The sequence below is a fragment of the Ischnura elegans genome, chromosome 8 (assembly GCF_921293095.1).
Source record: "Ischnura elegans chromosome 8, ioIscEleg1.1, whole genome shotgun sequence".
Lineage (NCBI taxonomy): Eukaryota > Metazoa > Arthropoda > Insecta > Odonata > Coenagrionidae > Ischnura > Ischnura elegans.
Window position 1 is genome coordinate 8,424,145 of NC_060253.1, and position 262,463 is coordinate 8,686,607.

At 37.4% G+C, this 262,463-nt stretch overlaps 5 protein-coding genes across 6 annotated transcripts; 3 read left to right on the forward strand and 2 right to left on the reverse strand.

Annotated features, from left to right (window-relative positions):
* The first annotated feature begins 26,008 nt into the window (after positions 1 to 26,008).
* On the forward strand, positions 26,009 to 52,152 carry LOC124164084 (15-hydroxyprostaglandin dehydrogenase [NAD(+)]-like). 2 transcript variants are annotated; one of them, XM_046541259.1, is made up of 8 exons: positions 26,009 to 26,197; positions 26,436 to 26,564; positions 26,633 to 27,078; positions 27,804 to 27,927; positions 28,030 to 28,136; positions 29,751 to 29,924; positions 33,072 to 33,241; positions 50,820 to 52,152. In XM_046541259.1, exons 3-8 carry the CDS (start codon positions 26,656 to 26,658, stop codon positions 50,884 to 50,886), a joined length of 1,065 nt encoding a protein of 354 aa, XP_046397215.1. In that variant the 5' UTR covers positions 26,009 to 26,197; positions 26,436 to 26,564; positions 26,633 to 26,655; the 3' UTR covers positions 50,887 to 52,152. The 2 variants fall into 2 exon arrangements, with proteins under 2 accessions (XP_046397215.1, XP_046397214.1); XM_046541258.1 differs by lacking the exon at positions 50,820 to 52,152 and adding an exon at positions 35,604 to 36,146 and having other exon boundaries at positions 26,010 to 26,197.
* Positions 52,153 to 108,331: 56,179 nt separating this feature from the next.
* On the reverse strand, positions 108,332 to 119,358 carry LOC124164060 (neprilysin-2-like). The gene is made up of 5 exons (XM_046541229.1): positions 119,353 to 119,358; positions 117,964 to 118,012; positions 117,657 to 117,855; positions 115,569 to 115,739; positions 108,332 to 108,978 (listed from the first exon to the last, which is right to left on the reverse strand). The coding sequence occupies exons 3-5, from the start codon at positions 117,849 to 117,851 to the stop codon at positions 108,802 to 108,804; spliced, it is 543 nt and encodes a 180-aa protein (XP_046397185.1). The 5' UTR covers positions 117,852 to 117,855; positions 117,964 to 118,012; positions 119,353 to 119,358; the 3' UTR covers positions 108,332 to 108,801.
* A 343-nt stretch (positions 119,359 to 119,701) lies between these two features.
* On the reverse strand, positions 119,702 to 230,716 carry LOC124164057. The gene is made up of 17 exons (XM_046541226.1): positions 230,666 to 230,716; positions 224,470 to 224,594; positions 223,503 to 223,568; positions 223,112 to 223,273; positions 222,340 to 222,423; positions 183,814 to 183,892; positions 177,618 to 177,742; positions 176,860 to 176,925; positions 176,469 to 176,630; positions 173,830 to 173,913; positions 139,675 to 139,964; positions 135,733 to 136,131; positions 133,672 to 133,827; positions 133,109 to 133,253; positions 126,018 to 126,135; positions 125,360 to 125,684; positions 119,702 to 119,789 (listed from the first exon to the last, which is right to left on the reverse strand). The coding sequence occupies exons 3-16, from the start codon at positions 223,558 to 223,560 to the stop codon at positions 125,624 to 125,626; spliced, it is 1,989 nt and encodes a 662-aa protein (XP_046397182.1). The 5' UTR covers positions 223,561 to 223,568; positions 224,470 to 224,594; positions 230,666 to 230,716; the 3' UTR covers positions 119,702 to 119,789; positions 125,360 to 125,623.
* LOC124164063 lies at positions 166,683 to 168,943 on the forward strand. The gene is made up of 2 exons (XM_046541230.1): positions 166,683 to 166,960; positions 168,389 to 168,943. Exons 1-2 carry the CDS (start codon positions 166,794 to 166,796, stop codon positions 168,750 to 168,752), a joined length of 531 nt encoding a protein of 176 aa, XP_046397186.1. The 5' UTR covers positions 166,683 to 166,793; the 3' UTR covers positions 168,753 to 168,943.
* Positions 213,774 to 217,526, forward strand: LOC124164058. Its single transcript, XM_046541227.1, has 2 exons — positions 213,774 to 215,485; positions 216,904 to 217,526. Exons 1-2 carry the CDS (start codon positions 214,382 to 214,384, stop codon positions 217,036 to 217,038), a joined length of 1,239 nt encoding a protein of 412 aa, XP_046397183.1. The 5' UTR covers positions 213,774 to 214,381; the 3' UTR covers positions 217,039 to 217,526.
* Positions 230,717 to 262,463: the final 31,747 nt, after the last annotated feature.

Genomic DNA, 262,463 nt, shown 5'->3' on the forward strand with positions numbered 1-262,463 from the left:
GCTCTGGTATCCGCGACGCTGCGTGGGCGTTGGAATATTTTCTTCGCGGACGCGGACTCAAATTAGGCATTTTGTGGCTAAACGGTGGCAGATACGTCAAAATGCACGAAATTTTTGCCCTAAAGGGCAGTAACTCGGCAAAATCTATAGGAAATGACCATAAAATATTATATTTTTCGAATTTTGACCTTCCCCCCCTAAATTGCATTTGAGCGAGGGTCAGGGGTTCACGTACAGGTCTGAAAATTTTCAGGCCTTATTTTTGATCGGTCCCACAACTTTTTTTCATTGGGCCAGATGGATTTGAAAAAAATCGATTTTTGCGATCCGCCCTAGTATACAGTGTATACTATGATACGTATTAAATCTATATATATAATCCTTTTGGTGCTAATAGGGTAATGGCAACATAACTGCAACCTTTGGTGAAACATATCTGCAACACTTATACAATTCCAGCAACGCACTTGCAACATTTATGAAACTCCCGCGCATCGTACTTGCAACATTTATGCAACTCTTTAAAATAATACTCTATACATATAAAAAGAAAGTCGAAACTCGTGTTAGTTAGAACACTTATAACTCGAGAACGGCTGCACCGAAACCAAACAAAACTATCCAAAGGAAAGCGTTTGGTGATTAAAAAAACTGATAATGAATGTGATTCACGTGACTTTACTCAAAGGAAAACTCAAATATGAGGAAGTTCTCATTCCAAAGATTCCATTATCCCAACTTATAAGCCCTTTTGAGCTTAAACGTATTCAATTTTTTTTCCAATTCGTGTTGCATTCGTGATAACGATTTACAAATCGCATGGTCAGTCTTTCAGTTTCTGTGATGTTTGTGCTCATGTGCCAATGAAAACCTATGATTTTCTCATGGTCAATAATATGTGGTATGTTTACGAGTCGGTAAACCATCCGCTGTATTTCTTCCTTCGCTTCAAGGGCGCAGCTAGGAATTAAGGATAGGGGGGGTTTCAGGTGTAGCTAATAGGTACTGACGGGTCTGTAGGGTATAGAAAACCTGCCAAGGTAAGCGAGAGGTGTGGGGGCTCTCCCCCAGACATTTTTTTAAGATAAATGGTTCAAAATGGTGGGCTCTGCGGCTGTGTAAATAGTTAAATATGTTTTGTTTGCTACTCATTCGTCCCTCTAATATTAGTAACAAAATTAAAAAAAAAATTCTCTGAGCTCTTTGGGGGGTTTTTATCCCCCCAAAACCCCCCCCCCCCACGCTGCGTCACTGCTTTGCTTCGCTATATTTATGTAGCTTCATCCGCTTTTTCTTGCGCCTGTTCAAACAAAAACTGTTGTTTTTCAAAAGGTGCTTGACGCAAGACATTAAACCCGAATGTGTAGGGCACACCGTGGTGCGTTTACGCATGCAGCACGCTTAAGCAGTGCATTCTTTCCAAACAGAGATACTATAACTGGCGCGCCTAAAGTCATTTGATACGAATGTTGCTTTATAGGGGCTTTTCTTAGACGATTTTGAGCATACATCAAGCGTCGGTCTAGCGTTGCGTTAACCTGCCCCGTGAACGGGCCAAGTTTACGCTACGGACTTGGACCTAAAATTTTCTTTTTACGGTTAATAGCATAATTAGCCAACAAATGAATGCGTATAATTTTTATTTCATTATCTGCTTTATAAAACCATAATGCCCAAAGTTTCTTAAATTAAAACGTAAGAAAATTCATTGAAAAAAGTCCGCGTAAACGTGCTACGATCCACCCTATGTAGATTCAATAGAGAAAATGTCTTTCTGAAGCATTTTTGATACTCTTTTATGTAGTTTAATTGAATTTATATACTTATTTTATAATAATAATTCAAATATGATTAAAAACAGCGCAGGCGCTCTTGATTTAAAAATGGTGTCACTATACTATAAGTTAATTGATTGTTAGGAGGTACGAAGTCGCCCGGTCAGCTAGTATACTTCTAAAGAGAAAAATATTTATTTATGACAAAACTGATTTTTCATTCTTCTTCCCATTTCTTTGGTCCTTGAATTGTCAAGCCTCAACTTAAACGTAATTTGTCTATTAATGATAAATTCGTCTGGGAATGAAGCCTGATGAATTCTATTTCAGACAAAAATTTCATAATCCCAATAGTATATTTAGCTAATATTTTAAAGATTCGAAAAAAATCGATGTTGAAAGTGAAAAGCTTAATGTTAATTTTCATATTAAACTGATACTAATGCAATTTTGTTTGTAAAAGAAGGCTGACGAATTATACTCGAGGAATATATTTCGTGGTCTCGTAAGTATTTTTAGGATATATTTTTCAGTTATTAAAATTATCGATGTGGAAATTGAAAGTCTAAATATTTTTTGATGCTTTACTATATTCTAATAAAATTTCGTCCAGAAATGAGAGTAGCCGAGTCATATTCACGTTATAAAATTTGTGATATTATAGGTGTTTTAAGCATATTTTTTTAGGTTTTAAAATTCTTGATGTGGAATGAATATGATAAATATTTGCCGATACATAAACATGATACCATAAAAAATCGTCTTTAAATGAGGCCTGACGAATTATATTTACGATATAAATTTCGTGTTCTCAAAAGTGTTTTAAGCATATATTTTTGAGGTAACATGATAACTATAAATAAATTTGCATGCAAATGAAGTTTGACGAATTATATTTACTTATTTAATTTTATATTTTTATATAAGTTTCATATTCTCATTATTATTTTAATGACACATTTTTGAGTTTCTTAGAAACTCGATGTGAAAATAAAATGCTAAATATTTCTTTTAGATATAAATAAACCAGATAATAATGAAATTATGTTTGTAAATAAAGGCTGACGAATTCTACCAAAGATATATTTCTTGCTTTTATAAGAATTTAAGGAACATATTTATGAGGTTTTGAAATTACCGATGTAGAAATGCAAAATTCTTGATTCATTTTTAACTTAATTTCTAATAAAATTTAGCCTGTAAATGAAGACTGGCGAATAATATTAGCATTATAAAATTCGTATTCTCAAAAGTACTTTAAGCATATATTTTTCAGCTATTAAAATTCTGGGTGTAAAATTTAAAATGATAAATATTTGTTGACATATTAACATGCTACTAAGAAAAAAAATTTCTGGAAAGAAAGCCTTACGAATTATATTTACGATATATATTTCATCTTCTCAAAAGGATTTTAGACTTTTAGTTTTGAGGTTTGAAAATTGGCGATTTGATAAAAGTTTATTTTTTATTTATTTATTTATTGTTAATAGTTATTTGTTGATGTATTACAATGATAAAAATAAAACCTTGTGTCTAAAAGAAGACGGATGATTTTACTGGCGATAAAAATTGCATGTTCTCAAAAGCATTTTTTGCAGGTATCTAAATATTTATTTGTATATTACCCTTATACTAATGAAATTTGTTGTGTAAATGAATGCTGACGGAATATAATTACCATATAATTATCGTGTTCCCATTTAAAGAATATATTTTTTAGTTTTTAAAATTATTGTTGTGGAAATTGAAATACTAAATATGTTTTGATGCATTGACCTTATTCTAATAACATTTAGTCATTAATATATATTGTAACGATAGGGTCGTTACATCCCTCCCTGACGCGCTTGTTTTTCGCTGGTCGCGATCCGCGCGGCGTTCAGGTCAAGCGGGTACTTGGCGCTATTTTGGTGGTCATCTACGAACCACAGTGCATTTCGAGTATCATATGTTTTTTTGGTGGGATATAAAAGGGGCAGAAATGTGTGAACGTGGGCAGATGAAGGGCAGACGATTTCCTAGACGAACCTGCATAAGAGTTGTGTGACTCGGAGAGAGATAAAGACGGAAGAACTTGAGAGTGGAAGGGGGAGCCGCTACTAGTAGAGCCGGCCACAGCCGCTACGAGGTGGACTGCTGAATCATCCACTGTGGAAGGAAGGCACTCCTGATGCCGAATGGAGACAACGCAGTTCGCGTGCAACGTCAACGAGTACTATGGACTGTGACCGGAGCAAGGATCCAGTAAGGAGCCGCATCACAGTAAAATTAAGTACTCACGAATCTCCCCGGAGATCGTCCTGATCAGAGATCCCTTCCCCCCATCATTGACTGTTTCCTTTCGAAAGCTTCTCTCACACACGAACGAGTTTCCGTTACGTGTTTAACTCTTTTATTTTATTTGACGAGAAAGTCATATTTGCCTACATTCTGTATCACAATGAGGAACTTGCATGGGTCGTAGATTGCTCTAAAAACTATTTTGAATAAGTCAAATGGATACATTAGCTCGCAAAAATACCTTCAGTTTCTCCATTCAACATCAAAAGAAATAAAAAAATTGCATTTAAAATCGAGAAAAATTTCTCTGCGACCACTGCGCGAAGACACCTGAGCGTTGCCGAGGCCAGGCGTGACGTCATAGGTGCCTAAACAACCGTAGGGAGTTGGGAAATACGCTGAGCGCATGGTGTAAAATTTGTTTTGAGGGAGTATTTAGCCGCTCATCGTCACTTTATTTTGTTCTGTTGTTCTTGGGCAAGTTTTCCTATTGCTATTGTGCCTAGAATATTACTTGGGATATTAATAATGCGACATCGGGATGATGAAGTACAAGCGTTTCACTTCGTATGTTTTAGTTATCAGAAAAATGGATGATAGCGTTGCCACTCGTTCGAATAGTACACCTGAAATTCATCTACATCTACATAATACCCCGCAAGCCGCCTAAAAGGCGTGTGGCATGGGGTGTTAGGACACCAGCCTTTTTTTAGGACACCAAAAATTGATGCCACGACCCTCATGGAATTTGTTAAGACAAATTATTGCTATACGTCGGCGGCAAATCGAGATGTAAAAGAAACTTGTAATACTGGAGGATAACGATCGTAAGCTGTGCTGTTGACATTAGAGTAAGCCGTGCTGTTGAATTTGGCAACGCCGAATTAGTGGAGAAGGCAGTCCTATCCGTCCTACGGTACGAATTCACAGCAAAACAGTCTGCACACAATCCACATGTGAGATCGCGAATCGGTTCCGCTGCCAACACACACACAAGCTACAACCTATTTCAATAATATAGGTAAATCCATGAACAATATACTAGCATATACCATAAAAATATAGTGGGAAATAGGCAAATACTCTTATCAAAAACTGGAAGTCACTGTCACATTCTTATATTCATCACCTACAACTTACAATAACAGAACTCGTTATGATGAAAACAACTATTTATTCACTGATTTAAACCCTTAAATTAGCCCACACAAGTGACACAGGTGACTTTTCTCACTACTATTCGTTGAAATAATGGAATAACAAACTTCACACACAGTTTTTATTTCAATAGCGTGATCGTGAAATGTCATATCTACGGTGAACAACGGAGATTAGCACGCCACTGACAATTTTTACACTACTGTTAGACATTTATCGATAGCGTAATAGCACTTTTTACAATTCAATCACGATGGAACACTACTCTTGGCCGATATTTTTCAACCTCGTCAAACTTTGTGCATTACAACCACTGTCACTGCGATTATTAGCAGTAGCTTAACGGGAGATGTCACGTTGAAAATAACACTATTTTGGCACAAAAATGTTCCTAGATGTCTCCAATCAGCGAGCAAAAGTTGCATTGACTGGAATTCACCCCATAATACAAGCACAGACAGGTCTAAACGACGAATTCTCCGGTTCCTACGAATAAACGGATAAAGTTATTGTATATAAAAGCTAAGCGGACATTAGTAAACATCAAAATCGTTATAATTACATACTTAAATGAATGATATGCCGTCGATAACATCAAATTACAATTAACGTATCCCCCTTCCAATGGCCGTGGCTCAGACTCCTACAACGATGTTATTTAGGCATTATAAAATGTTTGGTTTAACTGCTCCAGTTTTATATTTTATGCCGTTACTCAGATATTAATATTATAAATAATGCAAAATATGAGGGCTTCCATGCCTCTATCGTCGGATATTTATCTTTAAATATAAAATAATCAACACGTCTAACAAACGAAGCTCTCACAACTGCTGGCAACTATTACAAACAATCACAACAGTAGCTTCGCGTGATGTTTAGGCACCTTTGACGTCATCGAGGCTTCGTCGGCAGTGGCTTGGGGGGTGAGGGAGTTTTTCCCGCGCTTTAAAATTCGTTATATTTATCATTAAATATCTCGCGAAGGAAAACTCGGATATACCTGCGGATTTCTTTGTTGTATTCAGAAAATAATTTTCTGTCCGCCTGTGAAATAAAAAAAATTCATGCAAGTTCCCCATTCTCCCGTTCTGTCGTCTTAAGACTTTTCACAGTATCCTGAACGAGGAGCTTGTAATTTTCTTATTGATGCTTGCCACCGTATATTTTTGTAGCTGCCAAATTGTGAAGTTTTGTAGTATTCATGTTTAATTCCATCTTATCATTCACCAACTAACCAATCATTGCATCTTTCATTAGGTTTAGATATTTTGGGGGAAAGTTATGGGTTATTTTGTTTGGAATAATTTGGTTCAATGAGATTAAATGTTCACTTAAATGAACATAAAATGTGGTCATTCTCATAACTGAACTGTGCCTATTCGACTTATTCGACGCTTGGATTCAAATCCGGCCGTCGCACAGTGGTCTGAAATCGGAAAAAGCTGGACAAAAGTCCAAAATTGCGTTTTTTTGAGGTAGAGACTTGAAACTTGGCGTATATACTCACAAATAGTTGGTGATCACGGTATAATAAGTTATTTCGCCTATATCTAATCCGTTACTGAGATACAGGGGATCAAACATGACCAAATTTCCAAAAACACGCCCGATCTCGTTTTTCTCCGAAAAACTTCGGAGTTAAACTGCTGGTAGAGTTTTTGAAGGATTTTAATGCAGTAAAAAACGTTAAGCCGTGTCCCAACACGTTAGCCATTAGGCATCATGTATTTAGCCAGCCAGATTCTGGGCAGCCAACCACAAGGGAGCATGAATTGGGACATCCTTACGGAGGTGCTGCCATCTACTGGGCACTAGGCCAATGCAAAACAAGAGATAATCGGAATGATTTGAACAAATGATGAACAAAACCCACCCTAAATTGTTAAAATGTGATTTTGAGTATTAGATGTCGGAGAAGAGTATTTAATCATAATTTTAGTATCTTAGACAACCTTTTTGTAATAGTAAAGTAGGGGTATACTTTCAAATTCGTATTTTTAGTTCCGTATGGTTTTGTTAAAGAGGTTTTAGCTAAGTTTGTGGCGAAATGTTAACGTATATCCCTTTTAATTGGTTTGTAATATTTAAATCGTCTCTCAACCAAGTACTTTTTTGAATTCCTTATATTTTAGCAATTTAATTTTTAGTTTTGTATTATTAGAACAGGTCTATTTAGTCTATTCAAACGGTTACCGTCTGATCTGGGATTAATTTAAAGTATGGTTTACGTACATAAATCAGGTTTCGGTATCATCTTTTAATCACCATACATTTTAATTTTTGTTACTTATTCCGATTCCAATTTCGGGACTTTGTCCAATAACATATAATAATAATTGTTTATTCTACGGGTGTTAACCTAATGTACAAAAAGTGTTAAATAAGAATTTAGACATAGTGTTACATAATTAAGAATATATTAGAAGCATATAAACATCAATAAGCATTATTTAACACGTTAGAAAAGTAAACGGTAGCAAAAGATAACATGTGATCGGTATAAAAAGTTATAAAATAACATATACATACACAAGAAGCATATAAACATTAATTAGCATTAAAATTAACGCCGCCTTCTCTTTAACTAATTTCTCCGTAATTCTTACACTTCCATTAACGCAATTTCATTATTACAAACAAAATAAAAATTAATAATTATTCGAACAAGTCTCAAAATATCAACACTACTTGCAAACAAGTACTATCCCTTGTTGACAGCCATGATGCCCTTTCTCCTGAAGACGCTTTGCACGCTTTGAATCATGGGAAAAGTGGGGCGAAGGATGCACTCCTCGATGCCTAAATCTGGCGGCCGCGTTAGCTGCCTAAATTCCCTCCCTTATGCTGGCTAACGAGTTGGGACATCCTTCCAAGATGGCGTCATGGCTAAATCCTGGAATTGGCATAGCCAAATGGCCAATTGGGACACGGCTTTATATTCCAAAAATATGGTACTTTATCTACATTTTCCATTATTTTTTAACTTTTTGGTTAGTATTGGTGCAGTATAATGTCGCAAAATGGCGGACCCTTTTTTCTGGCCAAATTTGACATAAAGTAGACAATATCTTTAGTTTAAGAAAAAACATATCTCCAATTTTCCTCAGAGTATTTAATAGACATCATTTAAGTGAATGGAGCAAAAATCTTTGAAAAAAGTTTGCCCCTTCATTAATGAACGCGATTTTTCGATCGCGCTGCACGTCCCGGCTCCGCGACACGGGGGCCTAGAGACTCGGGGACACCGTTGGATATTTCACTTTGTTTGGAACTTAATTATTTAAAATCGTAATTTTAACCACACTATACAGTCTCTATTGACCCAAAATACTTAACTGAAGACATTACTAGAATATTGGATCGATATACTTGGTTACTGAACGCCGTAACTCTGGTAAACATGCTTTGGTTTCGAAACCTAACTGAATCATTACACTTTTTCTTTCACTACGGAAGCACATTAGGAACACCCTTTGGGTAGGATTTAAGTTTTCTCGCGAAGCTTGCCATGCACAGTTACCAGGAAAGGCTGCAGCCCGGATTCTTTCACTAATTCTTTCCCTTTTCACCCACGCCGAGGAGGAGCGTGCGAAAAGGGACATTTTATGATACCGCGCGGCCGTTTCCTGGTAACTGTGCATGGCAAGCTTCGCGAGAAAACTTAAATCCTACCCAAAGGGTGTTCCTAATGTGCTTCCGTAGTGAAAGAAAAAGTGTAATGATTCAGTTAGGTTTCGAAACCAAAGCATGTTTACCAGAGTTACGGCGTTCAGTAACCAAGTATATCGATCCAATATTCTAGTAATGTCTTCAGTTAAGTATTTTGGGTCAATAGAGACTGTATAGTGTGGTTAAAATTACGATTTTAAATAATTAAGTTCCAAACAAAGTGAAATATCCAACGGTGTCCCCGAGTCTCTAGGCCCCCGTGTCGCGGAGCCGGGACGTGCAGCGCGATCGAAAAATCGCGTTCATTAATGAAGGGGCAAACTTTTTTCAAAGATTTTTGCTCCATTCACTTAAATGATGTCTATTAAATACTCTGAGGAAAATTGGAGATATGTTTTTTCTTAAACTAAAGATATTGTCTACTTTATGTCAAATTTGGCCAGAAAAAAGGGTCCGCCATTTTGCGACATTATACTGCACCAATACTAACCAAAAAGTTAAAAAATAATGGAAAATGTAGATAAAGTACCATATTTTTGGAATATAACGTTTTTTACTGCATTAAAATCCTTCAAAAACTCTACCAGCAGTTTAACTCCGAAGTTTTTCGGAGAAAAACGAGATCGGGCGTGTTTTTGGAAATTTGGTCATGTTTGATCCCCTGTATCTCAGTAACGGATTAGATATAGGAGAAATAACTTATTATACCGTGATCACCAACTATTTGTGAGTATATACGCCAAGTTTCAAGTCTCTACCTCAAAAAACGCAATTTTGGACTTTTGTCCAGCTTTTTCCGATTTCAGACCACTGTGCGTCGCGTCGTTAACGGATCGGGATCGTATCCAATGCCCTTAGATGAGTTCCGTTCTCGCTCTAACGACTGATGAGCTGGCTTCGGGGGTTCAATTTGGCGAGGAGGAGAATTTTATTAGGATATTGTAAAACATCAAAAAATATTTAACATTTCAATTTCCACATCGATAATTTTAATAACAAAAAAATATATCCTAAAAATCCTTAAAGAGACCAAAAAAATATATTTCTTGAGTATCATTCGTCAGCCATCTTTTACAAACAAAATTGCATTAGTGTCAGTTTAATATGAAAACCTTGTTATAAACGCGAATTCGCTGCGAAGAGTGAAAAAAATAAAAATATTACGTGGAAATGAGAAACCTTGTTATAAACCTGATGTAACTGCAAAGATAGGAAAAAGTTGAAAATTTTATTTGGAATTGAAAATCCTTGTTATAAACCCGATTTAACTGTGAAGAGTAAAAAAAAATTAAAAATGTGATTTGAATTGGAAAATCCCTGTAATAAACGCGATTTCACTGCGAAGTGTGCAAAACTTAGAAATGTGACATGATATTGAATATCCTTGATATAAACGCGATTTAACTGCATAGAGATAAAAATTAAAAATGTGACTTTATAAGGAAAATCCTTGTAATAATGGCATTTTCACCACGAAGAGGGAAAATTAAAAATTGAACTTGATATGGAATTTCCCTGGTATAAATACGATTTCACCGCGAAAAGTGAAAAAATTAAATATGTGACTTGATATAGAAAAACCCTGTCATAAACGCGATTTCACTGCGAAGAGTTAAAATATTAAAATTGTGATTTCAAGAGGTAAATCCCTGTTGTAAACGCGATTTCACTGTAAAGAGATAAAAAATTAAAAATGTGACAATACGAATTTCCCAGATTTCACTGCGAAGAGATAAAAAACTAAAATTGTATTTGGAATTGAAAACCTTTGTTATAAACGCAATTGCACTGCGGAGAGATAAAAAATTAAGAATGTGATTGGAAAATGAAAATCCTTGTATTAAACGCGATTTTACAGCCAGGAGTTAAAAAATAAAAAATGTGTTTTGGAAATGAAAATATATATTACAAACGCGATTTCACCGCGAAGAGATAAAAAATTAAAAATGTGATTTGGTAATTAATATTGTTGATATAAACTCGATTTCACTTTGAAGAAAAAAAATTTTTTAAATGTGATTTGGGATTGAATATCGGTGATATTAACGCTTTTTCACTGCGAAGGGTGAAAAAAATTAAAAATGTGATTTGGAATTGAAAATCGTTGTTATAAACGCGATTTCACGATGAAGAGATAAAAAAATTAAATAATGATTAGTAATTCAATATCGTTGTTATAAACGCAAATCACTGTAAAGAGATAAAAAATTAAAAATGTGATTTAGAATGAAAAACGTTCTAGTAAACGCGATATCACTAGGAAGATTAAAACAATTAAAAATGTGATTTGGAATTGAAAATCGTTGTTCTAAACGCGAATTCACTGTGAAGAGAAAATAAATTAAAATTGTGATTCGGAATTGATAATCGTTGTTTTAAACGCAACTTCACTACGAAGAGATAAAAACTTAAAATTATGATTCGGATTTGGAAATCGTAGTTATGAACGCGAAACGCGATTCCGATGGGAAGAGATATAAATTAAAAATGTGATTTATAATTGACTATCTTTGATATAATCGTGATATCACTGTGAAGAGATCAGATACAAAAAATGTGATTTGGAATTGAAAATCGAGGTTATAAACGCGATTTCACTGCGAAGAGAAAAAAATGAGAATGTGATTTGGAAATGAAATCTTTGATATTATCGTGATTTCACTGCGAAGAGAAAAAAATAAAATTTGTGATTGGGAATAGGGGTGTTAACCTCAAACGAAATTACCCATTTAAGTAGATGCTAACGATGAGTTTTGGCTAATAATTCACATTGGTGAAAAAAATTCTGCAATAGGTGCATTACATTTTCTTTTGTGCTCCGATGAAACTTTGTGCGCTTTTGAAACGGCCCGTTACGGCGGGAAGTCAGGCTCGAATGGCTGTGACGTCACACACAGCTACTTCGCTGACTGCACGCTTTCGGTGAACGCCGTTATCCGAGCCGTGCTTGAATTTGTGGATGCCGTGGTGAGAAATGCCTTCGGATTGTGGTTTTGTGAGGGCTAATTCTAATACTGTGCCTAATATGAGTGCTCTGATGCTCATTTTTCATCAATAAATAGAGGTCAAGGCAAGAAAAAAATTAAAATACTCAGAAAATAAGTCTAATAATGACATTTTTAGCGCTCCAAAAATTCAAGGTGTCAAGCGGGCAAGGTAAGAATTAATGCATATTAACTATGATAACGATGTAGAATATGTTAATTGTACTTATGAGTATATTTTGTATCAAATACTTAATTTTGTTACGATTTACTCGGCCTTGGCTGGCTTCCATTTTTATTCGATTTATACCCTGGTAAACGCTGAAATGGTTCTCGAGGGATACATTTCATATTATATTAACAATCCCTGTCTCACAATGCTCGTTTTTTTAGTTTTAAAGGCTATTGATGATTTCTAGCCTTTAAAAACTATGTCGACTAATGGGAACTAATATCGTAAAATAATCAATTTTGCTCGTCTCAGATTCGTCTGCATCGTAACATAGAATTCCGAATTGTTGTCAGTATTTATTCTTGTGAAGATTACTGAAAGGCCTCTTGTATACGCACCGATTTTGTATAGCCAGTAATATACCGGCCGATATTTTACCGGTGAAGCGCTGCTTGCACACACGCCGGATTTTTACAGTGAAAAGATAAGTTGCTTAGTTGTTGAGCCGGCTGGAGATCCGTAGTGGCAATGGTCATTAGCTATATATATATTATAACCGACTTTTTACCGGTGCCGGTGCGCGGTCAGTAAGTGTGCAAGCTTCCATGCCCTTCCATTGTTCACTATTGGAATGTGGACGGCCGTCCAAAATCGGCGTGTGCTATGGGTCTAGGGGTTGAAAACTATTTCAGCGCTGCTAGAGAAGAATACAGCGATTCAGCAGTTTGTTATATCCACTTAAAAGGGAATAATATATACCTACACTATGAAAAGAAGAGTTTGTCCTGAGCACATAATAAGAAAAAAACTACAGGAAAAAAATTGTTGTCACTTATTCTTCCGCCATACCCAGAAGGAAACAAAATTTACAAATTCATTTTGTTCAAAAGGTACTGGCATTACATTTTTTATACTCATTCCACGTCAAAGCTTGTTTAATTGGATCAAAGGGCTTTTGAATTTGAATTTCTAAACATTCAGTTATATTCTGCACATTGCTGTAATTGGCTTGAAAAGACAAAGGTAGATCAAATTTGTTATGCTTCGGAAAAATTATTAAATTTTTAAAGTAATTTGAAATAAGAGATTAAGTTGTGTGGGTAGTAGAAGAAACTGTTGTCTTACTGATTTGATATTGGTCTCCTAATCTCTCCAAGCTGTAATTTGATTTCAATTTTGATGATGGTGATAAAAATGTCTCTGGTGGCAAACTTAAATATTCCAAAGAAAAAATCAATGACGTACATTGGATCTTTAGGTATTCCTAAGTACCTCTTGCGGTGACTTCATTATTAAGTCAATTGTATTATTGTTTCCACCAACTCCAAAACTGCCAGCTGAGTATGTGCTCGAGAATCAAAAAAACATTATGTTTGGCGACTGTATGGCAATCTCTGGTGTACTAAATCTAAGACTAAGTTGGCATCAATTAACTTCGGTGATCATTGAATAGTAGTATAAACATTATTCTTAATCTTTCGTAATTTATTTTCCTTCTAATAACTTCAATAAAAATTGTTTTTGATCGAAATCCGTTTGACTTATCTAGGAAGACCGTAAGTAAAACAGTATATCACGTTAACTGACGTTATAAATCTTATATATAACAATGGAATTTAGTATACATTTAACACTAGCATTAAAATGATATTCACAGCAATAATACGATGTTTTTCCGCTGATTTGTGGTCATTTCGCCTTGCTGCAGTGAACCATTTCCTTCGCAGACGAGAATTAAGGGGCACAGCATTAAATTTTTTCCCGTATTCCTCATTGTGGTCGATTTACAAAGCGGTAGAAAGCAATATATATGCGCCTTCTTCCTGATTCCCTCCATTTTCACCCTCGTTATTTCTTCGCTGACGCAGGATCACAGGTTTGTTGAAGGGGTAAAAAAAAGCGCTGGGTTCCGCGAGAAGTTCGCTGTGTGTGACGTCAGCATGCCTTCGGCAACCATCTGGCGCTTTCGGAGCGTTTGAGCCGACCCTCGTATTCCACACTTTTCGCCTTGCCGTTTAAGGGCTAAATTTTTGAATAGAAAAGCGCTGAAACTGCCGCCGGTATCCCCTCGGTGTGAACTTTCATTTAAGACAGTAAAAAAAATTGTTGAACAACCCTATTGAAAATCTTTGTTATAAACATGATTTCAATGAGACAAAAACTTAAACTTGTGATTGGAAAATGAAAACCGTTGTTATAAACGCAATTGCAATGCGGAGAGATAAATAATTAAAATTGTGATTATGGAAATGAAAATCGTTGTTATGAAAGCAATTTCACTATAAAAAGAGATCAATGATTAAGAATGTGAATTGATTTTGACTATCGTTGTTATAATCGCGAATTCACAGTGAAGAGATAAAAATTAAGAATATGATTTGGAAATGAAAATCGTTGTTATAAACGCGAATTCACGATGAAGAGATGAAAAATTAAGAATATGATTTTGAACTGAAAATCGTTGTTATAAACGCGATTTCATTGCGAAAAGATAAAAAATTAAGAATATGATTTGGAAATAAAAATCGTTGTTATAAACGCGAATTCACAGTGAAGAGATAAAAAATTAAGAATGTGAATTGGAATTGATTATCGTTGTTATAAACGCGATTTCATTGCAAAGAGATAAAAAAGTAAGAATATGATTTGGATATGAAAAAGGTCGTTATAAACGCGATTTCATTCCGAAGAGATAAAAAATTAAGAATATGATTTGGATATAAAAATCGTTGTTATAAACGCGAATTCATTGCGAAGAGATAAAAAATTAAGAATATGATTTGGAAATAAAAAACGTTGTTATTAACGCGAATTCACAGTGAAGAGAAATATAATTAAGAATGTGAATTGGAATTTTTTATCGTAGATATATACGCGAATTAAATGCGAAGAGATAAAAAATTGAGAACGTGATTTGGAAATGAAAATCGTTGTTATAAACGCGAATTCAATGCGAAGAGATATATAATTAAGAATATGATTTGTAAATGAAAATCATTGTTATGAACGCATATTCACAGTGAAGAGATATATAATAAAGAATGTGAATCGGAATTGTTTATCGTTGTTATAAACGCGAAGTCTATGCGAAGAGATAAAAAATTGACAATTTGAATTGAGATGAAAATCAATGTTTTAAACGTGAATTCACAGTTTAGTGATATAAAATTTAGAATGACAATTGGAATTGATTATCGTTTTTATAAACGCGATTTCATTGCGAAGAGAAAAAAATTAAGAATATGATTTGGAAATGAAAATCCTTGTTATAAACTCGATTTCACAGTGAAGAGATAAAAAATTAAGAATGAGAATTGGAATTGAAAATCGTTTTTATAAACGCGATTTCATTGCGAAGAGATAAAAAATTAAGAATATGATTTGGAAAGAAAAATCGTTGTTAGAAACGCGAATTCACAGTGAAGAGATAAAAAATTAAGAATGTGATTATGAATTGATTATCGTTGTTATAAACGCGATTTCATTGCGAAGAGATAAAAAAGTAAGAATGTGATTTGGATATGAAAATCGTTGTTATAAACGCGAATTCATTGCGAAGAGATTAAAATTAAGAATATGATTTGGAAATAAAAAAAGGTTGTTATTAACGCTAATTCACAGTGAAGAGATATATAATTAAGAATGTGAATTGGAATTGTTTATCGTTTTTATAAACGAGAAGTCTATGCGAAGAGATAAAAAATTGACAATTATTGATTATCGTTGTTATCAACGCGATTTCATTGCGAAGAGATAAAAAATTAAGAATATGATTTGGAAATGAAAATCGTTGTTATAAACGTGAATTCACAGTAAAGAGATATATATTAAAGAATGTGAATTGGAAATGAAAATCCTTGTCAAAACTCGATTTCACAGTGAATAGATTAAAAATTAAGAATGTGAATTGGAATTGAAAATCGTTTTTATAAACGAGATCTCATTGCGAAGAGATAAAAAATTAAGAATATGATTTGGAAATGAAAATCGTTGTTATAAACGCGAATTCACAGTGAAGAGATATAAAATTAAGAATGTGAATTGGAACTGATCAGCGTTGTTATAAACGCGATTTCATTGCGAAGAGATAAAAAAGTAAGAATATGATTTGGATATGAAAATCGTTGTTATTGACGCAATTTCATTCCGAGGAGATAAAAAATTAAGAATATGATTTGGATATGAAAGTCGTTGTTATAAACGCAAATTCAATGTGAAGAGATTAAAAATTAAGAATATGATTTGGAAATAAAAAACGTTGTTATTAACGCGAATTCACAGTGAAGAGAAATATAATTAAGAATGTGAATTGGAATTTTTTATCGTTGATATATACGCAATTTCAATGCGAAGAGATAAAAAATTGAGAATGTGATTTGGAAATGAAAATCGTTGTTATAAACGCGAATTCAATGCGAAGAGATAAAAAATTAAGAATATGATTTGTAAATGAAAACCGTTGTTATAAACGCGAATTCACAGTGAAGAGATAAAAAATTAAGAATGTGAATTGGAATTGATTATCTTTGTTATAAACGCGATTTCAATGCGAAGAGGTAAAAAATTAAGAATATGATTTGGAAATGAAAATCGTTGTTATAAACGCGAATTCACAGTGAAGAGATGAAAAATTAAGAATATGATTTTGAACTGAAAATCGTTGTTATAAACGCGAATTCACGAATAAGAGATGAAAAATTAAGAATATGATTTTGAACTGAAAATCGTTGTTATAAACGCGATTTCATTGCGAAAAGATAAAAAATTAAGAATATGATTTGGAAATAAAAATCGTTGTTTTAATCGCGAATTCACAGTGAAGAGATAAAAAATTAAGAATGTGAATTGGAATTGATTATCGTTGTTATAAACGCGATTTCATTGCGAAGAGATAAAAAAGTAAGAATATGATTTGGATATGAAAAAGGTAGTTATAAACGCGATTTCATTCCGAAGAGATAAAAATTAAGAATATGATCTGGAAATAAAAAACGTTGTTATTAACGCGAATTCACAGTGAAGAGAAATATAATTAAGAATGTGAATTGGAAATTTTTATCGTTGATATATACGCGAATTCAATGCGAAGAGATAAAAAATTGAGAATGTGATTTGGAAATGAAAATCGTTGTTATAAACGCGAATTCAATGCGAAGAGATAAAAAATTAAGAAAATGATTTGTAAATGAAAATCGTTGTTATGAACGCAAATTCACAGTGAAGAGATATAAAATTAAGAATGTTAATATGAATAAATTATCGTGGTTATAAACGCGATTTCATTGCAAAGAGATAAAAATTTAAGAATATGATTTGGAATTGAAAATCGTTGTTTTATACGCGAATTCACAGTGTAGAGAAATAAAATTTAGAATGAGAATTAGAATTGGTTATCGTTGTTATCAACGCGATTTAATTGCGAAGAGAAAAAAAATTAAGAATATTATTTGGAAATAAAAATCGATGTTATAAACGCGAATTCACAGTGAACAGATATAAAATTAAGAATGTGAATTTGAATTGATTTTCGTTGTTTTAAACACGTTTTCATTGCGAAGAGATAAAAAATTGAGAATGTGATTTGGAATTGATTATCGTTGTTATAAACGCGATTTCATTGCGAAGAGATAAAAAAGTAAGAATATGATTTGGATATGAAAATCGTTGTTATAGACGCAATTTCATTCCGAGGAGATAAAAAATTAAGAATATGATTTGGATATGAAAATCGTTGTTATAAACGCAAATTCAATGTGAAGAGATAAAAAATTGAGAATGTGAATTTGAAATGAAAATCGTTGTTTTATACACGAATTCACAGTGTAGAGAAATAAAATTTAGAATGAGAATTAGAATTGGTTATCGTTGTTATCAACGCGATTTAATTGCGAAGAGAAAAAAAATTAAGAATATTATTTGGAAATAAAAATCGTTGTTATAAACGCGAATTCACAGTGAAGAGATATAAAATTAAGAATGTGAATTTGAATTGATTGTCGTTGTTTTAAACACGTTTTCATTGCGAAGAGATAAAAAATTGAGAATGTGATTTGGAATTGATTATCGTTGTTATAAACGCGATTTCATTGCGAAGAGATAAAAAAGTAAGAATATGATTTGGATATGAAAATCGTTGTTATGGACGCAATTTCATTCCGGGGAGATAAAAAATTAAGAATATCATTTGGATATGAAAATCGTTGTTATAAACGCAAATTCAATGTGAAGAGATAAAATATTAAAAATATGATTTGGAAATAAAAATCGTTGTTATAAGCGCGAATTCACAGTGAAGAGATAAAAAATTAAGAATGTTAATATGAATAAATTATCGTGGTTATAAACGCGATTTCATTGCAAAGAGATAAAAATTTAAGAATATGATTTGGAATTGAAAATCGTTGTTTTAATCGCGAATTCACAGTGAAGAGATAAAAAATTAAGGATGTGACTTGGAATTGATTATCGTTGTTATAAACGCTATTTCATTGCAAAGAGATAAAAAATTAAGAATTTGTTTCATGTTTATCGAAGAGATAAAAAATTAAGAATATGATTTGGATATGAAATTCGTTGTTATAAACGCGATTTCATTGCGAAGAGATAAAAAATTAAGAATATGATTTTGAAATTAAAAACGTTGTTATTAACGCGAATTAACAGTGAAGAGATATATAATTAAAAATGTGAATTGGAATTGTTTATCGTTGATATAAACGGGAATTCAATGCGAAGAGATAAAAAATTAAGAATATGATTTGTGAATGAAAATCGTTGTTATGAACGCAAATTCACAGTGAAGAGATATATAAATAAGAATACGAATTTGAATTGTTTATTGTTGATATAAACGCGAAGTCTATATGAAGAGATAAAAAATGACAATGTGAATTGGAAATGAAAATCAATGTTTTAAACGCGAATTCACAGTGTAGAGTTATAAAATTAAGAATGAGAATTGTAATTGATTACCGTTTTTATTGACGCAATTTCATTGTGAAAAGAAAAAAATTAAGAATATGAATTGGAAATGAAAATCCTTGTTATAAACTCGATTTCACAGTGAATAGATAAAAAATTAAGAATGTGAATTGGAATTGAAAATCGTTTTTATAAACGAGATCTCATTGCGAAGAGATAAAAAATTAAGAATATGATTTGGAAATGAAAATCGTTGTTATAAACGCGAATTCACAGTGAAGAGATATAAAATTAAGAATGTGAATTGGAACTGATCAGCGTTGTTATAAACGCGATTTCATTGCGAAGAGATAAAAAAGTAAGAATATGATTTGGATATGAAAATCGTTGTTATTGACGCAATTTCATTCCGAGGAGATAAAAAATTAAGAATTTGATTTGGATATGAAAGTCGTTGTTATAAACGCAAATTCAATGTGAAGAGATTAAAAATTAAGAATATGATTTGGAAATAAAAAACGTTGTTATTAACGCGAATTCACAGTGAAGAGATAAAAAATTAAGAATGTGAATTGGAATTGATTATCTTTGTTATAAACGCGATTTCAATGCCAAGAGGTAAAAAATTAAGAATATGATTTGGAAATGAAAATCGTTGTTATAAACGCGAATTCACAGTGAAGAGACGAAAAATAAAGAATATGATTTTGAACTGAAAATCGTTGTTATAAACGCGAATTCACGAATAAGAGATGAAAAATTAAGAATGTGATTTGGAAATAAAAATCGTTGTTATAAACGCGAATTCACAGTGAAGAGATAAAAAATTAAGAATGTGAATTGGAATTGATTAGCGGTGTTATAAACGCGATTTCATTGCAAAGAGATAAAAAAATTAAGAATATGATTTGGAACTGAAAATCATTGTTTTAATCGCGAATTCACAGTGAAGAGATAAAAAATTTAGAATGTGTAATGGAATTGATTATCGTTGTTATAAACGCGATTTCATTGCGAAGAGATAAAAAAGTAAGAATATGATTTGGATATGAAAAAGGTTGTTATAAACGCGATTTCATTCCGAAGAGATAAAAAATTAAGAATTTGTTTTGGATATGAAAATCGTTGTTATAAACGCGAATTCATTGCGAAGAGATAAAAAATTAAGAATATGATTTGGAAATAAAAAACGTTGTTATTAACGCGAATTCACAGTGAAGAGAAATATAATTAAGAATGTGAATTGGAAATTTTTATCTTTGATATATACGCGAATTCAATGGGAAGAGATAAAAAATTTAGAATGTGATTTTGAAATGAAAATCGTTGTTATAAACGCGAATTCAATGCGAAGAGATAAAAAATTAAGAAAATGATTTGTAAATGAAAATCGTTGTTATGAACGCGAGTTCACGATGAGGAGATATATAATAAAGAATGTGAATCGGAATTGTTTATCGTTGTTATAAACGCGAAATCTATGCGAAGAGATAAAAAATTGACAAATTGAATTGGAAATGAAATCAATGTTTTAAACGTGAATTCACAGTTTAGTGTTAAAAAATTTAAATTGACAATTGGAATTGATTATCGTTTTTATAAACGCGTTTTCATTGCGAAGAGAAAAAAATTAAGAATATGATTTGGAAATGAAAATCCTTGTTATAAACTCGAATTCACAGTGAAGAGATAAAAAATTAAGAATGTGAATTGGAATTGAAAATAGTTTTTATAAACGCGATTTCATTGCGAAGAGATAAAAAATTAAGAATATGATTTGGAAAGAAAATCGTTGTTAGAAACGCGAATTCACAGTGAAGAGATAAAAAATTAAGAATGTGAAATGGAATTGAAAATCGTTGTAATAAACGCGATTTAATTGCGAAGAGATAAAAAATTAAGAATATTATTTGGAAATAAAAATCGTTGTTATAAATCCGATTTCACAGTGACGAGATATAAAATTAAGAATGTAATTTGGAATTGATTATCGTTATTATAAACGCGATTTCATTGCGAAGAGATAAAAAAGTAAGAATATGATTTGGATATGAAAATCGTTGTTATAAACGCAAATTCAATGTGAAGAGATAAAACATTGAGAATGTGAATTTGAAATGAAAATCGTTGTTTTATACGCGAATTCACAGTGTAGAGAAATAAAATTTAGAATGAGAATTAGAATTGGATATCGTTGTTATCAACGCGATTTAATTGCGAAGAGAAAAAGAAATTAAGAATATTATTTGGAAATAAAAATTGTATTTATAAACGCGAATTCAGAGTGAAGAGATATAAAATTAAGAATGTGAATTTGAATTGGTTTTCGTTGTTTTAAATACGTTTTCATTGCGAAGAGATAAAAAATTGAGATTGTGATTTGGAATTGATTATCGTTGTTATAAACGCGATTGCATTGCGAAGAGATAAAAAAGTAAGAATATGATTTGGATATGAAAATCGTTGTTATGGACGCAATTTCATTCCGGGGAGATAAAAAATTAAGAATATGATTTGGATATGAAAATCGTTGTTATAAACGCAAATTCAATGTGAAGAGATAAAATATTAAAAATATGATTTGGAAATAAAAATCGTTGTTATAAGCGCGAATTCACAGTGAAGAGATAAAAAATTAAGAATGTTAATATGAATAGATTATCGTGGTTATAAACGCGATTTCATTGCATAGAGATAAAAATTTAAGAATATCATTTAAAGATGAAAATCGTTGTTTTAATCGCGAATTCACAAGGAAGAGATGAAAAATTAAGAATGTGACTTGGAATTGATGATCGTTGTTATAAACGCTATTTTATTGCAAAGAGATAAAAAATTAAGAATTTGATTTGGATATGAAAATCGTTGTTATAAACGCGATTTCATTCCGAAGAGATAAAAAATTAAGAATATGATTTGGATATGAAAATTTTTGTTGTAAACGCGATTTCACAGTGAAGAGATTAAAAATTAAGAATGTGAATTGGAATTGATTATCGTTGTTATAAACGCGATTTCATTGCGAAGAGATAAAAAGCTAAGAATATGATTTGGATATGAAAATCGTTGTTATAAACACGATTTCATTCCGAAGAGATAAAAAATTAAGAATATGATTTGGATATGAAAATCGTTGTTATAAACGCGATTTCATTGCGAAGAGATAAAAAATTAAGAATATGATTTGGAAATTAAAAACGTTGTTATTAACGCGAATTCACAGTGAAGAGATATATAATTAAAAATGTGAATAGGAATTGTTTATCGTTGATATAAACGCGAATTCAATGCGAAGAGATAAAAAATTAAGAATATGATTTGTAAATGAAAATCGTTATTACGAACGCAAATTCACAGTGAAGAGATATATAAATAAGAATGTGAATTGGAATTGTTTATTGTTGATATAAACGCGAAGTCTATATGAAGAGATAAAAAATGACAATGTGAATTGGAAATGAAAATCAATGTTTTAAACGCGAATTCACAGTGTAGAGGTATAAAATTAAGAATGAGAATTATAATTGATTACCGTTTTTATTGACGCAATTTCATTGTGAAAAGAAAAAAATTAAGAATATGAATTGGAAATGAAAATCCTTGTTATAAACTCGATTTCACAGTGAATAGATAAAAAATTAAGAATGTGAATTGGAATTGAAAATCGTTTTTATAAACGAGATCTCATTGCGAAGAGATAAAAAATTAAGAATATGATTTGGAAAGAAAATCGTTGTTATAAACGCGATTTCTTTGCGAAGAGATAAAAAATTAAGACTATGATTTGGAACTGAAAATTGTTGTTATAAACGCGAATTCACAGTGAAGAGATTAAAAATTAAGAATGTGAATTGGAATTGATTATCGTTGTTATAAACGCGAAGTCTATGCGAAGAGATAAAAAATTGACAATAATTGATTATCGTTGTTATCAACGCGATTTCATTGCGAAGAGGTAAAAAATTAAGAATATGATTTGGAAATGAAAATCGTTGTTATAAACGCGAATTCACAGTGAAGAGATAAAAAATTAAGAATATGATTTTGAACTGAAAATCGTTGTTATAAACGCGAGTTCACGATGAGGAGATGAAAAATTAAGAATATGATTTTGAACTGAAAATCGTTGTTATAAACGCGATTTCCTTGCGAAAAGATCAAAAATTAAGAATATGATTTGGAAATGAAAATCCTTGTTATAAACTCGAATTAAAAGTGAAGAGATAAAAATTTAAGAATGTGAATTGTAATTGATTTTCGTTTTTATAAACGCGATATCATTGCGAAGAGATAAAAAAGTAAGAATATGATTTAAAATTAAAATCGCTTTTATAAACGCGATTTCAATGCAAAGAGATAAAAAACTAAGAATATGATTTGGAACTGAAAATCGTTGTTATAAACGCGAATTCACAGTGAAAAGATAAAAAATTAAGAATGTGAATTGGAATTGTTTATCGTTGTTATAAACGCGATTTCAATGCAAAGAGATAAAAAACTTAGATTTGATTTGGAACTGAAAATCGTTGTTATAAACGCGAATTCATTGCGTAGAGATAAAAATTTAAGGAATTGATTTGGAAATAAAAAACGTTGTTATAAACGCAAATTCACATTGAAGATATATATAATTAAGAATGTGAATTGGAATTTTTTATCGTTGATATATACGCAAATTCAATGCGAAGAGATAAAAAATTGAGAATGTGATTTGGAATTGTTTATCGTTGTTATAAACACGAGTCTATGCGAAGAGATAAAAAATTGACAAAGTGAATTGGAAATGAAAATCAATGTTTTAAACGCGAATTCACAGTTTAGAGATATAAAATTTAGAATGATAATTGGAATTGATTATCGTTTTTATAAACGCGTTTTCATTGCGAAGAGAAAAAATTAAGAATATGATTTAGAAATGAAAATCCTTGTTATAAACTCGAATTCACAGTGAAGAGATAAAAAATTAAGAATTAGAATTGGAATTGAAAATCGTTTTTATAAACGCGATTTCATTGCGAAGAGATAAAAAATTAAGAATATGATTTGGAAAGAAAATCGTTGTTAGAAACGCGAATTCACAGTGAAGAGATAAAAAATTAAGAATGTGAATTGGAATTGATTATCGTTGTTATAAACGCGATTTCATTGCGAAGAGATGGAAAAATAAGAATATGATTTGGATATGTAAATCGTTTTTATAAACGCGATTTCATTCCGAAGAGATAAAAAATAAAGAATATGATTCGGATATGAAATTCGTTGTTATAAACGCGAATTCATTGCGAAGAGATAAAAAATTAAGAATAATTTGGAAATAAAAAACGTTGTTATTAACGCGAATTCACAGTGAAGAGATGTATAATTAAGAATGTGAATTGGAATTGTTTATCGTTGATATAAACGCGAATTCAATGCAAAGAGATAAAAAATTGAGAATGTGATTTGGAAATGGAAATCGTTGTTATAAACGCGAATTCAATGCGAAGAGATAAAAATTAAGAATATGATTTGTAAATGAAAATCGTTGTTATGAACGCAAATTCACAGTGAAGAGATATATAATTAAGAATGTGAATTGGAACATTTATCGTTGTTAAAAACACGAAGTCTATGCCTAGAGATAAAAATTAACAATGTGAATTGGAAATGAAAATCAATGTTTTAAACGCGAATTCACACTGTAGAGAATTAAATTAAAAATGACAATTGGAATTAATTTTCGTTTTTATGAACGCTATTTCATTGCGAAGAGAAAAAAATTAAGATTATGATTTGGAAATGAAAATCCTTGTTATAAACTCGAATTCATAGTGAAGAGATAAAAAATTATGAATGTGAATTGGAATTGATTTTCGTTTTTATAAACGCGATTTCATTGCGAAGAGATAAAAAAGTAAGAATATGATTTAAAATTAAAATCGCTTTTATAAACGCGATTTCAATGCGAAGAGATAAAAAACTAAGAATATGATTTGGAACTGAAAATCGTTGTTATAAACGCGAATTCACAGTGAAGAGAAATAAATTAAGAATGTGAATTGGAATTGTTTATCGTTGTTATAAACGCGATTTCATTGCGAAGAGATGGAAAAATAAGAATATGATTTGGATATGTAAATCGTTTTTATAAACGCGATTTCATTCCGAAGAGATAAAAAATAAAGAATATGATTCGGATATGAAATTCGTTGTTATAAACGCGAATTCATTGCGAAGAGATAAAAAATTAAGAATATGATTTGGAAATAAAAAACGTTGTTATTAACGCGAATTCACAGTGAAGAGATGTATAATTAAGAATGTGAATTGGAATTGTTTATCGTTGATATAAACGCGAATTCAATGCAAAGAGATAAAAAATTGAGAATGTGATTTGGAAATGGAAATCGTTGTTATAAACGCGAATTCAATGCGAAGAGATAAAAATTAAGAATATGATTTGTAAATGAAAATCGTTGTTATAAACGCGTTTCATTGCAAAGAGATAAAAAATTAAGAATATGATTTGGAACTAAAAATCGTTGTTTTATTCGCGAATTCACAGTGAATAGATAAAAAATTAAGAATGTGAATTGGAATTGATTATCGTTGTCATAAACGCGATTTCATTAGGAAGAGATAAAAAACTAAGAATATATTTGGAACTAAAAAACGTTGTTATAAACGCGAATTCACAGTGAAGAGATAAAAAATTAAGAATGTGAATTGGAATTGATCATCGTTTTATAAACGCGATTTCTTTGCGAAGAGTTAAAAAATTAAGAATATGATTTGGAACTGAATATTGTTGTTATAAACGCGAATTCATAGTGAAGATAAATATATAATTACCTATATACTTGATATTAAAAACAATATTACAGGTTATTACGGAGGCTTCCGCGATGAGTTAATTGGTGATATTTTTTCGGGTTCATTCTGCGTCGACTCATAATAAAATATGTCCGCAAAAAATGAGTCAACGCGGTTTGAGCCCGAAAAACAATCACCAATATTACAGGTTGTTAGGTCACTTTAGGTTGTTTACTACCAGTTTACGACTGTCAACCGAAGCCGTGCGAGCTACTCCATGGAAACGGCTTTATTTGAACTCCATCAGTTATCATTGTATTGAATCAAAGTTTTGCCCAGAAAGCTGTGGGTGAAAGAGTTTCCTGTCATTAATTAGCAGATTCTACTTTGCTGAGGCAGTAGTCAATGAGTTTTACGTAAAATCAGCTCCAAGAAATAAGGTAAGTGATTAAACTTGCCAACAATAGGGAGTTCTAAACATAGTTTCCCCCGAAGAAGCGTTAATTTGCACCATTTATAAAAATCAAGCACAGTCATTGTATTTGGTTAAATTAAAAATTAATATTACCAATTTTCTTGTATATATTTTGCAATTCAACCACTGACATTTTATTTGACTTATAGAACTTCCTAAAAAGCTATCGTGATGCACACTAATCATAACCATTTATTAAATAGATGCTTCCTATGACTCAACATTGTTTGTTACGATAGTGGCTCAAAAAATAACGAATTGAAGTCACTTAAAGAAGGCAAAGATAGAAAAATTTTACGGATTGCGATCCACTTTTTGATGAAGCCATAAAAGTAAGTATCGTGTTATTACGATCAATAAAATGGGAGTGATAAAATTGATACCAAATCTTATCTTGCAGACAACGCATCTTTATTAGGAAAAATGACAACTAATATTATCAAGAAAATACCTAGGACTCTACTGTCCTTACAGCAAAACAGCAATTTAATAAATTCACATCACAGGAACTTCACCAAGTTGTACAGGAAGACCGATCATCAGGGTTGTACATCTCTTTTCACCACTAAACCGTATGCAAGAGAAAATGGGCTAAAAAAAAATGTTGCGAGATATTCATCACTACCAATGAAGGAGGTCGCTCAAAGACGGAGTGATATCGGTGGGATGTCATTGGGAATGAAAGCTCTCATTCCTCCTCCTCTCCCCACTGATCATACGAGTAAAAACTTATGCTCATGTCAACCGCCTTTATTGGACCCGAGAGGAAAGGTGGCTGTCATCACAGGAGGGAGTCGTGGAATTGGTCTTTCAATAGTGGAGGAGCTTCTTTGCCAAGGAGCAAAGGTACGATAAGTTACTTAAGGTAGGAGCAATGGTACGAAGTTACTATACATTTTCAAGGATTTCTTTTTATATTGAAATAAAAAGTATGTGCTATTTTCAACTATTTTTTCAATTACTTTTTATTTTCATACGTCGAACTTACACTGCATCACGCTTGAATCGATTTAATTTATTGAAACATCTTCGGTTAGTATATTGATATAGCGTCCAGAATTCAATAACAAAAATGTCTAAAGTGATTCAATCCGTGACAGAATAATCATTCGAATTTCGAACTGAAAGAAGGATATGTGCCTTAGAAGAATAAAGGGTAAGTAAATCAAAAAGACCGCAAAATAGGTAAGGGTAAAGACCACATTCCTTCATATTCATAATTTGGCAATTTTAGCGCAGGAAAATATCTTAATTCGTTACTGCAATACAAAATTTTTGGAAATGAAAGAAATTAATTAATGAACGCGGAAAATTTTAATGTCTCAGTAAAGCACTCGACCCCCACTTTTTTCTGGCCTTCTCTAATATTTTTTTCACTTATTCCAGTGACTATGAACACGAGCAAACTTAATTAAATATTCTGTTAAAATACTCTGAGATTAAAGTTAGCTCTCAACGAAAGTATAGGTACAATAAATTTGGTGAAAGATCAAAGGTTTGATAATTAAATCAGCCATGTCATGCAAAACAGTTGTTAGAATTCTCTCATGTGTGTATTTTCATCACTGCAGGTGTTCATAATTGACGAGAACAGAGAGTTTGGAGAATGCACTGCCACCCGTCTCGCATCTATTTACGGATGGGATAATATCCAATTTGCACAAGGAGATGTCAGCAACTTCGAATCATTTGAAGGTATCGTGAGGGTACTCTTTCATAAGCGTGGATTTTTGCGATGTGAGCCTTGGCTAAAGTAAACTTCCCTGTCCCAAATTTAAATAAATTTGTTTTGTACAGCCTGTGTTCACCTGGCCGCGTGCAAGTATAACAGATTGGACATCATGGTGAATAATTCTGGTATACTATCCGCATTTCCGCGTGATAAATTAATTGAAATTAATTACGTAAGTACACTTAACTATTTTAAAAATTTATTAAAGAGCTCATCACTGAATATTCTAAGAAACAAAATTTTGAATCATAAACGTAATTTAGAATATAAATCTATTGTCACTAGATGCGACGTACTGCAACATAACAAAAACACAGAGAATAACTCGTGCAAAATAAACTAATTGGGTTTAGGCTTTCATCCCCAGCAGGCGGTAGACAGCTTAAGACCCATTAACCACAACTTAACTGGGCATAACTCGACTTATTCTGAATTACACCAATTTTTGATGTAGAGGAACACGGGGTAGAACGGGACGGGGCAGAATGAAGTTCGGGGTTTTTTACGTCAAGGAGTTGCTGTCAATCACCAGAGAGTATTGGATATAGAGTAACCTGCTATTTCTCATCTTCTGCAGCGATGTTGGTTTAGTTAATTGAGTGTTAACACGTGAACTGAGAGTTGTGTGACTTTTAGCTGTTGTTTTCTAACTTTGGAAGAATTTGTATCGATGGAAAGCAGTGGCGCCGACTCTATGGGGCCTGAGGGGGCCCGAGCCCCCCCAAAAATTCGTCATGGGTGTGAGGGAAAAATGTGTCAGGCTTGTCGATTATCCCCGGAGTGTCCAGATATCGAGATTCGAGTTATCAGGGTTCTAATGTTGATCATATGGCTCTTCTAAAATGCTTATAAAACTGAAAACTCACTACTTATAAAATTTCCCGGGGAAAGATCCCCAGTTTGGGCCCCCCAATATTTTTTGGAAGTCGGCATCCCTGATGGAAAGTCATATTCAAGCATTTAAATTACAGTAATTCTCGATATTTGTTTGAAGTACGTCTAATAATCGTTAGTTTCGTATAATTGAACATCTGAATAAACGTTATTTTCGGGCGTCAGTTCCTAGTTAAGCGTCAACGTGTTCTTGGAGCGGAACGGTTGGGGCGGAACGGGGGGGAGGGGGTAAGAAATAATGGAAAAAAAGAATGATGGGAAGGAGAGACAACTCTGTGTTTCTACTGCGGCGATTTCAACTCAAAATCAGTTAAAGGCTGGGTCGCTTGTAAGAAATGGGCTCACAGCTATTGTGCAGGAGTGAACAGCGACCCAGATGATTCTGTACTTGTGATTGATGTTATGATTGGGCTTCAAAAAAACTTAATAAAAGTGTACTGCACATAAAAATTAATCAAAATTAAAAGACAAGAATATATAAGTTGAGCATTTTCTTTTGTTCCACATATTTAATACCTGGGGAAGTACGGGCAATAGACATAATTGTTTGCTTTCGGGAAAAAAGATGTAATTAAAGATGTAAAGATTTATTACGTAATTTAGAATATTACGTAAATAAATCTTAATAACATATTTTAGGTAGGAGATCTACTAAAAATGTGAGGCAATTTTAATAAGCCGATGTGTGCTTGTTATGTAACGTTTTGAATTTGATATCCCACTCTGGCTACTCCCCCAACTAAAGCACAAACTACTCATCACAGAAAGTATAATAAGTTTCAAATTTTCATTCATTCAGTAACGCCAGACAAAATAAAGATGATTTCTCTGTGAACAATGCTTAAAGTTAGAACTTAAGTTTTGGGGGCCCCAACCATTTCCTCCCGGGCAGAAAGCGGTGGTCTTCGGGACGCGACTGGGGTTCAAGTACATGGGAGCTGACCAGGGCAAGAACGGCGGAGTGGTGCTCAACACGGCCAGCATTTGCGGATTAATTGGACTTCCGGGCTCTCCTTATTACGGCGCCACCAAGCATGCAGTCGTCGGCGCAGTTATGTCCTACGGGGTACGTAATACATAATACACTCTTTGCATTTTCAATTACCCTCAATTTCCCCTCATCGTCAGTCCGAATATTTTCAATCACCCTCACTTTATATCGATGGCCAAGCAGAGTTTATAAGGATTTCATGGAAAATTGCGGCAATAAATACAGTGAAATAAAGGCAAGCAGTGAAGGACCTCCAAATCGTGGCATTGCCATCGGGGGTCCGCCCAGCCACGACGGCAACCCTCCTCACCGCTCCAACGCAGCTACGCTCCGTGCGTTCCGCCGACATTTTCACCTTTTTCTCCGTTTCTGGAGTTTTTACCTGCCCATCAACTAATTTCCACGACTTCCGTGACGGGCATGAACCCTCGTGAGCATTCATCCCGGCTTGATTATTCATAGTGGTCAAGTAATTATAATACATCTATACTTCACGCTTTAAAATATTAAGTGTCTATTTTGCACAACCTCAGGATTCATGCTTTTTGAAGAATATGAACACTAAGATACTCACGACAAAGTCATGCAATTTTAAACTTTTCCTAAACGATTTTATTAGAGCCCTGAAGCTGAAGTTAACATGATGGAGATGATAAAAGATTTGAGGTTTTCCCGGCGAATAATGTACAATAAAATAACGTAAATACTTCTCGGATTGACAGGCGGGCGAAAGGTTTCATCTGTAACGTCTCGGCAGCTCACTCCGTAACCGTCGTCAGAGATTCGCTCACTCTTTACCCCTGAAAACGGAATCAGAGTGAACTACCCAAACGTTGAAGATTGGAACGTTGAACGACTGGCAACAAGAGAGAAGAGTTTCTGCATATAATGATGATGATGTGTTAATCATTGAAAACCGGTTAATATCAAAATCATTTTAAATAACGGAAAATACCCTGACTCGTTATAATATGTATCTTTTAATCATTTAATTCCATTAAAATAAACTTCAACACATGTACATAAAATTAATTCAAACATTACCCTTGTTAAAGTTACCCATGGTTCCAGAATAACTTTTTCATTTTTAAGTTTTGGAGAAATGGTTGATTAATGAGGGAGATTTTTTCCGTCATAACTTATCTTCACCGTCCATTTAAAGAATTAACTTATTGCATTACGATTTCGGGTCAGAATTAATAATCGTTCATTTTGCAATCGTACTTGTATCATCACCTCTGCACTCCATAGAAAGCATAACGAAAACAGTCTTGTCAGGTACAAATAAATGGAATTAAGTAATTGGTGGCAGTATGATTATTTCACGTAATAAGAATCTGAACACTTTCCTCAACTGATTCTCTATTTAATAAGACCTCGATAGGAAGTTCATTTTTTCCTCCAATTGAGGTTGTGACACCTAATTTCCTAATCACGACGCCCCAATGTAAACCGAGTGGAAAGTTGCCATTGCGTTTTTCACTTGCACAATGAGGGAAAAAAAAATTCCGACAAATCAAACACGTTTATTGGAGCATTAAAAACATACTCTGCGAAAAGTGTTGCCAAGTTTGCCCTTAATAGCAACGTTTGGTACTCTATTTTTAATTAGGGATGGTCGGATCGGATACCTCGGATCCAAATATCCGCGGATATTGCCCTTCATCGGATACATCGGATCCAAAGTCGCGGAAGACATCGGATCTGGATCCGAAATTTTGAATAATAGCTCCAGTGAATGCAGCTCCCCATAAGGGTGGAAAGAGTTCCGATTCTCTCTTCGAATGCGCCGTCGCATGCGATTCTTGTCCTACTCATGAACCGTTTTGTTTGAAAGCTCTCGGAGAGGTTACGTAGGAGAATTTCAGCCGTGGAAAATAAAAATTGCAAAATACGACTGGCACACAGTGTGACTCTTCCCAAGCGATTGAACAATCATCGGGGGAATCTCAGCGTCAGGAATTTGAAACGCATATGGATCCGAAAATATCCGATCCGAAAGATCCGGCTCCGAAAATCAAGGATCCGATCCGAATCCGGATCCGAAAAAATCCTGGATCCGTCCATCCCTATTTTTAATTAATCTATATTTAATGAATAAGATTGTCAAAAACGCCAAAAATCAGAGAAAAAGTTCGAACTATCCTGAATATTTTCAATTCCGGAACTTTATTTCCACAAAAGAGGTAATTCATCAGTTTACATTCTATGACAAAGGAAAAAAATTAAATACTACGTGATCTTAATGAGCATGAACGAGTGTTGGAAAACTGGGGAAAATCAATGGTTTAATTTATCCACATTTTCTAGGCTAAAGTGTAAAATGAACGGAAAGACTGCGCAAATTCATTCATACACAGAATGTCTAACTACATTATGGCTATGGTTAAGTAATAAAATCGGAAATTGTGATAGTGTGCAGCGACGTTGTTTGCCATGAGTAGCGAGCCCTCTTCAACAGCTGAGGGTGCGTTCGTTGACTACGCGAGGCGATTTTGGCGATTTTTTGAACCCCCATCCCCCTTAGTGAGATTTGCCCCGACCCCCCCCCCCTCTAATCTCACGTGAAATTGTTCAAAATTCGTATTTTAAGTCTAAATGCGCTGATCCATGCTTCATTGCATCGGGTTTATTAAAAACAATTTGTTTTATTATTTCTATCTAAGATTAGTTGCGACTAGTACTCAAGATTACTACGATCGCAATTTTACACTGTTTCTTGCGGAAAAAATTACGTGTTACTTTCCAGGATCCCCCTCCTCCCCCACATGAGATTGGGTGAGAATCGCCTTGACCCCCTCCCCCCATAAATGCCTCACGTCATCAATTGGTGCCCCCTATTCCTCTTTGCATGTTATGGAAAATGTGTGTGCCCATATTGAGTAACTTTTTGGAATAAATGGTATAACGCATGTTACATGAAATTAGGGAATCACGCTATTATTTATCATATTGTTATGATTGTATTGTCGCTAACGTTGGCATACATATGAAAATCGGTTGTCTTGCTGGCTTTAATATCTTGCCACAGTGAATTTCAATCTCGTAAACTCTACGGCCCGCCGAGTATATTTGATACCAATATAGCGTCAAAAAATGTGCACACCGTACAGCGTGAAATCGAATCCGCGCTCCCTTTATTACGCTTCAAATATATGTGGTTTAATTTGATCGAATTTGAATATCATACCTGCTTTTAATGCTGATGATCATATTCCACAGGACAACCTAACATTTGACAAGACGTGTGTCCGCGTGTGCGCCATGTGCCCTGGTGTCACGTTGTCCTCCATGACCACCAACGTCGACGACATCCCGTGCGAGCACTTCCGCGACGGAATAGGAGAGAGAAACGTGCTCAAAGACTGGATCAACACCCACCCAAACCAACCGTAAGATGACGGCTTTTATTTTTTAACCACTCTGGAGTACCAAATGCGGAAATACCCATAAAAAACTAATTAGTGACCGTCCAATGTTTTCCCATCATTTCTTATTTTCATCATGTCCAGATTTTATATTGGCGTATCAAATGGCAATTGATTTTGCTGGCAAAGGGGCAGACAAAATGTTTTCTTCAAATGAATGCACAATGGAAGTAAAAGTATGCTATTTGAAAGAGGAAAAGATGATTACCTTGTTTGAAAATTCACACTTCAAGATCAAAGAATTTAACTCATATCCGTTGCATTTTGACATGTAGTACTTAGCCGTAAAATTTGATATTATAACTGAAAAAATATGGATTCTTGATAACATTTTTATTCATGATGTCGTACTCTCGGAATTATAGCTAGTTTAACGTGTTTTTTTTTTACTTAGCCAACTTTGTTTCCACACGCACAATATGTCTTCACATACGTATTTATACCCATAATTGTTTAAAAAAAATTCACATGTAAGCATTCACACGCCATGTATGATTTGAAACTGACTTGTCTTCGGAAAAGTAATGCAGATTCAGCACACGATAGAAATAGCTTTGAGATTGGTCGTCTGTATCGGATCAGTACCGTAGAGCGATAGCACCATTGACACTTGAGACTAACACACGCCATCGTTTTCTTTGAACAACATTAAACGCCTGGGAGAAGATATCGGTTCGAACAATCGAAACGTCACACAGTGAACGAAAGGCCCGATGCGTGGTCAATAGAAAAAAAAGTCGCCCAATTACAATCAAAACGGGCAAATGCGTGTTTTGACGTCAAAAAACAATAACCAATCATTTAAATCGAAAACATTGTATTTCATTTTTTTATAAAATATTAAAATGCATGCCATATCTATATCGATAAAGCCGTGTTCACGAAGGTATATACAAGTTTTTCTTTTCGCTATGGCCACATTTTAGTAATCCGCACCTTGATTATGTAACTGTGAGAAGGGTGAGGGGGATGTCGTTGCTAGGTGCGACGCGATTCCCACGACGGAAGGTGATAGCAGCGATTATGAAACCGTGATCGCACTCTTTATCACGTTGCGAGCGTCATCGGCCTATCACGTTCGAAACCGATGGTGACAAGCATATGCTGACATAAAAACGAGCACTAATTGCATATATTAGCAAAATATTATTGTGTATTTAATTTAAAAATGCCCTATAATCGATTAAAAACCAATAAATTCGTAATTATTTCTACTGGAGTGCTCTCTTGACATTATAAGTTGTCCACGTTGTTCAATTGTTATATGCGCACGGTAGTGAATTCGATTGAGCTGCTTTATTTCCACACAGCAAATTGGAAAGTACTGCTAGTTGAAGTACATCCGTGATTCAAACGCCAATTACTTTGTATCGAAGTTTAATTATCAACATTTGCCAAGTACGTTCTCCAAAATATCAACATCGTTAAACACAACTATGTACTTATTTGGGCGTTACATGTTGGAACAATGAAGTGTCCATGGTGAAACAAAACTCAGTACTATTCCACAAACTTTTATTTTTACAGTCAGGTTAGTCTTGATAATGACGGTATAAACGTCGAAACTAGTAGACTGTTAAAATAAAAGTTTGTGGAATAGTACTGACAAGTTGTATATTGTGAGTTTTGTTTCACTATGAACATCGTTAAACTCCTTTTCGATTTTTTAATCACCATAAATCAATTATTAAGTACTTACATTCAAATCGCTAGCGCGATTACACTTCCATTATCATTTCAACATTAATTAGTTTCAATCCAAGATCACGACTTTTCGCCCATTCTCTACGATATAGTAAATATAATGACTGCAGCATCTCCCGGCGAGCATTAGCATAATGGATTACGTTATCAGACATCGAAAAGTAGTACTACACTTTCCCCATAACTTTACCATAATACGAGTACTTTAACATAATATTATCTATTAGCGAAGCGAAATACTTCGCTTTGAACTGCATCCATTTTATGTTTTCGTTGTTTGTTATCGTTATTTCAAAGACTCCGCAGACGACGTATTCTTGGACAGAGATGTGTCGAAGGATTTCATTGGCTCTACTCATTTCTCAATGATACCAACCTCGCGCGCTCGTACCTGTATGATACGCGCGATGACGGTGGCTTACATGATCCCTCGATACAGCGGAACGTGATAGGAGAACGTGATGGTCATCTATCGCCGTCGTCGCTGTCACATTTACATAATCGAGGTGCTGGTCCCACTCTGCGTTGAACAAAATGAAGCACCAATGCGAGGAGATGCAGCATGAACTTCTCACTACATTTATTTTATAACAATTAATACAACTATCTTTTACTTTCACAGCTGTAACAGAGTAGGACCAGCAGCTGCTCATATCATACGTAATGGTCCCAATGGCTCTATTTGGGTCGTCGAAGACAGCGAACTATACCAGGTTTTGATACCTGATTACCACGACATCGAATGCCCAAACACCAGGGTTAAGGACCTCGAATGTTAGTGGATTTCATTAGTGGACATCATTCACCATCTTAAGACTTCTTTCAGGAAAGAACACACTTTCATTATTTTTAAAACAATTGATTTGGTTTCTGAGTTAATTTATGGTGCCTAATCTCCGGACACCCACTCGAAAACCATATGTGAATTAGACCTCAGTTCATTCAAATTTCATCCAAATAAGGTTTGTCTGCAAGTGTACGCGTGTTGCTTGAAAATGTCTGAAAATTGTTAAGGCTAAATTTAATGGTAGTATTCGAATGAAAAATGAGGGAAAAAAATCAATGGTGAATAAAATCAATCAGCCATTTCCAAAAATTATGTACATTGTCATGTGAAATTTAGTGTATGTAAAATTGATTGATGTACTAAATTTTGTGATAAATACGAGCACGTTTTCATTTCTATTCCATCGTTTATATTCGCGAAAAAAAAATTAATGCGACGTTAGGAGAATATAAGAAATTGGCCAAATGATGTTTTGAAGTAAAATGACATCTTATTTAGTTAGTGGGGAGCCCACCTTGACCTACCCTGGAGTCCACATTCATGCAAGGCAATACAACTGCCAATAGAGAATTGGTTCAACCTCTACTCAACTTCTAAGTTCTTTACCTGGAAAAAAACTAAACTTTTATTTACTACACTATTCATTGACTATCAGGTGGTTCGAAGATCTCCGGGTCAGCTAGTATCTATACAAATAGCATTTCATGCTTTCTACAGAAATTAACTGATGAAGAATTAATGTATAAAAGATTGATTTTAGTTTCACAGCAAAAGTTTATGCTCACAGATATGTTTGCTAGCTCTCCCAGGACAGAGCCCAGGTAACGCGTGGAAGACACCCGTAAGGTTGTGAGGCAATAAAAATGTATCTACAGCAACATACTGTACTGAAACATGTTTCAATGAGAGCATGTGCTAAGGATACTAGATATTTACCTGAACGCGGGTGCGTAATATTAAACTGTTATGGGTATACCAGTGAAGAGTGAAATTGCAGTTACATTTCCCAGGTTTCCATCCGAGCCAAGGAAGTTTGTAAATTCAACTGCATTACTATCACCGTGTGAACCTCAAATCATAAAGAGTCTCCTTCCACTCAACCAAAACGATCAGGTGGAGGACCTTTAAGGGTTACGGATTTCCGTAGAAACACTTACCTTTTCCTTTCCAGCATTTAAATAAGAGAATATACGAGGGTAGCCTTTTAAGTGTCGGAACTGAATAAAACTATGTGAGGTAAAATAACGCAATTTTTAAATAGCTTTTCAAACTACTCTCCACGATAGTCACTGCACTTTTGCATTGGATGTAACCAGTCGTTATAACATTTATTCCATTCCGAAGTGGGGGTAGTGATTTGTCTACGAACGATACGACCATTTTCTTGGGAACGCTGCGAGAGCGAACAACTTTTGTCGGAAGTTGATGGCTTAAGGCGTTACTTTATGGAATTTATTCATATTGAATGAAAATTAAACTATGTTTTTCCGCATAAAATATTTATTAGATCACTACCATGGTTTCAACGCACTGCGTCATTCTCAGGCCTGAGGACGACCTCGTCAACAAAGTGTACCCGAATATGATGGCCAGATACAAAGTGTACCAGAATTGATAACCAGAAAAATCACAAATGGTTGAATGAGCGAGCAATTTTGGCGGCTAAGAAGGAAGATGTGGATGACTTACTTCGTAATTCAGAATCAAACCGAAGGTACTCGGCATTCACTCAGATCTATTGACTGTGTAGCAACCGAATTCGAAGTCACCAACAATTCCATCTGAATTTTAAAACTCTTGGATGTGCCTCGCTTACCACCGCATAATTTACAGCTGAAGGTAGGGTAGGTGGTCATTATGCTTCGAAATCTAAACCAACCAAAACTATGCAATGGAATGCATTTGGTGATTAAATTAAACTGATAAACAATGTAATTCACGTGACTATACTAAAAGGAAAATTCAAAGGTGAGGAAGTTCTCATTCCGAGGATTTCCAATACCCCAACCGATATGCCCTTTCATTTCTAACGAATTCAATTTCCAATCCGTGTTGCAATAGCGATGACGATTAACAAATCACAAGGTGAGTGTTTGTGGTCTGAATCTGGAAAACACACGTTTTTCTCATGGTAAATTATTATGCGACTTTGCAATGACGAGTTGGTAAACTATCCGCTTTATTTGTTAATGAGCCTGATATCAAAACAAAAACTGAAGATGCTTCACACAAGGGAATAAACCCGCACCCGTGTCGTCGGGTAGACGGGGGCGTGTTTCATTACGCAGAGCACTTTTCCGACGCGAAATATAACTAGGGTACCACAAGTCATGTTTAATAATTTTTAACATATTAAATGTTTAACAATTAAAATATGTTAAAATTATTGAAATCAGTACAGTCGCTCTTGATTTATAAATGGTTTAAATAAAGTGCTCATTGATCATGAGGCGGAAGGAAGTTCGCCGGGTCAGCTAGCGCTAATATAAATGATTATAATTTTGAGAGAATATACCGATAGGAAGGAAGTAATGACTTCAACGAATAACGAAGCTGGGAACCCTAAAAAAAAGTAAGATAATAAAATACTCCAGAAAATTGAGACATAAGTTAAATTGAACAATATACCACAGCTAATAATGATTTGATAACTATAATTTTGCTTTTACTCCCCATTCAATTTCAAGGGGTGCCCTCCACTTGCTATGTGTGTACTATGTACATGCCCCTAAACATTTCATCAAATAATTTCTGCCACTGCGATGATCAACTTGCAAAATTGCAACCAGCTATTGTTTTTTAAAATATTCATTATCTTAAAAATGAATGAAACGGATGTAAAGGATGGGAAACTTACCCATAAATAAGGTTTGCAATTCTTCAGGTATCGGAAAATGCGTTGGCAATGACGTCTAATGCATTGGACAAGGATAATAAATAAAATGCAGTAAGTTACATCGTTTCCTAGAAAACCATTGCAATGAAAGACGCTTCCATAAAAAAATATTATGCTGCTTGAAAGGAATGACCTTTCTAAAATTTCTCTGAATGTAATCAATCGCAATTGGAGAATTAAATGCCAAATATATCGGAGAAGAATTTTGAAACTTCAAGACAAAATTAGCATATTCTATTCCGGCAAACTGAAAAAGTATTCGATTTCAGCGAAGATGCTCTCAATTAAGAAAGAGAGAGAGTTATAGATATGTTATAAGGAGGAGTTTTGCAAATTTCAATGAATAAGTGTGCATAATTTTCATCGACAAATGGAGACAGTTTTCCATTTCGGTAATTCACGACGTTTCGTGGACACATCTGGTTCTTAGGAGCAAAGCAAGAGCGCAGTGACCCGTGTCCGCGTTGACACGTGAATGAGGACCTTGTTTCTCGTGCAAAATTCTGATGCTTTCTTTCCCCTGTCGTTCCGCATTTCTAGTCCAAAATCCCCTATTTAGTGCCCATCCCTCCCCTCCCCGACTGCGGCGTTCCAGTCCCCCATTACTACCAGATTTTTCTTACCTGGTGTGTCTCTAATTATTTCCTCAAACCTACATACACCTCATCTACTTCTTCCTCCCTATATTTACTAGTGGGCAGGTAAACTTGGACCACCACAAGGTTGGTGGGTCACCCCTCAATTTCTACCACCAGAATCCTATCGCTTAGCTGGTCTACACCTACCGCACACTAACCCATATTCCCGTTTAATACTAAAGCTATCCCTCGCTGACTTTCCTCCCCACCACTATAATTAACCCTATACTCATCACCCCAATAAACCCCACCATCCTTCCACCTTACTTCGCATAATCCTAAGATCCTCCCATTATCCATTTCACTTTTGAAATTTTCTAACTTCCCCACCCTCCTCATTGTCCTCACATTCCACATCCTTACATTTATTTATTACTGACATCTCCTTCTCCATCTTCTTGTTATTCTTTCCTTCTTTCTTCATTGCTGCTGCCGTTGATGATAAGTCTCTGCAAGGATTTCGCATGTTGACGACCCCGAGGACCTTGCCGACCACGTTGCCGTGACCGACACCCGCCCTTTGCGGACGGGTCCCGGTCGATGAGATTCTGAGGTCATTTGGTTGTATTCTATGTTTTCAGGGAAGAGATAGTTGGTAGGGTTTCCCACTTCCATTGCAACAGTGTTTTTTCCGTGACACAATCACAATGACTACCTTTCGTCTGGCTCCTACCCTTCGACCTTTCTGGCATGGGTTGCTGGCTCTACCGGGACTAATTTTGCAATTGCAAAAAAGAATTAATCCCGCCAGCGCAGCTCTAGGGGTCATAGGAACGCGCAAGCCTTTCCATCGCGACAAGGTTGAGCCCAAAGGAAAGGGTATCTCAGTAAAGAATAATAAAAATGATATTTTCATGTTCGCAATCTATTATCTTGAAAAATGTTATCCACTACGTATTTACTGGATATAACTAACAAATACTGTATTTTATTTAGCAAAAAATGCATTTTTTGAAAAAATTATTTTTCTTTGTATTTCATATTCGGGATTAGCGACGATTAGCGTTCACTCTAGTTATCCTTTCGCCCGTGCCTTCGCTGCGCCCCGGCCACTCGAAGCGAAGCGAACATTTTTCCTCGCGATTATTCTCGTTCCTTTCGCCCCGACTATCGCTTCAGTTTGGGTAACTTCGTTCTCTTGGCGAAATACTGTGACGTAAGCAATGACGAATTACCCATAAGTCGATGGGCACGAGATAATTTCAGTGATCAACACTCTGCCTCCGCAGCACGAAACAATAGGGAAATTGCATACTTTTTATAAACAGTATGCTGATATACTACAGTAAACACTTAGTACCGCAATATACTTTTTTTCCGCTTAAAATTCAGTTTATACACTAGAAAATGACTTCCATAAGTCTCCCGAGTTTCGCGGGCTAAAAAATACCGCCCCCACTAATCTTTGGCCGTGACGTCATAGTTCAGTAGGAGTCCAAGATCCAAGCCCAGTAAGCCAGTAACTGCAGGTTTGGACGAGCCACGTTGCGTTTAAAGGAGAACATGGGTGAAGTAAGAAAAAATTTCAAGTGGTGCATTGTTCCTCTGTGCAATAACACCCCAGAAAAATTTTCGTCTGCATTCCCACGGAGGAAATTAGAAGAAAAGCCTCGATGTATGCCGTAAGTCGGGATGAGCGTTACGGAAAAATAAGAGTATAATAAACGGAATGATAAACCCGTGTGCTATGTGAGCGAAGATAACTTTATTATAAATGATATTTCCATATTTCATTGACTGAATAACTTGAAACTGAGATTTTTCGTTAATTCGGCCGCCGTAGAATAAAAACTCAACTTCACAACAAAAATCGAGATAGGTTTTTCTCGATGGTTACGATGGACTCAAATTATTTATGGCACTTGTTCAATTTCAGTTACGGAAGGACATAGAAAATTCCATGATGTTTAAAATCAAGGGAGGAAATATGAAAATATAGAGCAACGTTGATCCTCATGCATTCGAGTGCCAGCCAAGAAGACAGCGTTTTCTTCTACTGTCGGCGTCAAAATGATGTGCCGCTGTACTTTGCAAATTTATATCCTGGCTTCACTGCATGCTATAATAATGAACTATACGTCATTTTAAAGGAAATTTTATCCTAAACTCTGATTTATGGCCAGTGCAATAAATGACTCCGCGCACCGAAAAATTAGCCGTTTAGTCAACTTCGTGAACTTTGCAACTCAACCTAGGGAAAACTACTACGTCTACAGCATTCATCTTCCACATTAATTTACACTCATCAGTGCGGATTAATAAAATGACTTTTGGGTATTTTTTGAACATATATTTTGTTATAAATTAATGAAAATATTTAAACATTATCTTGTCCCATAGTTTACCCCGAAAGATAAAGGAAGTTGTAGATGGAAAAAGAATGAAATCCAGAGGTGGTCACAAAAAATGAATCGCAGCATTCTCTGATTTTATTCTACGCCGTTGCCTGCTTTTCAGAAAAAGTTGAGTCACAAGAGGAACGTTCCGCGGCCCTTGATTTGGAAACTGTGGAGATAGAGGAAGACGTGTGGATCAGCAATTTCCATTTAGTTGGTTGTCAGGATAAACCAAGGATCCATTTAAAGGTTGTCAGGCCATCGTATAAAGATAGGACTAATGTGCACCACAGGGGAAATGGGGTGTTTGAGGGAAAGTCAAACCCAAAGTTGCCCAAAGAATGTGCAGTTCTATGTTGCTCTTTCCCCATTTAAAACCAAATAGAAATAGGATTGGGATGATATTTTCACCACGAGTTCCAGTGATAGTGAGAGTGCAGGTGATCATGGTCATCGTCGAAGGTCATCCCTCTAGGATTTCCGTTACGGAATTTTTAAGTGACAACCGATCGCAATGACGATGAGCTCGCCTTTAGAGTAGGTTTCAGATATCGTGAGAAAAGCTCCCAAAATGTATTAAAGACTCTGTTTGGAAAACATTCACATTTTAATGCTAATTTAGGAATGATTTCATTACAAAAGTAACTTATTAACACCTGAAGACGTTTATTATATTGATCGAAGTGCGATTGACCGATTCTTCCTGCAGAATAGGAAGTGGCTTCGGGGTTTTTGAGTCACAAGATGGTAGATTGTGTTGGAAGTTCGTCTATATTATCGCTACTAAATTGAAGCATTAATATTCTGGCTTCCTCAGAGCTTCCTGTCGCCCTCCAGGCAAGGTATTTTTAAGTTGCAAGTATCATCGACGGCTTCGAGGTGGAAATAGGTTCACCATAAGACTTACCGGACTGCCAAAAGAATACACATTTCGCATGAGTATACGCTTTCGCCAATATTATACGCAAGTCTCACTTTGTTATGAACTATAAAACATTTCAGATGCACATCAGCTACCTTTCCATTTCTCGACATCGACTTTCCGCGCCGACGAAGTCTACAGTTTCACTAAAATACCCTGCGTTATCATGATGGAATCAGTAACAGGAAGCTTGCTAGGATCAGCCTAAGAATAACCATATTCCTTCATCTTTACGCAATCTATCGCTTTCAATGGAGAAGAAATAGATCAAATAATAGCCCTGAAGTCACAATGAACAATTCCGATACGTCTGCACTTCAATAAATGAATCATAACCACGCCGTCGCATGTATTCAATTCAAGTACTATGGCCGTGCCTCCTCGTACTGAACTATGACGTCACTTTTCTACCAGCCAATCATCGGGCGTTTTCGCTTCTCACTTGCATTTGAAAATTCTCGTGAACTTTGATGCATTAACCCTCATATGGATTTACAAAATTAGTTACGTCGTTGGATTCTCGGCGCCGCAGCGGCGCCGCGTCATTTTTTGCTATTACCTTTCAAAGTTAGCCTGAATTTACAAGTTTTTTGATTGATAATGGTAAATACATCTATTATCTTTATTTCTTACCGTGTTTTGCTAGATTTAAACCCTTATTGTTGAAGTAATAACAAAAAAAATTGAACGCTGCATTCTTTTCCATTTCTTGCCGTAATGCTCTTTATTTCAGTTCCCTTTGTATGTTATTTTTGAGTGAAAGTTTTAATTTCGTGAGTAATTGTTGTTTGAAATATTTTTCTGATATTCAGAGTTCGGCAAACTCCGCTTTTTAATGTTTATATTGTTTATAATTTTATGTATCTAAATGCTAAAAATGATGACCAAATAAAATTCGTTTATGCCCATATGACATAATTTTGCTTCAATGCATCCACCCATATGTTACATCTTTGCAGTGTATATAGAAGGATAAGTTATTAAACGTTAATAATAGAACAGATGTAGGTTAAGTGTGAAGAGACGAGTGTAACTTTCGTGATTTTTACAAGATTCTGGTGATCAAGACAAATCTTACGAATATTCTGGGAGCTTATGTCCTGAAATTAAAAAAATCAAGTCTTATGGCTTTTGAAATATAAATAATATGGGATGATAAGCGGCGTGTCAAAGAACTCAACGCTTCTTTGGAGATGGAGCTAGAAGAGTCTGTACTCTTTTCCTACCACGGAGCCCCATTCCCCCACTGGGGACGTATAGCCCAAGCGAAAGGTTTCCTTAGATATGGACGGGTAAATGTTTTGCGTGGGAGTGCATAAGATTAGGTTTTACTCCTGGATTGGTGGGAAGTCCAAAAAAAATAAATTCTTAGAAGTATGTGTTATTGGTGGTAGGGGAGAAGGTGCAGCTGCCTTATTTCTTTCGTCCAGCCCTGCGTGAGAAACTGTTGAAAGAATGCTCTGGGGTGACAAAAATACCCTCACTTTGGAAGGACTTCCCTTACATTTTCTTTCCGTTTCCTTTCTTAGCGTTTCACTGACCCAAACATTGAGACTCTCCATACTTTCCCACTAAGCTCCCTTATTCGTCATTCACCACCTTCTTACCCCCTCCCACAAAACTTGATTGAACTTCTCACCACCCTAATGACCCACCGAGTTGGACCTTCTTGGAATGAAGGGAGGGCCACCGCGGGGCGTTTTGACAAGGCTTTTGTTCGCTGTCCTTCATGCAGCGTTAGAAGGATGAAGAAAAAGCAGGCTTTTGTATCTAATTGCCTCCTTGCACTCCCAACCTTTTTTGCGATAAGGATTTTCTACTCCTACCTGTCCTAACGCACTGGGTATTCCCCGATCCTTGGCAGTCTACACACTACCGCCCCTTCACCTCAAAACAACCTCCTGGCATTCCTTCTCCTTTCTCCTTCTCACTCATCCCTTTACGTTAGTAACACCCCAATGCATAAAACATCTGTACATTTCAGTACACATAGAAACGAGATATATGTTTACAAATTTTCACCTCATGGTAAATTGTCTTTTCATCTATTCATAATGAAACGATTTTTACCATTTAAAGTCTAAACTCATCGTCAGGAAAGAGAAATTATTTTCTATCACGAAATTAGTTGGGTAGTTATCTTGATTTCACCTCAATGGTAAACTGTCACGTCATCAGTAGCTATATAAACGCCAGCAATTTTGTATAGACTATCGTAGCCGCAAAGGGATTTTTTTCGAATGAAAAGTACAAGACATATAACAATAACTGTGCGATGTGTTCTTCAAGGGTAGTCTGTGAAACTTCTGAATCTCTTGGTAAGTTACAGTTACTCATTCAGCGAGAAATATTCACACAACGGTGAGAAAGCATTATTCTACGAATTCGGATAATGCATTGTGTTAAATTTTTCTTAGAATTGCTGCTTGGAGTAATTCTAAACAGAGTCACTCTAATATTTACCCAAAGCTGACTATCACCACGGCAGTAACGTGGACGCGGAGCGGAGAAGGTGCCCAAGCAAAACTAAGTCGGAAGCCATGGAAAAACAACTTTGAATAGCCATGAGTTTCTATGAATAATTATCGCAAAAAGATGAAGTTTTGTCAATGAACATTATAACGAAGCAAACGTAATGATTCTTAGCTAAAAGAGAAAGCACAATTGGTATTGTAATATTTTCCTTTTGTTAAACAATTTCACTTGGTTTATAAGTTAAAAATTAAATAATAGGATTAAAATAGATTAAAGCATTTCATATGAAACATTATTGCTTTGAAATTAGTGTTGAAAGTGCAGACCCTGACGTAACGATGAGGAAATTCTCGGTCCAAGCAAAACTAAGTCGGCGGCCCATGAGAAAACAACTTTGACTAGCCATAGGTTTTTATGAATAATTTTGTAAAAAGATGAAGTTTTGTCAATGAACATCATATTGAGGCAAATATTTTGATTTTTAGCTGTAATAGAAAGCAAAATAGGTATGGTAAAATTTTCCATTTGTTTAACAATTTCATTTTGTTTATAATGTTTAAAAATATAAATAATATGATAATAAATATATTATAGCATTTCATACGAAACATAAATGATTTGACATTAACATTGGGAGTGCAGTCAATGACGTAGCGACGAGGAAATACTGAGCGCCGCAGCGGCGCCGAAAATCCAACGACGTAACTTTTTCCATTAGAGGCCAATAAAATGTAAACTATCGACACTATGCTAACAAAATTTTATACGTAGACGAAAAAGGCAGAAAAAATAGACTACTGAAAATTTCAGAATGATCCATTGGAAAGGAAAATTTTTACACCACTTTTAAAACCACGAGCGCCGCTAAGGCGCAGAGAATCCATATGAGGGTTAAATATCGCAAACCACGTCATAAAATAATAAAAAAAACTTTCACCGAGGTATGCAAACATATATTTTTATATAATTTTGGGACTATTGATTATATCTGAAATATATGCAAGTTCCCTATTGAACAGCGTGGGCCGCGTTGGTTAATTCAAATCATATTTCTAAATTGTATTATGCCATGTTTTCTTTATTGTATGAAACTATTACTAAATTTAGTATTGTTGTACAATATTGCTAATTCAATTGTGGTTTTTCGTAGTTGAACATTAAACCATTCTCTTTTTTTCATCTTTTTTCATAGATGCAAACGATGAGTCCAAAATTCACTACGGTGATACTTGTGGGTCAGTTTTTTCAATTTTAACCTAGCCCAGATAACAAGAATGATATCTGTTTCTTATGGTTTTCTTACGGAAAAAATGATAAGCAGCTCATTGTACGCTAGGGAAGTTATGCAAGGCAAAGATAGATTTTTGGAAGAATAGGTAAGGAATGCAGTAAAATATTCTCATATTAACATAATTTGCTTATTTTGGATGAACACCAAAGGCGGCATAACAGCGTACTACTCATCCAATGCTGCCTAGAGCTATGCCGGACATGACTTTAAAGCCTAATACTGAAATTCAGTTACTATAAGTTAGCTATCTTAACTAACTACAGTGTTAATTACAATCGGTTGACTAACCACTGCTTTCTAACCATAGGTTAACTAACCATAGATTAACTAACTACATGGTAACTAACTTCAGGTTATGTAACTACTGGTTTACTTTCCAAATGGTTTAATAACCATAGGTTAACTAACTATTGGTTGGCTTATTATGTTTTACCTAGCTACAGGTTAACTAACCCAATGTTAACTAAGTGCAGTATTCATAACCACAGGTTAAATTACCCAAGGTTAACTAACTCTCGGTTAACTATCCTTGCGTCGCAGTGGTCGCGAAGCTAATTGACCGTTTAACTACAATTTCACTAAAGGCTTTCCTACTATCGTATGACGGAGCCATTGCAACAAAAATTATTTGTATCGGATGCCTCGAGTTCAGCTCTGTATTACTCTTTGTCAAGCGAGGTTTCGCGAACATTGCAGATCGCATCATCAGGCGAAGGCGTTAGTTAACCTGTAGTTAGTTAACCTTGGTTTAGTGAACCGATGGCTAGTTTACCTTTAGTTAGTTAACTTGTGGTTAGTTGATCGAATGTGACGTAACCGAGGGTCTAGTTTAGATCAATGTATTGTTGGTTAACCGATACCTATTCAACCTATGGTTGGGTAGCCGATGATTAGTTAACCGATTCAAGCCATTGACTGTCATTCGCCCGCCGTCCGCCGCACAGTGGGGCCAAATGCTTAAATGGTGGTTATAATTAGTAAATATGATATAATCTGTTTTAAATCTGAAACATAACAGTTTTCCAGGGGCCTGATTCTGGTTCTTTCCGTCTATCGCCAACGCGATTTGTCGAAAAGATTGGCGAACGGTGTATGCATTCGTATTCTCATTTTCATTCGCTAGCTATTTCGCCAGGAATGATTCACTTCGTACCTCTGCCGACGAAAAAGTTATTCTCGTTCCGTCTGGCGAGCATGTATCTCTGAATTACAGCACCACAAAATTTGACTATTAAATGCACCTACGAGCCTTTTGAGATGAGACCTTCTCAGGAATACCGGCACATGTCAGCGATCCTTCTAGCCATATTAGCGTATCGCTCAATGAAGAATCTCGCATCTCTTTTGACGAGTCATGCAGTGGGAAAGCAGGAAAAGACTTCCGTTCAATGCCGCATTTATATTTGGCCAGGCTTCGTGCATCGTCCACAATAAGTTATTACTCTCTGTCTCTATCTCGACCGGTCATGCGTTGACTTTTTCGCAATGAATTACTCGCTTAAACTTACGTAATTTTATTGAAAATTTGATGGCAGGTTGGGGAGAAGAAATTTGTCAATCATTGCTCATACCTAAAATGAAAAAACACGAATAGGACACTGTGATAAAAATTTCAAATTTGAGATGCCGTCAAATGGTAACAAGGGTTAACACTTTATTCTCTGAAACTTTTAACATGATAATGAGAGTTTTCAACTTGGAATTCGTAGCGAAAACAGACCGGTCGAGTAGGAGTGATGAGCCATCTTAATTTGAAAAAACGTAGAGCGCAACTAAGGAGAGTATCTTGGAGAGTAAATTCAGGAGAGCATTAACTACTTGAAAACAGCATTTGGCACTGCAGCTCGCTTGGGAATGGTCATTAGCTGAGGAAATCAGACAGTTCTGGAAAAAAACCACTAGCAAGGAAGGTGGTAATGCCTGTCGGAAGTTGTATGAACTATCGAAGGTTCGCTTGAATCGATTGCATAATCGATGTACAGTCTCAGCTGTGATTGGTCGAATATTTCACTTACAGATCTGGATGATATTAGCTCAAGTTACGCAAAGTTAGGTTGCTGGGAATGGGGCCTCATGCTTTCAAGTCACCATCGATACCTACCAACTGCCAGCATATTATACAGTTAGAATCATAAAATTCAAGTATTATGATTAATTTGGCCATCAATAGATCTTGATGCTATTATTGAAGCATTAAGCTATAAATTAACATTTCACGGAATCCCACCTTCCGGGAATACATACTTCGACTGAATAGAGTGAATGAATAAACTGAATACGCTGCAAGTCTAATTTTTATTACGCAAACATTCATCTGTTCAAACAACCTCGGGCCTCTGGCTACCCGGATAATTTTTCGGATAACTTCGAATTTAGTTCTCTCCAAAATTTTACTCAACCAGCGGCACACCCAGAAAGGAATATTCTTTTTATCGTATTATTAACCACCTCCTTCCCCCCACACCTAATTGTGTTTTTGCTCGGCCTTTGGCCCTAGCAAGCTGTAATTACACGACACCACGCCCACTTTTCTCAGTCAGTTTCACACACACGTTTCTACCTGATCAGTACCTAGACTGCGTCTTATTCGAGTGTCTTGGACTTCACCACTGCCAACCCAAATGAATTCCTTTTCCGCGTCGAAGCCAGACCAGCAGCGTAGGGAGTTCCCTCTGAGGAGTCCTTTTAAGTCCCACGGCGCATGGCTGTCGCCCTTTGGGCCTTGAGAAATCAGCGGTAGTCCGTGGAACGCCCGTGGGTGTTGCATTGTGGGCCGTTTTCCATCGCGGCCATAAACAATCCCCATTTCCATTCCTCAGAGACCCATACACGACACGGAATCTGCGGTGAGATAACTTCCTCTTCCTACTTACGTCAATTACATTATAGCCATGGCCCCGCTGTACTGAAGGACTGATGGAAGAATCTCAATCGATCAATGAAGAAAGGGGACGTCCATTAATACATTTATGATCTTTGCTCCCGCATTAGCAGTAAAATACGTTTATTTGCTGACGACGCTGCTATCTATCGCGAAATTAGTGATCACTTTGACTATGAAATTTTATTATCGGACTTAAACAACGTTCATTTGTGGAACCAAGAATGGGGACTTGAACTTAATCTAAGCAAATCCATGACGGTACATTTCTTGCGGCATTCGTCCAACTATAATCATGTTTATGCAGTGGATGGTATTAACATAAAGGTAACAGACGAAGTGAAGTACCTGGGAGTTACAATAACCTCGAACCTATCGTGGGGAACACATACAAGGAATATTTGCGGCATATCCCTAAAGAAATTAGGATTCGTCAAGCGTATTGTGGGAAAATTTCCGGATGAGAAAGTAAAAGAAAGGTGCTATTTCACACTCGTCCGACCGCACCTTTAATATGCCGCGATCTTATGGGATTCGGGGCAGAAAGGCTTATTCCGCGAACTGAATAGAATACAAAGGAAGACTGCGCGGGTTGTCAAAAACTGCTAAGGGATACAGACAGTGTAACCCAGATGTTAAGCGAATTAGGCTGGGAGCCGTAGGAGACTCGGTATTATTCAATTAGTATTATTCAAAAAGCTTATTTTTGAAGTTTTTTATATTTGTATGGTAAAATTTTATTAGCTGTGGAAAGCTCACTCTTTACAGCATTTTTTTGACGAAATTTCTATTTTTATTAGGTAACTATTACTTAGTTTTAAAGTCAGTATAGCGTAGAAATCCATTTCGGGACACGAAATTTCCTAAAATCTTCCGGTTGCAGGGCCCCATCAATGAGCCCCAGCGCAAGGGCCCCCATTCACCCCGAACCGCCCCTGCCCCAATCCGATGGCATGTAACCGGCAAGTATGCCTCAAAGAGAAATTATTTTGGCGATCAGTTGCAGCTGCAAGGCACATCAGCGCATTTCGTGGCTGAGGCATGGTCGCAAAACTAGGTTTATGTTAGAAATAGTACTGTGTGAACTATTTGCACCATCAAAACAGGTGAACGTTTAGCCGTTCCGCGTCAAAAACACTGTTACAGAACGATACTCACATTAGCTCCTCCCTACTCATTAGCGCCTCCTCCGCTAACGCCATTATCTTCCTGGAAGTGCTGAGTCAGTTGGAGAAGGCTATTTTTTCATCCTTTGATGGCGCCATTGATAAATATAAAAGTAAAAAAAAACTTCGCGCCCCCATAAGTAGACATTATTTGACGCCAAGACCTCTGTACAAAGGAGTTCGAAAGGGGATTACAAATGAGTCACAAATGTCTTCACATTTCCAATTTTTGGTACAAATGAGTGGAAATGAGTTCCACGGCAGTTGCATGGCAGATTTTGGTGTTTCAAAAGGGTTTCAAACCAGCTGTAAAGCAAAAATTTTTCCCTGAGAAATAGCTAGACATCCATGTGAGGTAGCTTAATGCCTTACTGCCCTTACCGTGTTGGTGAAACTGGGCCTAAAGTGAAAATTTCTCATGACTTGTGCATTTTTACTCAATATAGGGAGACTCCGGGGGTCCGTTGCAGGTACGGGGAAAGGATGGCCGATACTTCCTCGCGGGCATTATGAGCTGGGGGATTGGCTGCGCCGAGGCCAACTTACCCGGAGTGTGCACAAGAATCTCCAAATTCGTCGACTGGATCTTGGAAAACGTCACATAGGAGCCATCCGAAGGAAAACCCTCAAGAATCAGCGATTTCGCCAGAAACCGGAACAGGCCACAAGGCCAAGTGATTGCGGAAATATGCTTCGTGTACGATATAGTGGTGCGCTACGGAAGAGGAAAAGCTGATACTACCGATAACTTCCCTGATGAAGGGACTCAAATATTCCCCCTAAGACACTCACAATCAGTGGTTTAAAGACAAAGTTTATCCTACTCCCTACACGCATGCGAAACTGTCACCACGCCCATCCTATTTCAAATTATATGCCACTTCCTCTTTAGTACTCTATTATAGTCATGACTTCCGCTCAGGGATGTAAAAGACTGAATTTAAAATGTTCACATTTAAAGTGACTGCAGTTATTTATATTTTTAAAAAATAGCAAGATTTTCTAGTGATTTTTGCGCATGATACACCGGAGTTTAATAAATTCGCGTAGTATCTGTAGCAGACGGATTTTTGAGTTGCCGTGCGAACTGTCCCGCAGAGGATAATAAGGTGATAAATTTGCGTGTGATTACAATTTCCCTTACTCTATTGCCCTGTGTGCATTACGGTACGGAGGATTTTCCTTTCGATTTGGCTACAGACTCCGTTGTGATCGGCTTCATTTAGTTGACCGATGTGATGTGTTGAAACGACATTGTTTGTAGGTATTTATAAGTAGTCTGTTTTATTTTATTTTTGCATGTGATGGACTGCCCCGATTAAGCAGAATGAAAGGAATGCATGCATGAACCAAAGTTCCTCTTTATTTTATAGAGTCAGAAAAACTTATTTAAATACCAAGTCGTGAGTCTCTAGGCCACCTACCTACGTTCGAGAATGATAACGTTTCTCTACTAGAGGTTTGAGTTCAAAATCTTGAGTGGCTAGGATGTATAAATGCTGACTGTTTCATAATCAAAGCCCAAGTGACCGAGATTGTCCGAGGAAGGAGCATCCAGTGTTGAATTTTTTTTTGGTGATTGTGTTACCTCATTGAAATTTTGTAATGCTTATACCCTTAACCTCTGTGAACCCATGAAAACAATTCCATTTAAGTTGGGAGAGAAAAAATATCTTGGAGAAGATACTATTGCCGAATTTCCTCGGTTTATTGTGAACTTTTTGCCGTAACTGAATTTGCAGCAGGTATTGCTACATCACTGTTGGACCTGCTATAAATCAGTCGTTTTGAAAAAGTTCTCTCTGCCTCAACAGATGAAAGATGCCACTCTCAACATTTACCTTTTGACATGATAACTGGGACTTCTTGCTGTGCTCTAGGTATTCTTCTTTGACTTTAAATCTATATCGACAATAAAAATTGTAAACAAAAAATGCATATATTGCTTTATGTAAACCACTTAATAGTGTCATCATAGGAAATGTCTACAGACATCATAGGAAATCGAATCTTTGCTTGAGTGCTATGTGGATACCTTTGGAGGTATTAAGGAACCTCTTGGTACCTTCTGTGAACCTGGAAAATATTCCAGCAAGATATGAAATGATCCAATTACCTGAAGGTAGTCTAGCTAGTTTTCAGTTACCTACCAATGGTTCCCAGTATAGAGAAAAACCTCTCTTATAGGCCATCTCTTCTATGGGGTTTTCTTCTATTTCTCTTTGACCATTTGGGATCGGGTTGGTGGGATAGCTAGAGCATTGGCTTACTACCTAAGGCTTAAATCCTCGCTGTGGATGAGAATTTTCAGAGACTGCCTTATCCCTGTTTGAATGTTGGATGGAGAACATTTCAAGTGCAACTCTCTGTCTGTCGGATGGGGCATTAAGCCATGATCCCCTTCGCATCTTTCATTAATTAAGAGCAGGCTAATGGCAACATAGGATTTCTCTCCACTTTTCCTTCCATACGTCCTTCCCTCATGGCGCAAACGACTTTAGTTGTCGGTCGCCTTCTCCAAATACCATACTATCCTGGAACATTTAATCTGGGTTTGCTAGTGGCAGCTTGGATGGCCTTAATAACACTGCAAGACACACTCATTCCAAACCTATCCTAGAGGCTGTTTTACACGGGGCACGGAATTGCACAGGTTAGAGCTGCATTAATTTCTAAAATAGCGTGAAATTGCACGAATGCATGAACGAAATTAGAGCAGGGGCTATTTTGCCGTCTTGCATCCACGCATTCTCGCATGTGTTCTAGCAATTAACCGCTTTACACGGTGTAATTTTGATTGCGCCTTCGCACGTACGTCAGATTGCGCAATTCCGTACACCGTGTAAAACGGCCTTAACCCTGGAGATTTCATCCCACTCATCATGGCAGAGCCTCTATCCTTTAATCCTTCCCAAACTCCCTCCCCTTCATAGGACTCAGGTTAAAGAAGTCCGTTGACTTGAAGAACCAGCTTCTGGAGTAACCGAGGGAAGTTGGAGCCCTTAAATTAAATTGCCAATGGCTCCCATAAAGATTAAAATCAATGCAAGTTTTTTCAAAGGGATGAGTTTTATTTCTCTTGAGACAGAAAACACCAATTCCAGGTAGTGCTAGCACTTCTCCCACGCTAGTGCTAGTGATAGTAATTATTCATTGCCATCCCTTTAGAATTTATCCTAAACCTTTCAGATTTGTTATTATCATGATAATGACAAATATGAAAGGTGCACCAAGTCATGACCCCAGCAAGAAATCAGCGGTGGAATCAACAGTGATATTTACAATGGAAATAAAGTGTTGATTCACATTATTTTGATTATCAGATTAACATGGAATACACCACGGGTAGCCACCAACTTTCCTCTTGGCTTCCACCAACCGATCAACCGTAGGATTATTGGTTGAGGTGGAAGTCACTCTAGAAGGATGGAGAAACCAGATAAACCACATTTTGATAATAATAATAATAATTTATTTTGTCTAGAGACCTTACAGCAAAAGATATAAGACACGTCATGAAAGGAAAAAAAATGCATATATATATATATAATAGATTATAAATAATTGTATGTTCACAGGATATTAATGCTTAATTGGAGGAATCAAATAGGTATTCTTTAACAGAATAATAATTCTTCTCGTGAAGAAAAGATTTTGACTTCCTTTTGAATGACTCCATTGACTGAATTGATTTCAAATGCGCAGGAAGTTTATTATAAATTCTGAGGCCCAGCTCGCGTGGGCCCAGCTTTGATCTGTTAGTCCTAATGAAATGATAATGAAGGTTATTACAATTCCTAGTTTCATATTTGTGAACATCACAATTGAGCATAAACAAATCAAGATTATAACGTACAAAAATTAAAATTGATAATAAATATACACACGGGAGTGGAAGAATGTTAAGTGCTTTAAAAATAGGCTTGGAGGGAGCATCAAAAGGTTTTTTTGCAATGATTCTAATTGCACGATTTATTATTATTATTATTATTATTACTGGAGTGATGGGTACAGGGTTATATATAGTGGTGGGAAGGAAAGTCAACGAAGGGTAGCTTTAGTATTAAACTGGAAGATGGGTAAGAGTGTGGTAGGCATAGACCAGGTAAGCGATAGGATTCTGGTGGTAAGAATTGAGGCGCGGCCCACCAATCTTGTGGTGGTCCAAGTTTACATGCCCACTAGCAATCATAGGGAGGAAGAAGTAGATGAGGTGTATGAACAGCTCGAGGTAATAATTAGAGGAACTTCGGATAAGAAAAATTTGGTAGTGATGTGGGACTGGAACGCATCAGTCAGGGAAGGGAGGGATGGAAACAAAGTAAGAGAATTTGGGTCAGGAATTGGGAACAACAGAGGAGAGAAAGCAGCAGAATTTTGCAGGAGAAACAAGTCGCAAAGGGCAAAGGTACACATGGAAAAGTCCATGTGTACCACTCCAACTCGTGATGCAATAGCAATAATGTGGTCCCTGGTGGAGAGGAATCTAGAATATGACCAGGTTGGGAGATATCAGATAGACTATGTACATCATGGTAAGAACGTTAAGGAATAGTGTGAAAAACTCGCACAGCTTCTCAGCAGCGGATGTGGATTCAGACCACAACCTGGTGCTCATGAAATGCAATGTAAGATTCAAAAGACTTATGAAAGTGAGGAAGGCGAGGGAACGGAATGTAGAAGTGCTGAGGGGGAGTATGAGGAGAGAATATCAGGAACTAGTGGACGTTAGTATACAGCAGTTTGGAAGTGCACAGACTGTAGAGTATGGGTGGGATAATATTAAGACTGGAATAGTAAATGTGGCTGAGAGGTCAATAGGGTGGTTTCCTATTATTTTTTTATTGCCTAAATCGAAAGATTATTACTCCTGGAGTACGTATTTCAGGCTTTTATATTTTTAAATGACGATATCTATTTTTCGCGATTAAATGAAAAGTGAGAAATTTCAAGCGCGGGAAAACGCGACAGCTAAGTATGAATGCTGGGAAAAGCCCGTGTGACATCATTCTGTTTCCCGGCCCCGCCATGTGAAGTGACTTTAGGGCAAGGATATAAGTGCCGCTGCGATGCAGGCTGCCAGCAGGTAGCAGAGTACCTGGCTAGCAGGTAGCGCTTGGCTTAAATAAGGATTATTAATACCCTATCAAACGAAGAAAACTTTCCGACCTTAGCCAGTTTTAATAGGTGATTATTAAGACATGATTCCCTGAGCTCTGTGCCTCATGCATGCATTGGTAATCTCAGACGATGTAAGACTCCTATCTACTCGTACAAAAACTAGGTCCCTGTGACGTCACGTGGAGTGGCATCACATGGGCGCCAATGTGGCCTTTTTCAAATGCGGTTAAAATTGACCATTGCCATTCGTCTAAACTGGGATTCCTAAAACCAAATAATTTGTATATTACGAATACACTAATGGTGGGTAACGAATTGCGATCAAAGCCTTTGGTTTTCTTTGATGAAGGAAACTACCCTATTGGCTACGTTGGCAGTTGAAGGATAAAGGAGCTATGAATAATGCAGGAAATGATAAAAGAAATGGAGGGGAGGAGAAAGTGTAAGAATGTGGACACAGAGCAGGGCAAAAGAATGTATAGGCAAATAAATAATCGATCACGGTGTGAAACTAAGAGGGTAAGGGTGACTTTGTGGAAAAGACAGTGTGAGGAAATGAAAAAGTTTCAGAAGGAAGGAGAGGTAGGTGGATTGTACGCCAAAGTTAAGTCGCTGTTGGTCGGCAAAAGAGGGCAAGCCATGTCTAAAATTAAGACTAAAGATGGGAGGATGCTAACCAAGCAAGAATGGGTACAGAGTAGATGGAAGGAATACATGGAGGACCTGTATAGCAGAAGGAACAGAATGAGTTTAGAGGAGGAAAGTGCAGTGGGGGAGGATAATCTTGGGCTGGGGATGTTAGAAGTGGAAATTGAGAGAGCCCTTTGTGATGTGAACTCTAGGAAATCAGTGGGTATGGACAATATCCCATGTGAGCTTCTGAAGAATTTTGGAAGGGATGGTAAGAAAAGGATTTTCGACCTAGTACCTACATACGTGGGATCTATGAGGAGGGATGTAGGCCAAAAGATTTCGTGAAGACTGTTCTTATTCCACCAACAAAAAACAAGAAAGCTGTGGAATGTGGATATTATCAGACTATTAGCCTAATATCGCACACAGCACAAGTGGTGCTGAGGATATTGAAGAGACGGTTGGAGGTGTGGGCAAACGATTATTTGGCCAATGATCAGTTTGGTTTCAGAAAAGAAAAGTCAACTGGTGATGCAATAGCAATAATGTGGGCCCTGGTGGAGAGGAACCTAGAATATGACTAGGACGTACATTCCTGGTTTGTGGGTTTTGTAAAAGCATTTGATAGGGTGAACTGGGTAAGGTTAATTTATTCTCATGAAATTAGGTGTACATTGGAGGGATGGGCAACTCATTCATAATCTGCTCATGGCCCAGTGGAGGATAAAGATGGTGGATGCATGCCCCCCTTGCAGGGCCACCTGCATTACCTAACAACTTATTTTTCATCCCGATAAAGTAAAGGTAGTTCAAGACATATTTTGCCCCCCCCCCCTCCTCGAGTTTTTTCTGTACCCACTACTGATATGGCCCAGACTGCACAAGTGAGGGTAGTGGAGGGAGAATCTGGGTTGGCGAGCATTGGCCGAGGTGTGAGGCAAGGCTGTCCTCTATCGCCGCTGCTTTTTAACATGTACGATGTACGTGAGATGATAAGGGAAGCATGGGATGAATTTGAAGCTGGAGTAAAAGTGGGGGGAATGATGATCAAATCTGTGAGATTTGCAAATGATCAGGTGATGATTAGCCAGTCAACGAGAGGGTTTCCGGCTCTGGTGGATGCATTTAACAAGTGTTGCAAGGAGTATGGGATGAGGATTAATCACAAGAAGAGCAAGGTATTGCAGTTTTGTAAAGCATTGTGAGCGAGGAATGTGAGACTCAAGATAGAGGTGGGTGGGGAAAAACTTGAGGAGGTAGAGCAATTCAACTATTTAGGCAGAACGTTAGGGGAAAACAGATAGAGTAGTTATGATATCAGGAAGAGAATTGCATTAGCAAAGAAGGCGTTCATGAACAGGAAGGAGGATCGTTATGTAAGAATTTAAGGAAAAGGTTAGTGTAGAGTCTGATCTGGAGTGTAGTGTTTTACGGTGCGGAAACGTGGGCACTAAGGAAAGAGGACTAGAGAAGACTGGAGGTATTCAAGATGTAGAGAAGAATGGAGAGGGTGAAGTGGATGGAGAGGAGGAGGGAAGATGAAGTGGTGGACGTGGTGGGTGAGGAGAGGCAGCTTTTTGATGAGATACGGAGGAGACAGAAGTATGGATGGAGGGAGTACTTAGCGGGGAGGGGATGTTGAAAACAGTGTTAGAGGGAAGAATGTTAGGTGAACGAGGGAGGGGAAGGAAAAGAATAGGATTTTGAGATAGAATGAAAGGTAGTAGATCTTATTGTGCATTGAAAAGAGAAGTGCTTGATGGAAGGGTAGGCTCCCGGAATTCTTCTGAAGCACTCCATGGAAACCTACCATAATCATTAGAGTATTTTCATAGGAAGGCAAATTGTTGTTAGGTAGTTATATGTTATAGGTTATTTAGTAGTTATTTATTCCTACTCTTTTATTCATTGCTATTGATTATTATAGTTATGAAATTAAATGACCAATTGTCATTATTCCATGCATCAGGCTAGGCAATCAACCTAATGGTTATTTTTCTTTTTTTCTTCTTATCTTGACGTCATTTAATTCATGGTAAAATAGTTCTCGGAGTATAGGTTAATGTTTAATATGTAGTTATTGTAACGAACTCTAAAGTCAAATTGGTCCTCATTCAGATACTCCTCTGCTCTTCATTTTATTCTTCTGTGGAAATCCTCTTCTGCATCCTCGGTAATTGTTTTGTCACGCTGATGGTCCTAAAATTGTCACAGATCTCCACTCTTTTTTTCTGGGAATCAGGATTATAATGTTTGGTATTTATTCAGCTCTCCTATTTTTTCTCCTCAGCTTCTTTAACCTTTTCGCTACAAATGACGAAAATATGAGGCAGGACGTTTCTTGATCCTGGAGACGAGAGCCGAAAATTTTCGTTGGAGATTTTTCTATGCAGGTGAATGAATGCTGAAAATATACGTTTCCTTGCTCTCCCCCTTTTATGTCGGTCGCTGTTTCGCAAAGTCTCAGTTTCCGGGACCCAACAAAGTGGGACGTGGGCCGTTCCCTGGAAATCCGGTATTAGGTACCTGGACCCTTCATCTTATATTACCACTATTTGTGGTAAGGGACTGCAGTCATTCAAATGTTCATTCCGTCAGTTTTCAAAATAAATATTTGTTCCTTTCTCAAAAAATATAAACTAAGAAGTGAATTCTTTGTATTTTGGGCGGTGTTTACAATTTTTAAACAAATTTTATGATAAATATTAACTTATGTCTCGATTATAATATAAACATCAACATAGAAATTGTTGCTGTATTAAATGCGTTAATATTGGCTTTAGAGCTTCGTTCGAAGTTTGACAATTCTCAGAATATAACGAGGAATTCAATTCAAAGTCTGCAATTTACAGTTATCCATAAAGCTAATTCATATAAACAAAGCATGATAGACTGCAAACCAATGCCGCTGGTAGGGTTATAAACCTGAAAAGGACGGAGGGAGCCCAACTACCCTCGGAGTCTTCAATGATGTGGAGTCCCTGCTAGGAAGGGTGAAAAAAGGTTGGTACTGAGAGTGTGTGATTATCCGCGAGACCCTTCTTCACCCTAACGTACGTTCACAGCAGTGAAAGGGTTAATGACTGCCCTGCAAAAACGCTCCGTACAGAGGGGATGGAAGTCGAGTCTCTTGGTGCTAAGTCCAGCAGTAATGCTCCACCGTCTCGAAATGCCAGTTACTGCTTTGCCTCCTTCAATTTCTCAACCTGCAACATGTGTTTTACCGCCACCTTCAGTTTTTCCAACTTTGGTGGCATTTCATCATTACTAAGATACCCAGGTAAAAATATTTGCTCTGTAACTTACCTGGATCTGGTCTGTAACTGGTCTGAAAGGCTAAATTTTGTTCTGTAGCTGGTCTGTAACAGAACTGGACTGGTCTGGATTGCAGAGAGGCAAAGGAAAATGGCCTGTAACTAGTCTGGAATTCTGGTCTGTAACTGTGCTGTAATATTTGATGGTGTGTATAATCTGGATCAATTGCCTGTAACTGTATTGTAATTTTTGATGGTCTGCATCTAGTCTGGATCTATTCTGTAACTATGCTGAAATATTCTGAGTTTCAACTGGTCTGGAACTATTCTGAAAAAATTCCAAGTGAGTCAAATGGTCTGGATTCTGATGTGACATGAGATATGATATTTTATTTGGTCATTTGCAATTGCTCTTAAATTTATTTGTTACCGTGAAATTATTATAATGTATATTAGGCATTGATACTTAATGGAATTAGGAATATGGTCACTGGTGATATCTTTCCGGGGGTAGTTTTTGCAGTCCTTCACCTGGTTCCTGATCCTATGTATTCCTAAAATGTTGTCAATTTGGCATCTCCGTAAGTATCCGTGTATTTTCACATGTATCTTCCTCATCAGGAATTTTTAATAATGTGTTATCAACCACTAACCTGTGAAGAATTGAAATAGCCTATCTACTCCGTTTTGGTTTCCTAATCCAAATTTGCCGCAAGGATTGCCCTTAAGACCCAAAATGGCTATCCCACAAGGAAAGCATAGGGATCACTGAAAAGGGTCGTTTATTTGCTCATTTAAAGCAGATACTGGCAGCTGACATATAAGATTTTAAATTTAACCATTAGAAGGATAAAAGAATGAATTTTCTTATTTTTTATTCATTTATTTTCTAAAATAATATTTCCCTTAACAATAACTATTTTAAACATAATTTTTTTCTATTTCAATAATTGCTAATTAAACAGGTAACAACAGCACCAGATTTGTGAAAAGGGACTGTGGACAGGGTTCATTTTTTGTTGACTACATACCAATAAACAAACTACAGGGGTATATTCTCTTTACTTGGAGAAACTGATATTTTGATAGATGGTGCTTGTTAATATAATATTATTATTTTTTTATTATAAGTATTCTACCGATTAAGGTAGGTTTTCATGGAGTATTCAAGAAGTGAGCTGGGAGCCTCCCTTTCCTTCCAGCACTACCTTCTTTAATTCACTGTAAGGCCTACTCTCTTTCAATCTATCTAAAAATCCTATTCTTTTCCTTCCCCTCCCTCGTTTCCCTAACATTCTACCCTCTAACACCATTTTCAACATCCCCTCGCCGCTAAGCACTAACTCCATCCATACCTTCTGTCTCCTCCGTATCTCATCTAAAAGCTGCCTCTCCTCGCCAACCATATCCAGCACTTCGTCATTCCTTTTCCTCTCCGTCCATTTCACCCTCTCCATTCTTCTCCATACCCACATCTCGAATGCCTCCAATATTCTCTTTTCTTCTTTCCTCAGAGTCCACGTTTCCACACCGTAGAGAGCTACACTCCAGATCAAACTCTTCGCTAACCTTTTCTTTAAACTCTTACACAACGATCCTCTCAGAAGCTCCTTCCTGTTCATGAATGCCTCCTTCGCTAATGCAATTCTCTTGCTTATGTCCTTACTACTGTATCCGTTTTCCTCTAACGTACTGCCTAAATAGTTGAATTGCTCAACCTGCTCAAGTTTTTCCCCACCCACCTTTATCTTGAATCTCACATTCCTCGCTCGTGATACTTTACAAAACCGCATTACCTTAGTTTTCTTCTGATTAATCCTCATCCCATACTCCTCGCGACGCTCGTATAACTCATCCACTAGAGCCTGGAGCCCCCTAGCTGACTGGCTAATCAACGCCTGATCATCCACGAATCTCACTGATTTGAACATCATTCCTCCCACTTTTATTCCAGCCTCTAACTCATCCTATGCTTCCCTTACCATCTCTTCAGCGTACACGTTAAAGAGCAGCGGCGATAAAGGACAGCCTTGCCTCACACCTCGGCCAATGCTTCCCCACCCAGATTCTCCGTCCGCTACCCTCACTTGCGCAGTCTGGGCCATAAAGAGATTACGAATCAGTCGTCTATCCCTCCAATCTACACCTATTCTTTTGAGAATGTCCATTAACTTAACCCAGTTCACCCTATCAAACGCTTTCTCAAAATCCACGAAAGGTGCTCATATTCTAGGTTCCTCTCCACGGGGGACCTCATTATTGCTATTGCATCACAAGCTGACTTCCCTTTTCTGAAACCAAACTGATCTTCGCCCAAATACACTCTTGCCCTCGCCTCCATTCGCCTGTTCAATATCCTCAGCACCACTTTTGCCGCATGCGATATTAGGCTGATAGTCCTATAATCTCTGCATTAAAAACGTGAAATTATACGTGATATTACAGTGAGGAGAAAAAAAAATTTTAAATGTGAATTTGAAATGAAAATCCATTCTTTTAATTCGATTTAACTGCAAAGAAGGAAATATTAAAAATATGATTTGGAATTTTAAGTCTTTTCTATATAAGTGATTTCACGTCGAAGAAAGAAAAAATTAAAAATATTATTTGGAAATTAAAAACCTTGTCATATACGTGATTTACAAGTGAGGAGTGAAAAAAATTAAAAATGTGAATTTAAAATAAAAATCCTTTCTATTAATGCGATTTCACTGCAAAGAGTGGAAAAATTAAAAATATTATTTTAAAATTAAAAACCTTGTCATATACGTGATTTTACAGGTAGGAGTGAAAAAAATTATATATGTGAATTTGAAATGAAAACCTTTCTATTAATGCGATTTCTCTGCGAAGAGTGGAAAAATTAAAAATATGATTTGGAATTTAAAATTCTTTCTTTAAACGTGATTTCACTTCTAAGAGTGAAAAAATAAAAAATATTATTTGGAAATTAAAAACCTTGTCATATACGTGATATTACAATGAGGAGAAAAAAAATTAAAAATGTGAATTTGAAATGAAAATCCATTCTTTTAATTCGATTTCACTGCAAAGAGTGGAAATATTAAAAATATGATTTGGAATTTTAAGTCTTTATTTACTATATACGTGATTTCACGTCGAAGAAAGAAAAAATTAAAAATATTATTTGGAAATTAAAAACCTTGTCATAATTGTCATTAATTTCAATTTTTTTTTAATTTTTTTGAGTATTTCAATTTTTTTGTGGGAAATTTTTTTTTTTAATTTTTTTGACAATATTTTTTTAAATATTTTTCAATTTTTCTTAATTTTTATTACCATTTTTAAAATTTTGATATATTTTAAATTTTTTTGACATTTTTTTGTTTTTTTTTACATTTTTTGACATTTCTTTTATTTTTTGGCAACATTTCTTTTTTTTTACATTTCTTTTAGTTTTTAAACATTTTTTATATTTTTTTGACATTTTTTTATTTTTTTTTTTAATTTACGTAATTTAACAGCGAGGAGTGAAAAAAATTGAAAATGTGAATTTGAAATTAAAATCCATTCTATTAATGCGATTTCACTGTGAAGAATGGAAAAATTAAAAAATTTATTTGAAAATTAGAAACCTTGCCATATACGTGATTTAATAGTAAGGAGTGAAAAAAATTAAAATTGTTAATTTTAAATGAAAATATTTTCTATTACTGCGATTTCACTGCGAAGAGTGAAAAAATTAAAAATATGATTTGGAATAAAAGAGTCATTCTTTAAACGTGTTTTCACATCGAAGAGTAAAAAAATTAAAAATATTATTTGGAAATTAAAAACCTAGTCATATACGTGATTTTACAGTGAGGAAAGAAAAAAATTAAAAATGTGAATTTGAAATGAAAACCTTTCTATTAATGCGATTTCTCTGCGAAGAGTGGAAAAATTAAAAATATGATTTGGAATTTAAAAATCTTTCTTTAAACGTGATTACACTTCGAGGAGTGAAAAAATATTATTTGAAAATTAAAAACCTTGTCATATACGTGATTTTATAGTGAGGAGTGAAAAAAATTAAAAATGTGAATTTGAAATGAAAATCCATTCTATCAATGCGACTTTACTGCGAAGAGTGGAAAAATTAAAAATATTATTTGGACTTTAAGATTCTATCTTTAAACATGATTTCACTTCGAAGAAAGAAAAAATTAAAAATATTATTTGGAAATTAAAAACCTTGTCATATTCGTGATTTTACAGTGAGGAGTAAAAAAATTAAAAATGTGAATTTGAAATGAAAATCCATTCTATCAATGCGACTTTACTGCGAAGAGTGGAAAAATTAAAAATATTATTTGGAATTAAAAATTCTTTCTTTAAACGTGATTTCATTCGAAGAGTGGAAAAATTTAAAATATGATTTGGAATTTAAAATTCATTCTTTGAACGTGATTTCACTTCGAAGAGTTAAAAAATTAAAAATATTATTTGGAAATTAAAAACCTTGTCAAATACGTGATTTAACAGCGAGGAGTGAAAAAAATTAAAACTGTGAATTTGGAATGAAAATCCATTCTATTAATGCGATTTCACTGCGAAGAGTGGAAAAATTAAAAATATTATGTGAAAATTAAAGTCTTTTCTATATACGTTATTTCACGTCGAAGAAAGAAAAATTAAAAATATTATTTGGAAATTTAAAACCTTGTCCTATACGTGATTTATCAGTGAGGAGTGAAAAAAATTAAAAATGTTTATTTGAAATGAAAATCCTTTCAATTAATGTGATTTCGCTGCGAAGAATGGAAAAATTAAAAATATTATTTGAAAATTAAAAACCTTGTCATATACGTGATTTTACAGTGAGGAGTAAAAAAAATTAAAATTGAAATGAAAATCCATTCTTTTCATTCGATTTCACAGCAAAGAGTGGAAATATTAAAAATATGATTTGGAATTTTAATCCTTTTCTATATACGTGATTTCACATCAAAGAAAGAAAAAATTAAAAATTATTATTTGGAAATTAAAAACCTTGTCATATACGTGATTTATCAGTGAGGAGAGAAAAAAATTTAAAATGTGAATTTGAAATGAAAATCCTTTCAATTAATGCGATTTCACTGCAAAGAGTGGAAAAATTAAAAATATGATTTGGAATTTAAAATTCTTTCTTTAAACGTGATTTCATTCGAATAGTGTAAAAATTAAAAATATGATTTGGAATTTAAAATCCTTTTATAAACGTGATTTCAATTCGAAGAGTGAAAAATTAAAAATATATTTGGAAATTAAAAACCATGTCACAAACGTGATTTTACAGTGAGGAGTGAAAAAAATTAAAAATGTGAATTTGAAATGAAAATCCATTCTTTTAATTCGATTTCACTGCAAAGAGTGGAAATATTTAAGATATGATTTGGAATTTTAAGTCTTTTCTATATACGTGATTTCAGGTCGAAGAAAGAAAAAATTGAAAATATTATTTGGAAATTAAAAACCTTGTCATATACGTGATTTATCAGTGAGGAGTGAAAAAATTAAAAATGTGAATTTGAAATGAAAATACTTTCCATTAATGTGATTTCACTGCGAAGAATGGCAAAATTAAAAACATTATTTGAAAATTAAAAACCTTGTCATATACGTGATTTTACAGTAAGGGAAAAAATAATTAAAATTGAAATGAAAATCCATTCTTTTCATTCGATTTCACAGCAAAGAGTGGAAATATTAAAAATATGATTTGGAATTTTAATCCTTTTCTATATACGTGATTTCACATCAAAGAAAGAAAAAATTAAAAATTATTATTTGGAAATTAAAAACCTTGTCATATACGTGATTAATCAGTGGGGAGTTTATGATCAGTGAATTTGAAATGAAAATTAATTTTATTAATAAGATTTCAATGCAAAGAGTAAACAATAAAAAATATGATTAGGAATTTAAAATTCTGTCTTTAAACGTGTATTCATTCGAAAAGTGGAAGAATTAAAAATATGATTTGGAATTTAAAATTCTTTCTTTAAACGTGATTTCATTCGAAGAGTGTAAAAATTAAAAATATGATTTGGAATTTAAAATCCTTTTATAAACGTGATTTCACTTAGAAGAGTTAAAAATTAAAAATTTAATTTGGAAATTAAAAACCTTTTCATGTACGTGATTTTACAGTGAGGAGTGAAAAAAATTAAAAATGTGAATTTGAAATGAAAATCCATTCTTTTAATTCGATTTCACCTCAAAGAGTGGAAATATTAAAAATATGATTTGGAATTTTAATTCCGTTATATATACGTAATTTCACGTCGAAGAAAGAAAAAATTAAAAATATTACTTGGAAATGAAAAACCTTGCCATATACGTGATTTATCAGTGAGGAGTGAAAAAAATTTAAAATTTGAATTTGAAATAAAAATACTTTGCATTAATGTGATTTCACTGCGAAGAATGGAAAAATGAAAAATATTATTTGAAAATTAAAAACCTTGTCATATAAATGATTTTACAGTAAGGAGTAAAAAAAATTAAAAATGTGAATTTGAAATGTAAATGTCCAATCTTTCAATTCGATTTCACTGTAAAGAGTGGAAAAATTAAAAATATGATTTGGAATTTAAAATTCTTTCTTTAAACGTGATTTCATTCGAAGAGTGGAAAAATTAAAAATATGATTTGGCATTTAAAATCCTTTTATAAACGTGATTTCACTTCGAAGAGTGAAAAAATTAAAAATTATATTTGGAAATTAAAAACCTTGTCATAAACGTGATTTTACAGTGAGGAGTGAAAAAAATTAAAAATGTGAATTTGAAATGAAAATGTCCAATGTTTCAATTCGATTTCACTGTAAAGAAGTGAAAAATTAAAAATATGATTTGGAATTTAAAATTCTTTCTTTAAACGTGATTTCATTCGAAGAGTGGAAAAATTAAAAATATGATTTGGCATTTAAAATCCTTTTATAAACGTGATTTCAGGTCGAAGAAAGAAAAAATTAAAAATATTATTTGGAAATTAAAAACCTTGTCATATACGTGATTTATCAGTGAGGAGTGAAAAAAATTAAAAATGTGAATTTGAAATGAAAATACTTTCCATTAATGTGATTTCACTGCGAAGAATGGAAAAATTAAAAACATTATTTGAAAATTAAAAACCTTATCACATACGTGATTTTACAGTTAGGAGTAAAAAATATTAAAATTGAAATGAAAATCCATTCTTTTAATTCGATTTCACAGCAAAGAGTGGAAATATTAAAAAAATGATTTGGAATTTTAAGCCTTTTCTATATAGGTGATTTCACATCGAAGAAAGAAAAAATTAAAAATTATTATTTGGAAATTAAAAACCTTGTCATATACGTGATTTATCAGTGGGGAGTTTATGATCAGTGAATTTGAAATGAAAAATATTTTTATTAATGCGATTTCAATGCAAAGAGTAAACAATAAAAAATATGATTAGGAATTTAAAATTTTGTCTTTAAACGTGAATTCATTCGAAAAGTGGAAGAATAAAAAATATAATTTGGAATTTAAAATCCTTTTATAAACGTGATTTCACTTCGAAGCGTTATAAATTAAACATTTTATTTGGAAATTAGAAACCTTGTCATGTACGTGATATTACAGTGAGGGGTGAAAAAAATTATAAATGTGAATTTGAAATGAAAACCTTTCTTTTAATGCGATTTCTTTGCGTAGAGTGGAAAAAATTAAAATATGATTTGGAATTTAAAATTCTTTCTTTAAACGTGATTTCACTTCGAAGAGTGAAAAAAAAAAATTATTTGAAGATTAAAAACCTTGTCATATACGTGATTTATTAGCGAGGAGTAAAAAAAATTAAAACTGTGAATTTGGAATGAAAATCCATTATATTTATGCGATTTCCTTGCGAAGAGTGGAAAAATTAAAAATATTATGTGAAAATTAAAGTCCTTTCTATAAACGTGATTTCACTTCGAAGAGTGAAAAAATTAAATATATTATTTGGAAATTAAAAACCTTTTAATATACGTGATATTACAGTGAGGAGTGAGAAAATAAAAAATGTGAATTTGAAATGAAAATCCATTCTTTTAATTCGATTTCACTGCGAAGAGTGGAAATATTATAAATATGATTTGGAATTTTAAGTCTTTTCTATATACGTGGTTTCACGTCGAAGAAAGAAAAAATTAAAAAAATTATTTGGAAATTAAAAACCTTGTCATATACGTGATTTAACAGGGAGTGAAGAAAATTAAAAATGTGAATTTGAAGTGAAATTCTATTCTATTAATGCGATTTCACTGCAAAGAGTGAAAAAAGTAAAAATATGATTTGGAATAAAAGAGTCTTTCTTTAAACGTGTTTTCACATCGAAGAGTAAAAAAATTAAAAATATTTTTAGGAAATTAAAAACCAAGTCATATGAGATTTATTTCAAGTCATTTAAGATTTTTTAAGATTTTACAGTGAGGAGTGAAAAAAATTAAAAATGTTAATTAGAAATGAATATATTTTCTATTAATGCGATTTCACTACGAAGAGTGGAAAAATTAAAAATATTATTTGGAATTTAAAATTCTTTTATAAACGTGATTTCACTTCGAAGAGTGAAAAAAATAAAAATATTATTTGGAAATTAAAATCCTTTTGTAAACGTGATTTTACAGTGAGGAAAGAAAAAAATTAAAAATGTGAATTTGAAATGAAAACCTTTCTATTAATGCGATTTCTCTGCGAAGAGTTGAAAAATTAAAAATATGATTTGGAATTTAAAAATCTTTCTTTAAACTTGATTTCACTTCGAGGAGTGAAAAAATTAAAATATTATTGAAAATTAAAAACCTTGTCATATTCGTGATTTTACAGTGAGGAGTAAAAAAATTAAAAATGTGAATTTGAAATGAAAATCCATTCTATCAATGCGACTTTACTGCGAAGAGTGGAAAAATTAAAAATATTATTTGGAATTAAAAATTCTTTCTTTAAACGTGATTTCATTCGAAGAGTGGAAAAATTTAAAATATGATTTGGAATTTAAAATTCATTCTTTGAACGTGATTTCACTTCGAAGAGTTAAAAAATTAAAAATATTATTTGGAAATTAAAAACCTTGTCAAATACGTGATTTAACAGCGAGGAGTGAAAAAAATTAAAACTGTGAATTTGGAATGAAAATCCATTCTATTAATGCGATTTCACTGCGAAGAGTGGAAAAATTAAAAATATTATGTGAAAATTAAAGTCTTTTCTATATACGTTATTTCACGTCGAAGAAAGAAAAATTAAAAATATTATTTGGAAATTTAAAACCTTGTCCTATACGTGATTTATCAGTGAGGAGTGAAAAAAATTAAAAATGTTTATTTGAAATGAAAATCCTTTCAATTAATGTGATTTCGCTGCGAAGAATGGAAAAATTAAAAATATTATTTGAAAATTAAAAACCTTGTCATATACGTGATTTTACAGTGAGGAGTAAAAAAAATTAAAAATGTGAATTTGAAATGAAAATCCATTCTTTTAATTCGATTTCACTGCAAAGAGTGGAAATATTAAAAATATGATTTGGAATTTTAAGTCTTTTCTATATACGTGATTTCACGTCGAAGAAAGAAAAAATTAAAAATATTACTTGGAAATTAAAAACCTTGTCATATACGTGATTTATCAGTGAGGAGAGAAAAAAATTTAAAATGTGAATTTGAAATGAAAATCCTTTCAATTAATGCGATTTCACTGCAAAGAGTGGAAAAATTAAAAATATGATTTGGAATTTAAAATTCTTTCTTTAAACGTGATTTCATTCGAATAGTGTAAAAATTAAAAATATGATTTGGATTTTAAAATCCTTTTATAAACGTGATTTCACTTCGAAGAGTGAAAAATTAAAAATATATTTGGAAATTAAAAACCATGTCACAAACGTGATTTTACAGTGAGGAGTGAAAAAAATTAAAAATGTGAATTTGAAATGAAAATCCATTCTTTTAATTCGATTTCACTGCAAAGAGTGGAAATATTTAAGATATGATTTGGAATTTTAAGTCTTTTCTATATACGTGATTTCAGGTCGAAGAAAGAAAAAATTGAAAATATTATTTGGAAATTAAAAACCTTGTCATATACGTGATTTATCAGTGAGGAGTGAAAAAATTAAAAATGTGAATTTGAAATGAAAATACTTTCCATTAATGTGATTTCACTGCGAAGAATGGCAAAATTAAAAACATTATTTGAAAATTAAAAACCTTGTCATATACGTGATTTTACAGTAAGGGAAAAAATAATTAAAATTGAAATGAAAATCCATTCTTTTCATTCGATTTCACAGCAAAGAGTGGAAATATTAAAAATATGATTTGGAATTTTAATCCTTTTCTATATACGTGATTTCACATCAAAGAAAGAAAAAATTAAAAATTATTATTTGGAAATTAAAAACCTTGTCATATACGTGATTAATCAGTGGGGAGTTTATGATCAGTGAATTTGAAATGAAAATTAATTTTATTAATAAGATTTCAATGCAAAGAGTAAACAATAAAAAATATGATTAGGAATTTAAAATTCTGTCTTTAAACGTGAATTCATTCGAAAAGTGGAAGAATTAAAAATATGATTTGGAATTTAAAATTCTTTCTTTAAACGTGATTTCATTCGAAGAGTGTAAAAATTAAAAATATGATTTGGAATTTAAAATCCTTTTATAAACGTGATTTCACTTAGAAGAGTTAAAAATTAAAAATTTAATTTGGAAATTAAAAACCTTTTCATGTACGTGATTTTACAGTGAGGAGTGAAAAAAATTAAAAATGTGAATTTGAAATGAAAATCCATTCTTTTAATTCGATTTCACCTCAAAGAGTTGAAATATTAAAAATATGATTTGGAATTTTAATTCCGTTATATATACGTAATTTCACGTCGAAGAAAGAAAAAATTAAAAATATTACTTGGAAATGAAAAACCTTGCCATATACGTGATTTATCAGTGAGGAGTGAAAAAAATTTAAAATTTGAATTTGAAATAAAAATACTTTGCATTAATGTGATTTCACTGCGAAGAATGGAAAAATGAAAAATATTATTTGAAAATTAAAAACCTTGTCATATAAATGATTTTACAGTAAGGAGTAAAAAAAATTAAAAATGTGAATTTGAAATGTAAATGTCCAATCTTTCAATTCGATTTCACTGTAAAGAGTGGAAAAATTAAAAATATGATTTGGAATTTAAAATTCTTTCTTTAAACGTGATTTCATTCGAAGAGTGGAAAAATTAAAAATATGATTTGGCATTTAAAATCCTTTTATAAACGTGATTTCACTTCGAAGAGTGAAAAAATTAAAAATTATATTTGGAAATTAAAAACCTTGTCATAAACGTGATTTTACAGTGAGGAGTGAAAAAAATTAAAAATGTGAATTTGAAATGAAAATGTCCAATGTTTCAATTCGATTTCACTGTAAAGAAGTGAAAAATTAAAAATATGATTTGGAATTTAAAATTCTTTCTTTAAACGTGATTTCATTCGAAGAGTGGAAAAATTAAAAATATGATTTGGCATTTAAAATCCTTTTATAAACGTGATTTCAGGTCGAAGAAAGAAAAAATTAAAAATATTATTTGGAAATTAAAAACCTTGTCATATACGTGATTTATCAGTGAGGAGTGAAAAAAATTAAAAATGTGAATTTGAAATGAAAATACTTTCCATTAATGTGATTTCACTGCGAAGAATGGAAAAATTAAAAACATTATTTGAAAATTAAAAACCTTATCACATACGTGATTTTACAGTTAGGAGTAAAAAATATTAAAATTGAAATGAAAATCCATTCTTTTAATTCGATTTCACAGCAAAGAGTGGAAATATTAAAAAAATGATTTGGAATTTTAAGCCTTTTCTATATAGGTGATTTCACATCGAAGAAAGAAAAAATTAAAAATTATTATTTGGAAATTAAAAACCTTGTCATATACGTGATTTATCAGTGGGGAGTTTATGATCAGTGAATTTGAAATGAAAAATATTTTTATTAATGCGATTTCAATGCAAAGAGTAAACAATAAAAAATATGATTAGGAATTTAAAATTTTGTCTTTAAACGTGAATTCATTCGAAAAGTGGAAGAATAAAAAATATAATTTGGAATTTAAAATCCTTTTATAAACGTGATTTCACTTCGAAGCGTTATAAATTAAACATTTTATTTGGAAATTAGAAACCTTGTCATGTACGTGATATTACAGTGAGGGGTGAAAAAAATTATAAATGTGAATTTGAAATGAAAACCTTTCTTTTAATGCGATTTCTTTGCGTAGAGTGGAAAAAATTAAAATATGATTTGGAATTTAAAATTCTTTCTTTAAACGTGATTTCACTTCGAAGAGTGAAAAAAAAAAATTATTTGAAGATTAAAAACCTTGTCATATACGTGATTTATTAGCGAGGAGTAAAAAAAATTAAAACTGTGAATTTGGAATGAAAATCCATTATATTTATGCGATTTCCTTGCGAAGAGTGGAAAAATTAAAAATATTATGTGAAAATTAAAGTCCTTTCTATAAACGTGATTTCACTTCGAAGAGTGAAAAAATTAAATATATTATTTGGAAATTAAAAACCTTTTAATATACGTGATATTACAGTGAGGAGTGAGAAAATAAAAAATGTGAATTTGAAATGAAAATCCATTCTTTTAATTCGATTTCACTGCGAAGAGTGGAAATATTATAAATATGATTTGGAATTTTAAGTCTTTTCTATATACGTGGTTTCACGTCGAAGAAAGAAAAAATTAAAAAAATTATTTGGAAATTAAAAACCTTGTCATATACGTGATTTAACAGGGAGGAGTGAAGAAAATTAAAAATGTGAATTTGAAGTGAAATTCTATTCTATTAATGCGATTTCACTGCAAAGAGTGAAAAAAGTAAAAATATGATTTGGAATAAAAGAGTCTTTCTTTAAACGTGTTTTCACATCGAAGAGTAAAAAAATTAAAAATATTTTTAGGAAATTAAAAACCAAGTCATATGAGATTTATTTCAAGTCATTTAAGATTTTTTAAGATTTTACAGTGAGGAGTGAAAAAAATTAAAAATGTTAATTAGAAATGAATATATTTTCTATTAATGCGATTTCTCTGCGAAGAGTTGAAAAATTAAAAATATGATTTGGAATTTAAAAATCTTTCTTTAAACTTGATTTCACTTCGAGGAGTGAAAAAATTAAAATATTATTGAAAATTAAAAACCTTGTCATATACGTGATTTTATAGTGAGGAGTGAAAAAAATTAAAAATGTGAATTTCAAATGAAAATCCATGCTATTAATGCGATTTCTCTGCTAAGTGTGGAAAAATTAAAAATATTATTTGGAATTTAAGATTCTTTCTTTAAACGTGATTTCACTTCGAAGAAAGAAAAAATTAAAAATATTATTTGGAAATAAAAAACCTTGTCATTTACGTGATTTATCAGTGAGGAGTGAAAAAAATTAAAAATGTGAATTTGAAATGAAAATCCTTTCCATAAATGTGATTTCGCTGCGAAGAAAGAAAAAATTAAAAATAATATTTGGAAATTAAAAACCTTGTCATATTTGTGATTTTAAGTGAGAAGTGATAAAAATTAAAAATGTGAATTTGAAATGAAAGGCCATTCTTTTAATTCGATTTCACTGCAAAGAGAGGAAATATTAAAAATATGATTTGGAATTTTAAGTATTTTCTATATACGTGATTTCACGTCGAAGAAAGAAAAAATTAAAAATATTACATGACAATTAAAAACCTTGTCATATACGTGATTTTTCAGTGAGCAGTAAAAAAAATTAAAAATGTGAATTTATAATTAAAATCCATTCTATTAATGCATTTTACTACAAAGAGTTGAAAAATATAATATATGATTTTGAATTTAAAATTCTTTCTTTAAACGTGATTTCATTCGAAGATTGGAAAAATTGAAAATATAATTTTAAATTTAAAATACTTTTATAAATGTGATTTGACATCGATGAGTGAATAAATTAAAAATATTATTTGGAAATTAAAAACCTTGTCATATACGTGATTTTAAAGGTAGGAGTGAAAAAAATTATAAATACGAATTTAAAATGAAAACCTCTCTATTAATGCGATTTCTCAAAGAAGAGTGAATAAATCAAAAAATATGAATTGGAATTAAAAATTCTTTCTTTAAACGTGATTTCACTTCTAAGAGTTAAAAAATTAAAAATATTATTTGGAAATTAAAAACCTTGTCATGTACGTGATTTTACAGTGAGGAGTGAAAAAGTTAAAAATGTGAATTTGAAATGAAAGGCAATTCTTATAATTCGATTTCACTGCGAAGAGTGGAAAAATGAAAAATATGATTTGGAATTTAAAATTCTTTCTTTAAACGTGATTTCATTCGAAGAGTGGAAAAATTGAAAATATGATTTGGAATTTAAAATCCTTTTATAAACGTGATTTTACTTAGAAGAATGAAAAAATTAAAAATATTATTTGAAAATTAAAAACCCCTTCATATACGTGATTTAACAGCTAGGAGTGAAAAAAATTAAAAATGTGAATTTGAAATGAAAACCTTTCTATTAAAGCGAGTTGTCTGCGAAGAGTGGAAAAATTAAAAATATGCTTTGGAATTTAAAATATTTTCTTTAAGCGTGATTTCACTTCGAAGAGTGAAAAAATTAAAAATCTCATTAGAAAATTAAAAACTTTGTGATATACGTGATTTGACAGTGTGGAGTGAAAAAAAAATTAAAATGTGAATTTGAAATGAAAATCCATTCAATAAATGCGATTTAACTGCAAAGAGTGGAAAAATTATAAATATTATGTGAAAATTAAAGTCCTTTCTATAAACGTGATTTCACTTTCAAGAGTGATAAAATTAAAAATATTATTTGGAAATTAAAAACCTTGTCATATATACGTGATTTATCAGTGAGGAGTGCAAAAATTAAAAATGAGAATTTGAAATGAAAATCCTCTCCATTAATGTGATTTCACTGCGAAGAATTGAAAAATTAATAATATTATTTGAAAATTAAAAACCTTGTCATATACGTGATTTTACAGTGAGGAGTAAAAAAATTAAAAAATTGAATTTTAAATGAAAATCCATTTTATTATTGCAATTTCACTGCAAAGAGTGGAAAAATTCATAATATGATTTTGAATTTAAAATTCTTTCTTTAAACGTGATTTCATTCGAAGAGTGGAGAAGTTTAAAATATGATTTGGAATTTAAAATCCTTTTATAAACGTGATTTCACTTCGAAGAGTGAAAAATTTGAAATATAATTTGAAAATTAAAACCCTTATCATATAAGTCATTTTACAGTGAGGAGTGAAAAAATTTAAAATGTGAACTTGGAATGAAATCCTTTCTATTAATGCGATTTCTCTGCGAAGAGTGGAAAAATTAAAAATATTATTTGAAAATGAAAGTCCTTTTTATAAACGTGATTTCACTTCGAAGAGTAAAAAATTAAAAATATTATTTGGGAATTAAAAACCTTGTCATATACGTGATTTTACAGTGAGGAGTGAAAAAAATTAAAAATGTGAATTTGAAATGAAAATCCATTCTTTTAACTCGATTTCACTGCAAAGAGTGGAAAAATTAAAAATATTATTTTAAAATGAAAGTCCTTTTTATAAACGTGATTTCACTTCGAAGAGTAAAAAATTAAAAATATTATTTTAAAATTAAAATCCTTGTCATATACGTGAATTTATAGGTAGGACTGAAGAAAATGATAGATACGAATTTAAATGAAAACCTTTCTATTAATGCAATTTCTCTGCGAAGAGTAAAAAATTAAAAATATGATTTGGAAATTAAAATTCTTTCTTTAAACGTGATTTTATCTCGAAGAGTGAAAAAATTAAAAATATTTTTTTTAAATTAAAAACCTTGTCATATACGTGATTTTACAGTGAGGAGAAAAAAAATTAAAAATGTGAATTTGAAATAAAAATCCATTCTTTTAATTCAATTTCACTGCAAAGAGTGGAAATATTAAAAATATGATTTAGATTTGAAGTCTTAACTATATGCGTGACTTCACTTCGAAGAGTGAAAAATTTAAAAATATTATTTGGAAATTAAAAACCTTTTCATATACGTGATTTTACAGTGAGGAGAAAAAAAAATTAAAAATGTGAATAAGAAATGAATGTCCATTCTTTTAATTCGATTTCACTTCAAAGAGTGGAAATATTAAAAATCTGATTTGGAATTTTAAGTCTTTTCTATATACGTGGTTTCACGTCGAAGAAAGAAATAATTAAATATATTATTTGGAAATTAAAAACCTTGTCATATACGTGATTTATCAGTGAGGAGTGAAAAAAATTAAAAATGTGAATTTGAAATGAAAATCCTTTCTATTAATGCGATTATACTGCAAAGAGTAAAAAATTAAAAATATGATTTGGAATTTAAAATTATTTCTTTAAACGTGTTTTCATTAGAAGAGTGGAAAAATTAAAAATATAATTTGGAATTTTAAGTCTTTTCTTTATACGTGATTTCACGTTGAAGGATGAAAAAATTAAAAATATTATTTGGAAATTAAAAACCTTGTCATATACGTGATTTTACAGTGAGAAGTGAAAAAAATTAAAAATGTGAATTTGAAATGAAAATCTATTCTATTAATGCGATTTCATTGCGAAGAGAGGAAAAATTAAAAATATTATTTGATATTTAAAATTCTTTCTTTAAACGTGATTTCACTTCGAAGAGTGAAAATTTAAAAATATTATTTGGAAATTAAAAACCTTGCATATTACAGTGAGGAATGAAAAAAATTAAAAATGTGAATTTGAAATGAAAATCCATTCTTTTAATTCGATTTCACTGCAAAGAGGGGAAAAATTAAAAATATTATTTTTAAATTAAAAACCTTGTCATATTCGTGATTTTACAGTGAGAAGTGAAAAAAATTAAAAATGTGAATTTGAAATGAAATTCTATTCTATTAATGTCATTTCTCTGCGAATAGTGGAAAAATTAAAAATATGATTTGGAATATAAATTCTTTCTTTAAACGTGATTTCATTCGAAGAGTGGAAAAATTGAAAATATGATTTGGAATTTAAAATCCTTGAATATTACAGTGAGGAATGAAAAAAATTAAAAATGTGAATTTGAAATGAAAATCCTATCTAATTATGTGATTTCACTGCGAAGAATGGAAAAATTCAAAATATATTTTTTTTAAATTAAAAACCTTGTCATATACGTGATTTTACAGTGAGGAGAAAAAAAATTAAAAATGTGAATTTGAAATGAAAATCCATTCTTTTTATGCGATGTCACTGCAAAGAGTGGAAAAATATAAAAAATGATTTGTAATTTAAAATCCTTTCTTTAAACGTGATTTCATTCGAAGAGTGGAAAAATTGAAAATATGATTTAAAATTTAAAATCCTTTTATAAACGTGATTTTACTTCGAAGAGTGAAAAAATTAAAAATATTATTTGAAAATTAAAAACCTAGTCATATACGTGATTTTACAGCGAGGAGTGAAAAAAATAAAAAATGTGAATTTGAAATGAAAACCTTTCTATTGATGCGATTTCTCTGCGAAGAGTGGAAAATTTAAAAATATTATTTGAAAATTTAAGTCCTTTCTATAAACGTGATTTCTTTTCGAAAAGTAAAAAATTAAAAATATTATTTGGGAATTAAAAACCTTGTCATATACGTGATATTACAGTGACGATTGAAAAAAATTAAAAATGTGAATTTGAAATGAAAATCCATTCTTTTAATTCGATTTCACTGCAAAGAGTGGAAAAATTAAAAATATCATTTTAAAATTTAAAACCTTGTCATATACGTGATTTTACAGGTTGGAGTGAAAAAAATGATAAATACGAATTTAAAATGAAAACCTTTCTATTAATGTGATTTCTCTGCGAAGAGTGGAAAAATTAATAAATATGATTTGGAATTTAAAATTCTTTCTTTAAACGTGATTTCACTTCGAGGAGTGAAAAAATTAAAAATATTATTTTTAAATTAAAAACCTTGTCATATACGTGATTTTACAGTGAGGAGTGAAAAAAATTAAAAATGTGAATTTTAAATGAAAATCCTTTCTATTAATGCGATTTCACTGCAAAGAGTAAAAAATTAAAAATATGATTTGGAATTTAAAATTATTTCTTTAAACGTGATTTCATTCGAAGAATGGAAAAATTAAAAATATGATTTTGGAATTTTAAGTCTTTTCTATACACGTGATTTCACGTCGAAGGAAGAAAAAATTAAAAATATTATTTGGAAATTAAAAACCTTGTCATATACGTGATTTTACAGTGAGGAGTGAAAAAAATTAAAAATGTGAATTTGAAATGAAAATCCATTCTATTAATGCGATTTCACTGCGAAGAGAGGAAAAATTAAAAATATTTTTTGGAATTTAAAATTCTTTCTTTGATCGTGATTTCACTCCGAAGAGTAAAAAAATTAAAAATATTATTTGGAAATTAAAAACCTTGCATATTACAGTGAGGAATGAAAAAAATTAAAAATGTGAATTTGAAATGAAAATCCATTCTTTTAATTCGATTTCACTGCAAAGAGGGGAAAAATTAAAAATATTATTTTTAAATTAAAAACCTTGTCATATACGTGATTTTACAGTGAGGAGTAAAAAAAAATTAAAAATGTGAATTTGAAATGAAAATCCATTCTTTTAATGCGATTTTACTGCGAAGAGTGGAAAAATTCAAAATATGACTTGCAATTTAAAATTCTTTCTTTAAACGTGTTATCATTCGAAGAGTGGAAAAATTGAAAATATGATTTTGAATTTAAAATCCTTTTATAAACGAGATTTCACATTCAAGAGTGAAAAAATTAAAAATATTATTTGAAAATTAAAAACCTTGTCATATACGTGATATTACAGTGAGGATAGAAAAAAATTAAAAAAGTGAATTTGAAATGAAAATCCATTCTTTTAATGCGATTTTACTGCGAAGAGTGGAAAAATTAAAAAAAGTATTTGAAAATTAAAGTCCTTTGTATGAACGAGGTTTATTTTAGAAGAGTGACAAAATTAGAAATATTTTTTGAAAATTAAAAACCTTTTCATATTCGTGATATTACAGTGATTTATCAGTGAGGAGTGAAAAAAATTAAAAATGTGAATTTGAAATGAAAATCCATTCTTTTAATACGATTTCACTGCGAAGAGTGGAAATATTAAAAATATGATTTTGAATTTTAAGTCTTATTTATATACGTAATTTCACGTCGAAGAAAGAAAAAATTAAAAATATTATTTGGAATGTAAAAACCTTGTCATATACGTTATTTTACAGTGAGAAGTGATAAAAATTAAAAATGTGAATTTGAAATGAAAGGCCAATCTTTTAAATCGATTTCACTGCAAAGAGTGAAAATATTAAAAATATGATTTGGAATTTTAAGTCTTTTCTATATACGTGAATTCACGTCGAAGAAAGAAAAATTTAAAAATATTACTTGAAAATCAAAAACCTTGTCATGTACGTGATTTTTCAGTGAGGAGTAAAAAAAATTAAAAATGTGAATTTTAATTATTAATGCGATTTTACTGCAAAGAGTGGAAAAATATAAAATATGATTTGGAATTTAAAATTCTTTCTTTAAACGTGATTTCATTCGAAGAGTGGAAAAATTAAAAATATGATTTGGAATTTTAAGTCTTTTCTTTATACGTGATTTCACGTCGAAGGAAGAAAAAATTAAAAATATTATTTGGAAATTAAAAACCTTGTCATATACGTGATTTTACAGTGAGGAGTGAAAAAAATTAAAAATGTGAATTTGATATGAAAATCCATTCTATTAATGCGATTTCACTGCGAAAAGAGGAAAAATTAAAAACTTTATTTGGAATTTAAAATTCTTTCTTTAAACGTGATTTCACTTCGAAGAGTGAAAAAATTAAAAATATTATTTGGGAATTAAAAACCTTGTCATATACGTGATTTTACAGTGAGGAGTGAAAAAAATTAAAAATGTGAATTTGAAATGAAAGGCCATTCTTTTAATGCGATTTCACTGCGAAGAGTGGAAAAATTAAAAATATGATTTGGAATTTAAAATTCTTTCTTTAAACGTGATTTCATTCGAAGAGTGGAAAAATTAAATATATGATTTGGAATTTTAAGTCTTTTCTTTATACGTGATTTCACGTCGAAGGAAGAAAAAATTAAAAATATTATTTCGAAATTAAAAACCTTGTCATATACGTGATTTTACAGTGAGGAGTGAAAAAAATTAAAAATGTGAATTTGAAATGAAATGCCATTCTTTTAATGCGATTTCACTGCGAAGAGTGGAAAAATTAAAAAATCCTTTCTATCAATGCGGTTTCACTGCGAAGAGAGGAAAAATTGAAAATATTATTTGGAATTTAAAATTCTTTCTTTAAACGTGATTTCACTTCGAAAAGTGAAAAAATTAAAAATATTATTTGGAAATTAAAAACCTTGTCATATACCTGATTCCTTCTTTAAACGTGATTTTTATTCGAAGAGTGGAAAAATTAAAAATATGATTTGGAATTTTAAGTCTTTTCTTTATACGTGATTTCTCGTCGAAGGAAGAAAAAATTAAAAATATTATTTGGAAATTAAAAACCTTGTCATATACGTGATTTTACAGTGAGGAGTGAAAAAAATTAAAAATGTGAATTTGAAATGAAAATCCATTCTATTACTGCGATTTCACTGCGAAGAGAGGAAAAATTAAAAATATGATTTGGAATTTAAAATTCTTTCTTTAAACGTGATTTCACTTCAAAGAGTGAAAAAATTAAATATATTATTTGGAAATTAAAAACCTTGTCATATACGTGATTTTACAGTGAGGAGAAAAAAAAATTAAAAATGTGAATTAGAAATGAAAATCCATTCTTTTAATTCGATTTCACTGCAAAGAGTGGAAATATTAAAAATGTGATTTGGAATTTTAAGTCTTTTCTATATACGTGATATCACGTCGAAGACAGAAAAAATTAAAAATATTATTTGGAAATAAAAAACCTTGTCACATACGATATTAATCAGTGAGGAGTGAAAGAAATTAAAAATGTGAATTTGAAATGAAAATCCTTTCTATCAATGCGGTTTCACTGCGAAGAGAGGAAAAATTGAAAATATTATTTGGAATTTAAAATTCTTTCTTTAAACGTGATTTCACTTCGAAAAGTGAAAAAATTAAAAATATTATTTGGAAATTAAAAACCTTGTCATATACCTGATTTTACAGTGAGACGACGACGACGATCCTCAATTTTTGCGGGCTTTTATACCCTTGATTCGTCCAACCTCCGGTGCACCTCTCCGGCTGTGGTGAATTTACGCAAGTGCGTATAAAAGGGAATTTTGACTCAACAAGTGTATAGGGACCAGTGTAACCTTTCCAGTGTAAGTGAAGGAGAATTAGAAAGACAGGCTTCTAGTGAGCGCGTGCAAAAGCACTCTAAAAATTAAAAAGACTACAAACTAACGGCATCGGAAGCCGGGAACGGCCCTTAATGGCCCCAAAATGACATTACAATTTTTACAATAATTATTTTTGAGCTTTTATCATTTTTATCATTTTTTTTGTCGCATACAATGCGTGTTTGCTCATTTTATATTTCTTTTGGTTCATTTTATCAGTTTTTTATATTTTTTTTGTCTGATTTTTTTTGCATTTTTATATTTTTTTTTTGTTTAAGTTTTTTCATTTTCTTTTCAAACCACAATATAATTATTACAATGACAATGATTAAATTTTTGAAAGAAAAGACATAGGATAGAATTCGTTATCAGCGAAATAATATTTCTTTTGGAAGTCTGTAGCTTTTGAAGCGTTTTGAATGTACAGGGTAATCCCATAGTGATTTTGTAAGCGTGTTACGTGGAAGGGAGTTCTGTAGTCGCACAGCTTGTGACTTGATGAACTCGTGTATTTTGGGTACTTTGTGAGCGCGTCTTATTTCAGTCATAGGCATGAGTCTACGTTGGTTTGTGATGTAGCGCAGAGTACGATTCTGGAATGTTTCTAAGTGTTTGATATTCGTGAGGGAAGTGTTGCCGAACACTTCGCACCCGTAAAGCAGCCGAGGACGAATATAAGATTTGTACAGCGTCACCTTGTCCTGTCTAGAGATCCTAGATCTATTGTTAAGCATGCAGCTAAGAGAGATTTTAGCTGCAATGGCAGATTTCAAGGCTTGCTTTACGTGCGCGGACCAGAGCAATTTGTTATCGAAATGTAACCCTAAGAATTTGTGTGATGAAACCATTGGTACTTTACAGGAATTGAAGGTAAGGGATTGGGAGATAGGTTTTTTTCGCCGTTGAAAGACGACAAGGCTGCTTTTGGCAGCGTTGATTGTCATCTTCGACGAAACAGTCCACTTTTCAAGAAGAGAAAGATGGGTTTGGATTTTACGCAAAGCGTAAATGCCGCTCCAGGATTGAGCCGCTATTGCGGTATCATCGGCAAACATGAAAGTTTGAGTTTGTGGAGAAGAAGGAAGGTCATTGACATATAGGTTGAAAATGGTAGGTGACAAAATGGCGCCCTGGGGAACGCCACAGTTCGTTTCTCTCGCTTGCGACAATTCACCGCCTTCGGCTATCTGGAATTTCCTCTTGTATAGGAAGCTCTGAATGAGTTTCGAAAGAGAGGGCGGAATGTTTGCCCTGCAAAGCTTGAGGATTAGGCCCTTGTGCCACACTTGGTCGAATGCCTTGGCGACGTCGAGGAAAACCGCTGCCGTATACCTACGGCGTTGAAAACCTTGGGCAACAAATTCAGCTAGTCTTAGGACTTGGTGCAAAGTTGAGATTCCTTGGCGGAATCCCATTTGCTCCGGGCGGAGTACGTCATTTGTCCGTAAGTAAATGTCGAGACGTTTTTTGATGACTTTTTCGAACATTTTTGAGATGTTCGAAAGCAAGGAAATAGGACGGCGGTTGAGGGGAATGGTAGGATCTTTGCCAGGTTTAGGAATTAGGACTATTCGCGCTGCTTTCCATGCAGATGGAAAATAACTGGCGGCCATGCAGTTATTAAACAGCGCTAGGAGGTGGAGAATGACAGGTCTAGGTGCATTCATCAATTGTCTGTTCGACACCTCGTCGAGTCCAGACGCTTTTCTAGGATTGAGATACTTGACGAGTAATCTCAATTCCGTCTCAGTCACAGGAATAAATGGAGGAGTTGGAGTATTCGCAAGTGCGGTATACTCTATTTCTGCTTCTTGGTCGTCGTCAGTCACCGACCAATCAGCTTTCATCGTCATTGTGGCCTGAAAGGCGTCAGCTAAAATCTCTGCTTTGTCTTTAGCGTCATGGATGAACATGTCGTTTTGTCGTAAAGGAACCTGAGAAGGCCCTTTCTTTGATAGGTAACGCGCCAACTTCCAAATGGAGTTGTCGCTAACGGAAAGAGAATTAATTTTGTTCATCCATAATTCCCTACGATGTCGTCCAATTTCTTGCTTCACACGAGCGGCAAGAAAATTGTAAAGTCTTCTGTCAGTGACGTCATGTCTCCGAATCCAACGTCTACGCACTCGGTTTCGTTCCTTCATGAGTTCTAGGATATGATCGGGAAGGATATTTGGATCGGCCGGTGGCCGGAAATATGGAAGGGAAGAAAGGGCATGGGCGTCAAGGAGTTTAGATGTTATTAACTCGACATGCGCGTCAATTGCATCAGGAGTGGCTGAGTTTGGGATAGGAATTTGGGAAAAGGAATCGTTGGAATGATTGACAAAAAATTGCCAATTCGTTTTCGCTGAAGGCGAAGGACTGAACTCTTCCGGCGAACACCAAATATGCATTTGGATTGGAAAGTGGTCGCTTGAAAGATCGTCAATTACTTTGGGAGTGGAAAGTCGGTGGATATTTTTAGTCACACAGAGATCGAGAATATCCATGTTGCCGAAGGTATCAACATGCGTCGCCGAGAGCGGCACTTCGACATTACACTCGCCATCAGAGACAAAACTGTTAAGAATCATCCCACGCGAGTTAGTGCGTTGACAGCCCCAATCAACATGCTTTGCATTCCAGTCGCCGGCAGCGATGATTCTATGGTCGGCGGATAATAAGAAACGAACTTCGTCACTCAGGAGAGGTTTGGCCGCGGATTGGTACACAGAATACATATATAAATCGCCCGTTGGAGTAGGAATACAAATACCAATGGTTTCTAGTGTGCTAAAGGCATTCGTAGGCAGTGCTTTATGTTTGATGGAAGATTTTACTGCGATCAGCACTCCACCTCCACGGATGGAGCGATCACGCCGATAGAGTTTGAAATTAGGAATGTGGATATGCTGTGAGGGAATTAGATGCGTCTCCTGAAGGGCGATCACATCAAAAGTGCCAGAGTTAATGAAATTTAAGAATTCCTGTTGTCGGCGTCGGATACCGTTGCAATTCCAACAGAAAAAGTTAATACCGCTGAGACGATTAATTGTCATTCTCGAGCAGGGCGCACATCTGCCTGAGAAGAAACAATTTCTTCTCATTGGTCGTCTTTAGAAGACTCAATTGATCACTGATGGTCAAGAAGAAGGTGAAAAGGTTGTCGGAGGAGTTGTTTTCGGGTTGTTGGGTCGGGCAAGATTGAGTGCCGGCGGATGTCGGCTGAGGTACAGTGGGAGTAGGTCTTGGGCGAGGCTGGGCTAGAAGGGGAAAGCCACTTAGGTCCTTTTCGGGACCTCGTGACCAAGGATTGAAGGCAGGGGCAGGAGCAGGTTGAAAAGTTTTCCCTTGGGCTGATCCTTGGGATTTATTTTCGCGAGCCAATTTCTGTTTTTGCGCAAACTTAAAAGCCGCGCAACCATGGTAATTGGCAGTATGCTCTCCTCCGCAATTAACACACTTCGGTGGTGTGGAGCGGTCAACTCGCAGACATTCAGCCGTTTCATGCGACCCGGCGCACTTAACGCAACGTGGCCGAATGTTGCAGTAATTTTTTGAATGCCCGAAACCCTGGCACTTATGGCACTGTAAAACACCTTTAGGCTTTTGGTAGTGAGATACTTTAACACGCATGCCAAGCAAGTAAAAAGGTTGATCAAGATTGATTTTATTCGATTCTTTGGTAAATATGACATGGTACACGGGCGTGAGGCGCTTCGCGACCGAATTAACTCCTCGTTCTCTGTCTCTCTGAGTGGGCCTCGTAGTTGTCAATTGGACAACCGATTTAGGGAGAAAACCTTTTTTCTCTAAAGCTTCCTTCACTGCGTCAGCCGGGGTGTTCCGCTGAATGTCACGGAAACAGTAATCCGTCAGCTTGTCCTCGGTAGCTTGGTAGGAATGGAACTCCATCTTCCTTCCCGTCAGCACCTTCCTGGCCTCGTTGTAATCTCTCGGGGATGAAGTTGAGATTACCACCGTAGTAGGGCCTCTCAGTGAACATTTTGGCGGAACCACCAGAGTTTCCTCCAGTGCAGCATACAATGGGACCCACTCAGAGACTCCATATACCGTAATGTTAGGCATCTTAGGGGACTTAGGTTGTTCAATTGTCCCAATTGGGGACTCAACAACATTATCAGTTAACGTTTGAAACGAGTTTGCCGTGGGGACGGGCGCAACCGGAGCTACTCGGTTCCGCATGCTAGCGGCCTTTTTCCCTGAGACGACAGTGTAGCCGTCGTCTCCTTGGTCATGCGCGGTTTGCGTAGTGTCGTGCGGCAATGAACGTGCAATAGGGGGGGCAGTACTCACCGCCGAAGAGGTGTATTTGGCCTTTCTCGGGTCCTTGGCGGCCTGTCTGGCGTATTTTGCGGCTGCTGCGGCGGCTGGAGAAGGCGGCATCTGGGGCGTGGTGACCGGCGTTGCCGCGGTTCAGTTCAACAATGTTTATTGCACGAGAATAACAATACATAAAATATGACAGCAACAATAACAATATATACAAAAATTCTCGTGCAGCCGTTTAGACTTTCGTCTCTTCAGCACTACTGGGGTTGAACACTGGTACGGGAGTGGTATAGGCCCGGCATTTGCCCTAAGGACGGCGGGAAACCCGTAAAACCGCCGTCAGGCCACCACGGTACAATAAACTATGAAGTATCAACGTGCCAAGGATAAAATACGTTAATATGATAACAGAAATATATATATATATATATAATTAACAAATATAGTCTTTGCTCTGAATTCACTGGGGGTCCAAATAAATAGTAATAAATAGATAAATAAATAAATAAATAAATAAAGGGTAGATTGTCTCTACTCCATCACTGGTATCACTTGGGGAGCACTGGGGGGGGCGGGGGCACTAGGACACTGTCTTCCTCACTGGGTTGGGGGTTCAGTGTTCTGATGTTGTTCTTTGGCCTCCGTTTCTTGGGTCGCAGAGGGAGTCCTGGGGTGATTGTCAACGTCTCGGGGGCGGGAATCACTGGTGATATGGACGATGACGGAGGCAGTTGAACGTCAGGCAGGAATAGGTGAAGGTGGTCGCTGATGAATCTGGGAGCGGAGTATAGCTTCTGCTTGATGGATCTGGTGACGACTCCGTTCCCAGGAAGCATAATATCGCCGAAAAGTCGTGGATTGTGCTCTGCGATCCTCCCAGCGGCGTTACTCCTTAGCCGGCATAATCTGTGGAGGAGAGGCTCGATATTAGTGACTTCGTAGACGTGCTTCCTGCTGGTGCGAGGGTGCAACAAGAAGGTTTGACGTAGGACACGCCTTTCAAACGAGGCGTATCTCTGAAGGGAATTGTTGTACGGGAGCACAGCAAGTGCGGCGTACTCCATAACTGGTCTAATGAAAGATTTGTATAGGAGCAGGCCGCACCTCTCTGATACTCCGCGCCCCCTTGCTCTGACTGCGCGGATGAGGTTACTCCTTCTGTTGCATCTCGCCATGATGTCTGCGACATGTTTCCTGAAAGTGAGGTTCTGATCAATTAGGACTCCTAGGTAGGTGGCTGTGGTGGACTGGGAGACCCTTTGGTTCCATAGGGTCACCTGGTGTTGTTGGTAGAATTTCTTCCCTAAGGGCTTGATGATGATTAGCTGCGTCTTCTTCGGATTTGGCCTCACTCTCCAGTCCTTGAACCATTTTTCCAGGCGTGACAGCATGGTCTGCATGTTGTTTACCGCCGTCCGCGGTGTCAGGGCTGTGCTCCATAGGGCAGTGTCGTCGGCATACTGTATTACTTCCACGGTTTTTCTCTGTTTCCTGTCCGTGGGTATGTCGTGGCAGTACAGCGAGAAGAGTAGGGGGGATAGCACGGTTCCCTGAGGTACGCCGGCTTGTAGGGGGAAAGCGGAGGAGAGCTGGGGCCCGACTCTGACCTTCGCGCTTCTGTTTCTGATGAAACAGTTTATCAGCCTCAGGAGGTCCTGCTCCATCCCGGGCAGCTTCTCAAGCTTGTACATAAGCCCGTCGTGCCATACGCTGTCGAAAGCCCTTTCTATGTCCAGGAACAGTGCTGCTGTGTATCTGTTCCTGTTGATCCCTTCTGCTGCTGTGCTGGTGAGGAGAGTGAGGGGGTCCGTGGTGCACCGGTGTGGTCTGAATCCGTACTGGAGTTGTGGTAGTGCTCCGTTTTCCTCCGGTAGTTTGGTCAGGCGCCGCACGATGATCCTCTCAAACCATTTCCCAATGGTGCTGGTCAGGCTTATCGGCCGGTAATTCTCCGCTTTGGAGCTGTCTTTGCCTGGCTTGGGTATCATGATCATAGTCATTTTCTTCCAAGCCTTGGGGTAGTATCCCAGTGCCAGCGCTGTGTTGAAGATGTTCTTTAGAGGTTGTAGGCACGCTGGTGAGTGCGAGAGGTGTATGGTTTTTATACCATCTTCGCCGGGTGCCTTGTTTTTCCTCGGTTTAGCAGATGCCATGTCCTCCTCGGTGATACTTCTGAGGATGCCCGTCCTTTCCCTCTCCTCAGGTAATTCTTCCCGTGGCAGGAATCGCCCCTTCTTCCATCTGGCGTGGAAGGAACAGGTTTCCATGTTCTTTTTGTTGAACAGGGGGTCTTTCATCGGCGAGTAAACTTCTTGCAGTACTCTCCGGAATTCCTCTGCCTTCTCAGATGGCTCTGCTATGGGGTTGTCGTCGGGACCCTTCAGTGAGGTGTGCGTCTGGGTACACTGTCCTGTCAGCATCTTGAATTTCCTCCAGAACGCGCCGCCGTCCCGGTAGTCGAGGTTTTTGCAGGCCCTTTCCCAGGCTTTTTCTTTCGTCTCGATCGCACTCCTGCGGATGATAGCGTTTTGCCTGTTCCACTCTTGTTTTACTACCGGGTCTCTGTTCCGGATCCATTCTCGGTAGAGCGCCCTCTTTCCTTTGATGAGCTTCACTATGTGTGGGGCAAGCGGTGGGCAGGCGGTGTCAATTTTCTTCACTGGGATTGCCTTGGCTGCTTCGGCGAATGCTTTCTCCACAGTTTCTATGGCAGCGTCTACTTCCGGTACGTTGTGTAGTTCTCCAATGCCTTCTGTTTTGGCTTGCACAGTCCTGTTGAAAGCTTCCCAGTCCACTTTCTTCCAGTCCGGCCTCTCGATGATGCAGGTCCCTCGTTGTCTCACCCACCTGAAAGAAAAGGAGAACGGGAGGTGATCAGATGTAATGCAATCGTCTACGTTGACCTGTCCGCACTGAGGCATAAGGTCACTCGTGACGATTGCGTGGTCGGGGTTGGAGGCTCCTCTTCCTATGGACGTGGGGGAAGGGATGTCCAGCCGCACCAAGGGGCTGCGGAGGAGGAAGGAAAGGAGATGGCGGCCCTTCGCTGTGGTGGCGTGGTCCCTGAAGGCGTGATGGCGAGCGTTGAAGTCCCCGAGGAGTATTGTGGGCTTCTTGCTGTCCACGATGAAGTCCAGGAGCTTCATCGGTAGCGGCGCTCGTGGTCTGCAGTAGACTACGCAGATCTGCACGTCTTTCTGTCCGAGCCGCACACTCGCCATCACAGCGTCGTTCCCCTCTGGCAGGCAGTTCTCCGGGATGTCCAGATGTTTGGCCGCAAGGTCGGAGCGGATCAATATGGCGACTCCACCGGATCGTGGTTTTGTCCTCGGCACGGAGAACTCCTGGAAGCCAGAGATTTTAATTTTAATGGAGGGTTTAAGGAAGGTCTCCACCAGCCCCATGATGGCGACCTTCCTGCTCCTAATGTGTTCCCGGAGCAGTGACCGTTTTTGGGTCACAGCTCCGTTAATATTCAGGAACGACACTTTTGGGGACTCAGCCATGATTGGTTTAAACTCTGCTCGCTGCTCCCGCGTAGGTTCTCCATCCGAAGATGGTCCTCGCTGCTACCCTCATGACGTCTGCGACCTCCTCTGCAACGCTGTGGTGAACGGTGTCCCGGATGACCTGCGCCATGAAGCGGATCACCTGGTTCCTCGTCGCTGGCTGGTCCCCTGGTTGTGCCTGCAAGAGATCAGAGAAGAAATCGACCTCAGGGGTTTGGACTTGGCGCTGTTCCGCCGGGCGCTCATGGCGTGCCGGAGAGACAGCGCGCTCGTGTGTGTCCCGAGGCGGAGGGTGCCGCCCCTGGACACGAGTGGCACCATGCGGCGGGGGCCGCTCCTGGGTGCGGGTGACCTTCCTGGTTCGTGGTGGGCGGGCCGGCTCGCACCGATACAAGCGGCCGTCTAGTGAGAAACCTTTCCCCAAGGTCCTCCCACACTCCGCCATCCTGGCTCTTGGGACGAGGACTCTCACGACGGTCGTCTTCCTGTTCCTCCGTGTGTAGATCCTCCATGCCTCCTTTACCGGGATGTTCAGCTCCAGGAGGCGCTCCACCAGGTGGTCCACCCTCGTGGCGTAGTCCACTCCTAAAATGACAAAGTCAACCAGATCACCGGGGGGTAAGGGAGGGGGCGCGACCGGGCGCCGTTCAAGGGGGAGATCGTATCGGAGCGGTTCCCCTAAGACATGGTCCAATCTGCTGTATTCCTGCCTCAGGATCTCCACTCCTCTACGGTCAACGTTCACAGTTGCGGTGCGCCGTTCCGTGTTGACGAATATCCGTGCTCCTGCAAGGTCCGGATAGGCCTGGCGCCAAGCTTGGTAAAAGCTGCGCTGGTTGCAGGACCGTGGAAGACGGGCGATGTGAACTGGGAAGGTGCGGGTGGAGGGGGCTGCAGGGGATTGGGTCTGGAATGGTCTCACGGTGGGGGGTGCCGTAGTAGGTGGGATGGAGCGAGTTTGGGCACCGGATGGCTGCCTCCTCCTAACGAGGCTGAATGTATTGCTCAGGATCTCGGGTGGGGGTGGCACTTGGAGTGCCATCAGGGATGGTATTGTAGCCACCGGGGTGGCTACGATGGTGGGGGTAGAGGATGCCGCCGGGGTGATTGGCTGGAAGGCAGAGGGTGAGATGAGCGATCTCATGGAGATGTTGGGGAAGGATGTCAAAGAGAATGACGCGGCTGGGGAGGTAGCGGCCCCGACCGCTGACGGCGGGACGGGGACCGGGCTAACAGTCCTCGGACTAGGCCGGGCAGACGGCCCAACAGAGTCCGGGGATGCAGGGGACTCGGCCTCAGGCCCCGCTGACGGCGGAGAAGAGATACGGCCTCCCGTTCCATCCGGCTTCGCATCGGGGGATCCTGGGATCCGTGGTAGGGCCGTTGCCTTGGGAGATCCGCGAGACCTTAGGTTATAGAGGCAAGGTAATGGGCATGAGAATGGGCGTATGAGCCGTTGCGAGACAACTCGTTCCATCGCGCCGCCGCCGCCTTACCAGGCCCCGTGACGCGGAGCCTGGCATCCGTGATGCGGAGCAACCCAAAAATATAGTTGGCCGTGACGCAGCACAACCGAAGGCCTTCTCGTTATGCGAGCTGGTCAACTACGGTCGTGTGAAGCACCAAGAGCACGAGCACCGCTGCCGTTAATCGGCTGAAGGAGGCCTCTTTTTAATTGTTTGCCAAGTCTTAGTAGGCGCTGATGCCCAAGCGAGGCCCCTTTAGGCGCAGATGCGTTAGAGAAGTTTGGCGCTGATGCCCAAGTTCAAGAAGCGCTGATGCCTTGCAAAGCTATGTGTATGGCCTCTGAAGCAAGAGCGGGGTGGCTCTTATGCCAAGTCCCGCTCAGATCTGAGGGCGCTGATGCCTCTCAAATCAGGCCCCTATAGGCGCTGATGACTTGAAAGCTAAGAACTTAGGCGCTGATGCCTAGAAAGCTAAGCGGCGCTGATGCCGCTGAAGATTTAGGCTCTAATGCCTCGGATCTGGCCTTTGAAAGAAAAGCGGGGTGGCTCTTATGCCAAGTCCCGCTAAGATCTGAGAGGCGCTGATGCCTCTCAAATCAGGCCCCTATTCTCTGGCGCTGATGCCTTTAAAAAGTTTAGGCGCTGATGCCTTGTGAAAATTAAGTCTCTGGCCTTTGAAAGAAAAGCGGGGTGGCTCTTATGCCAAGTCCCACTTAGATCTGAGAGGCGCTGATGCCTCTCAAATCAGGCCCCTATTCTCAGGCGCTGATGCCTTGAAAAAGTTAGGCGCTGATGCCTTGTGAGAACTAAGTCTCTGGCCTTTGAAAGAAAAGCGGGGTGGCTCTTATGCCAAGTCCCGCTAAGATCTGAGAGGCGCTGATGCCTCTCAAATCAGGCCCCTATTCTCAGGCGCTGATGCCTTGAAAAAGTTAGGCGCTGATGCCTTGTGAAACTAAGTCTCTGGCCTTTGAGAGAGAAGCGGGGTGGCTCTTATGCCAAGTCCCGCTTAGATCTGAGAGGCGCTGATGCCTCTCAAATCAGGCCCCTATTCTCAGGCGCTGATGCCTTGAAAAGTTAGGCGCTGATGCCTTGTGAAGACTAAGTCTCTGGCCTTTGAAAGAAAAGCGGGGTGGCTCTTATGCCAAGTCCCGCTTAGATCTGAGAGGCGCTGATGCCTTGAAAAACTTAGGCGCTGATGCCTTTGCGAAATGAAAATTCGGAGCGAAAGTGTAAGTACGGAAAAGGCCCTCTTCGGGTCCTTTTGGAAAGGCTGCCAAGAACTTTGTGGCTTAAGGCCCTGGTGTCAGGACCTCCCCTGACGGGGGAGGGCCGCCTAGCGCTGTGTTGTCCTCCCCAACCCCTGTGTACCTATTGGACTACTTGCCCGCAGACAAGCAGAGAAGCCCCGACGATGAGCTGCCCCACGGCTGGAGAACCCACCGCACGTTACGTGGGCGCCGTATGTGTTTGTGATGGGGAGTTTCCTTCGGCTGCCAACGAGTGCGTTAGCGTGCAATGCCTCGGGAGTCAGGGACTCTCACTCTATGGCCGACGAGTGCGTCGGGGTAGATCGGATGAGAGGTTTTGCGTGTACCAGCCGGCGATTGGAGGACCGAACCCTCTCCACTAGCAGACTTCACTTGGGCAGATACTAGTTCCCCCGGGCGGGGGAATGCCCCTGCAGTCACAAGGGTGCAAACTTTGGGTTACCCGTAGGGCCCGCAGAAAGTTCCTTGCACTGGCCTAAAAGAGACAGGAGAGAAAATGGCCCCGAAGAGGACCAAGTAGCCGGGGAGAAGGCTGGTGGTGACTCCCTCCTCCTGGTGGTGGACTTCCTTCCTTCCTTGGCGCTGTTGTCCTCCTTCCTTGGTTGGTCCTGGCTCTTGTCCCCTGTGGAAGAAGGTTAGTCGGTCGGACCGACCGTAAAGGCCCTTAAAAGGACCTTAAGCAGTGGAGAATAGGCTGCCTCCCTCCTCCTGTTGGTGGACTTCCTTCCTTCCTAGTCTGGTCCTTAGGCTGGTGGTCTTCCTTCCCTGTCCGGTCCTTGGCTCGTAGCCTTCGGTCGCGACTAGCGCTTCCTCAGGCTGTTTCCCTTGGTGGCGGTGTTGTCCTCCTTCCTCGGTCGGTCCTCGCTCTTGTCCCCTGTGGAAGAAGGTTAGTCGGTCGGACCGACTGTGGCCCTTAAAAGAGCCTTAAGCAATGGAGATTGGTGGTAGGTGGGTTAGCCCGAGATGGACTCTCCCTCCTTGGCACGCCTTGGCGGCTGTCCTCGGTTGCGGCAAGCGCTTCCTCGGACGGAACCTCCTAGGCGGGTGTTGTCCTATCTCCTTGACGCGGGTGGTCGACGGTACGCTCGCCTCCTTGCCGCTGTCCCTCGATGAGCTGCTCCTCGGTGATCCTCTCGGCGAAGTCTCCCTCGATGATCCCGTTGCCGCGGTGGATGTCCCTGCAACATGGAGGCCAGGGGTGGCTTCAGGGGCGGCTGCAGGCGCCGCCTGGATGTCCGACTGGACTGTTGGGTTGGCCAGTTGGCATGGAAGTGGCCCAATCAGCGTCGTGGTGGAGGCAGCTGCAGATGATGCTGCAGTAATTGCCAGTTGGCACTGTTGTCTCGCCTTGTCCATGATCCACATCACCTCAGGAGTCACCGGCGGTGGGCTAGGCATGGTCTCGGCGCCAAAGGCGCAGAGGCCGGAAGGTGGACCGCAGTCCGTATATAATTAGAAAAATTTCCGTCGGAAATTTTACGTGAACGGTCTCCGAAATGGTACGATACCCTCAGTACCCACGGGCCGCTATCCGTAAGTTGCGTGAACAGTCTCCAAAATGGTACGATATCCTCAGTACCCACGGACCGCCATCCGTAAAGCGAAAAGCGGTCTCCGAAATGGTCCGATACTTTAACTATGGTCTCGGAAGAAAATTTTCGAAAATTTTTGCAGGTTTACGGAAACGGATTAAGCGTTTAGATCCTTAAACCGGCCTGATTTTACAGTGAGGAGTGAAAAAAATTAAAAATGTGAATTTGAAATGAAAGACCATTCTTTTTATGCGATTTCACTGCAAAGAGTGGAAAAATTAAAAATATGATTTGTAATTTAAAATCCTTTCATTAAACGTGATTTCATTCGAAGAGTGGAAAAATTAAAAATATGATTTGGAATTTAAAATCCTTTTATAAACGTGATTTTACTTCGAAGAGTGAAAAAATTAAAAATATTATTTGAAAATTAAAAACCTTGTCATATACGTGATTTTACAGTGAGGAGTGAAAAAAAAATTAAAATGTGAATTTGAAATGAAAATCCATTCAATAAATGCGATTTAGCTGCAAAGAGTGGAAAAATTATAAATATTATGTGAAAATTAAAGTCCTTTCTATAAACGTGATTTCACTTTCAAGAGTGATAAAATTAAAAATATTGTTTGGAAATTAAAAACCTTGTCATATACGTGATTTATCAGTGAGGAGTGAAAAAAATTAATAATATGAATTTGAAATGAAAATCCTTTCCATTAATGTGATTTCACTGCGAAGAATTGAAAAATTAAAAATATTATTTGAAAATTAAAAATCTTGTCATATACGTGATTTTACAGTGAGGAGTGAAAAAAATTAAAAATGTGAATTTGAAATGAAAATCCATTCAATAAATGCGATTTAGCTGCAAAGAGTGGAAAAATTATAAATATTATGTGAAAATTAAAGTCCTTTCTTTAAACGTGATTTCACTTCGAAGAGTGAAAAACTTAAAAATATTATTTGGAAATTAAAAACCTTGTCATTTACGTGATTTTACAGTGAGGAGTGAAAAAAATTAAAAATGTGAATTTGAAATAAAAGACCATTCTTTTTATGCGATTTCACTGCAAAGAGTGGAAAAATTCAAAATATGATTTGGAATTTAAAATTCTTTCTTTAAACGTGATTTCATTCGAAGAGTGGAAAAATTGAAAATATGATTTGGAATTTAAAATCCTTTTATAAACGTGATTTCACTTCGAAGAGTGAAAAAATTAAAATATAATTTGAAAATTAAAATCTTAGTCATATACGTGATTTTACAGTGAGGGGTGAAAAAAATTTAAAATGTGAACTTGGAATGAAAACCTTTCTATAAATGCGATTTCTCTGCGAAGAGTGGAAAAATTAAAAATATGATTTGGAATTTAAAATTCTTTCTTTAAAGGTGATTTCATCTCGAAGAGTGAAAAAATTAAAAATATTATTTTTAAATTAAAAACCTTGTCATATACGTGATTTTACAGTGAGGAGAAAAAAAATTAAAAATGTGAATTTGAAATAAAAATCCATTCTTTTAATTCAATTTCACTGCAAACAGTGGAAATATTAAAAATATGATTTGGAATTTTAAGTCTTTTCTATATGCGTGACTTCACTTCGAAGAGTGAAAAAATTAAAAATATTATTTGGAAATTAAAAACCTTGTCATATACGTGATTTTACAGTGAGGAGAAAAAAATTTTAAAAATGTGAATTAGAAATGAAAGTCCATTCTTTTAATTCGATGTCACTTCAAAGAGTGGAAATATTAAAAATGTGTTTTGGAATTTTAAGTCTTTTCTATATACGTGGTTTCACGTCGAAGAAAGAAAAAATTAAAAATATAATTTGGAAATTAAAAACCTTGTCATATACGTGATTTATCAGTGAGGAGTGAAAAAAATTAAAAATGTGAATTTGAAATGAAAATCCTTTCTATTAATGCGATTTCACTGCAAAGAGTAAAAAATTAAAAATATGATTTGGAATTTAAAATTATTTCTTTAAACGTCATTTCATTCGAAGAGTGTAAAAATTAATAATATGATTTGGAATATTAAGTCTTTTCTACATACGTAATTTCACGTCAAAGGAAGAAAAAATTAAAAATAATATTTGGAAATTAAAAACCTTGTCATATACGTGATTTTACAGTGAGGAGTGAAAAAAATTAAAAATGTGAATTTGAAGTGAAATTCTATTCTATTAATGCGATTTCACTGCAAAGAGTGGAAAAATTAAAAATATGATTTGGAATTTAAAATTCTTTCTTTAAACGTGATTTCACTTCGAAGAGTGAAAAAATTAAAAATATTATTTGGAAATTAAAAACCTTGTCATATACGTGATTTTACAGTGAGGAGTGAAAAAAATTAAAAATGTGAATTTGAAATGAAAGGCCATTCTTTTAATGCGATTTCACTGCGAAGAGTGGAAAAATTAAAAATATGATTTGGAATTTTAAATTCTTTCTTTAAACGTGATTTCACTTCGAAGAGTGAAAAAATTAAAAATATTATTTGGAAATTAAAAACCTTGTCATATACGTGATTTTACAGTGAGGAGTGAAAAATTAAAAATGTGAATTTGATATGAAAATCCATTCTTTTAATGCGATTTCACTGCGAAGAGAGGAAAAATTAAAAATATTATTTGGAATTTTAAATTCTTTCTTTAAACGTGATTTCACTTCGAAGAGTGAAAAAAATAAAAATATTATTTGGAAATTAAAAACCTTGTCATATACGTGATTTTACAGTGAGGAGTGAAAAAAATTAAAAATATGAATTTGAAATGAAAGGCCATTCTTTTGATGCGATTTCACTGCGAAGAGTGGAAAAATTAAAAATATGATTTGGACTTTAAAATTCTTTCTTTAAACGTGATTTCATTCGAAGAGTGAAAAATTAAATATATGATTTGGAATTTTAAGTCTTTTCTTTATACGTGATTTCACGTCGAAGGAAGAAAAAATTAAAAATATTATTTGGAAATTAAAAACCTTGTCATATACGTGATTTTACAGTGAGGAGTGAAAAAAATTAAAAATGTGAATTTGAAATGAAAGGCCATTCTTTTAATGCGATTTCACTGCGAAAAGTGGATAAATTAAAAATATGATTAAGAATTTAAAATTCTTTCTTTAAACGTGATTTCATTCAGAGGGTGGAAAAAATAAAAAAAATAGATTTGGAATTTTAAGTCTTTTCTATATGCGTGACTTCACTTCGAAGAGTGAAAAAATTAAAAATATTATTTGGAAATTAAAAACCTTGTCATATACGCGATTTTACAGTGAGGAGAAAAAAAATTAAAAATGTGAATTAGAAATGAATGTCCATTCTTTTAATTCGATTTCACTTCAAAGAGTGGAAATATTAAAAATGTGTTTTGGAATTTTAAGTCTTTTCTATATACGGGGTTTCACGTCGAAGAAAGAAAAAATTAAAAATATTATTTGGGAATTAAAAACCTTGTCATATACGTCATTTTACAGTGAGGAGTTGAAAAAATTAAAAATGTGAATTTGAAATGAAAGGCCATTCTTTTAATGCGATTTCACTGCGAAGAGTTGCAAAAATTAAAAATATGATTAAGAATTTAAAATTCGTTCTTTAAACGTGATTTCATTCGAAGAGTGGAAAAATTAAAAATATGATTTGGAATTTTAAGTCTTTTCTTTCTACGTGATTTCACGTCGAAGGAAGAAAAAATTAAAAATATTATTTGGAAATTAAAAACCTTGTCATATACGTGATTTATCAGTGAGGAGTGAAAAAAATTAAAAATGTGAATTTTAAATGAAATTCCATTCTATTAATGCGATTTCACTGCGAAGAAAGGAAAAATTAAAAATATGATTTGGAATTTAAAATTTCTTTCTTTGAACGTGATTTCACTTCAAAGAGTGAAAAAAATAAATATATTATTTGGAAATTAAAAACCTTGTCATAGACGTGATTTTACAGTGAGGAGAAAAAAAATTAAAAATGTGAATTAGAAATGAAAATCCATTCTTTTAATTCGATTTCACTGCAAAGAGTGGAAATATTAAAAATGTGATTTGGAATTTTAAGTCTTTTCTATATACGTGATATCACGTCGAAGACAGAAAAAATTAAAAATATTATTTGGAAATTAAAATCCTGGTCATAAACGATATTTATCAGTGAGGAGTGAAAAAAATTAAAAATGTGAATTTGAAATGAAAATCCTTTCTATTAATGCGATTTCACTGCGAAGAGAGTAAAAATTAAAAATATTATTTGGAATTCAAAATTCTTTCTTTAAATGTGATTCCACTTCGAAGAGTGAAAAAATTAAAAATATTATTTGGAAATTAAAAACCTTGTCATATACGTGATTTTACAGTGAGGAGTGAAAATAATTAAAAATATGAATTCGAAATGAAAGGCCATTCTTTTAATGCGATTTCACTGCAAAGAGTGGAAAAATTAAAAATATGATTTGGAATTTAAAATTCTTTCTTTAAACGTTATTTCATTCGAAGAGTGGAAAAATTAAAAATATGATTTGGAATTTAAAGTCTTTTCTTTATACGTGATTTCACGTCGAAGGAAGAAAAAATTAAAAATATTATTTGAAAATTAAAAACCTTGTCATATACGTGATTTTACAGTGAGGAGTGAAAAAAATTAAAAATGTGAATTTGAAATGAATATCTATTCTATTAATGCGATTTTATTGCGAAGAGTGGAAAAATTAAAAATATTATTTGAAAATTAAAGTCCTTTTTAAAACGTGGTTCAACTTCGAAGAGTGAAAAAATTAAAAATTTTTTTTTTAAATGATAAACCTTGTCATATACGTGATATTACAGTGAGGAGTGAAAAAAAATTAAAAATGTGAATTTGAAATTAAAATCCATTCTTTTAATTCGATTTCACTGCAAAGAGTCGAAATATTAAAAATATGATTTGGAATTTTAAGTCTTTTCTATGAACGTGATTTCACGTCGAAGAGTGAAAAAATTAAAAATATTATTTGGAAAATAAAAACCATGTCATATATGTGATTTATCAGTGAGGAGTGAAAAAAATTAAAAATGTGAATTTGAAATGAAAACCTTTCTTTTTTTGCGATTTCTCTGCGAAGAGCGGAAAAATTAAAAATATGATTTGGAATTTAAAATTCCTTCTTTAAACGTGATTTCACTTCCAAGAGTGAGAAAATTAAATTATTATTTGAATATTAAAAACCTTGTCATATACGTGATTTTACAGTGAGGAGTGAAAAAAATTAAAAATGTGAATTAGAAATGAAAACCTTTCTATTGATGCGATTTCTCTGTGAATAGTTGAAAATTTTAAAATATGATTTGGAATTTAAAATTCTTTCTTTAAACGTGATTTCACTTCGAAGAGTGAAAAAATTAAAAATATTATTTGAAAATTAAAAACCTTGTCATATACGTGTTATTACAGTGAGGAGTGAAAAAAATCAAAACTGTGAATTTGAAAAGAAAATCCTTTCTATGAATGTGATTTCCCTGATTAGAGTGGAAAAATGAAATACATGATTTGGAATTTAATATACTTTCTATGGACACGATTTCACTTCGAAGAGTGAAAAATTAAAAATTTTATTTGTATGAATATCCTTTTCATAAATATGATTTAACTTTGAAGAGTGAGAAAGTTGAATATGTCATTTGGAAACGAAAATTCTTTTTATTAATGCGTTATCACTTGGAATGGGGAAAAAATTAATTATGTCATTTGGATATATAAATCCTTGTAATAAACACGATTTCACTGCGAAGGAATCCTCAATATAGAAAGTATAATGCTAAATGTTTCTTCTTATATATACGCATGAAAGTTTAAAAAAATTAATCTTTAATTATTTATTTAAATTAATCTTAAAAAGTGTTTAATAAATAAACGCTGACGTCTCGCTGTGATGCGGTGATAACACTGGTTTACAAAAAAACAAAACTTTTCTGGCGCAAGAGGTTTATTAACCAATCTTAATAGGATTTTTTGCGCTGATTTCAAATATGCAAATAGTTTTTCTCTATCTCCCTCAGTTTTCGTGTGATTCACCGAAACGTCCCGAAAATCTGGTTTCATGCACCAATATACACTTAAAACGGCATAACTTCCACCCTAGTTATCGTGGAGCAATGAAACAAAAACCAGCGCACTTGTCGTACTATACGCGTGAAATAAGACTACATTCGTTCCATTATACATCGTCAGGCTAGGTACCCTGGGACCACAATGTCAAAAAATGCAATTTTGGTAAACACGATTTTTGGCCCAAGAGGTTCATTTGCTGATCCTAATAGGGTTCTCCAGGCTGATTTCAAATATGTAATTAGTTTTTCTCCATCACCCTCAGTTTTAGAAAAGCTTGCATATTTACAGAAATATGCAAGCATGTAAGGAAGTATCATCTTACCATAAAATGTTGTGGAGATGGATTTCCTTCTGTATTTCGCATCTTTCACATCTCTCTTCAGTGTCCAACAGTAATCAGCAACCATTCTTGCATTCCACTGTCCCTGATACCTCTTCTCCATAACACTTATATCTTGGTGGAACCGCTCACCATGCTCGTCACTGACGGCACCAAGGTTGTCACGAAAAAAGTCCAGATGCGAGTCCAAAAAAATGAATTTTCAGAGACATATTGCACCCCATGTCTTATGTATGATTGCAACATTTCTTCCACAATGTATCGGAAGTTCTCTGCTTTCTTATTCCCCAGAAAATTCCATACACACTTTTCAGAGCCCCCCAAGCTGTTCTTTCCACTGGGTGTAACCCATCCTCGAACATTTAGTCACCCATCAAAATTCTTATCTGGGGTCCCACGAAAATTCCCTCTTTGATTTTGGCGTCACTTACCCGAGGAAATAGTGTCTTCAAATGGCGAAATGCATCTGAATTTCTGTCCATAGCCCTCACAAAGTTCTTGACCAGCCCTAACTTTATGTGCAGAGGAGGAAGAATAATTGCATCTGAGGAGACTAATGGAGGATGCGCAATATTTTTCTGTGCAGGAATTGGTGATTGCCGCTGTGGCCATTCCTTTCTGAGGTAATGTTGTGTCTTGTCTCTGCTATCCCATTCACATAGGAAGCAGCAAAATTTGGTGTAGCCTCCCTGGAGACCAGATAACAAGGCAACAACCTTTAAATCGCAACACACCATCCATTTGTATCTATCATATTGAATTGTGTCCAAAAGTAATTTCATGTTTTCATAAGTTTCTTTCACGTGAGTAGCATAAGCTACAGGCACAGAGGGAAATTTGTTCCCGTTGTGCAACAGCACAGCCTTCAAACTTGTTTTTGACGAGTCGATGAGTAGTCTCCATTCACTCGTTGTATGTTCATGGCCAAGTTCATCCATCACATACTCAATGTTGTTGCAGTAAACCAGACTCTAGAATGGATTTAAACATCCCCTCCTCGCGCAGTACTAGAATTCTGATCATTTTATCTTTGCGGGTGAGCTGGCGTGGCTGAAGCAAGTGGAGATGAGGGAGGAAAAGTTTCTCGACACGTGACTTCCATTTACCAATCAGCAGACAGTAGGCGTGGCCAAGCGCTTCGGAAATCCAGTCACTCTCAGACCCATAGAGGTCCCTCTATGCTCTCCCTCTAACCTCTATGCTTCAGAATAGAAATTTTGGAACTCTCTTTGACGATTGCGATAGAAACACACCTTTGTGTCATGATGCAGTAAGTTTCAGTCTTGAACCTAACAGTTCGGACTGTTGTTTCGACAAGGACAAATCACGAATAAGATCGTTTAAATCACCCTGAGTTAGGAGATGAGGTTCACTGGAAGATGTACTTGCCGTATATGTAGGATCATGCAGCTCTACCTCTTCAACATGGGTGTCTTCCTCAAGTTCAAAGTACACTGGTGGTTGTGGTGGATGAGCTGGCACGGGTAAGTCCTCGCTGTGAGCAACTGGCCTCATTGCAGACGGCAAATCTGGGGACTTCACTGTATGCTTGGATTTTGCAGTAATTCCACTTATCTTTGTTACACAGAAGTAACAGTCTGATGAGTGGTTTCGTGGTTCACGCCAAACCATGGGTACAGCAAAGTTCATGTAACGCTGGGATCCCTTTGCCCACTCTGCGAGACGTTTCGCGCATGTCGAGCAACATATATGTGGTGCCCAGTCCTTGTCTTGCTCCTCCACTTTACAACCGAAGTATAATTCATAGCAATGTTTAACCAAAGTGGTCAAAGAACGACGTTGCGACTTGAATGTCAACTCCCCACAAATATAACAGAAGTTGTCGGGGTGGTTAACGCACTTCCTGGGCATCTTGTCTCACACGTAAAACACAGACACAGCACCGAACACTGAAGAAGGAGAAAACAACTTCACTTCGTACCGGTTATTCAAGTCCTCTGTCACCTTACGCTTGCTACTGAAATGTCGGTGATTCTGACGACCGAGTGCGGTGGACAACGACCCACAAGCCCTTCTACAGTGGGAATGTCTGCGATAAGAAAGCACGCGCTACCGATCAAAGGCCACACGATAAAACCACACAGGACAGCAACTGCTGTGACTTGTCAGAACAGGTCCTCAGCTGCAGGACACACTGACACCTGGCACTTGCTACTGACATGACGGTGATTCAGACGAGCGAGTATGGTCAACAATGACTGACAACCCTACTACAGTGGGAATGTGTGCTATTATAAAGCACGCGCTCGGATCCACTACTCACGACACAACCCTGCCTAATACAATGCGAGCGACAAAATTGACAATACTAAAAAAATCAATATATATTCTATATCACTGGGCGTCCAGAAAGTTCGCTTTTTCAGGAACAAAATTGCATTTTTTGACAATGTGGTCACCGGGTACCAACCCTGGCGATGTATAATGGAACGAAATGTAGTCTTAATTCACGCGTACAGTATGACAAGTGCGCTGGTTTTTGTTTCATTGCTCTACGATAACTAGGGTGGAAGTTATGTCCTTTTAAGTGTATATTGGTGCATGAAACCAGATTTTTCGGGATTTTCGGTACGTTTCGGTGAATCACACGAAAACTGAGGGTGATGGAGAAAAACTATTTACATATTTGAAATCAGCGCGAAAAACCCTATTAGTATCAGTTAATGAACCTCTTGCGCCAAAAATCGTGTTTACCAGTGTAATGGGTTGATGGCGATGTCTGGCACCTAATCGCCAAATTTTCCCCTCATCGTTTCCGCTCGGGTTGAGTACGGCAACGAGACGCGAACTGCGTCGACTCCTTTCTTCTCAAACTTCACGTTTGAATGTACGAACACACCGCTGATGAGGACTAAGAGATCCTCCAAAGGCAATTCCGAAAGATCCAATGATTGTATTAACCAATCGGAAGGTGTAGATAGAGCAGACATCGTATCCGGTGTGTCCGCCATCGGCGCTATCTTTTTACTGACAATGAGGAGACAACACAATGGTCTATATTCCTTATGGCAATGAACTTGAACTCAATTGCATTACACCCATGTCTCGTATAGCGCAATTTCGATTAGCGCAATTTCGATATAGCGCAAATTCGTTCCTCGAGGAAACATTGCAACGCAGTGTAGCCTAATCAAAAATTTTAAACGCTCTCGTGATAAAACGTGAACTTGCGCTAAGTACACACGTAATTTCTATCAATTTACGCATATTAATATTATTTCTTGCCTCAAATCTTCTTTTTTGTTTATATATTAATCGAAATTCATTGCTGTGCAATTGCCAAAAGTATTACTCGTCATTGGGTCCAGATAGCCAGCCTACCGAAGATTTATCTCGTCTCCTTTAACAGAATGATAATAAATAATTTAGATCGTTAATTAAGCGTGGGGCTGGTGGAAATGAGTTTTTTTTTCAGCAATACGGTTTGAGACGTATTTTTGCCGTCGTAGGTTACCGGGCGATTGACTTCCAGGTAGAGGGTCTGCGCTAAAGCCTTCAAGGTCATCGGTATTCACGGGGGAGAAATGGAGCGGTGGCCGAGTTGCGCATGAATAGCATCAACACATAAAAGGGTCCGCTATAGAGTCTCAAACACAATGGCTTCGTTCCCTCCCCGCAGTCATAGGCCTTCTGCGTCTCAGGAATACAGTTCAGCAGAAGAAGGTGATTTATATAGAGCCATACAGAGTAAAAACCAAGAGAATATGGCAAAAAAATAGGAATGCCTGTAGAAAAATCAAGAATTTATCAAGAAAAACCATAAACCTAGAAGAGGACTTGAGAGAGGTCAATTGCTTTGAAAATGGAGAGCGTCAAAGCGATATTGCGTGGAAGTTTAAACTCACGATGCCTTATTCTGAATAAAGACGAAGCTAAAGGATCAGTGACCTCAGCCGCACCAACTTCAACCAAGCGGTCTACACATACGGAAAGTTCATGGTGAATCAGTACAAAAAGACGAGAGTGGTAATCGCTCCGAGACATTTAGTAAAAGCGGTTGGTTCCAGAATTTAAACGGCAAGCAGGTATTTTCAGTGCGGCGATATCAGGTGAATCTGCAAGTGCTGATAGCGCAGCCACCACAACATTTTCTGATGAACTCCAAGCTGTTATTGAAAGTGGCTCCTTTCCCCCTCAACTAGATTTAGTGTTGACGAGACGATATTTTTTGGAAAAGAATACATTCTCGTTCATTCATTTTCAGGGAAGGAAAACCTGGGTCAGGTTTCAAGGCATTTAAAGACTGTTTCACGTAGCTGCTAATGACTCGGAGGACTTCAAATTAAAATGATTTATCATTCATAAACTCCGCTAGCTATGAAATGGCATTTAAAGTAGCATTTTCCTGTCATTTCGATGAGCGGCAAAAGGGCCTGGGTGACATAACAGTTGTTTTTAGACTAGTTTGAAAAATCGTCAACTGCCGGCAACGCATTACGATGGGAAGCAGATTCAGCCCTTCATACGCAAATTTATTTCTTGGTCTCCTTGAAGAATCCTTCCTATCATCCTACCCACTTCAACCGTCACTTTGGCTTCGCTATATAGATGATATCTTCCTTCTCTGGCCCCATGGAGAAGACTAACTGAGCTCTTTCATTTCAGCACTCAATGAATTCTCCGAACTATCTTTTACCTCTAACCATTCCCCCTCCCGAATAACATTTCTCGATGTTACCATTTCCCTAGAAAATAAAAGTTTCATCACTTCAGTCCACATTAAACCTACTAACAAACAACAATATCTTCACTTCAACAGCTGTCACCCCTCACACACTAAACAATCCCTTCCTTACTCTCTCTCAGTAAGAGGCCACAGAATTTGCAATAATCCCGAATCCTTGGACATTTTTCTTAATAATCTTCACCACTCCCTTCTTCGTAGAGGATATCCTGAGAACCATCTGCGTAAGAAAATCCTACACAATACTTACAAACCCAAAATTCATACCAAGAAACAAACCACACATCTCTCCCTTTCCACCACATACTTCCCGGGCGTGCAGGCTTTGAACAGAATCATCAAAAGCCTTTTTCCGATTCTTTCTAACAATGTCACTACTGGAAAAATCTTCTCTAGCTGTCCATCCTTATCCTTCCGTCGGCCGCCAAATCTATCCTCCATTCTCAAAACGACTAAACCACTCTCAAGGTTCACCACCCGTACTAGCTCTTTACCTATCCCTTGCCAACGACCCCGGTGCAAAACGTGTGCTATCCTCATTACCCAGCCACTTCCTAACAAATTTCTCACTTTTCCGCTTCCTTCCACTCCATCCCCCACCTGTACTACCAGTAACGTAATTTATATCCTTTTATGTAATTCCTGCCCCGCCTTCTACATTGGTTTAACCACCACCTCACTCAACCTACGGATTAACAACCATCGAGCTTCTTGCAAATCCACTTCCCAATCTGCTTCGCTTCCTGTCCCTACCCACGCCTTTTCCCATAATTTAGAATTTGATGACTGCTTTCACATAGGAATACTTGCCTCTCTCCCACCCTCCGCCTCACCGCTAGAATTAAAAACGCTTGAATTGTCTTCCATTTGGCTACACCAAGCATTCAACCCGCCTGGCCTTAACAGGGCCCACTGATCTCCATAGCCTTCTCCTATCCCCCATTCCCCATCCTCTCCCTTCCCCTATCTTATCCTAATCTCCTCAGCCTTTAGGCATCCTCTGTCCTCGTCCTCAGTCTCTTCTTGCCTCCCTCCCGACGAAGACCCTAAGAGGTCGAAAATTTGAAAGAAACTAACGTGTGAGTCCTCTTTTATTTGTGTCTGTGTTTTTGTGGCCTATCATGGCATTTATTTATATATATATATATATATATATGGTATGAATTTATGGTATGAATTTCGTTATCATAAAAATTTTTTCAGCATATAATTTTGAGGTTTAAAATGCACGATGTTGAATGTTAAGTACTTCATATTTGTTGTACATACATATGGTACTAGTAAAACCTTGTTTGTAACTCGATGTGAAAATTAAAAAGGTAAATATTTATTTGAATATTAATCTCATACTAACTCAAATTCGTTTAAAAATAAGGATGATGATATTGTTCTTAAAATATGAATTTCGAGTTCTTATAAGGAGTTTTAGGATATATTTTCTGGTTTTAAAAATTAATTATGCGAAAAATGGAAACGATAAATATTTTCTGATGTTTTAACCTTAATCTTATTACATTTAGTGTGTAAATGAAGGAAGCCGAATTACATTTATGGTAAACTAGTTGTGTTTTCCAAAGTATTGTAGGCATTTATAATTTAGGTTTTGAAATATATTCGATATATTATGTTAAGTATTGCTTAATATTCTCGCATTAAATTATAAAAAAATTAGTCTGTAAAATAATGCTGACTAATTATATTTGCGATATAAATTTTGTATTCATAAATAAGCATATATTTAAAGGTATATTTAAAGAATATATTTTAGAGGTTTCAAAATTCACGATGTTGAATGTTGCGTGATAAATATTTCTATGTACATAAACATGGTAGTAACATGGCAGTCCTTGGCTGAAAAATTGTAAACATTGTAAATTATGTTTACAATAAGAATTTCGCGTTCTCAAAAGCATTTTTGTGCAATGTTTCTGAGATTCTAAAAAAGCCGAAATGGATGTTAATAGCTATATAATTGTTCATGTAATAATAGCCTTATAAAAATTCAATTTTTTGTGAGTGAAGGCTTGTGAATTCTAGTTTCGATATAAATTTTGTGTTCTCATAAGTATTTAAAATACTTGGAGTACTTGGAAAAGCAAAAGCTAAATTTTTTTTTTGATGTTATAACCTTATTCTAATACAATTTTATTAGTAAATGATTGCCTTCGAAATGTATTAATGATATTAATTTCCAGTTCGTATCAAGATTTTAAGCAAATTTATTTGCCCAATTTTTTGATAATATTTAAACTGATACGAATGAAATTTTATCAGTAATTGTTGTTGACATTTTCTATTAAAAATAATAAATTTGTTTTTTCAATATAAGCATGTATTTATTAAGGTTTTAATGTACTTTTTATTCAAATGGATTATTTTAAATTGATGATTGATGATGATCCTGTTACTAATGAAATTTTATCTGTGAATTACGTGCCGGGAATCGTTTTAACTGAATAAATATCGTGTTCAGTATCATATTTTTAGCTATTATTTTATAATTTTTTTATCTTCCTGATGTGCACATTGAAATCTGAATATTTGTATATATAAGTTAACATTGATGAAAATTTGTCTTTTAATAAAGTGCGACGAATCCTAATTGCATTCTGAAGTTCTTGTTCTCGTAAGGATTTTAAGCAAATATTTTACAGGTTTTAAAATACTGTATGTGCTATAAAAGATATTAAAACACTCATTATTATTTGTTGATATATTTATTTGTTAAGAATGAAGTTTTGCTTTTAATAAAAGTTGACGAATCTCATTTTTGTTATAAATTTATATTCCTAACAGAGATTTTAAGTGCATGAATCTGAAGTTTTAAAATTGTCGATATGCATATTGAATTGCTCAATATTTGTTGATATAATAAGCCGATACTAATGAATTTTTGTCTGTGACTATTGTGCGACAAAATCTTTTGACTTTTTTATTATCTTGTTCTGTTAAAGATTTTCAGTATTTATCTTTGAGTTTAAAAATCCTTATTGTACATTTTAAATGTTCAGTAATTATTTAGGGGCATTTAGGGGAGACTAATGATTTTTTTTTTATTTGTGACAAATCATGTTCTTTTTATGGTAGGAATCATGGTGGCACAACTGCGTGAATTTTTTCGTGTTTTTATAAATGTTAATGTGTAAAATGTCGCCTTTAAATTCTGCTATAATTCTTAGAGGAGAATAATGAAGCGAAGATTCTTTATGAAGTGTACCTTTTTCTTTTTAGGGTTGGACTTCAACCTTATATTTTAAGGTAATTACCGCAGTTTTCATGTTCTTGACGTGCTGTTCAAAATCTTAAAAATTATTCTGATAATGGTGTGTATATAATTGGAATTTTTCTTTGAATGACGTGTATCAGGTTCTCCTCAGATTTGACATTTTTTGCGCTCAATATATTATTGTGTGCATATTTTCAAGTATTAAAATTACTTGGTATGTATGTAGCATGTAATGTTAGGCATTATATAATATTGTTTGTGTAGAAAAGCAAAACTTTGTCTGTAAATGAAGTGTGAAGAATTCTACTTAAGGATGTAATTTTGTGTTCTTACTAGGATTGAATGTGCCTGTTTTTGCATTTTTATATTTCTTGATGTGCAAAATGTATCGTAAAAGAGGAGACTAAATTATTTCAGCTTAGTAATGAAATATAACGAGTTCAATTCCTTGTAGAAATAAGAATTTAAGGTGCAGTGAATTTTTTTTTTAATCTTGAGGTGCAAGAAAAAATTTATTATCTTAATTTTATAACTAATGGATTGAAGACAAATGGAATTCAATCTGTGATGAAGTCCAACGCAGTTCTTTTTACGTTAAATATTTTATTTGCTTACTTCATTTTTAATGGGCATTTTTTTGTTTTTAATATTGTACGATGTGCAAGGTTAATTCTGAAATATCTGTCAACATTTTTCATTGAGACCAATGAAATACTTTCTAGTATGAATGAAATAACGAATTTTTTTCTTGCTAGCAATTTCATTTGCTCACTGCAATATTTAGTGTATTTTTTGTTTTGGATATTTTAGCAGACATTTCACGTCCTTTGCAACAGAGTTCTCCTTCCATTCTGGAAATGCATAAGGATCTCCAAACATTTCATGTTGTAAGAAAAATAAAAGAAAATGTCTATTTCACTGTTTTTGTTTCACCAACTTCAATGCATACTTTGATCTTATACCTTCCTAATTTTTATGCTGATATTTGGCTTCTGTTCACTCAGCACGGAAAAGTTTTTCTTTACTATTATCTAGTAGCGGTATTATTACAGTTTACGACAAGAGGTATGTATGATAGCTAACAGATACTAGAATTGGAATAAGATCAATAAAATTCGAACAATTTTCTTTATATACAACATTCAATTATATACAATGGGCACATTAACATAATTTGAGATGCACACGCGTTACGTTACTCACGATTTTTGGTTCTTTACCAAACATTTCCTGCACAATTCTCCCTCTAATGACAAATTGAGTCAACAAAATAATGCAATGATCTACATATCAGTTTTTCCTTTTTCATGCTTCAGCAATAGTTTAAGTACACAAAGAGATCACAGCTTTGTAACAGCCACATATTTAGCGGCCAGAAATTCAACAACACATGTCTCCCCAAAGATTTCCCATGGTTAAAAAGATCTTTGGTTTGGATCTCTCTTCTGGCTCCTCATTATCACAATTTAAGAAATAAATTACATCAACAACGAGGATCAAGGGGCAGAGGACTGAGGAATACTGATTTAGAGTTCTGTTTCAGTCTTGACCGTGGCAACACGGGAATCAAATGCACTCGTCACCATATTCGACACTTCACTTCAGGGTTCATTGGACTCCCTTTGGTGCAGTTGAAAGCCCTGGCAAATTCTTCTGAATTAGAAACAGCTCCCCAAACGCGAGCTCTGCTGGGACTATGCTCGTCTCTTTCAATATTCCACCTAACTGTTGCGTCTGTGCCATGCTCACACCACAGCTGTAAATATCACCAGTAGAATATCAAATTATCATCTTCCAGAGGCTTCACATTCCCTCTTTTGCTGAGGGGTTCAAGTGTGATCATTAGAGGTCCGTGAAAGTGGTTTTATTTTTTGCTAAAATTTGTTTTAAAATCACATGATTTTGCTGTTATAGAAAATCTTGGTGGTGTTATTATAATGCCACAATTTTCCCACGTTTATAAGCATTTTATTATTTTGTGATACACGTTTCATGAATACTTATTCTTTTATTATTCATTTTACATAACATTCGTCACATCTTACAAATTCTAATCTTTTATCGCAAACTTTGCTCAGTAATACTCTGTCTTTCACATTAAATCCTTCTGAGCTGAATTCACTTGCCCAGGTATGAACAGTGTCACTAGCATTTGGCATTTTAAAATTACTTTCCTTTGTTCGATATTTAAAGCTGGAACCATAATAAAAAAACAGTCCAACCGCAAAACACAACCATTCACGATGGTGTTTTCAAACTGAGTGCTGGGTAGCTACGGTATAACCATAGAACTGTATAACTTACAAAGTGGCCAAAATGTTTCATGTCGTGGGCTCCCTTTCCATACTCCTCACCCAGGAGTTGAGGGAAGGTAGGACAGCGCACAACAAATCGCTTAGTTTTGATTACAGCTGTTGCCAATCGGTCAGGAAAGGTAGCGAAAGAAGCACACATAACAAAACATAATCGGATTCAAAGAAACTTGAAAAATTATTTCCCATTTATGGATCCTGTAACATCTAGAATGAGACATTTCTCACTTGAAGAATTAGATATCAGATTTGGCCAATGTCGAAATGATTTTTTTTGCACTGTGGCTCAGTGCAGAACCGAATATCCGAAGGTCCGTCCGCTGATCCCTCTCCTCCTATCCTTTGTGCTCCCCTTCCCCCAACTGCTAGTGCTTCGTGCTTTCAAATAATCATACGTGTCTGTAGATATCTTTAAATGAATCGAATCGCGCAGTTGATGGCACGGCGCCGTTGACGGCTGCCGTGGTCACCACGGTGCCCATTTCAATCTGGCCCGGCGGTGCACCGTTTACGGCATGAAATACAGCAGTGCTACATTGAGGCCGCTTTCTGACGAAACAGCTTTGCGCTGCCCACCATTCACGTCACGACGCCGCGCACGGTGTTGAGAGGTGCCAGCCAGCGGCCATGTTTAAGTCAACAGAATTGTTACATTAGACCCACAATCAAGGTTTTCCTGCAACAAGTTATCCAACAACGCTGTCTAATGTGTCGTGGTGAGTCACCAGAATTACTGCTCAGCATTGATGCATGCCGGGAGCGTGAGCTTGTATTTCCGCTCTTCCACGGCCGCATTAAATTTCTTTCAGCACAATTTTAATTCATAATATATAATTCTTCAGGTGAGAAAGCGCCTCATTCTAAATATTTCAGGATTGATACATGGGAATCAAAGAGAGAGGCTGCGATAAATTTAACGGCAAATTTCGGCGGAGAATCACTACAGTGCGCGATATTACGCTGATGCGTTATGGGCGAGACTTTACAAGCCAATTGACCTTGGAATCGTAATGAGATAGAGCAAATGAACGTCGGCAGCGTTAAACAATGAATGCTTAGGCTTTAATAGATTGTGACTCATTAGATATGATTTTTTCACTAATTCACCTAAAATCGCAAAAATGCAAAATTTCGTTTTTATTAACGATTTTGCATTATTTCGCGGTATCGCATCTCGCGAATTTCACGGACCTCTAGTGATCATCATTTAAGAATCATGTTAATCACATCAAATATATGCATTATTCATATGATGCAACAATGCAACATTTAACAACAACAACAACAATATGAATGCACCATTTGAGTGAAATCATCAAGCAAAGGAAAAAATTTCCCTTTTGTTAATATGATGGAAATATTCATCAACTGGTGATGTGCAAGATGAAAACTTATATCCATCCTACATGCCACTTCTTTATTGAAATGTTTGTACATAATTCTATTCTAGAGTATTCTATTTAGATATAAAATGAATATGAGGAAATTTATGAATGTAAAATTGATGCAAAAAACGCCCTCAGCAACTGGAATGCTTAAAAAGTACAGCTAATGTTAAAGTTACGGTAAATAAAGAGCAAAATGATTTGTAGGGATGTGCAAGTAGTACTTTTTGATCTCGAGACAATACGCTCAGTGCAATACAACAATGCTTTCTCGTCCACATCTCATTTTTCCAAACCCTTTTAAATTTCCTATTCTGAATGCTTAACTTGATGTAAAAAGGAAAAGATAATGAGGAACATTGAATGAAACATTGATGGTAATTGTGACAGAATTAGGATGTGAATGAAAATTATATCAATATCGCAATCAAAATTGCATCATGCAAAGCGGTAGGATTGTAGTACACGTTCGAGAATCGAGAGTGCAAAATCGCCCCTGCTCTGATTCCGAACTCCCACTCTCGCAATTTCAACATGGTGGCTCAGTGCTATCCTGCGCAATGATGCATAAAGAGTGTGATATAAAATGGCCTTAAGAAAGTATGACCAATGCAACGTTCCACTCCAATTACTCCTAACACGCCACCAGGTCGCAAGACGGATGGACGCCATGGCTGAAAAATAGGTATACGGCACCAACGTCGACTGCTACCCTAGTGGCACCAAAATCTGTATATTTTTAAGATTTCGAAATACATCGGGATACAGATTTGCAAATCTTTATATTATACATATTTTATACATGTCTGATGATCCATGGTCCTTGATGAATACCAGAATCTTTAAAATATACAAGTAATATCCTTACGGCGTAACCAGGGATCATCAGACATGTATAAGATATATATAATCTACAGATTTACGACGAGTTATACGTATTTAATCTACATAAAATCCATATTATGGTAGCAGATATAATACATATAATATTTAGGACATTTGCATGTATTTTATACAGATATTTTATGTATACAGTGTATACTATGATACGTATTAAATCTAGATATAATCGTTTTGGTGCTACTAGGGTAACTGCTATCAATTAAGCAGGCTAAAACTCCCAGGACATGGCAATGAAATGATTCACTGACTTTAAAAACGATATTCCCACATGATTTTCATGATAATGCCTCATTTTGGCAGATTTCTGAACTTATTGGCGTCAACAGCTCCGTAGCCGAAACTACTTGACACGACATTCGTAATACATACTACTGGAATCACTCGAGTCAACTACCAAATACTCAAGTCAAGTCGAATTTTGTGATTACTTGCACATCCCTAATGATAAGTATTTTTTTACCTAAAAACTCAATTCATAGTTTATTTCCATAATGTATAGTAGATTCCGTTAAATGAGTCCAGCAGTTACTTGGGGCAGCTGCTTCATTGGGGCAGATCTTGAAGAACATAACCCGATAGAGGTATATCCCAAAGTATTCTCCGCTTAATTGGGACAGCATGCTGCTTTATTGGTCCATGAGTCGACGACATAGAGTCAATACTCACGACGAAATTAAAATTTTTTGCTTTCAGAGTACATACTATTTTTTTCCTCCTTTAACCCCTCAAGCGTGACTTAAAATGCCCGTGGACGTTCTCTCAGCGTGTGCGACACAGCATTTGTGTCGTCCGATTGCCATGCCTCAAGCGTGTGCGACACACCCTATGCGTCTGAATGTTTCATTAGGTATTCCTATCTCTTAAGCTTCCATATATGTACTTTTAGTGAGTATATATGTGAGACACATCTGCCTGCTATCGTTCTGTGCTCCTGTGTGGTCTGTGTTTGCGTTCTCGTATTTTTTAGAATATTTTTTTCTAGCTGATGTCAGGAAAGAAACGCTTCCTCTAGGGTCAGCGTCTGGTGAATGCTAATGAAAGATATCCTTCCACTCAAGCTCTGGTTATGTGCTTTCTTAGCGATTGTGTGTGACGTGTCGGGATGCTGAATGCTTTCGTCTCTGGTTCATTATCATCTGCTTCTCTGCCTCATCGTTTCCTTTCTCTTTCATCGAGGCAATGATAGTGAAGGCATGGTCCGTCCAGGCATTGTCACTCAACGCCTCACGGAGCCTCGAAGACCGGCCAGCATCCCCGCATCTTGGTATCTTATTTACGACGTTTGAGGCTAAGGGTTGGGGTGTTTTCATCCCTACGCTTGCTTTGGTGAATTTTTTATTTTTTTAGGCCTTGAATCCACTCCATATCTGTGCCCCTCTTTAGTTGACCATGTCTTCTAGCTCGCGTGAGTTGTGCGATGAGCAAGTGCTTGACGCTTTGGAAGAAGAGAGCACAGGATGCTCAGATACTACTTCGGAAATTTCAATTGGATACTCTCTGGATTCCAGTTCTGAAGAGAGCGATGGACCTTCTCATTTTTCTGTGAATCTTCAAGAAAATAATTGGCAAGAGATCGACAGTGCTGACCCTCCTCAACCTTTTGCATGTGAATTAGTGGGAAAACAAATATTGCCTGTTTCGTGTATAGATGATCCCTTGGCATATTTTGAGTTATTTTTTGATGATGAAATAATTTCAATTATAGTGACTGAGACAAACCGCTACGCAGCACAGTTTCTTGCTCGTGAGAAAGAGAAAATTACGAAGCAAAAAAAATCACGCTTCCAAAAGTGGGTCCTCACAACTCTGGGGGAAATAAGGGTGTATTTAGGTTTACTGATGTTGATGGGAATAATTCAGAAACCAAGCCTCAGAATGTATTTTAGCAGAAAGCATTTATTAGAGACTCCATTTTTTCCCAATGTAATGAGTGAGCAAAGATTTTCATTGCTCACCAAATTTCTCCATTTTGTAGATAATACCGATGAGGAATTTGTAAAAAAGGATCCAAAACTGTATAAAAATTTACCAATTACTGAATATTTGAAAAATAAGTTCCAAAAAGTGTATATACCCGGTAAGGAAATCAGTGTAGATGAGTATTTGTTGTTGTGGAAAGGTAGACTGTCGTGGAAACAGTATATTCCCATGAAAGCTTCCCGGTTTGGGATAAAATTGTTTGAACTTTGTGACTCCGCAGGGTATTTATGGAATTTTATTATTTACTGTGGCTCAGGGACAAAATTGGGCTGAGAAATCACAAAGGACACAGATCTTTTTTCAACTACAGTTGTTCTAAGTTTGTGTGAGAAACTGTTAGACTCTGGTAGATGTGTTTATATGGACAATTTTTACAGTAGTCCTGATCTTTTCCATAGGTTAGTTCAGAGGACAACAGATGCTGTTGGAACCGTGAAAATCACGCGTAAAGGTATGCCAGTAAACCTCAAAAAGAAACTAAAGAAAGGAGAAGTTGTTAGTGCAAAGTGTGGGGAATTGGTTGCTTTGAAGTGGAAGGATAAACGCGATGTTGCATTGCTGACTACAAAACATTCAGACCAAATGCAACCCGTAAGTCGAAAGGGCGGGCTAGAATGTGTAAACAAACCTATGTGTGTAACAGAATATAATAAATATATGGGCGGTGTAGATTTAAAAGATCAACTTTTAGAATCATTCCTGCTGGAAAGAAAAAGGACAAAAGTGTGGTACAAGAAATTATTCAATCACTTAGTTAATACGGCTGTGTTAAACGCGTACATTTTATACCGTAAGGCTGGTAATAACAAAGATCACCTAGCATTCAGGATGAGCTTAGTGAACAAAATAATTGCTAAGTATCACGGACAGAATTTAGAACAGCGCAAAGGACGGCCCACTGATATCGAAACGGAATGTACGCGATTGACCGGGCAGCATTTTGTTCAACAAAACCCGAAAACTGAGACATTTGAGGTTCGAAGATGAAAGTGTGTTGTGTGCACAAAAAACGGAAAGAGAAAAGAGACAAGATATAGATGCAAAAACTGCCCAGGAACCCTCACTCTGCTTAGAACCCTGTTTTGAGCAGTATCACACACAGGTCAACTATTAGCCATCGGATAAGAGGAGCAGGAAAAAGTTAATGCGTCTGAGAATTGTAAGTACGTATTCATAATTATAAAATTTAAACAATTGTTTATATAATATATTTTTTTGGATTTTTTTTTGCATAGTGATAAGATTCAAAAAAATATTTTACTTCATGTCTGCACAAAATCTGAAGTGCCTCTAAATTAAAGCACCCTGGGTGGTTTAAATGCCTACCATTAAAGCACCGTTTAGGGACGGAATAGCGAGGACGCATATGCTGTGTCGCACACGCTTGAGGGGTTAATTTACTCTTATTTTTCACAAATGTTCCTATTCCTATTTTGAAAGCTCTTGTTGTTATACCATCCACAAGAGGATAGGACTTAGTAAAAGATATTCATTCAGCGTCAAAAATGATAAATTATTTAAACTAGCTAATTTATTATTCAAATTAAAAGTTTAATAAACTTATGTTGCATTTTAAACATTCTTTAGTCTTCTTTCTATCATTTCAACGTTTGTTTATGCCCATATACAGGATAGTTCGCCTAATTGGGGCAGCCGCTTTATTGGGGCAAAGTGCAAAAGTCCCGATATGTCCCAATTAACCGGAATATACTGTATTGTGTAACCAAATCATTCTTACACAGTTACAAAATGTCCCATGTACTTACACTGCCGAATGCGATGAACAGTAAATGATCTTCTGAAAATTGCTCCAACCCTGGTAACCGTACGTCTACCAAATCCGATGTCCTCTGCTTGTGCTTCTTAAACGCTGCTACAGCCTCACGTATCCCTCCATTATCAGCAATATTCTCTCCAAGGGTTTGCTTGCCATCAACCTGACAATACAAGTCAACTCATTAAACAATAATATTAAAATCCGTCTACACAATACAATTGAGTTCTAATTATTGAAACAACAAAATTAAAACAAAAAAAACTATATGACAGCAATCACAGTAAGCTAGGTATACATAGAATTTGAAAAAGGTGCACAATGCACACTATATATATTCTTATCATGCCATAACTAATAAAGCCATTGTAGATGCTACAAAAATGATGAATGCAGAACATGGAAAAATTCAGCAATAAATTAACCATTGGGAGCATGAGATTAGACCAATGGTAGCGTCCATAGCGTCCATACCAGTGACAGAGCGTGACATTCACGTCTACTTAGTCAAAGAACGCATGGCTGACTGCATGCTATGATAGGGTTTCCTTTTTTTTCATGAAATTTAACGTTCATTGATAATGCAAGAAGTATCTTCCATTCCCTCGACTTGGCAAGTATGGGAACTGTAAAATGAAAGAACACCTGCATGAGAGGCCTTGCACCCTGTATGTAGTCTGGGTACCTTTAACACTTTGAGAGTCCGGCCGCTAATTTTAAAGCTCTACTGAAAAATCCAGCCATTTTACTAAATTCTCAATTTTTTTTTAAACATTAGCATCAAAAATATATTCATATCGATGTGTATTTCAATAAATATGGACTTTGCTCTTCTTTATTAATGAGTTGAATAACATTTATTGCTAAATTTTAGATATGTATTTTCACAATGAAAACCTGTTTTTTTAAATAAAAAAAGTTGCAACAAATGATATACCGCCATAAAATGCATAGTATTTTTTTTATTGCGCTCAATTAAACTATTGAAAACCATGGAAATCATAAAAAAAAGCATTGTTCCGAGCATAGCATTCAAAATCCTGGATGAAAAAAAGGGTCACTACACCCTCAACGAACGGTTCTTTCCTCCAAAGAATTTTCACACAAAGTAGGCTGAGATAAGGGTGCCGGTAGCTACAGAGGACTTTTCGTCCTCAAGACATTGAAAGAACTCTTTTTCCATCAAGCAGTTGATTTTTGAAATAACAAAACCACTAAGCAGTAAACGGGAAAAGTACCACGGGCAAAATATTACGCCTTCACGCAGACGAAGTCAATGACAGACGTAACATTACATACGTCCATGGCAATCTTCAGAAAGATTAACAGGACGTAATATTACGTCCATGGCATGCAAAGTGTTAACCCTTAGACTGTGGGAATGTTTTTAAATGGGTTGTACACTGACTGCACGAAAAACGTCTTCCAACGTTTGACCAATGCTCGACCACCTACTTCAGTTTCCCAATTTCTTTATTGCTACCCAGGCAGAACCCAAGTACACTCTTCCCTAATTCTTCTGAGTTTTGTCACCTCAAATGGTGAATGATGAAGAGAATAATCTAGGATATACTGTAAGAAAAATTACATTGTGGATATACATAATTATAGAATGGAGAAGTAAAGTTCGGAAAAGACATCAAGATGGGTTGACTGCAGAACTCAACTCGGTGCCAATACGTATTGCGTGCCAATATCTTGTTAGCTCCTCAAAAGAATGAATGCCAGCATCCAGTACATTTAAATTTTGGCAAAAGCAACTCAGAGCTGTTGAGACAATTTTAGTTAAGTCTTTAATTTAATTTTTCATTAATTTTTTAATAAACCAGGTGTAACTGTTGAACAGACAAAGTTATTTGATAATTTCACTATTCCAGTATTCCTCCTAGTAACAGCATAAAGTACGTATTCATTTTAGTAAAACCACTATTGAGCATTTAAATTAATATGTATGCTTGCATGCTTTGTTACATTTGATATCTCAAGATAAATGTGAAAGATGTTACTTCCATGAATGATACGTCAGATATGATATTCAATGCATCTATTGAAAAATATCAAATCATCAATCAAATCTCACCTTAGTATTTATTCCTGGTAGCGAATATGAGGAGTACTGACTAGCAAAACAAGCAGTTCGATTTTTATACTCTGCAATGGTGATGTTGGTCCACCACTGCCTCCAGTTACCACTCTCATCAAAATGCCTTCCGGAATTGTCGAATCCGTGGGTAAGTTCATGGCCAAGCACAGATCCGATGGCACCGTAATCCATGACACTGAAAAATAATGGTTTTTCAATGCATCAAATCATAAGTACACGTAAAACTCTGCACGTGTCAGAACGATGGGTAAAATTATGCCAAATAAAAACGTGAATGACTTACTCCAGACCAAGACCAAAAAATGGAAACTGAAGGATGCCGGCAGGTATCGCTTGAAAAGACAGAAGAGATCCAAATAAGCATAAATAAGCACTGAAATTTCAACCAAAGAAACAAACGGGCTATTATAACACCATTTATTTCAATCTCTGATGTTATGAACAAGAAAGACTAAAGTGAAGGAATTTTTAGAACAAAATGTCCACCCTTTAAGGTCTGCAGAGTCACTTTGAGTATTGAAGTCAATGGGATTACACAGATAGGGCCATCTCATTGCATCTTTCCTCGCTTCACTTGCTTTCTTGATTGAAATTTTAAAAATTTCTGTGGTCAAGCGATGAAGGTGATGAACCACAGGTGAATTTAGAGGGACCCTAAAATAACAGATAACATCTTTTTATGGTAATCATTGTGTCCAGGGGCGCAGCCAGGAATTAAGGCTGGGGGAGGTTTAGGTGCAACTAATACCGGGGTGTGTGGAGGTATGGAATATCCACCAGGATAAGCGGTAGGTACGAGATTAATAAATTGAGGAATTATAAAATAAAGGATTCGAAATGGTGAGTTTTATGTCTTTCTGAGGGATATTTTATTAATCCTTACACTATTCAATTAGTAATATCAATCCTATTAAGTAAAATTAATTAAATTTAAATATTTCTCTGAGCTATTGGGGGGGGGGGGGGGTTTAAACCCAAAAACCCCCCTTCACCCCCCTCGCTGCACCACTGACTGTGTCCATTTCGTTTTGTGCACTATGGAGCTTCAATCATTTGATTCATTTTAATAAATTTTATATCAAAATAAAGTGAATACTTTGAACAGTAATTAATGTATTTTGTTTAGTATCATAAATGAGAAGACCGTGTGCCTCCCATACCCTTCCCTCCCGAGAAAAAAATCCTGGATTTGCCCCTACACAGAACCATTCATCTGCTAAAAGTGTTATATTAAAATATTTGCCCTCACAATGAAGGGCAGAGAATGGTTATGAGTGCAATAGAATACATAATCAGGAATATCAATTTCGCTTAATGCCAAAATTATATATTATTTCCCCATGAAATTTGGATTTTCTCGACCATCAACATCATGTCATTGGCGACTTTTATGAACTCATTTAAACGTAGAATGGATGAGTGCACATCTTCTTGCAGACTCACCACAGCAATATTCATGATTTAAAATATATTGTGGTGGATTTGCATATCAAAGTCCTATGCATTGGGTGTCCCCCCTGTGAATATGATAGTGCTCCAATTGAAGGTTGAAAAAAAATTAAAATCATGTTTCCATGTTGGTAAGGGAAGTAGTAGCGGCAAAAGTTTAGCACAGATGCCAACTGTGTTAGAATAACAAGGAATAGAAAAAAAATTCATTTCTTTCACTTACTGACTGCATTTCTGCAGCACTGCAATAAGGCTGGAAAGTGTGGAAAGCATTTACATCAGTCGGATCGGTGGCCCAGCTGAAAAATTAAAATGCCAATTGTGATTTCACAGAATAGATCCCTCGGCACACATGATGATAAAATAATTAAAAGCAACATTTGGAATGTGTACTACCTGGCACTACACATTCACTTCTAGTCCAATGCCAAAAGACATGCATAGAATATATGTAGAATGTTATGGTGAAAAAATACGGGATGTTCATCTCTCATTAAGATTACTATAGAAGTAGGGGTCTTTCACAAAGATTCTGTAGGCAGGAGTAAATACTTACGCCTCAAAATTATTTTCAGTCCTTAGACCTCTGAGAGACCATAATTCGCCAACTTGGAGAACATTCGCCAAATTTTGAAGATAGCTTGTGATATTTATGGACACCTGCGAGTGAGAGAATTAATATTGAGGTAAACAAACTGTGACTGTAACATTAGTTGCATAGAATATACAATGCAGTGATAATAAAATACAACTAGCACCATGGGATCTGTTCACTAACACCCAAAATCTCAACCCATTAAAAGAATTTGGTTGATGGAACGGAATGATAATGTATTTGTATTACTATTTTCATTAATTTTATTGCTAATTCATTCATTTGCTTGTACTGGCCCTTTTCATCACTTGCTTGTGTATAGGGTGGAATAAAAGAAGGAAACATGACAAGTCTGCCCCTATTTTTTACGAGTTGGAGATGTCATTGTCGAGCAGGGAGAACCTTTCATTCAGGTTCATTTAAAAGGTACACAACAACCAACTACACATGCACAAGACCAAGGAGTGACTGAGAAGCACCTAGGCACGAATTTGTGACGTCATGAAAGAATGTTAAACAAAAGGTTTCAAAAGCAGGCGATGTATCGTTCTGATTAATTCGAGAACTGCTCAGAAAATAGATAAGTTCGAGTTTCTATATTTTTCACTCCATAATAATCCAGAAAAAAATAAAATTGGTGAATGAGCCTAGAATGTAGAATACACCTGGTTTACATGGATATGCTTTCTCTTAAAGATAATACATCTACAAGGGTTGTTTGTGAAATAAGGTTTCCAATAATTTTCAGTTGGACCCTAAAAGTCAAAGGCTCATGTTTGTATGATACTGTGAGGACACCAAGGGATTCTGGTTGATTGATCCGTTGAATCCTAGGAATGTGGTGAGATCAAGTGATGTGGATTTCCTTGGGGATGAGTTCCTGTGCACCACAATGAAAATTCCTGAGGCTGATCTACTTGAGGAGTCACACTCCCATGAGACCCTACCGAGTAGCATGATTGGTCCATCAGCTGAGCGGCCCATTAAAGTGAATGCTGACTGGCAGCTATTGGAGTCACACCCAAGAGAGTTACCTGTGCCGACCAGTGAGGATTAGCATGTGGAGCTAGAATGTGAGCAGCCTATGCAGCCAACCTGTTCAGTTCAACCTGAGGAGCCGAGGATAGAGTCGTATTTGGTGGAAGAGGAGGAGGAACTGCTGGACCCTGAGGCATCCTTGTCCCCTGATCCTGCTGATGATGAACCAAGGTATCCTAGGAGGGAATCTCATCCTAAAGAATATCCTGATTACATCCTGTATCAGGCTATTGTGGAGGAAGGTAAGGAATTGACGGTTGATGAGGCACTAAATGGAGCAGATTCTGTTCAGTGGAAGGCAGCTATGGACTCTGAATACGAGTCTCCTCAGCGAAATGGTGCTTGGGTGCTTGTGGATTTGCCAAAAGGCAAGAAGGCAGTCGCATGTAAATGGGTGTTCAAGGTAAAAAGGGATGCCGATGGGCTTGTTGACCAGTATAAAGCACGTCTTGTTGCTAAGGGCTTCCCAGAGAGAGAGAGGTGGCATTGACTACGAGGAAACTTTTTCCCATGTAGTGAGATATTCCACATTAAGATTCTTAATTGCCCTTCCAGTGGAAATGAACTTGGACATTAATCACTCGGATGTGTCCAAAGCCTTCCTTAACGGTGATCATGTGGAGAAAGTGTACATGGACCAGCCTGAGGGCTTTGTTGTTAAAGGGAAGGAAAACAAAGTGTGCTTGCTGAAACGAGCTATTCATGGTTTAAAACAATCATCAAGAGCATGGTACGGTAAGGATAAATCTTGTCTTGTCTGAAATGGGGTTTGAAAGATTGGAAAGTGAACCTTGTGTGTATTGTAAAAAGGGCAAATCTATTCTTGTATGTTGATGACATTTTTATTTTCAGCAATAACTAAAAAGAGAGAGAAAATTGAAACTCATGTCCAAATTTGAGATGAAAGATCTAGGCGAGGCAAAGAGAGTGTTGGGCATGAGAGTACAGAGGCAAGATGGTAAAATTATGCTGGACCAGAAGAGATACAATGAAGATGTCTTGAAAATTCAATACGTCTGAGTGTAAATCTGTCTGTACACCAATGGAAGTTAGTCATGAGTTGTTCAAAGGTTCTGAGCAACAGTGGGATGAAGTGAGCAAATTACCATATCAACAATTGATTGGGTGTTTGATGTATTTAGCTGTGTGTACTAGTCCAGATATTTTGCATGCTGTTGGAATCGTAAGTAAATATGTACAATACTTGTTTTGGGTTGGAGCAGTGGAAAAGCGCCAAGCGTGTGCTACGATATTTAAAGGGTACATTGAATCATGCCTTAGTGTTCAAGAAAACAGGCAAAAGTGTTGTTGGTTTTGTGGATGCGGACTGGGCTGGTGATAAGGGTGATCGAAAATCCTGCACAGGGTTCGCCTTTAAATTGGCAGGTGCTGCTGTTTCATGGGAGAGCCAAAAACAAAGGACTGTTGCCCTGTCAAGCACAGAGGCAGAATACATGGCCCTCTCCGAAGCAGCAAAAGAGTGTATGTTCCTTCACAGCCTGTATTTTGGGGGAAGAGGAAACAGTTGTGCTGTTCAATGACAACCAGTCGGGCAAAAAATTGTGTATGAATCAGATGTTTCATAGTAGAACGAAACACATTGACATTTGTCATCACTTTGTGAGGGAAGCTGTCAAATCAAATGTTGTTTGACTGATTTACTTAAATACCCAGGATATGACAGCGGACATCTTAACAAAGCCATTGACCAAACCGAAACATGAAATATTAGTTCAGAAACAGGGGCTTATGGAAATATAGCGTAAGGGGTGGTGTTAAATTCTATGGATAGTTAATCTATATTTCTGTTGTTTTCTGCTGGATAAATTCATGAGTATTTTGTTTTTTTTGTCTTATGCATGTGGCGCACTCTGCTATGTATTCGTGCACACTAACTGTACTCTGTATGTCTTCTGTGATGCGATGGTTCAATTTAAGACACGTGTGCAAGTATCTGCAAATATCTTATTTCTGCGATGAAAACCTTGCCCGAATCATCCATATTTCAACATTTTTGGCAATCAAGGTGTGTGGGGCAAGGGAGTACCCACGATCAATACTAGTAGGGGGGGCAAGCAATAGTCATTCAAGTTGTAACATTTTAGCACATAAAAGGTTAATGAAACCAACAAAATAATGAAATTATCACAGACATTTATTAATTTTCTTTAATTATTTGATTTAAAAAGTAATGATTTTGATTTTAGTTCCATATCTTTTACTAAAGAAAATACTTTTCTTTTTCTTCAAAAGAAAACTTGTTCAAAACTTTCTTTTTTTCGATTGCATATCTTTTTGCTTCCTCCTGCCCCCTACTGGATATGCCTTTGGTCTGGGAATGAACAATACATTTTAGGAAAGCTTAAAATTGTGCCATAAAGCTATTTTTGAGCTCATTTTTTGTTGGGATTATTATTATTTGGCATTGTTGCATAGCGTGTATCATCTTCTATATAACTGAGCCATTGACCTCCTCTCCACTGTGACTGTAGCTTTTTGGGAACGTAATATTACAGACAACCCACCTAATGCAAAGACAGATACATATAGTGGTGCCATTGGATGCAATATCTCTCAAGAAATCCATAAAGAGAGAGCTAACATGGAATGGAAGTATATTCTAAGTGTAGCATGTCATTACTAGTGCTGCCCAGTTACTTATGTATCAATTTAAATTTTCACAAAAATGAAAGATACATTATTTGGAGCAGAACTAAGTTAGTGAAATCAATGTCAAAATGCACAACATTTGGAAAGTTAAGCACATAATTCACTAACTCTTGGTTAACTATGTGGTATTCCATTATTTCCTGGATATATAGACAGTTACTTATACCACTTATTTTATAAGAGCGCGACCCGGGTTTCAATGAGTAATCATCATCATCAGGCGCTAATTATAATAGTAGTAGTAGTAGTGTTTGGATTTAGGGTGCGTCGACGGCAAGGTCATTTTGCACCACTACTGTGCGATTTAATTACTAAAGTTATGTATTAAGTAATCTACTGCATCTGATGTCTTCGTTGAAAGTGTGCATAATTAGACTTTATTAAAAATGTTTATTTCTCTGAGAAACCGAAATGTACAGATTAAGTTGGTAGGGTGGTCTCCTAAAAGGGTTTTTAGGTCTCCCCCTAGATTATTTCGTCTTCGCGCTTCGCGGTACTTAACACAATCTAGCATGATGTGTCTAATACTTAATGGACATTTACAATCCCCACATTGGGGAGGTTCCTTCTCTTCAGTAAAGAGATACGCATGGGTCAGGGGGCTGTGCCCTATCCTCAATCGTGTAAGTACTACTTCCTCTCTCCGATTACTACGAGCTGAGGAGGGCCACGCTGCTACCATGTCCTTGATGCCACGGAGCTTGTTATTATTTAGAATCCTCCATGACTCCCTCCATTTTCCAAATACCACGTTTCTTAGAGATGCTCGTAAGTCCTCGTGGGGAACCAGCGTTGAGACAAGAACTTCGTTATTCAGAGCTTCCTTGGCCATAGTGTCTGCTATCTCATTCCCGGCTATCCCCTCATGTCCCGGTACCCACAGAAAATGGATATTCAAACCCTTGCTAATTATAATTTGTTTATCTTGTTGTTAATCTTGTTGTTGTGTCATTGGTTATGTATGAATATGTAATTTGGTTAAGGTGGTACAAGTGGTACGCCGAATAAAGATGGCGGTTTGAGAAGTTTCCATAGATCGTTCGTGTTATTGCCACATGCTTGTTCTATTCCCAATTGTCTTGAACCTATGTGTTTAGTTATGGTCTGGGCACCACCAAATATAAGTTTAAACAGTTGTTACCTAGTTACTTGATGAATTTTAAAACGGACACCAAAATAGGTGAAAAGGATGGGTAGAGGTATTCATTTATAAGGGTACTATCTTGATTTTCAATAACTTTTAAAAATTTCTAACTGTTCCCTAGAATCCAGTTCTCGGCGGTCATTGCAAAAATTTAAAATATTCATTTTAAAATCGCTTCTGTGGCAGTTACATATTAAGTGCTTAGCAAAATTACTCTTTTCATCTTTATTATGTTTGTAAGCACTTAAATGTTCTTTTTTCCTAATTTCAAAACTTCTTCCTGTCTGTCCCACGTATACACCATTGCAATCGCTGCATTTCAAAGAATATACTCCACATCTATCCAATCGGTCTATATGGTCCTTGCATTTAACGATCAGTCTCCTTAAGGTGGAATAAGGTTTAAAAGCCAAGCGGAATTTGTCTTTAGGGTAAATGATGAGCCATTTTCAGAGAAAGTGCATTGAGGTACGTCACTGTGCACCACTGCTTCTTTTTATCCTCGTCCGCCAAAAAACATTTGGTCGATAGCCAATCTTCTCTGTTTTTTTAAAATCAGTTTATCTATTAAATTTTGAGAATAACCGTTGGCAGAAGCAATTTGTTTAATGGCGATGATTTCTTTCTTAAAGTCTTCTTTTGAAAGTGGTATGCTTAACAGGCGATGAATCATGGAATGAAAAGCCATAAGTTTGTGTGAGTAATGGTGTCTTGAACTTGCTGGGATGACATGATCGGTATAACAGGGTTTCCGAGAAATGGAGAAGGAAGTTAAGCACAAACCCCTTCATAATAGATTTCCAATTCGTTGGGCTCCATCAGCCAGGAGGGATAACTGATGTAATTGCGCATTGTATCAGCCTTGTTCAGTGTTGCCTCCTTGGTTTCCTCATCCATCCAATCCAATTGCAAAACCAAATCTGCAAAAGCACTCTTGATATCGGCCAACATGCCTTTGACTCTAAACGTCTTCTCCTCGATTACATTGGTGAATTCTTCATCATCATCGTATAGAGATGTATCGTTCATGGCCAGTTCCTCAGAGGCCTAAAGCCATGATACCGCCATACCCATCATATCATTGGTTACCCGTGAACAGTCCATGACCCTGAAAGAGTTTGATAAGGAATACGACGTGGTAATTCTAATTCACAGATAGAGCGTCACAAAAATTTATCATCACTTAAACTATCAAAATTGCCTTGCATAAAATGTAAATCATTATTGCTGACATATTTATGAAAACTCTTTCAAAACTTATATTTAACTTTTGCACTAGTATGTAAGTTCATTATGAATAAAATTTTCGGCCAAGTTTAGGATGGCATATTGTGTGCATAAAAGTTGATTGAAAATTTTTGTGAACATTAATATTTAATTATAAAAAGAGGGAATATTTTGGATTAGTAGGATGTGTGAAATTAAAAAAAAATGACTGTACCTTGATCGAGGGATTTCACCTCCAGTAATTTTTTCCACATATGAATTGTATAAATGCCTCATTAAGCTGTTTCCATGAGGTGCTGCGATGTGCATAACTTCCCACCACAAAAGGCCCTCTGTAAATCAATGCATTATTTTGAAGATGAAAGGAAATGAATATGCCATTCCACAGATAATTTTGATTTACATTTTTATTATTAATGGAGGAAAGAGTTCAGAAGTGAGCCGAGCTCAGCTTGGAGTCAAGTGGGATTTGAGTGCCCAGCATATGTATTAATTATGTAAAGGGGTGAAATGACCCTTTAAAAGGAGGAGTGAGGAAGGGAATCAGGCACTCACGTCCACACCAAAGAAATGAACGTTCAAAAGGAAAAAGGTTTGCTAACCCTTAACCAGTGACGTGCAATTCTCGTTACACTACCAGTGACGTGCGGTCTGGGAGACCGCAATAAATCAAAAAATTCGTAAAACGTTGCAAAGTCATTTTTAATGCTTAGTTAAATGCTTCTTTGACTGCTTAAATATTGTAAAACTTATGTTTAATATTATGCATTCCCAATTCTAACCAACTTCTTCAGTAAAAATTGTTATTAGAAACAGGATCAAGAAACTGATATCAAAAACACTTGAGTTGTTATTTTTATTATGGTACTTTTTTAAATTAAGTTCTTAATTGTCCACCTTAAGCAACTAAAAATGCTTCCTTACAAATTATTAATTATTGTTATTATTGACAAATCACTAGCAATTTTTTTTAACGACTTTTTAAATTATTTCCACCAGCATTACGTTTATTGGTTTTTCCAAATTAGCGACGTGAGGTCACACAGACCGCTACTCAAATTCAGTCGCAAATTTTCAGATGTAAATAATAAGAACGTTGAATTTTAAGAGCACTATGTCCTTATATGGGTAGTAGTGTTTGGATTTAGGGTGCGTCGACGGCAAGGTCATTTTGCACCACTACTGTGCTATTTAATTACAAAAGTTATGTATTAAGTAATCTACTGCATCTGATGTCTTCGTTGAAAGTGTGCATAATTAGACTTTATTAAAAATGTTTATTTCTCTGAGAAACCGAAATGTACAGATTAAGTTGGTAGGGTGGTCTCCTAAAAGGGTTTTTAGGTCTCCCCCTAGATTATTTCGTCTTCGCGCTTCGCGGTACTTAACACAATCTAGCATGATGTGTCTAATACTTAATGGACATTTACAATCCCCACATTGGGGAGGTTCCTTCTCTTCAGTAAAGAGATACGCATGGGTCAGGGGGCTGTGCCCTATCCTCAATCGTGTAAGTACTACTTCCTCTCTCCGATTACTACGAGCTGAGGAGGGCCACGCTGCTACCATGTCCTTGATGCCACGGAGCTTGTTATTATTTAGAATCCTCCATGACTCCCTCCATTTTCCAAATACCACGTTTCTTAGAGATGCTCGTAAGTCCTCGTGGGGAACCAGCGTTGAGACAAGAACTTCGTTATTCAGAGCTTCCTTGGCCATAGCGTCTGCTATCTCATTGTGTCAGCTTGCTATGCTTTGTCAGTGCATATGACAAAGGAGCCGCCGTGGTCACCTAGGGCTTCTAGAGCTGTCCTTATGGCATAAAGCTCCGCCGTGTATACACTGCACATCGGGTGAAGCTTTGCTCTGATGTTCCCGTGGATAGGGGAGAACACTGCACATGCACAAGCAGAGTTATCTTTCGAACCGTCAGTGTAAACGGGGGTAAGGTTGGGGTGATTCCATCGTAACATGGCAAACAAACGCTGGTACTCCGAGGGAGTTGTGGAAGACTTCGGTCGAGATCGTGAAAGAATATTCACCACCGGAGTGGGAGTGATCCAAGGGGGGTGTTCCGAGAATGAAACAGGATACACTTCAGGTAGCGTGAATTCGCATCCGCGAATAAAATCGTTAAAACGAACGCTTACTGGTCTGGTTGCTTTAGTCCTTCGGTTAAAAACATTAATAAAACGGGGTTTAAAAAGTAAACTATAACATGGGTGACTCGTCATTGCTAAAATTTTGGAAACGTAGCTACAAAGAAGCCAGGTCCTTCGGTAGCATAGAGGAGGCTCGCCTGCGTCGGTATATATACTGGGAATCGGGCTGGTCCTAAACGCCCCAGTGCATAGTCGCAGACCCGCGTTGTGCACTGAATTAAGTGCTTTCAAATACGTCTCGCGAGCGGACGCATACACGAATGAGCCGTAGTCTAATTTCGACCGCACCAGTGTGCGGTAAAGTAAAATTAAGGTGGTGCGGTCTGCTCCCCAAGATGCGTGGCTTAAAAACTTTAAAATGTTCAAAGACTTCAAACAGTTTACCTTGACAGAATTAATGTGCTCCTTCCAGTTGAGTTTGTGGTCGAGGGTCATCCCCAGAAAACGGACTGATTCCACAAATGGGAGGTTTCTACCACCTAGGTGTAACGTGGGATTTACATGGACGCCCCGAGTGCGAGAAAAGTGAACGCACTTTGTTTTCTCCAAGGAGAAAAGGAAGCCGTTATTTTGGGTCCATTTGTGAAGTTTATTGATGGTGAGTTGCGCCATACGCGATGCATTCACGACCCTAGATGATCTGCAGAAAATCGCGAGATCATCCACAAACAGTGACCCTAACACTGGCTCCTTGATGCAGTGAGCTATGTCGTTGATCGCAATAGCGAACAACGTCACGCTCAGAACGGAGCCTTGGGGAACTCCGTTGTCAAGAGGGTAAAAATTTGACAACAACTGTCCCGTCCTTACTTTAAAAACACGGTTGGTTAAAAAATTTTGTATAAAAATGGGCAAACAGCCTCTAAAACCCCACTCGCGTAATACGCGTAGAATCTTACGTCGCCAGACCCGGTCGTAAGCCTTCTCTAAGTCGAAAAATACACCGACTACGTGTTGGCGGAGAAGGAAGGCTTCTTGGATGAAATTTTCAATTCTAACCAAGTGGTCCATTGTGGAACGGTTCCGTCTGAATCCGCATTGTATCCTAGAGAGGAGTTTTCGACGCTCCAGCCACCAAATGAGACGTCGATTTACCATTCGCTCCATTAACTTGCACAGGCAGCTGGTGAGAGAAATCGGCCGGTAAGAATTCGGATCAGCTCGGTCTTTTCCATGTTTTGGGATGGGAACAATGACGGACTCCCGCCAGGACGGAGGAAAATCCCCATTGGCCCAGAGCTGATTAAAAGTTTCAAGGATTTCCAGCAACGCCGATTCCGATAGATTTCGGAGGAAGGCATTGTGGATCTCGTCGGGTCCTGGGGACGTGTCGTGGGAGTCTTGGATGGCAGATTTCAGCTCCCAAATGGTAAATGGCATATTGTAGTCTGCCGTTGTTTTAGGCTCCATAAAGGATATAGGGACGTTCTCGAGCCTTTTCTTGAGGATCGCAAAAGAAGGTTCATAGCATTCGTCGCTGCTCACTTTGGCGAGTAATTGGGCGAATACGTTCCCTATCGCAGCTGGAGAAGTGATAACCTTTCCTTCGACTTCTAGGAAGGATATACCTAGATGCTGGCTGCTACCCGATATGCTCCTCACCTTACGCCATACCTGTGCAAGTGGAGTCCTGTGGTTGAAACCGGAGACAAAATTCATCCAAGAAATCCTCTTTGCGTCCTTTATTACCTGACGCGCTTTCGCTCTTAGTCGCCGAAAAGCGGAGAGATTATTTGCTGTAGGATACTTGTTGAAAATTCGGAGAGCTTTCTTACGTTTTTTAATGGCTTCTGCGCAGGTTTCATTCCACCATGGCACAGCATTTCTTGGAAGGATGCTTCGAGATCGTGGTATGCTAATTTCGGCGGCTTGAATGATGCTGGATGTCAAAAGATTTACGTTTTTTACACAGTCGTTGTTTTTATCCCACACGTAGTTAAAATTTGAGTTAAAAAGATGCCAATCAGCTTTCCGGACAATCCAACAGCCTGGTCTAATAAAATCGGGGTTTAAATTTTGCTCCCTTTTGATTAAAAGGGGAAAGTGATCGCTCCCACTAAGATCCTTATGCACAGAGAGTTTGAGTTTATTGACCAAACTAGTCGATACAATACCCAAGTCAATGGAGGAAGAATCGCCGCTATAAGAGTTAAAACGGGTTTTCTCGCCGTTATTGAGCAAAATTAGGTTAAAATCACTAATAAAACTTGATAAAATACGTCCCCTACGGTTGCACTGTTCCGGGGTGCTTCCCCATAGACGATCGTGAGCATTGAAATCTCCGAGTAAAATAAAAGGCTGAGGTAGCTGATGAACAAGGGATTCTAGATTAAAACGGGTGACGGGTGCACCCTCCGGCAGGTAAACGTTGCACACCGTTATCGCCTCGGGAGCGTGCACCGTCACCGCTACCGCTTGGAACGGTGTGTTAAGATTTATTCGGGAGGTGTAAAGAGCCTCCCGGACAAAAACCGAAACTCCACCATGGGCTCGTTGGCCGCTGGTATCGTCCAATCTAAAAACGTTAAAATGTTTTAAAAATCCCTTGTCCGTGTCCTTAAAACGTGTTTCCTGCAGACATATACAGGACGGGTTAAAATCTCTGATTAAAATGTCTAGCTCCTCCTTATGCCGATAAAAACCGTTACAGTTCCACTGTATGATAAAAGCCATTAAAATTGATAAAAGGTAAATAAATAAATAGATTAATTAATTTAAAACTGACAGAGGGAGAGTCAACGCTTAATGCGTCTTCTCTCCTTAGCCTTCGCCCGGATGATTTCTGATTCGGAAATATATTCGTCTTCTTCCATAGACTCTGGTTGGCTACGCGTAGGCGAACCAGATGGACCCGGGGACTGAGATTTTCCACGCCTGCTTTGCGTGGCCACGGTGGGTGTTGTGGTTGGGTTCTTCTTTGAAGAGCCCTGACTAGCATCGTTTTTTCCCGGCGGTGTGCCCTTCTTCGTTGCCGGCTTGGTAGCCTTATCCGGCTTGGCTTGCTTTGCATTCTTAATAGTATGTTCTTCCTTATTTTTCTCTTGCGTGTCTGTATTGTTAGTTTTCTCACTGTCTACAACGGCAGCATACGAACGGGAGAACGTAGGCGCGATGAGTGTTCTGTTTTTCTTTCGTGCTTCTTGATATGGCAGCTTTTCCACGGTCTTTAACTCCATTATTTTTTTCTCTTCTCTCATCTTGGGGCAATCTCGAGAATAAACCGGATGTGATCCCTCGCAATTCACACAGGTTGGTGCAGAGGTGCACGCGTCACTTTCGTGTTTATCTTTGCCACAGCGCGGGCAGGTGGCCTTGCCCTCACATCTGGTAGCGATGTGGCCGAAACGCTGGCATTGAAAACACCGCATGGGGCTAGGAATGAATGGCCTTACGGAAACAGATTCGTATCCTACATAGACCTTGTCAGGAAGTTTGTCACGACAGAAAGTGAGGATGACGGACGTGCTGTTGGTCAGCTCACCGTTCCTCTTTGTCTTTAGACGGCGGCAGTCTATTACACCCTGAGACGCCATCTCACTCTTTATCTCATCTTCAGAGACGTAGAGTAGGTCGTAATGCGAAATGACTCCCCGACATGTATTGAGTGTTTGGTGCACCTGGACCTTAACGGGTATTTCGTTAAATTTTGTCATTTTCAATAACTTTTCGCTTTGTGTTTCGTTGCTGGTTTTAATTAACAGTGATCCATCCCTTAATTTTTTGGCCGATTCTAAGTCACCGGGTATCGCTGCCGACAGAACTCGTCGTATTAGAAAGGGAGATACCTTTGTCAGGGTCTCACCATCATTAGCACATCTCATAACAAGGAATTTCCGACATGCGGTAGACTTACTTTCTCCCCCGCCCACTTCCGGACGGGATCTTTTCGTTGGAGGAAGAAAGTTGTTATCCATGGACTCAAAACAGAAATTCATCCCCTGGGCTCCCCACCCACCATGGAGCCACACATTCGGGACGCCACACCGAGATCCGGTGTGGTCGCCAGGGCTACCCGAGGGATATAGGAACCTTTGATAGGGGATCTCTTTTGGGTTAGAACCTCCAGCGCAGGGGCCCTCCGAACCCACGCACCTTCGGCCGCCCTACAGAGACCCCCATATCTCCAGCACTAACCCGTCCTGGCGTACGCTCGGAAGGAGCCGCCAAGCTCCCCAGCCGCCAGGAGCCGATTGACCGAGCTGGGCTCTTCTCGGCCGCCCGTTTTTCGGGGAATCCAGGGCCGAAGTGGGGTATTGAACTCCGGCCCATACCGGGTTTCCGACGCCCAGCTGGGTGCCGGAGAACTCACCCACCAGGATCCCCTTCTCCCCCTTGTACGGGTCTCCACGCACGGCAAACACGTGGGTGAATCTGGACGCCAGATGTTTCGGCTACTCAGCACAGCAGAGTCACATGCTGTCTGGACGCTATCCTAGCGTACGAAGGGTTTTTTGACGAGGTTATCTCCCCGGTGGGCTCGGGTACGTGGGGGCGCGACTCCCCAAAGGAAGAGATCACCCTCTTCCCCCCGTGCGGGGACTATGTCCTTATATTACAACATTTAGACGCTCCCGAGGAGTATGGATATTTTTAAATAGTAATTTTGAAAATATTCATAATTTTAGAAACTGTCTCTCCGACTGCACGTCACCTGTTAAGGGTTATCACCACGGCTTAGAAGACATGGAAAATTGCTTCTAGGTTTAGGAAAAATCTCTCTCTGACACTATGCAATCAAGGAATTCTAAGAGCTCGTGGAAATTAATAAAAAAAAAAAAAAAAAAAAAAAAAAAGCAGTCCAGTTGGTATTTCTCTTCTTTAATTTAAACAATTTGATAATTTGGCAATCGAAAGCAAAACTTAAGTTTAAAACAAACTGAATTCAGTCATAAAAATTTTCCTTTTCTCTTAAATATTGCCATAAAATATTTGTTTTCTAGCTCTTTGCCCATTAATTATTCCATCTGTCAGTTCTAGCAAATTTTATGGGTAAGTATATGTACAGCATTTGAGCAACTATTTATTTGGAGACTTGAATTTTTCAGCTTGTTACATGTTGTAGATTTTAACTAGCCTAGAACATCTAACCAGAGCCAATTACCTATGTATCAAAAACTACAAAAACAAATTTGATGAAACTCACCTAAAACCATGGGAGAGGTGTTGGCTAACAGTTTGGCAACATTCTTCAGATAATTTATGTTTTGAACAACAATTAGGTCAGTGTCAAAGTCCAGAGTGACATTGCTGTTTTCAAACATCAAGTTAAAGTATATCCGCCATTCTATCTGGAAACATCATCAAAAAAATTGAGAACAAAATATTAAATGATACAGAAGTACATGCCAATGAATGCAATTACAATAAAAATGATAGGGTATACATATGCTCAATTGATAAATCAGACAAGATTTGCATTGATATGTTTTTGTTATTTAATTCTTAAGAAAATTAATAGGCATGCAAAATTTTCACTGGAGAAAAATTTTTTCTGCAGCAATTATTGCACATTCCAATGCCAAGCTCAAAATAATCATTTTCCAATTAAAAATAGAAAAAGTTCAAAAACATGGTTGACTGAAAATGATGCAGATCCCTTAACAATTTTGGCCCATCATTATCCATGGTTTGTATTCATCTTTATAAAAGAATCGATGGCCAACACTGGCATGATGAATCAAACGGAAACCAATTTTCACAACTTACGCGTAAATTAGGATTAGGATTCGCACTGTACGCAGCCTCGTCAGTCAGCCTCTGCAAATCATTCACGTGGATTTCATCAAATGGTGGTCGCCTATCTTCCCCAGAAGAGAATTCTGACATAATGTTTATGTCTTCTTGAAGCGAGTCCATGAAAAGCTGAATTATTCAATAAAAAAAGAAATTGATCAGTTCATTTTACTGCCCTTCATCACATCCAAGGAACCCACATAGCAACGAACCTCTCCGAGACGTCTCACTATGGTCTCGAATTTCTCGAATATTGCGTATGTCTCAGAGATGTAATTGCGAGATATTCAGGAATAAAAAATAAGTATTTAATCGCCATCAATGCCTTCCATACATATTTTTTGTTGCAAATCCTCAGTTTTGATTATTAAAATCACGACATTTAATATGGGTTTCTGATTTTCAAAAGGTTATCCATCAAAAATTTGTCGCTAAAAATGATCGTAATAAGTAGGCCATAACTGTATAATTTGCATTTAATTATTCTTTGCCTACATTTTTAAGCATACCATAGTATAAACTCTGATAAGACATCTCAGAGACTTATCTGAGACGACTCGTAAGACATCTCATAGGCCATGATTTTGGACATAGTGACATCTCAGAGAAGTCTCAGAGATGTCCCTGAAGCTCTCAGAATGTCTCTGAGACCTAACATGTGATATTCGAGATGTATCCGAGACGTATTTGTGCTATGTGGGAAGTAGACAAATTGGGACAAATTCTCATAAAAAATTTCACACATTTTTGAAAAGGTATGTTATGGCTAAAGACAGAAGAGGAGATATAATGGAGAAGGTGTGATGGATGAGCACATTGAAACTGCTATGAATGCAAAGGTGCAGAGCGGAAACAAAATCATGCACAACATTTTGTTATTCTACTGAATTCCACGCACAAAGGTGGGTAATTGGAAGAATTACAAAGGAATGATAAAATATCATAACTGGAAAATAGGAAGTTGATGTTCTTGAAGAAATCCTGGTGAAGGCAAGTAAAATTATGTGGATGAACAATATTCTGGAATGTATAACCACCCAAAACTGGAAAAAATGGGATGTACTCTTGCAAAAATGGTCAGGAAAGGAAGAATCGAAGAAAAATCATTTGAGTAACAAATTCTGAAAGGTAATGCTAACCTAAAATGGAAAAATAGAATTTCTAGGAACTATGAGTAGGGAATCACTTAGTAAGAACTTGGTTTTTCTATGAAGTGAAAGTACCAAAAATGTGAACAGAACACACTTAGGGAAATATAAATGTAAAATAATATCTCCCAGCTGGTCATTTGTGGATGCAATTGCAAAGTCATGTAAAATCAAGGAAACTCCTCCAAATATGTAATCCTCTGAATGTAACGCCAATTTCCTCCTCTACTTTTTTGATTTTAATAAAATTACATCTGCTCTCCTTAAAAAATCAATTTGAAGTTAGTGTTTCACAGAATTAACTCCAAATTTTCATTGATCATCCTTCATTCTTTCATTCCCTTCATCATTCGATTTTCATCCTTCCATTTCAGATCCCATATGCTCTGTGCGTATTCACGAAATGAATGAAATATAATATAGTAAGAATTAACTCATTTATTGCTCTAGGAGTTTTAACTCCTTTGGAACATAGAAATTGTTAAAGTGGTGAGCAGTACAATTAACATAGTAAAACTGGAAAAGAATAATTTCTTTTTCTAACAGAAAAACGAACATTGAACATATGTACCAAGAAATAAATAACACAACCGTAAAAAAGGAAATTTAGCTTAACAAAAGAAACAAGAACTAGATTACTACCTCTAACACAACAATAGGTATTAATCACATCAATGAGCAGATAAATGATTAATAAATTACATGATCAGTGTTCATGGGTAACAAGAATAAAAGTGGGTGACAATCCTTTTCTTAAATATTTCCTGCGATACACTGTCTTTTACCTGTTATGGCAAATCATTCCAAGGCAAATATATACTATGAATATAACTAAAGCTACAAAACAGTGTTACGAACATGAAAGTAGTTACATAAATGCACTCACCTTGTACACAGCTCCCTGCAGAGCATCAATTTGTTGCACGTGATCCTTCAAAGCTCCAGACTTTCCACCACTGGAGCCCGAGCGGTACATGGAAATGTAATCAATGACCACAGCGGGATCAAGCGTTACATTTTTCAAGGCATCCCAGAGCTCCAACAGCTTCACCATGCTCTCCATGTACAAGGCGCGATAGTTGGTGGACGCATCCTCCTTCCCCTTCTCCTCATCCTCGCTGCTTTTCCTCCACTTCCACGACGAGTGATGATCCCGGAGCCTCGTGTTGTAGCGCCCTCTAGACCACAACGGCTGCTCCTGCCACTCCATCCGCCATCTTCTCCTTCTTCCTCCATTGGTCACCTCGTTTTCCGGCAACGGAGACCTCATGCTGGGCGAAGCAACCTATGCTTTCCCATCAAACAAGTGGGGAAAAACAAAAATTATTGTCATTTAATGAATTTGTGATGCCTCAAACCATAGGCAGATCTAGGGGGGGGTTTAAGGGTCTGGGGAGGGGGGCATGGGGCCACGTGCCCCCCCCCAGACCCTTAAAAATATGCAAGATTTTTAATATGGTCCCACTATCATTGCGTCCTTTTTCTATTACAAGATATCCTTGTGCCTCCCCCAGAACAAAATCCTGGATATGGCCTTGCTTGGCCCCCCTAGAAAGAAATACTGGATCTGACCCTGCCTCAAACCATTGATTACATCTCTCTCAACTTGTCAAAGACTATGCCAGGGTACACTGGGGGCTATTTTGATGAAATTAGTAAATACACCCGCTGAAAATATCCAAATCTGATGCAAGCACAGCTGACGTCACTTCTAGCAGAGTGCTCAGGAGCACCCGTAGCAAGGTTACGAATCCGAGCTTGGACTTTATGGGCGCAATGAAAATGGACCTGAAAACTCATACGCATACGCATATGAAGATAAAGCTTGCATACTTGCGGCCTGTTCACCATTCAAGAACATATAATCATCATTAAGTTTGGGTGGAACACGTTCACTGAAGACTGATAAAGATTGCGACTTAAAGGATTCTAAAAAGTACCGTATAGGCGCGTGTAAGAGGCGCACCTTTTTTCCCAGAAATTGCGGCCGAAAATGGGGATGCGTCTCTTACACAAACTTCTTATCTTAGGGATCCTCTTATCCTCTTCCCCGGTCGCGAGTCCAAGGGGAACTGAGTGGCATTGGTTTTCAGCGTGAGTCAGTCATCTAAAAACCAAAGTCAAAAACAAGCGGCAGGCAGGGGAGTTTCTCCCTTAGTGATGTATTTTTAAAATGCTCCTGTTTGTGTTTCTTACTGGTAAGCATCGCGCCGTCACATCGATACCTCACGTTGGTGAACATGGAAAAGATTGCGCGGTGTTATCTAGTGAGTGCAAATGATTACTGTGTACGCACAGACGGCGAATATATCAGTGGGTAAAAATAATCATTCATTAATATCAATCATCATATTTTTAAAAGTGGAGTTTTAATTCAGGATTTCATTTCAGACAAGATGAAATTACGTGTAAATATAAAATTATAATCAATAAGTAAGAAATATTGGAACCGTTTCCATAATTTTGAAAAATCTACGAACAAATGCTTTATGTGTATGAAATGTAATTATTAATGTGATTTGCAATTTTCACGACAGGTATCGATGAAAGACTTATCCATAGACCTTCAATGATATTAAAATCTCTATCCTGCGGCGATGAGATAAAGTATGAAGCCTTCAGTCAGTATTGGATGGAAATAGCTGAGCTGCACATCGATTATGGTTGGTATTATATGCTGCTCATGACACACAAAGTGCTAATACATGGAACAGAATCCAAAGAATCCCTTCTTACAATTGAAGTTTTAACGGAGGAAGTATTGGAGGCCAGGAACATAGACATGAGGAAATTCCGAGAGCAGCGTAAAAGAAAATCCTCAAGAATGTTAAATTATGATGATATCTTTCGAAGACTCCTTTAAATATCTGAATCATACATTTTAATCACATCAGGAGTTACAAAAAACGATGTCAGCCAATCAGGTGAGGTGAAAATTTGCTAATTTTAAGTGATTCGCAGAGCGACAATGAGTCCGATGGGGTGACATCGGACGACGATTCTTTTAAAATTCGTTTTTGTGATATATGAAAGCGATTTGATTGCAATTCGAACACTATTTTCCTTAATGTTCTTAATATCAGTCATTTTATTTCATCTAATGTGACTTATCAAATACATGGAAGCCAAAAATGAGTGAGTGTGAGTATTTATTTCGATTTTGGTATCTCACCGACTATGATGATGGTCGCGGGTTCGAATCTCACCAATTCTAAAATTTGTCACAAATTCTATAATGGGTTTTAACTACAATTTATACATCTTTTACCTTAAAATTACACTGTTTTTAGCTCTGCATGAACACCAAGTTATCGCCAATCGCAATGATATCTATATCGAGATTTTCTAAAAATAGTTTAAATAATAACAGCTCAAAAAATGTTAAAATGAAGAGATATCGTAAACATGACGCCAAAATCAGATTCAGACGATCAAAATCAGTGAGGGACTTCCACTTTTGTTTCTATTTTAGATAAAATTAAGGCGTTATTAATTTTGGCCAGCTTTTTTCGATTTGGGACCACTCAGCGGCGTGATAAGGTGAGCAGTGGGCTACCCGTGAAAAGTGCCATGTGCTCCCTTTGACCCGCGAGGCGTGCGATGAGTCTCAGACGAGAAATGTTTGTGGAAGGAGTCCTTTTTCAATTGAGGTTAAAATTAAGCATTAGCATTCGTCTAAACTGGGATATCTAAAACCAAACAATTTGTATATTATGAATACACTAATTGTGGGTAACGAATCCCAATCAATGCCTTTCGTTTTCTTTGATGAAGGAAACCACGCTTTGTACTTCCCTTTTCGATTCACAATAAATAACGAAATTCCCTTTTTGCTTTCCTCGGATATCAATATTCGTATTTACCGAAATATCAATGATAAAATAGTTCTTGGAATTTAGGTCATAAATACAATGCAAAACAGTTGTTAGCCAACGTTTAAGCTAATTTACAACCTTCACCAGAAGTTAGTTTTGCAAAACCAATTACATATTCTGTTCTTTTCCTTTTTCTTCCTCAACTATGTCACCTACACTTACACCATTGAAAATGACATCGTGTAAAGTCGAAATCTGGGTCGGTTAAGTAATCTTCTGAGGAACATGAAACAGTTTATCTTTTACTATGTTTCCTGTCATTAAGTTCCACCAAATATCGCCATCTAGCCTTAAGTTCCTCTTCCTCGCTCAGCTAACGCTACGCTACGCTAGATTCGGTAACTGCTAACAGTTATTCACTCGGTGCTCAGCCGTTTCTGGTAATCGACGTTTTGGCGTTTTTATGTTGTGTGTGGCGGTATTGTTTCATGTGGCTATATTTTTTGTTTTATTGTTTTGGGCGTGTAATTGCTGTTTTGGATCTCGAGTATTTGTAGTGTGGGTTGTCTGTGTAGATCCATGGCGGTGTCAGTTGAGTGTTTTGGGTTTGGTTGAGTGAATGTTGGAATGATTTTGCCATGTCATTAAGGAATTGTGCCATTGTTTTTATTTTTTTGGCATCCCCCCTCTTTGTTTTTAATATGTCATCGCTTCTAAGCACTCGAGCCAAGCAAAATCGAAAGAATATGAGATCATGTTATAATATTTCTTGGAGTGTAGGTAATATCAATACATATGTATCAATTAATATATATCATATAATATATCAATTAATATGTACAAAGTTAAGCCCTGATGATGGTTTAAAAAAAAAAGAAACGTTGGCTAAAACCTTTTTTTCATAACATACGTTGACCTACACTCCAAGAAATATTCTAACATGAATTAAACGAGGTCAAGATAAGTAAAAAAAGAATATGAGATCCAAAGATGTGTTGTTTCTATCAACTTACCGAGAGCACATTGGCCGTCCTGTTGAGCGGGTGCGGGAGGACCCCGAAGCCAATGAGAGGATCCTTGCCCAGCACCCTTTTGCACCCAACCAGGGGTACCAACCACCGCAACTCGGCACTCAGGCTCGACTTCTTGGGCTTCTGGTAGATCAAAAGGCCCTCCGGCGACATAATGGGGAACGAGTAAGAGGCATTGAAGACGGTCGAAGCATCCATGGGGAGTTTTCTGGGTAGTCCTGCGTGGTCCAGAATCTGTAGCACCGGTTCAATGCCAGCATTGTCTATCGCAGCTGAAACACAAAAAGAATTCGAAGAAATATTAGGAGGAAAAAGAGCGGAGACAAGGAAAAATGCAGTGGAGTTTGTTAAGGCCGTTTTACACAGGGCACGGAATTGCGCAGGTTAGAGCTGCATTAATTTCTAAAATGGCGCGGAATTGCGCGAATGCATGAACGAAATTAGAATAGGGGCTATTTTGCCGTCTCGCATCCACGCATTCTCGCATGTGTTCTAGCAATTCACCGCTTTACACGACGCAATATTGATTGCGTCTTCGCACGTACGTCAGATTGCGCAATTCCGTCTACCGTGTAAACCGGCCTTAAAGGCGCAGTCAAAATTGCGTCGTGTAAAGCGGTGAATTGCTAGAACACATGCGAGAATGCGTGGATGCGAGACGGCAAAATAGCCCCTGTTCTAATTTCGTTCATGCGCTCGCGCAATTCAACGCCATTTAAGGAATTAATGCAGCTCTAGCCTGCGCAATTCCGTGCCCCGTGTAAAACGGCCTTTTAGAGATGTGTGCCTAAAAGTCTCGACAGTCGGGTAAATCGCAAGCGAAAAGCGGAGGGAGACCACTTTAAGAGACAACGTGCGATAAATCAAAGGAGACTTCAATTGTTTATTGAAATAAAATATATAGTTGCAATTTTCCATAATCATGGGTGTGAACCTCTGTGAACCAGAACCGTTTTCGCGGTATATTTTGGTAGTTCATTGATTATCATGATTGCGTGCATACAGTGGCGCCTGCACTCTACGGGGCCTGAGGGGGCCCGAGCCACCTCAAAAATTCGTTATGGGTGTGAAGAAAAAATTTGTCAAGCTTGTCGATTTTCCCCGGAGTGTCCAGATATCGAGATTCGAGTTATAAGGATTTTAATGTTGATCATACGACTCTTCTAAAATGCTTAAAAAAAACTTAAAACACACTACTTATAAAATTTCCCGGAGCAACATCCACAGTTTGGGCCCCCCCAATATTTTTTGTAAGTCAGCATCCCTGCGTGCATAAAGAGATACAATGTGTTCTGAACAGTAGCTTAGTCAGAACTTTGAAATGCGCGGGGGAGGGCGGCTTACTAAAGATTTCGGGGCCCCTCCGGGATGTATGGAAAACACACGCCACACGCCAGGGCAAAGGGGGGTCTCCTCCCCTGACAAAATTTTGGGATTTTTGATACTGAAAGTGGGATTTTTAGGTATTAGGATTTTTAGGACGGGTTTTTAGGCCGTCTTTTTCGTTTATGGTGCATCTTTTGAAGGCTCATGTAACCCGAAAAACTCCCTAAACCAATATACATTTATCTATATTTAACTACTTCCACATCCTCTGCAGCAGGGGCGCAGCTAGGAATTAAGGCTAATTAAGGCTAGGTTTTAGGCGCGACTAATACTTGCGGGTGTGGGGGTGTTGCATACCCAACAGGGTAAGCAGGAGATGCGGGGGCCCTCCTCCAGAAAAATTAGAAGAATAATGGTTCAAAATGGCGAGTTTTACGGCTTCCTAGGGGATATTTGATAAATCCTAACTCTATTCTATAAGTAATACTGATCCAAATAAGTAAAATGGATTAAACTTAAAAATTTCTCTGAGCGCTGGGGGGGGGGTTTATCCCCCAAAACCCCCCCCCTCGCTGCGCCACTGATCTGCAGCATCAACATTGCAAAATAACTATACCTATAAGATGGAGCATTGAGTGGAGGATAATTTTCAGAATTTATGTAGGTTGTGATGGTTTTCATACTCCTTTTCATATTACATCATTAAACCGACTACGACTCACAATTAAATATTTCTCCCCTAAATTTCAATATATTGCTATGCTTCACACATTTCTGCCAAAATGGCATGGTTGGATGTGAAGTAGCCCTGCAAAATACTCTTTGAATTACAAGATATGAATTTCAAGGTAAGCACTCGGCAGCTTTCTTTTGAGAGAGCGTCGGGTGAGTTTTAAAAATTAGTACGATTATTGCGATGAAGGTGATTACCTCGCAGCAGAGTAGAAAAGGTATCCTAATATCTCCAAATACATAACGAGATACTGCATTTTTCCTCAAGTTTTACTTTGGTACCACGCGTTTGAACCGCTAGGTCATCATCAGGTACAATGGAGGAAAAAATAAAAGCAAAGCTGCTTGGCGTCAAAAAGCGGCCAGTTCAGTATCTGCCTAAAGACGTCCGTCTTCCAAAATTTTGCCCTCGTAATGCTCTCTCACAACCGGGAGTTTTAAGATCTATATGTCCCTTAAATCGGGGAAATAATTATATCTGTCGCATTATGACATCGCGCAATAGATCATACTTCCCCACATTCTCCGAAGTATGATTCACCCACGGCTCACCTAGAACTCGGGACATTTGTGAACACGCAGTGACGCATTGGCGCAACTCAAGGATTGGGGGGGGGGGGGGGGGGGCGCAAAAGATATTGTGAGCTACCGATACTTTTATCGTAATGAAAAATAAACAAATTACCTGCAAAATTTAAAATAGTTGTATTTAAACTGAGTTTACGTGTACTCAAGATAATGTTATATTATAATATAAAAAAGTTACAAATTGGTTCTGCAATGCGGGCAATAGGGTGGTTTCCTATTATTTTTTATTGCCTAAATCGAAAGATTATTTCTCCTGGAGTACGTATTTCACGCTTTTATATTTTTAAATGACGATATCTATTTTTCGCGATTAAATGAAAAGTGAAAATTGTCAAGCGCGCGAAAACGCGACGGCTAAGTATGAATGCCGGGTAAAACTCCATGTGACGTCGTTCTGGTTCCCGCTGCCGCAAGTGAGGTGACCTTGGGGCGAGGCTTTGAGCGCTGATACGACGCAGGATGCTCGCAGGTAGCAGAGTACCATGCTAGCTGGTAGCGCTTGGCTTAAATAAGGATTATGAATACCTTATCAAACGAAGAAAACTTTCCGACCTTAGGCAGTTTTAATAGGTGATTATTAAGACATGTTCCCCTGAGCTCTGTGCCTCATGCATGCATTGGTAATCTCAGATTATGTACAACTCCTATCTACTCGTATAGAAACTAGGTCCCTGTGACGTCACGTGGAGTGGCATCGCATGGGCGCCAATCTGGCCTTTTTCAAATGAGGATAAAAATTGACTCTTGCCATTCGTCTAAACCGGTATTTCTAAAACCAAATAATTTGTATCATATGAATACGCTAATGGTGGTTAACGAATCGCAATCAATGCCTTTCGTTTTCTTTGATGAAGGAAACTACCCTATTGGGGGGCCCGCACCCCTGCGCCCCCATACGTATCCGCCACTGTGAACACGCCCTACATATTGGGAATTGAAACTGCCTGAGGGTTCAATCGTCCCGGTGATGTAGTGGGTAAAGCATCGTGCAAAGAGCCAGAGACTACACGGATCAAGTCTCCGAGACGGATGATTTCATGGTGCACACACATTGTGGACATTTTTCTCATCTTAAAACTTCGCAACACATAGCACGAGGTCCAGAGGACGTAGCATAGCTATGGAATTTTAACGCGCTTATTCATTTGTTGAAATTCAACTCCTATCAGGCATAGCCACTGGCAGGGGCGCAGCTAGGAATTGAGGCTATGGGGGGGTTTTAGGCACAACTAATACTGGGGAGGTAGGGGGTATGGAATACCCACCAGGGGAAGCTAGAGGTGCGGGGTACCTCCCTCGGAAAAATTTAAGATAATTGGTTCAAAATGTTAAGGTTTACGGCCTTCTGAGGAATATTTTTATAATCCTTACTTTATCGTATAAGTACTACTAGTCGAATTAAGTAAAATGGATTAAACTTTAAAAATTCTCGGAGCTCTGGGGGGGGGGGGGCGGTTTAACCCCAAAATCCCCCCCCTCGCTGCGCCACTGTTTACTGGGGCATTTGACTCTGTAGTCACATCTGACTACCTTTTCAGCGTCGTAACCAGATGTTCCTTCTGTCCTTAACCGACATCCACCCTCCTCTAGAACACACGCTGGGCCTCACGCTATCAATGACTATGGCGAACATAGGCAAAGGCCTATTTCATGGTGTACGGTTAACACCCGTGTGCGATAAAAATATTAGCGAAGACGAAGCCGTCGACGAATACAACTACAGGCCCACAACTGTATAATTAAATGCCTCTATCGCTGAACGGCGGTGGTTTTTATCTAGTTCATCTTTTTTTTACAAACGATTTGTTGCAAAGGTCTTATTAAAGTCGCAAAACCACGATTTTTTAAGGGGGGGAAACGTTTGGTGGTGAAACACGAATGAGCAATTAGTCCACGGATATGGTCATTAATATTTAACGCCAATATTTAAAAGTGGAGACAAGGAACAGCCATCTAATTACAGGCCGATATCTTTAACGTCCATCTCTTGCAAAGTCCTTGAACACATCGTAGTCAGCTCGGTAATGAAACACCTAGACGCGCAAAACTTATTAATGGGAACTCAACAAGGATTCAGGAAAAGCAGATCGTGCGAAACTCAGTTAGCGCTTTTCGCCCACGATATTTTAGTCTCCGGGGAAGACAGCATTCCAGTAGACGCGATTATTCTTGATTTCAAAAAGGCATTTGATAAAGTACCCCACGGAAAGTTGATAATGAAACTGAAATCTTATGGCCTAGACGAAGATGTCATTTCCTGGATAAGAGAATTTTGGAGCGACCGCGTCCAAAGAGTAGTATTAGACGGTGCAGTCTCCAATGAGGTTAGAGTCACTTCTGGCGTTCCTCAGGGTAGTGTCATAGGCCCACTCCTATTCCTTCTTTATATAAATGCGCAGCATACGCAACGACATTGGCGAAGTAGTACACAGTAAGTTACGATTATTTGCAGACGACGCTGTAGTTTACAGAGAAATCCGTTCCAGCAAAGATATAGATGAACTAACGAATGACCTTGCTGCTATCCAAGCTTGGTGCGATGCTTGGCAGTTAGAATTAAATTTGGAAAAATGCGTCGCAATGAATTTCTGGAAGAAGAATAACTCCCTACAGCGTAACTACACCCATGTCTCGTATAGCGCAAGGGTTTGCGTTCCTTGGGGTCTTTGCGCTATACGAATTTGCGTTATACGAGAGCGTTTTAACATAGGGAAGATAGGGATGCGTTCCTGGTAGCATAGGTCTTGGGTATTGAATTTCCTCTAAAACATATATATTCCCATAAATAGCCTTAGTAAACATTATTTGTATAAATGTTTATAGTTTAAAACATCTTTAAACATAGTATGCACGCATTTGAAGACTTTTATTCACGTTAAAAATAATTCTTACGTGCTTTTTAAATTCCCTCCTGTCGTGCGGGTGGGCTAACATCTGCTATCTCAGGGGATCGTAATGCGTTGCCGGCAGTTGACGATTTTTCAAACTTGTCTAAAAACAACTATTATGTCACCCAGGCCCTTTTGTCGCTCATAGAAATGACAGGAAAATGCTACTTTGAATGCCATTTCATAGCTAGCGGAGTTAAAGAATGATAAATCATTTTAATTTGAAGTCCTCCGAGTCATTATAGCAGCTACGTGAAACAGTCTTTAAATGCCTTGAAACCTGACCCAGGTTTCCTTCCCTGAAAATGAATGAACGAGATTGCATTCTTTTCCAAAACAATATCGTCTCGTCAACACTAAAAACTGGTTGAGGGGGAAAGGAGCCACTTTCAATCACAGCTTGGAGTTCATCAGAAAATGTTGCGGTGACTGCGCTATCAACACTTGCAGATTCACCTGATATCGCCGCACTGAAAATACCTGCTTGCCGTTTAAATTCTGGAACCAACCGGAGCTTTCACTAAATGTCTCGGAGCGATTACCACTCTCGTCTTTTTGTACTGATTCACTATGAACTTTCCGTATGTGTAGACCGCTTGGCTGAAGTTGGTGCGGCTGAGGTCACTGATGTTTTAACTTCGTCTTTATTCAGAATAAGGCTTCGTGCGTTTAAACTTCCGAGCAATATCGCTTTGACGTTCTCCATTTTCAAAGCAATTGACCTCTTTCAATTCCTCTTCTAGGTTTATAGTTTTTCTTGATAAATTCTTGATTTTCTACACGCATTCCTATTTTTTGTCATATTCCCTTGGTTTTTACTCTGCATGGCTCTATCTATATCACCTTCCACTGCTGAACTGTATTCCTGAGACGTAGAAGGCATACGACTGCGGGGAGGGAACGAAGCCATTGTGTTTGAGACTCTATAGCGGAACCTTTTATGTGTTGATGCTATTCATGCGCCACTCGGCCACCGCTCCATTTCTCCCCCGTGAATACCGATGACCTTGAAGGCTTTAGCGTAGACTCTCTACCTGGAAGTCAATCGCCCGATTACCTATGACGGCAAAAATACGTCTCAAACCGTATTGCTGAAAAAAACTCATTTCTACTAGCCCCACGCTTATAATTAACGATCTAAATTATTCATTATTATTCTGTTAAGGAGACGAGATAAATTACTTCGGTAGGCCGGCTATCTTAACCCAATGACGAGTAATACTTTTGGCCATTGCACAGCAATGGATTTCGAATAATATATAAACAAAAAAGAAGATTTGAGGCAAGCAATAATATGAATATGCGTAAAATGATAGACATTTCGTGTGTACTTAGCGCAAGTTCACGTTTTATCACGAGAGCGTTTAAGATTTTTGATTAGGCTACACTGCGTTGCAATGTTTCCCCGAGGAACGAATTTGCTCTATATCGAAATTGCGCTAATCGAAATTGCGCTATACGAGACATGGGTGTATATCATTCGGGGCACCCAGTTAAAGGCAGTTGAATCCGTGAAATATCTAGGGGTTAGACTCAATAATGATCTATCGTGGAATAAACATATTCGAGAAATAACCGGTCAAGCCAATCGAAAAATGGGTTTTGTTAAAAGAATATTAGGAAAGTGCGACGCCAAAGTGAGAGAAATTAGCTACTTTTCCCTCGTTAGACCACATTTGGAATACGCTGCCAGTGTTTGGGACCCTCATGAAAAAGGCTTAATAACAGAGTTAGAACGCGTGCAAAGAAGAGCTGCCAGGTATGTGAAAGGTCGTTACGATAGTCTTGTTAGTGGAACTGACCTCTTAGATAAACTCGGATGGGAATCTCTGTCGGACCGTAGATTGAAAAATAGACTAAACCTTTAAGATAAATTCAAGAGCAGTGTCTTTTCTGATGAAGTTAACCATATCTTACGGACGCCAACATACTACAGTAGATCAGATCATATAAATAAAATAAGAGAGATAAATCGTAGAACAGACAGATTCCGAATGTCATTTTTTCCACGATCGATAAGAGATTATAACGGCAGCAATAGAACTCGTAAATAAATGAGGAACTTGCATGGGTCGTAGATTGCTCTAAAAACTATTTTGAATAAGTCAAATGGATACATTAGCTCGCAAAAATACCTTCAGTTTCTCCATTAAACATCAAAAGAAATAAAAAAATTGCATTTAAAATCGAGAAAAATTTCTCTGAGCCGATCACTGCGCGAAGACACCCGAGCGTTGCCGAGGCCAGGCGTGACGTCGTAGGTGCCTAAACAACCGTAGGGAGTAGGGAAATACGCTGAGCGCATGGTGTAAAATTTGTTTTGAGGGAGTATATAGCTGCTCATCGTCACTTTATTTTGTTCTGTTATTCTTGGGAAAGTTTTCCTATTGCCATTGTGCCTAGATTATTACTTGGGATATTAATAATGCGGCATCGGGATGATGAAGTACAAGCGTTTCACTTCGTGTGTTTTGGTTATCAGAAAAATGGATGATAACGTTGCCACTCGTTCGAATAGTACACCTGAAATTCATCTACGTCTACATAATACCCCGCCAGCCGCCTAAAAGGCGTGTGGTATGGGGTGTTAGGACACCAGCCTTTTTTAGGACACCAAAAATTGATGCCACGACCCTCATGGAATTTGTTAAGACAAATTATTGCTATACGTCGGCGGCAAATCGAGTTCTAAAAGAAACTTGTAATACTGGAGGATAACGACCGTAAGCTGTGCTGTTGACATTAGAGTAAGCTGTGCTGTTGAATTTGGCAACGCCGGATTAACGGAGAAGGTAGTCCTATCCGTCCTACGGTACGAATTCACAGCAAAACAGTCTGCACACAATCCACATGTGAGATCGCGAATCGGTTCCGCTGCCAACACACACACAAGTTACAACCTATTTCAATAATATAGGTAAATCCATAAACAATATACTAGCATATACCATAAAAATATAGTGGGAAATAGGCAAATACTCTTATCAAAAACTGGATGTCACTATCACATTCTTGTATTCGTCACGTACAACTTACAATAACAGAACTCGTTATGATGAATACAGCTATTTATTCACTGATTTAAACCCTTAAATTAGCCCACACAAGTGACACAGGTGACATTTCTCACTACTATTCGTTGAAATAATGGAATAACAAACTTCACACACAGTTTTTATTTCAATAGCGTGATCGTGAAATGTCATATCTACGGTGAACAACGGAGATTAGCACGCCATTGACAATTTTTACACTACTGTTAGACATTTATCGATAGCGTAATAGCACTTTTTACAATTCAATCACGATGGAACACTGATAACTCATGGCCGATATTTTTCAACCTTGTCAAACTTTGTGCATTACAACCACTGGCACTGTGATTATTAGCAGTAGCTTAACGGGAGATGTCACGTTGAAAATAACACTATTTTGGCACCAAATGTTCATAGATGTCTCCAATCAGCGAGCAAAAGTTGCATTGACTGGAATTCACCCCATAATACAAGCACAGACAGTCCTAAACGACGAATTCTCCGGTACCTACGAATAAACGGATGAAGTTATTGTATATAAAAGCTAAGCGGACATTAGTAAACGTCAAAATCGTTCTAATTACATACTTAAATGAATGATATGCCGTCGATAACATCAACTTACAATTAACGTATCCCCCTTCCAATGGCCGTGGCTCAGACTCCTACAACGATGTTATTTAGGTATTATCAAATTTTTGGTTTAACTGCTCCAGTTTAATATTTTATGCCCTTACTCAGATATTAATATTATAAATAATGCAAAATACGAGGGCTTGCAAGCCTCTATCGTCGGATATTTATCTTTAAATATAAAATAATCAACACGTCTTACAAACGAAGCTCCCACAACTGCTGGCAACTATTACAAACAATCACAACAATAGCTTCGCGTGATGTTTAGGCACCTTTGACGTCATCGAGGCTTCGTCGGCAGTGGCTTGGATGGTGAGGGAGTTTTTCCCGCGCTTTAAAATTCGTTATATTTATCATTAAATATCTCGCGAAGGAAAACTCAGATTTACATGCGGTTTTCTTTGTTGTATTCAGAAAATAATTTTCTGTCCGCTTATGAAATAAAAAAAATCATGCAAGTTCCCCATTGCATGACTTGTAGTGTAGCCTACTAACCTATGTAAAACTTAATGCATGTTTCTTAATTCAATTATTATTTCTAACAGCATGTAGTAGTATAGTTTGTTATTATACGGGACGTTTTTTGGACGGTGTGGTGTGCATGTGGGAGTCCAAATGCATGCTGCATGCTGGTGATTGATCACCCCCTGCCAAACACCCTAGAGGTGGCTCGTAGGGTAATATGTAGATGTAGATTAATGAATGCCATTGAAATTAAACTTTGAAGATTCCGATTCAATATATCGTGATTGGATACTATGCGCAATTAAAATGCTTTGAATTCAAAAATTTCTTTATTGACACCAAAGCTCAATAAATATTGAGGTTCGTAACGGTTATCTCTCTACTTCTTTCACGACGGTAATTAAACACATTTATTTACCCTCTTCCAAGTTTTCCCACAAACGGGCAATGTCTCTAATATTCTAAATGGCTTTACAATATGACGATTCATAACTAAGAATTGAAGCGTTAAGTATAAATTTTTGCCCTTATAAAATTGGAAGCTCTTTGCTAGAGGCATTGAACTTATTAATTCTCCAGATTGAAAAAGGCCTCCCCTTGTGGTTAATTAAGTGAATTTCACTGGCCCTTGGACGGAATGGCGTTATGGAAAAAAACACAACAAAGGCGAGATATTAATTGAGGAATTATAGAGGATATTCTTCAAGTATTGCACCCCTACACAGCACACTACAATCCTTGTTTTAAATGATATTCTTGATGAATGAATATTTAAAAATTCAGTATCGAGAAGAAATAGTACCTTATGCCGAAAAGTAGAATAAATTAATGCAATACACGGAAGTTTTTTGTTCTGATTTCATTGGTCGCTCAGGATATGGTATATCGGTGCCAAATATGCAATGCCTATGTCACTGAAGGCCTTTAGTCTCCCGTTTCTGGGTTATATTTTTCACCGTAAACCACGAAAAGGACCTTAGCGTGTGCTATTCAGAGTCTTTGAAATTGTGAGGGCAACCGCGATATATAGGAGGGAGGTGGTCGGCGGAGGATGAAGGCTGCGATGATGGTTACAGACACTGCAGTAAGCGTTTGACGAAAATCATTGAAAATAGGAATTGAGAGAAATCTTTTCTTGAAAGAACTGCGAGAGCATGCGATCAGCAAATGCATTGCAAACACAAAATAGATGAGTTTTTTGCGCACCAACTTACATTAGTGGAATAGAAATGACTGCAGAACGCGAGGCTGCGAGCTAGCAGTATGATGCGTCGAAGAAGAGGTACGCCGAGTACAGTCTTGTGCAGTAACGTGATCCTATGCACTTCGTTCCCTTGTGTTTCGTTCCCTTCCCTTCGTTCCCTTATTCCGTTTCAAACCGGTATTCTTTTTCTCTTTGTAGTCCATATCCGAGCAATCAAGTATTTCAAATTTTTTCGTCCAAATTGGTTCGGATTAACGAAAATTCCCATGATTTCAAAACGGTGCCATATCACAATTTATAAAAAAACAGTGAAAGTGATAAAAAACCGTCACTCCTGTGCTGTAGTTTAGATGGGTCGTGAGGCAGATACACTAACGTCAGGCGTTTAGAAACGCTTGCGATATCGGAATACCCAAAGTTATCTTTAATATTTACAAAAAAACTACGTTTACAAAATATTCAAAAAGACGTGGAAATCTTAAAAGTTCGTGTTTATATCAGTTTCCGTAACCTTCTTTAAAACCATATTGCATGTCGAACCTAACTTCTTGTCATTGATGCAATCTTTTCCTAGCTGTAACTCAGAACGTATGAAAAATGGTTTTAATTGCACAAGAAGTAATGTTCGAATTAGCACGCTTTCAATACTTACTTATAACTACCTCTTCTTGATGGTATGGGATTTACAATAGTGCTTACGACCAGGTTGCCTATGAATTCATGTACCTATTCATCGAGTCACGGTAATTAATTTAATAATTTAGAATACGGGATGAGGTTTTCCACGGACACTTGTTCCTTAAGGTGTAAGCATCAACTCCGTATCCTTTAACACGAAGACCCAGAATAATGCGTCGGAAAGAAATGAAATTTTTTATGAGCTCCATGAATTTTGTTATAAATCTCCTTTCAAAATTATTTGGTTGCCACCCCTGAAAATATAGTCTTCAATGCAGATTTCTTCCTAATATTAATGATAACAATAATTGAGTTTAATTCAGAAATACGACTAATGATTAGAGACCGTTAGTTTAATTTGTCACTCGAAAGGAAGAATCGTAAGCTATGGGTCAAATATATAGTCTTCAAAAAATAAAACACAGTCATGCCACCTCACCAGTGACTTTAAACTATGACCTGCATTTTAACCTTTTCAGTGGTATTCGTTTAAAAATACAAGCTTACACAATAACTAAGAGGGGCTTCCCACCTCTGATAATGAGAAAGGTAAAGAAAAATTAAATTTCCATTGCCTTAATTAGTTTATTGAATCATGCGTGAGGACGTTGACGCGGCATTTTAACAATAGTTTTTATTGTCCATTAAAACTTGCATTATATGAAGCTTACGCTTCTTTGCATTTGAAACTCGTCACAATGTAGCAAAAGAAATATCCCCACACAAAATATCAATATTTCCAAATATGTCATTAGGATTACACACATTAAAATATTTCGATCGCGATGAATTGGTTGAGTTTACTTAAGAAATGAAAATCCATTGGCTTTTCCCACATAAGTTACCGACATAATTCTATGATACTCAATCTTTTCATCATTTCCCTCTCTTTACTGGGGATTACTGGTGAGTTCATGTCGGCAACAAGCAACAAATGAATTAAGAACTAGTGCGACCAGGGGAGAAATACGGGATGTATACGGTAGTACTGGAAATACTGTGGTATCGTTCATAAAAAATGTTATATAAACTGCATTCAACCACAGCTACATAACGCAAATAAATCAATGTAGACGGAATGTAATTTATAACTGCAAAATGTCCGTTATCCCATAAACAAGTGCTTGCATCGAAATATACGTTTTAAAATGCGATAGCTATTTAAACTATTAATGTTACCTTTGACATGTGGCCATTTTCCCACTTTTTAAGGGAATGAAGGCATATTCTGAAATTCCGTCGGGCAGTATATTCCTCTTACACAACCCCCACGGTACCAAGACACACGTCATCACACCATTCCCACAATATAATTCCATACGTACACCAATGAACGCACTTTCAACACTGTGATCATGCACTGATCAAGAGGTTTCAATATTGAGATTATTGCCAACCTCTTGTAGAGCAATTCTTCTTCAACACTTCAACACAACAATTCAACACTTCTTCACAGTGCACAGGGAAAATTCCGGTTTGTTGCATTTGCAAATAACTGGAATCACATGTTACAGATTATTGGAAGTAAGGAACAGAATTCACAAATTACGGAAGTCAACACACCGCACGCATGGACATCTAGCTACTGAGTTCTCTTCAGTTCCTCAGCGCTGATTCAAACTTTTACCCATCATCGCATCGGCTTCGAATTGCATCACGCCGAAGGGGAAAGACACGGCTTCTTCCGGTTAGGTCATGGCGTCGGTTAACAATTTTTCCTTCTTTAATGTAATGAAATCTCTTAGTCTTCTTTCCACGATCTTTTATTTCGACAGACCTAGGTTTCAGACCATAATGCCATTTTCAGGTATATGATTCTTGGATGACAGCCTACAGATATACAAAGGGCGAGGGTAGGGTTCCGGGAAAGGGATTTGCTGGATTTGAGAGACGAGGAAAGTGGGAGGGTTTCCTTCGCTACGGAGTGTTTCCTAAATATAATGGAAATGAGGGAAGTGACTCATGATGACGACCAAAGAATCCCGAAAGAACGATCCACGAAATTCCTTGGCGTCCACATGGACTAACGGTTAACCTAGAACGACCACATTAAATGTTCCATCAATAAGGCGAAAGGAATACACGCAGCTCTGCGACCTCTTCTAAAATCTACCTCGCCGCTGAGCCTCAAAACAAAACTGCTCCTATACAACAGCTGCATCAAGCCTCTCCTGTCTTACGCATCCCCGGCCTGGCTCCACGCTGCAGCGATGCACCTAAAACGAATTCAATCTGCCGAAAATGTCATCATAAGAAGAATTGTTGGGGCACCTTGGTTTTTTTCCAACAGAAAAAAATCAGGAAAGACCTGAAGATAACTCCCCTTCTCACCATTCTCAAATCATACCTTCCCCGGTTTGAGAAATCATTCGCAGCGACGCAGAACGAACTTTTGAAAACCCTTTGTGACTATACCCCTTCTGAAAACGCCAAGTCCCCAAAACATCCCTTATCCCCCTCTCATATTCCCTCCCCCACTTAAGCAAGCCGTAGATATGCCATGATCTTAAAGAGAAATTAATCGCCTGGCTCTACAAATTGCCATGAAACTCACAGTAGACAGCCATAACAGCTGGGAACTTGAGACTAAATAAAAGCCGTGAAAAATCAGCGTAGCGTACTCATGATGTCGTACACTGGCGACGGATGGGAGGTAGAGTAATGTGCAGTAGAGGTGAGTGATATAGGAACATACGATACATCCACAATTTCAAATGAACGGGGAAATTTACAATTTCGAACGGTTCCAAAAAATCAAGTTTCCTTTCATCAAAAACATGGAGCTAACGGAATGTTAGGCTTGCCAATAAATTTTCATCACTAAATTTAATGTGCATTATGCATACATTTTTAAAATATTTCATTATCATCATTGAAATGATGATATTTCGAAGAAACATTGGCGTTTTCTGCTGTTAATTAAGTCACAACTTTCAGCTTTTAATGACTTTAGACATAGGTTCAGAAATTAAATAGAGCTCAATTATGCGTGGGAATTTCGCGTCAAAAATGCAGTTGTAGGACAGTTATGTTTTTTGGCATTCTAATTTGTAAAATCCGCTTATCTGGTAAAGATGTTTGCCGTTTTAAGATGAAAAGACTTAGTTAAGAACTAAGATGTAGCAAATAAAAAATGAGTAGCTCATCACTTTTTCCTATCAATGAAGTGATTTTATTCTTGCTATTACATGGAAGACGATTCAATGCGACATAATCCTAATTTTCTGGTTTAATTTGCAATATTCTCTTGAAATGAAGAGGTGCGATAGAGTTTTTTGATCATCCAGTGAATCATAGTGTTTGGTAGAATTATGCAATGGCCTTAGCAAACAAATATTTCCAGTAAGCAGCCGAATATTTGCAAAAAAATTTCATCATACACACAAGTAAAGCAGTCTACATAAACAAAAAGAGCAAATGCATTTATTTGTGGGCATTAAATACATTGCGGAAAGCAATTCGCTCAAAAATAAAACATTCCACTCAAATCAGAGGAGATAGATTCAAGAATCAATAGATTGATTATGCCTAAAAACACGAGAAAAAATATATCAGTCCGTGAGATGAGCCCACGTTTAGCCAGGAAAATATTAATTATAATTTAATTATCAAGGAAAAATAATAGAAAAAGAATTCTCCTATATTTACTCGAACACAGAGACGATTTCCATAAGTTCCTTCAACCCTTTCAAATTTCTGCACTATTTGCAGTTTTCTAAATTGCTTAACATAGATGAAAATCATAATTGATACTCTTCTGATTCTCATTTTGTCAGTTTACAGGATTAAAAACATTTAAAGATGAGATATGATACACCTATTTGTTTAATAACTGACTAATTCATTAAAAAAATGACTAATTTTAATACATGTTCACATTCAAATATGCGTTCATAAGAATCATCTTTATGATTAAAAATCAAGTTTTAAAGAAATTATAAAGTTCACAAACTTCTATTTACTCATCTCATTTCAGTATGAGAGAAATCGGTCAGAGAGAAAATTGATCAATACATTCGGATATCCACATGAATGAAATAAATGAAGTCTGAATAAGACCTCAATTTTTCCGTAACCTTAGTCAATTCGACTTCGCATTTCTTTTCAACTGCATTATTATTTTAAGTTTTTCCATAGAATTCCTCAGGAAACTATTATTTGGCATAGAATATTGAGCAAGGCATTTCCATATGAATTGAAAACAGACAAACTATTTCTCCGAGGGTTCAAGGCTGCTCAAAAATATAATTTCATTGTGCTTGAGGGCAGTGGCGCAGCGAGGGGGGGTTTTGAGTGTTAACCCCCCCCCCCCCCTAGAGCTCAGAGAAATATTCAAATTTAATCCATTTTACTTAATAGGATTGATATATTACTAATAGAATAGCGTAAGGATTAATAAAATATACCTCAGAAAGCCGTAAAACTCACCATTTTGAACCGTTTATTTTAAAATTCCGCAAATCATTAATCTCGCACCTACCGCTTATCCTGGTGGGTATTCCATACCCACACACACCCCGGTATTAGTTGCACTTAAACCCCCCCCACCGCAGCCTAAATTCCTGGCAGTGCCCCTGCTTGAGGGTCTCTTAGAGGTTTTCCGTTGAACGGGGGAAAAGCGTATTTATTTAATTCAAGTCATTACAAGTCGAAAGTAGGGACTAAATAAACAGCGGAAAACGCCAGTAGTGAAATATTTTAAGACTTCGCAATAGCATTAGTTGCATGATAATAATGAAATATTTGAAAAATTTAGGCATGCGCAATGCACCATTTGTCGGAAAATGTAAGGGCAATCCTAACATTCCGTTAGGCTAATGTGTACGACGACAATAAATACATACGTAGAAGCCCAAAGTTTCCCGATTGAAAACTACTAAGTTTGCCTTTAGCCTTCACTTAGGACTCGCAACTTCCGAGGAATTTATTTCCCTTAGAATAAGGTTGGAAGAGTAGGCCGTGACACATCGCACATACAGCTAATGTTCGGGGCTTTGAAGCGGGGTTGGAAGACTCGGAAAAGGTAGTCAAAATTCAATCCACAGTCAACTGCAGAAATTGTTATGCATTAAAGAAGTAGAATTTTGACAAATGGATAAGCGCGTAAGAAGTCAATAGCTATGCTACATCCTCTGGACCTCGTGTTTGGTGTTGCGAACTTCTTAAGATCAGAAAAATGTCCAGTTGTGTGTGCAGCATAAAATCAATCGTCACGGAGACTTGATCCGCGTAATCTCTGGCAGGGGCGCAGCTAGGAATTAAGGCTTGGGGGGGGAGGTTTAGGTGCAGCTAATACCGGGGTGTGTGTGGGTACGGAATACTCACCAGGATAAGCGGTAGGTACGAGGTTAATAAATTGAGGAATTTTAGTATAAATGGTTCAAAATGGTGAGTTTTACGGCTTTCTGAAGGATATTTAATAATCCTTACACTATTATATTAATAATATCAATCCAATAAAATAAAATTGATTACACTTAAAAATATCTCTGAGCTCTGGGGGGGGGGGTTATCCCCAAAACCCCCCCTCCTCGCTGCGCCGCTCATCCCTGGCTCGTTGCATGATCCTTTACAGACGACACCACCGGAACGATTGAGCCCATTGGCATTTTCAATTCCCAATACGCTGAGCGTGTTCGCAGATGTCCCGACGAGTGTAAACTCCATTCTAAGAGAGTCGTGGGCGAATCATGCTTCGTAGAATATGGGGAAAAATTCGTGGCTGGATCTATAGTGCGTTGTCATAATGTGACGAATATAGTTATTTCCCCGGTATAAGGGGCATATAATGTTTATAATTCCAGTTTGTATGAGGGCATTACGAACGCTCAATTTTTGAAGACGGACGTCTTCGGGTAGGTCATGATACCTTTCATTACTGAGTAAGGCGTTTAAAAAAAAGGCGACGAGTCACTGATAAACAGGCGAAGAAGAACGGCGAGCCACGATTCCGAGGACATCAGGATTCGCCATTTGATCGAGGATAATCCTCTATGTCGGTGGAGGTGTTGCCGTATCCATGGTGGCGCATTTTCGATGCAGCCACTCATAAGTTAGAAGGCGGGTGATGGAGTATAGCATACAACTCCACAAACCTCCCCACAAGCGGAGGGGCGAAAACATTCGAGGCTGTTATTCAGCCGGAACAATCTACTTAGCGAATAGGCTTTTTTGGGACTTCACCATTACGGTTACCCTCATTTGCAAATCCCTAATCTTAAAAATTTACTAGTCATTCATAGAAATCATACGTATAAAACTACACAATTCATAACTTTTATGTAACTCATTATCGTTAAAAAATTATCCTCATAAAGCTATTGCAGCAAATTTAAAATTATTTTGCACTACAAAAATAAATGTAAAACGGCCGTACAGGGTAAAAAACTTAAAAACAAATTCCCACACCGGGTGCTTGATATAATAACAATCACCAGCATAGTCTCACATCTACTCCATTCGCCACCGCAACTGCTGACAAAGGTAGTTTTATTATGCGTAAAACTTAAACCAACAGTGAAAACCGGACAAGCAGGTAGTTAATTCTCACGAATTTATCATTAAGTCAGACACTAATCGAAACAGAATAATCAATTTGTAAAGTATCATGCAACGAGCCAGAGATTTTTCTGATCAAGTCTCCGTGACGATTGATTTCATAGTGTACACACGCTGTCGACATTGCTCTGATCTTAAAACTTCGCAGCATAGTGATGAGCACTGCGCGAGTCAGTCAGTTCAAATGTTCGGCTCAGCATATAGGGTGGTTTCCTATTATTTTTTATTGCCTAAATCGAAAGATTATTACTCCTGGAGTACGTATTTCACGCTTTTAGATTTTTACATGAAGATATCTATTTTTCGTATCCATTTTTCGCGATTTAATGAAAAGTGAAAAATATCAAGCGCGCGAAAACGCGACGGCTAAGTAGGAATGTAGGGAAAACTCCGTGTGACGTCGTTCTGGTTCCCGCAGCCGCAAGTGAGGTGACCTTGGACGAGGCTCTGAGCGCTGATACGACGCAGGATGTTAGCAGGTAGCTGAATACCCTGCTAGCAGGTTGCGCATGGCTTAAATAAGTATTATTAATACCCTATCAAACGAAGGAAACTTTCCGACCTTAGGCAGTTTTAATAGGTAATTATCAAGACATGTTTCCCTGAGCTCTGTGCCTCATGCATGCATTGGTAAACTCAGAAAATGTAAAATTCCCATCTACTCGTATAGAAACTAAGTCCCTGTGACGTCACGTGGAGTGGAATCGCATTGGCGCCAATCAGGCCTTTTTCAAATGAGGTTAAAATTGACCATTGCCATTCGTCTAAACCGGTATTTCTAAAACCAAATAATTTGTCTATTATGAATACACTAATGGTGGGTAACGAATCGCAATCAATGCCTTTCGTTTTCTTTGATAAAGGAAACTACCCTATTGAGCTGTGAGGCGAGAGAGTCTTAATGGTGTGTCGCGACTCCCTTCGCGAACACTGTGCCCTGGAATTGTGTCAGACTCCCGTCACACAATGGACTGAAATCGAAAAAAGCTGGCCAAAAATCAAAACATCGACTTTTTCATTTCGAACCGGGAATGCTATATAATCATTTTAGAATCTTCAGGGCATGCGAAACTGAAGTTGATTTTTTGTTTAATTTTTATAACTCGCCAAAAATCAATAAAAAATCGAAAAGGAAAATCAATCAATAGAAAGAAAAACGGTTGAAGATACTCATGTAAAAGCTATCGTCAAGTGCAAATATATTAAAATAATATGTACGTGACAAAAATGAAAACTTCGATGGCTTAAATCTAACAACACATATCTCATAAATGGCAACTTTTCAGGATAGCCAAAAGAAAACCTTTTTTTATTTGGACATAATTTTAATTTGAATTGAAAACCAAAAATAGATGAAACTGAAAAAGAGACATTAATTCGCAAACAATGAGTTGTTTTTTGCTTGAATTTTATTTTGTATTAACATTATTAGCAGTATTAACTCAAACCGGACAAATTTTGAGATACGAGTTGTTAGAACTTATCCATCGCTTTATTCTAACACAAACAACTAAGATTAATCGAGGAAACTAATTATGGATTGTTAACATGATCATGTATTTTCGGAGAGATTATTTTGTTACAACAGAATTGTTTAAATTGCCGTCATCTATAAGCACAGGAGACGGAATCCATTTTCTGTCTTCCATGAAATATATAACGTATCGGCAGAAATAGAACCTAAGTTATATCACCTGATAATATTTGTGACTATGCAATACGTGATTGATTTCAAATGAATTTTTTAAATTGTGATGAAGGAAATGTTATATTTAAAATGTTCCCTCAGAAAATTTCCTCCTCACCACCTTCCCCTCTGCCCCTTTCCTCCACTTCCCTCATCCCCCTCCCCTTAACTCAGAATACGCTTTCATGACAGTGAGTCGCACTGTGCGAGCGGCTCTCTGGAGTGTGCTGTGAGCGGTGAGCCAGCTCCACCAAAAGAGTCGTCGATGCCAACACTATCGTAACACCTAGCACGAGGTCCAGTGGATGTTACATGGCTATTGAACTCTTAGGCGCTTATTTATTTGCTGAAATTCAACTCCTATATTGCGTAGCCATTTGGGCAGATTACTGTGCAGTCAAATTTGACTACTTTTTCCGTGTCCTAATCAGAGTTCCTTCTGTCCTTCACCAACCACCTCTTTGTCTATACCGCAGTGGCCCTCACGCTTACAATGACTATGGCGAACATATGCAAAGGTCTACGGTTAATACCTGTATGCGATAAAAATATTTGAGAAGACGCTGCCGCAGACGAATACAACTGCCGGCCCACAACTGTATAAAGAAATGCCTTTATCGCTGAAGGCCGGAGTTTTTCATCTAAGTCATCTTTTTTACAAACGATTTGTTGCAAAGGTTTTATTAAAGTGGCAACACCACGGTTTTTAAGGGTGAGAAACATTTAGTGGCGAAAAAAGAATGAGAAATTAGTCCACGGTTATGGACATTAATGAATGGCGGTGAAAATAAACTTTGAGGATTCCTATTTCAGTACACAATGATTGGATACCATGATAATTCAACATGTTTTCAATTCAAAATTATTCTTACTGAAAGCAAAAGTCTTTAATTATTGAGGTTATTTACGGTTATCTTTATACTTATTTTACATCGGATATTTAATAGAGTTATTTTCCCTCCTCCAAGATTTTCCACAAAACGGAAATGATGCCACTGACATGATAAATGGCTTTATAATATGACAAATTTTTCTGATCCAGGTGTCCTTATCTATTTCAGAATCTATTCGATTTCATGCGGGATAGACTACAATTAGTTATCCCTTACAACGGAGACGTAACTAATTTTAAGTACTGAAGTGTTACGTTCAAATTTTTGTCCTTATAAAAATGGTCAAATTGGAAGCTCTTTGCTTAAAGCATTGAACTTATTAATTCTTCAGATTGAAAAAAAGGCCTCCTATTGCGGCTTATTAAGTGAATTTCACTGGCCCTTGGCCGGATTAAGGAAAGGAAAAAAAACACACAACAAAGGTGAGATATTGATCGAGGAACAATAGATGATATTCTTCAAGTATTGCACTCTGACACAGAACACTACAATCCTTGTTTTAAATGACTTTCGTGATGAATGAATATTCAAAAATTTAGATCGATAAGAAATAGTGCCTTATGCCGAAAAGTAGAATAAATAATACAATAAACGGAAGTTTTTTGTTATGATTTCACTGGTCGCCCAGAATATAGGATATCGGTGGCAAATATGCAATGCATATGAAACTGAAAGCCTTTAGTCTCCCATTTCTGGGTTATATTTTTCACCGTAAACCACGGAAAAGACTTAAGCGTGTGCTATTCAGAGTCTTTGAAGTTGTGAGGGCACCGGCGATACATAGCAGGTTGGTGGTCGGCGGAGGGCGAAGGCTGCGATGATGGTCACAAACAGCTAGAATGATACTGCGTTTGACGAAAATCATGTAAATAAGAATTAAGATAAACATTTCCTTGAGATAACTGCGAGAGAATGCGAACAGCTAATTCATTACAAACGCAGAATGGATGAGTTTTTTGGCGCATTATCATCAATTCGTAAAGTATAATTGACTGCCGAAGGCGCGCCTGTGAGCTAGCAGTATGAGGCGTCAAAAAACGCACGGCGAGTACAGTCTTGCCGTTTCAAACCGGTCTCATCAACATTATTTCGGCTTTTCCAAACAATCAAGTATTCCGAATAGGGTTCCGTACAAATTGCTTCGGATTAACGGAATTCCAATGTACTTCATAACGGTGCCATATCACAATTTATTAAAAAGCAGTGAAAGCGATAAAAAAAACTGTCACTCCTGTACCGTCAGGCCTGTATAAAATACCTTTTGGTGACACTAACATAATTAATGATTTTTATTGCCAGACTAGGACTCAAAAGACCTTTTTATTCTATGTGACATTTTTATCCCTAGTATGATTAGCAATAAGTACGATTAATAGCTACCAAAAACACTGAACTTTTAATCCGAAATACGCACTATAAAATAAATATACTCGGAATACTGAAAATAACAAGACATTACATTACTCAGATCTTTGGAAACAGACACCGTAACAAAGGTTGAAACATCGGAGGTACGCAGGTGTGCACCAAAGAAACGGGCAATTCAAATCGCGATGAGAAAACTTGGGTCACAATCTGAATGTGAAATAGCATGAATACAACTTTCATGGGCAGACTTAACTCTATTTGTGGTTGGATTTACGCGACACTACCAAGACCTCTTATGCAGCATTGACAATCGTAAATAAACCCTGTGAAAACAGTGGAAATTGCCGCTGTCCTTTAAAATTATATGAATTCTCATACGTTCGGAAAAATATCTCTCTTAATTTATCGTTTCTTTCGGACCCGCAAATCGAGGGGGATCGTGACATTGCGTTCTCGTACTGGAGGATATCTTTTCTTAAGTTCTCAAGCAATCAAGTTACGTTCGAAAAAATATTAAATCGGATGTATTAAAGTTTGCAATAGCCGGATCGCGAAAAGAACTCTAGATGTACTCGATGTTATTCCTAAAGTCAATGTGATGGTGTTCTCATTAAAAACTGCTCATGTCCAGGTAAAAATTAGCTTTCAAATTCGATGATTATAAGAACTTGTGTATTTACCTTTGACGTGGGGCCATTTTTTCTCACTCGTCGGGAATGAAGCTATATTCTTAGATTCGTGGACCGCTGATTCGGGCGTTCCTCTTCAAAGACTCTCACGGCACCAATATAAACACTAATATCACACTATTCTCCAGTTATGCTTCCACACTTATACACCATCGAACGCAATTTCAACGCCATGAACTGATACAGCGATTTCAAAAGAGAAATTATTACCAACTGCTTCTCGAGCGATGCACTTTTTCGCGGTGCGCAACGAACAATTGGCGCACATTACTATCTACTACTAATCACAATCCCCGTGTTAATGAAAATTGGAAGTAGGTAACGAAACTTCACTCGCCGGGAAAGGCACACCACTCCCAAGTATAAAAATTCAACACTCTCCTCACCTGGTCACCCAGCAACTGAGCTAACTTCGGTTCTTTGGGGATGATTTAAACATTTTACCCACCCCGACCTCTGAATCGCGTCACGCCGTTTTTTAAGGTTCATGTGATTCTTGGATGACAGCTAATTTATGCCTTTCAATGGTCTAGTGGTCAGGTGGGGGTTAGAGTTTTAGGGAGGGAGGTTTCTGGATTTGTGAGATGAGGTAATGGTTTAGTGTTTTTGTACATACAGTGGGAACAAGGGAAGTGATTCATGATGACGTAAAAGGTAATGGGTGATGTCCACGATGGAATGGGAATAGGGCATTTTTTTCATCCCCTAAAAGTAGATGGATTTAATAAAATTTCACGCGGTCTGAAGGTTCGCTCCAACTATCCATTTTTCGGTCCCGATCGTGGTTTTACTCCATCCGCTGTAATTATGTTGGACCATTCAATTTTCCCTCTTCCCAAGTTGAGTAACTCATGAAGATATCACGTTCCCCTGTTCCGCATTATAATTCAATTACGTTCTTACTCAATACTTCACTTACGCACACCTCTCCCAAGAATCAATATTCAACACTCATTTGCCACCCAAAGCAGACTAGGAGGGAGGTGGACGCGACCAAGCCACCGAAGCTGGAGTCGAACTCCAGGAGCATGAGCCCAATCAGAATTAAGATTAGCGGATGGAATGCACTGGGCTAACTCACGTCCACGATCACGTTGGCCGTCGGAGTGTTTTCTTTCGGGCTCTGTTGCGAGGATTTTCCTATTTTAAGGTTCAAATTTGGACTCACCGTTTATTCTCTTACTAACACATCGCTCCGTGCCCGAGTAGTTCTATACTGTGCGCGGTAGTTGCGGTGAAGTTTTGGGTGAATTCGAGTCCTAAATCATAATACCTTTCTCACTTTTTAAAGATCTCCTGAACATCAACATTATCTATGCTGATGACTCAAGAAAAAGTTAGTACCTACTGAATTTCTTTAACGATTGAAAAGCTGTAAAAACAAAAAAATTCCAAAACGCGTGCTCAAGCGAAAGCATTTAATGCAATGTAACAGGCACTTTCAATATATTCGCCCACCTAGGGCATAAGCGTGGAAAAGAATCGACCGAAAGTAGGTAAACAAAACACGACATCAGGTTCACACGCACTCATTTCACTTATCTAATACAATTAACTATTAATCCACTTGGTACATGAGCGCGAATGTGTGAATGATGAAGAGTTGTAAGTATTATCGCAGCTGTGATGTAGCTACTCCTACTCTTTTGCTTCGCGAAGGCTCGGGTACTACACTCGATCGATTATGTAACATACAATCTAACTTACCTACAACTCTTCATCATTTACATATTCGCGCTTTTCTCCCATTTATTTTTTTCGTTCTGCATTCCTTAGAACTTCCACCTTTTAGAAAACTGCCTTTACGGTGGCCTTTTGAAATAGAAACGCACTTTGCTCCAAATGATTGTGGCTCCTACATTCCAGGGCTAGCCATGAATTTATTTGCGCGCATACCCCTACTGTTCGTACCAAAATTAAAAATGAACCTTAGAAAAAACAAGAAAAGTAATGCTGTAAAAAGTAACACCAAAATCAAGTGAATATATTAAAGTGTATGGTTTTTATAAGCGTTCAAACTGGAGTCTCTACACTTTTGGTACGGAGAGAAAGAAGTTCGCCCCAGCATTATTTCCATCGTTTCATAACCGCTAACATTTCCCACCATATGGAAGTATTTTCGCTCTCATCAATCAAGACACTTTTAAAAGAATCACGGGGCTTTTGAATCGAAAGGGCAATGGTATCCGAAGCATTGTGTCACAAAGTTTGAGAAAAGAATATTTCATAAAATGACAGTTGAGAGATACCGAAAAGGAAAACAATATCATTTCAGGTAAGTATTTCCCACTAACACTAACACCTGTTCGTCTTTGAATAAATTGAATCAGTGGCGTAGCCAGGAGTTTTATCCGGGGGGTGGGGTTGGAAATCCAAAAACAGAGGGGTCCGGAGGATAATTATTCAAGAACAGGGTACCTAGTGACGGGCTTTGACTAATTTTAACACTTTTCATTATGGAAAAAATTAATTTGTCATAGAAATATTATTTAAATTCATGATTTATCATTAATATATATTTTACTATTTAATTTGTCTAGTTTTATTTATTAAACAAAAGGGCAATCCTTTTTAATAAGGGTATAATAATATATCACTTGCCACTTTCCCCTGCTCCATGGTTAATTTATTTTTTTATGTCTCAATATTTCGGGGGAGGGGAGGTCCGGCCCACCTGAATCCACCTCTCTACGCCACTGAATTTAATACTTACTAACCCATCATCCGGCAAGGAGTGGAGCTTAATTTAAAAAACTCTGTAACCGCTTCAAAACATTGAACAACAACATTGACCATTACGAAACATGCTTCAAAATCAGTATCCGGCGTAAAAGAATGGAGGATGCGAATGGTTTTTACCACTCAGGGAACATGATAATCTTTAAAAAGCATACTTTTTCCATCCGTCCTATCCTACATTGAACTGAATTCAACCCAAAACAATGGAATTTAGCATAGGGCGAAAGGGCGTACTACCGATACAACAGCGGGCCATAAGACAGGGGGCATATCTGGCGCCGCAACAATACTTTCGTTCACCCTGGCAACCAGTAAAACGTAGCCGTACGGTGACATTATATCAATTGGATTTTCCAAGCGATAGAGAGCGGATGCGATAGCATATTGTGGTGTCATAAACGAAGTTTAAACGCACTGGTAACAGTATAAAACAGTTACAGTGAATAATACATCAATCACTTGAGTAGCAGAGGAAGAAAATAGACATCTCGCAGGGGTTTGCAGTGAGCTACAGCCGGCGGAGTTTCGACTTCGACCAGCAGAGTTAAAAAATAACTCCTGCAAATAACAGATTGCATTTATTTCCTGAAATAGAATCTCAGAATCGATTCCACTCCGTGGATTTGGAGTTGAACCAAAGAGGAGATCTCGCCATCTATATTTTCCGCTACGTACAACATGGAACGGTTATTAAAGAGAGATGAAACGAGTTTCTCTGGAAGTGTGCTGGGCAACAGCCTGGAGGAGAGGCTGGATTATGAATATATTGCCCACCTGGAGCACAGAAACGAGGGATTTGGTCGCGAAACTGCAAAATACAAAGCAAAAGGTGATTTGATAAAGGCAAAAGGCAGACGTGAGGAAACAAATCACACTGATACTCGTATTGAGGTGGTAAGTTCTCAGCTTTTCTCACCAAAAAATCATGGCACTTCATATCGTTCTTTCGTGCCAGCTAAACGGAAGGCAGACAGCTGGGATGAAGAAAACGGCTACAAAAATGGGAACCTCAACGCCAAACGCTTCCATAGAGAAGGAGATGATGTATTTCCTGTCAACGTCGTAAATGAACGCTTTTATTTCGGCAATTATCTAGTTCTTCCATCAGAGAGAAAAGGAATCAAAAGGAAAAATGAAATTGATGGTGATTGTCTTCCTTTTCATGGGAACGATATCGTTATTGATGCACACCACTTCTTACCAAACCAAGTTCATGATTTTGATAATTCCGAAATGCTGCCTATGAAGAAAAAATTGTGCATTAACACACAAATGGGATGCAATGACACTTTCGGCCGTGGTGAAGGTGATTTATCAAAACCAATGTATATCCCAGTAGAACGTGCTGATGCCCACAATAATTCATTTACGTTGGCTGAAGACGAGACAAAGGAAATAGATAGTGCAATGGACTGCGATAGCCCTCACCTTGACACCGAAGGTGACGCTGTGAATGGACCGCGCAATGGAATGGACCGCGAGAACCCATACCATTATATCGATGGTGATGTTAAAAACGAAAAACACTTTCCCTCAAAACAACCTAGTGCATTCCGGCATCCTTATGAGCCAGCTGAGCAGATGGAATTTTGTACCAATGGAATGGACGCGATAAATGCTCGCTTCCAAGATGAATATGACTTTGGGTATTTATGCCAACGTGAGCCCACAGAAGAATGGGAAGAACGGGAAGGTGCGATGCCTGGTGACAGGTTTGCAGCTGATCCAGCAGCACCGACCTATCTGCGATCCGCTATTTACCAAAGACATTCATCCGAAAATGTAAGTACATAATTCAAATTGAATTAGAATACTTTTGCCGAGGGTAGAGGATTTCCTTTCTCTGGGGAACATACGAAGTATGAACAATGGCGATCATCGATTTCTGTGCGTGAGACCAGCTTTGAAAAGACGAAAACCTAGATTCCGCGGTAGATCTGATAGGGTGTTTATGACGATAGTGTTTTTTCATGTTGTTTCGTTCGATTGGAATTAGCATTTAATAGAGTAACCACGAAGGAGGAGTAATGTTGATATTTCAATCAATATCGTAGATGAAGTAAGATGCAGGTATGAGAATAATTCATAGCAAAGTGCACAAAAATTGAAAAAAGTGATGAACTGCTAAAATCCTTGATGGTGAAATAATTCAAACAAGTTCACACGCTCTCTTTAACGACTTAATCGCACAACAAATATTAGTCTTAACTTTATCTCTAATTCGAATGAGTCCAAGGCCATTGCAAATCATATTTGAATCCTAAGAAATGGTAATATGGTTTATCTTTACTGATTCTTACGGTATATTTTTTCAAGACGATAAAAGTTACAAAAATTACAAAAATTTGAAATTTTCACAAAGAGCTCGTTTACCATTATTTTTACATTTATTTTGATAACTTTTTAAATATGGAGGGATCTAAATTTTTCCGTTTTTAATTGCGTCACCCACTTCTCGAGTTCTTCGCGACGAAAATTTGATGGTTATCACCTTCTCGCACAAATGTTGATGATGTTAACACCACAATCAAAGCTCGACATCGCTTCTAAACTACTCCTTGACCCTGTGCATTTCTCTCTAGTGGTTTGCATTCTAGCATGCAATCAGTGGCAGTTCCAGAGAGGTGGTATACAATATGAACTTAAATAACTGAAATTTTTTTAAGTTAGGAGTACATACAGGAGAGAATAGCCAGTAAAACGCAAATCACTAAAAAAGCACAAATTTATTATAAAAAAGTTAATTCCTTGATAAATTTTAAATTGGGCAACGTTAATGTGTTAAAACAAGCTTCCAAATCCTCATAATTTTCGTTACATCTTCGACCACCCCTTCTCCTTGTGCTGGGAAGTAACCCCCAGGATCGTACCTAACCCCCTATGCTGTATCCGTCACTACTAGCGATAACTTCCCTTAATATATGTCTCTCCTGAAAACGAATTAATTAACAAGAAAATACAATGAAGTCACCAACTCGTGGAAACTGGGTGACAAATTTCGTGCTTTCTTACATTGAACTTAAAGGAGAAAAAAATACGCGGGAAGAATGATTTTTTCGTTGAAGCTTAGGTATCCAAAATTTATATAAAAAATTCTTTCAATGAGTGGCGACTTTCGATGTGAACGACACCATTCAAAATTTGTTTCTCATTGTACATTACAGATCAGCTAAACATTATCTTTAACAGTATGTTTTCTTTTTTTCACAGACGAAAAGCATGGATTACGGTAATGCATGTGAAGATGGAGAAAAAAGACATCATTCCCACAGCATTGTCGTTCATCCATGGTGGAATGAGACCAGTACCAATGCAGAACAGGATAACTGGGAGGAATGCTGGTGAAACTCAGTTGCGAGGAAGACAGCGGAGAGGTCCATCAGATATGTCTTCCCATCTCCAAGAGTACGAATTGAAAATGCCTGAGAAGAAGAGGAACTCCTTGATAAGGGCATGCATCGAAGGGCTGATTCACTGTTCTAATATCACAATAGGTATTCAAGTTCCAAATTATATTACTTTGGTCCTTGCAAAATTGAAATTGTTAGTTGTCACGCATCTGTTCATACAATGACATGAAAAATTGTGTTAGAGCAGTAGATCATTCACGATGAACTGTACTAGGTTAAATAATATTAATCGAACGCTTTCGTTTTGGAGATTTTTCTATTCGGGCGTCAATGTTATTTTTCCCTGCATGGCCAAATTGTTCTACATGTCACGATGAATGTCACCAAAGGCATCGTCACAATATCACTCTGGCATGCCAAAACTAAATTTTGTTTCTTTTGATCTACCTCGGGATGCATTAAAATTTGATGACGTGGTTGGCTATATAATTGCATTGCATTTTAATTTTTTACCCTTATCCTCCCATTGATCTCCACAGATTATACATTCCAACGAATTTCATGATTTGCATAGCATCCAGTACGCGTTAATTTTTTATCAACGACCCAGAGAACAATATCCACGTACTAGTTCAGGGATGGCGAACATGACGGCTCAAATTAAGACTCTCCCACGTAATCATTTTCAGAGATGGCAGGAGTGATCACAGGCCCTATTTCCGTCATTTTTTTCCATTGAAATTGCCATAACTGAACACTTTCGTGGAATCAACCACAGTATATTTTTTTCAATCGAATACATCGCAAATGTAGGTAAAACACGCAAAAATAGCGCGAGAATTTCGTATTTGCAGCCGTGGAGCGCTGGCCAGAACGTCCCAATCCATATCCATGCAGTTACATGAAGAGTGGTAGTGGTGGGGGCTGCTGATGCTATGACGCATCTAAGCTCGTGCCTTGTGGAAGTCTTTGGACGCCGCCCGAGCATGCGCAGAACGACGAATCGCCGCGCCGCCCGGCGGCCGTATGATCAAGCAGTGTTGCAGTGTTGCAGAATAACTTGTTTGGGTAGCCAGTTGACTTATTTTGCGTAAATTGTTTTATCGAATGAGTGATTGGCATGTAAAGAGGCCCTGTTGTAGCTGCGTTAATCGAGTTAGTGATTGTGTTTTAGCGTTAGTGAATAGAGTAATAGAAAGAAAAAACAGCGTTTCGGAATCAGCATTTTTCGTGATATCATAATTTCAAAGGCGGTCAAGATCCAAGTAAATTTAATGTTGAGACATTTAAATTTGCAGTTCCAATCATCACTGGTATAGAGCCTAAAAATAGCTTAATCGACAAGAGCGAATCACAAATAGTCCCGAATCGCAAAAATACTGGTTCCGAAGAAATAATCGCGGCTGTGGTTAATTGCCGTAATTTAAGAAATGAGATTCCCGATTTTCAGCATTAAATTCATGGTACGAAGTGTTACGTAATTATTGGAACTGAAAGTTGGCTAACGGGTGATGATTCAGACAATGAGATCTTCCCATAATCGTTCACCGTTTATCGGAAAGATAGAATTAATTGAGCTGGAAGCGGAGTATTTATAGCTGTAAAGAAATCAATCGTAAGCCAAGCGGTAACCGAGACTGAGACCAGCGTTGAATCTGTGTGGTTTACAATTAAATGCCCAAAATCCAAAACAATGTTAGTTTGCTCGTATTACACGCATCCCAACTCAGATATAACATCAATTGTGGGATTTGAAACCCAAAAAAACTGCATAGCATCCAAGTATCCTGAAAGAAACTTCATTGTAGGTAGAAATTTCAACGTACCTTCTATAGATTGGCATACTATAGCTTCATTCCTGGTGGGAGTGATAAAGTGATTTGCGAAGCGTTATCAAAAGTTTTATACTAAATTCATTCAAATAGCATCCGTGCATAAACAGAGGAGAAAGTATTCTTGATTTATTAGCGACAAATATACCTCATCAGGTAACGAACGTGAACACCGTCGAAGGAATAAGTGACCACAGAGTTGTAACTGCAAAGTTTTCTCTAAATACCACTGAAAATTAAAAAAAAAGAAGGTAAAGTTTTCATTTTTAAAAGGGCTGATTTTGATAGGTTCAAGAGTCATCTGAAATGTGCTTTCCCCGCGTTTCAGGAATCAATAATAAAGTTTAATATAGAGGGTGTTTGGAAAGCTTTTCTTTCGTTCGCAACTTCGGGAATAAATAGCTACATCCCTAGTAAAACATAAAAGAAGCTAGCCAATGGAGATGGTATGACGCGGAAGTGAGAAAATCATTGAGGCGACAGAGAGCGTGCCATGCTAAAATGAATAAAGTCAGCACGGATTCATCCGCTATTGAACGCGAGTCAATAATTAAAAAATATAAGTTGTCTAAAGCCGCCACGAAGGAAGCGTTCAGGAATGCATTCAGGAAACACTTGTAGACCAGCAACGGGATAATCCAAAGGCATTTTGGTCTTATGTTCGGGAAGTTCAAGGTAGAAGATCTACCGTATGTTCGCTGAGAAACGATAATAGAGATGTGTTGACAAACAGTTCCGATAAAACCATTTTATTAAATTCCTACTTAAAGAGCGTGTTCACCGAGCCTTCTGAGAACTCATCCGAAACAGTTGACAATGGTTGACAATATCTTCACACGAAATATGCCGCCTATTGACATTAGTGCGCACGGAATAGAAAATATATTGAAATCGCTCAGTCCAAATAAATCATCTGTTCCAGACTAAATCCCGTCTCGCGTATATGGAGAACTAGCCCTAAGGCCCAGGTGGAAATAAAGTGGTGTATGAACTCTTTCACGCGAAATAAAGCGACCACTATTAATAATTAAGAAATTATGGTCGAATGGATATCATCCATTTCTTCTACATTTCAATAACTTTTGATTAATCAAACCTAAATATTTCTATTTGGAAATCTCATGGCCTCGCCTTCTGATTTTACCGCTAGCAACGTAAGAAGAACACTTACTGGCTCATCAACCTGACTGTAAACCCGTGGGGAATTGTGAAAACGGAATTGCCACCAATGGGCGCCACAACAGTAGGGGTGAATGAGGCGCATGTCCGCGGCTTGTGGATTGAATTTCGGTCACATTTGTGTGAGAAATTAGTTGGGATCAATCCCTAAACGTATGCAGGAAGTTGTAGAGACAGCGAGTACGCTGATACACATTAATTAATTGAAAAAATTCTATAGTTTTAAGTATTAAGCACCTATACCACCGCGAAAAAAATCATCTCACAGCAAAATCACGTGAGAGCCCGAATAAAAAGTTTGAAGACATGGGTGCCAGTGGCGAAGCGAGGAGGGTGGGTGTTTGAAAGATATAACCCTCCTCCCAGATCTTTGATAAATTTTTAAGTTCATTACCTTTTACTTGATTAAATTGATATTACTTATAGAATAGTGTGAGGAGTAATAAATTGGCCCTCAGAAAGCCTTAAAACTCACTATTTGAACATTATATCTTTAAGTAATTCTGGGGGAGGGCCACCACACATTCCGCTTACCCTGGCGGGTATTTTATGCCCCCAGTATCAATTTTAAAAAAACCCATGTCTCAATTGCTGGCTGCGCCCGTGATGGGAGTCATCCATTTTGATTTGAAATATGTGTTTACATTGGTAGAATCAATAAACTCGGTTGTTTCAGACTTAACTTTTTGAAAATCCATTTTAAGCAATTAAAACGGCATGGAACTTTTTCACACAGTTTATTTAAGACAACCGGTTTCGTTGCAGAGGCGACATCTTCGGGTACAGAAATCGTTATTTTTATAGCAATAGCAACCTAATAACAACAAAAATACCGATTTATGTGCCTGAAGATGTCGCCTCTGCGACGAAACCGGTCGTCTTAAATAAATTGTGAGAAAAAGTACCATAACTTTTAAATTTTTTATTGATAGAATCATTATTCTAATGATTGCAGTCGTTAAAAATTCAGTTTTAACTTGTTCTATATTCATCTGCTTAGATATGTCGATGTTGGAAATGTCTATTTTAAAAAATGAAATAAGTATGGTTACATCGTACTCGAACCGTCTTAGAATTTCATCGCAACTGCCGACCGTGGTGAAGGTGAAGGAGCCCGAAAGAAAACACTCCGACGCACAGTGGGCTAAAATCGAAAGAAGATAGCATAAAAATATAAAACTTTTTAAGAGTTAGGGAGTTGAAACTACGCATAAATATTCTCAAATACATTTTGCAGAACATGCCAGATCTCTCGTCAACTAGAAAATTTATCGAAAAACGTCCACCCGCGATTTTTCTTTTCTGATCAACTGTTTCTCGGTGTGTTAGGGGTGGTGGAATTATACTGCTCATGGTAAGCGAATACAGGTGAGAGAGCAGTGAGAATAGAATGCAATTATGACGTGGAACAGGGGAACGTGATATGTTAGTATCAGGGGCGGTCTGGCCAGAGGTCGGCGATCGCCTAGGGCCCTCCCAAACGCTCGTCTCTATCGTGAAGCTTATATGAAGGGTGTAATAACAAAAGGCTCGTATTACTTTAACCGAAGCATTCATTGCAATTATAAAATTCTAAGTTTGCATTAGTATGTATGTTATTATATACGTTTCCATCATTGTTGTTTTTTCATTTTCTGAAGTTCATTTGTTATTTGTTGCGTTTATGTTTTGATTTTTTAGTGTTTTGCTTTGAATTGGCGACTTTGTTACAGAGAGAAAAAAAGGGATTGCTGTGAAAGAAATTAGGATTCAAGCACTTCACTTTTTTGGTTTGGTTCTTGCGTAGCTGCAACACGCTTTATATTTTTGTTTGGAAGCCAATCTTTCCAGTTTTAATTTTATATAACCGCTATGATGCACTATCGAAAGGCGCCAAGGGGACCACGGAGTAACGACCCATCCGACGGACGATGTGCTGCACTTGGGGTGAACTCCTCAAAGCAATCAACCACTGGGATCGAGCAGTCTCTGAAACAGTGCTGCCACCACTAGGATTTGAACCGCCAGGGTCAGATGCCAACACACTAGCCACCACACCGAAAAAATCGTCTCAATTTGTTGTAGCAGTCGTTAAATGTAAAATTAAACATTTCTGGCAACTTCATCTCACTCGCTGAATCCTCAAACCCAAGCATCATTTGAATTATTAAAATGTTTATCCGTCGCAACATTTACGGCCCTTTGTATATCGTGATTTGGATTAATGTTACTTCCACAACATGCGTCATAGCTGACAGAAAAAACATTTACACAAAACGTTACTTAGCATTTTATTATGTGAGGCACTCACTTGTATTTAAACATGACTGGAACAGCATCTGAACTTGGGTCACAGGGATTGGCTGGTCTGCTAGAGGATCTTGTTCCAGGACTTCTGCAAAGAAATAATTGTTATTAGTAACGAAAGTGGAGGAGAGAAATGATTCATTTGGCTCGATCAAATATTAGGATAGGTACACTCCGAAAAGCCGACGGCATTTGGTGAACTGATTGTAGCGATGAATAGAATCAGATACTAACCTCTACCATATTCACTTCGATTGCATTAGCTATTCGAAAGATTCAAGTTTGCAACTGCGCAATTAAATAGGAATAATTTTTATGTATGTTATTTAAAAAAATATTTTGACTTCACACAAGCCTTCCATCGAGGCTTTAAAACAAGAGTTTTTCCAAAAAGGGAGTATATTTTTTATTATTTTTACTGCAAAGTTAGCATTTGATTCGTCCTAAGCTCTACTTTCATGCGATTATCACGATATGACTTATGCACGCCAACATTCATCGGCTCAAAGAGTCATACGGTGACGAGCCAAAGCTTTATTTTTATCATGATTCTTACGGTACGGGAATTTAATATTTGTTTACAGACAAAACGACAAGTATGTTCCAATTGCATTGATCAACATGCTTAACCAAGGTAGGAATGGTATTTGGAGCTGGCCACCGACAGCAAAAGCCATTTTTGCCTTGTGTCACACAATACGGGTTGCTGACCGGACATTAGACAGCCACTGGATCTGGGTACTGGCATGACAGTAGCTCGACGCCGTTCACACAGGTGCGAGCTGCTGGCGTGAAAGTAGACAGTTACTGCACGTCGTTTCAGTGGCGTTTCAAACCCAGTTCATTGCGAATGTGTTCAAGCGAGGCTTTACGCTAATCTCTATCCTTATCATTAGGATTCAAGCTATTCCATATGTTGGTTTGGTCCTTGCATAACTCCACAAACTTTATATTTCAAATGGTAGCCCGTCTGTCCTCCATTTTTCGTTTTCAAACACTACTTGAAACCAGAGGCGCAGCCAGGAATGCTGGTACTGGGTGCACCCAGCTGGAGCTGGGGGGGGTTTAGGTGCAACGAATACCGGGGTGTGTGGGGGTATGGAATACCGACCAGGATAAGCGGTAGGTGCGAAATTAATAAATTGCGGAATTTTGAGATAAATTGTTCAAAATAGTGAGTTTTACGCTATTACGCTTTCTGAGGGATATTTTATTAATCCTTACACTATTTTATTAGTGATATCAATCCAATTAAGTGAAATAGATCAAACTTACGGTAAACACGGTATAACCCCCAACACACCCCTCGCAGCACCACTGCTTGAAACTATGAAACACAAATAATGCACCCGACGTGGTCCCAGACTTACGAGCTATTGTCTTTTCGCAGTACCGTGCGGGTTGACGTCCGAGTCACATTCGAGTTGCTGCTTGTGGCAAAATATGGGGGAAGGTGAGAGGCGAGTAAATACAAAACTTTCTGTAGAAACTCGGTTGTGAGTTACTGATCGACTCGCACATAACGTATGATGCGGTCACACTGTAGGAGTAGCCGCGCTGCCGTAACTGACCAGGCCAGCTCGGATACTAGCTCGCACTGTGTAAACCAGGCCTCAGGGAAGGGTGGAGAAAATCCCGGCGTTGATATTAGTCTGTTTTTATCAAAAGGCACTTTAGGGGACCACGGCTTAACGGCCCATCTGACGGACTGAGTGCTGTACTTGAAGAGCCCTCCAAAAAGAACTTAAGTTAGGGGCGGGCATTCTCAGAAAAATCTCCACCGCCGTGGAACCAAACCCTAGGACAAAACGAATTAAGGCACCAGAGTGAACACAATTTAATCAGTAATTAACTCAATTAAAAAATTGGGGCACTTTAATGCTTTCTGTACACGCATTTATTTTGCCCAAGGTAATCATTAGATATTGTCCTTCTGCAAAAAAGGATTGAAATCTCTCATAGCTTGACAATTGTGTAATCTCCTCAGTCAAAATTGTCTCATTGCATTACTTGATAAATTATTTAATTTAATGGCAGTCGAATTTAGCTTCTATTTTGATTTTTAGTTGTCTTCCAGAGACTAAATTCTAGTAATAAGGCCGCATAGAGTACTTAAACATTTGTCGGGGAGGGCGGTGTCCCTGGTGGGTAGCTGCATTTCAAAATGGGAAGTTAATTTAGTAAGTACAGCGTAATATCGGTGTAGGGGTCCTTTTCTGGGCTAAAATATTTCCTTCCTCGAAAACAGTTGCTTGGACTTAAAAACTGAGTAAATTTCGTTGTTTGAGAATCCAAATTTTAGATTTACCCATAGAAATTAATTTTTGTCCGTAGATTTTAGAAATTTAAATTATTGCACTTGGTGTCCTATATGGACCTCAAAATTCTGAACAGTAGACCTGATTTTATTTTTGGTACAGTAGGGAGAACATTCTCAAATCACATTTTCAGGGGTTTAAAAGTAGAGCCCGAGAAAAAATTAAGAGTAAGCCACATCCAAGGACCGTATCTTCGAAACATTTAAGAATATAAATATTTCATAACAATATTGGCATTGTCAATGCATGAGCAGAAAAGCCAGTGAAATTCTGTAATACGGCTTGCGCTTTCAATGAATGTAATTTGGAATTGGATTGCACGTACTTCTTATCCTTTGTGCGAGGTGCAACTTTCTTTCAAAGAACCAATCGGTGGACGCCGTGAAATCTGGGATCGGATGATTGGCCGCCCAGTTGCCGCACGTGAACTGATAGAAGTCCTCGCAGGGGTCTGCATCCAAGTCCAGGGACTTCATGAGATTGGCCGCTGAAAAACAAATGAAGATGAATAAGAAACAGTCAAGTTCAAAAATGAATCAATTCCACAGAAATACTGCGAATATAATAAAAATATAATTTATTTCTTTGCGTTCGATTATGGCGGATATTTGAAAATGAATATTGACGCGTATTTTACACTATTATTTAAAAATAAAGTCTGAATTAAATCCCTTTCATTCAAACATGTGTTATAGCCAGTTCACCCTTTATCTCACCTGTTTCAACACATTGGTTTGAGGTGCAGACTTGTGGCTCCAGGACTGTATCACTCATTTTGTTGGCTGCAAGCAGAGGTGATGCAGAAAAATTATTTATTCAGATAGCTTGAATATACAATATACTAAAACGTAGAGTGAAAACTAAGAAAGAAAGGAGAAATATTACTATCTTAAAAAGTACAAGGAGAAGATGGGACAATTTGGTTTCCACATTATGAGGCATGATGGCCTGATGAAGACTATCGTTGAAGGACAGGTGGAAGTGAAAAAGGGCAAAGAACGGCTCAGAATGAGTTACATAGGATAAAGGGTTATAAAGGATGTGAAAGAGAAGAAATACGTCGCTATGAAAAGGTTGGCGGATAGGAGAGAGAAATGGAGAGCTGCGTCAAATCAATGTTAGCATTGTTGACTAATGATGTTGACTTAAATGTAATTAAGGCCAATTAGTAAATGTTTAAAGCAACTGCAAACATCAAATATTCTTTTGGCCAATATCAAAAGCTCTGGGTTAGAGAGCGATGGAAATTCAAATTATCATACATGAATAAGTATTTTTTTAAAAACTTCGTTTGACCAAGGTGAAATAAATATGAAACTCACTATTTGCTCACATTTCATGCGTTTAAATTATTTTACATGCAACTCAAGTAATTTGACCCTTGAAGAGTGAGTTCGCGAGAAAAAAAATATCGCACTGTTACAGAAGGATTTTTGAGTGAGAATGAAGCAGAAATTATTTTTATGTTACTCACAGTTATAGGAAAGAATTCCCACAGCAATCAGCAGTGCAGCAGCTAATATAGCCAATAATATAATCACGGCAACCAAGCGTCTTTGCAAATTGGACTTGTGACTTGGAGTGGTGGCTCTTTTTAAACTGAAAAGGGACATTGAAAAAAATATATTACGACATTGAGGAATGAGTGGCAACTAGATTGTCACGCTTTACGTTTACTAACCGCTAAACCTCGTTTCAGATAGGTCAGAACTGAGACCGAAACGAAAATAAAAGTTAGCTAATTTGGAATGTTTCGTTTACCAACGTGAATATTATAGATCGATCTTCATCTATCGATTCTTCCCTAATTCCCGTCTGGCTATAATTCGCTAGGCAGGAATGCACCTTGTCGTCAATTGAGGTTAATCTAGCTTCTGAATATGGAGTTAGAGATGAAAGCATCAATTTCATCATCAAATGGAGGCACTGTCGATGGCAAATTGAAACCGATATGTTTAGAAACATAGAATGAATTGAAGAAAAATGGAACAACGAAGGATGTAATTTGCCATCGTTAGGGAATTTACTTGATAAAATTCTATCTTAATAGAAGACTCATTCAGGAGACCCAATTCGTGGGAAATTATAAATCAATAGAAATGTATATAAATTTTGTTATTTGTGGAATAAACAATGTGGCTTTCGTGAAAGAAAGTGTTCATCAGATGACAAAGAAGATTCACGATGCGCAACTGACTCTTGGGCTGGGTGAGCTCGAGGTGTTTGCCATTCATCGCCGGAGCGGCCCAACCTATTCGAAAGTGAGCTTGACGGATGTAATAGGGTGGTTTCCTACAATTTTTTTATTGCCTGAATCGAAAGATTATTACTCCTGGAACATTTTTCACGCTTTTAGATTTTTAAATGACGATATCTATTTTTCGCGATTAAATGAAAAGTGAAAATTTTCAAGCGCGAGAAAACGCGACGGCTAAGTATGAGTGCTGGGAAAACTCCGTGTGACGTCGTTCTGGTTCCCGCTGCCTCAAGTGAGGTGACCATGGGGAGAGGCTTTGTGCGCTGATACGACGCAGGATGCTTGCAGGCAGCAGAGTACCCTACTAGCTGGTAGCGCTCGGCTTAAATAAGGATTATTAATACCTTATCAAACGAAGAAAACTTTCAGACCTTAGGCAGTTTTAATAGGTGATTATTAAGACATGTTTCCCTGAGCTCTGTGTCTCATGCATGCATTAATAATCTCAGACGATGTTAAATTCCTATCTACTCGTACAGAAACTAGGTCCCTGTGACGTCACGTGGAGTGGCATCGCATGGGCGCCAATCTGGCTTTTTTCAAATGAGGTTAAAATTGACCATTGCCATTCGTCTTAACTGGGATTTCTAAAACAAAATAATTTGTATATTATGAATACACGAATGGTAGGTTACGAATCGCAATCAATGCCTTTCGTTTTCCTTGATGAAGGAAACTACCCTATTTTTCGGTACACTTTTGGGAAATCGGTTCAAAATCCCAGCCTATTATAAAATCAACGAAGCCTAGGGCGTAGCCTTCTAGTCTGTAGCGGCTCCAATCCTGGATCGTGTTAAGACTTTTAAATACCCTACATAATTTTTCATGAATAGCGCAAATTTCCTTTGCATTTTATTCACGAATAAAGTCTTTCTGTGCCGGATCCAAAAATAAGCTTTCGGCCCATTGAAGGTGCGGCAGTACGAGTGCTAAATAGCACCACTGTTTTTCCTCCGAAAACCTTCCCACACCACGTTTCGCGAACTTCAGCATCTTCAGACTATGCCACATTTATATATCTATCTATCTATCCCTTCAGCAGTTAGAATTTATGGCAATAACTCTTAGATATTCCGAAGGGAAACAAGCACAGCACCCACTTTTGAAAATGAAGGAAATGTAATGCCTGTAGCTGATAGATAAAAATTATAGATTACCTGATACATTTCCCAATGCAAGCGATGAAGGTGTTCCGGCAATATCTTGCAGAGTGTGACACAAGACTACTCATGACTGAAGAACGATTTCGATCACAGCGAGAGATCGAGAGTTAGCCAGGGAAGTTACAATGTCGATGGAATTCGCACGCTTTCAGTTCTCAGGCGCATCAAGTAGACAAGTCGAAAACATTGTACACACATGGGTTGTCGCCACACGTCCCCGTTGTGCTAAGCCACGTCGCGACGCAGTGCAACGCTCTAATTAAAACTATCTAAACATCGCATATATGGAAGTGCAGGTAAGATCGTTCCTCCATATTATTGTACAGGCTGTTCCTTTGATCGTGTGTCGTTTTTACCTCCATTTTTTGCCTCTTTTCCTCGAGCAGTATTCATGATAATTGGCATACTCATCGGAAAGGGTATGTTTTGTTGAAAGTAAGCAAAATTTTACAATTTTGAACTTTTGACCTCACAACGTGGGTCCAAACCAAAATCTAAAATTAGCCTTACGGAGTTTCGATTGAAAAAAAATAATACATCAAGATATAAAACAGCACATTTCAATGAAAATTATGTCAATTCTTAGGTTTTCTGACTTGATAAATAAAAACAAAACACTTATTCACTAAAATTCTGCCGTTGACCCAGTTAGGTCACAGTCAAGGTCATATGGGTGACAGAAAGAATACCACTCCAACAAATACGTCAATTCATAGGCGGATCTAGAGGAGAGGGGGCACGTCCCCCCCAGACCCTTAAGAAATATGCAGGATTTTTAATACGGTCCCACTATCGTTGCGTTCGTTTTGTATTGCGAGGTATCCTTGTGCGCCCCCAGAACAAAATCCTCGATATGACCTTGCTGGTGCTCCCCCCCCCCCCCAGAAAGAAATCCTAGATCCACCCCTGCGTCAATTCACAGGTTTTATCGGGTGCCCAAGTCAGTGGTATAGCCCAAATACTCGCCTTATCCACTAGTTGACCTCCAAGGCCATTACGGAGGCCAAAGGTCGTAGAGGTATCATGACAACCATATCTGTCATGCTAACCACCGTGTCGAACCATAGGTTTTAACGGGTGTAGATCATAGATCCGTAGTATTCATTACAGTACCTCCGAAGTTCATATTGGAGGATCAAAGGTCATAGACGTATTTTTTGAAATATCAAGGAAACTAGAGGAATGGTGCAGTCCGCACAGGGGCGGTCTGGCCAGGTGGGGCTAGTCGGCGATCGGCTAGGGCCCCGAGCTTACGGTGCCCTCACAACGCCAGCGTATATCGTGAAGCGGCCGGAATGCCCTGATCGCGTCCGTTCTCTCCCTCGCCTGTCCCACGCTTAGCCATTTTTTCCCTCCTCCACCCTTCCCCTAAGACTCCATTTCCTTAGCGAAACGCGATATCCCCACAGCTGTGTTTCGAGGTAGTTGAGCCCCCAATTAGGTTACCGAGAAAAAATATCAGATTACAATGAATGGGTACCATTACAAGAGCTAAGTGAAAATGGCACTTTTGTTTTTATTTTATCCCACTTCCAATAACAGTTTATCGCATTTCGTAGCATCTTTTTTTTATTTTCATAATGAGGTAGATGACGATGAAATGCAGTGAAATACAGTTATAAGACAAAATACAGAACATTTCAAATAATTATGTTGTTGAACAATAATATATTAAGGAATAAGACATGTAGTGGCGGAGGTGTAGCTAGCCCGCGCCCACTTGTAGTTCGCGGCCACGTAGAGTCCCAGCCAACTAGCAGCTGGCCAGTCGCTCACATGCTTTAAGCAGTGAGTGTCGGCGGAGCATTTAAACTGCGCTCGGCACAAAATGTACGAATTTTGCCGTCGAAAAGGCAAATTTGCGTAAAAATATCATAAAAGTCCAGTCATCGCATCTATAACGCATTTGCGATTTTCACGTATGACGCATCTCATTTGTCTGCGTCTTTGGGTGAGGGCTATCTATCATGCACCGTCAAACTCACGATCAGTTCCACAGATAGGAAGTAAGGATGGAGGCGGTGTTGGATGGGGCAGATACGCTCACGGCGAAACTATTCTGTATTCTTCCCCACATAAATCCAAAAATCTTACACAGTTCAATAATTTCTGGTTTGGTTAGTAAGAGTATTTTATGTCATTCATAGTGTTAATATGAAACGTGTGTACATGAGCGATGCGCAGAAAAGAAATAAGGAGAATAATAATCGCTTAGATGTTAATAATATCTCAAAAAACTTGAATGCTTGGCTGAACAAGGACAGTGGTTCCAGTAAAAATACGCAACCAAAATCAATACACTATGAGAGTTTAAATACAGATTCAGGTACGTTTGAATATTCGTCTTTTCATTTTTAGATTGTTAAAAAAACCCAATATGAAATCAAAGTGCGATTGTCCACGAAAAAAAGTTACATGAAATATTTTAAAGGGAATACGCGCTGGGTAAAGTTTTCGAATAATGTTAAAAAAAAGGCTAAAAAAATTGCCAGTCAGGACTTCTTCTTGTTGTAAAATAATAAAAAATGAAAATATAACAAAAATCCAAAAAGTGAAGACAGCGTGTCTAAACCCCAAAGTGCGTCCAATAGGGTAGTTTTCATAATCAAAGAAAACGAAAGGGATTGAATGCGATTTGTTATCCACCATTAGTGTATTCATAATATACAAATTATTTGGTTTTAGAAATCCCAGTTTTGAAGAATGGTCAATTTTAACGTTATTTGAAAAAGGCCAGATTGGCGCCCATGCGATGCCACTCCACGTGACGTAACCTACTTTCTATACGAGTAGATAGGAGTTTTACAATGTCTGAGGTTACCAATGCATGCATGAGGCACAGAACTCAGGGAAATAATCACCTATAAAAACTGCGGAGGTTCGGAAATTTTCCATCGTTTTATAGGGTATTAATAATCCTTATTTAAGCCAAGCGCTACCTGCTAGCAGGGTACTCTGCTACCTGCTAGCATCCTGCGTCGTATCAGCACTCAAAGCCTCGCCCCAAGGTCACCGCACTTAGCGACAGCGGGAACCAGAATGACGTCACACGGGCTTTTCCCAGCATTCATACTTAGCCGTCGCGTTTTCTCGCGCTTAAAATTTTTCACTTTCCATTTAAGCGAAAAATAGATATCGTCATTTAAAAATCTAAAAGCGTGAAATACGTTCTCCAGGAGTAATAATATTTCGATTTAGTCAATAAAAAATAATAGGAAACCACCGTATTGGAGATTAGCCAGTATGACTGAAATGTCTACATAAGTTTGTTGCGAGGTGATGAAGCAGCTAAAACATGTACAGAAAGCCGTAAAATAAAATGTGGAAATGGCGTGGTTCAAGTCCACAACCTCAACTCAAGCTCAACTGTAACGTTTTTAATAGTTTATTTACTACAGTAAATATTAATTTTTCAAGTTAAATTAACCATAAATTATTAACTTCAGTCCGAAGATCGTATCAGCAATATTAGAAGAATTTAAATAATTTATAATTTATTCTAATTGCTTTTTTGTATTTATTACCTTAATTGTGTGGAAGTAGGTGGTAACAATATAACTATAAGTAATTATATATATTGTGAGTATTTCTTAAGAGTTCCTGAATGCAAAATCACTTAGGACAACACATTAAGTATTTCATTTATTGATTGGGTTCCTTAATATTTGAAAGTTACTGATACATTTTTTAAAACTACAGCTTCTCTAATATCAAAATTAACAAACAATCCAAATAATTTACTTGGTCTTTTATTGTATGCCAGACAGTTTTCATGGGTCGACTGATTTATTTGGACCAAACAAATTGTTAAATATGATCCGTACAAAATAATTTAAGATATTTTAGTTAATTCAAGCCTAAATTTCCCTATAATATTAGCAGGTTCCTCAATTTTGCTCAAGTTTATATCTACACTTTAAAACAATCACCAACGAGTATGGATAAAAGCTACGTACTTATGGTTATATCTATATGATACGTAGAAAATAATTAATTGGTAACAACCAAAAACCATTATCTAGCCCCAAGTATACTTACGTTATGTTTTACAACTTTATATTTAATAAAAAAAGACTCAAATTATTTTAATCCAAGTTTATTTGCAATTATAAAATTCTACGTTTCCGCTAATTGCGTAAATAATAATACTATAAATATACACCATAAATAATACTTAAAGCGATGTATCATCTGAAAGGTTCGTTGCATTACCCAAATAACCACACCCAAACCAATTGAAGTATACTCACTATGTGCTTCGGGAGCTGACTTCTACCAGGTCTGGATGACTGTCGGATGGCTGTGTCATAGGTATGGTCCATGTTGAGCCTGGAAGGTGGCAACACAGAAAAGAGAACTTTAGTCAGACGAGGAGGTATTCCCCTCGTCAAAGTGGAATGCATTTTTGAATTTCATTTTATTATTTCAGCTATCAAATTACGTACGTATGAGGTATGAATAACACCTCAATCACCGTGGAATTACTGTTTCAATCCTTTATCACAACATTCATAGCAATTATTTAGACGTTTAATCTAAGGCGCTACTCTTATTTAATGATACTGACGTAATAATGTTTTTATTTCGAGTTTCTTGTTCAATATTTTTAGACAATTTTGCACATTGTGAGTAATATGTCCCTCAATACGAAACTTTTGTACGATATTTTTAACACTTGTATGTAGGGATGGTCGGATCGGATACCTCGGATCCAAATATCCGCGGATATTGCCCTTCATGGGATACATCGGATCTGGATCCGAAATTTTAAATAATAGCTTCAGTGAATGCAACGCCCCATAAGGGTGGAAAGAGTTCCGATTCTATCTTCGAATGCGCCGTCGCATGCGATTCTTGTCCTACTTACGAACCGTTTTGTTTGAAAGCTCTCGCTGAGGTTACGTAGGAGAATTTCAGCCGTGGAAAATAAAAAAGGCAAAATACGACTGGCAATTATTGTTAGTGTGACTCATCTCAAGAGATTGAACAACCATCGGGGGAATCTCAGCGTCAGGAATTTGAAAATGCATTTAGATCCGAAAATATCCGATCCGAAAGATCCGGCTCCGAAAATCAAGGATGCGATCCGAATCCGGATCCGAGAAAAAATCCTGAATCCCTCCATCCCTACTTGTATGATAATTTACCGAAATGAGGCGAGCACAAAAGACTTTCCTTTACATCCATTAACGTATAACCAAAATCCAGGGTGACATTAACAGCATAGCGAGAACTCTTGGGTTGGTATCGACAGCAAAATGTGGAAATTGTTCATAAAAATTGATCTTTATTAAATAAACAATGAAACCTGTGTACAAGTTTCATAGAGAGATCTTTGATAAAGGTAGATTATAAGTCATACGGGATTGATAGTATTAAGTATTCATCTGTTATCGCAATATTTTAATGACTGAAGTTTTGAGGACTCAACTGCGGGTAGGGAATAAGGCTGATTAGGTTGAATTAATGGGGAAGGAATTAGACATGTTTAAAACAACATTAAAGAGATTCGTTACAATTAATTATAATCAGCGAGGAGTAAGATAGTGCGTGATGGAGTCAAGTATCTCTTCAGCGCACTCTTAGCTTACCTGCGACGGTAAAAGACTAATGCCATAATCCACACCTTCAACAAGGGATGTTAATTGATTCCAAGGATTTAATAATGATCGCTACTCGACACTTCATCTAAACACAGTTTTCACTATCTTCGACAGGATTGCCACTCCGAGCATCTGCGAGAATTGCCTTCACTATTTCCTTGCAGAGGTGTTGGTAAATAAGAATAACGCATTCTCTTAGCTGTGCAGAAAATTCCTCAGGAAAGTTAACACAAGGGAACAAGAGAGTACCACTAAAGACAAGATTTGCTCGGAAGATTTCGATGGATCGACACCTGCCATTGTTTAGCCATAGGCTCGTCTCTCGAAGGCCAAAAAAGCTCATTAAAAATATTTCGAAGAAACCCGAAAATCTAGCGACTGAAAAATGACCGCCGAAGCGGACTGGTTTCCGGAAGCTAGGGTCAGCGCGGACTACTTTGTTTAAAAGATGTTTTTTTGTATGTAGGACTAGGTTTTTAATTTGTTACCCCAGCCAAATTTGCTGAATATCAAAGTCTTTGAAAAAGTTTTTGCAAAATGCATATTCTTGGCTTCTCACCAAAGAAAGTGTAGAACAAATATTGTTTTAAAATATTGATGTAAATGAATTATAAATACTACTTTAGTTGTTTTATTTTTAATGTACGTCCGTTTACACTACGCACGTACCGACCACGGTCGAAACAATTGGTGTTCTTGGTAAGGCTCTTTGGTCGCAACTACTCGCCTTTTTACTCGTCGTAACCATCGTAACCCAGTGCGGCCCTCGTTGTGTAATTTTGTCAGTTTACAATTGACGACGTGACTGCGTGAGGATATTGAAATCCAGGAAATTAAGAAGAATGAGGATATTAAGGTTTTCATGTGGTAAAATTAACAATAGACCGCATTGTCTGTGAAACTTTAAAGAAAGTGGGATTTGTGAGGAGAATCTGTCGAAAATTTAAAACATATTCATGCTTTAAGGACAGTTGGTCCTCGCTCCGGTACGTTACACATTAGAATATAGTCTGTTGTTTACTGAAAACCTTATCCCATGCACCTTTTCAGATAATACAGACTGAATCCGGCTTGAACGTGTCGAAAATGAATTTTTCAAATTTAATATTTAAAAATTAGTAATCTCACTATCTGAATACGTTATATCTTCTATCCCTCGTATATTTAAAAGCATTACAAGACACATGATCTTCCAACAATGCATGATCTTCCTCTAAAAATTACAAAATTATTAATTCCTACGTAGATTGTTCTTATCTCCTTTTATATTTAAATCTTTATAGACCCCGTCATGTAATATAAATCGTCATCCGCTCGTGGTTATTTTCCATAGAAAAAAAGTATCCCTTTAATTCCTAGCTAGCCAGAATGATGAGGTAAAACTAGACCGTACTGTTTGTGAAGCCTTAAAGATATGTCAAAAGAAGATCAAAAGATTATATAAAAAATTTAACCATATTCACGCATATAGGATAGTACATATTGCTCTTATTATTATTCTAGGATAGGCTTAAATTCACAAACTAGGTGCAAGTATTGATTTCTCCATGTCTTTATCTAAATCGTTTACGGTGGAAAAGTTGATCGTGCAATCCTCTTCACATAAAGATTGTAATTGGTTTATTATTTACGAGTGCTCGTTACTTTCCCGTGAAGTTTATAGGTGAAGTTTAGTGTAGAAGCATGGTTAATGGGTTAAAAAGAAATAAACAAACAAATACAACTAGTTTCGTGTAGCATAAAACCTATCGTTTTCTTCAATAGAACATAAAAAAACTTTACTCTTATCTCCGTCCATTACCTGCTCAATAAATCCTCTTCAATCGTTGTACCATGCATGCGACCACGGTCCGTACGATTTTAGCCTCATCACGTTGTGTAAACCCGCAGAGTTACCATCGAAGGGCATACTACCAAACGCTGCCGACTTACGATGGTTAGCGCTATGTAATAACATGCATATTTAAGTCTACCTGATATCAACTTTTGAAATGCATGCTTAAGAGACACAATACGAAAAATTTGCATTCCATTTTTCTAATTACTTGAAAAAAATCACAAAATATGTACTTTCAAAACTCCAAAACATAACTTTCAAATAAACATTCTCCATTCATAAAAAATGTATTCCTGACCCGATTTTTTCCAGGTAACTTTTGAAAAGTTTGGTTAATATAAAAACATTATTTTTTAAAGTTCCAATCCATTTATGAGGTATTCTTGATGGAGACTTTCGCGGGGTGGTGCAGCATGCGTAGCAAGGTTTTCGGGTTGACCTTCGTGTCGTTTCATCTTCATGACGGCAGTTTCGCCGGCGTTGCAGCTGGCGTCTTCAGGTTCGAAGTGTTTGATGCAGATTTTTGCCCGTATTACATAGGCCTTGGTTTGGACTAGGTGCGCTCTGATTAATGGTGACGTTCGGTGCGGGTGTGATGCACGCGTTCTCTCAGCATTACACCCGCACTGAACTTCACCATTACTCAGAGCGCACCTAGTCCAAACCAAGGCCTATGTAATACGGGCAAAAACCTGCATCAAACACTTCGAACCTGAAGACGCCAGGTGCAACGCCGGCGAAACTGCCGTCATGAAGATGAAACGAGACGGAGGTCAACCCGAAAACCTTGCTACGCATTTATGAGGTAGCAATCAGGAATATAAAAGAATATGTCCCAAAAAACTAAAAAAATATAACTTGCAAAAAATTATCCTCCAATCATAAAATCTGTACTCTTGACCCAATTTTCGACGTATAACTTTAGAAAAGTTTGATTGATTAAAACGGACTATGCTTAGGCGTATCAAAATAAAATATATAAACAGGTATTAAAAAATAACTACTCCTATCCTGAAAATAAATTCCAGCCAATAAACATCCTTGATTCATAAAAAACTATTCCTGACACGATTTCAACTGGATAAATTTTGACAAGTTCATTAATAAAGATACAAAATGCATAGAAGAATTAATCAATTATTCTCATTAAATGAAAACATATCACAAAATAGGCTGCAACAAAATTCAAAGTAATTACTATCAAATAACATATCTCGTTACTATATCATTCATAAATACCGTATTCCTGACCATATTCTATCCGAATAACTTTTGAAAAGTTTAGCTGATTAAAACGCAACATATTTAGAAGTGTCAAGCCCTTTCTCTCGTTACTTAAAAATATATCACATATTTGTTTGTTGAACCTGCAAAATTGAAAATTACTACTAAATAATAATTACCAATCATTCATAAAAAAACGTATAATTCCAGACCCTATTATTGGGGGATTACTTTTAAAGATTTTGGTAAATTAACACCCAAAATTCTCAAAAGCATAGATCCATTATACTCGTTACGTGAAAAAAAATATAAAAAAATACACCACAACAAAACCCAAAATTATTGCAAGCAAATAATATTCCATCTTGATAAAAACAGTATTCCTGACCCGCATTTTACCGATTAGCCGCGGAAAAAATTGGTTCCCTAAAATAATGTGGGCTTCCATGCATCAATCCGTCATTCTCGTTACTTGCAAAAATATGAGAAAATATGCTCCAACAAAATTCAAATTTATTACCAACAAAAAATTATCATTCATTCCTAAAAACTGCATTCCAGTCCCGCATTTTACCAAATTACTTTTGAAAAGTTTGTTTGTTTAACAGACAATATGCCAATACGTATAAATACCTTAATCTCATTATTTTCAAGAATATCACCAAACAGATTTCAACACAACTAAATATTATTGCAAGCATGTTTCATTGCACATTATTCCATTATTTTCAATGGATAAATTTTGAAAATTTTAGTAATTAAGATACAATATGCTCAGATGCCATTCTTGTTGTGATTTTAAAATATATCACTCAATTTGCTATCACTAAAATTGATGTTATTGTGAGATAAGATTTGATCAACATTCATTGAAATATATATCCTGACCCGATTTTAACGGGATAATATTTGAAAAGTTTAGCTGAATGCAGGACGAAGTGCTTTAAAGGATCAATCCATTATTAATTTCACTGTCAAAATTATCAAAAAAAATGCTAAAGCAAAATTAAAACTAATTGCCAGCAAAAAATCATATCTCAATTCATCAAAACAACATTAATCATATGCTTAGAAATATCAATCCACTATCTCCATAGTTAAAAAAATCAAAAAAATTCAAATACAAAATTAAAAATAAATGCTAGTAATTAAACCATCCTTCATTCTTAAAATCCGTATTTCTTACCTGATTTTAACGAGGTAAATTTAAAAAAGCTAAGACGTATACGACCATTATGCTAAAAGGTATTACTCCATTTCTCTCGATACTTTCAAAAATATCACATAATATGCTACCGAAATTTCAAAAATATTGCTAGCAAATAGCAATTGATTAAATGCGTATTTTTAGGCCGATTTTTGACGGTTAACTTTTCAAAGGTAAAGAAAATGAGCACCGAAAACGCTTAAAGGTATCAAGGATTACACTCGCTCTTTTCGAAAATATCGCAGAATATGCAACTAAAAATTTGAAAATTAATTCTAGCAAATAACAATCCTCCATTCATAACATCCGTACTTCTAACCTGTTTTTCACGAGAAAACTTTCGAAAAGTTAAACGATTAACACCCAATATGCGCAGAAGAATCAATCCATTTCTCTCGTTACATTCAAAAATATTACAGAATATGCAAATACAAAACTCCAATTTATAGCTAGCAAATAACAACATTCCATTCCTTTTAATCCGTTTTTCCAGGCCGATTTTAACGAGATAACATTTAAAAAGTTATAGTGATTAACATCCAATATGGTTAGAAGTATCAATCCATTTTTCTCATTAATTTAAAAAATATCTTAGATTATGCAACTACAAAATTCAAAATAATAGCTACCAATAACCATCCTCCATTCATAAAATCCATATTTCTCGGCGGATTTTCGTCGGATAGCTTTTAAAATGTTAAACAAATATGCTTAGAAGTAATAAATCATTTATCCCACATGCTTTTAAAATAGCAATGAATATGCTACTACATAATTCAAATACTGATGGATAATAACCATCCTCCATTCATGCAATCCGTATTTCCAACCCGTGGTTGACCAGATAACTTTTAAAAAGTCAAGCCAATAACTACACAATATGCTTGGAAGTTTCAATCCATTTTTCTCGTAGCATAGAAAAATATGGCAAAAATACTACAACAAATTCAAAAATATTTCTAGAAAATAAAATTTCTCCATTCACAAAATTCCTATTTCAAGGTAAACTCTCACGAGATAACTATTCAACACTTACGACGATTAACACCCACTAAGTTAGAAGCATCAACCAATGTCTCTCGATAATTTTGAAAATATAACAGAAAATGCTAGCAAGAAAATTTAAAATTAATGTTAAAAGGAAAACATCCTATTAAAAAAATGCGTATACCTTTGCCGATCTACACGAGATATGTTTTTAATAAAGTAAAGACGATTTTCAATACATATGCTCAAAATAAGCAAATAAGCAAAACTAGCCAAAATAAAAGACAAGCAAATAGATAGTTAAAATATTGCTGGATCAATGAAAAAATCGGTATAAGTTAACCGATTTTCAAAAGATTCCTCCTCTTAAAAGTTAAGGCCGTTATTAACAAGTAAGCTAAGAGGAATAAATCCAATTTTCTCGATACTTTAAAATATATCACATAATATGCTTTAACAAAATTCAAAATTATTGCTAGATAATAGTCATAAAATACGTATGTATATTATCCTTTTGAACAAAAGGTGACCGTATAAAGTTCAAAATATGGCTAATAAATAACCCTCCTTCATCCATAAAATCTCTACTTTTAGGTAGATTTTCAAGGGGCAATTTTCCATAAGTATAGACGATTTACACCCAATGTGGTTAAAAGTATCAATCCATTTTTTCTGATTACCTTTACAAAATAACGCCGAATATGCTAATACATAACTCAAAATTATTGCTAGCAATTATCAATCCTCCATTCATTAAATCCTTATTTCTAAGTAGATTTTAACGAGATAAATTTGCAAAGTAAAACGGTTGGTACCCATTATGGTATGAAGTATCAATCCATTTTTCTCATTCCCTTCAAAAATATTGAAGAATATGCTCCTGCAAAACTAAAAATATTTACCACCAAATAACAATCCTACATCAATAAAACCTGGATTTCTAGGAATATTTTCAGGAGATTATATTTATAAGGTGAAGAAAATTTATACCCAATATTAGGAAGTGTCTATCTATTTTTCGTATAAAATTCAAAAATATCACAGAATATGCTACTAACTAACGCATAATATTGACAGCATTTAAAAATCCTACATTCATTAAATGCGTACGTCAAGGTCTATTATAACGAGATAAATTCGAAGAGGTGAAAACAATTTATACTCACTATAGCTAGAAATATCCATCCATTTCATTATTACTTTCAAAAAGGTGACTGTACGCGATGGGCACAAAGATAAATGATAAATATGTAAACGAAGGACCAGGCGGTTTATGATGATTGAAAATGCTATATATTACAAAAAAGGAGAACTCTCCCGTTCGACCGTTCTACCTGGCGACCAAAGGCTGACTGACTACCCTCGTGCCGGAACACGTGGGGGCAGTTACAAAATTTGACTTAACACAAATTTGACTTACTCTATAAATAAAGGAAGAACGAATTGAATTGGTGGGAATTCAAACTAGATTACAAAGACTTCAAACAGTGACCGAATATGATTCTAAAAAACGCAAAAGTTTAGCCAGCTATGAAAAATTCATACAATCCGTATCACTGGGTAGATTTTAACGAGATAACTTTGAATAGGTGAACACAAATTATCCTCAGGATGTTAAGAAATGTACATCGAATTTTTTTATTACTTTCAAAAATGCCACATAATATGCTACTATCAAACGCAAAAGTATTGCCAGCATTTTAAAATCCACTATTTATAAAATCCATGTGTTTGGGGAGATTTTAACGAGATGATTTTGAACAGTTGAACTCAGTTTGCACTCACTGTGGTAAGAAATATCCATCCATTTTTTTGTTACTTTCAAAAAAGTCACAGAGTATGCTACTAACAAACGCAAAATTATTGCCAGCAATTAAAATCCTCTATTCATAAAATCTGTTAATCTGGTTAGATTTGAATGAGACAACTTTGAAAAGGGAGAGACAATGTATCCTTACAATGTTTATAAATATGCATTTATTTTTTTATTCTTCTTTCAAAAATGTCCGCGTCCGTCCGTGTAGATTTTAACACGATAACTTACAATTGGGGAACGCAATTTATCCTCACAATGTTTAAGAATGTACATCAATATTTTTAATACTTTCAAAACTGTCATGGTACATGCTACGAACAAACGCAAAATTATTGCCGGCAGTTAAAAATCTTCCATTCATAAAATCCGATCGTCTGGATGGATTTTAACGAGACAACTCCCATTAAGAGAACACAATTTATACTGACTATGGTAAAAAATACCCATCCATTTTTTTATTGCTTTCAAATAATGTCACAGAATATGCTACTAATAAACGCTAAATTATTGCCAGCAATTAAATTCCTCCATTCATAAATCTGTTAATCTGGTTAGATTTGAATGAGACAACTTTGAAAAGGGAGAGACAATGTATCCTTACAATGTTTATAAATATGCCTTTATTTTTTTATTCTCCTTTCAAAAATGTCACAGAATATGCTACTAACAGATGCAAAATTATAGCCAGCAATTAAAACTCATCCATTCATAAAATCCGTTTGTTCGTATAGATTTTAACACGATAAATTTCAATAGGTGAGCACAATTTATCCTCGTAATGTTCATAAATGTAGATCGATTTTTTAATTACTTCCAAAATTTTCATGGAACATGCTACGAAGGAATGCAAAATTATTGCCAGCAATTAAGAATCTTCCGTTCATAAAATCCGTTTGTCTGGGTAGACTTTCACGAGATACCTTTGAATACGTGAAAACAACTAAGACTCACTATGGTTAGAAATATCCATCCATATTTTTATCACATTCAAAAATGTCACAGAATTTGCTATTTATAAAAACTAAATAATTGCCAGTGATTTAATTCCTACATTCATATAATTTGATAATGTGGGTAGATTTAAATTAGACAATTATGAATAGTGAAGACAATTTAACTTAACAATTTTTATAAATATACGTCCATTTTTTAATCACTTTCCAAAATGTCACAGAATATGCTACTAACAAAAGCAAAATTATTGCCAGCGATTAAACATCCTCTATTCATAAAATCCGTCTGATGGGTAGTTTTTAACGAGATGACATTGAACAGGTGAACACAATTATACTCACTATAGTTAAAAATATCCATCCATTTTTTGTTACTATCAAAAAAGTCACAGATTATGCCACCAACAAACGCAAAGTTTATTGCCGGCAATTAAAAATTTTCCATGAAAAAAATCAGTGTGTCTGGGTAGATTTTTTACGAAATGACTTTGAACAGTTGAACACAAATTAGACTTACTATGGTTATAAATATCCCCCCATTTTTATATTTATTTCAAAAATGTCATCGAATAAACGCAAAATTATTGCCAGAAATTAAATTCCTCCATTCATAAAGTATGTATATCTGGGTAGATTTTAACGAGATAACTTTGAATTGGGAAACAAGATGTATCCTTACAATGTTTAGAAATGTCCATCCATTTCTTTTTGTTACTTTCAAAAATGTCACAGAATATGCTACTAACAAACGAAAAATTATTGCCAGCAATTAAAAATACTCCATTCCGAAAATAGTATTTTCTGGGTATATTTTAACGACATAACTTTGAATAGGTGTACACAATTTAGACTCACTATGATTAGAAATATCTTAATTAATAAGGATTATGAATACCTTATCAAACGAAGAAAACTTTCCGACCTTAGGCAGTTTTAATAGGTGATTATTAAGACATGTTCCCCTGAGCTCTGTGCCTCATGCATGCATTGGTAATCTCAGATTATGTACAACTCCTATCTACTCGTATAGAAACTAGGTCCCTGTGACGTCACGTGGAGTGGCGTCGCATGGGCGCCAATCTGGCCTTTTTCAAATGAGGATAAAAATTGACTCTTGCCATTCGTCTAAACCGGTATTTCTAAAACCAAATAATTTGTATCATATGAATACGCTAATGGTGGTTAACGAATCGCAATCAATGCCTTTCGTTTTCTTTGATGAAGGAAACTACCCTATTGGGGGGCGCGCACCCCTGCGCCCCCATACGTATCCGCCACTGTGAACACGCGCTACGTATTGGGAATTGAAACTGCCTGAGGGTTCAATCGTCCCGGTGATGTAGTGGGTATAGCATCGTGCAAAGAGCCAGAGACTACACGGATCAAGTCTCCGCGACGGATGATTTCATGCTGCACACACATTGTGGACATTTTTCTCATCTTAAAACTTCGCAACACATAGCACAAGGTCCAGAGGACGTAGCATAGCTATGGAATTTTAACGCGCTTATTCATTTGTTGAAATTCAACTCCTATCAGGCATAGCCACTGGCAGGGGCGCAGCTAGGAATTGAGACTATGGGGGGGTTTTAGGCACAACTAATACTGGGGAGTTAGGGGTAATGGAATACCCACCAGGGGAAGCGGGAGGTGCGGGGTTCCTCCCTCGGAAAAATTTAAGATAAATGGTTCAAAATGTTAAGTTTTACGGCCTTCTGAGGAATATTTTTATAATCCTTACTTTATCGTATAAGTACTATTAGTCGAATTAAGTAAAATGGATTAAACTTTAAAAATTCTCAGAGCTCTGGGGGGGGGGGTAGGGGTTTAACCCCAAAATCCCCCCCTCGCTGCGCCACTGTCCACTGGGGCATTTGACTCTGTAGTCACATCTGACTACCTTTTCAGCGTCGTAATCAGATGTTCCTTCTGTCCTTAACCGACATCCACCCTCCTCTAGAACACACGCTGGGCCTCACGCTATCAATGACTATGGCGAACATATGCAAAGGCCTATTTCATGGTGTACGGTTAACACCCGTATGCGATAAAAATATTAGCGAAGACGAAGCCGTCGACGAATACAACTACAGGCCCACAACTGTATAAAGAAATGCCTCTATCGCTGAACGGCAGTGGTTTTTATCTAGTTCATCTTTTTTTTACAAACGATTTGTTGCAAAGGTCTTATTAAAGTCGCAAAACCACGATTTTTTAAGGGGGGGGAACGTTTGGTGGTGAAACACGAATGAGCAATTAGTCCACGGATATGGTCATTAATATTTAACGCCAATATTTAAAAGTGGAGACAAGGAACAGCCATCTAATTACAGGCCGATATCTTTAACGTCCATCTCTTGCAAAATCCTTGAACACATCGTAGTCAGCTCGGTAATGAAACACCTAGACGCGCAAAACTTATTAAAGGGAACTCAACAAGGATTCAGGAAAAGCAGATCGTGCGAAACTCAGTTAGCGCTTTTCGCCCACGATATTTTAGTCTCCGGGGAAGACAGCATTCCAGTAGACGCGATTTTTCTTGATTTCAAAAAGGCATTTGATAAAGTACCCCACGGAAAGTAAATAATGAAACTGAAATCTTATGGTCTAGACGAAGATGTCATTTCCTGGATAAGAGAATTTTTGAGCGACCGCGTCCAAAGAGTAGTATTAGACGGTGCAGTCTCCAATGAGGTTAGAGTCACTTCTGGCGTTCCTCAGGGTAGTGTCATTGGCCCACTCCTATTCCTTCTTTATATAAACGACATTGGCGAAGTAGTGCACAGTAAGTTACGATTATTTGCAGACGACGCTGTAGTTTACAGAGAAATCCGTTCCAGCAAAGATATAGATGAACTAACGAATGACCTTGCTGCTATCCAAGCTTGGTGCGATGCTTGGCAGTTAGAATTAAATTTGGAAAAATGCGTCGTAATTAATTTCTGGAAGAAGAATAACTCCCTAAAACGTAGCTATATCATTCGGGGCATCCAATTAGAGACTGTCGAATCCGTGAAATATCTAGGAGTTAGACTCAATAATGATCTATCGTGGAATAAACATATTCGAGAAATAACCGGTCAAGCCAATCGTAAATTGGGTTTTGTTAAAAGAATATTAGGAAAGTGCGACGCCAAAGAGAGAGAAATTAGCTACTTTTCCCTCGTTAGACCACATTTGGAATACGCTGCCAGTGTTTGGGACCCTCATGAAAAAGGCTTAATAACAGAGTTAGAACGCGTGCAAAGAAGAGCTGCCAGGTATGTGAAAGGTCGTTACGATAGTCTTGTTAGTGGAACTGACCTCTTAGATAAACTTGTAGATAAGACCAAATATGCAATGCCTATGTCACTAAAGGCCTTTAGTCTCCCGTTCCTGGGTTATATTTTTCACCGTAAACCACGAAAAGAACCTTAGCGTGTGCTATTCAGAGTCTTTGAAATTGTGAGGGCAACCGCGATATATATGAGGGAGGTGGTCGGCGGAGGATGAAGGCTGCAATGATGGTTACAGACACTGCAGTAAGCGTTTGACGAAAATCATTGAAAATAGGAATTGAGAGAAATCTTTTCTTGAAAGAACTGCGAGAGCATGCGATCAGCAAATGCATTGCAAACACAAAATAGATGAGTTTTTTGCGCACCAACGTACATTAGTGGAATAGAATTGACTGCCGAACGCGAGGCTGCGAGCTTGCAGTATGATGCGTCGAAGAAGAGGTACGTCGAGTACAGTCTTGTGCAGTAACGTGATCCTATGCACTTCGTTCCCTTGTGTTTCGTTCCCTTCCCTTCGTTCCCTTATTCCGTTTCAAACCGGTATTCTTTTTCTTTTTGTAGTCCATATCCGAGCAATCAAGTATTTCAAATTTTTTCGTCCAAATTGGTTCGGATTAACGAAAATTCCCATGATTTCAAAACGGTGCCATATCACAATTTATAAAAAAACAGTGAAAGTGATAAAAAACCGTCACTCCTGTGCTGTAATTTAGATGGGTCGTGAGGCAGATACACTAACGTCAGGCGTTTAGAAACGCTTGCGATATCGGAATACCCAAAGTTATCTTTAATATTTACAAAAATACTACGTTTACAAAATATTCAAAAAGACGTGGAAATCTTAAAAGTTCGTGTTTATATCAGTTTCCGTAACCTTCTTTAAAACCATATTGCATGTCGAGCCTAACTTCTTGTCATTGATGCAATCTTTTCCTAGCTGTAACTCAGAACGTATGAAAAATGGTTTTAATTGCACAATAAGTAATGTTCGAATTAGCACGCTTTCAATACTTACTTATAACTACCTCTTCTTGATGGCATGGGATTTACAATAGTGCTTACGACCAGGTTGCCTATGAATTCAAGTACCTATTCATCGAGTCACGGTAATTAATTTAATAATTTAGAATACGGGATGAGGTTTTCCACGGACACTTGTTCCTTAAGGTATAAGCATCAACTCCGTATCCTTTAACACGAAGACCCAGAATAATGCGTCGGAAAGAAATGAAATTTTTTATGAGCTCCATGAATTTTGTTATAAATCTCCTTTCAAAATTATTTGGTTGCCACCCCTGAAAATATAGTCTTCAATGCAGATTTCTTCCTAATATTAATGATAACAATAATTGAGTTTAATTCAGAAATACGACTAATGATTAGAGACCGTTAGTTTAATTTGTCACTCGAAAGGAAGAATCGTAAGCTATGGGTCAAATATATAGTCTTCAAAAAATAAAACACAGTCATGCCACCTCACTAGTAACTTTAAACTATGACCTGCATTTTAACCTTTTCAGTGGTATTCGTTTAAAAATACAAGCTTACACAATAACTAAGAGGGGCTTCCCACCTCTGATAATGAGAAAGGTAAAGAAAAATTAAATTTCCATTGCCTTAATTAGTTTATTTAATCATGCGTGAGGACGTTGACGCGGCATTTTAATAATAGTTTTTATTGTCCATTAAAACTTGCATTATATGTAGATTACGCTTCTTTGCATATGAAACTCGTCACAATGTAGCAAAAGAAATATCCCCATACAAAATATCAATATTTCCAAATATGTCATTAGGATTACACACATTAAAATATTTCGATCGCGATGAATTGGTTGAGTTTACTTAAGAAATGAAAATCCATTGGCTTTTCCCACATAAGTTACCGACATAATTCTATGATACTCAATCTTTTCATCATTTCCCTCTCTTTACTGGGGATTACTGGTGAGTTCATGTCGGCAACAAGCAACAAATGAATTAAGAACTAGTGCGACCAGGGGAGAAATACGGGATGTATACGGTAGTACTGGAAATACTGTGGTATCGTTCATAAAAAATGTTATATAAACTGCATTCAACCACAGCTACATAACGCAAATAAATCAATGTAGACGGAATGTAATTTATAACTGCACAATGTCCGTTTTCTCATAAACAAGTGCTTGCATCGAAATATACGTTTTAAAATGCGATAACTATTTAAACTATTAATGTTACCTTTGACATGTGGCCATTTTCCCACTTTTTAAGGGAATGAAGGCATATTCTGAAATTCCGTCGGGCAGTTTATTCCTCTTACACAACCCCCACGGTACCAAGACACACGTCATCACACCATTCCCACAATATAATTCCATACGTACACCAATGAACGCACTTACAACACTGTGATCATGCACTGATCAAGAGGTTTCAATATTGAGATTATTGCCAACATCTTGTAGAGCAATTCACTTCTTCACAGTGCACAGGGAAAATTCCGGTTTGTTGCATTTGCAAATAACTGGAATCACATGTTACAGATTATTGGAAGTAAGGAACAGAATTCACAAATTACGGAAGTCAACACACCGCACGCATGGACATCTAGCTACTGAGTTCTCTTCAGTTCCTCAGCGCTGATTCAAACTTTTACCCATCATCGCATCGGCTTCGAATTGCATCACGCCGAAGGGGAAAGACACGGCTTCTTCCGGTTAGGTCATGGCGTCGGTTAACAATTTTTCCTTCTTTAATGTAATGAAATCTCTTAGTCTTCTTTCCACGATCTTTTATTTCGACAGACCTAGGTTTCAGACCATAATGCCATTTTCAGGTATATGATTCTTGGATGACAGCCTACAGATATACAAAGGGCGAGGGTAGGGTTCCGGGAAAGGGATTTGCTGGATTTGAGAGACGAGGAAAGTGGGAGGGTTTCCTTCGCTACGGAGTGTTTCCTAAATATAATGGAAATGAGGGAAGTGACTCATGATGACGACCAAAGAATCCCGAAAGAACGATCCACGAAATTCCTTGGCGTCCACATGGACTAACGGTTAACCTAGAACGACCACATTAAATGTTCCATCAATAAGGCGAAAGGAATACACGCAGCTCTGCGACCTCTTCTAAAATCTACCTCGCCGCTGAGCCTCAAAACAAAACTGCTCCTATACAACAGCTGCATCAAGCCTCTCCTGTCTTACGCATCCCCGGCCTGGCTCCACGCTGCAGCGATGCACCTAAAACGAATTCAATCTGCCGAAAATGTCATCATAAGAAGAATTGTTGGGGCACCTTGGTTTTTTTCCAACAGAAAAAAATCAGGAAAGACCTGAAGATAACTCCCCTTCTCACCATTCTCAAATCATACCTTCCCCGGTTTGAGAAATCATTCGCAGCGACGCAGAACGAACTTTTGAAAACCCTTTGTGACTATACCCCTTCTGAAAACGCCAAGTCCCCAAAACATCCCTTATCCCCCTCTCATATTCCCTCCCCCACTTAAGCAAGCCGTAGATATGCCATGATGTTAAAGAGAAATTAATCGCCTGGCTCTACAAATTGCCATGAAACTCACAGTAGACAGCCATAACAGCTGGGAACTTGAGACTAAATAAAAGCCGTGAAAAATCAGCGTAGCGTACTCATGATGTCGTACACTGGCGACGGATGGGAGGTAGAGTAATGTGCAGTAGAAGTGAGTGAAATAGGAACATTCGATCCATCCACAATTTAAAATGAACGGGGAAATTTACAATTTCGAACGGTTCCAAAAAATCAAGTTTCCTTTCATCAAAAACATGGAGCTAACGGAATGTTAGGCTTGCCAATAAATTTTCATCACTAAATTTAATGTGCATTATGCATACATTTTTAAAATATTTCATTATCATCATTGAAATGATGATATTTCGAAGAAACATTGGCGTTTTCTGCTGTTAATTAAGTCACTACTTTCAGCTTTTAATGACTTTAGACATAGGTTCAGAAATTAAATAGAGCTCAATTATGCGTGGGAATTTCGCGTCAAAAATGCAGTTGTAGGACAGTTATGTTTTTTTGCATTCTAATTTGTAAAATCCGCTTATCTGGTAAAGATGTTTGCCGTTTTAAGTTGAAAAGACTTAGTTAAGAACCAAGATGTAGCAAATAAAAAATGAGTAGCTCATCACTTTTTCCTATCAATGAAGTGATTTTATTCTTGCGATTACATGGAAGACGATTCAATGCGACATAATCCTAATTTTCTGGTTTAATTTGCAATATTCTCTTGAAATGAAGAGGTGCGATAGAGTTTTTTGATCATCCAGTGAATCATAGTGTTTGGTAGAATTATGCAATGGCCTTAGCAAACAAATATTTCCAGTAAGCAGCCGAATATTTGCAAAAAAATGTCATCATACACACAAGTAAAGCAGTCTACATAAACAAAAAGAGCAAATGCATTTATTTGTGGGCATTAAATACATTGCGGAAAGCAATTCGCTCAAAAATAAAACATTCCACTCAAATCAGAGGAGATAGATTCAAGAATCAATAGATTGATTATGCCTGAAAACACGAGAAAAAATATATCAGTCCGTGAGATGAGCCCACGTTTAGCCAGGAAAATATTAATTATAATTTAATTATCAAGGAAAAATAATAGAAAAAGAATTCTCCTATATTTACTCGAACACAGAGACGATTTCCATAAGTTCCTTCAACCCTTTCAAATTTCTGCACTATTTGCAGTTTTCTAAATTGCTTAACATAGATGAAAATCATAATTGATACTCTTCTGATTCTCATTTTGTCAGTTTACAGGATTAAAAACATTTAAAGATGAGATATGATACACCTATTTGTTTAATAACTGACTAATTCATTAAAAAAATGACTAATTTTAATACATGTTCACATTCAAATATGCGTTCATAAGAATCATCTTTATGATTAAAAATCAAGTTTTAAAGAAATTATAAAGTTCACAAACTTCTATTTACACATCTCATTTCAGTATGAGAGAAATCGGTCAGAGAGAAAATTGATCAATACATTCGGATATCCACATGAATGAAATAAATGAAGTCTGAATAAGGCCTCAATTTTTCCGTAACCTTAGTCAATTCGACTTCGCATTTCTTTTCAACTGCATTATTATTTTAAGTTTTTCCATAGAATTCCTCAGGAAACTATTATTTGGCATAGAATATTGAGCAAGGCATTTCCATATGAATTGAAAACAGACAAACTATTTCTCCGAGGGTTCAAGGCTGCTCAAAAATATAATTTCATTGTGCTTGAGGGCAGTGGCGCAGCGAGGGGGGGTTTTGAGTGTTAACCCCCCCCCCCCCCCTAGAGCTCAGAGAAATATTCAAATTTAATCCATTTTACTTAATAGGATTGATATATTACTAATAGAATAGCGTAAGGATTAATAAAATATACCTCAGAAAGCCGTAAAACTCACCATTTTGAACCGTTTATTTTAAAATTCCGCAAATCATTAATCTCGCACCTACCGCTTATCCTGGTGGGTATTCCATACCCACACACACCCCGGTATTAGTTGCACTTAAACCCCCCCCACCGCAGCCTAAATTCCTGGCAGTGCCCCTGCTTGAGGGTCTCTTAGAGGTTTTCCGTTGAACGGGGGAAAAGCGTATTTATTTAATTCAAGTCATTACAAGTCGAAAGTAGGGACTAAATAAACAGCGGAAAACGCCAGTAGTGAAATATTTTAAGACTTCGCAATAGCATTAGTTGCATGATAATAATGAAATATTTGAAAAATTTAGGCATGCGCAATGCACCATTTGTCGGAAAATGTAAGGGCAATCCTAACATTCCGTTAGGCTAATGTGTACGACGACAATAAATACATACGTAGAAGCCCAAAGTTTCCCGATTGAAAACTACTAAGTTTGCCTTTAGCCTTCACTTAGGACTCGCAACTTCCGAGGAATTTATTTCCCTTAGAATAAGGTTGGAAGAGTAGGCCGTGACACATCGCACATACAGCTAATGTTCGGGGCTTTGAAGCGGGGTTGGAAGACTCGGAAAAGGTAGTCAAAATTCAATCCACAGTCAACTGCAGAAATTGTTATGCATTAAAGAAGTAGAATTTTGACAAATGGATAAGCGCGTAAGAAGTCAATAGCTATGCTACATCCTCTGGACCTCGTGTTTGGTGTTGCGAACTTCTTAAGATCAGAAAAATGTCCAGTTGTGTGTGCAGCATAAAATCAATCGTCACGGAGACTTGATCCGCGTAATCTCTGGCAGGGGCGCAGCTAGGAATTAAGGCTTGGGGGGGGAGGTTTAGGTGCAGCTAATACCGGGGTGTGTGTGGGTACGGAATACTCACCAGGATAAGCGGTAGGTACGAGGTTAATAAATTGAGGAATTTTAGTATAAATGGTTCAAAATGGTGAGTTTTACGGCTTTCTGAAGGATATTTAATAATCCTTACACTATTATATTAATAATATCAATCCAATAAAATAAAATTGATTACACTTAAAAATATCTCTGAGCTCTGGGGGGGGGGGGTTATCCCCAAAACCCCCCCTCCTCGCTGCGCCGCTCATCCCTGGCTCGTTGCATGATCCTTTACAGACGACACCACCGGAACGATTGAGCCCATTGGCATTTTCAATTCCCAATACGCTGAGCGTGTTCGCAGATGTCCCGACGAGTGTAAACTCCATTCTAAGAGAGTCGTGGGCGAATCATGCTTCGTAGAATATGGGGAAAAATTCGTGGCTGGATCTATAGTGCGTTGTCATAATGTGACGAATATAGTTATTTCCCCGGTATAAGGGGCATATAATGTTTATAATTCCAGTTTGTATGAGGGCATTACGAACGCTCAATTTTGGAAGACGGACGTCTTCGGGTAGGTCATGATACCTTTCATTACTGAGTAAGGCGTTTAAAAAGAAGGCGACGAGTCACTGATAAACAGGCGAAGAAGAACGGTGAGCCACGATTCCGAGGACATCAGGATTCGCCATTTGATCGAGGATAATCTTCTATGTCGGTGGAGGTGTACGTGGGCCATGGTGGCGCATTTTCGATGCAGCCACTCATAAGTTAGAAGGCGGGTGTTGGAGTATAGCATACAACTCCACAAACCTCCCCACAAGCGGAGGGGCGAAAACATTCGAGGCTGTTATTCAGCCGGAACAATCTACTTAGCGAATAGGCTTTTTTGGGACTTCACCATTACGGTTACCCTCATTTGCAAATCCCTAATCTTAAAAATTTACTAGTCATTCATAGAAATCATACGTATAAAACTACACAATTCATAACTTTTATGTAACTCATTATCGTTAAAAAATTATCCTCATAAAGCTATTGCAGCAAATTTAAAATTATTTTGCACTACAAAAATAAATGTAAAACGGCCGTACAGGGTAAAAAACTTAAAAAAAAAACTTCCCACACCGGGTGCTTGATATAATAACAATCACCAGCAGAGTCTCACATCTACTCCATTCGCCACCGCAACTGCTGACAAAGGTAGTTTTATTATGCGTAAAACTTAAACCAACAGTGAAAACCGGACAAGCAGGTAGTTAATTCTCACGAATTTATCATTAAGTCAGACACTAATCGAAACAGAATAATCAATTTGTAAAGTATCATGCAACGAGCCAGAGATTATTCTGATCAAGTCTCCGTGACGATTGATTTCATACTGTACACACGCTGTCGACATTGCTCTGATCTTAAAACTTCGCAGCATAGTGATGAGCACTGCGCGAGTCAGTCGTTCAAATGTGCGGCTCAGCAAATAGGGTGGTTTCCTATTATTTTTTTATTGCCTAAATCGAAAGATTATTACTCCTGGAGTACGCATTTCACGCTTTTAGATTTTTATATGACGATATATATTTTTCGTATCCAATTTTCGCGATTTAATGAAAAGTGAAAAATTTTAAGCGCGCGAAAACGCGACGGCTAAGTAGGAATGTAGGGAAAACTCCGTGTGACGTCGTTCTGGTTCCCGCAGCCGCAAGTGAGGTGACCTTGGACGAGGCTCTTAGCGCTGATACGACGCAGGATGTTAGCAGGTAGCTGAATACCCTGCTAGCAGGTTGCGCATGGCTTAAATAAGTATTATTAATACCCTATCAAACGAAGGAAACTTTCCGACCTCAGGCAGTTTTAATAGGTAATTATCAAGACATGTTTCCCTGAGCTCTGTGCCTCATGCATGCATTGGTAAACTCAGAAAATGTAAAATTCCCATCTACTCGTATAGAAACTAAGTCCCTGTGACGTCACGTGGAGTGGAATCGCATTGGCGCCAATCAGGCCTTTTTCAAATGAGGTTAAAATTGACCATTGCCATTCGTCTAAACCGGTATTTCTAAAACCAAATAATTTGTCTATTATGAATACACTAATGGTGGGTAACGAATCGCAATCAATGAATTTCGTTTTCTTTGATGAAGGAAACTACCCTATTGAGCTGTGAGGCGAGAGAGTCTTAATGGTGTGTCGCGACTCCCTTCGCGAACACTGTGCCCTGGAATTGTGTCAGACTCCCGTCACACAATGGACTGAAATCGAAAAAAGCTGGCCAAAAATCAAAACATCGACTTTTTCATTTCGAACCGGGAATGCTATATAATCATTTTAGAATCTTCAGGGCATGCGAAACTGAAGTTGATTTTTTGTTTAATTTTTATAACTCGCCAAAAATCAATAAAAAATCGAAAAGGAAAATCAATCAATAGAAAGAAAAAGGGTTGAATATACTCATGCAAAAGCTATCGTCAACTGCAAATATATTAAAATAATATGTACGTGACAAAAATGAAAACTTCGATGGCTTAAATCTAACAACACATATCTCATAAATAGCAACTTTTCAGGATAGCCAAAAGAAAACCTTTTTTTATTTGGACATAATTTTAATTTGAATTGAAAACCAAAAATAGATGAAACTGAAAAAGAGACATTAATTCGCAAACAATGAGTTGTTTTTTGCTTGAATTTTATTTTGTATTAACATTATTAGCAGTATTAACTCAAACCGGACAAATTTTGAGATACGAGTTGTTAGAACTTATCCATCGCTTTATTCTAACACAAACAACTAAGATTAATCGAGGAAACTAATTATGGATTGTTAACATGATCATGTATTTTCGGAGAGATTATTTTGTTACAACAGAATTGTTTAAATTGCCGTCATCTATAAGCACAGGAGACGGAATCCATTTTCTGTCTTCCATGAAATATATAACGTATCGGCAGAAATAGAACCTAAGTTATATCACCTGATAATATTTGTGACTATGCAATACGTGATTGATTTCAAATGAATTTTTTAAATTGTGATGAAGGAAATGTTATATTTAAAATGTTCCCTCAGAAAATTTCCTCCTCACCACCTTCCCCTCTGCCCCTTTCCTCCACTTCCCTCATCCCCCTCCCCTTAACTCAGAATACGCTTTCATGACAGTGAGTCGCACTGTGCGAGCGGCTCTCTGGAGTGTGCTGTGAGCGGTGAGCCAGCTCCACCAAAAGAGTCGTCGATGCCAACACTATCGTAACACCTAGCACGAGGTCCAGTGGATGTTACATGGCTATTGAACTCTTAGGCGCTTATTTATTTGCTGAAATTCAACTCCTATATTGCGTAGCCATTTGGGCAGATTACTGTGCAGTCAAATTTGACTACTTTTTCCGTGTCCTAATCAGAGTTCCTTCTGTCCTTCACCAACCACCTCTTTGTCTATACCGCAGTGGCCCTCACGCTTACAATGACTATGGCGAACATATGCAAAGGTCTACGGTTAATACCTGTATGCGATAAAAATATTTGAGAAGACGCTGCCGCAGACGAATACAACTGCCGGCCCACAACTGTATAAAGAAATGCCTTTATCGCTGAAGGCCGGAGTTTTTCATCTAAGTCATCTTTTTTACAAACGATTTGTTGCAAAGGTTTTATTAAAGTGGCAACACCACGGTTTTTAAGGGTGAGAAACATTTAGTGGCGAAAAAAGAATGAGAAATTAGTCCACGGTTATGGACATTAATGAATGGCGGTGAAAATAAACTTTGAGGATTCCTATTTCAGTACACAATGATTGGATACCATGATAATTCAACATGTTTTCAATTCAAAATTATTCTTACTGAAAGCAAAAGTCTTTAATTATTGAGGTTATTTACGGTTATCTTTATACTTATTTTACATCGGATATTTAATAGAGTTATTTTCCCTCCTCCAAGATTTTCCACAAAACGGAAATGATGCCACTGACATGATAAATGGCTTTATAATATGACAAATTTTTCTGATCCAGGTGTCCTTATCTATTTCAGAATCTATTCGATTTCATGCGGGATAGACTACAATTAGTTATCCCTTACAACGGAGACGTAACTAATTTTAAGTACTGAAGTGTTACGTTCAAATTTTTGTCCTTATAAAAATGGTCAAATTGGAAGCTCTTTGCTTAAAGCATTGAACTTATTAATTCTCCAGATTGAAAAAAAGGCCTCCCATTGCGGCTTATTAAGTGAATTTTACTGGCCCTTGGCCGGATTAAGGAAAGGAAAAAAAACACACAACAAAGGTGAGATATTGATCGAGGAACAATAGATGATATTCTTCAAGTATTGCACTCTGACACAGAACACTACAATCCTTGTTTTAAATGACTTTCGTGATGAATGAATATTCAAAAATTTAGATCGATAAGAAATAGTGCCTTATGCCGAAAAGTAGAATAAATAATACAATAAACGGAAGTTTTTTGTTATGATTTCACTGGTCGCCCAGGATATAGGATATCGGTGGCAAATATGCAATGCATATGAAACTGAAAGCCTTTAGTCTCCCATTTCTGGGTTATATTTTTCACCGTAAACCACGGAAAAGACTTAAAGCGTGTGCTATTCAGAGTCTTTGAAGTTGTGAGGGCACCGGCGATACATAGCAGGTTGGTGGTCGGCGGAGGGCGAAGGCTGCGATGATGGTCACAAACAGCTAGAATGATACTGCGTTTGACGAAAATCATGTAAATAAGAATTAAAATTAACATTTCCTTGAGATAACTGCGAGAGAATGCGAACAGCTAATTCATTACAAACGAAGAATGGATGAGTTTTTTGGCGCATTATCATCAATTCGTAAAGTATAATTGACTGCCGAAGGCGCGCCTGTGAGCTAGCAGTATGAGGCGTCAAAAAACGCACGGCGAGTACAGTCTTGCCGTTTCAAACCGGTCTCATCAACATTATTTCGGCTTTTCCAAACAATCAAGTATTCCGAATAGGGTTCCGTACAAATTGCTTCGGATTAACGGAATTCCAATGTACTTCATAACGGTGCCATATCACAATTTATTAAAAAGCAGTGAAAGCGATAAAAAAAACTGTCACTCCTGTACCGTCAGGCCTGTATAAAATACCTTTTGGTGACACTAACATAATTAATGATTTTTATTGCCAGACTAGGACTCAAAAGACCTTTTTATTCTATGTGACATTTTTATCCCTAGTATGATTAGCAATAAGTACGATTAATAGCTACCAAAAACACTGAACTTTTAATCCGAAATACGCACTATAAAATAAATATACTCGGAATACTGAAAATAACAAGACATTACATTACTCAGATCTTTGGAAACAGACACCGTAACAAAGGTTGAAACATCGGAGGTACGCAGGTGTGCACCAAAGAAACGGGCAATTCAAATCGCGATGAGAAAACTTGGGTCACAATCTGAATGTGAAATAGCATGAATACAACTTTCATGGGCAGACTTAACTCTATTTGTGGTTGGATTTACGCGACACTAGCAAGGCCTCTTATGCAGCATTGACAATCGTAAATAAACCCTGTGAATACAGTGGAAATTGCCGCTATCCTCTAAAATTATATGAATTCTCATACGTTCGGAAAAATATCTCTCTTAATTTATCGTTTCTTTCGGACCTGCAAATCTAAGGGGATCGTAACATGGCGTTCTCGTACTGGAGGATATCTTTTCTTAAGTTCTCAAGCAATCAAGTTACGTTCGAAAAAATATTAAATCGGATGTATTAAAGTTTGCAATAGCCGGATCGCGAAAAGAACTCTAGATGTACTCGATGTTATTCCTAAAGTCAATGTGATGGTTTCCTCATTAAAAACTGCTCATGTCCAGGTAAAAATTAGCTTTCAAATTCGATGATTATAAGAACTTGTGTATTTACCTTTGACGTGGGGCCATTTTTTCTCACTCGTCGGGAATGAAGCTATATTCTTAGATTCGTGGACCGCTGATTCGGGCGTTCCTCTTCAAAGACTCTCACGGCACCAATATAAACACTAATATCACACTATTCTCCAGTTATGCTTCCACACTTATACACCATCGAACGCAATTTCAACGCCATGAACTGATACAGCGATTTCAAAAGAGAAATTATTACCAACTGCTTCTCGAGCGATGCACTTTTTCGCGGTGCGCAACGAACAATTGGCGCACATTACTATCTACTACTAATCACAATCCCCGTGTTAAAGAAAATTGGAAGTAGGTAACGAAACTTCACTCTCCGGGAAAGGCACACCACTCCCAAGTATAAAAATTCAACACTCTCCTCACCTGGTCGCCCAGCAACTGAGCTAACTTCGGTTCTTTGGGGATGATTCAAACATTTTACCCACCCCGACCTCTGAATCGCGTCACGCCGTTTTTTAAGGTTCATGTGATTCTTGGATGACAGCTAATTTATGCCTTTCAATGGTCTAGTGGTGAGGTGGGGGTTAGAGTTTCAGGGAGGGAGGTTTCTGGATTTGTGAGATGAGGTAATGGTTTAGCGTTTTCGTACATACAGTGGGAACAAGGGAAGTGATTCATGATGACGTAAAAGGTAATGGGTGATGTGCACGATGGAATGGGAATAGGGCATTTTTTTCATCCCCTAAAAGTAGATGGATTTAATAAAATTTCACGCGGTCTGAAGGTTCGCTCCAACTATCCATTTTTCTGTCCCGATCGTGGTTTTACTCCATCCGCTGTAATTATGTTGGACCATTCAATTTTCCCTCTTCCCAAGTTAAGTAACTCATGAAGATATCACGTTCCCCTGTTCCGCATTATAATTCAATTACGTTCTTACTCAACACTTCACTTACACACACCTCTCCCAAGCATCAATATTCAACACTCTCCTGACTTGGTCGCCCAGCAACTGAGCTAACTTCGGTTCTTTGGGGATGATTCAAAAACTTTATCCACCCTGACCGCTGAACTGCGTCACTCCGATGGGCAAAGACACGACCTCTCCCGGCTATGACATGACGTGAGTTAGCAATATCTCCATCTTTGACATGATTAAACCACATTAGCTCATTTCGACACTCACGACCGACCCAAGTTTCAGCACATTTTTAAGGTTCGTGTGATTCTTGGATGACAGCCTATTCATGCCTTTCAACGGGCTAGTGGTTGAGGAGGAGGTAGAATTTCGGGGAGGGAGGTTTCTGGAATTGCGATGTGAAGAAGGGTGGAGGATTTTCGTAGATACAATAGAAATGAGGGAAGTGATTCATGATGACGTAAACTGGCGTTGGGTGGTAGGTCTGGAATGGGGATAGGGCATTTTTTCATCCCCCAAAAGTAGATGGATTTGAAAATGCCTCGTGTGGTCTGCAGGTTCCCTCTAACTATCCATATCCCAGCCGCAGAAGATGTATTTTACCATTCAGTTGTCCCTCTTCCCATGTTGAAGTACTTAACTACTGCAGTACAATACTATCAGGGGCGGCGAGGGGTGATTAGGGGCCGTTTACTGGGGCCCATCTGGGGGGGTCCCTATTTCCAGCCCTCTCCCGCGTTGTAGGTCCTCCCCCGGAAAAATTTAGAAAAATCGCAAGGCCGGAAATGGATTTTGACGCTATTCTGGCTCTTAAAAATAAAATTAAAGTTGATAAAAATACCAATTTCGGAAGAAAAATTACGATCAAATTCGATAAAAATAGCAATTACGGAAGAATAAATACGAGCAAAAGTGAGAATTTCACAGCGCATGTAAAATTTAATTATGTATTACAGTTCGATTGTATCTAATTAGACAATTTTCTCTGTTAAACTGCACTGGCAAACAAAAAAAAACGTGAAAAATAATCTTTTCAATAAACCTTTCAAAAAAGCATCATATTCTGTTTTATCTTATAACACTTTTATTTTATTTACTTTTACGTGACCTTTTTATTTTGAACATGTTGTGAATAAAGTGACTAATGAAAACTTAGGATTTTATAATTGCAACGAATACTATGGTTCAAGTAATACGAGTCTTTGGTTATTACACCCTTCATATAAGCTTCACGATAGAGACGAGCGTTTGGGAGGGCCCTAGGCGATCGCCGACCTCTGGCCAGACAGCCCCTGATACTAACATATCACGTTCCCCTGTTCCGTGTCATAATTGCATTATATTTTCACTGTCCTCTCACCTGTATTCGCTTACCATGAGCAGCATAATTCCACCACCCCAAACACACCGAGATACAGTTGATTAGAAAAGAAAAATCGCGGGTGGTCGTTTTTCACTGAATTTGTTCAATTTTGATAACGTTAACGAGAGAGCAAAGGAAAAAATAAATCTGGCATGCTACGCAGAATTTATTTCAGAATATTTATGAGAAGTTTCAAATACGTAACTCTTGAAATTGTTGTTGAGGTCCAGGCCACCATCTTTTGATTTCAGCCCAATGTGTGTCGATGTGTTTTCTTTCGGGCTCCTTGGTGAGTTTTTCTCTCAGTATCTTTACACATTGGAATCACCGCTTATGAAGCACCTATTCCTTCCCAGAACTTCACCGCGGTCGGCAGTTGCGATTAAATTCTGGGACGGTTCGAGTCCGATGTAAACATATTTTTTTTTAAATAGGTATTTCTATCATTGACATATTCCACGCAGATGAATAAAGAAATAGTTAATACTGATTTTTTTATTGATAACAATTATTAAAATAATGATTCAATCAATAATAACACATTTATTTCTAATCGAAATGGATGACACCCATCACGGGCCGAGCTAGGAATTGAAGCTAGGGTTTTTTTTTAACTAATACTGGGGTAATGGAATGCCTGCCAGGGTAAGCGGAAGGTGTAAGCCCTCCCGTAGAATGTCTCAACATATATTGTTCAAAATAGTGAGTTTTTAGGCTTTTTCTATTCCCGTCCTTGCACTTGTGCCTCGAATCCAACCTTACATCGAGGACTTATCATTTTCTCACCATTCCGCCGGTCCCTCAAAAAATATCGTGCATTATAAAAGGGAAAAACATCATGACAATAGCATATAATCAAACCATAAGATATCTGTTATCATAACTCTCTACAACATGTGCTATCGTTTTCAAAAGTATGTAAACACCCCAGAGTCCCACTTAACAGATGGGTCGTCGGTGAAAACTTGTGAGGTTGGCACATAAAGCGACCTCTATGTTCGTTTGCCACCCAAAGCAGACTAGGAGGGAGGTGGACGCGACCTAGCCACCGAAGCTGGAGTCGAACTCCAGGAGCATGAGGACAATGAGAATTAAGATTAGCGGATGGAATGCACTGGGCTAACTCACGTCCACGATCACGTTGGGCGTCGGAGTGCTTTCTTTCGGGCTCTGTTGCGAGGATTTTCCTATTTTAAGATTCAAATTTGGACTCACCGTTTATTCTCTTACTAACACATCGCTCCGTGCCCGAGTAGTTCTATACTGTGCGCGGTAGTTGCGGTGAAGTTTTGGGTGTGTTCGAGTCCTAAATCATAATACCTTTTTCACTTTTTAAAGATCTCCTGAACATCAACATTATCTATGCTGATGACTCAAGAAAAAGTTAGTACTGAATTTCTTTAACGATTGAAAAACTGTAAAAACAAAAAAATTCCAAAACGCGTGCTCAAGCGAAAGCATTTAATGCAATGTAACAGGCACTTTCAATATATTCGCCCACCTAGGCCATAAGCGTGGAAAAGAATCGACCGAAAGTCAGTCCACAAAACACGACATCAGGTTCACACGCACTCATTACACTTATCTAATACACTTAACTATTAATCCACTTGGTACATGTGCGCGAATGTGTGAATGATGAAGAGTTGTAAGTATTAACGCAGCAGCGATGTAGCTATTCCTACTCTTTTGCTTCGCGAAGGCTCGGGTACTAAACTCGGTCGATTATGTAACATACAATCTAACTTACCAACAACTCTTCATCATTCACATATTCGCGCTTTTCTCCCATTTATTTTTTTCGTTCTGCATTCCTTAGAACTTCCACCTTTTAGAAAACTGCCTTCACGGTGGCCTTTTGAAATAGAAACGCACTTTGTTCCAAATGATTGTGGCTCCTACATTCCAGGGCTAGCCATGAATTTATTTGCGCGCATACCCCTACTGTTCGTACCAAAATTAAAAATGAACCTGAGAAAAAACAAGAAAAGTAATGCTGTAAAAAGTAACACCAAAATCAAGTAAATATATTAAAGTGTATGGTTTTTATAAGCGTTCAAACTGGAGTCTCTACACTTTTGGTACGGAGAGAAAGAAGTTCGCCCCAGCATTATTTCCATCGTTTCATAACCGCTAACATTTCCCACCATATGGAAGTATTTTCGCTCTTAATAATCAAGACACTTTTAAAAGAATCACGGGGCTTTTGAATCAAAAGGGCAATGGTATCCGAAGCATTGTGTCACACAGTTTGAGAAAAGAATATTTCATAAAATGACAGTTGAGAGATACCGAAAAGGAAAACAATATGGTTTCAGGTAAGTTTTTCCCACTAACACTAACACCTGTTCGTATTTGAATAAATTGAATCAGTGGCGTAGCCAGGAGTTTATTCCGGGGGGTGGGGGTGGAAATCCAAAAACAGGGGGGTCCGGAGGATAATTTTTCAAGAACAGGGTACCTAGTGACGGGTTTTTACTAATTTTAACACTTTTCATTATGGAAAAAATTAATTTGTCAAAGAAATATTATTTAAATTCATGATTTTTCATTACTATACATTTTAATATTTAATTTGTCTAGTTTGATTTATAAAACAAAAGGGCAATCCTTTTTAATAAGGGTATAATAATATATCACTTGCGACTTTCCCCTGCTCCATGGTTAATTTATTTTTTTATGTCTCAATATTTCGGGGGAGGGGGGTCCGGCCCACCTGAATCCACCTCTCTACGCCACTGAATTTAATACTTACTAACCCATCATCCGGCAAGGAGTGGAGCTTAATTTAAAAACTCTGTAACCGCTTCAAAACATTGAACAACAACATTGAACATTACGAAACATGCTTCAAAATCAGTATCCGGCGTAAAAGGATGGAGGATGCGAATGGTTTTTACCACTCAGGGAACATGATAATCTTTAAAAAGCATACTTTTTCCATCCGTCCTATCCTACATTGAACTGAATTCAACCCAAAACAATGGAATTTAGCATAGGGCGAAAGGCCGTACTACCGATACAACAGCGGGCCATAAGACAGGGGGCATATCTGGCGCCGCAACAATACTTTCGTTCACCCTGGCAACCAGTAAAACGTAGCCGTACGGTGACATTATATCAATTGGATTTTCCAAGCGATAGAGAGCGGATGCGATAGCATATTGTGGTGTTATAAACGAAGTTTAAACGCGCTGGTTACAGTATTAAACAGTTACAGTGAATAATACATCAATCACTTGAGTAGCAGAGGAAGAAAATAGACATCTCGCAGGGGTTTGCAGTGAGCTACAGCCGGCGGAGTTTCGACTTCGACCAGCAGAGTTAAAAAATAACTCCTGCAAATAACAGATTGCATTTATTTCCTGAAATAGAATCTCAGAATCGATTCCACTCCGTGGATTTGGAGTTGAACCAAAGAGGAGATCTCGCCATCTATATTTTCCGCTACGTACATCATGGAACGGTTATTAAAGAGAGTTGAAACGAATTTCTCTGGAAGTGTGCTAGGCAACAGCCTGGAAGAGAGGCTGGATTATGAATATATTGCCCACCTGGAGCACAGAAACGAGGGATTTGGTCGCGAAACTGCAAAATACAAAGCAAAAGGTGATTTGATAAAGGCAAAAGGCAGACGTGAGGAAACAAATTACACTGATACTCGTATTGAGGTGGTAAGTTCTCAGCTTTCCCTACCAAAAAATCCTGGCACTTCATATCGTTCTTTCGTGCCAGGTAAACGGAAGGCAGACAGCTGGGATGAAGAAAACGGCTACAAAAATGGGAACCTCAACGCCAAACGCTTCCATGGAGAAGGAGGTGATGTATTTCCTGTCAACGTCGTAAATGAACGCTTTTATTTCGGCAATTATCTAGTTCTTCCATCAGAGAGAAAAGGAATCAAAAGGAAAAATGAAATTGATGGTGATTGTCTTCCTTTTCATGGGAACGATATCGTTATTGATGCACACCACTTCTTACCAAACCAAGTTCATGATTTTGATAATTCCGAAATGCTGCCTATGAAGAAAAAATTGTGCATTAACACACAAATGGGATGCAATGACACTTTCGGCCGTGGTGAAGGTGATTTATCAAAACCAATGTATATCCCAGTAGAACGTGCTGATGCCCACAATAATTCATTTACGTTGGCTGAAGACGAGACAAAGGAAATAGATAGTGCAATGGACTGCGATAGCCCTCACCTTGACACCGAAGGTGACGCTATGAATGGACCGCGCAATGGAATGGACCGCGAGAACCCATACCATCATATCGATGGTGATGTTAAAAACGAAAAACACTTTCCCTCAAAACAACCTAGTGCATTCCAGCATCCTTATGAGCCAGCTGAGCAGATGGAATTTTGTACCAATGGAATGGACGCGATAAATGCTCGCTTCCAAGATGAATATGACTTTGGGTATTTATGCCAACGTGAGCCCACAGAAGAATGGGAAGAACGGGAAGGTGCGATGCCTGGTGACAGGTTTGCAGCTGATCCAGCAGCACCGACCTATCTGCGATCCGCTATTTACCAAAGACATTCATCCGAAAATGTAAGTACATAATTCAAATTGAATTAGAATACTTTTGCCGAGGGTAGAGGATTTCCTTTCTCTGAGGAACATACGAAGTATGAACAATGGCGATCATCGATTTCTGTGCGTGAGACCAGCTTTGAAAAGACGAAAACCTAGATTCCGCGGTAGATCTGATAGGGTGTTTATGACGATAGTGTTTTCATGTTGTTTCTTTCGATTGGAATTAGCATTTAAGTGAGTAACCACGAAGGAGGAGTAATGTTGATATTTCAATCAATATAGTAGATGAAGTAAAATGCAGGTATGAGAATAATTCGTAGCAAAGTGCACAAAAATTGAAAAAAGGGATGAACTGCTAAAATCCGTGATGGCGAAATACTTCAAACAATTCACACGCTCCCTTTAACGACTGAATCGCACAACAAATTATTAGTCTTAACTTTATCTCTAATTCCAATGAGTCCAAGGCCATTGCAAATCATATTTGAATCCTAAGAAATGGTAATATGGTTTATCTTTACTGATACTTACGGTATATTTATTCAAGACGATAAAAGTTACAAAAATAACGAAAATTTGAAATTTTCACAAAGAGCTCGTTTACCATTATTTTTACATTTATTTTGATAACTTTTTAAATATGGAGGGATCTAAATTTTTCCGTTTTTAATTGCGTCACCCACTTCTCGAGTTCTTCGCGAAGAAAATTTGATGGTTATCACCTTCTCGCACAAAAGTTGATGATGTTAACACCACAATCCAAGCTCGACATCGCTTCTCATCTACGCCTTGACCCTGTGCATTTCTCTCTAGTGGTTTGCATCCTCGCATGCAATCAGTGGCAGTTCCAGAGAGGTAGTATACAATATGAACTTAAATAACTGAAATTTTTTTAAGTTACGAGTACATACAGGACAGAATAGCCAGTAAAACGCAAATCACTAAAAAAGCACAAATTTATTATAAAAAAGTTATTTCCTTGATAAATTTTAAATTGGGCAACGTTAATGTGTTAAAACAAGCTTCCAAATCCTCATAATTTTCGTTACATCTCCGACCACCCCCTCCCCTTGTGCTGGGATGTAACCCCCAGGATCGTACCTATGCTGTATCCGTCACTACTAGCGATAACTTCCCTTAATATATGTCTCTCCTGAAAACGAATTAATTAACAAGAAAATACAATGAAGTCACCAACTCGTGGCAACTGGGTGACAAATTTCGTGCTTTCTTACATTGAACTTAAAGGAGAAAAAAATACGCGGGAAGAATGATTTTTTCGTTGAAGCTTAGGTATCCAAAATTTATATAAAAAATTCTTTCAATGAGTGGCGACTTTCGATGTGAACGACACCATTCAAAATTTGTTTCTCATTGTACATTACAGATCAGCTAAACATTATCTTTAACAGTATGTTTTCTTTTTTTCACAGACGAAAAGCATGGATTACGGTAATGCATGTGAAGATGGAGAAAAAAGACATCATTCCCACAGCATTGTCGTTCATCCATGGTGGAATGAGACCAGTACCAATGCAGAACAGGATAACTGGGAGGAATGCTGGTGAAACTCAGTTGCGAGGAAGACAGCGGAGAGGTCCATCAGATATGTCTTCCCATCTCCAAGAGTACGAATTGAAAATGCCTGAGAAGAAGAGGAACTCCTTGATAAGGGCATGCATCGAAGGGCTGATTCACTGTTCTAATATCACAATAGGTATTCAAGTTCCAAATTATATTACTTTGGTCCTTGCAAAATTGAAATTGTTAGTTGTCACGCATCTGTTCATACAATGACATGAAAAATTGTGTTAGAGCAGTAGATCATTCACGATGAACTGTACTAGGTTAAATAATATTAATCGAACGCTTTCGTTTTGGAGATTTTTCTATTCGGGCGTCAATGTTATTTTTCCCTGCATGGCCAAATTGTTCTACATGTCACGATGAATGTCACCAAAGGCATCGTCACAATATCACTCTGGCATGCCAAAACCAAATTTTGTTTCTTTTGATCTACCTCGGGATGCATTAAAATTTGATGACGTGGTTGGCTATATAATTGCATTGCATTTTAATTTTTTACCCTTATCCTTCCATTGATCTCCACAGATTATACATTCCAACGAATTTCATAATTTGCATAGCATCCAGTACGCGGTAATTTTTTATCAACGACCCAGAGACCAATATCCACGTACTAGTTCAGGGATGGCGAACATGACGGCTCAAATTAAGACTCTCCCACGTAATCATTTTCAGAGATGGCAGGAGTGATCACAGGCCCTATTTCCGTCATTTTTTTCCATTGAAATTGCCATAACTGAACACTTTCGAGGAATCAACCACAGTATATTTTTTTCAATCGAATACATCGCAAATGTAGGTAAAACACGCAAAAATAGCGCGAGAATTGCGTATTTGCAGGAGCGCTGGCCAGAACGTCCCAATCCATATCCATGCAGTTACATGAAGAGTGGTAGTGGTGGGGGCTGCTGATGCTATGACGCATCTAAGCTCGTGCCTTGTGGAAGTCTTTGGACGCCGCCCGAGCATGCGCAGAACGACGAATCGCCGCGCCGCCCGGCGGCCGGATAACATTGGTGTTGCAGTGTTGCAGAATAACTTGTTTTGGTAACCAGTTGACTTATTTTGCGTAAATTGTTTTATCGAATGAGTGATTGGCATGTAAAGAGGCCCTGTTGTAGCTGCGTTAATCGAGTTAGTGATTGTGTTTTAGCGTTAGTGAATATAGTAATAGAAAGAAAAAACAGCGTTTCAGAATCAGCATTTTTCGTGATATCATAATTTCAAAGGCGGTCAAGATCCAAGTAAATTTAATGTTGAGACATTTAAATTTGCAGTTCCAATCATCACTGGTATAGAGCCTAAAAATAGCTTAATCGACAAGAGCGAATCACAAATAGTCCCGAATCGCAAAAATACTGGTTCCGAAGAAATAATCGCGGCTGTGGTTAATTGCCGTAATTTAAGAAATGAGATTCCCGATTTTCAGCATTAAATTCATGGTACGAAGTGTTACGTAATTATTGGAACTGAAAGTTGGCTAACGGGTGATGATTCAGACAATGAGATCTTCCCATAATCGTTCGCCGTTTTAGGAAAGAAAGAATTAATTGAGCTGGAAGCGGAGTATTTATAGCTGTAAAGAAATCAATCGTAAGCCAAGCGGTAACCGAGACTGAGACCAGCGTTGAATTTGTGTGGTTTACAATTACATGCCCAAAATCCAAAACAATGTTAGTTTGTTCGTATTACACGCATCCCAACTCAGATATAACATGAATGTTGGATTTTGAAACCCAAAAAAACTGCATAGCATCCAAGTATCCTGAAAGAAACTTCATTGTAGGTAGAAATTTCAACGTACCTTCTATAGATTGGCATACTATAGCTTCATTCCTGGTGGGAGTGATAAAGTGATTTGCGAAGCGTTATCAAAAGTTTTATACTAAATTCATTCAAATAGCATCCGTGCATAAACAGAGGAGAAAGTATTCTTGATTTATTAGCGACAAATATACCTCATCAGGTAACGAACGTGAAAACCGTCGAAGGAATAAGTGACCATAGTGTTGTAACAGCAAAGTTTTCTCTAAATACCACTGAAAATTTAAAAAAAAAGAAGGTAAAATTTTCATTTTTAAAAGGGCTGATTTTGAAAGGGTCAAGAGTCATCTGAAATGTGCTTTCCCCGCGTTTCAGGAATCAATAATAAAGTTTAATGTAGAGGGTGTTTGGAAAGCTTTTCTTTCGTTCGTAACCTCGGGAATAAATAGCTACATCCCTAGTAAAACATAAAAGAAGCTAGCCAATGGAGATGGTATGACGCGGAAGTGAGAAAATCATTGAGGCGACAGAGAGCGTGCCATGCTAAAATGAATAAAGTCAGCACGGATTCATCCGCTATTGAACGCGAGTCAATAATTAAAAAATATAAGTTGTCTAAAGCCGCCACGAAGGAAGCGTTCAGGAATGCATTCAGGAAACACTTGTAGACCAGCAACGGGATAATCCAAAGGCATTTTGGTCTTATGTTCGGGAAGTTCAAGGTGGAAGATCTACCGTATGTTCGCTGAGAAACGATAATGGAGATGTGTTGACAAACAGTTCCGATAAAACCAATTTATTAAATTCCTACTTAAAGAGCGTGTTCACCGAGCCTTCTGAGAACACATCCGAAACAGTTGACAATGGTTGACAATATCTTCACGCGAAATATGCCGCCTATTGACATGTGTGCGCACGGAAGAGAAAATATATTGAAATCGCTCAGTCCAAATAAATCATCGGTTCCAGACTAAATCCCGTCTCGCGTATATAGAGAACTAGCCCTAAGGCCCAGGTGGAAATAAAGTGGTATATGAACTCTTTCACGCGAAATAAAGCGACCACTATTAATAATTAAGAAATTATGGTCGAATGGATATCATCCATTTCTTCTACATTTCAATAACTTTTGATTAATCAAACCTAAATATTTCTATTTGGAAATCTCATGGCCTCGCCTTCTGATTTTACCGCTAACAACGTAAGAAGAACACTTACTGGCTCATCAATCTGACTGTAACCCAGTGGGGAATTGTGAAAACGGAATTGCCACCAATGGGCGCCACAACAGTAGGGGTGAATGAGGCGCATGTCCGCGGCTTGTGGATTGAATTTCGGTCACATTTGTGCGAGAAATTAGTTGGGATCAATCCCTAAACGTATGCAGGAAGTTGTAGAGACAGCGAGTACGCTGATACAAATTAATTAATTGAAAAAATTCTATAGTTTTAAGTATTAAGCACCTATACCACCGCGAAAAAAATCATCTCACAGCAAAATCACGTGTGAGCCCGAATAAAAAGTTTGAAGACATGGGTGCCAGTGGCGAAGCGAGGAGGGTGGGTGTTTGAAAGATATAACCCTCCTCCCAGATCTTTGATAAATTTTTAAGTTCATTACCTTTTACTTAATTAAATTGATATTACTTATAGAATAGTGCAAGGAGTAATAAAATGACCCTCAGAAAGCCCTAAAACTCACTATTTAAACATTATACCTTTCAAAAATTCTGGGGGAGAGCCACCACACCTTCCGCTTACCCTGGCGGATATTTTATGCCCCCAGTATTAATTTTTAAAAAACCCACGCCTCAATTGCTGGCTGCGCCCGTGATGGGGAGTCATTCATTTTGATTTGAAATATGTGTTAACATTGGTGTAATCAATAAACTCGGTTGTTTCAGACTTAACTTTGTGAAAATCCATCGTAAACAATTAAAACGGCATGGTACTTTTTCTCACAGTTTATTTAAGACAACCGGTTTCGTCGCAGAGGCGACATCTTCGGGTACAGAAATCGTTATTTTTATAGCAATAGCAACCAAATAACAACAAAAATACCGATTTCTGTGCCTGAAGATGTCGCCTCTGCGACGAAACCGGTCGTCTTAAATAAATTGTGAGAAAAAGTACCATAACTTTTAAATTTTTTATTGATAGCATCATTATTCTAATGATTGTAGTCGTTAAAAATTCAGTATTAACTTGTTCTATATTCATCTGCTTAGAATATGTCGATGCTAGAAATGTCTATTTAAAAAAATGAAATAAGTATGGTTACATCGTACTCGAACCGTTTTAGAATTTCATCGCAACTACCGACCGTGGTGAAGGTGAAGGAGCCCGAAAGAAAACACTCCGACGCACAGTCGGCTAAAATCGAAAGAAGATAATATAAAAATATTAAAAAAATTAAGAGTTAGGGAGTTGAAAATACGCATAAATATTCTCAAATACATTTTGCAGAACATGCCAGATCTCTCGTCAACGAGAAAATTTATCGAAAAACGTCCACCCGCGATTTTTCTTTTGTGATCAATTGTATCTCGGTGTGTTTGGGGTGGTGGAATTATGCTGCTCATGGTTAGCGAATACAGGTGAGAGAGCAGTGAGAATAGAATGCAATTATGACGTGGAACAGGGGAACGTGATATGTTAGTATCAGGGGCGGTCTGGCCAGAGGTCGGCGATCGCCTAGAGCCCTCCCAAACGCTCGTCTCTATCGTGAAGCTTATATGAAGGGTGTAATAACAAAAGGCTCGTATTACTTTAACCGAAGCATTCATTGCAATTATAAAATTCTAAGTTTGCATTAGTATGCATGTTATTATATACGTTTCCTTTGTTGTTATTTTTACATTTTCTGAAGTTCATTTGTTGTTTGTTGCGTTCATGTTTTAATTTTTCAGTGTTTTGCTTTGAATTGGCGACTTTGTTACAGAGAGAAAAAAAGGGATTGCTGTGAAAGAAATTAGGATTCAAGCACTTCATTTTGTTGGTTTGGATCTTGCGTAGCTGCAACACGCTTTATATTTTTGTTTGGAAGATAATCTTTCCAGTTTGAATTTTATATAACATCTACGATGCACTATCGAAAGGCGCCAAGGGGACCACGGAGTAACGACCCATCCGACGGACGGTGTGCTGCACTTGGGGTGAACTCCTCAAAGCAATCAACCACTGGGATCGAGCAGTCTCTGAAACAGTGCTGCCATCACAAGGATTTGAACCGCCAGGGTCAGATGCCAACACACTAGCCACCGCACCGAAAAAATCGTCTCAATTTGTTGTAGCAGTCGTTAAATGTAAAATTAAACATTTCCGGCAACTTCATCTCACTCGCTGAATCCTTAAACCCGAGCATCATTTCAATTATTAAAATGTTTATCCGTCGCAACATTTAGGGTCCTTTGTATATCGTGATTTTGATTAATGTTACTTCCACAACATGCGTCATAGCTGACAGAAAAAACATTTACACAAAACGTTACTTAGCATTTTATGATGTGAGGCACTCACTTGTATTTAAACATGACTGGAACAGCATCTGAGCTTGGGTCACAGGGATTGGCTGGTCTGCTAGAGGATCTTGCTCCAGGACTTCTGCAAAGAAATAATTGTTATTAGTAACGAAAGTGGAGGAGAGAAATGATTCATTTGGCTCGATCAAATATTAGGATGGGTACACTCAGAAAAGCCGACGGCATTTGGTGAACTGATTGTAGCGATGAATAGAATCAGATACTAACCTCTACCATATTCACTTCGATTGCATTACCTAACAAAAATTCATTCAAAAGCTTCATTTCAAAATGGGAAGTTAATTTAGTAAGTACAGCGTAATATCGGTGTAGGGGTCCTTTTCTGGGCTAAAATATTTCCTTCCTCGAAAACAGTTGCTTGGACTTAAAAACTGAGTAAATTTCGTTGCTTGAGAATCCAAATTTTAGATTTACCCATAGAAATTAATTTTTGTCCGTAGAATTTAGAAATTTAAATTATTGCACTTGGTATACTATATGGACCTCAAAATTCTGAACAGTAGACCTGATTTTGTTTTTGGTATAGTAGGGAGAACATTCTCAAATCACATTTTCAGGGGTTTAAAAGTAGAGCCCGAGAAAAAATTAAGAGTAAGCCACATCCAAGGACCGTATCTTCCAAACATTTAAGAATATAAGTATTTAATAACAATATTGGCATTGTCAATGCATGAGCAGAAAAGCCAGTGAAATTCCTTAATACGGCTTGCGCTTTCAATGAATGTAATTTGGAATTGGATTGCACATACTTCTTATCCTTTGTGCGAGGTGCAACTTTCTTTCGAAGAACCAATCGGTGGACGCCGTGAAATCTGGGATCGGATGATTGGCCGCCCAGTTGCCGCACGTGAACTGATAGAAGTCCTCGCAGGGGTCTGCATCCAAGTCCAGGGACTTCATGAGATTGGCCGCTGAAAAACAAATGAAGATGAATAAGAAACAGTCAAGTTCAAAAATGAATCAATTCCACAGAAATACTGCGAATATAATAAAAATATAATTTATTTCTTTGCGTTCGATTATGGCGGAAATTTGAAAATGAATATTGACGCGTATTTTACACTATTATTTAAAAATATTATCTGAATTAAATCCCTTTCATTCAAACATGTGTTATAGCCAGTTCACCCTTTATCTCACCTGTTTCGACACATCGGTTTGAGGTGCAGACTTGTGGCTCCAGGACTGTATCACTCATTTTGTTGGCTGCAAGCAGAGGTGATGCAGAAAAATTATTTATTCAGCTAGCTTGAATATACAATATACTAAAACGTAGAGTGAAAACTAAGAAAGAAAAGAGAAATAGTAGTATCTTAAAAAGTACAAGGAGAAGATGGGACAATTTGGTTTACACATTATGAGGCATGATGGCCTGATGAAAACAATCGTAGAAGTACAGGTGGAAGTGAAAAAGGGCAAAGAACGGCTCAGAATGAGTTACATAGGACAAAGGGTTATAAAGGATGTGAAATAGAAGAAATACGTCGCTATAGAAAGGTTAGCGGATAGGAGAGAGGAATGGGGAGCTGCGTCAAATCAATGTTAGCATTGTTGACTAATGATGTTGACTTAAATGTAATTAAGGCCAATTAGCAAATTTTTAAAGCAACTGCAAACATCAAATATTCTTTTGGCCAATATCAAAAACTCTGGGTTAGAGAGCGATGGAAATTCAAATTATCATACATGAATAAGTAATTTAAAAAAAACTTCGTTTGACCAAGGTGAAATAAATATGAAACTCACTATTTGCTCACATTTCATACGTTTAAATTATTTTACAAACTACCATAGGCGGATCCAGGGGGGGGGGCACGGGGGCACGTGCCCCCCCCCAGACCCTCAAAAATATGCATAATATTTAATACGGTCCCATTATCATTGCATTCGTTTTGTATTACGAGGTATCCTTGTGCCCCACCCAGAACAAAATCCTGGATACGGCCTTGCTTGTGCCCCTCCCAGAAAAAAATCCTGGATCCGCCCCTGCATGCTACTCAAGTAATTTTACCTTGAAGAGTGAGTTCGCGAGAAAAATAAAACATCGTACAGTTACAGAAGGATTTTTGAGTGAGAACGAAGCAGAAATTATTTTTATGTTACTCACAGTTATAGGAAAGAATTCCCACAGCAATCAGCAGTGCAGCAGCTAATATAGCCAATAATATAATCACGGCAACCAAGCGTCTTTGCAAATTGGACTTGTGACTTGGAGTGGTGGCTCTTTTTAAACTGAAAAGGGACATTGAAAAAAATATATTACGACATTGAGGAATGAGTGGCAACTACATTGTCACCCTTTGCGTTTACTAACCGCTAAACCTCGTTTCAGATAGGTCAGAACTGAGACCGAAACGAAAATAAAAGTTAGCTGATTTGGAATGTTGCGTTTACCAACGTGAATATTATAGATCGATCTTCATCTATCGATTCATCCCTAATTCCCGTCTGTCTATAATTCGCTAGGCAGGAATGCATCTTGTCGTCAATTGAGGTTAATCTAGCTTCTGAATATGGAGTTAGAGACGAAAGCATCAGTTTCATCATCAAATGGAGGCATTGTCGATGGCAAATTGAAACCGATATGTTTAGAAACATAGAATGAATTGAAGAAAAATGGAACAACGAAAGATGTAATTTGCCATCGTTAGGGAATTTACTTGATAAAATTCTATCTTAATAGAAGACTCATTCAGGAGACCCAATTCGCGGGAAATTATAAATCAATAGATATGTATATAAATTTTGTTATTTGTGGAATAAACAATGTGGCTTTCGTGAAAGAAAGTGTTCATCAGATGAAAAAGAAGATTCACGTTGCGCAACGGACAACTGACTCGTGGGCTGGATGAGCTCGAGGTGTTTGCCACTCATCGCTGGAGCGACCCAGCCCAATCGAAAGTGAGCTTGACGGGAAGAATAGGGTGGTTTCCTACAATTTTTTTATTGCCTGAATCGAAAGATTATTACTCCTGGAGTTCGTTTTTCACGCTTTTAGATTTTTAAATGACGATATCTATTTTTCGCGATAAAATGAAAAGTGAGAATTTTCAAGCGCGAGAAATCGCGACGGCTAAGTATGAATGCTGGGAAAACTCCGTGTGACGTCGTTCTGGTTCCCGCTGCCTCAAGTGAGGTGAACTTGGGGAGAGACTATGTGCGCTGATACGACGCAGGATGCTTGCAGGTAGCAGAGTACCCTGCTAGCTGGTAGCGCTTGGCTTAAAAAAGGATTATTAATACCTTATCAAACGAAGGAAACTTTCAGACCTTAGCCAGTTTAAATAGGTGATTATTAAGACATGTTTCCCCGAGCTCTGTGCCTCATGCATGCATTGGTAATTTCAGACGATGTATAACTCCTATCTACTCGTATAGAAACTAGGTCCCTGTGACGTCACGTGGAATAGCATCGCATGGGCGCCAAATTGGCCTTTTTCAAATGAGGATAAAATTGACCATTGCCATTCGTCTAAACCGGTATTTCTAAAACCAAATAATTTGTATATTATGAATACACTAATGGTGGGTAACGAATCGCAATCAATGCCTTTCGTTTTCTTTGATGAAGGAAAATACCCTATTTTTCGGTACACTTTCGGGAAATCGGTTCAAAATTCCAGCCTATTATAAAATTATCGAAGCCTACGCACTACTAATAGTAGGGCGTAACCTCCGAGTCTGTAGCGGCTCCAATCCTGGATCGTGTTAAGACTTTTAAATGCCCTTCATAGTTTTTCACGAATAGTGCAACTTCCATTTGCATTTTATTCAAGAATAAAGTCTTTCCGTTTCGGATCCAAAAATAAGCTTTCGGCCCATTGAAGGTGCGGCAGTATGAGTGCTAAATAGCACCACTCTCTGTTTTTCCTCGAAAACCATCCCACACCACGTTTCACGAACTTCAGCTTCTTCAGACTCTGCCACATTTATCTATCTATCCCTTCAGCAGTTAGAATTTATGGCAATAACTCCCAGATATTTCGATGGGAAACAAGCACAGCACCCAGTTTTGAAAATTTAGGAAATGTAATGCGCCGACAGGGGCACCGACTTATAAAAAATATTGGAGGGGCCCATATCGGGGGTCTTGCCCCGGGAAGAGGTTAAATTCAAAGTTTGTCGCAGCACCGTAACACTATCATGATTCTCACCACTTGTTTTCAGTTAATTTGCTTACTACCTTACAATTATTTATTTTAACACATTATTGAATTATTTTAAAAGGTAACTAATGTCAAACATGGGAAATAAAAAATACGAATATATTGTTGTGATTTCACAAAGCATAATATAAATTAATTATTTTCTTGAATTATTGAGGGGGCTCCGCCCCCCAAACGAATCTTTCTCCGAATCTCAGTCCCCATGGAGACGGCGCCACTGCGCTTGTAGTTGATAGATAAAAATTATAGATTACCTGATACATTTCCCAATGCAAGCGATGAAGGTATTCCGGCAATATCTCGCAGAGTGTGACACTAGAGCTTGAACCATCACCTTCCACTTCCGACTCGAACCTAGTCTTTGACCACTCATGACTGAAGAACGATTTCGATCACAACGAGAGATCGAGAGTTAGCCAGGGGAGTTACAATGTCGATGGAATTCGCACGCTTTCAATTCTCGGGCGCATCAAGTAGGCAACTCGAAAACATTGTACACACATGGGTTGTCGCCACACGTCCCCGTTGTGCTAAGCCACGTCGCGACGCAGTGCAACGGTCTAATTAAAACTATATAAACATCGCATATATGGAAGTGCAGGCAAGATCGTTCCTCCATATTGTTGTACAGACTGTCCCTTTCATCGTATGTCTTTTTTTACCTCCATTTTTTTGCTTCTTTCCCTCAACCTGTATTCATGATAATTGGCATACTCATCGGAAAGGGTATGTTTTGTTGAAAGCAAGCCAAAATTTTACAATTTTGACCTTTTGACCTCACAACGTGGGTCCAAACCAAAATCTAAAATTAGCCTTACGGGGTTTCGATTGAAAAAAAAAATAGTACATCAAGATAGAAAAAAAGCAGAATTTCAATGAAAATTATGTCAATTATTAGGTTTTCGGACTTAATAAAAACAAAAAAAACACTTAATTTTGAAACTTCTACCGTTGACCCAGTTAGGTCACAGTTTAGGTCATATGGGTGACAGAAAGAATACCACAACAACAAATACGTCAATTCATAGCCGAGTCTAGGGGAGGGGGGGCACGTGCCCCCCCAGACCCTTAAGAAAAAGACTTTTAATACGGTCCCATTATCATTGCGTTCGTTTTGTATTACGAGGTATCCTTGTGCCCCCCCAGAACAAAATCCTCGATATGGCCTTGCTGGTGCCCCCCCCCCCCGCCCCCTGAAAGAAATCCTAGATCCACCCCTGCGTCAATTCATAGGTTTTATCGGGTGCCCAAGTCAGTGGTATAGCCCAAATACTCGCCTTATCCAGTAGTTGACCTCCAAGGCCATTACGGATGCCAAAGGTCATAGAGGTATCATGACAGCAATATATGTCATGATAACCACCGTGTCGAACCATAGGTTTTAAAGGGTGTAGTTCACAGACCCGTAGTATTCATTACAGTAACTCCGAAGTTCATATTGGAGGATCAAAGGTCATAGAGGTATGTTTTGAAATATCAGGCAAACTAGAGGAATGGTGCAGTCCGCACAGGGGCGGTCTGGCCAGGGGGGGCTAGACGGCGATCGCCAAGCGCCCCGAGCTTACGGTGCCCTCACAACGCCAGCGTATATCGTGAAGCGGCCGGCGTGCTCTGATCGCGTCCCTTCTCTCCCTCGCCTGTCCCACGCTTAGCCATTTTTCCCTCCTCCACCCTTCCCCTAAGACTCCATTTCCTTAGCGAAACCCGATATCCCAGCAGCTGTGTTTCGAGGTAGTTGAGCCCCCAATAGGGTGGTTTCCTTCATCAAAGAAAACGAAAGGCATTGATTGCGATTCGTTACCCACCATTAGTGTATTCATAATATACAAATTATTTTGTTTTAGAAATACCGGGTTAAACGAATGGCAATGGTCCATTTTTATCCTCATTTGAAAAGGGCCAGATTGGCGCCCATGCGATGCCACTCCACGTGACGTCACAGGGACCTAGTTTCTATACGAGAAGATAGGAGTTATACGTCGTCTGAGGTTACCATTGCATGCATGAGGCGCAGAGCTCAGGGAAACATGTCTTAACAATCACTTATTAAAACTGGCTAAGGTCGGAAAGTTTTCCTCGTTTGATAAGTTATTAATAATCCTTATTTAAGCCAAGCGCTACCAGCCAGCAGGGTACTAGGCTAGCCGCTAGCAGCCTGCGTCGTATCAGCGCTAAGCCTCGCCTCAAGGTCACCTCGCAGGGCGGGAGGGGGAACCAGAAATACGTCACGCGGAGAGACTTCCCGACATTCATACTTAAGCGTCGCGTTTTCGCGCGCTTGAAAATTTTCACTTTTCATTTAATCGCGAAAAATAGATATCGTCATTTAAAAATCTAAAAGCGTGAAATACGTACTCCATGAGTAATAATCTTTCGATTTAGGCAATAAAAAAATAATAGGAAACCACCCTATTAGGTCACCGGAAAAAAATATCAGATTACAATAAATGGGTACCATTACAAGAGCTACGTGAAAATCGCGCTTTCATTTTTATTTACTCGCACCCTCAATAACAGTTTATCGCATTGTGTAGCGTCTATTTTTTATTTTCATAATGGCGAAGATGGCGATAAAATATAGTGAAACACAGTTATAAGACAACATTTCAAACAATTATGTTGTAGAACAATAATAAATTAAGGAATAAGACATATATTGGCGGAGGTGTAGCTTGCCCGCGCCCACTTGTAGTTCGCGGCCACGTAGAGTCCAGTCGAGTGATATCAATGCATTAAATGCGTCCATAGTGATGAATTATTTGTTTTCCATTGGAGATTCTGTAATGAGGGTGTGAGGTGAGGACGTGAGGTGATTTTGGTGATTTTAGCATCCCCCCTTCATTATGAACATTCATTATGAATAAATTCCACAAAGTAAAGCCTCAAACCATCAACTCGAAAAGGCTAGTGAAAAGTCTGATGGGATGTTACGCTCTACTGTGCGGAAACGTGGACGTATAGGAAGGAGGACGAGAAAAGACTGGAGGCGTTTAACATGTGGGTGTAGAGAAGAATGGAGAAAGTGAAGTGGACGGAAAGGAAGAGGTACGACTACCATCTTGTAAGTGCTGGACATGGTGGGTGATGAGATGCAGCTTCTAGATGAGATACGGAGTAGACAGAAGGAGTGGATGGAGCGAGTACTTAGCGGGGAGAGGATGTAGAAAACTGTATTATAGAGGGTAGAATGTTGGGTAAACATTCTTAAAAGCATTTTTAGATAGAGTGAAAGGGAGTAGGCCTTATTTGGAATTGAAAAGGGAAGTCAATGAGGGGAGGGCAGACTGCCGGAATGCGTCGTGAAGCTCCATGTAAACCTACCTTAATTGCTATAATACTTAAATTATAATAATAAGCGCTTCAGAAATCCCCATAGAAATAAATCATATGGTGTGAGACTGGGGTTACTCGGCGGCCACTCAACTTCTATCCCCATGGACATTTGCCGATTGCCATAATTCCCATTGAGGACTAACTTAGATTTTTTTTGGGATGAGCTCCGTCCTGTTGCAGTCTCACTCCTCCCTTGTATCATTAACCGTAGAATGCATTGTGAGAAGACTTTGGGACTTCGTTTTCTGATCAAGCGAAGTCGATTTGCCGAATTCGGTCGAAATCTGTGACCCAATGGACAAATCCCAGGTCGAATTTGGGAGGGACGTCCTAGTTAAATTAAGTTATCAAAACATATAGTTAATCCAACAACAAGAGGTGGGACAAATTTATGTCGGATTTAATCATAACATTCCGTATTAAAATATATTTACCAAATTTAGAATTAAAAAACTGTAAATTACGGTTTTCCTTCCATCGAGTTCATAGAAACCTCAAAACCAAAGAATATTCATCGTCCCTCGATTCTTTTATCCATAAATAAAGTGAAATTTAACATTTTTCTGACGAAAATACTCAAAAGCTATTGATAGACGAATGAGTTCCTTACGAGTGACCAATTCTTTACCTTTATCTGCACATTAAATTTAAAATAACGCATGCGGAAACAGGAGAATGCATATGTCCACAGCGAAATAACCGCTCTTCATCCACACCATAAATAATACTATAAGCGATGTATCATCTCGAAGGATCGTTACATTACCCAAATAACCACACCCAAACCAATTGAAGTATACTCACTAAGTGCTTCGGGTGCTGACTTCTACCAGGTCTGGATGGCTGTCGGATGGCTGTGTCATAGGTATGGTCTATATTGAGCCTGGAAAGTGGTAGCAGAGAAACGATATAGATATATACATTAGTCAGCCGTTGAGGCGACTAGATACTCCCCTCGTCAAAGTGGAATGCATTTTTGAATTTCTTCTCTTCAATATCTCAGCAATCAAATTAGGTACGTATGAGGTATGAATAACACCTCAATCACCGTGAAATTACTGTTTCAATCCTTTATCACAACATTCATAGCAATTATTTAGACGCTTAATCTAAGACGCTACTCTTATTTAATGAAACTGACGTAATAATTATTATTATATTTTCTCCTTTTTCTTGACCTTATTTTAATATATAAAATGATGTTTCCTGGAGTTTAGGTCAATAAATTAAAAGTTAGCAGCCAACGTTTCGTTTTATTTTAAAAACATCTTCAGGGCTATGTTAGGAAAAAAAAAATTATGAAACAATATAAAATGCAGAGAATTAGGCAATATACAATATATATACATAAAAAAGGAGCAATCGTGCCTTTTTTTATATAAACAATATAATTAATAGAAATATATATAAACATATATATATGAACAGAATGGATTATACAAAAAATTTTGACATACCTCTAAACTTTGAATACATTTATTGATATTTGGTTTCTACAGAAATTCAAACAAGAAATTTCGAACGTATTCAAAAAAATAAATTATAAAATTGCACACAAGAATCATAACACTCTAAACAAGCTCATTTACACAAAAATAAAATCTGAAACCCCTAAAAATCTAAACAGTAATATAATATATAAAATTTCTTGCCTCGACTGTGACACTTGTTATGTAGGACAAACATCGCAATATTTAAAAAATAGAATTTCTCAACATAAATCAACAATAAAAGGTGGTATAACTCTATGTGCTCTAGCTAGCCATAGCATAAACAATGGCCATATTTTTGATTTTGAGAACGCCGAAATTTTGGATCATGAAATTATATTGAAAAAAAGACTTTTTAAAGAAATGGTTTATATTTCAAAAACAAAAAATTGCTGTAATAAAAAAAACAGACATCGATAACCTCAGCAAAATTTATTTTTATTTAATACATCAAAATTAATGGTAACCTAGGTTCTTTCAATACCGTAGAAACCAAATATCAATAAATGTATTCAAAGTTTAGAGGTATGTCAAAATTTTTTGTATAATCCATTCTGTTCATATATATATGTTTATATATATTTCTATTAATTATATTGTTTATATAAAAAAAGGCACGATTGCTCCTTTTTTATGTATATATATTGTATATTGCCTAATTCTCTGCATTTTATATTGTTTCATAATTTTTTTTTTTTTCCTAACATAGCCCTGAAGATGTTTTTAAAATAAAACGAAACGTTGGCTGCTAACTTTTAATTTATTGACCTAAACTCCAGGAAACATCATTTTATATGACGTAATAATGTTTTTATTTCGAGTTTTTTGTTCAATATTTTTAGACACTTTTGCACATTGTGAGTAATACGTCCCTCAATACGAAACTTTAGTACGATATTTTTAACACTTGTAGGGTCATGTAGGGTTGGTCGGATCGGATACCTCGGATCCAAATATCCGCGGATATTGCCCTTCATGGGATACATCGGATCCAAAGTCGCGGAACACATCGGATCTGGATCCGAAATTTTAAATAATAGCTTCAGTGAATACAATGCCATAAGGGTGGAAAGAGTTCCGATTCTATCTTAGAATGCGCCGTCGCATGCGATTCTTGTCCTACCACGAACCGTTTTGTTTGAAAGCTCTCGCAGAGGTTACGTAGGAGAATTTAAGCCGTGGGAAATAAAAAAAAGGCAAAATACGACTGGCACATAGTGTGACTCTTCTCAAGAGATTGAACAATCATCGGGGGAATCGCAGCGTCAGGAATTTGAAAATGCATTTGGATCCGAAAATATCCGATCCGAAAGATCCGGCTCCGAAAATCAAGGATCCGATCCGAATCCGGATCCGAAAAAAAATCCTGGATCCGTCCATCCCTACTTGTACGATAATTTACAGAAACGAGGCGAGCACAAAAGACTTTCCTTTACATCCATTAACGTATAACCAAAATCCAGGGTGACATTGACAGCATAGCGAGAACTCTTGGGTTGGTATTGCCAGCAAAATGTGAAAATTGTTCATGAACATTGATCTTTATTAAATAAGCAATTAAACCTGTGTACAAGTTTCATGGAGAGTTCTTTGATAAAAGTAGACGATAAGTCATACGGGATTGATAGTATTAAGTATTCACCAGTTATCGCAATATTTTAATGACTGAAGTTTTGAGGACTCAACTGCGGGTAGCGAATAGGGTTGATTGATTTGACATTAATGGGGAAGGAATTAAACATCTTTTAAACAACATTAAAGAGACTCGTCACAATAAAATACAATCAGCGAGGAATAAGAGAGCGCGTGATGGAGCCAAGTCTCTCTTCAGCGCACTCTTAGCTCACCTGCGATGGTAAAAGACTAATGCCATACTCCACACCTTCAACAAGGAATTCAAATCGATTCCAAGGATTTTAAAATGATCGCTACTCGACACTTCATCTAAACACAGTTTTCACGACCTTCGACAGGATTGTCACTCCGAGCATCTGCGAGAGTTGCCTTCACTATTTCCTTGCAGAGGTGTTGGTGAAAAAATTTCGGATTTTCTTAGGTGTGCAGAAAATTTCTTATTTTCTGCACAGATTTTCTCAGAAGATTTCGATGGATCGACAACTGCAATTGTTAAGCCATAGCTCGCCTCTCGAAGGCCCAAAAAGCTCATATAAAATATTTCGAAGAAACCCGAAAATCTAATGACTGAAAAAATGACCCCCGACGCGGACTGGTTTCCGGAAGGTAGGGTCAGCGCGGATTATCTTCATTTTGAAGTCCCTTCTGGGCGCCACTGCGGTGCGACCCGTAGCCTCCTTCCTTTCACCGTCGTACGCGAATATCTGAAGGGCACGGTCCTTATGCCGGGTCTACACCTTAAGTGTTAAGTGTACCACACAAGTTGGCTCTCTTCAAAAAAATATTTTTTCAGAACAGATTTCTCCCAATTCACTTCACCACATCACTTCAACATAAATGCAAAGATAGAACTACTGCTCAACATGCATTTTCTTTAAAGGATAGGGAAGGTCCACCCAGGGAAAACCCATCATAACTGTTAAAGGGTGCGCGGTGTCATAAAATCTCCCTCAGGGACCGAGTCGCATGGTGCTGTGAAGGCGGAGGGATTTGGCGGCTTGCAGTTTGAAAATGCAAAGAGAGTGGAAGGGAAAACAGCCAACCCAACACCCTTCTACAAAAGAGTGTATGAGGATCAAAAACACCCTCATGTGCACTCAGGAATTGAAGGAGTTCATAATTACTCGGAAAATTCCGTGGAGTAACCGAAGAAAAGCATATTCATCACAGTTAGGCATCACAGTCTACAAACACATGCGCTGGATATAGTATCCCTCCACGATAATAAATATATGACATTTGGTTATCATTGACAGCATGGATGTCTTGAGTAAGGCGAGTACAGGACATTAAGGTCCTCAGAAATTCGTTAGTGCGGGGAGTAGTAGTTTCGAGGCCGCGCTGAGCCGAGCCGGGCCGCGAAACGCGATCGAAAATTGGAATTTTTTCTCAGGGTCGCAAACTTTTTCCGCAGATTTTTACAGAATACTTTAAAATTATGTTTACTTAATACCCTGACAAAAAATCATGATATAAATTTTTCTAAAACCAGAGATAATGACTACTTTATGTCAACTTTTGCCTAACAAAATGTCCGCCATTTTATGACCTAATGACCAATACTGCTTTCAAAATATCTTCGATATAGAACCTTAGGAAATCCACAAAAGTGTTTTTTGCTTGAAAAAGGCAAATTCGAGGAATTTAGGTGCAAACAACTTCAACCATCACACGCAATCGATATTACCGGGGTCCGCCGCGTGGAGCCGGACCGCGACGCGCGGTCGAAAATTCGAATTTTTTCTCAGGGCCGCAAACTTTTTCCCAAACCTTTTGCAGACAAACGTTTAAATATGTTTTCTTAGTATTATTACGAAATATCTCGACATACATATTTCTTATAAAAAAGATATTGACTGCTTTAAGTGAAATTTTGCTTGAAAAAAGCTTCCGCCATTTTGATACATTACAGCACACAAATATCAACAAAAATGTCTGAAACTTATGCAAAGTACAGGCAAGAAACTATAATGACAGATGAACATGTTAAAAATTTCATGAAAATCCATCCACTGCTCCACCATCTGCGTAACTTTTTACATTTTCGAAGAAAAATGATAAATGGCGTGTTTTTCGAAATTTCGTCATGATTAAGCCTCCGTAACTCCGTAACGGCTGAGACTTAATAACAATGAATTGCTATTTCAAAATCAGCTACTATTTCCCCGTATTTGTGCCAAATTTCAATTGTCTACCTCAAAAGAAGCCATTTCGGACTTTTGTCCGGCGCTTTTCGATGTCGTCTCAGTCCTAAAATTCTTTATAACGCTTCTAAGTTTTATAAAACGGGTTTCACCGTGACTAACAGGCATAGTAATTAGTTTTCACGGAAATAAAACCAACAATAAGATGAGAGTCTCCACAAAATATATTCGTCGATTTAATAATAACCCCAACACTAGAAAGTTAACTAACGAAATAGAACGCTCAATAACAACATCAAGGAATGCAGCACAACTTAAAACAATAAACGGGATGAGTCATGGGTGGGATGGGAATTATCATGTGCCATTTACAACAATTGAAGAGAGTCAACCGTGCGGAAACAGTTGCCTACGCAATTTAAGTATGGGTTCTAAGTGACTTAATTGCAGGTGTAGGTACTTAAAGGAAGCCGGTGACACCTACACTACCACCTTAACCTTCTAAATCCAAAATGGTCAATTCACGGAGTTTGGAAGTTTATTTCAAATATCTGTGGCTCTGGATCACAGAATCCTCAGCTCTGAGACAGAATCACCAATTGCTCTCCTAGATCTTCATCTGTCTACATAACTGTTTCCCGATATAGACAATCACGGCGCTGAACTCGACTTAAAGCGCAAGTGTAGCTACCGCACCACACTTAAGATTGGACTTAAGTGAAGTCACTTAGTAGTGTAGACAAGGCATATGATCCGGTAAACTCATTTTTACTTTACCGACAATTCTTACGATTTTTAACGATTACTTTATACTCCTGAAGTGCTGAGAGAACGCGTGCATCACACCCGCACCGAACTTCACCATTAATCAGAGCGCACCTAGCCCAAACCAAGGCCTATATAAGACGGGCAAAAACCTGCATAAAACACTTCGAACCTGAAGACGCCAGCTGCAACGCCGGCGAAACTGTCGTCATGAAGATGAAACGACACGGAGGTCAACCCGAAAACCTTGCTACGCATTTATGAGGTAGCAATCAGAAATATAAAAGAATATGTTACAAAAAACTAAAAAAAGATAACTTGCAAAAAATTATCCTCTAATCATAAAATCTGTACTCTTGACCCAATTTTCGACGGATAACTTTAGAAAAGTTTGATTGATTAAAACGGACTATGCTTAGGCGTATCAAAATCTATGTATATAAAAGAAAGTCGAAAATCGTGTTAGTTAGAACACTTATAACTCGAGAACGGCTGCACCGATTTCAATGAGATTTGGTTCTTTGGATTCGTCTCAGGCGGGGTTAACATATAGGCCATTAAAAAAAGGATAATTTCACAAAAAAAATTCATCTCTTTCCTATGGACATGCTTTTAGGAGTTATAGTAACACAACAATTGATATGTCGGTCAAAACTACAAATTAAATAATTTGTTTTGTTTTTACCACTTTAATAATTGAATTTAGTAACAATATAACATTTTAATTACTAAATATATTCAAAATATTAATTAAATTGAAATTACATTTTTAAAATTTAATTCGAGCTGATTGTATGCCCAGCCGTGGCTCAGCTCGAGTTGACACTCCACTACCGTGTTTGTAAACAAATCTCCAAGCAATTGTTGACAAACGGTAATGTCCGTGTTCCTGTCGAGGAATCGAGTAGTTTTAACTCATTTCCTTGGAATGATTGCAAATTAGTTTCAGTGAGCTCATCAACAAAGAGTTCCAGAATATGATTGATCACCAAAAGAACCAAAGATGGTTGATTTAGCGAGCAAGAACGAAGATGTGGATGACTAAAACGAGGTAAATTCAAATAGTTCGTACTCTGCATGGATTCGAATCTTTTAAATGTGTAACAAACGAAGACGAAATCACCAACTATCTATCTGAATATTTTAAGTCCTTGGACGTACCTGGCTTATCAAGGCACGATTTACAGAAAAATGTAGCTGTGCTCAAGATCTTTCGAAGCCTAAACCAACCATAACTATCCAACGGAACGTGTTTGATCCTTAAAAATATTGGTGATGAATGTGATTCACGCAACTTTACTCAAAGGAAAATTCAAAGGTTAGGAAGTCCTCATTCCGTAGATTCCATGATCTCAACTCATATGCCTTTTTGAGCTTAAACGTATTCAATTTACAATTCGTGTTGCAATCGTGATAACGATTAAAAAATCGCATGGTCATTCTTTCAGTTTTTGTGTTGTTTGTGCTCATGTGCTAATGAAAACCCATGATTTTCTCATGGTCAATTTAGCGTGCTATGTTCACGAGTCGATAAACCATCCTCTGTATTTCTTCCTTCGCTTAAAGTGCGTAGCTAGGATAGGGGGTTTTGGGCGCAGCTAATACCACGGGTCTGTAGGGTATAGAAAACTCGCTAAGGTAAGCGGGAAGTGTGGGGGCACTTCCCCCAGACATTCTTTAAGATAAATGGTTCAAAATAGTGGGTTTTGTGGCTGTGTGAATAGTTAAATATGTTTTGTTTGTTAGTCTTCCGTCCCCCTAATATTAATAACAAAATCTTTCATAAAAAAATTCTCTAAGCTCTTGGGGGGGGGGGGGGTTTATCCCCCAAAACCTCCCCTCGCTGCGTCACTGCTTTGCTTCGCTATATTTATTTAGCTTCATCCGCTTCATCTTGCGCCTGATAACAAAACAAAAACTGTTGTTTCTCAGAAGGTGCTTGACGCAAGACATTAAACCCGAATGTGTAGGGCTCACCGTGGTGCGTTTACGCATGCAGTACGTTTACGCAGTGCATTTTTTCCAAACAGAGATACTAAAACTGGCGCGCCTTAAGTCATTTAATGCGAATGCTGCTTCATAGGGGCTTTTCTTGCACGATTTTGAGCATCAGTCAAGCGTCGGTCTGGGGTCGTGACAACCTCCCCCCTGAATGGGCCAAGTGTATGTAACAGACTTGGACCTAAAAACATTTTTTTACAGCTAATAACGCAAATAGCCAACAACTGAATGCGTATAATTTTTATTTCATGAACTGCTTTATTAAACCACAATGCCCAAAATTTCTTAAGCTAATACATAAGAAAATTTGTTGAAAAAATCCGCGTAAACGTGCTCCGATTCACCCTATGTAGATTCAATAAAGAAAATGTCTTTCTGACAAGCAATTTTGGTACTCATTTACGTAGTTTTATTGAATTTGTATCCTTATTTTATTATAATAAATTAAACATGATTAAAAACGATACAACCGCTCTTGATTTATAAATGGTGTAAGTAAACTGTAAGTTCATTGATTGTTAGGCGGTACGAAGTTCGCCGGGTCAGCTAGTAAAATATATAAACAGGTTTTAAAAAATAACTACTCCTATCCTGAAAATAAATTCCAGCCAATAAACATCCTCGATTCATAAAAAAACTATTCCTGACACGATTTCAACTGGATAAATTTTGATAAGTTAATTAATAAAGATACAAATTGCATAGAAGAATCAATCAATTATTCTCATTAAATGAAAACATATCACAAAATAGGCTGCAACAAAACTCAAAGTAATTACTATCAAATAACCGTATATTATTCATAAATAGCGTATTCCTGACCATATTCTAACCGAATAACTTTTGAAAAGTTTCGTTGATTTAAACGCAACAAATTTAGAAGTGCCAAACCCTTTCTCTCGTTACTTAAAAATATATCATACATATTTGCTTGTTGAACCTGGAAAATTGAAAATTATTACTAAATAATAATAGCCAATCATTCATAAAAAAACGTATAATTCCTGATCCGATTATTGGGGGATTACTTTTAAAGAGTTTGGTAAGTAAATTAACAACCAAAATGCTCAAAAGCATCGATCCATTATTCTCGTTACTTGAAAAAAAATATAAAGAAATTCGCCACAACAAAACCCAAAATTATTGCAAGCTAATAATATTCCATCTTGATAAAAAGAGTATTCCTGACCCGCCTTTTACCGATTAGTCATTGAAAAAATTGGTTCCTTAAAATAGTTTGGGCTTCCATGCATCAATCCATCATTCTCGTTACTTGCAAAAATATTTCAATATATGCTCCAACAAAATTCAAATTTACTACCAGCAAAAAAATTATCATTCATTCCTAACAACTGCATTCCAGTCCCGGATTTCACCAAATTACTTTTGAAAAGTTTGTTTAACAGACAATATGCCAATACGTATAAATGCATTAATCTCATTATTTTCAAGAATATCACAAAACAGATTTCAACACAACTAAATATTATTGCTAGCATGTATTATTGCACATTATTCCATTATTTTCAATGGATAAATTTTGAAAATTTTAGTAATTAACAGACAATATGCTCAGATGCCATTGTTATTGTTATTTAAAACATATCGCTCAATTTTCTACCAATAAAATTGATGTTATTACGAGATAATTTTTGACCATCATTCATTTAAATAGATATCCTAACCCGATTTTAACGGGATAATATTTGAAAATGTTAGTTGAACGCAAGGCGAAGTGCTTTTAAGGATCAATCCATTATTTATTTCACTGTCAACATTATCAAAAAATATGCTAAGGCAAAATTAAAACTTATTGCCATTAAAAACTCATTCTCAATTCATCAAAACAGCAATAATAATATGCTTAAGCTAGGTTTACACCTGCGAGAAAAGTTGCGACATAAGTTGCGCAAGTGGTGTCGCATAGTGTAAACTCACAGATGCAATTTTTCCCGAGAGTTGGACGCGAGTTATTTTGCGAGCTCTCGCGCGAGCCAGTGTCACTGTTGGTTGCGACAGTTGGTATGAAATCCGTTTACATGTGACAGCATTCGGTGCAATTTCAACTCGCGGAAGTGGTCCCTCCCGTACCGTGGTCAGAAGCTTTTTACAATGTCACGAAGTAGACGTGCGCAAACTTCCGCTACAATAGTGTTACTTGATTATTGGCATAGAGTACATAAACAGAAAAAAAGGAAGAGGAGTACCTGGGTTAAGGAATGGATTGATAGGAGGCAACATTTGAGAGCTTTCACGACTTTAAGTAAATGAGTTACAAATAGAGGACTCTCAACAGTTTAGGAATTTCATCAGGATGTCAGCTACAGAGCTGGAGAATCTGCTCTACTTTGTTGGGCCATAAGTCCAAAAACAGGACATAGTTTTGAGGGAATCGATATCAGCGAGTCAGAGGCTGGTAGTTATAACCCCACGTTTTCTTGCCTCTGATAAGTATAATCGTTTTTATTCGTCATATTGGCCTGTTTACGTATGTGTAAATATCCACAGTAACCAAAGGGATGGCACAGTGGTACAAATTGCGAATATAGCGGGAAAAAATTATTTTTCTCAAAAAACAGATCTTTTGTCGTGAAAACATTCAGAAATGCCAAATTATAGACAAAAACACAAAGTAACACTAGCACAGGTCTTTTCAAGGTGGTTTTTATGAAAAAATTAATTTAATTTGCAAAATAATTTCATGTTACTTAACACTTACAGAAATATCAAGAAAATCATTTAAAAATTGTATAGTTATGCGCTTTTCTTAATTTAATGAACTAATTACGTTAAAAATATGCTCTTAAACACGTAAAATCGTTTTTCACAGAAAGTGAACTGCGGAACGTAAGTCACCTTCATCATTATTACTCTCCCAACTCTCTTCATTTCCGACATTTACCGACTCCACGTCCTCCATCTCTTTAACATTACTCATTTCATTAGGCGAAGGTAATATTGGTTCCCTGAGAAGCTGCCTGGCATCCATCGAGAGGGAATAACAATGCCTTATGTGCAACGAACTAATACTGGAAACATAAGGATCAGATGTGACTAATAGTAGGTTAAAAACATCTCTCATTGTGTCCTTTCTTGAGTATTTTAGCGCGTGATTTTCATTGAATTTCCGAATATGCTTATTCGTTGCTTCTTGGGCCTCTTCGGAAAACAATGCAATGGGGGTAATCAATCACTTTTGTCCCATGAATTATATTTTAAGTACCGTGAAAGGCATGTAATACCATGAGTATGACGCATGTATATTTCTTCTGTTTTTTCAGCATACTTCTCAAATTCACTTGTACTTATGGAAAAACCACAGGAAAGTGCGCTAAGAATTGTTCCAAACCAATGAAATAATTCCACCTCTACTCAACTAATGCCTGATGATATGTCAGGATTCTTTTAACGTCAAAATTCTAATACTTTGTACAATTTCTTCCCGTTTATTTCGATGACCAAGGGCATCAGTGGAAGGATCTGTGCCTTTATCTTTTGCACTTCTTTCCCAGTTACCTCATAACTTTCATCTTCCAGAAATAATTTAATGGGTCTACAATACCTGATCGAAGACGGCCTGGTATGCTGCCATAAGATGTTGTTTTTATCATTTGATTTTAGCGGAAGAGGCAACATAGAAATGGAAAACATATAGGAATCATCCACTGAACCTGATTCCTTCCGAAATACAAATCTCAGCTTATATTGCTTGTGGCCACTACTTCCATGTTAACTCCAATTAAATATAATCGTATATTTGAATTCATTACCAGACCGAAGGAAGTTATGAAAGTTCAATTATAATTTTCTTCAAATTTTATAAGAATAGCTAATACTAGTAAAGTAGTAAAATTGTCCATCCCAATCTAATTGAGAGAAAATTTGTGCCACTCAAGTGGTACCATGCATAGCTATATGTTTGGCGCTGTACTATCTATGTACTATCTTCGTCATACAATCTCTATATTTTTAGGTGACTCTTATCATTCTCTGATGTATTTATTCTTCTTACTAATGTCACGCAAATATTCCTGATTTTTCACTCTGTTTCTGTAATCTTTCAGGGTCACATTCCACAATATTACGCTTTCTTCATATAACGTAATATGTTTTTTTGTCTCCAAATCCGACCACTTGTAACTGCTTTGCTCAAGGGGATTTTCCATCCTTTTCCCTTCATCCATCTACAAAACAACATGACACAAAAAAAACAAAAAACAACAAATTACAGGAGACTCGAGAGACAACACAACTACCCTTCAGCCCAACTTCCGCAAAAGTGTCGGGAAATATCTTAGAAGCATCAATCCACTATCTCGTTACTTTAAAAAAATCAAAAAAATTCAAATGCAAAATTCCAAATAAATGCTTGTAAATAACTATCCTTAATTCTTAAAATCCGTATTTATTACCTGATTTTAATGAGATAACTTTAAAAAAGTTGAGACGCATAACGAACATTATGCTAAAAGGTATTAATCCATTTCTCTCCAATATTTCAAAAATATCACATGATATGCTACCGAAATGTCAAATTTATTGCTAGCAAATAGCCATTGATTAAATGCGTATTTTTAGGCCGATTTTGACGGTTGACTTTTGAAAGGTAAAGAAAATTAGCACCGAAAATGCTTAAAGGTATCAAGGATTACACTCGTTCTTTTCGAAAATGTCGCAGAATATGCGACTAAAAAATTGAAAATTAATTCTAGCAAATAACAACCCTCCATTCATAAAATCCGTAGTTCTAACCTGTTTTTCACGAGAAAACATTTGAAAAGTAAAACAATGAACACCCAATATGCGCAGAAGCATCAATCCATTTCTCTCGTTACATTCGAAAATATCACAGAATATGCAAATACAAAACTCCAATTTATAGCTAGCAAATAACAACATTCCATTCCTTTTAATCCGTTTTTCCAGGCCGATTTTAACGAGATAACATTTAAAAAGTTATAGCGATTAACATCCAATATGGTTAGAAGTATCAATCCATTTTTCTCAATGCTTTAAAAAATATCTTAAAATATGCTACTACAAAATTCAAAATAACAGCTACCAATAACCATCCTACATTCATAAAATCCATATTTCTCGGCGGATTTTCGTCGAATAGCTTTTGAAATGTTAACCAAATATGCCTAGAAGTAACAAATCATTTTTCTCACATGCTTTTAAAATATCACAACTACATAATTCAAATACTGATGGCTAATAACCATCCTCCATTTATGCTATCCGTATTTTCAACCCGTGGTTGACCAAATAACTTTTAAAAAGTCAAGCCAATAACTTTACAATATGCTTTTAAGTTTCAATCCATTTTTCTCGTAACCTAGAAAAATATGGAAAAAATACTACTACAAATTCAAAATTATTGCTAGCAAATAAAATTCTATTTCTAGGTAGACTCTCACGAGATAACTATTAAACACTTATGACAACTAACACCCACTACGTTAGAATCATCAATCAATTTCTCTCGATAACTTTGAAAATATAACAGAAAATGCCAGCAAGAAAATTTAAAATTAATGTTAAAAGGAAAACATCCTAATTTAAAAAAATGCGTATACCTTAGCCGATCAACAAGAGATAGGTTTCAATAAAGTAAAGACGATTTTCAATACATATGCTCAAAACTAGCAAAAATAAAAGACAAGCAAATAGATAGTTAAAATATTGCTGGATCAATGAAAAAATCGGCATAAGTTAACCGATTTTCAAAAGATAATCCTCTTAAAAGAGAAGGCCATTATTAACAAATAAGCTAAGAGGAATAAATCCAATTTTCTCGATACTTTAAAATATATCACATAATATACTTTAACAAAATTCAAAATTATTGCTAGAAATATCCATCAATTTTATTATTAATTTCAAAAAGGTGACAGAATATGATATTAAAAAACGCAAAATTTTCGCCAGCAATTAGCAATTTTATCAATCCATAAAATCCGTATCACTGGGTAGATTTTAACGAGATAACTTTGAATAGGTGAACACAATTTATCCTCACGATGTTAAGAAATGTACATCGAATTTTTTTATTATTTTCAAAAATATCAAAAATATGCTACTAACAGACTCAAAATTATTGCCAGCAATTTAAAATCTTCCATTAATAAAATCCGCTCGCGGCTGAGCTTAAAGCCACCGAGTGCGTCCACCGGGTTGCGGATGGTGGGTCGACCTTTAGATATAGAGGTTAGCTGCGAGATAAGCGAGTTCTCCCGTCGAATAAGCAGTCGTGGACAAAAAGCGGCGGTATTCTGAGGGGGTATTGGGCTACCCTTGGGTAAGGTAGGCCATTTAAAAGATACCATAACCTGTGATGGTACCGTTACTTGGCGACTGGGGGCCGCCAACAATTATGCCTCTCATCACCCGGGGTAGAGGGCAGCAGCTCTTCTTCACATGTGCGAAGGTGGAGACCATACTGGTCGGTACAGCGACACACATTCCACTACGGGCGTGGTAACATTTACTTTAACGGCTGTAGTACTGCGATGTGGAAGGCAAGGGGAAACCACCACATTATCATCCAGAGGAGTCGTAGCTCAATTTATATAATGACATGATGGAATTTTCTCGGGTCAAATATTCCAGAGGTAAACTAGTCCCCCATTCGGATCTCCGGGCGGGGACTACTCGAGAGGATACGTCCGTCAAAAATGATAGGCTATGGATAAGATTAAGGGTAGGAACATGGAACGTTAGATCACTTCGCACCTGCGGTAAGCTAGAGAACTTGAAGGTGGAGATGCGAAGAATGAACCTCGATGTATAAGGCATCAGCGAAATGAAGTGGTCCCAGGAAGGAGACTTTTGGAGATGAAGCTACAGAATGATACACACGGGATCGCTAAATGGTAATGCTGGAGTAGGCATAATGCTTAGAAAGAGCGCCGGGATGCGTGTTAAAAGCTACCTGCAGTTTAATGAAAGGATAGTAATGGTGAAGATAGATACTAAATCTGTAGCTACTGTAGTGGTACAGGTTTACATGCCTACGTCAGATTATGAAGACGAAGAATGAGGAAGATGTCTACCAAGATATAGCGGAAGTTATCAAGCAGGTAAGAGGGGAAGAAAATCTTATTATTTTAGGTGACTGGAACGCCGTCGTCGGTGAAGGTCAAGACGGAATAATAACTGGGAAATATGGGTTGGGTAACCGAAATGAAAGAGGAGAAAGGCTACTTGAATGCTGCACGGAGCACAGGCTAGTGGTTGCCAACACTTTATTCAAAACTCCCCTGCGAAGAAGATATACGTGGAAGATGCCAGGAGACCGTAGAAGATTCCAAATCGACTACATTCTAGTGAAACAAAGATTCAGGAACCAGGTGAAGGACTGCAAAAGTTATCCAGGGGCAGATATCGATAGTGACCATAACCTAGTTATGATGAAATGCCACCTTAAATTTAAAAAGTTGAAGAAAGCCGTGAAAAACATATGGCAGGTTGAGAAATTGAGGGAGGTTCGGTATCAACTGGCTTTTACAGAGGCTGTAGAAAATAAAATAGGGGAGGATCCGACCAACAAACCAATGGAAGAGAGTTGGAAAACCATTAGAAGTGGTCTGCAGGTGGCAGCTGAGGAAGTTCTTGGTAAAAGAAGAGTCGTTATGAAAAAACCATGGATCACGCAGGAAGTATTAGATCTCATTGAAGAAAGAAGAAAATACAAGGCTGCAAAAACAGAGGAAGGACAGAATCGTTACAAGAGGATAAGGAACGAAATATGTCGTAAAGCGCGGAAGGCTAGAGAAACGTGGATTAAAAGCATCTGCGAAGACGTGCAAAACAATCTTAAACATGGAAAAGTAGAGGCCGCTTATAGGATAGTGAGGAACCACTTTAAGGAAAGGGGCGTAAGATGTAATACCCTTAGGGACAAAAACGGAGAACTATTGATTGAAAACGAAGAAAAAGGGAAGAGATGGAAGGAATATCTGGAAGATTTGTACAAAGGAAGTCGCCTCAGAACGAATGCTATCGAAAACGAGAGGGAAGTGGATGCCGATCACATGGGAGCCCCAATTTTAAGATCGGAATTTGATGCGGCTGTAAGAGACCTCAGGATAAATAAAGCGTCTGGCATTGATGACATTCCTGCAGAACTAATCAAAAATTCAGGAGAGAAGACGTTGAACCAGCTATACAAAATCATTAGTGAAATGTATACGACAGGTGAGATACCAAAGGATTTCGAGAGGAACATTATAATCCCTATTCCTAAGAAGAAACGAGCGGAGAAAAGCGAAGATTTTAGGACCATAAGCCTTACTACACATGAATCAAAGATACTGACAAGGATCATCTATAGAAGAATAGAACGAAAAGCAGAAGAGTACTTGGATGAGGACCAATTTGGATTCAGAGAAAACAAAGGCACAAGGGAAGCAATATTGGCCCTAAGACTGCTCATAGAAAAGAGAATGGAAAAGAACAAGCCAACATTCGTTGCGTTTGTGGACTTAGAGAAGCATTTGATAACGTGGATTGGAGCGCAATGCTTGGAATCCTAAAGGAAATTGGGGTTCTTTATAATGACAGAAGAATCATCCACAGTTTATACAAAAACCAAGTAGCCGTGATAAAATCAGGGCCCAGCTGTGAAGAAGCAAGAATTAAGAAAGGAGTGCGACAAGGCTGTACATTGTCACCCGTAATTTTCAACGTTTACATTGAAATAGCCATTAAGGAAATCAAAGAAAAGGCATTGGGAGTGAATATCCATGGAGAAAAAATAAACATGCTAAGATTTGCCGATGACTTAGCCGTTATAGCTGAAACAGAGAAGGATTTGAAAAATATTCTGATTAATATGGGTAGGGTAATGGGTGAATATCAACTGAAAATAAGCACGAAGAAAACCAAGATCTTAGTATGCAGCAGAAGAGAAGAAGTCAAGACCAACATTAAAATAGGGAGGCAAAAACTGATAGAAGTGGATGAATTCTGTTATTTGGGAAGCAAGATAACTAGTGACGGGAGAAGCAAGAAAGAAATTATCAGCAGAATAGCCCAGGCGAAGAGAGCATCCCACCAAAAGAGAGACCTGCTTACAGCGGGAAACTTAAATGTGGAAGTAAAGAAACAATTTATAAGAACCTACATTTGGAGTATGCTCCTATACGGAAGTGAGGCATGGGCAATGACCGCAGCGGAGAAAGCAAGGATAGAGGCTTTTGAAATGTGGTGCTACAGAAGAATGATGAAAATCAAATGGATCGACCGAGTTAGTAACGAGGAAGTCCTAAGAAGGGTAGGAGAGAAGAGAAGCCTCATGAAAACCTTAATAAGAAGAGGGAACAACCTTATAGGCCACATCTTGAGACATGATGGCCTGATGAAGACAATCGTCTAAGGACAGGTGGAAGGCAAGAATGGAAAAGGAAGACCTCGAACAAAATATATGGAACAAGTAAAGAGAGATGTGAAAGAGAAGAAATACGTAGGAGTGAAAGATTAGCTGATAGGAGAACTGAGTGGAGAGCTGCGTCAAACCAATCCTAGGATTGTTGACCAGTGATGATGATGATGAATAAAATCCGCGTCTCGGAGAGGATTTAAAGAGACAACTTTGACTAGGTGATCACAACTTAACTCACAATGTATAGAAATATCCATAATTTTTGTTATTACTTTAAAAATGTGACTGAATATACTTCTAACAAACACACAGTCATTGCCAGCAAATAAAAAACCCCCAATGATAAAATCAGTGCGTCTAGGAATATTTCAACGAGATAACTTTGAATAGGCGAACAAAATTTATCCTCACAATGTTTGTAATATTATTTCGATTTTTTTATTGCTTTCAAAAATGTCACAGAATATGCTACTAACAAACGCATAATTATTTCCAGCATTTAAAAATCCTCCATTCATAAAATTCGTGTCTTTGTGTAGCTTTTAAAGAGATATTTTTGAATACGTGAACACAATTTATCCTCAAAATGTTTAGAAATGCACATCCATTTTTTTGTTGTTTTCAAAAATTTCACAGAATATGCTAATACAAAATTAAAAATATTAATGGCAAATATTCAACCTCTATTCGTAACACCCTCATTTTAATTAGATTTTAACGAGGTAACCATTATAAAGTGAAGACGGTTAAGAGCTATTGTATTTGTAATTAACGATCCATTTTTCTTCTTGATTTCAAAAATATTACAGAATATGCTGCTTCAAAATTCAAAATTTCTTCCAGATAATAACCAACCTTTATTCATAAAATCATATTTCTAGGTAGATGTTCACGAGATAACTTTTAAGAAGTGAAGACGATAAGGACCCATTATGGTTGGAAATATCCTAATCTAAATTTTCATATGTAAACTGTCGCTTTCCAAATTATCATGTTCAAGGTTCTTTCTCCATGTTTTACATTCCAAACCCATTATCCAATCAGCAATTGGAAAATCAGCAATCTGAGCCCTATTTTTCATAACCTCCATAATCATAATCAGTTTTTCTGGTGATGTGAATTACCAATTGTTGTGCTCAAACCGTCACTTAGTATTGCAACACTTTACTCCTCCTTTAGATATCTTCACGTTTAGTTCCTGAGTACCTATTTGGTGATATCATAAGAATTCAAGACCACTTTGAGTTTTTGCGCCGCTTTTGCGCTCATTTTCGATATTTCTATTGCTCTCAAGAGAGACATGTTCCTCCCGATGTCTGCGAGAGACAGTATTCTCAGCAGAGGACAGTTGAAGAGGATTGAATGGACATGAATGTGATATAGGAGTTAAGGGAGGAATATTTGGGAGTGAAAAAGATTCTCCGCCTTCCACATTTATTTTCTCTCCCGGAGTATCCTCTATTTTCCATTTCATTTCCTCTTTAATTTGGAGCCAACCTGTCCGTCACCAATGAAGGTAGGAAAGCAGTCTCACTAAACATGTATAGACCAAGTGAGTAAATTCCTCATGTCTATAATCCTTTTGCTGCATTTCTGACAGTTGCTGTTCTTTTTTTCAAACATTTAAGAGGACCAAAGAATGTTTTATCTACTGAATAAGCGTTATGTAAGCTATGAGAAGGTTAAATAAGAAATACACGGATGAATTGAGTCATACGAAATTATGTTGCAGGAAGGGAAACGTGGAAGGTATTTGATCTAAAATCCGCAAAATGGGTCATCAATATAAGTTTTGCATTTTCATTAAATATTTCAGCCAGTCAATATAAATATTTGAATCGATAAATCCTGGATCAATCACAAACAAAAGAGTTCCTGGAGGTGCTACAACTGCAAATTAATTTTTGAAAGACTTTCTCGGAAATATAAGGGCTGGGGGAATGTAGATTTATGCCTATAAACGGGTAGTTTGGGCCACAAAAGAGACTATGATGCATTACGTTACGTCTTCTACGAATAAAACGCACCTATAATTCTGGAATTAATTAATAATAATAATATGGAATAAGTCTCTTTGTAGTTACCTCCTAATTTTGTTTTCCTAATGCTTCGAGATCGGTTTTTTTGTCACAGTACCTCATTTTCCTTTAACGCAATTACCAACAAAGTACATGTGATGTTTATGGCACAAAATATGAGGTCATAAAAAAACAATGGTATATAGTGGGGTGGGAGTCAGCACCCGTGGAGCAAGAGTCCTATGCGGACACTTGCCCAGGACTCTTACCCCCAAAGGCACATTCTACACCAATTACGCCATAATACAACCACAAGATGAGGTGCGAACCAGCTGACTGCATGAATTTTCGAGGCAAAGATTGCTTATAAAGAAACGCTAGATAAACTTAGTAGTTAAATAAACGCCCAAAGCACAGATAATAATCACGCGGTCCTACAATTTAGATAAACGTTGCATAAAAATGAAAAATAACTCGCGCTCTGTCTTTCGTCGTCTTCCACTGAACACACCCCTGTGTTACACTCGGTCATATTAATGAAACTGATATGGAGATCTGAATGCTTTGAACAATTGGTGTGATACTTGGAAAATACAGTTAAATTTTAACAAATGTGTATTGAATGAACTTTTGGGAAAAGAAATACTTACCCAAAGAAACTCTCATCGAGAAAAGATATGAAATGTATTTGATACCTACTTATTATGGTAGAAAAGATAAATATATGGTATTAGTAATATATACTGCAATAGGACTTTTCATCCTCAATCCTCATGAAATAGGCCTGAACACAGAGTTAGAATACGTTCAAAGAGGAGCTGCCAGGTACGAGAAAATGAGAGAGCGACGCCACTAAATTTATTACTTGGAACCACAATGCCATCCTTAATATTACGAGGAAAGAATTATGTGTTTAATGTCTCTGTTTTTTAGGGTCTATTTCTTTAATTTTTTCTCGTGATCACGTCTACCATAGTACGACGGTAAACGATGGATATGTTTCTCTTTATCTAAGAAAAAAATCTTCTCCGATTTTGCCAAGTAAGTTAACTTTACGCTTCCTTCTACTCTCCTGTAAAGATTCCTATCCTAACTCGCCTTACATCATGGAAACGCTACACTTTTTATCATAACAACTCATCACGAATCTGGTCGCCCATTGTTTTAGGTACTCGAATTCAGATATCAGTCCTGCTTCGTAAAGGTCGCAAGAGTTAGAGCAGCATATTGTGAATGAGGCCTTACTCGAGTGAATCAGCTAACCTCTTTATTATACGGTGGGCAGCGGGTGGTAGGACTATCGGATGAATCCTTACTTTCATTCCTTTCCTTTCACAAGAAGGATGTAGATGTAGATTAATCCCGCAGTTCCTGTGTCATGTGCATCGTACACCTTACGAACTAAATGTTCATGTTCGTGTGCATCCTCAGGTGCATGTTGGTGTGTGAATTTAATGGGATGTATCTCAAATTGGAAGTTACTGGCGACGCAGAACTTTTGCGCGTTCCAGTTTGAGAACATGTAATTAAATATCGAGGAAGAACTTAGAAGAACTTGTGTCTTATAAACACCTCTGCGGGTGGATTGCATGATCGCATATGTAGATGCGGATATTTTGCATGCACGCACTATACACGTGATACTCTTCATACTTTCTCACAAGTAAGACCCGCATGTGCCTTTTTCATTTTGGCGTGAATTGTTCTTTAACGCTTTAGAGTTTGCACAGTGTAAAAACACACTTGCTCCATGCTCCGTTAGCCCATAGGTTGAGAATGGCGTCTTTGAAATCAGTGATTTAGTTCGACAAGTACTACTTTTACCCTTGAAAATTCCGCCGTATGGAATAAAAAGAACCCTCCTCTCGACGCTGATTATCTATCGGAGTTTTCATTTTTAAAAAGAGCTGATTTTGATGGGTTTAAGAGTCATTTGAAAAATGCTTTCCCCGCGTTTCAAGAATCAATATTAAAGTTAAATGTAGAGAATACTTGGAAGACTGTTCTGTCACTCGTAACTTCGGGAATAAATAGCTATATCCCAAGCAAAACAAAATAAGAATGCAGCGAACCGACATAGTCTGACGCGGAAGTGAGAAAATCATTTGAGGCGACATATAGCGTGCCATGCTTAAATGAAAAAAGTCAGCTCGTATTTATCCGCTAATGAACGCGAGTTAATGATTTAAATATGTAAGTTGTCTAAAGCCGCCACGAAGGAAGCGTTGAGGAGTGCATTCACGAATTTTAAAAGAAAAACACCTGTAGAGCAGTTACGGGATAACCCAAAAGCATTTTGGTCTTATGATGGTGATGAAGTTTAAGGTAAAATATCAACCGTTTTTTCGCCGAGGAACGATAATGGAGATCCGTTGAGGAGCAGTTTCGATAAAACCAAATTTATTAAATTCCTCCTTCAAGAGCGTGTTCAACGAGCCTCCTAAAAATTCATCCGAGACAGTTGACAACCTCTGCACACGAAAGATGCCATCTATTGAAATTAAAGACCGCGGAACTTATTGAAATCACTGTCCAAATAAATCACCTGGTCCAGACGAAATCCCTTTTCGCGTATATAGAGAACTAGCCTCAGAAATTGCCCCCTTTTTGCAGTTAAGATTTAGTAAATCTGTCAAGCAACACGAATTACCTAATGACTGGAAAATTGCTAATGCAGCGACAATATTCAAAAGCGGAGACAAGGAATAGCCATCTAATTTCATACTGGCATCTTTAACGTCAATCTCATGCAAAGTCCTTGATCTCATCGTAGGTAGCTCAGTAATGAAACACCTAGACGCGCAAAACTTGTAGATGAGAACTCAACATGGATTCCGGAAAAGTAGATCATGCGAAACCCAGTTAGCGCTTCTCGCCCACGATATTTTAGTCTCCGGAGAGGACAAAATTCCAGTAGACACGATTTTTCTTGATTCCAAAAAAGCATTTGATAAAGTACCCCACGGAAAGTTAATGATAAAACTGAAATCTTAAGGCCTAGATGAAGATGTCATTTCCTGGGTAAGAGAACTTTTGAGCGACCGCGTTAAAATAGTACACCTACATCTACATAGTACCCTGCGAGCCACCTCTAGGGTGTTTGGCAGGGGTTGATCAATCACCAGCATGCAATTGGACTCCCACATGTACTCCACAAAGTCCAAAAAGCATCTCGCACGCCAACATATCATGCTTCCATATGCTATTAGAAATAATAACAAAATTCATGATCATGCATTAAAGTAAACATAAGATAGTTGGCTACACTAAAAGTCATCTAATCTATTTGTGAGTTCTAACGCTGCCGTTATAATCGTGGAAATAAAGACATTCTGAATCTGTCTGATCTACAGAGTTATCTCTCTAAAAAAAGACCGAATTTTATCCGAAAAAACATATTTTTTATGAAGTAAATATTATATATGGGCATTAAATGAATACGCCCGAGCGAACGAATGCTGCGTTGCCACGTCTTGCGCTCGAAACTTTGCCTCCCGGTAACCAGCGCAGGCCGGGCCCCGTTTGGCAACATGGCATTGATAGAAGTTGTTGACATTCACAAATATCAATATTTTTACAGATTATGTATCATAGAGAAATGGCAAATAAATTAAGAAGTGTTTCTATCGATTTTATTTCTTCTTTCGGGGTAAGCTGTAGGACTACATAGTGTTCAAACATTTTCGTTATTTTACAACAAAATATGTGTTATAAAAATACGCAAAAGCCATTTCATTAATTTAAATTAATTTTTGTAACTTATTGTGGAAGATGAATGTTGCAGACGAGGTAGTTCTCCCTAGGTTGGGTGGCAAAGTTTATGAGGTTGACAAAACGGCTAATTTTTCGGTGCGCGGAGTCATTTATTGCACTGGCGTGTCCACATTTTTGAATTTTTCATAAAGAGAAAAATAAACATGATTAATGTATTCTCCATGAAAATAAATTAGAATTTAAAATAAAATTTCCTTTAAAATGACGATGTATTCATTATTATGGCATGCACTGAAGTCCAGATGAAAATTTGCAAAGTACAGCGGCACATCATTTTGACGCAGACAGTAATTGTAAGGGAAAAAGTTCGTGTGGGCAGTGGTACTTTAATGTTCAGAATCTCAGAGCGTCAGAAAAAGTGATCATAAAAGAAATGAGGCCTTCGAGACGTGGTGATGGATAGTGAAGATGAAACAGACGGACAGGGTGAGAATTACATTGAAGAATAGGAGGAGAACGGACACTTAAGGATCACTGTACATCAAAGAAGAAGAAGAAGAGGGTGGAATGGCCTAATATACGAACACAGAAATTATATGGGGAATATAATGGAAGGAAAAATTGGTGGGAAAGTCGCAAGGGACGAGTAGCCAAGGCAGATCAAGAGAAGAATGCAGAAGAGACTCAGGGTGGTGAAAGTAGTGGCTTGGGGTGGAAAGAAATGGAGTACTGCAGTATGTAGTTCAATATTAGGATAGCAATAGTATGCATGTGTGTATGTGGCAACCACATGTGGTGCCATCATATTTTGTATTGTTGCCATGGAGGCCTGGATGTTTTTGTTTATGTATATTAGTCAGAGACTGGGATCGTCTGAAAGGGCTCCAACGAGTTGATCGTTGGATTTTTCTCTTTTATAGAAAAATCTTCCAAAATCGTTGGCACAACGAATTATGGCCGCTTTCATAGTGGCGAAGGTTTTTCTCTGTCCCACCCTTCCAACCCTATCCACTCCTTGAAGGCGTCGTTGGCCTCCTATCGCGGCGGTGCCTCTATCCTTTTTCCTTCCCATCCCACTCCCCTCCCCGGGTGCGTGGAGACCTTCTGACTTATCATTCTCCACGTGTTTGTATGCTTCTACAATTAAATCATAGACACAGGTTCTCTTGGATGTCTTCCACACTGCAGACGTGAGAAGACGGGTTTTTACTGCCTTCGTGTGCATATATGATATAGACTGACGATGGCCGTCTCATTGGGGAGGGAGATTATGAGCATAAATCCAGGTCGCAAGTTTCCCAGGACTGTAGTACTCACGGAAATCACTTGGATGCGAAATTAAAAGCGGGAAATAATTGTGCGTGTGAAGTGACTATCACTCCTTGACGTTGGATTATTATCCTCCCACCTCTACCGCTGCATTGAGATAACATCAATTATGCGAATCGCTGCGTCACCACGAGATATGTTCTCGAATCAAACGAGAGCAGTGGATCGCACCAAGGACACGAAGAATCAAGTTCAAATGTGTTTACTCTGGACAGCTGAGAGATTCCAAGGCCTCCTCCGCCCTGCTGCCATTCGTAAGGGGGAAATCTCCGTTTAATTTTCGTTTTGCGTAATTATTAGAGATCTGAGAACACTCAATTTCAACTCGACGAGCGTTCAAATCGATTACTGCTTGAGTAAAGCGTAATATTTTAGTTAAGTTGGAGTTTCAATTATACGTCCTTTGGTTAAATTGTGGATATCAAGGGGGAAGGTTCGCGACTGAGACAATCAATATAAATAGTTTAAGCAAATGTAAGCATTCCTATAGATTAGTAATCTCTAAAAGTGGATTACGTTCATTGAAAATATTTAATAAATTTATAATTTGAATGCTATAAAACTAACCTAAAACAATGAAAGCACATTCTGGAATACACCACATGCAAATGCGAACATAATAATAATAATAAAATGCCTTTATTCGGGCGAGGTTGAGACTGGAAAGTCCCCTCTTCCACCTAACTTCCACCTAACATAAGTAAAGAACTAATATTAAAAGAAGCAGAGTAAGTTTTATTATCACATGTGAAAATACGGAAATCTCCGTGGCCGGTCCGTAACGTGTTAAAGTAAACTTAATCATCATAAACGACAATAATTGGGGTTAAAAATCTAATTGTGGATACATACTAATATATACGTATATACCAATAACCGCCTTTAGTCAATGAAAGAACTTCTATAGGGGTGAGAATACGCATATTTTGTCCTTAACTACAGTTTTATAATTGTTTGATTATACCCAGTATTAAGTTATTTAATTAACATAACCAAAGGATACAGCACTGTCCCTGAATATCTCAAGGAAGCAATAGTGAGGACGGTGCATAATAATGGGTGGGCTTTGCAAAGCACTATGAAGCTAAAGACATAAGTGAATCTTACTTATTCTAGATAAAATGCTCCAATGAACACACATAAGAAACTATTCGGAGGAGAAGTCCCCATCACGTGGAACTCAATATTGTTTTAGAAGAGGAATACCTCAGAGGCCCAGATGCAACTGCCTGAGTATGATTGTCACTACTAAAACAAGTAATAACATATATTGGCATTATGTACAGACTACATTTAACCTTTTGATAAGGTAGATCAGCAAATTCTCTATAAAATAATTCCAAGATGTTGTATTGTGCATAAGGCCATTAAATTTTTTCAAGGTTATCCATCTTAAATGAAGTATAAGATTTAAATATTTAATTTGTACAGTCGTAAGATTGGTATTGAAGGTGATCCTCTAGGCTGTTTTAGGACCGTTGTCAATATATGTAAATGATATGAAAAATGTCACAAAAGGTTGTAGCAGCATGTAGTTTTTTCAATATGATTTTTAAGCATGTATTTATTAAGGTTTTAATATACTTTTTATTCAAATGGAAATGCAGATTATTTTAAATGGATGATTGATGATGATCCTGATACTAATGAACTTTTATCTGTGAATTATGTCGTAGTAGTAGTAGTGTTTGGATTTAGGGTGCGTCGACGGCAAGGTCATTTTGCACCACTACTGTGCTATTTAATTACAATTGTTATGTATAAAGTAATCTAATGCATCTGATGTCTTCGTTGAAAGTGTACATAATTAGACTTTATTAAAAATGTTTATTTCTCTGAGAAACCGAAATGTACAGATTAAGTTGGTAGGGTGGTCTCCTAAAAGGGTTTTTAGGTCTCCCCCTAGATTATTTCGCCTTCGCGCTTCGCGGTACTTAACACAATCTAGCATGATGTGTCTAATACTTAATGGACATTTACAATCCCCACATTGGGGAGGTTCCTTCTCTTCAGTAAAGAGATACGCATGGGTCAGGGGGCTGTGCCCTATCCTCAATCGTGTAAGTACTACTTCCTCTCTCCGATTACTACGAGCTGAGGAGGGCCACGCTGCTACCGTGTCCTTGATGCCACGGAGCTTGTTATTATTTAGAATCCTCCATGACTCCCTCCATTTTCCAAATACCACGTTTCTTAGAGATGCTCGTAAGTCCTCGTGGGGAACCAGCGTTGAGACTAGAACTTCGTTATTCAGAGCTTCCTTGGCCATAGCGTCTGCTATCTCATTCCCGGCTATCCCCTCATGTCCCGGTACCCACAGAAAATGGATATTCAAACCCTTTCTCGAAAGGGTCAGCAGGAGAGAGTGTATTTCTTGCACGATCGGGTGCACGGGTGAGAAGCCAGAGATGGCTTGTAGCGAGCTCCTGGAGTCAGTGCATATCACAAAGGAGCCGCCGTGGTCATCTAGGGCTTCTAGAGCTGTCCTTATGGCATAAAGCTCCGCCGTGTACACACTGCACATCGGGTGAAGCTTTGCTCTGATGTTCCCGTGGATAGGGGAGAACACTGCACATGCACAAGCAGAGTTATCTTTCGAACCGTCAGTGTAAACGGGGGTAAGGTTGGGGTGACTCCATCGGAACATGGCAAACAAACGCTGGTACTCCGAGGGAGTTGTGGAAGACTTCGGTCGAGATCGTGAAAGAATATTCACCACCGGAGTGGGAGTGATCCAAGGGGGGTGTTCCGAGAATGAAACCGGATACACTTCAGGTAGCGTGAATTCGCATCCGCGAATAAAATCGTTAAAACGAACGCTTACTGGTCTGGTTGCTTTAGTCCTTCGGTTAAAAACATTAATAAAACGGGGTTTAAAAAGTAAACTATAACATGGGTGACTCGTCATTGCTAAAATTTTGGAAACGTAGCTACAAAGAAGCCAGGTCCTTCGGTAGCATAGAGGAGGCTCGCCTGCGTCGGTATATATACTGGGAATCGGGCTGGTCCTAAACGCCCCAGTGCATAGTCGCAGACCTGCGTTGTGCACTGAATTAAGTGCTTTCAAATACGTCTCGCGTGCGGACGCATACACGAATGAGCCGTAGTCTAATTTCGACCGCACCAGTGTGCGGTAAAGTAAAATTAAGGTGGTGCGGTCTGCTCCCCAAGATGCGTGGCTTAAAAACTTTAAAATGTTTAAAGACTTCAAACAGTTTACCTTGACAGAATTAATGTGCTCCTTCCAGTTGAGTTTGTGGTCGAGGGTCATCCCCAGAAAACGGACTGATTCCACAAATGGGAGGTTTCTACCACCTAGGTGTAACGTGGGATTTACATGGACGCCCCGAGTGCGAGAAAAGTGAACGCACTTTGTTTTCTCCAAAGAGAAAAGGAAGCCGTTATTTTGGGTCCATTTGTGAAGTTTATTGATGGTGAGTTGCGCCATACGCGATGCATTCACGACCCTAGATGATCTGCAGAAAATCGCGAGATCATCCACAAACAGTGACCCTAACACTGGCTCCTTGATGCAGTGAGCTATGTCGTTGATCGCAATAGCGAACAACGTCACGCTCAGAACCGAGCCTTGGGGAACTCCGTTGTCAAGAGGGTAAAAATTTGACAACAACTGTCCCGTCCTTACTTTAAAAACACGGTTGGTTAAAAAATTTTGTATAAAAATGGGCAAACAGCCTCTAAAACCCCACTCGCGTAATACGCGTAGAATCTTACGTCGCCAGACCCGGTCGTAAGCCTTCTCTAAGTCGAAAAATACACCGACTACGTGTTGGCGGAGAAGGAAGGCTTCTTGGATGAAATTTTCAATTCTAACCAAGTGGTCCATTGTGGAACGGTTCCGTCTGAATCCGCATTGTATCCTAGAGAGGAGTTTTCGACGCTCCAGCCACCAAATGAGACGTCGATTTACCATTCGCTCCATTAACTTGCACAGGCAGCTGGTGAGAGAAATCGGCCGGTAAGAATTCGGGTCAGCTCGGTCTTTTCCATGTTTTGGGATGGGGACAATGACGGACTCCCGCCAGGACGGAGGAAAATCCCCATTGGCCCAGAGCTGATTAAAAGTTTCAAGGATTTCCAGCAACGCCGATTCCGATAGATTTCGGAGGAAGGCATTGTGGATCTCGTCGGGTCCTGGGGACGTGTCGTGGGAGTCATGAATGGCAGATTTCAGCTCCCAAATGGTAAATGGCATATTGTAGTCTGCCGTTGTTTTAGGCTCCATAAAGGATATAGGGACGTTCTCGAGCCTTTTCTTGAGGATCGCAAAAGAAGGGTCATAGCATTCGTCGCTGCTCACTTTGGCGAGTAATTGGGCGAATACGTTCCCTATCGCAGCTGGAGAAGTGATAACCTTTCCTTCGACTTCTAGGAAGGATATACCTAGATGCTGGCTGCTACCCGATATGCTCCTCACCTTACGCCATACCTGTGCAAGTGGAGTCCTGTGGTTGACACCGGAGACAAAATTCATCGAAGAAATCCTCTTTGCGTCCTTTATTACCTGACGCGCTTTCGCTCTTAGTCGCCGAAAAGCGGAGAGATTATTTGCTGTAGGATACTTGTTGAAAATTCGGAGAGCTTTCTTACGTTTTTTAATGGCTTCTGCGCAGGTTTCATTCCACCATGGCACCGCATTTCTTGGAAGGATGCTTCGAGATCGTGGTATGCTAATTTCGGCGGCTTGAATGATGCTGGATGTCAAAAGATTTACGTTTGTTACACAGTCGTTGTTTTTATCCCACACGTAGTTAAAATTTGAGTTAAAAAGATGCCAATCAGCTTTCCGGACAATCCAACAGCCTGGTCTAATAAAATCGGGGTTTATATTTTGCTCCCTTTTGATTAAAAGGGGAAAGTGATCGCTCCCACTAAGATCCTTATGCACAGAGAGTTTGAGTTTATTGACCAAACTAGTCGATAAAATACTCAAGTCAATGGAGGAAGAATCGCCGCTATAAGAGTTAAAACGGGTTTTCTCGCCGTTATTGAGTAAAAAAAAGGTTAAAATCACTAATAAAACTTGATAAAATACGTCCCCTGCGGTTGCACTGTTCCGGGGTGCTTCCCCATAGACGATCGTGAGCATTAAAATCTCCGAGTAAAATAAAAGGCTGAGGTAGCTGGTGAACAAGGGATTCTAGATTAAAACGGGTGACGGGTGCACCCTCCGGCAGGTAAACGTTGCACACCGTTATCGCCTCGGGAGCGTGCACCGTCACCGCTACCGCTTGGAACGGTGTGTTAAGATTTATTCGGGAGGTGTAAAGAGCCTCCCGGACAAAAACCGAAACTCCACCATGGGCTCGTTGGCCACTAGTATCGTCCAGTCTAAAAGTGTTAAAATGTTTTAAATATCCCTTGTCTGTATCTTTAAAACGCGTTTCCTGCAAACATATACAGAAAGGGTTAAAATCATTTATTAAAACAGCCAGCTCCTCCTTATGCCGATAAAATCCATTACAATTCCATTGTAATATAAAATTCATAAAAAGGGTTTAAAAAGGGTAAAAGATAAATAAAAACAGAAAAAAAAGGATGTCAATATTGAAACTTGGAGCAGCATTAGCCCGGAAGTCTGTGGAATCATCGCTTTAAGCGACTTTTCCTTCCCTTATTCCTGACTTTTTCGATCTCTGTGTCCGAAATACAGAGATCTTCGTCTATGTCCTCCTGCATCGGTTCCATACCTTTGCCGGAGGGACCAGGAGAGGGAGTTTTCTCTCGCTGGTCAGGTTTTCTGGTGGTTTTCTTTGTTGTATTTTTGGGAGACACTACGGAGGAGTTAGGGGTGTTTTTTTTAGTATTGCTATTGTTACTCGCATTTGTTTTTTTTAATAAATCTATCTGCTTTTCAGGTTCCGTCTGTGTAGAAATGGTGCACTTCTTAACTGGAGCAGAGGCGATTGCGGCAAAGGAACGCGAGAAAGAGGGGGCACTAAGGGCTTTGAACTTTTTCCTTGCCTCCAGGTAAGATATTTTTTCCATAGTTTTTATTTCCATAATCTTCCGTTCCTCTTTCATTTTCGGGCAATCGCGAGAGTAAGCCGCGTGGGTACCCTCGCAATTCACGCAGCAGGCCGCTTCCGCACATTTGTCCCCATCGTGCTTGTCCTTGCCGCAGCGCGGGCAGGTGGCCTTGCCCTCACATCGCGGTGCGATGTGGCCGAATTTTTGGCATTGGAAGCAGCGCATCGGTTGAGGGAAGAATGGTCGCACAGTTACAGATTCGTATCCTAAGAAGACTTTAACGGGCAGTTTGTCTAGAGCGAACGTGAGAATTACTGACGTGGTATTTATCACTTCACCGTTTCGCTTCGTAGTCAGTCTGCGGCAGTCGATGACGCCCTGGGGGGCCATCTCTCTCTTGATCTCTTCTGGTTCCACGTAAAGAAGGTCGTAGTGACTTATTACTCCCTTAGAGGTATTTAGAGTGCGGTGGATCTCGACTTTAACTGGGATGTCGTGTAATTTTTCAGTTTTAAGCAATTTTTCAGCTTGGATGTTGTTCGCAGTCTCTATTAGTAGGGTACCATCTCTTAGTTTTTTCACCGAATTTGGCTCTCCAGTAATTATCGATTGCATAGCTTTTTTTATGAAAAAGGGAGACACCTTTTTCAGAGTGTCACCTTCTTTGGCGCATTTCATAGACAAAAAACGCTTCGAGCTTTCAAAAGACTTTTCTCCTCCGCCCGTGTCCGGGCGGGATCTTTTTGGTGGAGGAAGAGTAATCGTCTCCATGAAAGTAAGAACATAATTCATCCCCTGGGCTCCCCACCCACCACGGAGCCACACATTCGGGACGCCACACCGAGATCCGGTGTGGTCGCCAGGGCTACCCAAGGGATATAGGAACCTTTGATAGGGGGTCTCTTTTGGGTTAGAACCTCCAGCGCGGGGGCCCTCCGAACCCACGCACCTTCGGCCGCCCTACGGAGACCCCCATATCTCCAGCACTAACCCGTCCTGGCGTACGCTCGGAAGGAGCCGCCAAGCTCCCCAGCCGCCAGGAGCCGATTGACCGAGCTGGGCTCTTCTCGGCCGCCCGTTTTTCGGGGAATCCAGGGCCGAAGTGGGGTATTGAACTCCGGCCCATACCGGGTTTCCGACGCCCAGCTGGGAGCCGGAGAACTCACCCACCAGGATCCCCTTCTCCCCCTTGTACGGGTCTCCACGCACGGCAAACACGTGGGTGAATCTGGACGCCAGATGTATCGGCTACTCAGCACAGCAGAGTCACATGCTGTCTGGACGCTATCCTAGCGTGCGAAGGGTTTTTTGACGAGGTTGTCTCCCCGGTGGGCTCGGGTCCGTGGGGGCGCGGCTCCCCAAAGGAAGAGATTACTCTCTTCCCCCCGTGCGGGGGTGAATTATGTCGGGAATCGTTTTAACTGAATAAATATCGTATTCAGTTTCATATTTTTAGCTATTATTTTATAATTTTTTATCTTCCTGATGTCCACATTGAAATCTGAATATTTGTATATATAAGTTAACATTGATGAAAATTTGTCTTTTAATAAAGTGCGACGAATCCTAATTGCATTCTGAAGTTCGTGTTCTCGTAAGGATTTTAAGCAAATATTTTACAGGTTTTAAAATACTGTATGTGCTATAAAAGATATTAAAACACTCATTATTATTTGTTGATATATTTATTTGTTAAGAATGAAGTTTTGCTTTTAATAAAAGTTGACGAATCTCATTTTTGTTATAAATTTATATTCCTAACAGAGATTTTAAGTGCATAAATCTGAAGTTTTAAAATTGTCGATATGCATATTGAATTGCTCAATATTTGTTGATATAATAAGCCGATACTAATGAATTTTTGTCTGTAACTATTGTACGACAAAATCTTTTGACTTTTTTATTATCTTGTTCTGTTAAAGATTTTCAGTATTTATCTTTGAGTTTAAAAATCCTTATTGTACATTTTAAATGTTCAGTCATTATTTAGGGGCATTTAGGGGAGACTAATGATTTTTTTTTATTTGTGACAAATCATGTTCTTTTTATGGTAGGAATCATGGTGGCACAACTGCGTGAATTTTTTCGTGTTTTTATAAATGTTAATGTGTAAAATGTCGCCTTTAAATT

Excerpts from the sequence above, each read along its gene's own strand:
- LOC124164084 (XM_046541258.1), top strand. The coding sequence starts at position 26,656 with ATGACAACTAATATTATCAAGAAAATACCTAGGACTCTACTGTCCTTA. Across the intron at positions 28,137-29,750 it reads AATTAATTGAAATTAATTAC|AAAGCGGTGGTCTTCGGGAC; the intron begins GTAAGTACACTT and ends CCTCCCGGGCAG. Across the intron at positions 29,925-33,071 it reads GCGCAGTTATGTCCTACGGG|GACAACCTAACATTTGACAA; the intron begins GTACGTAATACA and ends CATATTCCACAG.
- LOC124164063 (XM_046541230.1), top strand. The coding sequence starts at position 166,794 with ATGCTCGCTTCCAAGATGAATATGACTTTGGGTATTTATGCCAACGTG. Across the intron at positions 166,961-168,388 it reads AAAGACATTCATCCGAAAAT|ACGAAAAGCATGGATTACGG; the intron begins GTAAGTACATAA and ends TTTTTTTCACAG.
- LOC124164060 (XM_046541229.1), bottom strand. The coding sequence starts at position 117,851 with ATGGATTACGGTGCCATCGGATCTGTGCTTGGCCATGAACTTACCCAC. Across the intron at positions 115,740-117,656 it reads TACCAGGAATAAATACTAAG|GTTGATGGCAAGCAAACCCT; the intron begins GTGAGATTTGAT and ends TTGTATTGTCAG. Across the intron at positions 108,979-115,568 it reads TGTTCATCGCATTCGGCAGT|CTGTGGTGTGAGCATGGCAC; the intron begins GTAAGTACATGG and ends TGATATTTACAG.
- LOC124164058 (XM_046541227.1), top strand. The coding sequence starts at position 214,382 with ATGGAACGGTTATTAAAGAGAGTTGAAACGAATTTCTCTGGAAGTGTG. Across the intron at positions 215,486-216,903 it reads AAAGACATTCATCCGAAAAT|ACGAAAAGCATGGATTACGG; the intron begins GTAAGTACATAA and ends TTTTTTTCACAG.
- LOC124164057 (XM_046541226.1), bottom strand. The coding sequence starts at position 223,560 with ATGAGTGATACAGTCCTGGAGCCACAAGTCTGCACCTCAAACCGATGT. Across the intron at positions 176,631-176,859 it reads AAACCAATGTGTTGAAACAG|CGGCCAATCTCATGAAGTCC; the intron begins GTGAGATAAAGG and ends TTTGTTTTTCAG. Across the intron at positions 173,914-176,468 it reads CCTCGCACAAAGGATAAGAA|AAGTCCTGGAACAAGATCCT; the intron begins GTACGTGCAATC and ends ATTTCTTTGCAG.